Source organism: Chanodichthys erythropterus, chromosome 7 (assembly GCF_024489055.1).
Source record: "Chanodichthys erythropterus isolate Z2021 chromosome 7, ASM2448905v1, whole genome shotgun sequence".
NCBI classification, from domain to species: Eukaryota; Metazoa; Chordata; class Actinopteri; order Cypriniformes; family Xenocyprididae; genus Chanodichthys; species Chanodichthys erythropterus.
In genome coordinates, this window is record NC_090227.1 from 17,291,316 (window position 1) to 17,579,673 (window position 288,358).

Consider the following 288,358-nt stretch of genomic DNA (forward strand, 5'->3'; position numbering starts at 1 on the left):
TTTTCAAAACTGTTAAACCTATGTTCAAAACAAAAATCCAAAACTGAATAAGACAGAAATGTACTACATTCCTACAGTAATATTTTAATAAAATATATTTTAAATCTTAAAATTAAATGCTATAAAAACAATTGAATTGTATCTGTATCAGTGGATGGTGTGTATACAAATTCTTGTATTTTGGAATTATAAAAAATTATAAAAATAAATAAACGACATAAAATATTGACAAATTCTGCATCATGTCTGATTCATTCCAGTAACATATATTGCAGTGAAATGATAAACAGAGATGTGTCCTTGTTTTACACAAGAAAACATTGTATAATGCTACATGTTGTTAGTGTTTTTCAGGTCATTGTTTTGTGGGTGACAAAGTGTGTTTGTCGGCTGTCAACCTTTGGTAGTGTTCTGGAAGAATAAGTTGATTTGAGACCTGAATAAAGTGTTTTGGTAGTTGTAGTGCATTTTGAATGTGAAATGAACTGCTTTGCCAAGATGAAAGTTGGTTAGGAGAACTGTGTGAAGAGTTTTGCAAAAGTGACCTAAGTATTGAGAAATGTGTCCTAGCGTCTGTAAAAAACTGTAACACTATTTTGCCAACTGTCTGGCACACTTTCACATGTGAAAACTGTTTTAGATAATTAGTTCACTTTGCAATCAGCCTAAGCACTATAAATAAGCCATAGGTAAGCTGTCTGTGTGGAGTACAATGGAAGGAGCAGTAAGAGTGAGAAGAGTGAGAATCAGAGGAGGCCGAGGGAGAGGACATGGAGGTGAAGAAGTTGGAGGAAGAGGACGTGGAGGTGAAGAAGCGAGAGGGTTAGAGGAAGTTAGAGGAAGAGGACAAGGAGGAGCAAGAGGAGGATGAGGAGGGGAAAGAGGAAGGGTAAGAAGAGTAAGAAATAGAATAAATGATGACATCAGAGCTACAATAGTGGACCATCTTATCAACCATGGGATGACCCTGAGGGAAGCTGGCCAACGGGTTCAGCCTAATTTGAGCCGCTACACTGTGGCAAGCATCATTAGGACATTTCGAAATGAGAATCGGTAAGTACTTTGTAGCACTGCCATACTCTAATGAGAAACACAACAGTACCATACATGCAAAAATACTGAAATTGTTACTTTACAGAATTGCTAGACGTCCAGATGTTGGGGGCAGAGGAAGAATGTTCACTCCAGAGCAAGAGACCCATATAGTGAACATGGTGATTGCCAATAATGCAACAAGACTGCGCGAAATACAGCAGCGCATAATTGATAATGACACCATCTTTCAAAATATACACAGTGTAAGCATTTCTGCACTAAGTCGTGTACTTGCGCGCCACAGAATAAGAATGAAGCAAATTTACAGAGTTCCTTTTGAGAGAAACACAGAACGTGTAAAGCAACTGCGATATGACTATGTGCAGGTAAGCTATAGTGTCATTGGTTCTGAATTTGGAAGTGCATACTGTAGTGCTGTGCATGGGCCTGATGTGTTGCATTTGTTTTGTCTTGTCCAGAGAGTGATGGAACTAGAAGTAGATGCCATGGGACATGAGCTACTTTTTGTAGATGAGGCTGGTTTTAACCTCAGTAAAACCAGGAGACGTGGCAGGAACATTATTGGACATCATCAATGTCCCAGGACAACGTGGTGGTAACATAACCATGTGTGCAGCTATAAGCCAAAATGGTGTTGTTCACCATCATGCAACCATAGGCCCATGCAACACTGCACACATTATTGCATTCCTGGACACCTTACATGACATGCTCACTGTTCAGAGACCAGAGCATACCCGATATGTCATCATATGGGACAATGTTAGTTTCCATAGGGCTGCTTTGGTCCGCAACTGGTTTACAGACCACCCATCCTTCATGGCACTCAACCTCCCTCCATACTCTCCATTCTTAAATCCTATCGAGGAGTTCTTCTCTGCCTGGCGCTGGAAAGTGTATGACCGTCATCCTTATCAACAGGTAGCCCTTTTACAGGCAATGGAGGAGGCATGTGGAGATATTGACCAGGCATCATGTCAGGCCTGGATATGGCATTCAAGGAGATATTTTCCCCGGTGCCTTGGACTGGAGGATATCGCATGCGATGTGGACGAAATTTTGTGGCCGGACCCAGAAAGACGACATGATGTAGGCTGATTGTCTTTTTTTTCTTTCTTTTTTTTTGTGAAATTACTATTTTGTGTTCTGACTTTGTCTTTGTTTTGATGAGTGTGAATAAACACCAATACTTGAAGTTTGGATCCTTGTATGTTTACATGACACTATGACAAAAGTATGACCTCAAATTGACATCTGTACACAAAGAAAGCAAAAGCCAGATGTGTTTTGTATTCATACCATCAGTGTGTAGTTGGCACATTGTGTGCTTAGTAGATGATGGCTTGTGTTTACTGTTTGATACGAAAACACCATTTTTACGAAGGTGTGAAGAGTTAATCTAGCTGTGTTCGCTTCTGCAAGAGAACTACAATGTTTTGATAATTGGGTGAAAGGTTTTCTTATTTGTGTGTAGAGTTTTGCAAAAATAGCCAATAGTTACAAAACATGTGCTTAAGCAATCAGAAAAAAACGTAAGCCATTTTGAGAACTTTGCAAGCATGGAGAGCAAGAGGTGGAGGCAGAGGAAGAGGAAGACAAAGAGAGAGAGAGGAGTTGGTCAAAGAGGCTATGCACTGAACAATATTTCATATGACATTAGAGCAATGGTGGTGGATCATGTGGCCAGACCCAAACAGACGGCAGGATCTATAATCCCACCCACGCACAATTTGCCTGTTTTTCTGTATTTACAGTAGTGTATTTTGTTTTATTTTTGTATTATTTTTGCGTTACTGCATTTACTATACTGTACTGTAAAGTATAGTACTGTGATGTGCAGTATTGAGTTGATGTCATTTGTAACCTTTCAGTACTTTCATTTTTGGTTGTTGTGAAAAACTTTGTTGGAAAAAAAAAACAGAACAAAAACTGTAAGTGTTGCATTGATCCTCACAGAATGCTAACTGATGAACTGAATAAAAACAGAGAAAATTAAAGACTGCAGGGTTTTATATAAAGTAGATTAGTGTGTTGCTGCTGATCTGAAAGTGTATTCATATGATGCAAGTGTGTGTCACGCTGGTGACATCTGCTGGTCAAAACACTAAAACAGTGTAAATGCAACGAAAATTCAGTCAAAACATATAGCCAAAACAAATCAATTGAAAAAATATTATTGAAAGTGTAATCTATCAAATGCAATTAACAAATCATCTATTACATATGGAGAGTCTGTATAATATTCTTTGCTTTATTAAATTGTAAGGCTTGTGTTATGGAGAGCTTGGTTAATCAGCCCAGTAAGACACTTATAAAACTCTTCCTCTGTATTACAGTTTTTTTTCAATTGCTAACATACTTTTGTCCAATCTGTAGTCACATTTTCAAAACTCTAAACACATTTAGCAGAATATCCGTATGTTGTGGCCATACCATTACAATTTTTTTCGATTGCTAAACGACAGTGAGCACAACTGGAGCTACATGTGCAAAACTCTAACTACAGTCTGCACTACCAACAGTCACCTGAGCTAAACAGTTAACACATGGCTCAAAACAGGCTCAGTGCAGCCAAACACTATGCACAACCCTCACTGAGATAACACACACTGTCACTCAGAACACACTGAGAGTAAAAACACTAGCATCAAACACCAACACAGAAAATACAAACTTTTTATCTTTACAGTTTGAACAATTTCAGTGACTTCATACAAAGTAATATTGAGAGTGACATTGTTTCACATGATTTATTTAAATTTTTAGAACATAACAATTCTTTACAGTTTTTTTCGATTGCTAAACGACAGTGGGCACAACTGGAGTCACATGTGCAAAACTCTAACTACTGTCTGCACAGCAGCAGTTCATGTGGACCAAACTCTAGTTCGTTTTTCATTGCTTGAACACAGTTTTCAAAACTCTACACACTTATCCCATGAATTTAACCACAACCTGCACAACACTGAGGATTTACAGCACTTTGTTCAAATGCTAAAACTGCTGTCAAAACTGTGAACCTCACATTCAAAACAGAATAGATTTCAGCCTTGTGCCTTTCAAACACTGCTGATTGCAATTTTGCAGGATTAGCCCCTCAATTATTTGTTCGAATTACAGTATGTACTTTTAGTTTTTCTCATTACTGTAATTCCGTAAATTACTACAGACTATTGAAGCAAACTGCTCATTTTCATTTACCTTAAAGAACTGTTGTGTTCTAAAAATTTTAATAAATCATGTGAAAGAATGTCACTCTTTTCTTTGAAGAAAATATTACTTTGTATGAAGTCACTGAAATTGTTCAAACTGTAAAGATGAAAAGTTTGTATTTTCTGTGTTGGAGTTTGATGCTAGTGTTTTTACTCTCAGTGTGTTCTGAGTGACAGTGTGTGTTATCTCAGTGAAGGTTGTGCATAGTGTTTGGCTGCACTGAGCCTGTTTTGAGTCATGTGTTAACTGTTTAGCTCAGGTGACTGTTGGTAGTGCAGACTGTAGTTAGAATTTTGCACATGTAGCTCCAGTTGTGCTCAGTGTCGTTTAGCAATCGAAAAAAACTGTAAGGTAAATGAAAATGAGCAGTTTGCTTCAATAGTCTGTAGTAATTTACGGAATTACAGTAATGAGAAAAAAAGGTAGAAACTAAAAGTACATACTGTAATTTGAACAAATAATTGAGGGGCTAACCCTGCAAAATTGCAATCAGCAGTCTTTGAAAGGCACAAGGCTGAAATCTATTCTGTTTTGAATGTGTGGTTCACAGTTTTGACAGCAGTTTTAGCATTTGAACAAAGTGCTGTAAATCCACAGTGTTGTGCAGGTTGTGGTTAAAGTCATGGGATAAGTGTGTAGAGTTTTGAAAACTGTGTTCAAGCAATGAAAAACGAACTAGAGTTTGGTCCACATGAACTGCTGCTGTGCAGACTGTAGTTAGAGTTTTGCACATGTGACTCCAGTTGTGCTCACTGTCGTTTAGCAATCGAAAAAAACTGTAACATATCCTGTGACATGGCATTCAACATATGAATTATTCCGTTGTGCAGTGAAAAAACACAATTGTAAAACACAATTTCTGAAACCTTGCTCCATTTTCTGAAACCATTAAACACAAAACATATAGTTCTCAGGGAGAAGTACATTTTTAATCTCAAAACAAATGTAATACTTCTCCGTCATTGTCTTTTGATGAACAAAAACGTTCATAGTAGCTCAAAATTGATCAGAAATTACTACTCTGCTTTGCTCTTTGCAATTTCCCTCCTCTTCCTCTTTCTTGCGCTCCTCCTCCTTTTTTCTTTCCCTCCTCCTCTTTCTTGCCCTCCTCCTCATCCTCTTCCTCCTCCTTTCTTTCCCTCCTCCTCCTCCTCTTTCTTTCCCTCCTCCTCTTCTTCCTCTTTCTTGCCCTCCTACTCTTCCTCATCGCCCACCTCACATACGCACTTTTCCTCGTCCTCTCACATTGTTTCCTTCAACAACCTATATTGGTTGTGTCACATCATTTGAAAAAGGTAGCATCAATTTTGAGTGGTTGTGTTTACCATGGATGATGTGCATTAGAGTGCAGAATGTGTTTTGAGAATGAGAATGTGTTTAGAGTTTTGCTGAAAAGTCTAAGTGAGATCTGCAAATTGTGTTTTACCATGTGAAATGGTTTAAGGTATTGACAACAGACTGCACAATTAGCTAAATGAGGTCAGGCAACTGAGAACTTTGTTCAGCCAATGGATTTTAGTATTTTAGCAATTGAGAAAAACTAAAGGCATGCGCTGTTTAATGGCAATGTACACAACAACTTATTCCGTGGGGTAATGAAGCACAGTAATCCATTTATAAACTGAACATATTTCTGGCCAAAAGGTTCTTGAACTTTCTATATAGAGTCCTATTGATGTTACATCAGCCAGACAATTCTCCACATTTGACTTACTGAACATATTTCTGGCCAAAGAGTATTCGATATTGAACTTTTTAAATAGCCCCTCAATTATTTGTTCGAATTACAGTATGTACTTTTAGTAGTTTTTCTCATTACTGTAATTCCGTAAATTACTACAGACTATTGAAGCAAACTGCTCATTTTCATTTACCTTAAAGAACTGTTGTGTTCTAAAAATTTAAATAAATCATGTGAAAGAATGTCACTCTTTTCTTTGAAGAAAATATTACTTTGTATGAAGTCAATGAAATTGTTCAAACTGTAAAGATAAAAAGTTTGTATTTTCTGTGTCGGAGTTTGATGCTAGTGTTTTTACTCTCAGTGTGTTCTGAGTGACAGTGTGTGTTATCACAGTGAGGGTTGTGCATAGTGTTTTGAGCCATGTGTTAACTGTTTAGCTCAGGTGACTGTTGGTAGTGCAGACTGTAGTTAGAGTTTTGCACATGTAGCTCCAGTTGTGCTCACTGTCGTTTAGCAATCGAAAAAAATTGTAATGGTATGGCCACAACATACGGATATTCTGCTAAATGTGTTTAGAGTTTTGAAAATGTGACTACAGATTGGACAAAAGTATGTTAGCAATTGAAAAAAAACTGTAATACAGAGGAAGAGTTTTATAAGTGTCTTACTGGGCTGATTAACCAAGCTCTCCATAACACAAGCCTTACAATTTAATAAAGCAAAGAATATTATACAGACTCTCCATATGTAATAGATGATTTGTTAATTGCATTTGATAGATTACACTTTCAATAATATTTTTTTAATTGATTTGTTTTGGCTATATGTTTTGACTGAATTTTCGTTGCATTTACACTGTTTTAGTGTTTTGACCAGCAGATGTCACCAGCGTGTGGCGTTTCGAGAGCTTCGAAACCAGTGAATCAATTGATTCAAAGGGTGCTTCTCAATATCCCTCCTCGTCTCCTCGCTCCTCCGTCCTCCATCCTATGACCCGGAAAACAATCGAGCTCAGCCATCTTGAAGGACATCTCAATTCTCTAATTGCACCGCGAGGAGGCGAGGAACGAGGAGTGAGGAGGCTTTCTGAGGAGTCATGAGCGAGGATACACAGGTCAGGTGCATCCTTTGCGGAAGTCTTTCTCCTCGAGTAACCTGACGCACGCATAAATTCTCCTCCCCCTTCTTATCTGTCACAATAATTTAAATGTATGTTTTACTTTTACAGATTAAATAAACTTTATATCTCATATAATTCAAGTAGGCATCTTGCTTTATTAATATTTATTATATATTTTTTTAAATAACCAATTTAACAACATGTGGGTAGATCCCTGATGCGCAGCTGATGACGCTTTGAAGTGACGCTAAAGGGAGCGAAGATTTATCATTTCACTTGATTGAATTCCTCCGTCCTCTCGTCTTTTCCTTGCGTCCTCCCCTGGCATCCTGGAGGGGTGGAGCTAAGACGCGAGGAAAGGAAGCAAAGAAAGGAAACGAGGATGCACAAATAAGAATTGAGAAGCACACTAATGCTGCGTTCCAATTCGCCTACTTATACTACGCCCTAAAAGTATGTACTCTTTCTGTGAACAAAAAGTACTTACTTTTGAGTGTGTAGTAAAAGAGTAGACAAGCTTTGGGACATACTAACACGTCATACAATCGCGTCTTTTCTCTCTGTCGCATCCTGTCACCGTAAACTGGCCTGTCAATCATCTTACTTCCTCCACATTTCATTTAGCTAATTTCCTACCGTATCGGAGTGAAATGCAGCACGTTGATCTGCAGTCGCGGGTCTTTCATGTGGAGAACTCTCCTCATATTAATGCATAATGATGCATTTAAAAGTTAATGGCCATTATCGGATCTTCATAAAAGTCCACATTGGTATTTGCAGATGAAAAATAACACGGGTAACATTACATATATATTTTCTATCAGGTTAAACTGATTATTAGTCACTCAAATCCCTCAGCGTCGATTGCATATATCCGCCATGTTTTGTATTTTTTTAACACTTTTTACTCGTGTTTGTAGTTCTGAACTGAATCCTCGTCCAATGCGCAATGGGTTGTGGGCAATATTAGCCTCTATAGTGTGCACGGATCCACACTTCGAAAATCTACCGGAAATAGTAGACCATCCGGGGACTTTTGCCATACTCTTTTCAACATACTATGCTTTGGGACACACTTATTTTAATCTCACATACTATTTAGGGTGGATAGTATGGACATTGGAACGCAGGGAAAGTTTCGAAAAGCTTCCTTTCTCCCATCGATTCGTTTTTGAGCTTTGGTGACGCAGAGCATGATGCGCAGAGGATCTGGCTTTCTATTCGACAATGCCGCTGACCGTCTCTGCGTAACCATGGTCCGATCCCAATCATTGGTTCACTTTATATGGGGTTGTACTGTGATCTCTCCAATTGGTCAAATACGGACCCTCGTGTTTAGCGTAAACCAATCCAAATTCACAGTTGTGTTTCATTTGCTTTGAGTTTTTTTTAGACTGTCGAGCAGTAGCTGGTATCCATTGCATGTTGTATGTGTAAATAATTCACATTTGTTAAATCATCTGTTTGTTAATTTTTATAATCTTAGGAATATGCCGGAAAACGGTCACCAAAATCTTGCTATGGTCACCTGCACTGCACCAGTGAACATTGCGGTCATTAAATACTGTAAGTGTGCATGTCTTTCAAACGTAATTGTAAATATTCAATTGTGATTATTATAAGATGTTGTAAAGTTTTTTTAATCTTTACAGTGTTCATTTTATTTTCAAGACAACTAGGAATGAATATAGTGGTGTGTCTAAAATAAACGATAATTTGCAAGAAGAGCAGATTTCGCTTCTGAGTTTCTCAGTGAGTCCACTGTCTTTTTGTACTTTGTATTAGGATGTCTGTCAAAGTCACATGTACATAGACCAACAATTTAAACATTGCTGAGAGGGCTGCTTGATTATGACAAAAATCATAATCAAGATTATTTTTGGTTTATATTGAAATCACGATTTTTTTATCACTATTATTGGTGGGCAATATGACCAAGTCTTATTTCACGATATGAGTAATTTTACATATTTTCATATTTGTGAACGGGTATATACACAGTGGCAGCAAAGAGCTCACGAAAATAAACAGGAAAATAACAGAATAAATAATGCAAACATCTAAATATAAGACAAGTTCCAGTTTTTGCTGTAAAGAAGCTGTAGCAAGATCATAGTGTCCTTATTCAGCTCAATTCAGTTCAGTGATTGTTCAGTGGTAATTCAGTTCAGTTCAATAACTGTGAAGATCATTTATTATGAACCAAGTCCAATTTAGCTATAAGCAGCTCAACTGAAAACAATAGTGTCAGTGCAGTTTATTAAGTAACATTGCTGGATATTAAGTATCCCGAACTAAGCAAACCAAAGGGGACAGTGGCGAGGAACCCAAAAATCTTCAAAGCTCCAGCTGATTAGAGGGCATTGAGCAAAAATTAAGAAAAATAAATTTTAGTGAAGAGAAAAATTTATACCTAATATAATACAGTGACAGTTGCACATTTGTAAATGTGAATTAAGTGACCAAATACTTCTTGGGGAAATGGTATCTTCTGTAAATATTTATAATATTGAATATGTTCTACTCAGAGTTTTGTTGAGTCATTATTTATTGCCATTGAATCAGGGGGGAAACGCGATGAAGATCTCATTCTGCCAATCAATTCATCCCTCAGTGTGACATTGCATCAGGAGCAGGTGACTGATAGTCCTCATGTTATTAGTCCTGTCAACATCTGTTGCTGTACCACAGTGCATTTTTAGAGCTCCAGATTATTAGCTGAAACAGCGATGTTGCCATTATATACTATAATTCTTTCTCAGCTCAAAACAATGACAACAATTGCATGCAGCAGAAGTTTCCAGCAAGACCGCATCTGGTTGAATGGCAAGGAGGAGGATATCAGCTGCCCCAGGTTGCAGTCATGTCTGCAGGAAAGTATGTCCCCAACTTTCAGAACATTAACATTATTAAGCACTGATTGACAGAAGCTGTCATTGTGACATTAAACTAATTTTAATTCACTAGTTCGAAGGTTAGCTCGCAAGAGACGGAATACTGGCGATCCAACTTCTGATGTCAGCATAGTGTCCAACAAGGTCCATATCTGCTCTGTGAATAATTTCCCCACTGCTGCAGGACTGGCATCCTCTGCAGCAGGCTATGCCTGTCTAGGTAAGTAAAAAAGAAATTACATAAAATGTATGATATTCTGTGCTCCTGATGTAAAAACTTATTTGTTTTAGTGTACACACTGTCACAGTTGTTCGGTGTGGAGGGTGAGCTGTCTGCAGTGGCACGACATGGCTCTGGCAGTGCATGCAGGAGTTTGTATGGTGGCTTTGTCCAGTGGAAGATGGGGGAATCGTCAGATGGGAAAGACAGTATCGCTGAACAAGTGGAATCTGAGTCGTACTGGCCAGAGCTCAGAGTATTGATCCTAGTGGTGAGTGTGTGGATTTAACCGTTAGAATGGCAGCAGCATACATATAATGTGGATAAAAGGTTATTTCTTTAATTAGTTGTATTCTGATACACATGGTCAATTGAATCTGGCACTTAAAACACAGGATTCCTTTCAAATAGTTAGACAGCGCACAACCGAATGGAACATGGTTTTGAGAGAGGTTCTTTATATTATATTAAAAAACCCACTATCCACAGTAAATACACAATCAAAACAACTGGGATGAATATAGTGGTGTGCCTAAGACAATTATGAGAATTTGCAGGAAGAACTGAAATTTCGCTTCTGAGGTGGTCAGTGAGTCCACTGTCTTTTTGTACTTTTTTTGTAATAGGATATGTCAAAGTCACATGACCATACTATAGACCAACAATTTAAACATTGCTGATAGGGCTGCTTGATTATGACAAATCATAATCAAGATTATTTTTGGTCAATATTGAAATCACATTATTATTGCTGGGCATTGTGATCAAAGTCTTATTTCACAATATGAGTAATTTTTAAATATCAGTGAAATTTCAAAATTATCGATACTTCATTAATAATAATAATAATAATAATAATAATGCATTTTATTTCTAATGCGCTTTTCTTAGACTCAAAGCGCTACATTCACAGATTAAAAATAACAACATTGACAATACAGTAAAACAAGACATAATCAATTACAATAAGCAGCTCTAAAAAGGTGAGTCTTTAAAGGAACACTCCACTTTTTTTGAAAATAGGCTAATTTTCCAACTCCCCTAGAGTTAAACAGTTGAGTTTTACCGTTTTCGAATCCATTCAGCCGATCTCCGGTTCTGGCGGTACCACTTTTAGCATAGCTTAGCATAGTTCATTGAATCTGATTAGACCATTAGCATTGCGCTTAAAAATGACCAAAGAGTTTTGATATTTTTCCTATTTAAAACTTGACTCTTCTGTAGTTACATCGTGTACTAAGACCAGCGGAAAATGAAAAGTTGTGATTTTCTAGGCTGATATGGCTAGGAACTATACTCTCATTCAGGCGTAATAATCAAGGAACTTTGCTGCCGTTCCATGGCTGCAGCAGTGCAATGATATTACGCAGCGCCCGTGAGCCCCTGCTTGCACAGGGAACGTGCCTTGCAACCATGGAGACGTTTGTGAGAGACGCTGCGTAATATCATTGCGCCTGCTGCAGCCATGATACGGCAGCAAAGTTCCTTGATTATTACGCCTGAATGAGAGTATAGTTCCTCTTAAAACAGTCTAGTGTTGGAGAGTCTCTAATCACAGGTGGTAATGCGTTCCACAAACATGGAGCTGAAACAGAGAAAGCTCGACCACCCATAGACTTTAAATTATATACTGGCTGCTGAAGAATGCATGACCCAGAGGAGCGGAGAGAACGGCCTGGAGTGTAGGAGGCAACTAAACTGCAGAGATAATCAGGGGCAGTCCCATGAATCGCTTTATACGTTAAAATAAGTATTTTAAAATCAACTTGTGCTTGTATGGGAAGCCAATGCAAGTTATAAAGTAACAGGGAGATATGTTAACGAGCAGTTGTATAAGTCAATAGCCAGGTGGCTGAGTTCTGAATGTATTGTAATTTCTTGATGGACTTGTTCGGGAGACCGACATAAAGTGCATTGCAATAATCAAGCCGCGATGTAATAAAAGCATGAATAAGTCTTTCTGCATCTGGCAGCGATAAAGAATGTCAAAGTCTGGCGATATTTCTTAGATGGAAGAATGCAGTTTTTGATACCATTTTGATATGGGCATCAAACAATAGTTGTGGGTCAAAAATAACGCCAAGATTACGTACCTGAGCAGATGAGGTAGCAAAGTCATTGCCAATAATTAAATTGGAACAGTTAAATTTGCGCAAGGCCGTTGGAGTTCCGACGACCAGGACTTCTGTTTTTGTCTCATTGAGCTTAAGAAAATGATCATGCATCCAAGCTTTTATCTCGTCCAAGCAGGCCTTAAGAGTTGACTGCAAGGTTTGGATTAGGGTGCATGCTAACATAGATCTGTGTATCGTCAGCATAACAGTGAAACACTAACCCAAACTTGCGAATCATCAAACCCAGAGGCAGCATATAAATGCTAAACAGGATGGGGCCAAGTACAGACCCCTGTGGGACACCCTGCTGAACTAATGTTGGTTCGGATTGATTTTTCCCCAGATTCACAAACTGAAATCGATTACTAAGATAAAGATGTAAACCATTCCAGTGCAGTACCTGATATTCTGACCCATACACGCAACATTTCAAGAAGAACATCATGAGATACTGTGTCAAAAGCAGCAGAAATGTCCAATAAAAGTAAAATACTACAAACCCCCATATCAGCAGCAATGAGAAGATCATTTGTGACCCGGACAAGAGCAGTCTCAGTGCTATGACCTGATCTAAATCCAGACTGAAACGGTTCAAGGAGATTGTTAATAGACAGGTGTTGCTGCAACTGGCTAACAACAACTCGCTCAAGAACCTTAGCCAAAAAAGGTAGATGTGCAATAGGCCTGTAGTTAGACAGGTCCTCAACATCACAACCAGATTTTTTAGGAACTGGTGTGATGGCAGCCACTTTAAAGGCTGAAGGAACCTGACCGGTAGATAAAGAGTTATTAATGATTGCAGTAATGGAGGGACACAAGAATGTTACGCACTTTTTAAATAACTCAGTAGGGATAGGGTAAAGGGAGCATGTAGATGAATTCATAGACATGATTAATTTTAAAATATCATCAGTGCTGACAGTAACAAAATTATAAAAAATAGAAAATGAATTTGCAGGATGGGGCTCATTAGACAGCAGAGTGGAACCAATTTCCATGGAGCTATAAATATTTGGGACTTTCTCTGTAAAATATTTATGGAATTTGTTACACATCTCAACAGAAAAGCAAATATCTTGATTATGGGGTTTAAGAAGTTTGTTAATTGATTTAAACATCAATCTTGGATTTTCTGCACCATCATTAATCAAATGTGAATAATGAGCCTCTCTGGTGGATTTAAGAGCAAGATGATACTTAATTTGCTGCTCTTCGAACATCTATTTATGGACAGTAAGACCAGATTTTTTGTACAAGCGTTCAATTCAACTTCCCTCGGCTTTGAGAGCCCGCAATTCCTAATTCGCAATTAAAAACTAATACTAGGTTAACTAATGTAAGGAAAAGTCCTCAAAATAATTACACAAGACAAGTAAAATGTCAGCATTACAATGAGAACAAAGAAACTATAATTACATACAAAACAGACAAATAAATATAACAGAACGAAAATAAAAATTAAAGGATTAGTTTACCCAAAAATGAAAATTCTGTCATTAATTACCCTTATGTCGTCCCAAATCCTTAAGACTTCCAATCATCTTTGGAACTCAAATGAAGATCTTTGTGATGAAATCTGAGAGCTTTCTGTCCTTCCATAGATGGCCAATGCAATTGAAACTTTGATGCTTCAAAAAGTTCATAAAGAGATCGGAAAACTAATCCATATGAATTGAGTGGTTTAGCCCAAAGTTCCTAAAGAGACTTGATAACTTTTTATGATGAACAGTTTTAATTTACATTTTTACTCACTTATAAGCTTTGATCAGCAAACATATGTTGTGTGAGAACAAACCTCTTCTGGAAGCTCAAATGTGCTTTGTAATCAATTCATTCTCATGCGTTACGCAGCATGTTTGAGCTTTGAGGTTTGTTTTCACGCATCATTCAGTTTCGGACTAAACCACTCAATTCAAATGGATTAGGTTTCCAATCTCTTTATGAACTTTGTACTAAGTTTGAACTATGTACTAACACGGTGGTATTCAGATAAGTAATAGCCCACAAAAAAAAAGGAAATGTAAAATAACCAACATGACCAAATGTAAAATAACACTGCATATAACACTGCATAGTCTTACTGTATACATTAAATATAGAATATTCTTTATTAAAGCAAGTTCAGTTATTCTGTCAAGATCAGGGCCGTAGCTAGGGAATTCTGGACCACCTGAAAAAACATTGATGTGGGCCTGATGGTGGGTCTTTCACTCATATCCTATACGGCATGAGATATGGGCATGGAGGCCCACATCTGGTGCCATATAATCTAATAGAGATTTCATACTAAATAATGCAACAGACAAATAATTAAATGTAAATAATACATACATAACATATACATATACATAACTAGTTACTATTTATAGTGTAATGACTGAGACAAATCAGACACAGTTATTTGTTAGTTCACCAATAGTTTTAAGCTCACTCTGGGATTTGACTGTCCCCATCCCCCGAGAAGTTATCAGTTAAAAGTTTATTGCACCGAGAAATGTGCTGCCGTATGGAGAGCAGAGAAGAGACACACAAAACGTGCATCTCTCCTGCATTATCCAAACATAACACAGACTCTCTTGCATTAATGTACAGACAGACAGTTTTATAAATAAACATTAACAATCCCAGGAGATTAAATGTTATCCATTATTACCATTGCTGTATTACAATCATTGTATTCACGTATGTATGTGGTTTTATGATACATTTAAAGTAACTTCAATTATGCCATGTTTAGTGTCTATGGGTTCCCAGCGGGAAGATTTGAATGCTCGCGTGTGCGGTATGTCCATACCTGTGCAACACAAGTATTACAAGAATCTTTAATAGTTCTTCTTCAAAGCTCAGCCAGCCAATCTTGCTCAGTCATAAAAGCCCCAACAAGGGGGAGTGTTGTCACCCGGAAACACAACACCTTCATTGGCTGCATCAATTTTAAGAGGTTGGACTTTGACCAGAGGTTAAAAGCTAGAGAACAAGGCCACTCCCGCTCTTCTTCCTTGCTTCTGGACAACCGAACAGGTCTCCTTGCGGCCGGCCTCTGTAGGCCCGGCCTGCAAGGCTGGTAGGCCCCCGGCCTACAACACCCAGCCATGTGCTCATCACACAACAGACTGGCAACAACTTCAGACGATAACCTCAAGATTTATCCTCAACCTGCAGATCCGACACTCCTCAGCCTAAGGGCACATTGCAAGTATCGTACATTTTAATGCTAAACAGCGATTTTAGTATTGATTTGTAAGACTTACCTTGGTATTGCTAAAAAGAAACTGATGAGTCCTTTCCAGAGTGTCTTCGACTTTCCTATAGCTCTAGTAACAGTACCTCTTCTGGTTCAACTCTATCATTACTCATTCTGACCTACATATGTGTGTGACCTACATATGTGTGTATGTTATGTGTTATGTTATGTGTTATGTTGTGTGTTATGTTGTGTGTTATGTTGTGTGTTATGTTGTGTGTTATGTTGTGTGTTATGTTGTGTGTTATGTTGTGTGTTATGTTATGTGTTATGTTATGTGTTATGTGTTAGTTTAGTTATGTGTTAGTTTAGTTATGTGTTTGTTAGTTTAGTTATGTGTTTGTTAGTTTAGTTATGTGTTTGTTAGTTTAGTTATGTGTTTGTTAGTTTAGTTATGTGTTTGTTAGTTTAGTTATGTGTTTGGTGTTCTGGTGGAGAACGAAAGGCATATTTTTAAGCAATTGTTTGCAGATGGACCAGTAAGCAATCATTTGTTTTGATAATCTTTATTGACATCTTATACATGCACATACAAATTTCTGATAAAATCAGCAAAACTGGGGCTTGAATGCGCATTCCCTTGAACGGCAGGATGTTCCTCAATGCTATAATGCATATTTAAATTGTACGAAGAAGCTAACGTGAAATTATCTAAGAAATAATTTCATTTGCTAAACGAGCGTAAGACTTTTCTGACAACAGAATCGCAGATTAGCAGCACAAACAAATAAACTTCCCTGATCTTGGGCGAAGAAATCCCCACTTTCAGCGGTAAAGGCATAAGCCTTTTTCTGATGACGGAATTCCAGATTAAGCAGCATAAATTTACCTGTGTGACGAAGAAATCTCACTACAGAGTTTGTAATGGTGTTCTAGGCCTTTTTACTATTCATTACGTCACTGTATTCATATTAATGCGCTGGGCCGCACATATGAAACACACAACGAATTTGTGGTATAAATTCTAGCTTAGCTAACTAGCAATCACCAGCATGTCTGTGAGGTGATGTGTTGTTGTGATTTGTGAGTTATGCTTGTGTAGCGAAAATTAACTCAAAGGGGAAATATTAATAATTATTCATAATTCATTATGATTATTAATTATGATTTATTATGAATATGCAAATTAGTTAATCAGATTAACTGGACGTGGCTACATTAAACTTAACATTACAATCAGTTAACCTGTTCGTCCAGTGAACGCTCAGGGTTGATTGTTTATTAATTCTAAGAAATGTCAATTTCCAAGTTATGGAAAAATAATATTTCTTATTGTACTGTACTACTCAGAGCAGGTAGTCCGGATCTATCACTTAAGAGGCAATTCATTAGCAGACGGAGTCAGAACCAAACGTGTATTGTGCACAATCTTTATTAACTAACTCACAAACACATAACTAAACTAACAAACACATAACATAACATACACAAATGGTCACACACACACACACGCAAGTCAGAATGAGTAATGATAGAGTTGAGCCGGAAGAGATGCTGTTACTAGAGCTACATGAAATGTAAAAGGAAATCTGGAAAGGACTCATCAGTTTCTTTTAGCAATAGCAAAGGTAAAGTCTTTACAAATCAATACTAAATCGCTGTTTAGCATTAAAATGTACAATACTTGCAAGATGCCTTTAGGCTGAAGAGCGTCGGATCTGCAGGTTGAGGATAACTCTTGAAGTTATCATCTGAAGTTGTTGCCAGTCTGTTGGGTGATGAGCACATGGCTGGGTGTTGTAGGCCGGGGGCCTACCAGCCTTGCGGACGGGCCTAGAGAGGCCGGCCGCAAGGAGATTTGTTCGGTCGTCTAGAAGCAAGGAAGAAGAGAGGGAGTGGCACTGTTCGCTGGTTTTTAACCTCTGGTCAAAGTCACACCTCTCAGTTGTTGACCGGACCAATGAAGATGTTGTAATTCTGGGTGGCAACACCCCTCCTGTCAGGGCTTTTACGACCCAGAAAGATTAACAAGCTGAGTTCTTGAATCAGAACTATTAAATATTCTTTTAATACTGATGTGTAGCACAGGTATGGATGTACCGCATACACAAGCATTTAAATCTTCCCGCTACGAACGTATAGACACTAAACATGGCATGATTGAAGTTACCGTGCAGGTCATAACATTTAACAATCATCAAACATGTAAATACAATGAGTACAATACAACATCAGTAATAATGGATACCATTTCCTGAGAAGGATTCATTTATAGCACAGTCTGTCTATACATTAATGCCATAGAGTCTGTGTTTTGTGTGGAAAATGCAGGGAAGATGCAGATTTTCTGTGTCTCTACTCTGTTCTCCATGCGGCAACCACATTCCTCAGCGCAATAAACTTGTAACTGAAAGCTTCCCGGGGGATGGGGACAGACTCGAGTGAGCTTAAAACTATTGGTTAACTAACCAATAATTGTGTCTGATTTGCCTCCGTCATTCACTTGACCACACTGGAATTCTCAATGCGGACTTGCAGCACAGTTAGAATTCTGCTCTATTCTGATCGTGTTGCAGGCTAGCGTTGGTCTCATGGCAACGCATGACAACAGAGCGTGGAGAGCAGACACCTCTGAAAGTCCGATAACAGCACCCACATCACAGACTGTTTTGCAAACAACAAACCGCGTGTAGCCTAGCTCAAGGGAAATCCTACACGTATGCCCTACAAGTTAAAACCCTTTAGCTCGACTAAAAGCTGCTAGCACCCGGCTAGCACCTAGACACGTACGAGCGTGAAGCATTCAAGCCGAAGACTTTATAGACTTTGGGATCCCTTTCAGGAGGGATTCTGATTTGAACTGTTGATGGGAACACAAAGCGTTGTGAAGCTCGGAATCAAATGAATCAACTGAGTCACAAACGATTCACTGAACCGCCAATTGCGAGTCAGAACATTAAGCGTAGCGAAGACTTAAAGAGACATCTTTAATAAACCATTCACAAATGTTTTATTGAAGTTGTAATCAATTAAAAGTGATCAACGAATCACCTAATATCCTTAAACATGAGGTTTCTGTTAAGACATGATATTCCAGTAAACTGTAGAGCTTGTTAATGAAAACTGGACTATACCAGACAAACATGACAATACGTCTCTTCTCGTTGTCAAATGCATCATTTAAATTTGTTAAACACATTTCATATACAAATCAGGTATAGACATGGGTTCATGGAACTTAGAGATGAACCATACACATTTCAAATCATTTCAAACCCCCCGACACGCATCATGAAGCCTCGTTTACTGAAATCCATGGGCGTAGGTTTAGGGGGGGACGCTAGGTACTAGTCCCTATCAATATTTTGAGATGACAAATTTGTCCCCACCAATATTTAGCAAGCTCCTTTGAACTGCTATTTGGATCTTTGCACTGCTATTTGGATCGATTCTAACGGCCAGGACGACGACAGTACAAGAAACGCCGTAATTTGATTGGCGGCGGGGTATCTTACAGGCTACACGCACGGGCCGGGACTACTTTTGTGCTTGCACTAGCAGCGAGCGAGCGGGTGGTGTGTGTGTGTGTGTTCTGACATATATTGCATCGTGGGGACCCCCGATGTAATAAAAACCTGAGATCACCTACATTGTGGGGTCCAGCCAGCGGTCCCCACGAGGGAAATGAATTAATAAACATACTAAAAGATGTTTTTTTGAAAATGTAAAAATTCAGAATGTTTGTGATGGTTAGGTTTAGTGGTAGGGGTAGTGTAGGGGGATAGAATATACAGTTTGTACAGTATAAAAACCATTACGCCTATGGAGAGTCCCCACTAAGATAGCAATGCGTGTTTGTGTGTGTGTGTGTGTGTGTGTGTTCTTGTTTATATTACATCGTGGGGACCAAATGGCCCCACAATGTAATAAAAAGCTGAGATCACCTACGTTGTGGGGTCCAGCCAGCGGTCCCCACGAGGGAAATGGATTAATAAACATACTAAAAGATGTTTTTTTGAAAATGTAAAAATGCAGAATGTTTCCTGTGATGGTTAGGTTTAGGGATAGGGGTAGGGTAGGGGGATAGGTAGTACGGTTTGTACAGTATAAAAACCATTACGCCTATGGAGAGACCCCACTAAGATAGGTGCGCCTGTTTGAGTGTGTGTGCGCGCGCGCATGTTACCAGTAAGTTACCAGGGCTGTCTCTCTGCCACATACAAAGGCCAGAGTAAAAACATTTTAATATTGCGTTTTTTTGCCCCTTTTTGTACTTTGTAGATGCCACGGGACATAAGAAGCTTTTTCATAAAGCAGAGTCAGAGTGTAAGTAGGCAAAATAACTAGCTAGCCACACAAATAAACTAGCAGTAGTGACTGACCAGGCTTTCAAATGCAGATTCTACTGTGGAAAATAGTATTAACTGGTGATAGTATGTGTTACCCAGGATGATAGAATGCTACGTTAGCAAGTAACTGAATGTCAATTAGCCAACGGTGTTTTTTGTAAGTATAAATACGCTATTAACGTACATAGTAAATTATGTTTGTTTGTTAATAAACCGTATGGTTGTTCAGCATTTCACATCCCCAGGTATTAACGTGAGTGTATTGGAGGGTAAATAGTGTTTATAATAGAAAAAGGTTATTATATTTATTTATTTAGATTTTTGTCCCCACCAAAGCTGAGACCAAACCTACGCCCATGCTGAAATCACATGACTAGCAGCTTGACACACGCTCCGAATCACTGGTTCAAGACAAATGATTCACAGGAGTCCGAAGCTTCACAAGGCACGCCTCAAAGGCGCCCATCTCTGTATTTCTCCCTATTCCTCTATTTTATTTCCACTTCATTCTAATACTTCATTCACCTGACTATCCCTATGCAGCCAAGTTGAATTTAGTTAAATTTGAAAATTTTATTAAATCAATTACCTTTGCTTTTAGATTCCGAAATCTATAAGGAAATTCTAAGTTCATTTTTATTTCGACTTTATTCCTCCTCCTATGTGTCATTTTATTTCATTCTTCGTTTACTTAAGCATGAATATCTCCATTCGGCCAAGTTGGTTTTAATTAACACTCTGAGGTCTGACGGTATCGCCGGCGATACCACCGTGGTTTTTTTCTTATCAGTGTGAAAGAGACTCAAATTACTCCGTCAATGTTGCACATACAATTAAGAGTTATACACCATTTTAATCTGTGGAATATCTTCTTTCATTTGTGTACACTCAGAGTAAAAACAAAATGTTGTGCTTTTTGTAAAATAAAGAAAACTAACATGATGCGTGATCTCTCCTCTCCCTCTGAACGAACTCCAATCTGATAGTTCTCAGAAAATGAACTGTAACTTATGAATACTAATGACAAAAAAATTACACTTATGTCTAAAAAAACGTTAAGATATCAGGTTTTAAATCATGTAAGTCAAATCGAAAACAAACCTTCTGTGTTTATGTAATCTGTATGAAAAGAGAGCCATGTCAGAAGTCCGTGATTCAGCTCATTATCCGCTAATGCGGCCACGCCCACGGAGCGAGTGCTATTCAGACGCAAATTCAGTTAATACATGCATACATCGTGTCAATCGTGTATTTATTGTCTTGAAAAGTGTTTATTTGGATGTTAAAGCAATGGTTAGCGATCTCTAGAAGACATGCAGTTAGTTCCTGTTTCTTTTCTTCTATAGATTAATTTTAGATGAGTTTTTGTTTCTTTAGCGCCCTCCGGCTGCAGTATGAATTGGAAACTCCATTCATGGAATAGCCTCTTCTTCTTTTAGATGAATTTGTGGACTAAAAATGCACAGAGCGCCCTACGACTTCAAGGATGAATTGAAAACACCAGCGCTCATAGTAATGACAATGAATATTAAATTAATATAACTCCTCTGTATAGAAAATTGACATAAGCATATGAGAATCCAATATTTCTCCAAATGCACATGCTTTTAAACTAAAAGCCTATATTCAGACTCTTTGCATCACAGAAATACATTATATTTTAAAGTATAATATAAAACCATTACTTTATATTGTAATATTAAAATTAAAATTAAAATTAATATTAAAATTTTCTGTATGTTTCATATATCATAATGAGCTTGAGACATCACACAAGGTTTTTTTCACAGCCTACCTGACTGAAATGCCTCATTAATATGCAAGTCATTTCAGCTCATTACTATCCAATTCTTTTGTCTTCTCAGGTGAGATTGGCCCATTTTCAGTGGTGATTCACGCCTCCTCGCATACTGTGTTTCTTGGCAAAAAGTGTCTTACAAAAACTAAATCAATATATTGTTTTATATGAAGCATAAGAAGCATAATTTTTACATAATTTTGAAGCAAAAACTCTAGTTTACAACCTCCAATACCCAAAAGTCTTGTGAACACAGATTTATTATACTTTTTTTGCCCTTATTTCAGTGACTTAAGTTGTTAGTTTTTTCAATAACCACGCATAAATGTCATTCCTTCAAAAACACAAACATGTACATACATGTTCCTCACATATTATTGTAGCCTAGTTTGTGCTGTATACAGTGTAATGACACTTTTTCCATTAATATGTTTATGAACAACTGAAAAAAGCACAAATGTCAGGGCATGTCAAAACTTCTCCAGGCCCCAAATCAGCCTCAGACTCCAGAGGGTTAAACATAGCATTTAATTAAATCAACTTGAGTATTCACCTTCCCTTTAGGTTCCCTAAAGCTAAAAGGATCTTCTGTTTTTACCCTATTTTGTTTTTGTTATTTTACCATTACCATCTACCTTCTTTTTATAGGATTACAGTAGTTCTAGAAACTGTTGTTTCCTTAATGAGGCATAATGAGTTATAGGTTATTACTATCCTAATGCCTATCTCTTAGCTACCCCTCCTCACTCCTTAGCGCAGAGTACATTAAGTACGGCCGCCGTCCAGTGCACTTTTGGCTCCGGAAAGGACTAGAAACTCTTCCTGTGTTTCTTTTCCTTTGACCTCAAGGAATCTGGCGTTTCTCTGCTAGCCTAGAGATTAAGTCATTACTTGAACCAGTGACACCTGCTTAACCATATTTCCTAGCAAAACTAAATGGGTAAAAACCTCTTTCCTTTCCTTCCTTCCCTTTTCTCATTTCACCTTATTGTTCTTTTTTCTTCTACCAGTTTATTCAATTAATTTACCTTATGGTGAAAATTTCTGGAAGGGAACCATCAGTATTCTGAGTAATAGTTTAATGATGTGTACCAGCCCCGTCATCAGTCAACACAGCTTACAGCCGTCATCCAAGATAGTTAAACCCCTTTAGTCTCATACCGGCTTTCCCCCACTTCAGCCATTCACTCCCTACATGGCCCACATAGCTGTACGAACTTGCATTTGCCTGTGCCACCTCTGTCTCATGTCCCCAAAGCCCTGCCATCCAGGACCCCCTGGAGACCCAGCGGATCAATGTGATGGTTGCCCTTCAGCCAAAGCAGTCAACAACCTGCAACAGCAGAGCAAGGGACAGCGAGATCGGCAGCACCAGCGGACACTGGACACCTGGCCTGAGCCACAAAGAACGTCATCCTCTCCTTAGCCCATGCTCATACGGGCTTCCAACAGGAGGTAATTGAATAAACGCTGCAAATCACTGAGTTCCACAGAGAACCAAACCACTCAGCGTGAGAAGGCACAGGACAGAGGCAAGGACCATGACAGAGTAGAGCAACTGAGGGAGGTCACCACTCTTCAGGAAGCTCGGACAGTTGTTGAACTTTGCCATTTAAAGAACATAAGGAACTGTTCGAATTTAAAGAGACACTAAGGCTAAGGCCCTTGAAGGCCATCTGCATGCAGAACTGAAAGTCAAACACTGACTCCACAATTCAGCAGCGTGAGAGACAAACACATTGTGGTCCGAAAAGAACTGAAACAGTCCGAACAACTACAAATGGACCACACAAGGAACCTGCAACCTGATGGACTTCACAGCAGCAGCAGCAAAAGCTCCCCCAACCCTGCACAAAGGGGGGAGGGGCCTGAGCCTGTAGCTTAGAAGACCACAGCACCAATGCCAACATAATAGACATTCCCTTTGCCCCAAAGGCCCTGACTGGTGTGATCCACCAAGACAGGCTCTCTGTTCTGGATCACACCCAACCAGATTCACTATGAGTTTTGACTTAACAGCCAGAAAAACGCCAGCTGAAGCCAGTCTGCATAAAGGATTTCTCAGACCCAGAAGCCTGAATGCAGATTGAGTGCTGCCCCCGACACCAAGCAGGGCAGATCTGGAAGTCCCAAGGTTACTGCCACCGACTCAGACAAACCTGGAATAAATGGAGGACACCAACAGGACCTTTACCTCTTACACCAGTTTTGGGCAGCACCACCTGCCCTCACCCAATGCCACTCATGTGACCTGACACAGAAAGGCCTGTAACACACAAGGCCCCTCGGCAGGGGGTTCTCAAGACCCCAATTACTTTGAACGGCAAACACAGTGCCTTCCACATAGCTTTTACAAAGGTTCCTAGTTAGCATAATGCATAAAGCACACGGTACACTGATTTCCATGACAACGACTTGTCAAAGGAAATGGTAACTCCGGCTACGGCATTATGACACTAGATTGAACTGGTTAAGTTAGCACGGCCTAACGCCACTCGCTTAACACTCTGAGCTCTGAGGGTATCGACGGCGATACCACCGCGTTTTTTTTCTTACCAGTGTGAAAGAGACTCAAAATACTCCGTCAATGTTGCACATACAATTAAGAGTTATACACCATTTTAATCTGTTGTGACACTGTCCCATAAAATACATGTTTTACCGCTCTATTTATTACAATGATTTTATGTATAATAGAGTTTTAATTGGTTTACATGTGTTTTAGTCCATTTTATTCCTCTTATTTTAATGTGTGTATGTCTTTAAATGTGTATGGGTCTGCCTGTCATGTGACTGGTCACATGACAGGAACCAGGAAATAGACTAGCATAAAGGAGGCTGCATGGCAAACAATGAGCCCGGATTGCAAACACAACAGCTGGACTGTGGAGTTACTTTGATGGACTTGCCTTTCCAGCCAATCACATCACTTTCCGTGGATTTTGTACCGGTGGACATTGCTCACTTGCACATTGGGACTTATCAGCACACTAGGATTTTTAAGGACTGTTTTATGGTATGGTGAAAATGGACTCCCTGCTTTTAAACGGCCTAAGTTATTCTAGTTTTATTGTGTTGTTTTAAGTTCCTTGTGAATATTGTAAATACACTTAATTTATTAATTTATGTTGTCTGTCTCATCCTTTTAAACACTCAAAACATCTTGAACAGTTAATCTGACCCCATTTTAATCCATGTAAAATCGACCAATAGGGCCGATCGTTACATATGGGGAACGTTTGAAGATTTTAAAAGCTGTGTTGAGAAGAGTGTTTTAAGATGACGACAAATCCAATTAATGCTGCTTCTTTTAATACATCTGCTGGTTTTAACGATGAACGGGTTTTACATCATTGTGATTGGGGACGACGAGCTGGATCTTTATGTTGCCGCCCCCCTTCTTGATCTGACGATACAGCACTCCTTGGTGGTCCCGCACTTTGATCTTGTCAGTCGGTGGTGTGGAGGGAGAGATGGAAAGTCTCTGGAGAGTGTCGTCATCACCTTGTGCGCTAGTGAGCTGCTCTCTGGAGAAGGGGAGGATGGAGAAGATGGTGTCCAAGTCTGGCCCAGTTGTAACAGTGGCACAGAATTCTCCATTGGTTGCTCTGTTGATAGTCCGTGAAGTGATTGAGGCAGTGGGATCGTTGGTCGGAGGAAAGCCAGGGGTCGACGTGGGAGGCACTGGGCTGGTCGTCGCAGTGGGAGGGGAAATGGCGGGTTCTGGATCCCTTGATTGCTCCACCTGTTTCACCCATTTTTTTGTCTCTCCTCTTAAAACAGTCGATGACCTCTCTCTCTAGTGTGGCCACGGCATCCTTTATAGATTCCTCCATTTTCTCAAATTTAAAATCCACAGCCTCTCTAAAATACAGTTCACGGTTAAGATCACTTTCAACAGAGTCTTTAAAATCCTTCTCCAGTTTTAAAACAATGTTTTTAAGAGCAGCCACCTCAACACGAAGCTGAACACATTCACAATGATGTAAAACCCGTTCATCGTTAAAACCAGCAGATGTATTAAAAGAAGCAGCATTAATTGGATTTGTCGTTGTCTTAAAACACTCTTCTCAACACAGCTTTTAAAATCTTCAAACGTTCCCCATATGTAACGATCGGCCCTATCGGTCGATTTTACATGGATTAAAATGGGGTCAGATTAAACTGTTCAAGATGTTTTGAGTGTTTAAAAGGATGAGACAGACAACATAAATGAATAAATTAAGTGCATTTACAATATTCACAAGGAACTTAAAACAACACAATAAAACTAGAATAACTTAGGCCGTTTAAAAGCAGGGAGTCCATTTTCACAATACCATAAAACAGTCCTTAAGAATCCTAGTGTGCTGATAAGTCCTAATGTGCAAGTGAGCAATGTCCACCGGTGTATATACAAAATCCACGGAAAGTGATGTGATTGGCTGGAAAGGCAAGTCCATCAAAGTAACTCCACAGTCCAGCTGTTGTGTTTGCAATCCGGGCTCATTGTTTGCCATGCAGCCTCCTTTATGCTGGTCTATTTCCTGGTTCCTGTCATGTGACCAGTCACATGACAGGCAGACCCATACACATTTAAAGACATACACACATTAAAATAAGAGGAATAAAATGGACTAAAACACATGTAAACCAATTAAAACTCTATTATACATAAAATCATTGTAATAAATAGAGCGGTAAAACATGTATTTTATGGGACAGTGTCACATAGTCCCCCCCCTTAACCTTCGGCACCCCAGGGAAGAAACTAGTCCTTAAAAGGAACTGTCAGCCATTGTCCATATAGTGGGTATCCTCTCGAATGTGTGTTTTAAAATGTCTTTGTAATAAATTAGATAAAACTAGGCCCTCCCACAGAGGCACTAGTCTGCCGTAGGAATCTATTGGAACACTAGAGAGAGGTGGGATCAAATACCAGCCTGGATGTCCTTGGGTCGGTGACGCCATTCCTCCCAAGGTCCTGTAGTATCCAGCCTTCCTGGCACGCCACTCCCCCTGGCATTTCCTCCTATCCGGCTTGTGGGTCTCTTTGGTGGATGTTGATGATGAACGGTGATGAGGTGGTTTGCTGTTGGGGTTGATGACGGCACACTCCTTGGTCTCCACCCCACACGACTTGCAGTTGCCGACGAAGCTCCAGGTGTCATTGCGTATCGTGGGCCACCAGGCAACTTCCAGGATCTGCAAGAGGGTCTTCAGCCACCCATGGTGTCTCTCTGGGGTCTTTTGGTGGAAGTGCTGTATCGTCTGCTGGATCAGGGCCTTGGGGATGATGAGCTGGATCTTTGTGTTGCCGTCCCCCTTCTGGATCTGACGATACAGCACTCCTTGGTGGTCCCGCACTTTGATCTCGTCAGTCGGTGGTGTGGAGGGAGAGATGGAAAGTCTCTGGAGAGTGTCATCATCACCTTGTGTGCTAGTGAGCTGCTCTCTGGAGAAAGGGAGGATGGAGAAGATGGTGTCCACTTAATTTATTCATTTCTGTTGTCTGTCTCATCGTTTTCAACACTCAAAACATCTTGCACAGTTTAATCTGACCCCATTTTAATCCATGTAAAATCGACCGATAGGGCTGATCATTACACTGTTGAATATCTTCTTTTATTTGTGTACACTCAGAGTAAAAACAAAATGCTGTGCTTTTTGTAAAATAAAGAAAACTAACATGATGCGTGATCTCTCGTCTCCCTCTGAACAAAGTCAAATCTGATAGTTCTCAGAAAATGAACTGTAACTTAGTGAATACGAATGACAAAAAAATTAAACTTATGTCTAAAGAAACGTTGAAATGTAATTTTTTAAATCGTGCAAGTCAAATCGAAAATAAACATTCTGTGTTTATGTAATGTAGAGCCATGTCAAAAGTCAGTGATTCAGCTCATTATCCGCTAATGCCGCCACGCCCACGGAGCCAGCGCTATTCAGACGCAAATTCAGAAGCAATACATGCATACATCGTCTCAATCGTGTATTTATTGTCTTGAAAAGTGTTTATCTGGATGTTAAAGCCATGGTTAGCGAACTCTAGAAGACATGCAGTTAGTTCCTGGTTCTTCTTCTTTATATGGATTTGTGGCCTAAAGGTGCACAGAGCACCCTCCGGCTGCAAGTATGAATTTTATCCAGCACTCATAGTGATGATATATAGAATAAATATAGAATAAATATTATTCCTCTGTATAGAAATTTGACATAAACATAAGAATCCATCAATATTTCTCCAAATGTGCATGCTTTAAGCTAAAAGCCTATATGAAATGCCATAGAGGTAACATAATTGTTCAGACACTTTGCATCACAGAAATACATTAGAGATGCAGATGACTCAAACCAGGGGTATGATCACGATGATCTGACTGAAGTCAACTTCTTCCTGGCCCACAACCTCACTGGTTTGAAACAGGAGGTTAACACCCTCCAACTCCAGATCACAGAGACTCACAAGGAGCTGATGCATGCTAAAAGCCACATAGACCAGCTATTTCCCCTTTGAGTTAATTCGCTACAATAGACAGAAAATTAAATATTGTTATATAGCTCACCACGTTTAGTCTTATTGTTTAAATCTAATTTTCTTGATTTTTTTACGAGTACCATGCTTCATCATGCTTCAGAGAAAAACACTATTTTGTGAAGTAGCTAACATGGCATAATCAGATGCAGCTTTATTTTTTGTAACAGTAATACAGTATTTTCTGTATAAAATGTTTTAAAATAATTGCATGCCATTTATCAACACAAGCCATCCAGTATTTATTAATGATATTCTAAAATCGATCTGTCTTATTACAGTGTGCAACAGTGTCTCACAGCAGCCGCCGAGCGAACACACAGAGTAATGTTATAACATAATTTTCAACACACTCAAATGTATCTAATATGATAAACAGAACTGTGTTACCTCATACTCATGACTGGAAAAGCGGAAATGGTGCCGGTGACTGTGGCATAATAAAAGTTCCTCTGCTCGTGATGTACATTTTAAAGGTGCCCTAGAATCAGAATTTGAATTTACCTCAGCATAGTTGAATAACAAGTGTTCAGTACATGGGAAAGACATACATTGAGTTTCAAACTCCATTGTTTCCTCCTTCTTATGTAAATCTCATTTGTTTAAAAGACTTCCGGAAAACACTCGGATCTCAACATAACACCGACTGTTACGTAAAAGTCGGGATCATTAATATGTATGACCCCAATATTTGCATAATGCCAGCCCATTTGACGCATTAGACAAGGAAAGGCAGTATTAACGGCTGGATCTGTGCACAGACAAGGTAAGCAAGCAAGAACAACAGCGAAAAATGGCAGATGGAGCAATAATAACTGACATGATCTATGATATCATGATATTTTTAGTGATATTTGTAAATTGTCTTTCTAAATGTTTCATTAGCATGTTGCTAATGTACTGTTAAATGTCGTTAAAGTTACCATCGTTTCTTACTGTATTTACGGAGACGAGAGTCGTTGCTATTTTCATTTTTAAACACGTGCAGACTGTTTAATGCATAAACACAACTTCATTCTTTATAAATCTCTCAAACAGTGTGTAATGTTAGCTTTAGCCACAGAGCATAGCCTCAATCACACAAAATCAAACGTAACCATCTAAATAAATACTTTACTCACATAATTCGAAGCATGCATACAGCATGCATGACGAACATCTTGTAAAGATCCATTTGAGGGTTATATTAGCTATGTAAACTTTGTTTATGCAATGTATATATAGTCGAGAGCTCGTGGGGCAGAGGCAATGCATCTCTTAAAGGGGCCGTGCTAAAAAAAAAAATCTGTGCATAGTTAATGATGCCCCAAAATAGGCAGCAAAAAAAAAAAAGTAGTTAAAAAAAATCTATGGGGTATTTTGAGCTGAAACTTCACAGACATATTCAGGGGACACCTAGGACATAAGTCCTAGGTGTCCCCTGAATGTGTCTGTGAAGTTTGAATGTGTCTGTGTCTGTGAAATCTTGTAAAAAAACAATCTAGGGCACCTTTAAAGAATATAATAGAATACCATTATTTTAAATTTATTACAGAGGGTTTTTTCACACCCTACCTGACTGAAAGGCCTCATTAATATGCAAGTCATTTCAGGTCATTATTATTTGATTCTTTTGTCTTCTCAGGTGTAAATGGCCCATTATTCATGATCATTCACGCCTCCACGCATACTATGGTTCTTGACAAAAAGTGACTTACAAAAACTAAATCAATATATTGTTTTATATGAAGGAGTAGGCAGCATAATTTTTACATAATTCTGAAGCAAAAACTCTAGTCTAAAATTTCCAATACCCAGACGTCTTATGAACACAGATTTAATATACTTTTTTTGGCCTTAGTTTTTTGTTTTTTCAATAACCACGCATAAACGTTATTCCTTCAAAAACACAAACATCTACATACATGTTCCTCACATATTATGGTAGCCTAGTTTGTGTTGAATACAGTGTAATGACACTTGTGTCATTAATGTGTTTATGAACAAATGAAAAAAGCACAAATGTCAGGGCATGTCAAAACTTCTCCAGGCCCAAAATCAGCCTCAGACTCCAGAGGGTTAAACCCTCGTCCAACTAAAAGAGTGTTTAATAATGTATAGCTCCGAAACGACATTTGACGCAACGTTCAATTCGCATGTAGATCGGTGATTCTGGCTTGCTAGATGCAGATAAAACCATAGCTTGAATTGACACCTCTGCTGCAACAGAGAGAGTCTTGCCACATTTGAATAGGTCAAATGGTATCAGTGTAAAGTTAATCTGATTTTAGCGAAGAAAACCTAATTTCAATATTAGAGCGTAAACCTGTTCTGACGAAGGAATCAACAGCTCAGCAGCGTGTAAACTGTACCAGTAACTGTTCTACTTTGGTTGAAGAAATAACAATTGCAGAATTGCTAAACCTGTTTCTGATGAAAAATCTCAGTACATCATATCGTAACAAACCAGGCTAGGGAGCTAAGCTAATGTAGCCTAGCGGCCCTCCAGCTAAGGTGGCTAACTAAACTACTATAGTAACAGTTAGCATTACATACTTGAAGCCTTTAACCACAGCTTGTATGTATGCAGTGGAAAGGGATCTAACCCAAATTCCTTTAACCACATTCCTGGTTTTCTGACCTTTCACTTCCCTTACCTTGAATTCTTCTCAGCTAATTTCATCTGCACTTAGGTGCATTTCTCCCTGAACACTGTTCAGCTAAATCTGCAGTTACTAGGGTAATTACAGTTTTTTTTCAATTGCTAAACGACAGTGAGCACAACTGGAGCTACATGTGCAAAACTCTAACTACAGTCTGCACTACCAACAGTCACCTGAGCTAAACAGTTAACACATGGCTCAAAACAGGCTCAGTGCAGCCAAACACTAACACAACCCTCACTGAGATAACACACACTGTCACTCAGAACACACTGAGAGTAAAAACACTAGCATCAAACACTAACACAGAAAATACAAACTTTTCATCTTTACGGTTTGAACAATTTCAGTGACTTCATACAAAGTAGTATTTTCTTCAAAGAAAAGAGTGACATTCTTTCACATGATTTATTAAAATTTTTAGAACCTAATTCTTTAAGGTAAATTAAAATTAGCAGTTTGCTTCAATAGTCTGTAGTAATTTACGGAATTACAGTAATGAGTTACATATATATATATGTGTGTGTGTTCACTAACAAGTCTGAAAATATAGCTGCGAGCAGCGATGGCGGGCCCAAGCCCGGTGGCACCGCCACCCCGGTGGCTTCAGGGCAACTGCGCACAGCGGGCAATAGGCACTTAAAACGGTTAAACATCAAAGGGCTATGTCAAATTCACTCCACATTTACTGCACTACAAGGTGCCGTTATAGAGCCCCTCCTCCCTGCCCATTTTCAAAGGATTACATGTGCCAAGTTTTAACATTATTCTGATGAATTTTGAAGCAAATCAGGTAAAAATAAGAGGGTGATCTCAATGTATGCTGAAAGTGACACATTTTCTGCTTCCAGTTGGTGGCGCTATGACTTTGAATCACAATAGTCAAATCCATGTGATCAGCCTTGTACAACGAAGACTAAGCCAAAGTTTCATCAAAATCAATTAATGTATGCAGAAGTTATAACACTTTGTTTCCCTTTTCTTGCCATAAATTCGTTGCCTCGCCACGGCCAAACCGTTTGAGATATCCAAAATCCGTTTGCAATTAAACAACTTCAATGTGTTCGCAACAAGTTAAAAAAAGCTTGGTGTAAATTGGATAAACCCTGTAGGAGTAGTAGTATAAAATTCATAGCCTGTTTTTTCAAAAAATTAACATTCAAACCAAAATAGCTGACTTCCTGTTGGTCGGAGCTAATGAATGTAAATTAGAAAATTGTCCGGCTTGATGAGAATAATATGTGTACCGAGTTTGGTGACTGTAGGAAAAACTAACCCCCCCACTTTTGTCAAAAGGTGGCGCTACTGAGCCCCTCCACCACGCCCATTTCTATGGCTTTGTCCATGTCTACTGGTTGACAATATTGATGTGTGTGTCGAGTTTCATGCAATTTGAAGCATGTTAAGAGCCTCAAAAACACTCAAGAATATTATTACAGTTTGACCTGTTGCCATGGCAACAATATTTCAAATATCAAAAATCCTGTCATAGGTCTACATCTGCTGTGTATTGACATTACACTGATGAAGTTTGAAGCAAATCAGGTAAAAATAAGAGGATGATCTCAAAACATTTCAAAAAGTGATACACTTCCTGCTGCCAGTTGGTGGCGCTATAACTTTGACTCACAATAGTCACATCCATGTGATCAGACTCCTATAACGAACACACTCGTGAAGTTTCATAAAGATCAATATATGTATTAAGACGTTATAACACATTTCCTGTTTCCTTTTTCTCGCCATAAATTCGTTGCCTCGCCACGGCCAAACCGTTCGAGATATCAAAAATCCCCTGGCAATTTTTAATCATCAGTGTCTTGACTTCATGCTGACCGAGTTTGGTGGCGATCGGATTAATCGTCTAGGAGGAGTATATCAAATTCCAGAGCATGCGTTTTTCAAACAACCCTTAATAGCTGACTTCCTGTTGGCGTGGCGATTAACTTAGAGCGCGAAAGTTGTTCGGCCCGATGAGGTCTATATGTGTACCGAGTTTCATACTAATACGTGCAAGCATGTTTAATATATGGACCAAATTTTCAGACTTTTTTCAAGGGGGCGCTGTCGAGCCCCCCTGCCACGCCCGGGTACCAGCCTCTCCGGCGTCCTAATGGCCGCGGATTCCAATGTGTGTGCCAATTTTCAAGAGTTTTTGAGCATGTTAAGGCCCCCAAAAAGCCCCGGAAGACGGAAAAAAAAAAAAAAAAAATAATAATAAATATAGCTGCGAGCAGCGATGGCGGGCCCAAGCCCGGTGGCACCGCCACCCCGGTGGCTTCAGGGCAACTGTGCACAGCGGGCAATAGGCACTTAAAACGGTTAAACATCAAAGGACTATGTCAAATTCACTCCACATTTACTGCACTACAAGGTGCCGCTATAGAGCCCCTCCTCCCTGCCCATTTTCAAAGGATTACATGTGCCAAGTTTTAACATTATTCTGATGAATTTTGAAGCAAATCAGGTAAAAATAAGAGGGTGATCTCAATGTATGCTGAAAGTGACACATTTTCTGCTTCCAGTTGGTGGCGCTATGACTTTGAATCACAATAGTCAAATCCATGTGATCAGCCTTGTACAACGAAGACTAAGCCAAAGTTTCATCAAAATCAATTAATGTATGCAGAAGTTATAACACTTTGTTTCCCTTTTCTTGCCATAAATTCGTTGCCTCGCCACGGCCAAACCGTTTGAGATATCCAAAATCCGTTTGCAATTAAACAACTTCAATGTGTTAGCAACAAGTTAAAAAAAGCTTGGTGTAAATTGGATAAACCCTGTAGGAGTAGTAGTATAAAATTCATAGCCTGTTTTTTCAAAAAATTAACATTCAAACCAAAATAGCTGACTTCCTGTTGATCGGAGCTAATGAATGTAAATTAGAAAATTGTCCGGCTTGATGAGAATAATATGTGTACCGAGTTTGGTGACTGTAGGAAAAACTAACCCCCACTTTTGTCAAAAGGTGGCGCTACTGAGCCCCTCCACCACGCCCATTTCTATGGCTTTGTCCATGTCTACTGGTTGACAATATTGATGTGTGTGTCGAGTTTCATGCAATTTGAAGCATGTTAAGAGCCTCAAAAACACTCAAGAATATTATTACAGTTTGACCTGTTGCCATGGCAACAATATTTCAAATATCAAAAATCCTGTCATAGGTCTACATCTGCTGTGTATTGACATTACACTGATGAAGTTTGAAGCAAATCAGGTAAAAATAAGAGGGTGATCTCAAAGCATTTTAAAAGTGATACACTTCTTGCTGCCATTTGGTGGCGCTATAACTTTGACTCACAATAGTTACATCCATGTGATCAGACTACTACAACCAACACACTCCTGAAGTTTCATAAACATCAATCAATGTATGCAGAAGTTATAACACATTTCCTGTTTCCCTTTTCTCGCCATAAATTCGTTGCCTCGCCACGGCCAAACCGTTTGAGATATCCAAAATCCGTTTGCAATTAAACAACTTCAATGTGTTCGCAACAAGTTAAAAAAGCTTGGTGTAAATTGGATAAACCCTGTAGGAGTAGTAGTATAAAATTCATAGCCTGTTTTTTCAAAAAATTAACATTCAAACCAAAATAGCTGACTTCCTGTTGGTCGGAGCTAATGAATGTAAATTAGAAAATTGTCCGGCTTGATGAGAATAATATGTGTACCGAGTTTGGTGACTGTAGGAAAAACTAACCCCCACTTTTGTCAAAAGGTGGCGCTACTGAGCCCCTCCACCACGCCCATTTCTATGGCTTTGTCCATGTCTACTGGTTGACAATATTGATGTGTGTGTCGAGTTTCATGCAATTTGAAGCATGTTAAGAGCCTCAAAAACACTCAAGAATATTATTACAGTTTGACCTGTTGCCATGGCAACAATATTTCAAATATCAAAAATCCTGTCATAGGTCTACATCTGCTGTGTATTGACATTACACTGATGAAGTTTGAAGCAAATCAGGTAAAAATAAGAGGGTGATCTCAAAACATTTCAAAAAGTGATACACTTCCTGCTGCCAGTTGGTGGCGCTATAACTTTGACTCACAATAGTCACATCCATGTGATCAGACTCCTATAACGAACACACTCGTGAAGTTTCATAAAGATCAATATATGTATTAAGACGTTATAACACATTTCCTGTTTCCTTTTTCTCGCCATAAATTCGTTGCCTCGCCACGGCCAAACCGTTCGAGATATCAAAAATCCCCTGGCAATTTTTAATCATCAGTGTCTTGACTTCATGCTGACCGAGTTTGGTGGCGATCGGATTAATCGTCTAGGAGGAGTATATCAAATTCCAGAGCATGCGTTTTTCAAACAACCCTTAATAGCTGACTTCCTGTTGGCGTGGCGATTAACTTAGAGCGCGAAAGTTGTTCGGCCCGATGAGGTCTATATGTGTACCGAGTTTCATACTAATACGTGCAAGCATGTTTAATATATGGACCAAATTTTCAGACTTTTTTCAAGGGGGCGCTGTCGAGCCCCCCTGCCACGCCCGGGTACCAGCCTCTCCGGCGTCCTAATGGCCGCGGATTCCAATGTGTGTGCCAATTTTCAAGAGTTTTTGAGCATGTTAAGGCCCTCAAAAAGCCCCGGAAGACGGGGAAAAAAAAAAAAAAAAAAAAAAAAATAATAATAATAATAATCCTTAGAAGAACAAGAGGGCCCTGCGCGAATTTTCGCTTGGGCCCTAAATATAGCTGCGAGCAGCGATGGCGGGCCCAAGCCCGGTGGCACCGCCACCCCGGTGGCTTCAGGGCAACTGTGCACAGCGGGCAATAGGCACTTAAAACGGTTAAACATCAAAGGACTATGTCAAATTCACTCCACATTTACTGCACTACAAGGTGCCGCTATAGAGCCCCTCCTCCCTGCCCATTTTCAAAGGATTACATGTGCCAAGTTTTAACATTATTCTGATGAATTTTGAAGCAAATCAGGTAAAAATAAGAGGGTGATCTCAATGTATGCTGAAAGTGACACATTTTCTGCTTCCAGTTGGTGGCGCTATGACTTTGAATCACAATAGTCAAATCCATGTGATCAGCCTTGTACAACGAAGACTAAGCCAAAGTTTCATCAAAATCAATTAATGTATGCAGAAGTTATAACACTTTGTTTCCCTTTTCTTGCCATAAATTCGTTGCCTCGCCACGGCCAAACCGTTTGAGATATCCAAAATCCGTTTGCAATTAAACAACTTCAATGTGTTAGCAACAAGTTAAAAAAGCTTGGTGTAAATTGGATAAACCCTGTAGGAGTAGTAGTATAAAATTCATAGCCTGTTTTTAAAAAAAATTAACATTCAAACCAAAATAGCTGACTTCCTGTTGGTCGGAGCTAATGAATGTAAATTAGAAAATTGTCCAGCTTGATGAGAATAATATGTGTACCGAGTTTGGTGACTGTAGGAAAAACTAACCCCCCACTTTTGTCAAAAGGTGGCGCTACTGAGCCCCTCCACCACGCCCATTTCTATGGCTTTGTCCATGTCTACTGGTTGACAATATTGATGTGTGTGTCGAGTTTCATGCAATTTGAAGCATGTTAAGAGCCTCAAAAACACTCAAGAATATTATTACAGTTTGACCTGTTGCCATGGCAACAATATTTCAAATATCAAAAATCCTGTCATAGGTCTACATCTGCTGTGTATTGACATTACACTGATGAAGTTTGAAGCAAATCAGGTAAAAATAAGAGGGTGATCTCAAAGCATTTTAAAAGTGATACACTTCTTGCTGCCATTTGGTGGCGCTATAACTTTGACTCACAATAGTTACATCCATGTGATCAGACTACTACAACCAACACACTCCTGAAGTTTCATAAACATCAATCAATGTATGCAGAAGTTATAACACATTTCCTGTTTCCCTTTTCTCGCCATAAATTCGTTGCCTCGCCACGGCCAAACCGTTTGAGATATCCAAAATCCGTTTGCAATTAAACAACTTCAATGTGTTCGCAACAAGTTAAAAAAAGCTTGGTGTAAATTGGATAAACCCTGTAGGAGTAGTAGTATAAAATTCATAGCCTGTTTTTTCAAAAAATTAACATTCAAACCAAAATAGCTGACTTCCTGTTGGTCGGAGCTAATGAATGTAAATTAGAAAATTGTCCGGCTTGATGAGAATAATATGTGTACCGAGTTTGGTGACTGTAGGAAAAACTAACCCCCACTTTTGTCAAAAGGTGGCGCTACTGAGCCCCTCCACCACGCCCATTTCTATGGCTTTGTCCATGTCTACTGGTTGACAATATTGATGTGTGTGTCGAGTTTCATGCAATTTGAAGCATGTTAAGAGCCTCAAAAACACTCAAGAATATTATTACAGTTTGACCTGTTGCCATGGCAACAATATTTCAAATATCAAAAATCCTGTCATAGGTCTACATCTGCTGTGTATTGACATTACACTGATGAAGTTTGAAGCAAATCAGGTAAAAATAAGAGGGTGATCTCAAAACATTTCAAAAAGTGATACACTTCCTGCTGCCAGTTGGTGGCGCTATAACTTTGACTCACAATAGTCACATCCATGTGATCAGACTCCTATAACGAACACACTCGTGAAGTTTCATAAAGATCAATATATGTATTAAGACGTTATAACACATTTCCTGTTTCCTTTTTCTCGCCATAAATTCGTTGCCTCGCCACGGCCAAACCGTTCGAGATATCAAAAATCCCCTGGCAATTTTTAATCATCAGTGTCTTGACTTCATGCTGACCGAGTTTGGTGGCGATCGGATTAATCGTCTAGGAGGAGTATATCAAATTCCAGAGCATGCGTTTTTCAAACAACCCTTAATAGCTGACTTCCTGTTGGCGTGGCGATTAACTTAGAGCGCGAAAGTTGTTCGGCCCGATGAGGTCTATATGTGTACCGAGTTTCATACTAATACGTGCAAGCATGTTTAATATATGGACCAAATTTTCAGACTTTTTTCAAGGGGGCGCTGTCGAGCCCCCCTGCCACGCCCGGGTACCAGCCTCTCCGGCGTCCTAATGGCCGCGGATTCCAATGTGTGTGCCAATTTTCAAGAGTTTTTGAGCATGTTAAGGCCCCCAAAAAGCCCCGGAAGACGGAAAAAAAAAAAAAAATAAAAAAAAAAAATAATAATAAATATAGCTGCGAGCAGCGATGGCGGGCCCAAGCCCGGTGGCACCGCCACCCCGGTGGCTTCAGGGCAACTGTGCACAGCGGGCAATAGGCACTTAAAACGGTTAAACATCAAAGGACTATGTCAAATTCACTCCACATTTACTGCACTACAAGGTGCCGCTATAGAGCCCCTCCTCCCTGCCCATTTTCAAAGGATTACATGTGCCAAGTTTTAACATTATTCTGATGAATTTTGAAGCAAATCAGGTAAAAATAAGAGGGTGATCTCAATGTATGCTGAAAGTGACACATTTTCTGCTTCCAGTTGGTGGCGCTATGACTTTGAATCACAACACTCAAATCCATGTGATCAGCCTTGTACAACGAAGACTAAGCCAAAGTTTCATCAAAATCAATTAATGTAAGCAGAAGTTATAACACTTTGTTTCCCTTTTCTTGCCATAAATTCGTTGCCTCGCCACGGCCAAACCGTTTGAGATATCCAAAATCCGTTTGCAATTAAACAACTTCAATGTGTTAGCAACAAGTTAAAAAAAGCTTGGTGTAAATTGGATAAACCCTGTAGGAGTAGTAGTATAAAATTCATAGCCTGTTTTTTCAAAAAATTAACATTCAAACCAAAATAGCTGACTTCCTGTTGGTCGGAGCTAATGAATGTAAATTAGAAAATTGTCCGGCTTGATGAGAATAATATGTGTACCGAGTTTGGTGACTGTAGGAAAAACTAACCCCCACTTTTGTCAAAAGGTGGCGCTACTGAGCCCCTCCACCACGCCCATTTCTATGGCTTTGTCCATGTCTACTGGTTGACAATATTGATGTGTGTGTCGAGTTTCATGCAATTTGAAGCATGTTAAGAGCCTCAAAAACACTCAAGAATATTATTACAGTTTGACCTGTTGCCATGGCAACAATATTTCAAATATCAAAAATCCTGTCATAGGTCTACATCTGCTGTGTATTGACATTACACTGATGAAGTTTGAAGCAAATCAGGTAAAAATAAGAGGGTGATCTCAAAGCATTTTAAAAGTGATACACTTCTTGCTGCCATTTGGTGGCGCTATAACTTTGACTCACAATAGTTACATCCATGTGATCAGACTACTACAACCAACACACTCCTGAAGTTTCATAAACATCAATCAATGTATGCAGAAGTTATAACACATTTCCTGTTTCCCTTTTCTCGCCATAAATTCGTTGCCTCGCCACGGCCAAACCGTTTGAGATATCCAAAATCCGTTTGCAATTAAACAACTTCAATGTGTTCGCAACAAGTTAAAAAAAGCTTGGTGTAAATTGGATAAACCCTGTAGGAGTAGTAGTATAAAATTCATAGCCTGTTTTTTCAAAAAATTAACATTCAAACCAAAATAGCTGACTTCCTGTTGGTCGGAGCTAATGAATGTAAATTAGAAAATTGTCCGGCTTGATGAGAATAATATGTGTACCGAGTTTGGTGACTGTAGGAAAAACTAACCCCCACTTTTGTCAAAAGGTGGCGCTACTGAGCCCCTCCACCACGCCCATTTCTATGGCTTTGTCCATGTCTACTGGTTGACAATATTGATGTGTGTGTCGAGTTTCATGCAATTTGAAGCATGTTAAGAGCCTCAAAAACACTCAAGAATATTATTACAGTTTGACCTGTTGCCATGGCAACAATATTTCAAATATCAAAAATCCTGTCATAGGTCTACATCTGCTGTGTATTGACATTACACTGATGAAGTTTGAAGCAAATCAGGTAAAAATAAGAGGGTGATCTCAAAACATTTCAAAAAGTGATACACTTCCTGCTGCCAGTTGGTGGCGCTATAACTTTGACTCACAATAGTCACATCCATGTGATCAGACTCCTATAACGAACACACTCGTGAAGTTTCATAAAGATCAATATATGTATTAAGACGTTATAACACATTTCCTGTTTCCTTTTTCTCGCCATAAATTCGTTGCCTCGCCACGGCCAAACCGTTCGAGATATCAAAAATCCCCTGGCAATTTTTAATCATCAGTGTCTTGACTTCATGCTGACCGAGTTTGGTGGCGATCGGATTAATCGTCTAGGAGGAGTATATCAAATTCCAGAGCATGCGTTTTTCAAACAACCCTTAATAGCTGACTTCCTGTTGGCGTGGCGATTAACTTAGAGCGCGAAAGTTGTTCGGCCCGATGAGGTCTATATGTGTACCGAGTTTCATACTAATACGTGCAATCATGTTTAATATATGGACCAAATTTTCAGACTTTTTTCAAGGGGGCGCTGTCGAGCCCCCCTGCCACGCCCGGGTACCAGCCTCTCCGGCGTCCTAATAGCCGCGGATTCCAATGTGTGTGCCAATTTTCAAGAGTTTTTGAGCATGTTAAGGCCCCCAAAAAGCCCCGGAAGACGGAAAAAAAAAAAAAAAAAAAAAAAAAATAATAATAATAATAATCCTTAGAAGAACAAGAGGGCCCTGCGCGAATTTTCGCTTGGGCCCTAAATATAGCTGCGAGCAGCGATGGCGGGCCCAAGCCCGGTGGCACCGCCACCCCGGTGGCTTCAGGGCAACTGTGCACAGCGGGCAATAGGCACTTAAAACGGTTAAACATCAAAGGACTATGTCAAATTCACTCCACATTTACTGCACTACAAGGTGCCGTTATAGAGCCCCTCCTCCCTGCCCATTTTCAAAGGATTACATGTGCCAAGTTTTAACATTATTCTGATGAATTTTGAAGCAAATCAGGTAAAAATAAGAGGGTGATCTCAATGTATGCTGAAAGTGACACATTTTCTGCTTCCAGTTGGTGGCGCTATGACTTTGAATCACAATAGTCAAATCCATGTGATCAGCCTTGTACAACGAAGACTAAGCCAAAGTTTCATCAAAATCAATTAATGTATGCAGAAGTTATAACACTTTGTTTCCCTTTTCTTGCCATAAATTCGTTGCCTCGCCACGGCCAAACCGTTTGAGATATCCAAAATCCGTTTGCAATTAAACAACTTCAATGTGTTAGCAACAAGTTAAAAAAAGCTTGGTGTAAATTGGATAAACCCTGTAGGAGTAGTAGTATAAAATTCATAGCCTGTTTTTTCAAAAAATTAACATTCAAACCAAAATAGCTGACTTCCTGTTGGTCGGAGCTAATGAATGTAAATTAGAAAATTGTCCGGCTTGATGAGAATAATATGTGTACCGAGTTTGGTGACTGTAGGAAAAACTAACCCCCACTTTTGTCAAAAGGTGGCGCTACTGAGCCCCTCCACCACGCCCATTTCTATGGCTTTGTCCATGTCTACTGGTTTGACAATATTGATGTGTGTGTCGAGTTTCATGCAATTTGAAGCATGTTAAGAGCCTCAAAAACACTCAAGAATATTATTACAGTTTGACCTGTTGCCATGGCAACAATATTTCAAATATCAAAAATCCTGTCATAGGTCTACATCTGCTGTGTATTGACATTACACTGATGAAGTTTGAAGCAAATCAGGTAAAAATAAGAGGGTGATCTCAAAGCATTTTAAAAGTGATACACTTCTTGCTGCCATTTGGTGGCGCTATAACTTTGACTCACAATAGTTACATCCATGTGATCAGACTACTACAACCAACACACTCCTGAAGTTTCATAAACATCAATCAATGTATGCAGAAGTTATAACACATTTCCTGTTTCCCTTTTCTCGCCATAAATTCGTTGCCTCGCCACGGCCAAACCGTTTGAGATATCCAAAATCCGTTTGCAATTAAACAACTTCAATGTGTTCGCAACAAGTTAAAAAAGCTTGGTGTAAATTGGATAAACCCTGTAGGAGTAGTAGTATAAAATTCATAGCCTGTTTTTTCAAAAAATTAACATTCAAACCAAAATAGCCGACTTCCTGTTGGTCGGAGCTAATGAATGTAAATTAGAAAATTGTCCGGCTTGATGAGAATAATATGTGTACCGAGTTTGGTGACTGTAGGAAAAACTAACCCCCCCACTTTTGTCAAAAGGTGGCGCTACTGAGCCCCTCCACCACGCCCATTTCTATGGCTTTGTCCATGTCTACTGGTTGACAATATTGATGTGTGTGTCGAGTTTCATGCAATTTGAAGCATGTTAAGAGCCTCAAAAACACTCAAGAATATTATTACAGTTTGACCTGTTGCCATGGCAACAATATTTCAAATATCAAAAATCCTGTCATAGGTCTACATCTGCTGTGTATTGACATTACACTGATGAAGTTTGAAGCAAATCAGGTAAAAATAAGAGGGTGATCTCAAAACATTTCAAAAAGTGATACACTTCCTGCTGCCAGTTGGTGGCGCTATAACTTTGACTCACAATAGTCACATCCATGTGACCAGACTCCTATAACGAACACACTCGTGAAGTTTCATAAAGATCAATATATGTATTAAGACGTTATAACACATTTCCTGTTTCCTTTTTCTCGCCATAAATTCGTTGCCTCGCCACGGCCAAACCGTTCGAGATAACAAAAATCCCCTGGCAATTTTTAATCATCAGTGTCTTGACTTCATGCTGACCGAGTTTGGTGGCGATCGGATTAATCGTCTAGGAGGAGTATATCAAATTCCAGAGCATGCGTTTTTCAAACAACCCGTAATAGCGGACTTCCTGTTGGCGTGGCGATCAACTTAGAGCGCGAAAGTTGTTCGGCCCGATGAGGTCTATATGTGTACCGAGTTTCATACTAATACGTGCAAGCATGTTTAATATATGGACCAAATTTTCAGACTTTTTTCAAGGGGGCGCTGTCGAGCCCCCCTGCCACGCCCGGGTACCAGCCTCTCCGGCGTCCTAATGGCCGCGGATTCCAATGTGTGTGCCAATTTTCAAGAGTTTTTGAGCATGTTAAGGCCCCCAAAAAGCCCCGGAAGACGGAAAAAAAAAAAAAAAAAAATATAGCTGCGAGCAGCGATGGCGGGCCCAAGCCCGGTGGCACCGCCACCCCGGTGGCTTCAGGGCAACTGTGCACAGCGGGTAATAGGCACTTAAAACGGTTAAACATCAAAGGACTATGTCAAATTCACTCCACATTTACTGCACTACAAGGTGCCGTTATAGAGCCCCTCCTCCCTGCCCATTTTCAAAGGATTACATGTGCCAAGTTTTAACATTATTCTGATGAATTTTGAAGCAAATCAGGTAAAAATAAGAGGGTGATCTCAATGTATGCTGAAAGTGACACATTTTCTGCTTCCAGTTGGTGGCGCTATGACTTTGAATCACAATAGTCAAATCCATGTGATCAGCCTTGTACAACGAAGACTAAGCCAAAGTTTCATCAAAATCAATTAATGTATGCAGAAGTTATAACACTTTGTTTCCCTTTTCTTGCCATAAATTCGTTGCCTCGCCACGGCCAAACCGTTTGAGATATCCAAAATCCGTTTGCAATTAAACAACTTCAATGTGTTAGCAACAAGTTAAAAAAAGCTTGGTGTAAATTGGATAAACCCTGTAGGAGTAGTAGTATAAAATTCATAGCCTGTTTTTTCAAAAAATTAACATTCAAACCAAAATAGCTGACTTCCTGTTGGTCGGAGCTAATGAATGTAAATTAGAAAATTGTCCGGCTTGATGAGAATAATATGTGTACCGAGTTTGGTGACTGTAGGAAAAACTAACCCCCACTTTTTTCAAAAGGTGTCGCTAGTGATCCCCTCCACCTCGCCCATTTCTATGGCTTTGTCCATGTCTTCTGGTTGACAATATTGATGTGTGTGTCGAGTTTCATGCAATTTGAAGCATGTTAAGAGCCTCAAAAACACTCAAGAATATTATTACAGTTTGACCTGTTGCCATGGCAACAATATTTCAAATATCAAAAATCCTGTCATAGGTCTACATCTGCTGTGTATTGACATTACACTGATGAAGTTTGAAGCAAATCAGGTAAAAATAAGAGGGTGATCTCAAAGCATTTTAAAAGTGATACACTTCTTGCTGCCATTTGGTGGCGCTATAACTTTGACTCACAATAGTTACATCCATGTGATCAGACTACTACAACCAACACACTCCTGAAGTTTCATAAACATCAATCAATGTATGCAGAAGTTATAACACATTTCCTGTTTCCCTTTTCTCGCCATAAATTCGTTGCCTCGCCACGGCCAAACCGTTTGAGATATCCAAAATCCGTTTGCAATTAAACAACTTCAATGTGTTCGCAACAAGTTAAAAAAGCTTGGTGTAAATTGGATAAACCCTGTAGGAGTAGTAGTATAAAATTCATAGCCTGTTTTTTCAAAAAATTAACATTCAAACCAAAATAGCTGACTTCCTGTTGGTCGGAGCTAATGAATGTAAATTAGAAAATTGTCCGGCTTGATGAGAATAATATGTGTACCGAGTTTGGTGACTGTAGGAAAAACTAACCCCCACTTTTGTCAAAAGGTGGCGCTACTGAGCCCCTCCACCACGCCCATTTCTATGGCTTTGTCCATGTCTACTGGTTGACAATATTGATGTGTGTGTCGAGTTTCATGCAATTTGAAGCATGTTAAGAGCCTCAAAAACACTCAAGAATATTATTACAGTTTGACCTGTTGCCATGGCAACAATATTTCAAATATCAAAAATCCTGTCATAGGTCTACATCTGCTGTGTATTGACATTACACTGATGAAGTTTGAAGCAAATCAGGTAAAAATAAGAGGGTGATCTCAAAACATTTCAAAAAGTGATACACTTCCTGCTGCCAGTTGGTGGCGCTATAACTTTGACTCACAATAGTCACATCCATGTGATCAGACTCCTATAACGAACACACTCGTGAAGTTTCATAAAGATCAATATATGTATTAAGACGTTATAACACATTTCCTGTTTCCTTTTTCTCGCCATAAATTCGTTGCCTCGCCACGGCCAAACCGTTCGAGATATCAAAAATCCCCTGGCAATTTTTAATCATCAGTGTCTTGACTTCATGCTGACCGAGTTTGGTGGCGATCGGATTAATCGTCTAGGAGGAGTATATCAAATTCCAGAGCATGCGTTTTTCAAACAACCCTTAATAGCTGACTTCCTGTTGGCGTGGCGATTAACTTAGAGCGCGAAAGTTGTTCGGCCCAATGAGGTCTATATGTGTACCGAGTTTCATACTAATACGTGCAAGCATGTTTAATATATGGACCAAATTTTCAGACTTTTTTCAAGGGGGCGCTGTCGAGCCCCCCTGCCACGCCCGGGTACCAGCCTCTCCGGCGTCCTAATGGCCGCGGATTCCAATGTGTGTGCCAATTTTCAAGAGTTTTTGAGCATGTTAAGGCCCCCAAAAAGCCCCGGAAGACGGAAAAAAAAAAAAAAAAAAAATATAGCTGCGAGCAGCGATGGCGGGCCCAAGCCCGGTGGCACCGCCACCCCGGTGGCTTCAGGGCAACTGTGCACAGCGGGTAATAGGCACTTAAAACGGTTAAACATCAAAGGACTATGTCAAATTCACTCCACATTTACTGCACTACAAGGTGCCGTTATAGAGCCCCTCCTCCCTGCCCATTTTCAAAGGATTACATGTGCCAAGTTTTAACATTATTCTGATGAATTTTGAAGCAAATCAGGTAAAAATAAGAGGGTGATCTCAATGTATGCTGAAAGTGACACATTTTCTGCTTCCAGTTGGTGGCGCTATGACTTTGAATCACAATAGTCAAATCCATGTGATCAGCCTTGTACAACGAAGACTAAGCCAAAGTTTCATCAAAATCAATTAATGTATGCAGAAGTTATAACACTTTGTTTCCCTTTTCTTGCCATAAATTCGTTGCCTCGCCACGGCCAAACCGTTTGAGATATCCAAAATCCGTTTGCAATTAAACAACTTCAATGTGTTAGCAACAAGTTAAAAAAAGCTTGGTGTAAATTGGATAAACCCTGTAGGAGTAGTAGTATAAAATTCATAGCCTGTTTTTTCAAAAAATTAACATTCAAACCAAAATAGCTGACTTCCTGTTGGTCGGAGCTAATGAATGTAAATTAGAAAATTGTCCGGCTTGATGAGAATAATATGTGTACCGAGTTTGGTGACTGTAGGAAAAACTAACCCCCACTTTTTTCAAAAGGTGGCGCTACTGAGCCCCTCCACCACGCCCATTTCTATGGCTTTGTCCATGTCTACTGGTTGACAATATTGATGTGTGTGTCGAGTTTCATGCAATTTGAAGCATGTTAAGAGCCTCAAAAACACTCAAGAATATTATTACAGTTTGACCTGTTGCCATGGCAACAATATTTCAAATATCAAAAATCCTGTCATAGGTCTACATCTGCTGTGTATTGACATTACACTGATGAAGTTTGAAGCAAATCAGGTAAAAATAAGAGGGTGATCTCAAAGCATTTTAAAAGTGATACACTTCTTGCTGCCATTTGGTGGCGCTATAACTTTGACTCACAATAGTTACATCCATGTGATCAGACTACTACAACCAACACACTCCTGAAGTTTCATAAACATCAATCAATGTATGCAGAAGTTATAACACATTTCCTGTTTCCCTTTTCTCGCCATAAATTCGTTGCCTCGCCACGGCCAAACCGTTTGAGATATCCAAAATCCGTTTGCAATTAAACAACTTCAATGTGTTCGCAACAAGTTAAAAAAGCTTGGTGTAAATTGGATAAACCCTGTAGGAGTAGTAGTATAAAATTCATAGCCTGTTTTTTCAAAAAATTAACATTCAAACCAAAATAGCTGACTTCCTGTTGGTCGGAGCTAATGAATGTAAATTAGAAAATTGTCCGGCTTGATGAGAATAATATGTGTACCGAGTTTGGTGACTGTAGGAAAAACTAACCCCCCCACTTTTGTCAAAAGGTGGCGCTACTGAGCCCCTCCACCACGCCCATTTCTATGGCTTTGTCCATGTCTACTGGTTGACAATATTGATGTGTGTGTCGAGTTTCATGCAATTTGAAGCATGTTAAGAGCCTCAAAAACACTCAAGAATATTATTACAGTTTGACCTGTTGCCATGGCAACAATATTTCAAATATCAAAAATCCTGTCATAGGTCTACATCTGCTGTGTATTGACATTACACTGATGAAGTTTGAAGCAAATCAGGTAAAAATAAGAGGGTGATCTCAAAACATTTCAAAAAGTGATACACTTCCTGCTGCCAGTTGGTGGCGCTATAACTTTGACTCACAATAGTCACATCCATGTGATCAGACTCCTATAACGAACACACTCGTGAAGTTTCATAAAGATCAATATATGTATTAAGACGTTATAACACATTTCCTGTTTCCTTTTTCTCGCCATAAATTCGTTGCCTCGCCACGGCCAAACCGTTCGAGATATCAAAAATCCCCTGGCAATTTTTAATCATCAGTGTCTTGACTTCATGCTGACCGAGTTTGGTGGCGATCGGATTAATCGTCTAGGAGGAGTATATCAAATTCCAGAGCATGCGTTTTTCAAACAACCCTTAATAGCTGACTTCCTGTTGGCGTGGCGATTAACTTAGAGCGCGAAAGTTGTTCGGCCCAATGAGGTCTATATGTGTACCGAGTTTCATACTAATACGTGCAAGCATGTTTAATATATGGACCAAATTTTCAGACTTTTTTCAAGGGGGCGCTGTCGAGCCCCGGCCACGCCCGGGTAACAGCCTCTCCGGCGTCCTAATGGCCGCGGATTCCAATGTGTGTGCCAATTTTCAAGAGTTTTTGAGCATGTTAAGGCCCCCAAAAAGCCCCGGAAGACGGAAAAAAAAAAAAAAAAAAATATAGCTGCGAGCAGCGATGGCGGGCCCAAGCCCGGTGGCACCGCCACCCCGGTGGCTTCAGGGCAACTGTGCACAGCGGGTAATAGGCACTTAAAACGGTTAAACATCAAAGGACTATGTCAAATTCACTCCACATTTACTGCACTACAAGGTGCCGTTATAGAGCCCCTCCTCCCTGCCCATTTTCAAAGGATTACATGTGCCAAGTTTTAACATTATTCTGATGAATTTTGAAGCAAATCAGGTAAAAATAAGAGGGTGATCTCAATGTATGCTGAAAGTGACACATTTTCTGCTTCCAGTTGGTGGCGCTATGACTTTGAATCACAATAGTCAAATCCATGTGATCAGCCTTGTACAACGAAGACTAAGCCAAAGTTTCATCAAAATCAATTAATGTATGCAGAAGTTATAACACTTTGTTTCCCTTTTCTTGCCATAAATTCGTTGCCTCGCCACGGCCAAACCGTTTGAGATATCCAAAATCCGTTTGCAATTAAACAACTTCAATGTGTTAGCAACAAGTTAAAAAAAGCTTGGTGTAAATTGGATAAACCCTGTAGGAGTAGTAGTATAAAATTCATAGCCTGTTTTTTCAAAAAATTAACATTCAAACCAAAATAGCTGACTTCCTGTTGGTCGGAGCTAATGAATGTAAATTAGAAAATTGTCCGGCTTGATGAGAATAATATGTGTACCGAGTTTGGTGACTGTAGGAAAAACTAACCCCCCCACTTTTTTCAAAAGGTGGCGCTACTGAGCCCCTCCACCACGCCCATTTCTATGGCTTTGTCCATGTCTACTGGTTGACAATATTGATGTGTGTGTCGAGTTTCATGCAATTTGAAGCATGTTAAGAGCCTCAAAAACACTCAAGAATATTATTACAGTTTGACCTGTTGCCATGGCAACAATATTTCAAATATCAAAAATCCTGTCATAGGTCTACATCTGCTGTGTATTGACATTACACTGATGAAGTTTGAAGCAAATCAGGTAAAAATAAGAGGGTGATCTCAAAGCATTTTAAAAGTGATACACTTCTTGCTGCCATTTGGTGGCGCTATAACTTTGACTCACAATAGTTACATCCATGTGATCAGACTACTACAACCAACACACTCCTGAAGTTTCATAAACATCAATCAATGTATGCAGAAGTTATAACACATTTCCTGTTTCCCTTTTCTCGCCATAAATTCGTTGCCTCGCCACGGCCAAACCGTTTGAGATATCCAAAATCCGTTTGCAATTAAACAACTTCAATGTGTTCGCAACAAGTTAAAAAAGCTTGGTGTAAATTGGATAAACCCTGTAGGAGTAGTAGTATAAAATTCATAGCCTGTTTTTTCAAAAAATTAACATTCAAACCAAAATAGCTGACTTCCTGTTGGTCGGAGCTAATGAATGTAAATTAGAAAATTGTCCGGCTTGATGAGAATAATATGTGTACCGAGTTTGGTGACTGTAGGAAAAACTAACCCCCCCACTTTTGTCAAAAGGTGGCGCTACTGAGCCCCTCCACCACGCCCATTTCTATGGCTTTGTCCATGTCTACTGGTTGACAATATTGATGTGTGTGTCGAGTTTCATGCAATTTGAAGCATGTTAAGAGCCTCAAAAACACTCAAGAATATTATTACAGTTTGACCTGTTGCCATGGCAACAATATTTCAAATATCAAAAATCCTGTCATAGGTCTACATCTGCTGTGTATTGACATTACACTGATGAAGTTTGAAGCAAATCAGGTAAAAATAAGAGGGTGATCTCAAAACATTTCAAAAAGTGATACACTTCCTGCTGCCAGTTGGTGGCGCTATAACTTTGACTCACAATAGTCACATCCATGTGATCAGACTCCTATAACGAACACACTCGTGAAGTTTCATAAAGATCAATATATGTATTAAGACGTTATAACACATTTCCTGTTTCCTTTTTCTCGCCATAAATTCGTTGCCTCGCCACGGCCAAACCGTTCGAGATATCAAAAATCCCCTGGCAATTTTTAATCATCAGTGTCTTGACTTCATGCTGACCGAGTTTGGTGGCGATCGGATTAATCGTCTAGGAGGAGTATATCAAATTCCAGAGCATGCGTTTTTCAAACAACCCTTAATAGCTGACTTCCTGTTGGCGTGGCGATTAACTTAGAGCGCGAAAGTTGTTCGGCCCAATGAGGTCTATATGTGTACCGAGTTTCATACTAATACGTGCAAGCATGTTTAATATATGGACCAAATTTTCAGACTTTTTTCAAGGGGGCGCTGTCGAGCCCCCCTGCCACGCCCGGGTACCAGCCTCTCCGGCGTCCTAATGGCCGCGGATTCCAATGTGTGTGCCAATTTTCAAGAGTTTTTGAGCATGTTAAGGCCCCCAAAAAGCCCCGGAAGACGGAAAAAAAAAAAAATATATATATATATATATAGCTGCGAGCAGCGATGGCGGGCCCAAGCCCGGTGGCACCGCCACCCCGGTGGCTTCAGGGCAACTGTGCACAGCGGGCAATAGGCACTTAAAACGGTTAAACATCAAAGGACTATGTCAAATTCACTCCACATTTACTGCACTACAAGGTGCCGTTATAGAGCCCCTCCTCCCTGCCCATTTTCAAAGGATTACATGTGCCAAGTTTTAACATTATTCTGATAAATTTTGAAGCAAATCAGGTAAAAATAAGAGGGTGATCTCAATGTATGCTGAAAGTGACACATTTTCTGCTTCCAGTTGGTGGCGCTATGACTTTGAATCACAATAGTCAAATCCATGTTATCAGCCTTGTACAACGAAGACTAAGCCAAAGTTTCATCAAAATCAATTAATGTATGCAGAAGTTATAACACTTTGTTTCCCTTTTCTTGCCATAAATTCGTTGCCTCGCCACGGCCAAACCGTTTGAGATATCCAAAATCCGTTTGCAATTAAACAACTTCAATGTGTTAGCAACAAGTTAAAAAAAGCTTGGTGTAAATTGGATAAACCCTGTAGGAGGAGTAGTATAAAATTCATAGCCTGTTTTTAAAAAAAATTAACATTCAAACCAAAATAGCTGACTTCCTGTTGGTCGGAGCTAATGAATGTAAATTAGAAAATTGTCCAGCTTGATGAGAATAATATGTGTACCGAGTTTGGTGACTGTAGGAAAAACTAACCCCCCCACTTTTGTCAAAAGGTGGCGCTACTGAGCCCCTCCACCACGCCCATTTCTATGGCTTTGTCCATGTCTACTGGTTGACAATATTGATGTGTGTGTCGAGTTTCATGCAATTTGAAGCATGTTAAGAGCCTCAAAAACACTCAAGAATATTATTACAGTTTGACCTGTTGCCATGGCAACAATATTTCAAATATCAAAAATCCTGTCATAGGTCTACATCTGCTGTGTATTGACATTACACTGATGAAGTTTGAAGCAAATCAGGTAAAAATAAGAGGGTGATCTCAAAGCATTTTAAAAGTGATACACTTCTTGCTGCCATTTGGTGGCGCTATAACTTTGACTCACAATAGTTACATCCATGTGATCAGACTACTACAACCAACACACTCCTGAAGTTTCATAAACATCAATCAATGTATGCAGAAGTTATAACACATTTCCTGTTTCCCTTTTCTCGCCATAAATTCGTTGCCTCGCCACGGCCAAACCGTTTGAGATATCCAAAATCCGTTTGCAATTAAACAACTTCAATGTGTTCGCAACAAGTTAAAAAAGCTTGGTGTAAATTGGATAAACCCTGTAGGAGTAGTAGTATAAAATTCATAGCCTGTTTTTTCAAAAAATTAACATTCAAACCAAAATAGCTGACTTCCTGTTGGTCGGAGCTAATGAATGTAAATTAGAAAATTGTCCGGCTTGATGAGAATAATATGTGTACCGAGTTTGGTGACTGTAGGAAAAACTAACCCCCACTTTTGTCAAAAGGTGGCGCTACTGAGCCCCTCCACCACGCCCATTTCTATGGCTTTGTCCATGTCTACTGGTTGACAATATTGATGTGTGTGTCGAGTTTCATGCAATTTGAAGCATGTTAAGAGCCTCAAAAACACTCAAGAATTATTACAGTTTGACCTGTTGCCATGGCAACAATATTTCAAATATCAAAAATCCTGTCATAGGTCTACATCTGCTGTGTATTGACATTACACTGATGAAGTTTGAAGCAAATCAGGTAAAAATAAGAGGGTGATCTCAAAACATTTCAAAAAGTGATACACTTCCTGCTGCCAGTTGGTGGCGCTATAACTTTGACTCACAATAGTCACATCCATGTGATCAGACTCCTATAACGAACACACTCGTGAAGTTTCATAAAGATCAATATATGTATTAAGACGTTATAACACATTTCCTGTTTCCTTTTTCTCGCCATAAATTCGTTGCCTCGCCACGGCCAAACCGTTCGAGATATCAAAAATCCCCTGGCAATTTTTAATCATCAGTGTCTTGACTTCATGCTGACCGAGTTTGGTGGCGATTGGATTAATCGTCTAGGAGGAGTATATCAAATTCCAGAGCATGCGTTTTTCAAACAACCCTTAATAGCTGACTTCCTGTTGGCGTGGCGATTAACTTAGAGCGCGAAAGTTGTTCGGCCCAATGAGGTCTATATGTGTACCGAGTTTCATACTAATACGTGCAAGCATGTTTAATATATGGACCAAATTTTCAGACTTTTTTCAAGGGGGCGCTGTCGAGCCCCCCTGCCACGCCCGGGTACCAGCCTCTCCGGCGTCCTAATGGCCGCGGATTCCAATGTGTGTGCCAATTTTCAAGAGTTTTTGAGCATGTTAAGGCCCCCAAAAAGCCCCGGAAGACGGAAAAAAAAAAAAAAAAAAAATATATATATATATATATAGCTGCGAGCAGCGATGGCGGGCCCAAGCCCGGTGGCACCGCCACCCCGGTGGCTTCAGGGCAACTGTGCACAGCGGGCAATAGGCACTTAAAACGGTTAAACATCAAAGGACTATGTCAAATTCACTCCACATTTACTGCACTACAAGGTGCCGTTATAGAGCCCCTCCTCCCTGCCCATTTTCAAAGGATTACATGTGCCAAGTTTTAACATTATTCTGATAAATTTTGAAGCAAATCAGGTAAAAATAAGAGGGTGATCTCAATGTATGCTGAAAGTGACACATTTTCTGCTTCCAGTTGGTGGCGCTATGACTTTGAATCACAATAGTCAAATCCATGTTATCAGCCTTGTACAACGAAGACTAAGCCAAAGTTTCATCAAAATCAATTAATGTATGCAGAAGTTATAACACTTTGTTTCCCTTTTCTTGCCATAAATTCGTTGCCTCGCCACGGCCAAACCGTTTGAGATATCCAAAATCCGTTTGCAATTAAACAACTTCAATGTGTTAGCAACAAGTTAAAAAAAGCTTGGTGTAAATTGGATAAACCCTGTAGGAGGAGTAGTATAAAATTCATAGCCTGTTTTTAAAAAAAATTAACATTCAAACCAAAATAGCTGACTTCCTGTTGGTCGGAGCTAATGAATGTAAATTAGAAAATTGTCCAGCTTGATGAGAATAATATGTGTACCGAGTTTGGTGACTGTAGGAAAAACTAACCCCCCCACTTTTGTCAAAAGGTGGCGCTACTGAGCCCCTCCACCACGCCCATTTCTATGGCTTTGTCCATGTCTACTGGTTGACAATATTGATGTGTGTGTCGAGTTTCATGCAATTTGAAGCATGTTAAGAGCCTCAAAAACACTCAAGAATATTATTACAGTTTGACCTGTTGCCATGGCAACAATATTTCAAATATCAAAAATCCTGTCATAGGTCTACATCTGCTGTGTATTGACATTACACTGATGAAGTTTGAAGCAAATCAGGTAAAAATAAGAGGGTGATCTCAAAGCATTTTAAAAGTGATACACTTCTTGCTGCCATTTGGTGGCGCTATAACTTTGACTCACAATAGTTACATCCATGTGATCAGACTACTACAACCAACACACTCCTGAAGTTTCATAAACATCAATCAATGTATGCAGAAGTTATAACACATTTCCTGTTTCCCTTTTCTCGCCATAAATTCGTTGCCTCGCCACGGCCAAACCGTTTGAGATATCCAAAATCCGTTTGCAATTAAACAACTTCAATGTGTTCGCAACAAGTTAAAAAAAGCTTGGTGTAAATTGGATAAACCCTGTAGGAGTAGTAGTATAAAATTCATAGCCTGTTTTTTCAAAAAATTAACATTCAAACCAAAATAGCTGACTTCCTGTTGGTCGGAGCTAATGAATGTAAATTAGAAAATTGTCCGGCTTGATGAGAATAATATGTGTACCGAGTTTGGTGACTGTAGGAAAAACTAACCCCCACTTTTGTCAAAAGGTGGCGCTACTGAGCCCCTCCACCACGCCCATTTCTATGGCTTTGTCCATGTCTACTGGTTGACAATATTGATGTGTGTGTCGAGTTTCATGCAATTTGAAGCATGTTAAGAGCCTCAAAAACACTCAAGAATATTATTACAGTTTGACCTGTTGCCATGGCAACAATATTTCAAATATCAAAAATCCTGTCATAGGTCTACATCTGCTGTGTATTGACATTACACTGATGAAGTTTGAAGCAAATCAGGTAAAAATAAGAGGGTGATCTCAAAACATTTCAAAAAGTGATACACTTCCTGCTGCCAGTTGGTGGCGCTATAACTTTGACTCACAATAGTCACATCCATGTGATCAGACTCCTATAACGAACACACTCGTGAAGTTTCATAAAGATCAATATATGTATTAAGACGTTATAACACATTTCCTGTTTCCTTTTTCTCGCCATAAATTCGTTGCCTCGCCACGGCCAAACCGTTCGAGATATCAAAAATCCCCTGGCAATTTTTAATCATCAGTGTCTTGACTTCATGCTGACCGAGTTTGGTGGCGATCGGATTAATCGTCTAGGAGGAGTATATCAAATTCCAGAGCATGCGTTTTTCAAACAACCCTTAATAGCTGACTTCCTGTTGGCGTGGCGATTAACTTAGAGCGCGAAAGTTGTTCGGCCCGATGAGGTCTATATGTGTACCGAGTTTCATACTAATACGTGCAAGCATGTTTAATATATGGACCAAATTTTCAGACTTTTTTCAAGGGGGCGCTGTCGAGCCCCCCTGCCACGCCCGGGTACCAGCCTCTCCGGCGTCCTAATGGCCGCGGATTCCAATGTGTGTGCCAATTTTCAAGAGTTTTTGAGCATGTTAAGGCCCCCAAAAAGCCCCGGAAGACGAAAAAAAAATAAAATAAAAATAAAATAATAAATATAGCTGCGAGCAGCGATGGCGGGCCCAAGCCCGGTGGCACCGCCACCCCGGTGGCTTCAGGGCAACTGTGCACGGCGGGCAATAGGCACTTAAAACGGTTAAACATCAAAGGACTATGTCAAATTCACTCCACATTTACTGCACTACAAGGTGCCGCTATAGAGCCCCTCCTCCCTGCCCATTTTCAAAGGATTACATGTGCCAAGTTTTAACATTATTCTGATGAATTTTGAAGCAAATCAGGTAAAAATAAGAGGGTGATCTCAATGTATGCTGAAAGTGACACATTTTCTGCTTCCAGTTGGTGGCGCTATGACTTTGAATCACAATAGTCACATCCATGTGATCAGCCTTGTACAACGAAGACTAAGCCAAAGTTTCATCAAAATCAATTAATGTATGCAGAAGTTATAACACTTTGTTTCCCTTTTCTTGCCATAAATTCGTTGCCTCGCCACGGCCAAACCGTTTGAGATATCCAAAATCCGTTTGCAATTAAACAACTTCAATGTGTTAGCAACAAGTTAAAAAAAGCTTGGTGTAAATTGGATAAACCCTGTAGGAGTAGTAGTATAAAATTCATAGCCTGTTTTTTCAAAAAATTAACATTCAAACAAAAATAGCCGACTTCCTGTTGGTCGGAGCTAATGAATGTAAATTAGAAAATTGTCCGGCTTGATGAGATCAATATATGTACCGAGTTTGGTGACTGTAGGAAAAACTCACCCCCCACTTTTGTCAAAAGGTGGCGCTACTGAGCCCCTCCACCACGCCCATTTCTATGGCTTTGTCCATGTCTACTGATTGACAATATTGATGTGTGTGTCGAGTTTCATGCAAATTGAAGCATGTTAAGAGCCTCAAAAACACTCAAGAATATTATTACAGTTTGACCTGTCGCCATGGCAACGATATTTCAAATATCAAAAATCCTGTCATAGGTCTACATCTGCTGTGTATTGACATTACACTGATGAAGTTTGAAGCAAATCAGGTAAAAATAAGAGGGTGATCTCAAAGCATTTTAAAAGTGATACACTTCTTGCTGCCATTTGGTGGCGCTATAACTTTGACTCACAATAGTTACATCCATGTGATCAGACTACTACAACCAACACACTCCTGAAGTTTCATAAACATCAATCAATGTATGCAGAAGTTATAACACATTTCCTGTTTCCCTTTTCTCGCCATAAATTCGTTGCCTCGCCACAGCCAAACCGTTTGAGATATCCAAAATCCGTTTGCAATTAAACAACTTCAATGTGTTAGCAACAAGTTAAAAAAAGCTTGGTGTAAATTGGATAAACCCTGTAGGAGTAGTAGTATAAAATTCATAGCCTGTTTCTTCAAAAAATTAACATTCAAACCAAAATAGCTGACTTCCTGTTGGTCGGAGCTAATGAATGTAAATTAGAAAATTGTCCGGCTTGATGAGAATAATATGTGTACCGAGTTTGGTGACTGTAGGAAAAACTAACCCCCACTTTTGTCAAAAGGTGGCGCTACTGAGCCCCTCCACCACGCCCATTTCTATGGCTTTGTCCATGTCTACTGGTTGACAATATTGATGTGTGTGTCGAGTTTCATGCAATTTGAAGCATGTTAAGAGCCTCAAAAACACTCAAGAATATTATTACAGTTTGACCTGTTGCCATGGCAACAATATTTCAAATATCAAAAATCCTGTCATAGGTCTACACCTGCTGTGTATTGACATTACACTGATGAAGTTTGAAGCAAATCAGGTAAAAATAAGAGGGTGATCTCAAAGCATTTTAAAAGTGATACACTTCTTGCTGCCATTTGGTGGCGCTATAACTTTGACTCACAATAGTTACATCCATGTGATCAGACTACTACAACCAACACACTCCTGAAGTTTCATAAACATCAATCAATGTATGCAGAAGTTATAACACATTTCCTGTTTCCCTTTTCTCGCCATAAATTCGTTGCCTCGCCACGGCCAAACCGTTTGAGATATCCAAAATCCGTTTGCATTTAAACAACTTCAATGTGTTCGCAACAAGTTAAAAAAAGCTTGGTGTAAATTGGATAAACCCTGTAGGAGTAGTAGTATAAAATTCATAGCCTGTTTTTTCAAAAAATTAACATTCAAACCAAAATAGCTGACTTCCTGTTGGTCGGAGCTAATGAATGTAAATTAGAAAATTGTCCGGCTTGATGATAATAATATGTGTACCGAGTTTGGTGACTGTAGGAAAAACTAACCCCCCCACTTTTGTCAAAAGGTGGCGCTACTGAGCCCCTCCACCACGCCCATTTCTATGGCTTTGTCCATGTCTACTGGTTGACAATATTGATGTGTGTGTCGAGTTTCATGCAATTTGAAGCATGTTAAGAGCCTCAAAAACACTCAAGAATATTATTACAGTTTGACCTGTTGCCATGGCAACAATATTTCAAATATCAAAAATCCTGTCATAGGTCTACATCTGCTGTGTATTGACATTACACTGATGAAGTTTGAAGCAAATCAGGTAAAAATAAGAGGGTGATCTCAAAACATTTCAAAAAGTGATACACTTCCTGCTGCCAGTTGGTGGCGCTATAACTTTGACTCACAATAGTCACATCCATGTGATCAGACTCCTATAACGAACACACTCGTGAAGTTTCATAAAGATCAATATATGTATTAAGACGTTATAACACATTTCCTGTTTCCTTTTTCTCGCCATAAATTCGTTGCCTCGCCACGGCCAAACCGTTCGAGATATCAAAAATCCCCTGGCAATTTTTAATCATCAGTGTCTTGACTTCATGCTGACCGAGTTTGGTGGCGATCAGATTAATCGTCTAGGAGGAGTATATCAAATTCCAGAGCATGCGTTTTTCAAACAACCCTTAATAGCTGACTTCCTGTTGGCGTGGCGATTAACTTAGAGCGCGAAAGTTGTTCGGCCCGATGAGGTCTATATGTGTACCGAGTTTCATACTAATACGTGCAATCATGTTTAATATATGGACCAAATTTTCAGACTTTTTTCAAGGGGGCGCTGTCGAGCCCCCCTGCCACGCCCGGGTACCAGCCTCTCCGGCGTCCTAATGGCCGCGGATTCCAATGTGTGTGCCAATTTTCAAGAGTTTTTGAGCATGTTAAGGCCCCCAAAAAGCCCCGGAAGACGGAAAAAAAAAAAAAAAAAAAAAAAAATATAGCTGCGAGCAGCGATGGCGGGCCCAAGCCCGGTGGCACCGCCACCCCGGTGGCTTCAGGGCAACTGTGCACAGCGGGTAATAGGCACTTAAAACGGTTAAACATCAAAGGACTATGTCAAATTCACTCCACATTTACTGCACTACAAGGTGCCGTTATAGAGCCCCTCCTCCCTGCCCATTTTCAAAGGATTACATGTGCCAAGTTTTAACATTATTCTGATGAATTTTGAAGCAAATCAGGTAAAAATAAGAGGGTGATCTCAATGTATGCTGAAAGTGACACATTTTCTGCTTCCAGTTGGTGGCGCTATGACTTTGAATCACAATAGTCAAATCCATGTGATCAGCCTTGTACAACGAAGACTAAGCCAAAGTTTCATCAAAATCAATTAATGTATGCAGAAGTTATAACACTTTGTTTCCCTTTTCTTGCCATAAATTCGTTGCCTCGCCACGGCCAAACCGTTTGAGATATCCAAAATCCGTTTGCAATTAAACAACTTCAATGTGTTAGCAACAAGTTAAAAAAAGCTTGGTGTAAATTGGATAAACCCTGTAGGAGTAGTAGTATAAAATTCATAGCCTGTTTTTTCAAAAAATTAACATTCAAACCAAAATAGCTGACTTCCTGTTGGTCGGAGCTAATGAATGTAAATTAGAAAATTGTCCGGCTTGATGAGAATAATATGTGTACCGAGTTTGGTGACTGTAGGAAAAACTAACCCCCCCACTTTTTTCAAAAGGTGGCGCTACTGAGCCCCTCCACCACGCCCATTTCTATGGCTTTGTCCATGTCTACTGGTTGACAATATTGATGTGTGTGTCGAGTTTCATGCAATTTGAAGCATGTTAAGAGCCTCAAAAACACTCAAGAATATTATTACAGTTTGACCTGTTGCCATGGCAACAATATTTCAAATATCAAAAATCCTGTCATAGGTCTACATCTGCTGTGTATTGACATTACACTGATGAAGTTTGAAGCAAATCAGGTAAAAATAAGAGGGTGATCTCAAAGCATTTTAAAAGTGATACACTTCTTGCTGCCATTTGGTGGCGCTATAACTTTGACTCACAATAGTTACATCCATGTGATCAGACTACTACAACCAACACACTCCTGAAGTTTCATAAACATCAATCAATGTATGCAGAAGTTATAACACATTTCCTGTTTCCCTTTTCTCGCCATAAATTCGTTGCCTCGCCACGGCCAAACCGTTTGAGATATCCAAAATCCGTTTGCAATTAAACAACTTCAATGTGTTCGCAACAAGTTAAAAAAGCTTGGTGTAAATTGGATAAACCCTGTAGGAGTAGTAGTATAAAATTCATAGCCTGTTTTTTCAAAAAATTAACATTCAAACCAAAATAGCTGACTTCCTGTTGGTCGGAGCTAATGAATGTAAATTAGAAAATTGTCCGGCTTGATGAGAATAATATGTGTACCGAGTTTGGTGACTGTAGGAAAAACTAACCCCCACTTTTGTCAAAAGGTGGCGCTACTGAGCCCCTCCACCACGCCCATTTCTATGGCTTTGTCCATGTCTACTGGTTGACAATATTGATGTGTGTGTCGAGTTTCATGCAATTTGAAGCATGTTAAGAGCCTCAAAAACACTCAAGAATATTATTACAGTTTGACCTGTTGCCATGGCAACAATATTTCAAATATCAAAAATCCTGTCATAGGTCTACATCTGCTGTGTATTGACATTACACTGATGAAGTTTGAAGCAAATCAGGTAAAAATAAGAGGGTGATCTCAAAACATTTCAAAAAGTGATACACTTCCTGCTGCCAGTTGGTGGCGCTATAACTTTGACTCACAATAGTCACATCCATGTGATCAGACTCCTATAACGAACACACTCGTGAAGTTTCATAAAGATCAATATATGTATTAAGACGTTATAACACATTTCCTGTTTCCTTTTTCTCGCCATAAATTCGTTGCCTCGCCACGGCCAAACCGTTCGAGATATCAAAAATCCCCTGGCAATTTTTAATCATCAGTGTCTTGACTTCATGCTGACCGAGTTTGGTGGCGATTGGATTAATCGTCTAGGAGGAGTATATCAAATTCCAGAGCATGCGTTTTTCAAACAACCCTTAATAGCTGACTTCCTGTTGGCGTGGCGATTAACTTAGAGCGCGAAAGTTGTTCGGCCCAATGAGGTCTATATGTGTACCGAGTTTCATACTAATACGTGCAAGCATGTTTAATATATGGACCAAATTTTCAGACTTTTTTCAAGGGGGCGCTGTCGAGCCCCCCTGCCACGCCCGGGTACCAGCCTCTCCGGCGTCCTAATGGCCGCGGATTCCAATGTGTGTGCCAATTTTCAAGAGTTTTTGAGCATGTTAAGGCCCCCAAAAAGCCCCGGAAGACGGAAAAAAAAAAAAAAAAATATATATATATATATATATAGCTGCGAGCAGCGATGGCGGGCCCAAGCCCGGTGGCACCGCCACCCCGGTGGCTTCAGGGCAACTGTGCACAGCGGGCAATAGGCACTTAAAACGGTTAAACATCAAAGGACTATGTCAAATTCACTCCACATTTACTGCACTACAAGGTGCCGTTATAGAGCCCCTCCTCCCTGCCCATTTTCAAAGGATTACATGTGCCAAGTTTTAACATTATTCTGATAAATTTTGAAGCAAATCAGGTAAAAATAAGAGGGTGATCTCAATGTATGCTGAAAGTGACACATTTTCTGCTTCCAGTTGGTGGCGCTATGACTTTGAATCACAATAGTCAAATCCATGTTATCAGCCTTGTACAACGAAGACTAAGCCAAAGTTTCATCAAAATCAATTAATGTATGCAGAAGTTATAACACTTTGTTTCCCTTTTCTTGCCATAAATTCGTTGCCTCGCCACGGCCAAACCGTTTGAGATATCCAAAATCCGTTTGCAATTAAACAACTTCAATGTGTTAGCAACAAGTTAAAAAAAGCTTGGTGTAAATTGGATAAACCCTGTAGGAGTAGTAGTATAAAATTCATAGCCTGTTTTTTCAAAAAATTAACATTCAAACCAAAATAGCTGACTTCCTGTTGGTCGGAGCTAATGAATGTAAATTAGAAAATTGTCCGGCTTGATGAGAATAATATGTGTACCGAGTTTGGTGACTGTAGGAAAAACTAACCCCCCCACTTTTTTCAAAAGGTGGCGCTACTGAGCCCCTCCACCACGCCCATTTCTATGGCTTTGTCCATGTCTACTGGTTGACAATATTGATGTGTGTGTCGAGTTTCATGCAATTTGAAGCATGTTAAGAGCCTCAAAAACACTCAAGAATATTATTACAGTTTGACCTGTTGCCATGGCAACAATATTTCAAATATCAAAAATCCTGTCATAGGTCTACATCTGCTGTGTATTGACATTACACTGATGAAGTTTGAAGCAAATCAGGTAAAAATAAGAGGGTGATCTCAAAGCATTTTAAAAGTGATACACTTCTTGCTGCCATTTGGTGGCGCTATAACTTTGACTCACAATAGTTACATCCATGTGATCAGACTACTACAACCAACACACTCCTGAAGTTTCATAAACATCAATCAATGTATGCAGAAGTTATAACACATTTCCTGTTTCCCTTTTCTCGCCATAAATTCGTTGCCTCGCCACGGCCAAACCGTTTGAGATATCCAAAATCCGTTTGCAATTAAACAACTTCAATGTGTTCGCAACAAGTTAAAAAAAGCTTGGTGTAAATTGGATAAACCCTGTAGGAGTAGTAGTATAAAATTCATAGCCTGTTTTTTCAAAAAATTAACATTCAAACCAAAATAGCTGACTTCCTGTTGGTCGGAGCTAATGAATGTAAATTAGAAAATTGTCCGGCTTGATGAGAATAATATGTGTACCGAGTTTGGTGACTGTAGGAAAAACTAACCCCCACTTTTGTCAAAAGGTGGCGCTACTGAGCCCCTCCACCACGCCCATTTCTATGGCTTTGTCCATGTCTACTGGTTGACAATATTGATGTGTGTGTCGAGTTTCATGCAATTTGAAGCATGTTAAGAGCCTCAAAAACACTCAAGAATATTATTACAGTTTGACCTGTTGCCATGGCAACAATATTTCAAATATCAAAAATCCTGTCATAGGTCTACATCTGCTGTGTATTGACATTACACTGATGAAGTTTGAAGCAAATCAGGTAAAAATAAGAGGGTGATCTCAAAACATTTCAAAAAGTGATACACTTCCTGCTGCCAGTTGGTGGCGCTATAACTTTGACTCACAATAGTCACATCCATGTGATCAGACTCCTATAACGAACACACTCGTGAAGTTTCATAAAGATCAATATATGTATTAAGACGTTATAACACATTTCCTGTTTCCTTTTTCTCGCCATAAATTCGTTGCCTCGCCACGGCCAAACCGTTCGAGATATCAAAAATCCCCTGGCAATTTTTAATCATCAGTGTCTTGACTTCATGCTGACCGAGTTTGGTGGCGATTGGATTAATCGTCTAGGAGGAGTATATCAAATTCCAGAGCATGCGTTTTTCAAACAACCCTTAATAGCTGACTTCCTGTTGGCGTGGCGATTAACTTAGAGCGCGAAAGTTGTTCGGCCCAATGAGGTCTATATGTGTACCGAGTTTCATACTAATACGTGCAAGCATGTTTAATATATGGACCAAATTTTCAGACTTTTTTTCAAGGGGGCGCTGTCGAGCCCCCTGCCACGCCCGGGTACCAGCCTCTCCGGCGTCCTAATGGCCGCGGATTCCAATGTGTGTGCCAATTTTCAAGAGTTTTTGAGCATGTTAAGGCCCCCAAAAAGCCCCGGAAGACGGAAAAAAAAAAAAAAAAAATATATATATATATATATAGCTGCGAGCAGCGATGGCGGGCCCAAGCCCGGTGGCACCGCCACCCCGGTGGCTTCAGGGCAACTGTGCACAGCGGGCAATAGGCACTTAAAACGGTTAAACATCAAAGGACTATGTCAAATTCACTCCACATTTACTGCACTACAAGGTGCCGTTATAGAGCCCCTCCTCCCTGCCCATTTTCAAAGGATTACATGTGCCAAGTTTTAACATTATTCTGATAAATTTTGAAGCAAATCAGGTAAAAATAAGAGGGTGATCTCAATGTATGCTGAAAGTGACACATTTTCTGCTTCCAGTTGGTGGCGCTATGACTTTGAATCACAATAGTCAAATCCATGTTATCAGCCTTGTACAACGAAGACTAAGCCAAAGTTTCATCAAAATCAATTAATGTATGCAGAAGTTATAACACTTTGTTTCCCTTTTCTTGCCATAAATTCGTTGCCTCGCCACGGCCAAACCGTTTGAGATATCCAAAATCCGTTTGCAATTAAACAACTTCAATGTGTTAGCAACAAGTTAAAAAAAGCTTGGTGTAAATTGGATAAACCCTGTAGGAGGAGTAGTATAAAATTCATAGCCTGTTTTTAAAAAAAATTAACATTCAAACCAAAATAGCTGACTTCCTGTTGGTCGGAGCTAATGAATGTAAATTAGAAAATTGTCCAGCTTGATGAGAATAATATGTGTACCGAGTTTGGTGACTGTAGGAAAAACTAACCCCCACTTTTGTCAAAAGGTGGCGCTACTGAGCCCCTCCACCACGCCCATTTCTATGGCTTTGTCCATGTCTACTGGTTGACAATATTGATGTGTGTGTCGAGTTTCATGCAATTTGAAGCATGTTAAGAGCCTCAAAAACACTCAAGAATATTATTACAGTTTGACCTGTTGCCATGGCAACAATATTTCAAATATCAAAAATCCTGTCATAGGTCTACATCTGCTGTGTATTGACATTACACTGATGAAGTTTGAAGCAAATCAGGTAAAAATAAGAGGGTGATCTCAAAGCATTTTAAAAGTGATACACTTCTTGCTGCCATTTGGTGGCGCTATAACTTTGACTCACAATAGTTACATCCATGTGATCAGACTACTACAACCAACACACTCCTGAAGTTTCATAAACATCAATCAATGTATGCAGAAGTTATAACACATTTCCTGTTTCCCTTTTCTCGCCATAAATTCGTTGCCTCGCCACGGCCAAACCGTTTGAGATATCCAAAATCCGTTTGCAATTAAACAACTTCAATGTGTTCGCAACAAGTTAAAAAAAGCTTGGTGTAAATTGGATAAACCCTGTAGGAGTAGTAGTATAAAATTCATAGCCTGTTTTTTCAAAAAATTAACATTCAAACCAAAATAGCTGACTTCCTGTTGGTCGGAGCTAATGAATGTAAATTAGAAAATTGTCCGGCTTGATGAGAATAATATGTGTACCGAGTTTGGTGACTGTAGGAAAAACTAACCCCCACTTTTGTCAAAAGGTGGCGCTACTGAGCCCCTCCACCACGCCCATTTCTATGGCTTTGTCCATGTCTACTGGTTGACAATATTGATGTGTGTGTCGAGTTTCATGCAATTTGAAGCATGTTAAGAGCCTCAAAAACACTCAAGAATTATTACAGTTTGACCTGTTGCCATGGCAACAATATTTCAAATATCAAAAATCCTGTCATAGGTCTACATCTGCTGTGTATTGACATTACACTGATGAAGTTTGAAGCAAATCAGGTAAAAATAAGAGGGTGATCTCAAAACATTTCAAAAAGTGATACACTTCCTGCTGCCAGTTGGTGGCGCTATAACTTTGACTCACAATAGTCACATCCATGTGATCAGACTCCTATAACGAACACACTCGTGAAGTTTCATAAAGATCAATATATGTATTAAGACGTTATAACACATTTCCTGTTTCCTTTTTCTCGCCATAAATTCGTTGCCTCGCCACGGCCAAACCGTTCGAGATATCAAAAATCCCCTGGCAATTTTTAATCATCAGTGTCTTGACTTCATGCTGACCGAGTTTGGTGGCGATTGGATTAATCGTCTAGGAGGAGTATATCAAATTCCAGAGCATGCGTTTTTCAAACAACCCTTAATAGCTGACTTCCTGTTGGCGTGGCGATTAACTTAGAGCGCGAAAGTTGTTCGGCCCGATGAGGTCTATATGTGTACCGAGTTTCATACTAATACGTGCAAGCATGTTTAATATATGGACCAAATTTTCAGACTTTTTTCAAGGGGGCGCTGTCGAGCCCCCCTGCCACGCCCGGGTACCAGCCTCTCCGGCGTCCTAATGGCCGCGGATTCCAATGTGTGTGCCAATTTTCAAGAGTTTTTGAGCATGTTAAGGCCCCCAAAAAGCCCCGGAAGACGAAAAAAAAAATAAAATAAAATAAAATAATAAATATAGCTGCGAGCAGCGATGGCGGGCCCAAGCCCGGTGGCACCGCCACCCCGGTGGCTTCAGGGCAACTGTGCACGGCGGGCAATAGGCACTTAAAACGGTTAAACATCAAAGGACTATGTCAAATTCACTCCACATTTACTGCACTACAAGGTGCCGCTATAGAGCCCCTCCTCCCTGCCCATTTTCAAAGGATTACATGTGCCAAGTTTTAACATTATTCTGATGAATTTTGAAGCAAATCAGGTAAAAATAAGAGGGTGATCTCAATGTATGCTGAAAGTGACACATTTTCTGCTTCCAGTTGGTGGCGCTATGACTTTGAATCACAATAGTCACATCCATGTGATCAGCCTTGTACAACGAAGACTAAGCCAAAGTTTCATCAAAATCAATTAATGTATGCAGAAGTTATAACACTTTGTTTCCCTTTTCTTGCCATAAATTCGTTGCCTCGCCACGGCCAAACCGTTTGAGATATCCAAAATCCGTTTGCAATTAAACAACTTCAATGTGTTAGCAACAAGTTAAAAAAGCTTGGTGTAAATTGGATAAACCCTGTAGGAGTAGTAGTATAAAATTCATAGCCTGTTTTTTCAAAAAATTAACATTCAAACAAAAATAGCCGACTTCCTGTTGGTCGGAGCTAATGAATGTAAATTAGAAAATTGTCCGGCTTGATGAGATCAATATATGTACCGAGTTTGGTGACTGTAGGAAAAACTAACCCCCACTTTTGTCAAAAGGTGGCGCTACTGAGCCCCTCCACCACGCCCATTTCTATGGCTTTGTCCATGTCTACTGATTGACAATATTGATGTGTGTGTCGAGTTTCATGCAAATTGAAGCATGTTAAGAGCCTCAAAAACACTCAAGAATATTATTACAGTTTGACCTGTTGCCATGGCAACGATATTTCAAATATCAAAAATCCTGTCATAGGTCTACATCTGCTGTGTATTGACATTACACTGATGAAGTTTGAAGCAAATCAGGTAAAAATAAGAGGGTGATCTCAAAGCATTTTAAAAGTGATACACTTCTTGCTGCCATTTGGTGGCGCTATAACTTTGACTCACAATAGTTACATCCATGTGATCAGACTACTACAACCAACACACTCCTGAAGTTTCATAAACATCAATCAATGTATGCAGAAGTTATAACACATTTCCTGTTTCCCTTTTCTCGCCATAAATTCGTTGCCTCGCCACGGCCAAACCGTTTGAGATATCCAAAATCCGTTTGCATTTAAACAACTTCAATGTGTTCGCAACAAGTTAAAAAAAGCTTGGTGTAAATTGGATAAACCCTGTAGGAGTAGTAGTATAAAATTCATAGCCTGTTTTTTCAAAAAATTAACATTCAAACCAAAATAGCTGACTTCCTGTTGGTCGGAGCTAATGAATGTAAATTAGAAAATTGTCCGGCTTGATGATAATAATATGTGTACCGAGTTTGGTGACTGTAGGAAAAACTAACCCCCACTTTTGTCAAAAGGTGGCGCTACTGAGCCCCTCCACCACGCCCATTTCTATGGCTTTGTCCATGTCTACTGGTTGACAATATTGATGTGTGTGTCGAGTTTCATGCAATTTGAAGCATGTTAAGAGCCTCAAAAACACTCAAGAATATTATTACAGTTTGACCTGTTGCCATGGCAACAATATTTCAAATATCAAAAATCCTGTCATAGGTCTACATCTGCTGTGTATTGACATTACACTGATGAAGTTTGAAGCAAATCAGGTAAAAATAAGAGGGTGATCTCAAAACATTTCAAAAAGTGATACACTTCCTGCTGCCAGTTGGTGGCGCTATAACTTTGACTCACAATAGTCACATCCATGTGATCAGACTCCTATAACGAACACACTCGTGAAGTTTCATAAAGATCAATATATGTATTAAGACGTTATAACACATTTCCTGTTTCCTTTTTCTCGCCATAAATTCGTTGCCTCGCCACGGCCAAACCGTTCGAGATATCAAAAATCCCCTGGCAATTTTTAATCATCAGTGTCTTGACTTCATGCTGACCGAGTTTGGTGGCGATCGGATTAATCGTCTAGGAGGAGTATATCAAATTCCAGAGCATGCGTTTTTCAAACAACCCTTAATAGCTGACTTCCTGTTGGCGTGGCGATAAACTTAGAGCGCGAAAGTTGTTCGGCCCGATGAGGTCTATATGTGTACCGAGTTTCATACTAATACGTGCAAGCATGTTTAATATATGGACCAAATTTTCAGACTTTTTTCAAGGGGGCGCTGTCGAGCCCCCCTGCCACGCCCGGGTACCAGCCTCTCCGGCGTCCTAATGGCCGCGGATTCCAATGTGTGTGCCAATTTTCAAGAGTTTTTGAGCATGTTAAGGCCCCCAAAAAGCCCCGGAAGACGAAAAAAAAAGAAAATAAAATAAAATAATAAATATAGCTGCGAGCAGCGATGGCGGGCCCAAGCCCGGTGGCACCGCCACCCCGGTGGCTTCAGGGCAACTGTGCACGGCGGGCAATAGGCACTTAAAACGGTTAAACATCAAAGGACTATGTCAAATTCACTCCACATTTACTGCACTACAAGGTGCCGCTATAGAGCCCCTCCTCCCTGCCCATTTTCAAAGGATTACATGTGCCAAGTTTTAACATTATTCTGATGAATTTTGAAGCAAATCAGGTAAAAATAAGAGGGTGATCTCAATGTATGCTGAAAGTGACACATTTTCTGCTTCCAGTTGGTGGCGCTATGACTTTGAATCACAATAGTCACATCCATGTGATCAGCCTTGTACAACGAAGACTAAGCCAAAGTTTCATCAAAATCAATTAATGTATGCAGAAGTTATAACACTTTGTTTCCCTTTTCTTGCCATAAATTCGTTGCCTCGCCACGGCCAAACCGTTTGAGATATCCAAAATCCGTTTGCAATTAAACAACTTCAATGTGTTAGCAACAAGTTAAAAAAAGCTTGGTGTAAATTGGATAAACCCTGTAGGAGTAGTAGTATAAAATTCATAGCCTGTTTTTTCAAAAAATTAACATTCAAACAAAAATAGCCGACTTCCTGTTGGTCGGAGCTAATGAATGTAAATTAGAAAATTGTCCGGCTTGATGAGATCAATATATGTACCGAGTTTGGTGACTGTAGGAAAAACTAACCCCCCCACTTTTGTCAAAAGGTGGCGCTACTGAGCCCCTCCACCACGCCCATTTCTATGGCTTTGTCCATGTCTACTGATTGACAATATTGATGTGTGTGTCGAGTTTCATGCAAATTGAAGCATGTTAAGAGCCTCAAAAACACTCAAGAATATTATTACAGTTTGACCTGTCGCCATGGCAACGATATTTCAAATATCAAAAATCCTGTCATAGGTCTACATCTGCTGTGTATTGACATTACACTGATGAAGTTTGAAGCAAATCAGGTAAAAATAAGAGGGTGATCTCAAAGCATTTTAAAAGTGATACACTTCTTGCTGCCATTTGGTGGCGCTATAACTTTGACTCACAATAGTTACATCCATGTGATCAGACTACTACAACCAACACACTCCTGAAGTTTCATAAACATCAATCAATGTATGCAGAAGTTATAACACATTTCCTGTTTCCCTTTTCTCGCCATAAATTCGTTGCCTCGCCACAGCCAAACCGTTTGAGATATCCAAAATCCGTTTGCAATTAAACAACTTCAATGTGTTAGCAACAAGTTAAAAAAAGCTTGGTGTAAATTGGATAAACCCTGTAGGAGTAGTAGTATAAAATTCATAGCCTGTTTCTTCAAAAAATTAACATTCAAACCAAAATAGCTGACTTCCTGTTGGTCGGAGCTAATGAATGTAAATTAGAAAATTGTCCGGCTTGATGAGAATAATATGTGTACCGAGTTTGGTGACTGTAGGAAAAACTAACCCCCACTTTTGTCAAAAGGTGGCGCTACTGAGCCCCTCCACCACGCCCATTTCTATGGCTTTGTCCATGTCTACTGGTTGACAATATTGATGTGTGTGTCGAGTTTCATGCAATTTGAAGCATGTTAAGAGCCTCAAAAACACTCAAGAATATTATTACAGTTTGACCTGTTGCCATGGCAACAATATTTCAAATATCAAAAATCCTGTCATAGGTCTACACCTGCTGTGTATTGACATTACACTGATGAAGTTTGAAGCAAATCAGGTAAAAATAAGAGGGTGATCTCAAAGCATTTTAAAAGTGATACACTTCTTGCTGCCATTTGGTGGCGCTATAACTTTGACTCACAATAGTTACATCCATGTGATCAGACTACTACAACCAACACACTCCTGAAGTTTCATAAACATCAATCAATGTATGCAGAAGTTATAACACATTTCCTGTTTCCCTTTTCTCGCCATAAATTCGTTGCCTCGCCACGGCCAAACCGTTTGAGATATCCAAAATCCGTTTGCATTTAAACAACTTCAATGTGTTCGCAACAAGTTAAAATAAGCTTGGTGTAAATAGGATAAACCCTGTAGGAGTAGTAGTATAAAATTCATAGCCTGTTTTTTCAAAAAATTAACATTCAAACCAAAATAGCTGACTTCCTGTTGGTCGGAGCTAATGAATGTAAATTAGAAAATTGTCCGGCTTGATGAGAATAATATGTGTACCGAGTTTGGTGACTGTAGGAAAAACTAACCCCCCCACTTTTGTCAAAAGGTGGCGCTACTGAGCCCCTCCACCACGCCCATTTCTATGGCTTTGTCCATGTCTACTGGTTGACAATATTGATGTGTGTGTCGAGTTTCATGCAATTTGAAGCATGTTAAGAGCCTCAAAAACACTCAAGAATATTATTACAGTTTGACCTGTTGCCATGGCAACAATATTTCAAATATCAAAAATCCTGTCATAGGTCTACATCTGCTGTGTATTGACATTACACTGATGAAGTTTGAAGCAAATCAGGTAAAAATAAGAGGGTGATCTCAAAACATTTCAAAAAGTGATACACTTCCTGCTGCCAGTTGGTGGCGCTATAACTTTGACTCACAATAGTCACATCCATGTGATCAGACTCCTATAACGAACACACTCGTGAAGTTTCATAAAGATCAATATATGTATTAAGACGTTATAACACATTTCCTGTTTCCTTTTTCTCGCCATAAATTCGTTGCCTCGCCACGGCCAAACCGTTCGAGATATCAAAAATCCCCTGGCAATTTTTAATCATCAGTGTCTTGACTTCATGCTGACCGAGTTTGGTGGCGATCGGATTAATCGTCTAAGAGGAGTATATCAAATTCCAGAGCATGCGTTTTTCAAACAACCCTTAATAGCTGACTTCCTGTTGGCGTGGCGATTAACTTAGAGCGCGAAAGTTGTTCGGCCCGATGAGGTCTATATGTGTACCGAGTTTCATACTAATACGTGCAAGCATGTTTAATATATGGACCAAATTTTCAGACTTTTTTCAAGGGGGCGCTGTCGAGCCCCCCTGCCACGCCCGGGTACCAGCCTCTCCGGCGTCCTAATGGCCGCGGATTCCAATGTGTGTGCCAATTTTCAAGAGTTTTTGAGCATGTTAAGGCCCCCAAAAAGCCCCGGAAGACGGAAAAAAAAAAAAAATAAATAAAAAAAAAAAAATAATAATAATAATCCTTAGAAGAACAAGAGGGCCCTGCGCGCTTAATTCGCTTGGGCCCTAATAATCCTTAGAAGAACAAGAGGGCCCTGCGCGAATTTTCGCTTGGGCCCTAATAATCCTTAGAAGAACAAGAGGGCCCTGCGCGAATTTTCACTTGGGCCCTAACAAGACACCTGCTTTCAGCTGAAACTGCAATGTTTGAAAGGCACAAGGCTGAAATCTATTCTGTTTTGAATGTGTGGTTCACAGTTTTGACAGCAGTGTGTTAGCATTTGAACAAAGTGCTGTAAATCCACAGTGTTGTGCAGGTTGTGGTTAAAGTCATGGGATAAGTGTTTAGAGTTTTGAAAACTGTGTTCAAGCAATGAAAAACGAACTAGAGTTTGGTCCACATGAACTGCTGCTGTGCAGACTGTAGTTAGAGTTTTGCACATGTGACTCCAGTTGTGCCCACTGTCGTTTAGCAATCGAAAAAAACTGTAAATCTAAATTTAATTACATGTAAACTGTTTAGTTAAAGAAAAATTCTAGGAGTTATTGAGACTTGCCAATAGCACGCTAAACTAAACTTCAAAACACAAATGGTTTTGTTTGGAACATGCTGCGGCTCTTAATCACAAGTGCTATTGGCTATTCCCAATACCAGGTCATTTGGCTGTATTAATCACTTCTTTAAATCTTTGTATTTATTTGTAATCATAATAGCCATCAGCTATTAATTTTATTAGTATTATTTCTTTCATCTGTGATTTATTTACATTTTTCCTTTCTCCTCATGTGGTTTAATTTCCCCAATAGGACCACATATATCTAGACATACCTTTCTTCTTGATTTTGTTAATTTAAAACAGTTGCTTCAATTTTATGAGCCAGTTACAAAAGTAATCTGAATGATTGCTATGGCATAATTTTGAGCACCACTAACGAACACAATCCAATGGGAAGCTCTCCTCCTCCTCTCCCTTTCTCTCTTCCATTCGTTCAGAGGTCGAGCCCGTTGTGAGCCATCAGTACGTTCAGATAAATAATTTGACATTAAGAACCATCTTAAGTCATTTATTAAACCTAGCTGTATTTTATACACCTGGCTGCTCACTGTGCCTTTAGCCCTAAATTCTGTTTGACCTTGCAGTAGTCTCTTGCCCTTACTCTCACCACAAGCGTGCCTAAATGTTGCAGATGCTCAGCCTAACTGCCCAGATGGCAGACCGAAAGGACTGGCTAGGTGTGGTGAGGAACACCCTCCTAAACAGGGCCGCTGATCACTTACAGCACCAGAGCCAAAAGCAACTGGACAAAGATGGAAGAGAAGTAAAGGCAGATGACTCAAACCAGGGGTATGATCACGATGATCTGACTGAAGTCAACTTCTTCCTGGCCCACAACCTCACTGGTTTGAAACAGGAGGTTAACACCCTCCAACTCCAGATCACAGAGACTCACAATGAGCTGACGCATGCTAAAAGCCACATAGACCAGCTATTTCCCCTTTGAGTTAATTCGCTACAATAGACAGAAAATTAAATATTGTTATATAGCTCACCACGTTTAGTCTTATTGTTTAAATCTAATTTTCTTGATTTTTTTACGAGTACCATGCTTCACCATGCTTCAGAGAAAAACACTATTTTGTGAAGTAGCTAACATGGCATAATCAGATGCAGCTTTATTTTTTGTAACAGTAATACAGCATTTTCTGTATAAAATGTTTTAAAATAATTGCATGCCATTTATCAACACAAGCCATCCAGTATTTATTAATGATATTCTAAAATATTATCTTATTACAGTGTGCAACAGTGTCTCACAGCAGCCGCCGAGCGAACACACAGAGTAACGTTATAACATAATTTTCAACACACTCAAATGTATCTAATATGATAAACAGAACTGTGTTACCTCATACTCATGACTGGAAAAGTGGAAATGGTGCCGGTGACTGTGGCATAATAAAAGTTCCTCTGCTCTTGAGGTGTGTGTTGTGCAATCACTCCAGCGGCCTCGTTCAGCTCCCACAACACTCGGTCCTGCTCTGCTTCATACTACAGTAATGTTAATAATCTCATCCATGAACATTCTTACCGAATTCTTCCCGAGTCCTATCCCAATTCTTTTCCACTGGCCATTGAGGTGAAGACCACGTCCCAAGATTCCACGCTCAAACTTGCCGTCATAAAGCTAAGCCTTTGTTTTGAATAGTCCTCTAGCGACCTCTAGTTAACAGGAAATGTTACATATTGCACCTTTAATAATTTCTTATGAAACATTTATAGTCATCAAGCAATTATTTAAGACAAACTAATAAAATACCAACAAAAGATAAGAATTTAATAAAATAATAAAATAAAATTTTTAAATATATATATATTTTTTTAAATTGGTCCTACTGTCACGGCTACACAACCTGCACCTTCAGACACGGACACTTACGCCACACCCACTCGTTCACAATCACCGGAATACTGAACACCTGTGCATCATCACCAGAGCCACATATAAGCACACCAGTCCCATTCACTCATTGTCTGGTCTTGCACCGATCCCTACACGTCACTCGACCTCGTCTTACCTGGACATTGTACCTACCTGTTGTCTTCATCTCCAGTCCTAAGTCCCCCCTCATCATCTGTGTCTTCATCGTCATCTGCCAAGGAAAGTTATCATTGCTATACCTTTTGTCTGTTCTACGTGTCAAGATTCTCTACCTGTGTCATCACCTGTGTCTGAAACCTCTGTCAATAAACACTGTTGCACTTACCTCATCTGTGTCCTCGTCTGTGTCTGACAGAAGACCAGACCTGATGCAGAGCTCTTCAGGCTCAGGCGGGGACCGCACCACGGATCCCTTCCTGGCACTGGTCAACGCTGTACGGTCCTCACTCCTTCAAAATACCACAACCACCGCACCGTCATCATCAACACCTACTCCACCGCTCACTTCTTCAGCTGCCCCTGCGAGTCCCACCCTCGCCTATATCAGCGGCTGGAATGAAACCGCTCTCCTCACAGCTTTTCGCCATGGATTGCGCGAAGAAGTTCAACAACTGATCGTAGTCTATGAAGATTCCCTGGGATTAGAGAGTTTGATCCAAAAGACTATCCGGGTCTCCCAACGTCTCCCTGCTTGCAGTCACACCGCTCCCGCTGTAAATCCTCCGCCCGTCTCACCATCTGCCGCGCCTCCAGCACCTGAACCCATGCAAGTTGACACATACCATCTCACCACCTCAGAACGACAACGCCGCATCAACTTACGGTTGTGCCTGTATTGTGGGGGTGATGGACATCAACTACCCACCTGTCCAGTTCGACCTCCTCGTCCAGCGGTGAGTACCATTCAATTACCTCCTCAAACAGCACGTTTAACTAAGACCTGGGTGAACCTAAGACATTGTCAATCTTCTGTTTCAGTACAAGCCCTCGTTGACTCCGGGTCGGCGGGGAACTTCATCAGCCAACAAACCCTCAATCAACTGAATGCCAAACGTCAACGTAGCCCCGTCGACCTGAAAATAACTACCATACAAGGAAAATCGCTGGGCCGAGGTCATGTCCGTTACTTCTCCCCCACACTCATCCTTCGCGTCGGTCACTTGCATGTGGAGGACATCACATTTATGGTGCTGGAGGAGTCAACCGCTGACATTATCCTGGGACGCCCATGGTTAAACCAACACCAACCTTACATCCATTGGTCAAATGGTGAAATCCTCAAGTGGGGTAAGAACTGCCATGAAAACTGCATTACCTTACCAGTAAGAGTTCTTCAATCATCTTCTTCATCCAGAAAACCACCACTGCCGATCCAATCTACCTCAGTCGAAAGTCCAGAAACCCAAGTCCAAGTAACCATTCCTCCAGCTTATCGGGCGTTCCAGGATGTCTTCAGTAAGCGGTTGGCAACCCAACTTCCACCTCATCGGCCATGGGACTGCACCATCGACCTCCTGCCTGGGGCTACATTACCTAAGGGAAGAGTATACCCATTGTCCATCCCGGAGCAGAAGGCCATGGAGGAGTACGTCCAAGAAGCTCTTCAGCAGGAGTTCATACGACCATCGACTTCCCCTGCCGCGTCGAGTTTCTTCTTCGTGGCCAAGAAGGACGGAGGCTTGCGGCCGTGTATTGACTATCGCCATCTCAATTCACAGACAGTTAAGTTCAGCTATCCCCTTCCTCTGGTCCCAGCTGCCCTGGAACAATTACGTGGAGCCACCATTTTCTCAAAACTGGACTTGAGGAGTGCCTACAACCTAGAGTGCCTAGATAGCGTTCATCACCCCGTCCGGGCACTACGAATATCAGGTGATGCCGTATGGGTTGTCCAATAGTCCGTCTGTGTTACAGAATTATATGAATGAAGTTTTCCGAGATTACCTGAACAAGTTCGTCATTGTATATATCGACGACATTCTCATCTATTCTCATCGTTATGAAGACCATGTGAACCATGTCAAACTCGTCCTCCAGAAGCTCCGTGAACACCAACTCTACCTCAAACTGGAAAAATGCAAATTCCACACCTCCTCAGTCCAGTTCCTGGGTTATGTCATCGATTCCAATGGTGTGAAGATGGACCAGGGGAAGGTGTAAGCCATCACTCACTGGAAGCAACCCAACACCATCAAGGAGCTTCAGAGGTTCCTGGGCTTTGCTAATTTCTACCGCCGTTTCATTAACAACTACAGCATGCTCAGTTCACCACTCACCTCTCTTCTCCGTAACTGGCCCAAGTCTCTGTCCTGGAACCCCACGGCCACGAACACCTTCCATCAGTTGAAACTCTCCTTCAAGTCCGCTCCGATTCTGGTCCATCCCGATCCAAACCGTCAGTTCATCGTCGAGGTAGATGCCTCTTCCACTGGGGTCGGAGCGGTACTGTCCCAGCGGCAGGGGGATCCTCCACGACTCCATCCATGCGCCTTCTATTCCAAGAAGCTATCCCCGGCGGAGCAGAATTACGGCATTGGCAATCGTGAGCTCCTGGCGATCAAGCTCGCATTGGAGGAGTGGCGACATTGGCTGGAGGGAGCAAAGGAACCGTTTGAAGTCATGACTGACCACCGCAACCTTGAATATCTACGAGACGCAAAAAGACTCAACCATCGCCAAGCCCGATGGGCCTTATTCTTCACCAGATTCAACTTCAAAGTCACCTACCGTCCAGGCAATCAAAACAACCGTGCTGATGCTCTATCTCGTCTTCATCAAGCAGATCCCGATCCTGAACCTCCAGAGCCTATCCTCCCTCCAGCTATGATCGTAAACCCTATCCAGTGGACCATCAACCAACAGATCCAACAAGAGAACCTCCTCCAACCTGCTCCGCCGGGAGGTCCAGAGGGTAGGATGTATGTACCACCTCTGCACCGTACCACCCTCTTGGACTTAGCTCACTCATCTCCGGGCTCTGGACACCCAGGCAGGAGAAGGACCCTCTCGCTCCTTCAACAACGTTACTGGCTACCATCCATGCTTCAGGACATCTCTCGGTACATCAAGGGTTGCTCAGTCTGTGCCATTGCGGATACCCCTAGGAGATTACCTGAAGGAAAGCTTGTGCCTCTGCCCATCCCAGAACGACCCTGGACCCACATTGGAATAGACTTTATGACAGATCTTCCTTCCTCACAGTGTCTCGTCGTGGTGGATAGATTCTCGAAATCCTGTAAGCTCATTCCTCTCAAAGGACTACCTACGGCCTTCGAAACAGCAGAGGCACTCTTTCACAACGTCTTCCGCCACTTTGGCCTACCTGAAGACATCATTTCTGACCGCGGGCCACAGTTCATCTCCCGGGTCTGGACCGCATTCTTCCGCCTCCTAGGGGTATCCGTCAGCCTCTCGTCAGGATGCCACCCTCAGACCAACGGCCAGACTGAGTGGAAAATCCAGGAAGTCGGGAGATTCCTGAGGGTCTACTGTCACCGTAACCAGGACTGTTGGAGCCAGTATCTGCCCTGGGCCGAAAACGCCCAGAATTTCCTCCAGCAGTCCACCACAGGGCTCACCCCGTTCCAGTGTGTGTTAGGATACCAACCTCCCTTGTTTCCATGGTCGGGTGAGCCCTCGGAGATCCCAGCGGTAGATCACTGGTTCCGACAGAGCGAGGGGGTTTGGGACTCAGCTCACGTGCACCTCCAGCAGGCAGTTCGGAGGCACAAGGAGCAAGCTGACGCCCGCCGACGACCCACTCCTCAATATCAACCAGGACAGCAAGTCTGGCTCTCCACTCGGGACATCCGCCTCCGACTGCCTTGCCGTAAGCTGAGTCCCCGGTATATCGGACCATTAACCATCGAAAGGCAACTGAATGAAGTGACCTACCGTCTCCAACTCCCAGCACAGTACCGCATCTCACCATCCTTCCATGTGTCACTTCTCAAACCCTTCACTGACCCTTTGTCTCCTCCTTCCACAGAGCCTGGTGATGATGCAGTACCTCCTCCTCCTGCCATTGATGAAGACACCAACATCTACCGGGTGAGAGCTATCCTTGACTCGCGGCGACATGGGTCCCAACTGGAATACCTAGTGGACTGGGAGAACTACGGCCCAGAGGAGCGATGCAGGGTCAACCGCCAGGATATCCTTGACCCCAGTCTACTCACCGATTTCCACCAGGAACATCCCGACCGTCCCGCTCCTCGAAGCCGTGGTAGACCCCGTCGTCGCCGTCGTTCCCAGCCGTCAAGAGCGCCCGTGGAGGAGGGGGTACTGTCACGGCTACACAACCTGCACCTTCAGACACGGACACTTACGCCACGCCCACTCGTTCACAATCACCGGAATACTGAACACCTGTGCATCATCACCAGAGCCACATATAAGCACACCAGTCCCATTCACTCATTGTCTGGTCTTGCACCGATCCCTACACGTCACTCGACCTCGTCTTACCTGGACATTGTACCTACCTATTGTCTTCATCTCCAGTCCTGAGTCCCCCGTCATCATCTGTGTCTTCATCGTCATCTGCCAAGGAAAGTTATCATTGTTATACCTTTTGTCTGTTCTACGTGTCAAGATTCTCTACCTGTGTCATCACCTGTGTCTGAAACCTCTGTCAATAAACACTGTTGCACTTACCTCATCTGTGTCCTCGTCTGTGTCTGACACCTACAAGCAATATAATAGAAAACATCCTTCCAATCAGTCTAGTGACTAACAGCTGAGGTAAACCATTGAGAAATTGAAAAAATAAAGAATGCAGTCAAATGTAAAATAAAACCACTTAAATTTCTCATTATCTTTGATGAAGATAATGATACTGTTAATATTTTATTAAATATAAAGCTAATAAATGTATCCATCTTCAGCAGTGAGTTCTATTCGCGGTTTCTTGACTGTTATCTTAAACATCTCACATCAGCAGCTGGCAGAGATTTAATCCTTGTTACACACTTTTACATTTTTCTGTGTTACACAAACCAACAAACTACATAATAGTGCAAAATGATGGGCACATTGCACATGATAATTGGTGCACACCGATTTACAGAGATGTGACAGTACCGGCAGGAGGGCGCAGTTGGTAGCTTAGGTGTCCTATTCCCGTGAAATTAAGTCGGGCAGCGAAATGATCAGGGCACAGCATCCCATCACATTGACATCCAATGAGGATATGAACTAAAGATCTTATTGTGATTTTGCCATTCTCCTGACCGACCTCTCCTTTTTTTATGATGTTACTGGTACGTGTCATTTTCAGTCTGTCTCACTTCCACTGTAGCTCTACTTCTAAATTCAACTGTGCTCGTTAGATTGCAAAATCGAAAACAAAAATCAATTATGATTACTTGCACAGTCCTAATTGCTTAACTAATTGCTAATTTAGGGTAGCCGTTTGGAAGTTTTTACACCAAGTGTCTGTATCCTTCAGGATGCAAAAACAGATTTAGTGACAGGAAAACCTCACCCTTTATGAGGAATATATGTCTAAAATTAACATCTGTCTTAGGTAACACAAGTTGTCTGTATTTTATCATTTTTCTTGACTTCACGTTCACTACATCAATGTATGTTGATGAAGCACAAAAAAGTTACCACAGTTACTCCCAAATGCTTTTCTATTTTATTCTCAACACACATGATGTTGTGAACAAAATCTTCATGGTTATTTTAGTAGTTGTATTAAAACATCAGATGTGGTTCACTGGATCTACTTTTAATTTAACTGAAACTTTTATTCAAAGCAAATCAAATGTACTGCTGAATTTACATGCCATGCATGTTCAACATGTTCAGCATCTTAAAACATACACTTTCCCTCAGCAGATATAAACGGTTTTCTCTGAGATCTTGAAAAATGTCTGTTTGTCAGCTACTCATTTCTGTATCTGATATGAAGATGTTTTCTCTCAGGTGAGTGCTGAGCAGAAGTCTGTTGGGAGCACGTCTGGAATGCACACTAGTGTGAAAACAAGTCAACTTCTGAAGGTACAAATGTTTCTTCATATCTGTTTGTCCTCACTGGGGGTGTATTTCAAAAATATTACACAATCAAGAATGCTGTTGTTCTGCATATTTGCTCAGGTAATCAGCTGTCCTGATTTTCTGACTGCAAGTAGGAAAAAAACAGAAAGTTAATGTTGATTAACTTACTTTTTAGACACAAGTTACCAGTTACTTTTTGATTTTTTTTTTTTCGCAAACTCTAAAAATTCCAAATTTTCAATTCCATTTTGTTACTGAATCAGTCAGTGGGCTTGTCCCAATACTCACATGTGTGGTCTTGGCCACTTGAGAGTGTGTGCATGTGACATGAAGTAAGTGCACATATATGAATATGGCAGTGTCTTTGATGATGATGTTATTTTGTGGAGTTTTTTCATGATGATCATACAGAGTTTTTTTCTCAATGGCTGAAGCTGACGCTCATATTTCAATGAAAAGGTAACGACTCCGTTTCTCATATTCATAACTCCCGACGCATATTAACAAATAACGGTCACTATACGATGTTGAGTGTAAAATAAAGATTAAAAATTGAAGCTCGAGTCTTAGATCTTTTTAATGATGTATAGTTTGTCAAGGTAATTATATTAAATCTAACAGTAAATTTGAGCTAATTTAAACAAAGATGCTTCGGTACGTCGGCGTGACAGTGCTGGTTACCAGTTTATAGAGTAATGTGATGCCCACTACCTGATTGTGAATGTGAAGAAAACTGAGATGATATTCGATCCAAAGGCAATTGGAGACTATAGCCCTATACATTTTCATAACGTTGCAATCACACAGGTGTCCTCATATAAATATCTTGGTGTTTACTGTTCTTACATGGCATGTTCATGTTGATAATCTGTGTACTTGGTTACAACAAAGATTGTATTTTTTGAGAAGGCTCAGACTATATGGTGTCGGTAGTAAGATTATGATGTTGTTTTATCAAACTGTACTGTAGAATGTGATTAGATATGGAATACACCTTTGGTATGGTAATTTGACAGTACAGTTGAAATCCAGGCTTGGATGTCTTATTCAAACAGCTATGAAGATCATGGGAAGAATAGAACCCTTTTATCTCTAGACCCTGTATGAAAAGGTTTTACTGAGGGAGGCATACTGTATAAGATTCTGCATGATGCAGCACACACCTTGAGCTGTGAGTTTGAAGTGCTGCCATTGGGTGGGAGATTAAGAATGCCAAGATGTAGTTTAGTTTATTCCTTTTGCAATTAAGCTATTAAATAATATTAAGTAAGTTTTTCATTTTTATTTTGTTGTATTATTATTATTATTATTTTCTCTCTCTCTTTTACTATGTGACACTGTCACATAAAATACATGTTTTACCGCTCTATTTATTACAATGATTTTATGTATAATAGAGTTTTAATTGGTTTACATGTTTTTGAGTCCATTTTTCCTCTTATTGGTTTTAATTTGTATGTCTTTAAATGAGTCTGGGCCTGCATCTCAATATGCATACTATCCATCCTAAATAGTATTGTTACAGATCCCTTGTTTCCCTGGACTCCATATCCCATCATCCTCCTGTTCTCCACACCTGCACTCACTTCCCTCGTCATCTCCCTATCATCACGGATCACCTGCACCTGGACTCTCTCATTAACAAACCCTTTATATTGCTCTCACTCCATCCACTCCTTGTCGGTTCTCTGTTTATGTTAAATGTATGTTTGGTGCCTCCTGCCTTGTTTAAGTAAAGAAGTATATGTATTGTGGAAATCCGTATCTGCCTCGTCTCTCTACACCAGTACACGTAACAGAAGAACCGACCTTAAACCGACTGGATTTCCACAACATGGAGGGATTCTCGGTCTCCCAGGCTCCAACTTCTCCCATGCCTCACACTACAACCCTGTCAGCTGGCGAGCGGCTTATCGGGCTCCTTCAGGTGGGTCGTTCGCTGGAGAGGTATGTGGAGGAGTTTGTTGAGCTCGCTTATTTGTCTGACTGGCCTGAAGCAGTTTTGATCTCCCTGTTTTTGGATGGATTGGATGACGACACTATCCGTTTTGATGAACCTGTTTTTTGTTTCTCCTTAAGCGAAACTATCAATTTAATTTTGTGGTTAAATGGCTCCAAATTCTGTGTGGATAAGGTTTGGGATAAGTGTTGTCGTCCAGTCCATCCAGAAACACGGTTGGCCGGGCCAGTCAGTCAATCTCCGGCTTCCTCCGCATACCTGTCCAGCGAACTCCCTGCCTGCCCCATGCTGAACCCACACTCCTCTACTGGGCCCAGTAAGCGGAGGAGGAGGAAGAAAGCGGCTCCAGTGTCTCCAGAGCCCGCTCCAGTGTCTCCAGAGCCCGCTCCAGTGTCTCCAGAGCCCGCTCCAGTGTCTCCAGAGCCCGCTCCAGTATCTCCAGAGCCCGCTCCAGTATCTCCAGAGCCAGCTCCAGTGTCTGTGGGGATCTTAATTGTATTTAAGGGAATGAACTGGCCCTCAGCTCCAGCCGCCTACGAGCCCTCAGCTCCAGCCGCCGCCTACGAGCCCTCAGCTCCAGCCGCCGCCTACGAGCCCTCAGCTCCAGCCGCCGCCTACGAGCCCTCAGCTCCAGCCGCCGCCTACGAGCCCTCAGCTCCAGCCGCCGCCGCCGAGCCAGCCGCTCCAGCCGCCGCCGCCGAGCCAGCCGCTCCAGCCGCCGCCGCCGAGCCAGCCGCTCCAGCCGCCGCCGCCGCCGCCGAGCCCACTCCTATTATGAACTGTGTTATTGTAATATCCAGCCCAAAGATTGTTTTCCCTCCCTGCCTCCCTCTCCCGCCGCCTCCCATTTATGTTTACACTGAACCTCCACCTCAAGCCCCCTCGCCCAGATCTCCACCTCGGACCTCTGGGCGATTACCTTCACCCCGGCTCCAACCTCCCTCTGATCCACCGTTGTCCATCAGTCCACCAGTTTCACCAGTATCCATCCTGCCTCCACTCACACCTTGTTCACTCGTCAGCCTGCCCTCCCCTCTGGACTACACTCCTCCGTCTCTGCTCCGTCACTCCGTCCCCAGGATTCAGTTGGCCTCCTCACTCCCCCCAGTGTTCGTTTTGTTGTATGTCTTCCTGCTTCAACTGCGGCCTTCTGGAGCCCCGGCTGCGCTTCGGTCGGCGGAGCCGTGGATTCCGCCATCTCCCGCCGGTCCTTCAGCGTCGCCTGGGCTCAACGCCTCGAAGGCTTCGGCCCCTGACCCTCCATGGCTGCCTTCGGCTCCTGACCCTCCATGGCCCGCTTTCGGATCCTGACCCTCCATGGCTGCCTTCGGCCCCTGACCCTCCATGGCCACCTCCGGCTCCTGACCCGCCATGGCCGCCTTCGGCTCCTGACCCGCCATGGCGGCCTTCGGCCCCTGACCCACCAATGGCTTCCCACGGCTCCTGACCTGCCATGGTTTTTGGACCTGCCCTGGAGACCTCCACTCCAGTCTACTCCTCCCCCTGCTCCGGTTTGAGGTCTCCAGGGCGCCCGCCCCCTTCCCGGTTGTTACATCTACGGCGCGAGGACGCGCCTACCGGGAGGGGGAGGTACTGTTACAGATCCCTTGTTTCCCTGGACTCCATATCCCATCATCCTCCTGTTCTCCACACCTGCACTCACTTCCCTCGTCATCTCCCTATCATCACGGATCACCTGCACCTGGACTCTCTCATTAACACACCCTTTATATTGCACTCACTCCATCCACTCCTTGTCGGTTCTCCTTGTTAAATGTATGTTTGGTGCCTCCTGCCTTGTTTAAGTAAAGAAGTATATGTATTGTGGAAATCCGTATCTGCCTCGTCTCTCTACACCAGTACACGTAACAAGTATGTGACACTAGTAATATTCAATACTATTTTGGGGCGGATAGGGTGGATAGTATGCACATCGGGATGCAGGGTGGGTCTGCCTGTCATGTGACTGATCACATGACAGGAATCGGAAGTAAGCCAGCATAAAGGAGGCAGCATGGCAAACAAACAGGGTCTTTAATCAAATGACCACAAGCTGGATTGCGGAGTTGTTTTTAAGGACTTACCTTTCCAGCACACCACATCACTTTCATTGGATTATCACTTCTGTGGACTTTGTATATACAACGTTGGACACTTACACATTGGGACTTTCGTCACACTACTAGGGGCCCTATTTTAACGATCTAAACGCAAAGTGTAAAGCGCACGGCGCAGGTGCACTCAGGGCATGTCCAAATCCACTTTTGCTATTTTAATGACGGAAAAATGGTCCGTGTGCCGGGGTGCATTTTTGAAATGGTTTGTCCCTATTCTCTTAATGAGTAATGGGCGTAACGTTCAATAAACCAATCAGAGTGTCATCTCCCATTCCCTTTAAGAGCGAGATAGGCCCGCGCCATGGCGGATTGCTATTTACATGGCGGAATTCTTTGGTGGAAAAGCTGAACGCTTTTCAAGCGAAGAAACTGATCTGCTCTTTCAAATAGTTCCGCGCGGTCAGTTAATATATATATGTGTGTATATTGGCATGATTGTTCAATTAATTAGCCAATTTCGTTCATCATTATAAGTAGTAATAGGCTGAATTGAAAATAGGTAGCCTAATTCATGCAATGACTATTCATCATTACATTTTTATATTTATGTAGCCTACACAATAATATTCTTTAACACTGTAATCCTTTTGTTTTTAATATTTGGCATGTTTGTGTGATGCGCATCCCTGTGTGTAATAAGCAAAGTCAATGCGCACTGTGGATGCGCCCAGAGGCGCAGTTTCTACCAGCGCGCTCTAACAAAAACATATTGCGTTATTGACTTTAGACTTTAGACCAGGTTTGAGTTGGTCTATGGTGCAGTCTATTTTCAGCTCCTTAAAATAGCAATGCGCCTGAACGCACCTCTTTTTTAGACCAGCTATGGCGCACTAACTGGCACAAATGCATTTACTAATTTAAGGACGTGGTGCTGAACGGGAAAATGCGAACGGCGCCGGACACAAACTAGCAAACACACTTGCGCTGCGCCTTGCGTCGCATTGTGCCGGGTGTATTATAGGGCCCTAGGACTCTTAAGGACTGTTTTACGGTATGTTGCAAATGGAATCCACGCTTTTAAACAGCCTATATTATTCTAGTTTTATTGTGTTGTTTTAAGTTCCATACGGAAATTGTAAATGCACTTTATTAGGGACCGAGCACCGATAGTGTGAGGACCCTATTGAAATTGCTCCGTTTATTATTAGGGCCCGAGCACCAAAGTGCGAAGACCCTATTGGATTTCCTCCGTTAATTATTAGAAAATAATTATTATTGCTAGGTATATAGGTATATCTTGATAAGGATATTATTAGGGCCAAAGCCAACGGCTGAAGGCCCTATTGTTTTCTTTAGGATTATTAGGGCCAAAGCCGAATGGCTGAAGCCCCTATTGTTTTCTTTAGGATTATTATTATTATTTTTTTTTTTTGACTATTTGGGGATTTTTGGGGCCTTTACCATGGAGAAAAGGGAAACAGGAAATGTGTTATAACATCTGCATACACTGATTGATTTTTATGAAACTTCACGAGTGTGTTGGTTGTAGTAGTCCGATCACATGGATGTGACTAATGTGAGTCAAAGTTATAGCGCCACCAACTGATAGCAATAAGTGTGTCACTTTCAAAATGCTTTGAGATCACCATCTTATTTTTATCCTATTTGCTTCAAACTTCACCAGAATAATGTCAAGACATGGTGAATGTAGACCTTTGAAAAGAATAGTGATATCACAAACACTGTTGCCATGGCAACGCATCAAACTTTAATATTAGTTTTGGAAGCTTTTGAGACTCTTAACATGCTTCAAATTGCATGAAACTCAATGCACACATCAGAGATATCAACCAGCAGACATGGGCAAAACCTTAGAAACAGGCGGGGAGCAGGGCCTCTATAGCGCCACCTTTTGACAAAAGTGGGGGGGGTTAGTTTAACCTACAGTCACCAAACTCTGTACACTTATTGTTCTCATTAAGCCGGATAATTTTCTAATTTACAGTCATTAGCTCCGACCAACAGGAAGTCTGCTATTTTGGTTTGAATGTGGATTTTTTGACTAAACAGGCTCTGAATTTTAAACTACTACTTCTAGGGAGTTTATTCCATTCAGACCAAACATTTTTTAACATGTTGCTGAGACATTGAAGATGTTAAATTGAAAACGGATAATGGATATCTTGAACCGTCTTGCTATGGTAATAGATTGAAGTAATGTAAAAAAGGTAAACGGAATGACTCATATTCTCTATTAAAAAAAACACTATACACATTTAATTTATATATAGAATAATATAGATGTTTGAAATAAAAACATTTTATTAATTTTCTTCCAATTCAAAAAGCATGTGTAATTAAAAATGGGCAGATTAATCCATTTTTCAATCAAATATAATTAATGTCATACATATATAGTAACAACTAGAGGGCAGCATATACCTATTTTTAAAACAGGGTTGGATAAGTCAAACACATATAATCAAATGGATTTATACATAGAACATAGATTTTGTTTTTATATACTGTTTGTGCAGGTATATTTAAAAATTTATCAAAGACTACGGTAACACTTTATGATAATGTTCAGTTATAAGTCACTTGTAAATTATTGGTTAATGATGAACTAATCATTTACCAAACATGATTATATATTCATAAATGATTGATAAGTGATATGTTAACATTTTATGAATGTTTTATTAATTCAGTTATAGTTCATTTATAAATTATTAGATAATGTTCAACAAATCATTTACAAAACATGAATATACATTCATATATGATTAATAAATGATATACTAACATTTTAAAAATGTTTTATTAATTTAGCTATAAGTCATTTATAATTTATTTATTAATGATCAGTGATTAGTTAATGAGTATTAGTAAGTTATCATTAGTAAATGATCAGTATATGATTTATTGATGAAGTTGCAAGCTGGTCTGTGTTCAAAAGCACAAACATGCAGGTATGCTAAAGCACTATTTTTAAGAAGAGTAATTTATTTGTTTTGAAGTGGATAAACATTTATAAATGCCTTACAGTCAGGTGATTCCAGTGGATTATATTAAATCCTTTCACTCATCAGCACAGACTTATGTTCTGTGTGGAGTGTGTGGGGTCTAGTGATGAAGTCATCCTCTGATCCGGATTAACCTTCCACTGAAGCTCACATCAGATGCAGAGAGTTAAACACTCCATGTGTGTCAGAGAAGACAGCTGTCTATACCCTCACCAGTCAGCACTTACACTGCACTACACACTACAAAGTTTTCAACACCTGTTATAGATGGTGTAAACGCATGAATCAATCATTTACAAAGCTTTCTGCATACCCTATTCTAAAGTGTAAACTATTCTTCACTTGTAAATGTGTTATGTATCATTTGTAGACCTTTCTTACCTGTTACAAATTATTTGTATATGTATACAAGTCATTTATAACACTTCCTGCATACCCTATTCTAAAGTGTAAACTATTCATCACTTATAAATGTGTTACATATCATTCATAGACCTTTCTTACCTGTTACAAATTATGTGTATATGTATACAAGTCATTTATAACACTTTCTGCATCCCCTATTCTAAAGTGTAAACTGTTCATCACTTATAAATGGTACATATCATTTATAGACCTTTCTTCCCTGTTACAAATTATTTGTGTATGTATACAAGTCATTTATAACACTTTCTGCATCCCCTAAAGTGTAAACTACTCATCACTTATAAATGTGTTACATATCATTTGCAGATGTTCCTGTTACATGATCCATCTCACTCCATCACTTTACCAAAGCCTAAAATTTACATTATTTAAAAAAAATAAAATAAATAAATAAATCAACACTCTGCCGCCGTTTAACCAGCACTTAATCATTTAATTTTTATCGTGTTTTTCATGGAACAGCTCCTGACCATAACATGAAAACGCACCATAAACTGATAATAAACGTAGTCCATTATTTCGTGCATTATTTTCAAGTCTTCAGAAGTCAAGTCGCGTCGTTTTGTCTGTTCTGTATACTGCTTTTTGTAATGTTTTAAATAAATTATTGTGACTAATGTACATTTATCCATAGACATTATAATAAACATGTCTATGCATTTATCTGCCACTACGTATATTGTCAAAATGGTTATGCTTAAGGTTATAGGGTGGAGTAGGGAGCTTATTCTTTTCATACAACAGTATATCAACTAAGATAACAGTCACTGTTAATATAACTATATTGCGTTTTTATTTTTGTGAAGTGGCTAAAAAGTGGTCATGTTTAGGTATAAGGGGTGAGTTAGTGGCTCAAAGATATCTATATAATAGTAAAATATATTTGCATAAAAATATAATAATTTTTATATGAAAATATATAATTTAAATATCGGGATTCGTATAGATTTAGTTTACACTTTAGAATAGGGTATGCAGAAAGTTTTGTAAATGATTTATTCATGTGTTTACACATCATCTATAACAGGTGTTGAACACTTTGTAGTGTGTAGTGCAGTGTTAGTGCTGACTGGTGAGGGTATAGACAGCTGTCTTCTCTGACACACATGGAGTGTTTAACTCTCTGCATCTGATGTGAGCTTCAGTGGAAGGTAAATCCGGATCAGAGGATGACTTCATCACTAGACCCCACACACTCCACACAGAACACAAGTCTGTGCTGATGAGTGAAAGGATTTAACCTAATCCACTGGAATCACCTGACTGTAAGGCATTTATAAATGTTTATCCACTTCAAAACAACGCAATATCGCGTTCAATATCGGTATGAATCGCCGTAGATATTGAACGCAATATTGCGTGGCTTTTCAGTGAACTACGGCTCTGTCTATTAAATGCCGCTCCACTTGAAAGCAGGTGATGGCGATTTAGCTGTAATCAGGGAACCGGCTTTACTGATGAAATGCGCGTGACAAAAGCATTTGATATATCGCCCAGCCCTAATAGCAGTGAATCCCTACATGATACATACTATTGTAACGTGTCAGAAGTGTATAGATCCAAATGCATTTTATTGGGAATGATGGCAGTATAGAATACACAATCCAGTTAACAGGCAGAGAGTCGAGGCAGGCAGCAGCAAGCAACATAAACAATACCAGGCGAAGGGTCAAGGCAGGCGGCAGGCAGGGATAAACAGTAAACAGGCAAGGATCAAGGCAGGCAGCAAGAATCAAACAGTGGCGGCTGGTGCAAAAAATTATTGGGGGGGGGGCGCAAAAAAAAAAAAAATTTAGAAATGCAGGAATGAATAGGCTAATTGTTGAATAACCATTTAACAAGTGATATAATAATGTATCATTGCTGCTTATCTAAAACAGGGAAAATTCAGTATTTAAAGCATGCCATAGGGCCGGGATCTAAAAAAAATCTGTATTTAATAAAAAAAAAAACCTGTTATTTCACATCCTTCCCAATATTGTCCTTGAAACAATGTTCATATTGAAGGCTATAAAAACAAACATGAATGTAACCGTGTACTATATGCTATATTATGTGCAAAAAAGGGGTCAAATCACATTAGGCCTAGGCTATATTCTAAAATTTTAAATGTTTTTTAAAGCAGAAGTTAAATACACTAAACTAAAAATGAAATTAAATAAAAACAAAAGAACAGACTAATTATTAGGCTATTTTAATTACTCTACAACAGTCACTTTACACAGTTACTGCTATCGTACAAATACACTTAGTTGTAGGTTCGAAATTCTACATATGTCATAATTATTATGTTCACCAAAAAAAAAAAAAAAAAAAAAAAAAAAAAATTTAACAAAATGTATTTTACTCAGATTGAACTCCGTATGTTTGGCGCGCATGCGCGTGGCGGCGCTCGTTCACGGAAGTTTGTGCTTGCTGAAGCTCGTCCACGTCTGACTGCAAAATGGAAATATTTTCTCGACTTTCTAATATTTACAGATGGAGAATATGTCTGTGAAATGTAAGTTATGCACTGAGGAAATTATTGGATGTCACTTCAGCTTAAAAAAAAAAAAAATTAATAGAGGTATGTTCGTTTCCACCAATCGCTGCACAAGTTAAGGTTACGTATGATGACGAAAGCACGTTAGTGCGAGCCCTCCCGGATCCCATAGAGATTGCATTGCAGTGCCTGCAGTTCGAAAAAAAAGTTCTTTGAATGGAAGTCTATGGGAGCACTTGGGGCAAATCTCCGCCAGACTGAAATGCCCAAAAAGAGGCGGTACTCCACATAGCGTGACTCGACGCTGATTGGACTACATCCAGAGGCAGAACAAACAGCCTAGCAGTGACAGCTAGCGTAACTCTGTGGTTGAATGTGATTGAAAAAATCCGTCCCTTTCTCACTTTTGGTGGTGCGTCGCCCAATTGCCCTAATGAAGAAACCGCCCCTGGAATCAAAGTCCAGATAAACAGTCCAAGTAAACAACAGATCAGGAATACCGAAATAACGCTCAGAATTGCAACAGTGGTAAAAACAAGACTTCACCTTGATGTGATGTGAATGAGAGTCCTTTATACTCCGGTTAATGTGCTGCAGCTGGGTGTGGTGATTACTGATTAGTGTGGAGTGTGTGCAGGTGACTGGCAGGGAGGTTTATGGGAATTGAAGTCCGTGAAATGACAGGAATTGTGACAACTATCCACCCTATCCGCCCTAAATAGTATTGAATATACTATTATACTAACTAGATACTAATGTCACATACTGTGTAGTATGGATAGTATGCACATTGAGGCGCAGACCGAGTATAAAGGGTAATTGAATCATTGAATCAGTCGAAACAAAGCTGTGTGTTGCTCGGAGATGAGCAAAGGTTCTTTTATGATCTTTGTTTGGAACTATTTTCAATGGCCAAAAAACGAACAATATTGCATCAAAAATGTAAGTTGCTTATATTACCTACGTGTTTAATGAATTGTTGCATTTGTTGTCATAATAATAATCTTTAATTACAGCACATTTTATAAAAGGAATGCAGCTCAAAGTGCTTTACAATAAAAAGCATTAGGGCCTACAATAGGCAAGTACTTCATATTAAAGGGTTAGTTCACCCAAAAATGAAAATTCTGTCATTTATTACTTACCCTCATGCCGTTCCACACCCGTAAGACCTTTGTTAGTCTTCAGAACACAAATTAAGATATTTTAGTTGAAATCCGATGGCTCCTTGAGGCCTGCATAGGGAGCAATGACATTTCCTCTCTCAAAATCCATAAAGGTACTAAGAACACATCTAAATCAGGTAAGTTCAGTGGTTCAATATTAATATTATAAAATTATGAGAATATTTTTGGTGCACCAAAAAAAACAAAATAATGACTTATTTAGTGATGGCCGGTTTTAATACACTGCTTCAGGAAGCTTTGGAGCATTATGAATCAGCGTATCGAATCATGATTCAGATCGCTCGTCAAACAGCCAAACTGCTGAAATCACGTGACTTTGGCGTTCCGAACAGCTGATTCGACACGCTGATTCATTATGCTCCGATGCTTCCTGAAGCAGTGTTTTGAAATCGGCCATCACTATTTAAGTACGTTTTTTTTTTGGGCGCAAAAAGTGTTTCAAAATCCACAAATGTGTGCTGTGATCCACAAATGAGTGCACCCATCCACAAATGCACAGAAAGTGATTCAGAAATGAATGCCAGTCAGAGTTGTGTTTGTGATATTTGAGGGGGTCCCCCTTGAAGAATATGAAGTGTAACGATTTAACAAATTGTCTCAAATTATGGGTGAAATATATATATATATATATATATATATATATATATATATATATATATATATATATATATATATATATATATATATATATATATATATATATATATATATATATATAATTAATCATAATGTGTTATGATTAATCATAATATAAATCTACCAAAAAGGGAATTGTGTATAGATAATCAGTTACAGATTATAACCAATTATGTTATAATTAACTGAATCAGTTCAGCAAATGTAAGCTTTTAAACGCAGCGGAAGAAATGATTTATACTTGCATTGGCCATTTTGGATGCTGTAGTTCAAAAGATGCACATCGTTCTGCAGAAGTTTCAGTGCATTCCAGCTGGAGCAATTGGTCCTTTCTCCCGGGAAGGTCTTTAGCGGAATTTCCAAACAAGGTTTAACTCAAAAGTAAGATGGCCGGAAAATAAGAAAAAATAAGTCCGTCTCGCAGGTCCAAGGAAGACTGTGAGGACGGACAAATGAAGACTAGTCAAAAGAAGACTGAATGGAAAACAAAGAAAAAGCAAGCTACTTGTGAAGACGCATTGGTTCGTTATATAGCAAAACATCTCCACTCCTCAAGTTTTGACTGGCCAATCACCAGTGTTCGTCTGGTTTTATGGTCTCTGGTGCATAATTTATGATGTGTCAGATCTGGGTACGTTTTTCTCAAAAGTACAAAAATCAAAAGTTTAAAAGTAGAATAAAAACATTTTATAGTAACATAACATACCCAGTTGATTAAAGCATTCATACAGGTTGAAAACAAGATTAAACATTTTAGGATGAGAAAGACATTAAGAAAACACACATATGATTACAAGCATTTAAACTTATTAAAAATCACAACTAGACTAATTACACATGGGACATGCATACATAAAGATACACCGTATACTTTCTTGAAAGAATGGTTAACTTACAAGTTGGATTATCAGAGTTTTTCTCTATATAGGTATGTGCGTGTATCATGGGTTGTCTCCTGGCATCACCCAGTCTGTCTCTAGCCCAACAGGAGGTCAATCTAGCACCTTGGAATAGGGATGTGCAACGATGAATCGCGATTAATTGTTTGCAAAATAAAAGTCTGTGTTTACGTAATATATTTGTGTGTTCTGTGTATAATAATTATGTATATATAAATACACACACATACAGTACAGTCCAAAAGTTTGGAACCACTAAGATTTTTAATGTTTTTAAAAGTTTCGTCTGCTTACCAAGGCTACATTTATTTAATTAAAAATACAGTAAAAAGCAGTAATATTGTGAAATATTACAATTTAAAATAACTGTGTACTATTTAAATATATTTGACAAAGTAATTTATTCCTGTGATGCAAAGCTGAATTTTCAGCATCGTTACTCCAGTCTTCAGTGCCACATGATCCTTCAGAAATCATTCTAATATGCTGATTTGCTACTCAATAAACATTTATGATTATTTTCAATGTTGAAAACAGTTGTGTACTTTTTTTTTCAGGATTCCTTGATGAAAGTTCAAATGAACAGCATTTATCTGAAATACAAAGCTTCTGTAGCATTATACACTACCGTTCAAAAGTTTGGAGTCAGTAAGAATTTCTTTTTTTTTTTTTTTTTGAAAAGAAATTAGAGAAATTAATACTTTTATTCAGCAAGGATGCATTAAATCAATCAAAAGTGGCAGTAAAGACATTTATAATGTTACAAAAGATTAGATTTCAGATAAACACTGTTCTTTTGAACTTTTTTATTCATCAAATAATCCTGAATATTGTACACAAATATTTTGTACAATTGTACACATTAAATGTTTCTTGAGCAGCAGATCAGCATATTAGAATGATTTCTGAAGGATCATGTGACACTAAAGACTGGAGTAATGATGCTGAAAATTCAGCTTTGCCATCACAGGAATAAAAGAAATATATGCATGTCAAATCTAACATTTTTCTTTAATATATACATGAAGACTTCAGATGCAAAAGCCTCTAAGTGCCGTCTGAAATTTTCTTCTAAAATGAGCATTTTTATCAAGCTTGTATGTTTATGTTCAGTTATTTCACTTTAATGGCAATGAAAATGACCTATTAATTGCAATTAAAGTGAAATTACTGAACCTAAACATGCAAGCTTGATAAAAATGCTCATTTTAGAAAAAATTTCAGACGGCACTTAGAGGCTTTTGCATCTGAAGTCTTCACATGTATGTGTCTGTATTTATATGTACATAATTATTTTACACAGAACACACACATATATTATGTAAACACAGACTTTTATTTTGCAAACGATTAATCGTGATTAATCGTTGCACATCCCTACCTTGGAAGCTCCCATAGGTGCCATAAGAGAGTTTTGTATGTTGTGGTTAGTCTTTTTGGGGGGTAATAAAATGTGACAAAAGGCTACGTAGTCCAGACCAGGAGCCATGTGGTGAATTACACAAAGGTGGTCAAACGTCACAGCATAACCAAACTTAGAGTTGACTCAATCATTTGTGATTCACATCCAGATGCTACAGAAGCTTTACCTTTAAATATGGAGATACATTTCTAACTGACTGCTTTTAAATCGTAATTTTTGCCACCCTTGAAATGGGTCATGTCATTAACATTACCTGAGCAGTTGAATTAAATGCGCTATAAAACCATGCTCTTTCAGGGACGTGCATTTATTGCATGGACGAAGAAATATGTTTAAAATGCATGTACATACACAGTCAGTTGAATGATAATAAAAAAAAATTCTCTTTAATGCTGTTTAATGCTGATCTTCACCCCCAATTAAACACTTGAGCCAAATACAGGAAATACCTCATGTAGCAAGTGGTCAAGTGCAAAGACTGCATGTGTGGGTATTGGGACAATTATTGAATGGATAATTTAGTGACTCATTCGAAAAGACTGACGTAAAGTTAACCTGCAGAAAAAAATCACTGAAAAATTCCCACCAATAATGCACAAATAGATAGTCTGTCTAGAACAAACAGAAAAGCAGAGTGGTACAAACAAGATCAAATTTAGTACTGTAACAAGCTGCTACAGTATATAATTTACATTTGTTTGCAATCTGAATTTACATGTATTAATCTAGCAGTGGAATACAAGTGAGGTAATTTACTCTTCCACAGTACCGGGCCAGTGTTGTGGTGCCCTGTCGTATGGAGGAGATGATCAGGGTTATTCGACAACGAGACTTCCAGGCGTTTGGTGAGCTGACCATGAAAGACAGTAATCAGTTTCATGCCACCTGCCTGGACACCTACCCACCCATATTCTACCTGAACAACGTATCGCACCGGATCATCAGCCTTGTGCACCGCTACAACCAGTACTATGGAGAGACCAAGGTGAGCACAAGTAATACAAGTCATTATTCAGATGTTTATGTTGACATGACATAGCCAACATACCGATCAACTATTTTTAAACAACTTCTTCTTCTTCTTTTTCTTCTGAGACAAAATTTTAATGGTATCTCCTCCTAGAATGGCTATAACCACCAGACACGGGTCAGACCTTCATACTGTTCTGACTCGGGTTGCTATATCTTTTCAAACTGATCTGACATATAGTTTTCTTAAAAATGAAGATTAAAAATCATAAAAAAGCCCATAGACTTGCATTGAGGGGTTCAAAACGTATACAATACCAATACTAATACAATAACTCTAATAGAGTATTTAGTACTAGTAGCCCTAGATTCAAAAATTTTATTTACCTCGGCATAGTTAAATAACAAGAGTTCAGTACATGGAAATGACATACAGTGAGTCTCAAACTCCATTGTTTCCTCCTTCTTATATAAATTTCATTTGTTTAAAAGACCTCAGAAGAACAGGCGAATCTCAACATAACACCGACTGTTACGTAACAGTCGGGGTGTACGTTCCCAATATTTGCATATGCCAGACCATGTTCCCAACATTATGAAAGGGATTAGACAAGGGCAGCCAGTATTAACTTCTGGATGTGCACAGCCGAATCAACAGTCTAGGTAAGCAAGCAAGGACAATAGCAAAAAATGGCAGATGGAGCGATAATAACTTACATGATTCATGATAACATGATATTTTTAGTGATATTTGTAAATTGTCTTTCTAAATATTTCGTTAGCATGTTACTAATGTACTGTTAAATGTGGTTAAAGTTACCATTGTTTCTTACTGTATTCACGGAAACAAGAGCCGTCGCTATTTTCATTTTTAAACACTTGCAGTCTGTATAATTCATAAACTCAACTTCATTCTTTATAAATCTCTCCAACAGTGTAGCATTAGCCGTTAGCCACAGAGCATATAGCCTCAAACTCATTCAGAATCAATGTAAACATCAAAATAAACACTGTACTTGCGCGATTAGACATGCTGCATGACGAACACTTTGTAAAGATCCATTTTGAGGGTTATATTAGCTGTTTGAACTTTTTTTATGTTGTTTAAGGCAAGCGCAAGCTCTTGGGGCGTGGAGCACCAGATTTAAAGGGCCACACACCCTGAATCGGCTCATTTCTAATTATGCCCCAAAATAGGCAGTTAAAAAAATGAATTAAAAAAAATCTATGGGGTATTTTGAGCTGAAACTTCACAGACACATTCAGGGAACACCTTAGACTTATATTACATCTTTTAAAAAAAAGTTCTAGGGCACCTTTAAGCTTCATCCACTACGTGTCTATCACTGGCAAAGCCTAGCAACTAGCTTAGAACATGCTAGCAAAATGTTAATTCACTTAACCCAACATGCTAACAACATGCTAATTCATGTTAACATGCAAATGATGCTATCAACATGCTAATTCATGCTATCAACATGCTAATTCATGTTAGCAACATGTTAATTCATGTTAGCAATGTGTTAAAACATGTTAATGACGTTAATTCATGTTAGCAACATGTTTAATCATGCTAGCAGTGTGTTAAAACATTATCAACATGTTAAATCATGTTAAAACATGTTAGCAACATGCTAATTCATGCATGCTAGCAATATGTTAAAACATGCTAGTGACATGTTAACATCCTAGTAATATATGTTAATTGTTGTTAGCAAAGTGTTAAATCATGCTAGTAATGTGTTAAAACGTGTTAATCCATGCAATCAATGCCTTTTCTCTTTCCACTTCACTAAATTTAAAGGGGGCATATCATGAAAATCTGACTTTTCCCACGTTTAAGTGTTATAATCGGGTCTATAGTGCATCTACCAGCAAAGAAAATGTGAAAAAGGACAACCCACTAACTTTGTTTTGGTAAGCCTTTTTCTCCAAAAATTGAGCCATTCTGATTTCACTCCCCTTGTGACGTAGGAAGGGGATCTTATCATAATATTACTGTCCCCTGAATCTGTATGTTAGCTACAACCCTGATTAAACACACTTGAATGTTTTCAGGATTACTAAAGCTTTGTGAAGGAAGGTAAGTTGTGTCAGAGCAAAACTCTGCAGGACAGCAGCACTCAAGAACGACCGTCCCTGAACTTGTGATATGTTTCAGCTATGTAAACATTATCACTGATCTGTTAACTCTCTGGAGTCGGGTAACGCGCCAGCGCGTTTTGCAGGATTTTTTTCACATCGCAGCAAAACAGATTTAAAATACTCATTTACTCAAAATAGTCATTTTTGTCATGGAGACATGAGTCATATATCAATTGAAACTATAGAATATCTTTTATTTGTGTACACATATATAGAGTAAAAACAACATGTTGTGCTTTTTGTAAAATAAAGAAAACTAACATGATGCGTGATCTGTCATCTCCCTCTGAATGAACTCCAATCTGATAGTTCTCAGAAAACTTAGTAACTTAGTGAATACTAATGACACAAAAATGAGACTTATGTCTAAAAAAGACAGTTGAAATGTCAGGTTTTAAATCGTGTAAGTCCAAGCCTGGACTGGTAATCTGGCATACCGGGCAAATGCCCGGTGGGCCGACGCACTTGGGGGCGGGGCCGCGATATGATATGATTTTTTTTTTTTTTTAATAAACATAAAATTGGCCAACGACCGGCCCATAAAGCAGGGACATGGCTTCATTTTCCATACTGACACTGGGCTGGCCCAATCACATCTCTCAACAGACTCCACCCCGTCCCCTGTGTTTCGTGTGTCAGATGCAGTGGCTCAGAGCCAAAACATCTGTGGATTAGGAGGATGGAGAAACAAAAGCACAAGTGCAAGGGGGGTGCGGAGAAGTTGCGGGCAAAAAAATAAAAAAAATTTAGAGGTTGATGCCTCAACGTGCAAAAATTACTGACATGTTTAGTACGGTTACAATAGCTTCAGTTTACAGTACCTGACGACGTGCAAGAATATAGAAGAACATGGAGGAGACACCTGTCAGGCAGAGGAGCAGCAGGTGTTTGACAGTGAAGCCAATGAGGGACAGAGTAAGCAGGAGAGTATAATAGAAGCGGTAAGCAGGGTAGTTACATGATTAACAGGGAGGGAGGGAGCGAGGGACTCACGATGCGACGACGACGATGATGATGCTTTACCTAAATTAATGAATATTAGGCTATAAGACAACATAATCATTGTCGTTATTATAAAGTCAGACTGTCACCTACTGCACTGGTCACTCAGTCAGCTAAAGTCAAATAGCACAGCAAAAGCTATTTTGCACAGTTTTTTTTTGTAGCTAGCAGTGTGCCCTTGTAGTTATCAGAGTTCACTTATGCAGTAACGCCCCTTCTCGTTAACTAGAAAAACCTGAAATGGTGCAATTTGATTTTTCAAAAAAAAATCAGGTTATTATTTTAATGTAATATTACTGATGATGTGTTTATTTCACAACGAGACTATGGGTGTCTATTTATAGCCGTTAGTCGTAATGATGGTCTACTAGATCTCACTTTTCAGCTATAAAAAGTTATGTTTTGTAGCTCTTGTACCCTATTACTCTGGTATGAACACTTGGTTGTTTATGGCAAGTGAATAACATGTATATCATTTTATTAGGACTTTTTTTGTGAGTAATTTGGTAGTATAGTTTTCTTTTTCATTGTTTTTAATGGGTAGTATCTAAACAATAAGATGTAAATGCTTGACACTTAAAGAGGGGTTTGTGCTCTTTAAAACAAAGTATATTTGTAATTGTAAATTATGTTTTTTCTTCTGTTTGTTTCATTGAAAAAAATGAAAAAAATATTTCTTTATAGAATTATCAGTATTCTACATCCATATTCTAAGGGTTAACTAGCTTTTATAACATGGAGTACATTGTCCATCAAGATTATAATGCAAAGTTAAACACTTAAAATAAGATTTTTTTTCTGATCTTTGCTGTCCATTGGTGTGTAGGCCCTACTCCACTGCCACTTTTGATCACCAGGGAGTCAGTCAAGCGAGAGTGAGTACACTGGTCCACTTGCACTTACTACTCAGCTTTGTAGGGGCTTTGGGGAATGGAACAGTAGGTATGCGTATTTACAGGGACTGCAAGGATGGTGTACTGGTGGGTGGTGTCCGACCGATTGTGGTGGGCCGGTCTGAGCAAAAATGCCAGGGCCATTTTTTTGTCCCAGTCCAGCCCTGTGTAAGTCAAATCAAAAACAAATATTCTCTGTTTATGTAATCTGTATGAAAAGAGACACATGTCAGACCTCCGTGATTCAGCTCATTATCCGCTAATGCGGCCACGTCCACGGAGCCAGTGCTATTCAGATGCAAATTCTGAGGCAATACATGTATACATTGTCTCAATCGTGTATTTATTGTCTTCAAAAGTGTTTTGAATAGCCATAGTTTGCGATCTCTGGAAGCCTGTTAGTTCCTGGATTGTCACATGGCCTATTCTTCTTTAGATTAATTTGTGGACTAAATATGCACAGAGCGCCCACTCCGGCTGCAAGTATGAATTGAAAACACAGTATCCAGCGCTCACTAGGGCTGGGTAAAAAAATCGATATTTCGATTAATCGCGTTTTTTTTTGTTTGTTTTTAATGTGGTCGATTCAAAATCGATTCTCAAAGGTCACGAATCGATTTTTTTTCCATATTTATTTCTGCAAACATTGAACGTAAGATTAACGTTAATCTAATTACGAGTCTTCTCCACTAGATGTCACCCTCTTATTCAGGTCTCTGAACCGGTTCAAGGAACGAAAACCGGAAACGGCCATTAACCGGTTAATAACGTTATTTTATCGTTCCGTTTAATATATTGATTTGGTAGTCAACCAATCACTAATTCAAATAGTACAGCCTATGCAAATGTGACGCTGATGCATCCAACGAGTGAAATGCCCGCGCTCACGCTCTAAAGTGAGATGCACGCGCTGACGCGCTCAGCACAGCTGTCAAGTCATTATAGGTTAGGTAAGTCACAGTGGCAATGCCCAGGTATTTGTTTTTCCAATGATATATGTCACCAACCGTCAAGTATTAGGACTACATTTAAGTGACAATGAATGTCAAGTAATGCAGCTTGTTGTTCGTTTTGAAACCATCGAAAATTGCAGGATAGTACCATTTTCAACGTCACATCACGCATATGCAGCGCTTCTGTGAACGGAGAAAACTAGGCCTACCTACATAACACATAGAAAATAATAGGGAATATTTAGGCCTATAGGCTACGCAAAATATTTCACTTAAATAATTAGGTCTACAGATTAACAAATCGAAAGTGGTTATTTGTGGCGCACTCCAAAGATCTAGAAAAGGAAACATTCTGCTTGTTTTCGTTATTTGAGTGTCTTTTGTAATTGTATGATATATATTACGGAGACAGTTTACTGTCTTATAGAAGGAAAACGAATCTAGTGGTCGCGCCTGCGCCTCACGCGCGCGCACACAAATTCTTGCATTACTTACTTGATATCGCAGCCTGTTAAATATTAAAATAAAATTCAATCAACCAAATGTTACAGCGCTCAATTCAATTCTGTAATAATACATCTGCCGTTTGCCACCCGTGACCACCGCCTGACTGTGCTGTTATTTGTGATGGATGATGTTTTAAATCGTTAATGCGAATGAAGTACAAAGCTCATATAATAAACAATAGTTTAGCATTCGTCTCAAAAATGGAAACAGTTGGAATCGTGCCGAATGAGAAAGGTAGGCTACAGATTCACTTTAAATTAATTCGTTTTGCATCTTTACTTTTATTTCCAATAAATAAACCTGTTTCTCACCTTGAATATAGCAATAGAAGCTGGAATGGCATTAAAAAAGAAAATATTTGTTTTGGCTTGACGTTTATATAGCCTGAATAGTCCAACTGTTAATTTTAGAGGTTTTGTTGTGGAGTACATTAATGGATAGGTAAAATAATATAGGGCAGTTGTAATTTATGTTTTCAAACATTATAAACAAAGCTATGTAGGCTACTTTTACATTTTACTTTATTTACAGATAACTTTATTATCATTATTTCTGAATGTAATAATAAAATGCGACGTAAAATAATACCGACGCTATTCCTGAGAGGAAAAAAGTTAAGTCGCATAAGCCTATGCTTATGCGACTTAACTTTTTTCCTCTCAGGAATCAACGTGATCTCATGTTAAGTGTGGTTCTACCACACGTACATTTACTAACGTTTTCATACACACTAAAACGTACAACATTGACGTATTTATAGCACTAAAGCGTACAAATACTTACGTATTAGCAGTTTAAAAAACGTAAATCATCTAACGTAAAGTGTGAATGTATATGAATTCCCATGTATTAATATTAAAATCGTGGCTTTAATGATTCAAATATGTTGTATTCAATTGTCATATCAATACATGTTTTTAGCTGAACTTCTTGAAAGCAGTTTACTCTACTTAAATTGCAAATAACATTTCTGTTCGAGCTGCAAACTCATTTCGGGGGATTAACGTTACATAATGTTAAACGAGACTACACTTTGAAACCTTAAAATGAATAAAATTTCTATAATCATTTTGTAATATTTTGCTTTGCGATTTTTTTCCTATGCAGTGACTGACAATAAGATACTCCAAAGTAGGGCTGCACGATATATCGCATGAGATTGTCACGCGCATTTCGTCAGTAAAGCCGGTTCCCTGATTACCGTTAAATCTCCATCACCTGCTTTCAAATGGAGCGGCATTTAATAGACAGAGCCGTAGATCACTGAAAAGCCACGCAATATCGCGTTCATTATCGAAGGCGATTCATCTGCGATATGAACGCGATATTGCGTGGCTTTTCATTGAACTACGGCTCTGTCTATTAAATGCCGCTGCATTTGAAAGCAGGTGATGGAGATTTAGCGGTAATCAGGGAACCGGCTTTATTGATGAATTGCGCGTGACAATCTCATGCGATATATCGTGCAGCCCTACTCCAAAGCACAACATAAATTAACAAATCACACCCATTTTATTGGTTTGGTGTACTCCATATCTTTAGAATCCATATGTTTGCGAGGAACAGATTCAAATTCAGTCCTTTATCTATCGATCTTCACCTTCATTCTCAGCAACAGCGACCGTCACAGTCAAAGCCCGCGCACGTTATGATTCAAATTTAAAAATAGCGCCAGTGCGCCTGCGCCACCCTCGAGAAGCGTTACGACATGGTTTACGGCACTGATATCGAACGCTCATTGGTTCTCACTTGGGCTGGGTTTCCCAATAACGATGTATCTTAGCTCTTAAGAGCGCTTTCTACGTGCGAGGTTACGAACGTTCGCAGCAATTCCACGTGCGTTTCCCAAAAATGCCCTTAACATGAACGCACGAGAACGCGTTCTACGAGCTACTTAAGAGTCGCTGTCCGTTTCTCACGTGCTGAATATTACCTTATAAAATCGTATCCTTTAACGTTTAACCTAATAATCGTCACCTGATGTGGTTTAGAATAAATAAATAAATATAGATACCTTTCAAAAAGATTAAATTAATGTTCTTCTGGAGGAGGTAGAGCTAAACAAAGATATATATATATAATACACACACACACACACACACACACACACACACACACACACACACACACACACACACACACACACACACACACACACACACACACAGTCAAACCACAATTTATTCAGACACCTTGAACATTTCATTCATTATTAAAGATTATTCACTATATTTTTTTTTTTTTTTTTTTTTTAATGGTAGTAAAATATGACAAGATCTTAAATAACACTTTAGCAAAACATGGTCAGGTCAAAGTGTCTAAATAATTTTTGGTTCCAAATTTCTATAAATTTTGCTGGTAGTCCACTGTATGAAGAATTTTTGGGCATAATATGCCACAGTTTATTTTGTCATTCTCACTTAACTATAGTGTCTATATTTAACTTAAATTAATTATAGTGTATATGTGTGTGTGTGTGTGTGTGTGTGTGTGTGTGAAATCAATCAAACTGTGATTCAGTGTTTTTGAAGTTAATATCTAAATTTGTTTATGTTTTAAAATTTAGTTTATAGTTGAAAAAAGTCAGTCACTTCAGAAACACTTGGAAGAACTCCTATAGTATTTCATAGAGCTTTAGACTTTGGGTGGTAGGCCTAATATAAAGCCTATATAAAGGGTATATAGGGTGACAGTAGTATAAATTATGTACTTCATCTAGCCAATTTCTACAGGTGTACAGACAAATTTTTTATTGCAGACATGTTTTATCAGCACTATTTATGACATCATGTGTATTTTTTTTCTTCCCTTTTATTTTCATATTAAACAACAAAGAGTATTTAAGAGGAATACAGTCAAAACCTTAGCTGTTATACACATTGCACTTGAATAAAGGTGTAATCTGCCGGTTGTCCTGTAGGTGACCTCATAACTCTATCTTCTTACGATGCACTTAGGACTTTACGATTACTCCAGAGCACTCGTAGATCTACGATCATTTTCAAGTGCTACTTAAGTTACGATGCTTTTGGGAAACAGACCTTGATATTAAGATCACTCGTACGATCGTTTTTACGATCAACTTAGGCTTACGATGCTTTTGGGAAACGCAGCCCTGCTTCGTCGCAGATTGCGATATGCCGTGTTTCAGTGGATTTACATTTGAAATTAGTGTGCACCTTGACGGAGAGAAGAACAGATTCATAATTTCACGGATTAATAAATTGTATTCTGCTCTGTACCCTATAAAAACTATTACGTTACAGCCAGAAAGGACTGCGACTGGAACTCATCATCATTTGAACTTTTGGTACCACTTTTGACATTCGCAAAAAATAAATGATTGTGATTAACGTTACGCTTGTTTGTCTGTTATTCATTTATTAACAGTAGGCTATGTAGTTTTAAGAAATTGTTATGGGTAGGTTTAGGGGTAGGTGTAGGATAAGTGGCTCAAAATATCGTTTTAATGTCATATTTTTACTAAAATTGTCATTTTTCTACACATTTCTGTCCATTATGATTTATTCTTTTAACATTATGTATAAAATGGGTAGGTTTAGGTTCGGGGTGGGGTTTAGGGATCTTACATTCATCTAAAAATGTTAAAAAGGGAAAATTTATAGATATGTTATACATATATTTTTATGACATGAAAGATTCGTAAATATTTTACGTTTTATTCGCAGTAAAAACGTAAGTATGTTTACATTTTGGTGCCATAATTACGTCAGTATTTGTACGTTTTAGCACCTTTCAAAACGTACAAATATGTACGTTTTGTGTATTTTAAAGTTACGTATTAATAACTATGTATTAACAATGAGACCAGGCTGCAGGAATAGCGTCGGTATTTTTAGCCATTAACTTTTTTCCTCTCAGGAATAGCGTCGGTATTTTTAGCCATGCAGCAAACATTAAAATATCTTGAAAAAATACTTTAACTTATAAACCATTGTTTTTCCTTTCGTTTAATAGGTTTGCATTTGGACAGAATCTTGTTATAAAAGATAATTGTAGGCCAATACACTCTCTTTGTTTTTAAATTAATAAAATGCTGTACTAATTATTATTATTATTATTAAGTAGGCTACATGCAAAAAACAAATAAATAAATAAAAATAACGTTATTAACCGTTATGTTTTCTAAAGAAACCGGTTTCGGAACGTTTATAATACGAAGGAACGCTGGAACAGAAACGTTAAAATACCGATTCTGCTCGGAGTGGAACGATTGAATTTTTTTTTCCGTTTTTAAGCCCTGCTCTTATTTGCCTTGCGCGATGTCACCAAGCAGCGAGAGTCGAACCTTTCATTCATTCAGTTTCAGGTGCTTTGTCGACGTTGATGCCATCTTCACATAAAATTGAATCGAAAATCGAATCGAGAATCGAAATCGAATCGATTTGAGAGCTTGTGAATCGAAATTGAATCGATCTGGAACATCTGAATCGATACCCAGCCCTAGCGCTCGCAGTGATGACAATAAATACTGAATAAATATTACTCCTCTGTATAGAAAATTGACATAAACATGAGAATCCATCAATATTTTTCCAAATGTGCATGCTTTTAAGCTAAAAGCCTATATGAAATGCCATAGAGGTAACATAATTATTCAGACACTTTGCATCACAGAAATACATTATATTTTAAAGTATATAATAGAATACCATTATTTTAAATTGTAGTAATATTTCATAGTATCGCTGTTTTTTTTCTGTATGTTTGATATATACCATGATGAGCTTGAGACATGATCAAAGAGTGTTTTTTCACAGCCTACCTGACTGAAAGACCTCATTATTATGCAGCTCATTAGAGGTCGATTTTTTTGTCTTCTCAGGTGTAAATCACCCATTACCCAATACCCAGAAGTCTTGTGAACACACATGTAATATTATTTTTTTGGCCTTATTTCAGTGACTTAAGTTTTTTGTTTTTTCAATAACCACGCATAAACGTTATTCCTTCAAAAACACAAACATGTACATACATGTTGCTCACATATTATGGTAGCCTAGTTTATGCTGAATACAGTGTAATGACACTTTTTCCATTAATATGTTTATGAACAAATGAAAAAAGCACAAATGTCAGGGCATATCAAAACTTCTGCAGGCCCCAAATCAGCCTCAGACTCCAGAGGGTTAACGGCAAACATATGAGTCTCTATAAACACCCTGGCACCTGAGCCACTAAGGATGCAGTGGCGTAATTTTATTTATGAAGGAAATATGTCCAGATAAATTCATATACCAGTATGTGTCATTAACACTAGAATGCTTCAGATGGTCATCAGTAAATCACAGGATTTGCAAAGAAATTGATTCTCAAAGATGGATCGATACCAACTGATCCAATTTCATATATATATATTTTTTTTTTGTGATGTTTGTAAATTGTCTTCCTGAATGTGTTTAGTTAGGACGTTGCTAATGTACTGTTAAATGTGGCTAAAGTTACCATTGTTTCTTACTGTATTCATGGAGACCAGAGCCATTTCGTTATTTTCATTTTTAACCCAAAAACACGAGTATACTGTATAATTCAAAAACGCATCTTCATTCTTGTCAAGTCTCTCCAACAATGTGTGACTTTAGCCACGATTGCCGTGCATCACGCTATCAAAATCATTCAGAATTGAATTTTAGCAAACATCCACAAAATACATGCCATACCTATGTTACATGCTGCATCAAAAACAGTTTAATGATCCATTTTGTGACTTATATTTGCTTTGTTAGCTTCTGTATTATGTATGCCTCAGTATATTGGAATGACTAGTCAAAAGTCAAGTCAAATTTATTTATATAGCGCTTTTACAATTGGTAATTGTTTCAAAGCAGCTTTACATATAAGAAGCACAGAAAAAAGGGAAGTGGTTAAAAATAAGCTGTACAAACAAGCGTGGTAATATGTAACATATACAAGATGGTGCTACATTAAGCCAATGTCAGCTGACTTCCAGGGGTGGAAAAAACCCCCTAGGAGAAAAACCCAGCGTGCTAGCACTGGGAAAAAAAGTCCTAGGAGGGAAAAAGTCCTTAGTCTGTTTAAAAGCCGAGCAGAACAACCACCCAGTAGAGCGTTACAATAATCTAGTCTTGAGGTCATGAATGCATGAACCAACTGTTCCGCATTTGTCATTGAGAGCATATGTCGTAATTTAGATATATTTTTTAGATGGAAGAAGGCGGTTTTACAGATACTAGAAACATGACTTTCAAATGAAAGATTGGTATCAAAGAGCACACCCAGGTTCCTAACTGAGGACGTAGGTTTAATGGAGCACTCGTCAAGTGTTAGAGATTATTCAAGGTTTTTTCGTGAGGAAGTTTTTGGTCCAAAGATTAGGATATCAGTTTTTTCTGAATTTAATAATAAGAAATTTCTTGTCATCCAGTTTTTAATGTCAGCTATGCATTCTGTTAGTTTTGTGAATTTGTAGGTTTCGTCAGGGCGCGAGGAAATATAGAGCTGAGTATCGTCAGCGTAGCAGCGTAGCAGTGAAAAAGTACTCCATATTTAACCTGTGATCGATACGACATCTCTTCATTAACTACTACAGACTGATAACGGTCAGATAAGTACAATTTGAACCATGCCAAAGCAATTCCACTAATGCCAATATAGTTTTCAAGCCTTTTTAAAAGAATGTTATGATCGATAGTGTCAAAAGCAGCACTGAGATCTAATAACACTAATAGAGAAATACAGCCACGATCGGATGATAGGAGTAGATCGTTTGTAACTCTAACGAGAGCAGTTTCAGTACTATGGTATGGTCTAAATCCTGACTGGAAATCCTCACAGATTCGATTTCTTTCTAAAAAGGAGCACAGTTGTGTTGAAACTGCCTTTTCTAGCATCTTTGACAGAAAAGGTAGATTCGAGATTGGCCTGTAATTTACTAAATCTCTCGGATCTAGTTGAGGTTTTTTAATAAGAGGTTTAATAATAGCCTTCTTAAAGGTTTTTGGCACGTGTCCTAGTGTTAAAGATGAATTAATTATATCAAGAAGTGGACCTACGACCTCTGGAAGCATTTCTTTCAGTAGTTTAGTCGGCATTGGGTCTAACATACATGTCGTTGATTTTGATGATTTGATAAGTTTAGATAATTCTTCCTCTCCTATAGCGGTAAATGATTCTAGTTTTACCTCAGGGACACTACAGTGCACTGTAGCGAGCTTGGAGGCAGGGAGCACGAGTTCATTTGCATTTAAAGTTATTTTCAGGGTTCCTACGTAGTTTGGAAAAGTATGGAATTCGATTTGAGTACTTTCCAGGTCTGGAAAAGTATGGAAAAAAGAAATCAGAGTATGGAAAAATATTTATGTTTCCATACTATTGGCTTCAGTGTTCTAATTTGCCATAACTGCAAACTAGTCACTTTATGGGAAAATTAGCCCTTTTGAATCAAAATACGTCATTTATGTGAATCGTTTAGATCTGAAGAGGTTTTTTTTTCAGGGCGAGTGTGTGTTTGTCCCAGGATTTTCACAAGAATCGAAAATGGGCTACTTTCCTATAGACTGGAGTGAGTCACGATCTTTCTTGCCGCTCTTTGGCATGATAGATCGCTATAGCGCTAGTGATCCTGCCATCTCTTCCGCTTTACTAGTTACAAAGACAAAATAAACATAAATGAACATCCGAAAGTATGTTGAAAGATACAGTACAACTTACCGAAATCCATATCGTCGCATACAATCGATCAATCAGTGTTTCAACCACAGAAAGGCCCATTAATAAAACAGCTTGTAAAAATGTCACATTTGGCCTACCTCAGAAAAGCCATTCAGTGTCCAAAAACATTGCATTTTGCTAAATATATGCACACTAGGCTATTGCATATTCATTGTATTTGTACTTAACGTGCATGAATGTATAAATCCGTTTTATGACAGCCACCATTTAAATGTTTAGGTCTAAATAAAAAAAAGAGTAGAAAAATAATTGTAATAAATTTGTATAATTTAGCCTATATGTAAGTAGCTTACAAATCACTTTTAACCTTTAATATTATAATGATGTACCAGCTGTGGTTCCCTGTATAGTATACAGCATTAGTTGAGAGAGATTTTTTTTCTTTGAGAAAATTTGCCATCTACAGTACCTGATAGGCCCCAAATTAATCAATACTGAATCAAAGCTAATCAAATCAAATCAAATCAAATCACAAGCTTCTGAATCAAAATCACATTCAGTTGTGAAATTTGTGTCAATGCTCAGCCCCAGTGCTAATATTTTTTTTATTTAGGTGCTGTAGCCCCTCTTGTATCCGTTAGTTTTCTTCTTCTTCTTCTTCTTCTTCTTCTTATTATTATTGTTATGGGCCAAGCACAGAGTGTGCGTAGGCACCTATTGTATCTGTTAGTTTTCTTATTAGGGGCCAAGCACTGAAGGTGTGAAGGCACCTATTGTATCCGTTAGTTTTCTTATTAGGGGCCAAGCACCGAAGGTGCGTAGGCACCTATTGTATCTGTTGGCATTCTTTTTATTTTTATTTTTGATTCTTCTTCTTCTTCTTCTTCCGCTCTTGAGTCTATGTCAGCCCATAGAACCGTATATGGTAAAAAGTTGTGAAATTTGGTGCGAAGGTGTGAAGGCATCTATTGTAATTGTTAGTTTTCTTATTATTAGGGGCCAAGCAGCGAAGGTGCGAAGGCACCGATTGTATCTGTTAGTTTTCTTATTGGGGGCCAAGCACCGAAGATGCAAAGGCACCTATTGTAATCGATAGTTTTCTTATTATTAGAGGACAAGCACCGAAGGTGCGAAGGCACATATTGTATCCGTTAGTTTTCTTATTAGGGGCCAAGCACCGAAGGTGCGGAGGCACCTATTGTATCTGTAGGCATTCTTTTTATTTTTATTTTTGATTCTTCTTCTTCTTCCACTCTTGAGTCTATGGCCGCCCATAGAACCGTATGCTTAAAAGTTGTGAAATTTGGCACACAGTTTGAGGACAGTCTGATCTGTGTCCATAGCAAATTTAGAGTCTCTAACTCAATCCCTCTAGCGCCACCAGCTGTCCAAAGTTGCACTTATGTTTATGTTAACTTAATATATTTTGAACTGTAAGGGGTAGAAACAAAATTCTTTTTTCCTCTGATTCCTTGGGTCAAGACGAATGTCGTCATTTTCTGTCATGAAAATCAGATCATCTTCAGACCATGACTGCAAAAACTTCTCAAAACCTTTTTGATAGATTGATCCATTCTCAAATAGGGCTCAAATTAATTCGAGGAAGAGCTCGCAAAATCAGACATGAGGCTATATCTCCAAAATGATTTATCGTATTCTGACCAAACTTAGTACATGTCATCACAAGTATGAGTTGAGGCAACATGCAGTGTTTCGGCGCAGTGCCACCTACTGGTCCGGAGATACGAAAAATGTCTATTTATGCTAATAACTTCTAAATGGTTTGTCCATAAATCATAAATGTGGTCATGTAATACATTGCCTTAATAAAAAAGGTCATGGACTTCAGAATTGTGTGATACCTGTGAAACTAACTTGGAAAGAGACGTGAGGCTTTGAGGAGATTCTTTGTGCATTCCAATGAATTATTAATGGGATGTATTGTAAATTATATAGAGAGAACAGACCACAAATGTACAGTATATGCTGTCCTTTTTCATACTATTACAGTAGTATGCAAAGAGACAAAATAAAATATTCTGGAGGATAGAAAGCTGCTGAAAAGAGCTCTTGCCATAGATATTTTTGTTGTAACATATTACAATACCAAGCGTTATGTCATGTCTGAAAATAAAACATGAAAGAAATTGACAGCTGATTCAGTCAAGCTGACAGATAAGCTTTAATTGTAGGGCAACCATATGATTTGAAACGACAAGTTTCAGTTTTTTTTAATGGAATTTCACCAAACCGGAAGTGGAACCCGTAATTTGAAAAGCAGTACGCTAGTCAGGAATAATGCTAGTCAATAATCCTCACACTTCATGTGTTTGACCTCCCTGAGCTGTTTGTTGTTTGTGCCCCAATCTTATGCACCAAAAGCATGCTTTTGCAGTGTGTTTTTATATTTGAATTAACCCTAATTATCAAACTAATAATGTAATAATATGTTGTCAGTGGCCTACAAATGAACTGGCCTGATTAGCTGCTTCAGATGTGTTTGAGTAAGGGTTGGGAATAAACTCTTAAGCACAGTGAGTCTGCAATAAAAGGGTTAAATAACTGGCTGTAAAACTCTCTCTGTCTCTGTCTCTCACTTTCACTCACACACACACACACACACACACACACACACACACACACACACACACACACACACACACACACACACACACACACACACACACACACACACACACACACACACAGAGAGGGAGGGGGGAGGGGGACTGACACCCTACGTCTAAGAGAGCTTAAGAAAAATCCACATTTAAACCAAAATATCTGACTTCCTGTTGGTCAGAGCTAATGACTGTAAATGAGAAAGTTGTCCAGTTTAATGAGAACAATAAGTGTACCGAGTTTGGTGACTGTAGGTTAAACTAAACCCCCCACTTTTGTCAAAAGGTGGTGCTGCAGAGCCCCTGCTCCCCGCCCGTTTCTAAGGCTTTGCCCATGTCTACTGTATGACAATATTGATGTGTGTGTCGAGTTTCATCCAAATTGAAGCATGTTAAGAGCCTCAAAAAATCCCAAGAATATTATGAAAGTTTGACGTGTTGCCATGGCAACAATATTTAAGATATGACAAATGCAGTAACAGGTCTACATCTGCCATGTTTTGACATTATTGTGGTGAAGTTTGAAGCAAATCGGATAAAAATAAAATGGTGATCTCAAAGCATTTTGAAAGTGACACGCTTCCTGCTGCCAGTTGGTGGCAGTATAACTTTGACTCACAATAGTCACATCCATGTGATCGGACTATTACAACCAACACACTCGTGAAGTTTCATAAAGATCAATCAATGTATGCAGAAGTTATAACACATTTCCTGTTTCCCTTTTCTCGCCATAAATTCATTGCCTCGCCACAGCCAAACCGTTCGAGATATCAAAAATCCGCTGGCAATTTTTCATCATCAATGTCTTGACTTCATGCTGACCGAGTTTGGTGGCGATTGGATTAATTGTCTAGGAGGAGTATATCAAATTCCAGAGCATGCGTTTTTCAAACAACCCATAATAGCTGACTTCCTGTTGAGGTGACGTATAACTTAGAGTACGAAAGTTGTTCGGCCCGATAAAGTCTATATGTGTACCGAGTTTCATACTTGTATGTGCAAGCGTGTTTGATATATAGACCACGTTTTCTGACTCAATTCAAGGGGGCGCTGTCGAGCCCCTCTGCCACGCCCGGGTACCAGCTTTTCTACGGCTGTAATGGCCGCGGGTTCTGATCCATGTGCAAAATTTCAAGAGTTTTTGAGCATGTTAAGGGCCCCAAAAACCCCCAAAACTTAGAAAAAAATAAAAATAATAATCCTAAAATATAGCTGCGAGCAGCGATGGCGGGCCCAAGCCCGGTGGCACCGCCACCCCGGTGGCTTCAGGGCAACTGTGCACAGCGGGCAATAGGCACTTAAAACGGTTAAACATCAAAGGACTATGTCAAATTCACTCTACATTTACTGCACTACAAGGTGCCGTTATAGAGCCCCTCCTCCCTGCCCATTTTCAAAGGATTACATGTGCCAAGTTTTAACATTATTCTGATTAATTTTGAAGCAAATCAGGTAAAAATAAGAGGGTGATCTCAATGTATGCTGAAAGTGACACATTTTCTGCTTCCAGTTGGTGGCGCTATGACTTTGAATCACAATAGTCAAATCCATGTGATCAGCCTTGTACAACGAAGACTGAGCCAAAGTTTCATCAAAATCAATTAATGTATGCAGAAGTTATAACACTTTGTTTCCCTTTTCTTGCCATAAATTCGTTGCCTCGCCACGGCCAAACCGTTTGAGATATCCAAAATCCGTTTGCAATTAAACAACTTCAATGTGTTAGCAACAAGTTAAAAAAAGCTTGGTGTAAATTGGATAAACCCTGTAGGAGTAGTAGTATAAAATTCATAGCCTGTTTTTTCAAAAAATTAACATTCAAACCAAAATAGCTGACTTCCTGTTGGTCGGAGCTAATGAATGTAAATTAGAAAATTGTCCGGCTTGATGAGAATAATATATGTACCGAGTTTGGTGACTGTAGGAAAAACTAACCCCCACTTTTGTCAAAAGGTGGCGCTACTGAGCCCCTCCACCACGCCCATTTCTATGGCTTTGTCCATGTCTACTGGTTGACAATATTGATGTGTGTGTCTAGTTTCATGCAATTTGAAGCATGTTAAGAGCCTCAAAAACACTCAAGAATATTATTACAGTTTGACCTGTTGCCATGGCAACAATATTTCAAATATCAAAAATCCTGTCATAGGTCTACATCTGCTGTGTATTGACATTACACTGATGAAGTTTGAAGCAAATCAGGTAAAAATAAGAGGGTGATCTCAAAGCATTTTAAAAGTGATACACTTCTTGCTGCCATTTGGTGGCGCTATAACTTTGACTCACAATAGTTACATCCATGTGATCAGACTACTACAACCAACACACTCCTGAAGTTTCATAAACATCAATCAATGTATGTAGAAGTTATAACACATTTCCTGTTTCCCTTTTCTCGCCATAAATTCGTTGCCTTGCCACGGCCAAACCGTTTGAGATATCCAAAATCCGTTTGCAATTAAACAACTTCAATGTGTTCGCAACAAGTTAAAAAAAGCTTGGTGTAAATTGGATAAACCCTGTAGGAGTAGTAGTATAAAATTCATAGCCTGTTTTTTCAAAAAATTAACATTCAAACCAAAATAGCTGACTTCCTGTTGGTCGGAGCTAATGAATGTAAATTAGAAAATTGTCCGGCTTGATGAGAATAATATGTGTACCGAGTTTGGTGACTGTAGGAAAAACTAACCCCCACTTTTGTCAAAAGGTGGCGCTACTGAGCCCCTCCACCACGCCCATTTCTATGGCTTTGTCCATGTCTACTGGTTGACAATATTGATGTGTGTGTCGAGTTTCATGCAATTTGAAGCATGTTAAGAGCCTCAAAAACACTCAAGAATATTATTACAGTTTGACCTGTTGCCATGGCAACAATATTTCAAATATCAAAAATCCTGTCATAGGTCTACATCTGCTGTGTATTGACATTACACTGATGAAGTTTGAAGCAAATCAGGTAAAAATAAGAGGGTGATCTCAAAACATTTCAAAAAGTGATACACTTCCTGCTGCCAGTTGGTGGCGCTATAACTTTGACTCACAATAGTCACATCCATGTGATCAGACTCCTATAACGAACACACTCGTGAAGTTTCATAAAGATCAATATATGTATTAAGACGTTATAACACATTTCCTGTTTCCTTTTTCTCGCCATAAATTCGTTGCCTCGCCACGGCCAAACCGTTCGAGATATCAAAAATCCCCTGGCAATTTTTAATCATCAGTGTCTTGACTTCATGCTGACCGAGTTTGGTGGCGATCGGATTAATCGTCTAGGAGGAGTATATCAAATTCCAGAGCATGCGTTTTTCAAACAACCCTTAATAGCTGACTTCCTGTTGGCGTGGCGATTAACTTAGAGCGCGAAAGTTGTTCGGCCCGATGAGGTGTATATGTGTACCGAGTTTCATACTAATACGTGCAAGCATGTTTAATATATGGACCAAATTTTCAGACTTTTTTCAAGGGGGCGCTGTCGAGACCCCTGCCACGCCCGGGTACCAGCCTCTCCGGCGTCCTAATGGCCGCGGATTCCAATGTGTGTGCCAATTTTCAAGAGTTTTTGAGCATGTTAAGGCCCCCAAAAAGCCCCGGAAGACGGAAAAAAAAAAAAATAAATAAATAAAAAAAAAATAAATAAAAATATAGCTGCGAGCAGCGATGGCGGGCCCAAGCCCGGTGGCACCGCCACCCCGGTGGCTTCAGGGCAACTGTGCACAGCGGGCAATAGGCACTTAAAACGGTTAAACATCAAAGGACTATGTCAAATTCACTCCACATTTACTGCACTACAAGGTGCCGCTATAGAGCCCCTCCTCCCTGCCCATTTTCAAAGGATTACATGTGCCAAGTTTTAACATTATTCTGATGAATTTTGAAGCAAATCAGGTAAAAATAAGAGGGTGATCTCAATGTATGCTGAAAGTGACACATTTTCTGCTTCCAGTTGGTGGCGCTATGACTTTGAATCACAATACTCAAATCCATGTGATCAGCCTTGTACAACGAAGACTAAGCCAAAGTTTCATCAAAATCAATTAATGTATGCAGAAGTTATAACACTTTGTTTCCCTTTTCTTGCCATAAATTCGTTGCCTCGCCACGGCCAAACCGTTTGAGATATCCAAAATCCGTTTGCAATTAAACAACTTCAATGTGTTAGCAACAAGTTAAAAAAGCTTGGTGTAAATTGGATAAACCCTGTAGGAGTAGTAGTATAAAATTCATAGCCTGTTTTTTCAAATAATTAACATTCAAACCAAAATAGCTGACTTCCTGTTGGTCGGAGCTAATGAATGTAAATTAGAAAATTGTCCGGCTTGATGAGAATAATATGTGTACCGAGTTTGGTGACTGTAGGAAAAACTAACCCCCACTTTTGTCAAAAGGTGGCGCTACTGAGCCCCTCCACCACGCCCATTTCTATGGCTTTGTCCATGTCTACTGGTTGACAATATTGATGTGTGTGTCGAGTTTCATGCAATTTGAAGCATGTTAAGAGCCTCAAAAACACTCAAGAATATTATTACAGTTTGACCTGTTGCCATGGCAACAATATTTCAAATATCAAAAATCCTGTCATAGGTCTACATCTGCTGTGTATTGACATTACACTGATGAAGTTTGAAGCAAATCAGGTAAAAATAAGAGGGTGATCTCAAAGCATTTTAAAAGTGATACACTTCTTGCTGCCATTTGGTGGCGCTATAACTTTGACTCACAATAGTTACATCCATGTGATCAGACTACTACAACCAACACACTCCTGAAGTTTCATAAACATCAATCAATGTATGCAGAAGTTATAACACATTTCCTGTTTCCCTTTTCTCGCCATAAATTCGTTGCCTCGCCACGGCCAAACCGTTTGAGATATCCAAAATCCGTTTGCAATTAAACAACTTCAATGTGTTCGCAACAAGTTAAAAAAAGCTTGGTGTAAATTGGATAAACCCTGTAGGAGTAGTAGTATAAAATTCATAGCCTGTTTTTTCAAAAAATTAACATTCAAACCAAAATAGCTGACTTCCTGTTGGTCGGAGCTAATGAATGTAAATTAGAAAATTGTCCGGCTTGATGAGAATAATATGTGTACCGAGTTTGGTGACTGTAGGAAAAACTAACCCCCCCACTTTTGTCAAAAGGTGGCGCTACTGAGCCCCTCCACCACGCCCATTTCTATGGCTTTGTCCATGTCTACTGGTTGACAATATTGATGTGTGTGTCGAGTTTCATGCAATTTGAAGCATGTTAAGAGCCTCAAAAACACTCAAGAATATTATTACAGTTTGACCTGTTGCCATGGCAACAATATTTCAAATATCAAAAATCCTGTCATAGGTCTACATCTGCTGTGTATTGACATTACACTGATGAAGTTTGAAGCAAATCAGGTAAAAATAAGAGGGTGATCTCAAAACATTTCAAAAAGTGATACACTTCCTGCTGCCAGTTGGTGGCGCTATAACTTTGACTCACAATAGTCACATCCATGTGATCAGACTCCTATAACGAACACACTCGTGAAGTTTCATAAAGATCAATATATGTATTAAGACGTTATAACACATTTCCTGTTTCCTTTTTCTCGCCATAAATTTGTTGCCTCGCCACGGCCAAACCGTTCGAGATATCAAAAATCCCCTGGCAATTTTTAATCATCAGTGTCTTGACTTCATGCTGACCGAGTTTGGTGGCGATCGGATTAATCGTCTAGGAGGAGTATATCAAATTCCAGAGCATGCGTTTTTCAAACAACCCTTAATAGCTGACTTCCTGTTGGCGTGGCGATTAACTTAGAGCGCGAAAGTTGTTTGGCCCGATGAGGTCTATATGTGTACCGAGTTTCATACTAATACGTGCAAGCATGTTTAATATATGGACCAAATTTTCAGACTTTTTTCAAGGGGGCGCTGTCGAGCCCCCCTGCCACGCCCGGGTACCAGCCTCTCCGGCGTCCTAATGGCCGCGGATTCCAATGTGTGTGCCAATTTTCAAGAGTTTTTGAGCATGTTAAGGCCCCCAAAAAGCCCCGGAAGACGGAAAAAAAAAAAAAAATAAAATAAAATAAAAAAAATAAATAAATATAGCTGCGAGCAGCGATGGCGGGCCCAAGCCCGGTGGCACCGCCACCCCGGTGGCTTCAGGGCAACTGCGCACAGCGGGCAATAGGCACTTAAAACGGTTAAACATCAAAGGGCTATGTCAAATTCACTCCACATTTACTGCACTATAAGGTGCCGTTATAGAGCCCCTCCTCCCTGCCCATTTTCAAAGGATTACATGTGCCAAGTTTTAACATTATTCTGATGAATTTTGAAGCAAATCAGGTAAAAATAAGAGGGTGATCTCAATGTATGCTGAAAGTGACACATTTTCTGCTTCCAGTTGGTGGCGCTATGACTTTGAATCACAATAGTCAAATCCATGTGATCAGCCTTGTACAACGAAGACTAAGCCAAAGTTTCATCAAAATCAATTAATGTATGCAGAAGTTATAACACTTTGTTTCCCTTTTCTTGCCATAAATTCGTTGCCTCGCCACGGCCAAACCGTTTGAGATATCCAAAATCCGTTTGCAATTAAACAACTTCAATGTGTTAGCAACAAGTTAAAAAAAGCTTGGTGTAAATTGGATAAACCCTGTAGGAGTAGTAGTATAAAATTCATAGCCTGTTTTTTCAAAAAGTTAACATTCAAACCAAAATAGCTGACTTCCTGTTGGTCGGAGCTAATGAATGTAAATTAGAAAATTGTCCGGCTTGATGAGAATAATATGTGTACCGAGTTTGGTGACTGTAGGAAAAACTAACCCCCCACTTTTGTCAAAAGGTGGCGCTACTGAGCCCCTCCACCACGCCCATTTCTATGGCTTTGTCCATGTCTACTGGTTGACAATATTGATGTGTGTGTCGAGTTTCATGCAATTTGAAGCATGTTAAGAGCCTCAAAAACACTCAAGAATATTATTACAGTTTGACATGTTGCCATGGCAACAATATTTCAAATATCAAAAATCCTGTCATAGGTCTACATCTGCTGTGTATTGACATTACACTGATGAAGTTTGAAGCAAATCAGGTAAAAATAAGAGGGTGATCTCAAAGCATTTTAAAAGTGATACACTTCTTGCTGCCATTTGGTGGCGCTATAACTTTGACTCACAATAGTTACATCCATGTGATCAGACTACTACAACCAACACACTCCTGAAGTTTCATAAACATCAATCAATGTATGCAGAAGTTATAACACATTTCCTGTTTCCCTTTTCTCGCCATAAATTCGTTGCCTCGCCACGGCCAAACCGTTTGAGATATCCAAAATCCGTTTGCAATTAAACAACTTCAATGTGTTCGCAACAAGTTAAAAAAAGCTTGGTGTAAATTGGATAAACCCTGTAGGAGTAGTAGTATAAAATTCATAGCCTGTTTTTTCAAAAAATTAACATTCAAACCAAAATAGCTGACTTCCTGTTGGTCGGAGCTAATGAATGTAAATTAGAAAATTGTCCGGCTTGATGAGAATAATATGTGTACCGAGTTTGGTGACTGTAGGAAAAACTAACCCCCCCACTTTTGTCAAAAGGTGGCGCTACTGAGCCCCTCCACCACGCCCATTTCTATGGCTTTGTCCATGTCTACTGGTTGACAATATTGATGTGTGTGTCGAGTTTCATGCAATTTGAAGCATGTTAAGAGCCTCAAAAACACTCAAGAATATTATTACAGTTTGACCTGTTGCCATGGCAACAATATTTCAAATATCAAAAATCCTGTCATAGGTCTACATCTGCTGTGTATTGACATTACACTGATGAAGTTTGAAGCAAATCAGGTAAAAATAAGAGGGTGATCTCAAAACATTTCAAAAAGTGATACACTTCCTGCTGCCAGTTGGTGGCGCTATAACTTTGACTCACAATAGTCACATCCATGTGATCAGACTCCTATAACGAACACACTCGTGAAGTTTCATAAAGATCAATATATGTATTAAGACGTTATAACACATTTCCTGTTTCCTTTTTCTCGCCATAAATTCGTTGCCTCGCCACGGCCAAACCGTTCGAGATATCAAAAATCCCCTGGCAATTTTTAATCATCAGTGTCTTGACTTCATGCTGACCGAGTTTGGTGGCGATCGGATTAATCGTCTAGGAGGAGTATATCAAATTCCAGAGCATGCGTTTTTCAAACAACCCTTAATAGCTGACTTCCTGTTGGCGTGGCGATTAACTTAGAGCGCGAAAGTTGTTCGGCCCGATGAGGTCTATATGTGTACCGAGTTTCATACTAATACGTGCAAGCATGTTTAATATATGGACCAAATTTTCAGACTTTTTTCAAGGGGGCGCTGTCGAGCCCCCCTGCCACGCCCGGGTACCAGCCTCTCCGGCGTCCTAATGGCCGCGGATTCCAATGTGTGTGCCAATTTTCAAGAGTTTTTGAGCATGTTAAGGCCCCCAAAAAGCCCCGGAAGACGGAAAAAAAAAAAAAAAATAAAAAAATAAAAAAAATAATAAATATAGCTGCGAGCAGCGATGGCGGGCCCAAGCCCGGTGGCACCGCCACCCCGGTGGCTTCAGGGCAACTGTGCACAGCGGGCAATAGGCACTTAAAACGGTTAAACATCAAAGGACTATGTCAAATTCACTCCACATTTACTGCACTACAAGGTGCCGCTATAGAGCCCCTCCTCCCTGCCCATTTTCAAAGGATTACATGTGCCAAGTTTTAACATTATTCTGATGAATTTTGAAGCAAATCAGGTAAAAATAAGAGGGTGATCTCAATGTATGCTGAAAGTGACACATTTTCTGCTTCCAGTTGGTGGCGCTATGACTTTGAATCACAATAGTCAAATCCATATGATCAGCCTTGTACAACGAAGACTAAGCCAAAGTTTCATCAAAATCAATTAATGTATGCAGAAGTTATAACACTTTGTTGCCCTTTTCTTGCCATAAATTCGTTGCCTCGCCACGGCCAAACCGTTTGAGATATCCAAAATCCGTTTGCAATTAAACAACTTCAATGTGTTAGCAACAAGTTAAAAAAAGCTTGGTGTAAATTGGATAAACCCTGTAGGAGTAGTAGTATAAAATTCATAGCCTGTTTTTTCAAAAAATTAACATTCAAACCAAAATAGCTGACTTCCTGTTGGTCGGAGCTAATGAATGTAAATTAGAAAATTGTTTGGCTTGATGAGAATAATATGTGTACCGAGTTTGGTGACTGTAGGAAAAACTAACCCCCCCACTTTTGTCAAAAGGTGGCGCTACTGAGCCCCTCCACCACGCCCATTTCTATGGCTTTGTCCATGTCTACTGGTTGACAATATTGATGTGTGTGTCGAGTTTCATGCAATTTGAAGCATGTTAAGAGCCTCAAAAACACTCAAGAATATTATTACAGTTTGACCTGTTGCCATGGCAACAATATTTCAAATATCAAAAATCCTGTCATAGGTCTACATCTGCTGTGTATTGACATTACACTGATGAAGTTTGAAGCAAATCAGGTAAAAATAAGAGGGTGATCTCAAAGCATTTTAAAAGTGATACACTTCTTGCTGCCATTTGGTGGCGCTATAACTTTGACTCACAATAGTCACATCCATGTGATCAGACTCCTATAACGAACACACTCCTGAAGTTTCATAAACATCAATCAATGTATGCAGAAGTTATAACACATTTCCTGTTTCCCTTTTCTCGCCATAAATTTGTTGCCTCGCCACGGCCAAACCGTTTGAGATATCCAAAATCCGTTTGCAATTAAACAACTTCAATGTGTTCGCAACAAGTTAAAAAAAGCTTGGTGTAAATTGGATAAACCCTGTAGGAGTAGTAGTATAAAATTCATAGCCTGTTTTTTCAAAAAATTAACATTCAAACCAAAATAGCTGACTTCCTGTTGGTCGGAGCTAATGAATGTAAATTAGAAAATTGTCCGGCTTGATGAGAATAATATGTGTACCGAGTTTGGTGACTGTAGGAAAAACTAACCCCCACTTTTGTCAAAAGGTGGCGCTACTGAGCCCCTCCACCACGCCCATTTCTATGGCTTTGTCCATGTCTACTGGTTGACAATATTGATGTGTGTGTCGAGTTTCATGCAATTTGAAGCATGTTAAGAGCCTCAAAAACACTCAAGAATATTATTACAGTTTGACCTGTTGCCATGGCAACAATATTTCAAATATCAAAAATCCTGTCATAGGTCTACATCTGCTGTGTATTGACATTACACTGATGAAGTTTGAAGCAAATCAGGTAAAAATAAGAGGGTGATCTCAAAACATTTCAAAAAGTGATACACTTCCTGCTGCCAGTTGGTGGCGCTATAACTTTGACTCACAATAGTCACATCCATGTGATCAGACTCCTATAACGAACACACTCGTGAAGTTTCATAAAGATCAATATATGTATTAAGACGTTATAACACATTTCCTGTTTCCTTTTTCTCGCCATAAATTCGTTGCCTCGCCACGGCCAAACCGTTCGAGATATCAAAAATCCCCTGGCAATTTTTAATCATCAGTGTCTTGACTTCATGCTGACCGAGTTTGGTGGCGATCGGATTAATCGTCTAGGAGGAGTATATCAAATTCCAGAGCATGCGTTTTTCAAACAACCCTTAATAGCTGACTTCCTGTTGGCGTGGCGATTAACTTAGAGCGCGAAAGTTGTTCGGCCCGATGAGGTCTATATGTGTACCGAGTTTCATACTAATACGTGCAAGCATGTTTAATATATGGACCAAATTTTCAGACTTTTTTCAAGGGGGCGCTGTCGAGCCCCCCTGCCACGCCCGGGTACCAGCCTCTCCGGCGTCCTAATGGCCACGGATTCCAATGTGTGTGCCAATTTTCAAGAGTTTTTGAGCATGTTAAGGCCCCCAAAAAGCCCCGGAAGACGGAAAAAAAAAAAAAAAAAAAAAAATAATAATAATAATAATAATCCTTAGAAGAACAAGAGGGCCCTGCGCGAATTTTCGCTTGGGCCCTAATAAATATAGCTGCGAGCAGCGATGGCGGGCCCAAGCCCGGTGGCACCGCCACCCCGGTGGCTTCAGGGCAACTGTGCACAGCGGGCAATAGGCACTTAAAACGGTTAAACATCAAAGGACTATGTCAAATTCACTCCACATTTACTGCACTACAAGGTGCCGTTATAGAGCCCCTCCTCCCTGCCCATTTTCAAAGGATTACATGTGCCAAGTTTTAACATTATTCTGATGAATTTTGAAGCAAATCAGGTAAAAATAAGAGGGTGATCTCAATGTATGCTGAAAGTGACACATTTTCTGCTTTCAGTTGGTGGCGTTATGACTTTGAATCACAATAGTCAAATCCATGTGATCAGCCTTGTACAATGAAGACTAAGCCAAAGTTTCATCAAAATCAATTAATGTATGCAGAAGTTATAACACTTTGTTTCCCTTTTCTTGCCATAAATTCGTTGCCTCGCCACGGCCAAACCGTTTGAGATATCCAAAATCCGTTTGCAATTAAACAACTTCAATGTGTTCGCAACAAGTTAAAAAAAGCTTGGTGTAAATTGGATAAACCCTGTAGGAGTAGTAGTATAAAATTCATAGCCTGTTTTTTCAAAAAATTAACATTCAAACCAAAATAGCTGACTTCCTGTTGGTCGGAGCTAATGAATGTAAATTAGAAAATTGTCCGGCTTGATGAGAATAATATGTGTACCGAGTTTGGTGACTGTAGGAAAAACTAACCCCCACTTTTGTCAAAAGGTGGCGCTACTGAGCCCCTCCACCACGCCCATTTCTATGGCTTTGTCCATGTCTACTGGTTGACAATATTGATGTGTGTGTCGAGTTTCATGCAATTTGAAGCATGTTAAGAGCCTCAAAAACACTCAAGAATATTATTACAGTTTGACCTGTTGCCATGGCAACAATATTTCAAATATCAAAAATCCTGTCATAGGTCTACATCTGCTGTGTATTGACATTACACTGATGAAGTTTGAAGCAAATCAGGTAAAAATAAGAGGGTGATCTCAAAGCATTTTAAAAGTGATACACTTCTTGCTGCCATTTGGTGGCGCTATAACTTTGACTCACAATAGTTACATCCATGTGATCAGACTACTACAACCAACACACTCCTGAAGTTTCATAAACATCAATCAATGTATGCAGAAGTTATAACACATTTCCTGTTTCCCTTTTCTCGCCATAAATTCGTTGCCTCGCCACGGCCAAACCGTTTGAGATATCCAAAATCCGTTTGCAATTAAACAACTTCAATGTGTTCGCAACAAGTTAAAAAAAGCTTGGTGTAAATTGGATAAACCCTGTAGGAGTAGTAGTATAAAATTCATAGCCTGTTTTTTCAAAAAATTAACATTCAAACCAAAATAGCTGACTTCCTGTTGGTCGGAGCTAATGAATGTAAATTAGAAAATTGTCCGGCTTGATGAGAATAATATGTGTACCGAGTTTGGTGACTGTAGGAAAAACTAACCCCCCCACTTTTGTCAAAAGGTGGCGCTACTGAGCCCCTCCACCACGCCCATTTCTATGGCTTTGTCCATGTCTACTGGTTGACAATATTGATGTGTGTGTCGAGTTTCATGCAATTTGAAGCATGTTAAGAGCCTCAAAAACACTCAAGAATATTATTACAGTTTGACCTGTTGCCATGGCAACAATATTTCAAATATCAAAAATCCTGTCATAGGTCTACATCTGCTGTGTATTGACATTACACTGATGAAGTTTGAAGCAAATCAGGTAAAAATAAGAGGGTGATCTCAAAACATTTCAAAAAGTGATACACTTCCTGCTGCCAGTTGGTGGCGCTATAACTTTGACTCACAATAGTCACATCCATGTGATCAGACTCCTATAACGAACACACTCGTGAAGTTTCATAAAGATCAATATATGTATTAAGACGTTATAACACATTTCCTGTTTCCTTTTTCTCGCCATAAATTCGTTGCCTCGCCACGGCCAAACCGTTCGAGATATCAAAAATCCCCTGGCAATTTTTAATCATCAGTGTCTTGACTTCATGCTGACCGAGTTTGGTGGCGATCGGATTAATCGTCTAGGAGGATTATATCAAATTCCAGAGCATGCGTTTTTCAAACAACCCTTAATAGCTGACTTCCTGTTGGCGTGGCGATTAACTTAGAGCGCGAAAGTTGTTCGGCCCGATGAGGTCTATATGTGTACCGAGTTTCATACTAATACGTGCAAGCATGTTTAATATATGGACCAAATTTTCAGACTTTTTTCAAGGGGGCGCTGTCGAGCCCCCCTGCCACGCCCGGGTACCAGCCTCTCCGGCGTCCTAATGGCCGCGGATTCCAATGTGTGTGCCAATTTTCAAGAGTTTTTGAGCATGTTAAGGCCCCCAAAAAGCCCCGGAAGACGGAAAAAAAAAAATAAATAAAAAAAAAAAAAATAATAATCCTTAGAAGAACAAGAGGGCCCTGCGCGAATTTTCGCTTGGGCCCTAATAATAATCCTTAGAAGAACAAGAGGGCCCTGCGCGAATTTTCGCTTGGGCCCTAAATATAGCTGCGAGCAGCGATGGCGGGCCCAAGCCCGGTGGCACCGCCACCCCGGTGGCTTCAGGGCAACTGCGCACAGCGGGCAATAGGCATTTAAAATGGTTAAACATGAAAGGGCTATGTCAAATTCACTCCACATTTACTGCACTACAAGGTGCCACTATAGAGCCCCTCCTCCCTGCCCATTTTCAAATGATTACATGTGCCAAGTTAACATTATTCTGATGAATTTTGAAGCAAATCAGGTAAAAATAAGAGGGTGATCTCAATGTATGCTGAAAGTGACATTTTCTGCTTCCAGTTGGTGGCGCTATGACTTTGAATCACAATAGTCACATCCATGTTATCAGCCTTGTACAACGAAGACTAAGCCGAAGTTTCATCAAAATCAATTAATGTATGCAGAAGTTATAACACTTTGTTTCCTTTTCTTGCCATAAATTCGTTGCCTCGCCACGGCCAAACCGTTTGAGATATCCAAAATCCGTTTGCAATTAAACAACTTCAATGTGTAAGCAACAAGTTAAAAAAAAGCTTGGTGTAAATTGGATAAACCCTGTAGGAGTAGTAGTATAAAATTCATAGCCTGTTTTTTCAAAAAATTAACATTCAAACAAAAATAGCCGACTTCCTGTTGGTCGGAGCTAATGAATGTAAATTAGAAAATTGTCCGGCTTGATGAGAACAATATGTGTACCGAGTTTGGTGACTGTAGGAAAAACTAACCCCCCCACTTTTGACAAAAGGTGGCGCTACTGAGCCCCTTCACCACGCCCATTTCTATGGCTTTGTCCATGTCTACTGGTTGACAATATTGATGTGTGTGTCGAGTTTCATGCAATTTGAAGCATGTTAAGAGCCTCAAAAACACTCAAGAATATTATTACAGTTTGACCTGTTGCCATGGCAACAATATTTCAAATATCAAAAATCCTGTCATAGGTCTACATCTGCTGTGTATTGACATTACACTGATGAAGTTTGAAGCAAATCAGGTAAAAATAAGAGGGTGATCTCAAAGCATTTCAAAAAGTGATACACTTCCTGCTGCCAGTTGGTGGCGCTATAACTTTGACTCACAATAGTCACATCCATGTGATCAGACTACTACAGCTAACACACTCGTGAAGTTTCATAAAGATCAATATATGTATGCAGACGTTATAACACATTTCCTGTTTCCTTTTTCTCGCCATAAATTTGTTGCCTCGCCACGGCCAAACCGTTTGAGGTATCCAAAATTCGTTTGCAATTAAACAACTTCAATGTGTTAGCAACAAGTTAAAAAAAGCTTGGTGTAAATTGGATAAACCCTGTAGGAGTAGTAGTATAAAATTCATAGCCTGTTTTTTCAAAAAATTAACATTCAAACCAAAATAGCTGACTTCCTGTTGGTCGGAGCTAATGAATGTAAATTGGAAAATTGTCCGGCTTGATGAGAATAATATGTGTACCGAGTTTGGTGACTGTAGGAAAAACTAACCCCCCCACTTTTGTCAAAAGGTGGCGCTACTGAGCCCCTCCACCACGCCCATTTCTATGGCTTTGTCCATGTCTACTGGTTGACAATATTGATGTGTGTGTCGAGTTTCATGCAATTTGAAGCATGTTAAGAGCCTCAAAAACACTCAAGAATATTATTACAGTTTGACCTGTTGCCATGGCAACAATATTTCAAATATCAAAAATCCTGTCATAGGTCTACATCTGCTGTGTATTGACATTACACTGATGAAGTTTGAAGCAAATCAGGTAAAAATAAGAGGGTGATCTCAAAGCATTTTAAAAGTGATACACTTCTTGCTGCCATTTGGTGGCGCTATAACTTTGACTCACAATAGTTACATCCATGTGATCAGACTACTACAACCAACACACTCCTGAAGTTTCATAAACATCAATCAATGTATGCAGAAGTTATAACACATTTCCTGTTTCCCTTTTCTCGCCATAAATTCGTTGCCTCGCCACGGCCAAACCGTTTGAGATATCCAAAATCCGTTTGCAATTAAACAACTTCAATGTGTTCGCAACAAGTTAAAAAAAGCTTGGTGTAAATTGGATAAACCCTGTAGGAGTAGTAGTATAAAATTCATAGCCTGTTTTTTCAAAAAATTAACATTCAAACCAAAATAGCTGACTTCCTGTTGGTCGGAGCTAATGAATGTAAATTAGAAAATTGTCCGGCTTGATGAGAATAATATGTGTACCGAGTTTGGTGACTGTAGGAAAAACTAACCCCCCCACTTTTGTCAAAAGGTGGCGCTACTGAGCCCCTCCACCACGCCCATTTCTATGGCTTTGTCCATGTCTACTGGTTGACAATATTGATGTGTGTGTCGAGTTTCATGCAATTTGAAGCATGTTAAGAGCCTCAAAAACACTCAAGAATATTATTACAGTTTGACCTGTTGCCATGGCAACAATATTTCAAATATCAAAAATCCTGTCATAGGTCTACATCTGCTGTGTATTGACATTACACTGATGAAGTTTGAAGCAAATCAGGTAAAAATAAGAGGGTGATCTCAAAACATTTCAAAAAGTGATACACTTCCTGCTGCCAGTTGGTGGCGCTATAACTTTGACTCACAATAGTCACATCCATGTGATCAGACTCCTATAACGAACACACTCGTGAAGTTTCATAAAGATCAATATATGTATTAAGACGTTATAACACATTTCCTGTTTCCTTTTTCTCGCCATAAATTCCTTGCCTCGCTACGGCCAAACCGTTCGAGATATCAAAAATCCCCTGGCAATTTTTAATCATCAGTGTCTTGACTTCATGCTGACCGAGTTTGGTGGCGATCAGATTAATCGTCTAGGAGGAGTATATCAAATTCCAGAGCATGCGTTTTTCAAACAACCCTTAATAGCTGACTTCCTGTTGGCGTGGCGATTAACTTAGAGCGCAAAAGTTGTTCGGCCCGATGAGGTCTATATGTGTACCGAGTTTCATACTAATACGTGCAAGCATGTTTAATATATGGACCAAATTTTCAGACTTTTTTCAAGGGGGCGCTGTCGAGCCCCCCTGCCACGCCCGGGTACCAGCCTCTCCGGCGTCCTAATGGCCGCGGATTCCAATGTGTGTGCCAATTTTCAAGAGTTTTTGAGCATGTTAAGGCCCCCAAAAAGCCCCGGAAGACGGAAAAAAAAATAAATAAATAAATAAAAATAAAAAATAAAATATAGCTGCGAGCAGCGATGGCGGGCCCAAGCCCGGTGGCACCGCCACCCCGGTGGCTTCAGGGCAACTGTGCACAGCGGGCAATAGGCACTTAAAACGGTTAAACATCAAAGGACTATGTCAAATTCACTCCACATTTACTGCACTACAAGGTGCCGCTATAGAGCCCCTCCTCCCTGCCCATTTTCAAAGGATTACATGTGCCAAGTTTTAACATTATTCTGATGAATTTTGAAGCAAATCAGGTAAAAATAAGAGGGTGATCTCAATGTATGCTGAAAGTGACACATTTTCTGCTTCCAGTTGGTGGCGCTATGACTTTGAATCACAATACTCAAATCCATGTGATCAGCCTTGTACAACGAAGACTAAGCCAAAGTTTCATCAAAATCAATTAATGTATGCAGAAGTTATAACACTTTGTTTCCCTTTTCTTGCCATAAATTCGTTGCCTCGCCACGGCCAAACCGTTTGAGATATCCAAAATCCGTTTGCAATTAAACAACTTCAATGTGTTAGCAACAAGTTAAAAAAAGCTTGGTGTAAATTGGATAAACCCTGTAGGAGTAGTAGTATAAAATTCATAGCCTGTTTTTTCAAAAAAATAACATTCAAACCAAAATAGCTGACTTCCTGTTGGTCGGAGCTAATGAATGTAAATTAGAAAATTGTCCGGCTTGATGAGAATAATATGTGTACCGAGTTTGGTGACTGTAGGAAAAACTAACCCCCACTTTTGTCAAAAGGTGGCGCTACTGAGCCCCTCCACCACGCCCATTTCTATGGCTTTGTCCATGTCTACTGGTTGACAATATTGATGTGTGTGTCGAGTTTCATGCAATTTGAAGCATGTTAAGAGCCTCAAAAACACTCAAGAATATTATTACAGTTTGACCTGTTGCCATGGCAACAATATTTCAAATATCAAAAATCCTGTCATAGGTCTACATCTGCTGTGTATTGACATTACACTGATGAAGTTTGAAGCAAATCAGGTAAAAATAAGAGGGTGATCTCAAAGCATTTTAAAAGTGATACACTTCTTGCTGCCATTTGGTGGCGCTATAACTTTGACTCACAATAGTTACATCCATGTGATCAGACTACTACAACCAACACACTCCTGAAGTTTCATAAACATCAATCAATGTATGCAGAAGTTATAACACATTTCCTGTTTCCCTTTTCTCGCCATAAATTCGTTGCCTCGCCACGGCCAAACCGTTTGAGATATCCAAAATCCGTTTGCAATTAAACAACTTCAATGTGTTCGCAACAAGTTAAAAAAAGCTTGGTGTAAATTGGATAAACCCTGTAGGAGTAGTAGTATAAAATTCATAGCCTGTTTTTTCAAAAAATTAACATTCAAACCAAAATAGCTGACTTCCTGTTGGTCGGAGCTAATGAATGTAAATTAGAAAATTGTCCGGCTTGATGAGAATAATATGTGTACCGAGTTTGGTGACTGTAGGAAAAACTAACACCCCCACTGTTGTCAAAAGGTGGCGCTACTGAGCCCCTCCACCACGCCCATTTCTATGGCTTTGTCCATGTCTACTGGTTGACAATATTGATGTGTGTGTCGAGTTTCATGCAATTTGAAGCATGTTAAGAGCCTCAAAAACACTCAAGAATATTATTACAGTTTGACCTGTTGCCATGGCAACAATATTTCAAATATCAAAAATCCTGTCATAGGTCTACATCTGCTGTGTATTGACATTACACTGATGAAGTTTGAAGCAAATCAGGTAAAAATAAGAGGGTGATCTCAAAACATTTCAAAAAGTGATACACTTCCTGCTGCCAGTTGGTGGCGCTATAACTTTGACTCACAATAGTCACATCCATGTGATCAGACTCCTATAACGAACACACTCGTGAAGTTTCATAAAGATCAATATATGTATTAAGACGTTATAACACATTTCCTGTTTCCTTTTTCTCGCCATAAATTCGTTGCCTCGCTACGGCCAAACCGTTCGAGATATCAAAAATCCCCTGGCAATTTTTAATCATCAGTGTCTTGACTTCATGCTGACCGAGTTTGGTGGCGATCAGATTAATCGTCTAGGAGGAGTATATCAAATTCCAGAGCATGCGTTTTTCAAACAACCCTTAATAGCTGACTTCCTGTTGGCGTGGCGATTAACTTAGAGAGCAAAAGTTGTTCGGCCCGATGAGGTCTATATGTGTACCGAGTTTCATACTAATACGTGCAAGCATGTTTAATATATGGACCAAATTTTCAGACTTTTTTCAAGGGGGCGCTGTCGAGCCCCCCTGCCACGCCCGGGTACCAGCCTCTCCGGCGTCCTAATGGCCGCGGATTCCAATGTGTGTGCCAATTTTCAAGAGTTTTTGAGCATGTTAAGGCCCCCAAAAAGCCCCGGAAGACGGAAAAAAAAAAAAATAAATAAATAAAAATAAAAAATAAAATATAGCTGCGAGTAGCGATGGCGGGCCCAAGCCCGGTGGCACCGCCACCCCGGTGGCTTCAGGGCAACTGTGCACAGCGGGCAATAGGCACTTAAAACGGTTAAACATCAAAGGACTATGTCAAATTCACTCCACATTTACTGCACTACAAGGTGCCGCTATAGAGCCCCTCCTCCCTGCCCATTTTCAAAGGATTACATGTGCCAAGTTTTAACATTATTCTGATGAATTTTGAAGCAAATCAGGTAAAAATAAGAGGGTGATCTCAATGTATGCTGAAAGTGACACATTTTCTGCTTCCAGTTGGTGGCGCTATGACTTTGAATCACAATACTCAAATCCATGTGATCAGCCTTGTACAACGAAGACTAAGCCAAAGTTTCATCAAAATCAATTAATGTATGCAGAAGTTATAACACTTTGTTTCCCTTTTCTTGCCATAAATTCGTTGCCTCGCCACGGCCAAACCGTTTGAGATATCCAAAATCCGTTTGCAATTAAACAACTTCAATGTGTTAGCAACAAGTTAAAAAAAGCTTGGTGTAAATTGGATAAACCCTGTAGGAGTAGTAGTATAAAATTCATAGCCTGTTTTTTCAAAAAAATAACATTCAAACCAAAATAGCTGACTTCCTGTTGGTCGGAGCTAATGAATGTAAATTAGAAAATTGTCCGGCTTGATGAGAATAATATGTGTACCGAGTTTGGTGACTGTAGGAAAAACTAACCCCCACTTTTGTCAAAAGGTGGCGCTACTGAGCCCCTCCACCACGCCCATTTCTATGGCTTTGTCCATGTCTACTGGTTGACAATATTGATGTGTGTGTCGAGTTTCATGCAATTTGAAGCATGTTAAGAGCCTCAAAAACACTCAAGAATATTATTACAGTTTGACCTGTTGCCATGGCAACAATATTTCAAATATCAAAAATCCTGTCATAGGTCTACATCTGCTGTGTATTGACATTACACTGATGAAGTTTGAAGCAAATCAGGTAAAAATAAGAGGGTGATCTCAAAGCATTTTAAAAGTGATACACTTCTTGCTGCCATTTGGTGGCGCTATAACTTTGACTCACAATAGTTACATCCATGTGATCAGACTACTACAACCAACACACTCCTGAAGTTTCATAAACATCAATCAATGTATGCAGAAGTTATAACACATTTCCTGTTTCCCTTTTCTCGCCATAAATTCGTTGCCTCGCCACGGCCAAACCGTTTGAGATATCCAAAATCCGTTTGCAATTAAACAACTTCAATGTGTTCGCAACAAGTTAAAAAAAGCTTGGTGTAAATTGGATAAAGCCTGTAGGAGTAGTAGTATAAAATTCATAGCCTGTTTTTTCAAAAAATTAACATTCAAACCAAAATAGCTGACTTCCTGTTGGTCGGAGCTAATGAATGTAAATTAGAAAATTGTCTGGCTTGATGAGAATAATATGTGTACCGAGTTTGGTGACTGTAGGAAAAACTAACCCCCACTTTTGTCAAAAGGTGGCGCTACTGAGCCCCTCCACCACGCCCATTTCTATGGCTTTGTCCATGTCTACTGGTTGACAATATTGATGTGTGTGTCGAGTTTCATGCAATTTGAAGCATGTTAAGAGCCTCAAAAACACTCAAGAATATTATTACAGTTTGACCTGTTGCCATGGCAACAATATTTCAAATATCAAAAATCCTGTCATAGGTCTACATCTGCTGTGTATTGACATTACACTGATGAAGTTTGAAGCAAATCAGGTAAAAATAAGAGGGTGATCTCAAAACATTTCAAAAAGTGATACACTTCCTGCTGCCAGTTGGTGGCGCTATAACTTTGACTCACAATAGTCACATCCATGTGATCAGACTCCTATAACGAACACACTCGTGAAGTTTCATAAAGATCAATATATGTATTAAGACGTTATAACACATTTCCTGTTTCCTTTTTCTCGCCATAAATTCGTTGCCTCGCCACGGCCAAACCGTTCGAGATATCAAAAATCCCCTGGCAATTTTTAATCATCAGTGTCTTGACTTCATGCTGACCGAGTTTGGTGGCGATCGGATTAATCGTCTAGGAGGAGTATATCAAATTCCAGAGCATGCGTTTTTCAAACAACCCTTAATAGCTGACTTCCTGTTGGCGTGGCGATTAACTTAGAGCGCGAAAGTTGTTCGGCCCGATGAGGTCTATATGTGTACCGAGTTTCATACTAATACGTGCAAGCATGTTTAATATATGGACCAAATTTTCAGACTTTTTTCAAGGGGGCGCTGTCGAGCCCCCCTGCCACGCCCGGGTACCAGCCTCTCCGGCGTCCTAATGGCCGTGGATTCCAATGTGTGTGCCAATTTTCCAGAGTTTTTGAGCATGTTAAGGCCCCCAAAAAGCCCCGGAAGACGAAAAAAAAAAATAATAATAAAAATAAATAAATAAATAAATATAGCTGCGAGCAGCGATGGCGGGCCCAAGCCCGGTGGCACCGCCACCCCGGTGGCTTCAGGGCAACTGTGCACAGCGGGCAATAGGCACTTAAAACGGTTAAACATCAAAGGACTATGTCAAATTCACTCCACATTTACTGCACTACAAGGTGCCGTTATAGAGCTCCTCCTCCCTGCCCATTTTCAAAGGATTACATGTGCCAAGTTTTAACATTATTCTGATGAATTTTGAAGCAAATCAGGTAAAAATAAGAGGGTGATCTCAATGTATGCTGAAAGTGACACATTTTCTGCTTCCAGTTGGTGGCGCTATGACTTTGAATCACAATAGTCCAATCCATGTGATCAGCCTTGTACAACGAAGACTAAGCCAAAGTTTCATCAAAATCAATTAATGTATGCAGAAGTTATAACACTTTGTTTCCCTTTTCTTGCCATAAATTCGTTGCCTCGCCACGGCCAAACCGTTTGAGATATCCAAAATCCGTTTGCAATTAAACAACTTCAATGTGTTAGCAACAAGTTAAAAAAGCTTGGTGTAAATTGGATAAACCCTGTAGGAGTAGTAGTATAAAATTCATAGCCTGTTTTTTCAAAAAATTTACATTCAAACCAAAATAGCTGACTTCCTGTTGGTCGGAGCTAATGAATGTAAATTAGAAAATTGTCCGGCTTGATGAGAATAATATGTGTTCCGAGTTTGGTGACTGTAGGAAAAACTAGCCCCCACTTTTGTCAAAAGGTGGCGCTACTGAGCCCCTCCACCACGCCCATTTCTATGGCTTTGTCCATGTCTACTGGTTGACAATATTGATGTGTGTGTCGAGTTTCATGCAATTTGAAGCATGTTAAGAGCCTCAAAAACACTCAAGAATATTATTACAGTTTGACCTGTTGCCATGGCAACAATATTTCAAATATCAAAAATCCTGTCATAGGTCTACATCTGCTGTGTATTGACATTACACTGATGAAGTTTGAAGCAAATCAGGTAAAAATAAGAGGGTGATCTCAAAACATTTCAAAAAGTGATACACTTCCTGCTGCCAGTTGGTGGCGCTATAACTTTGACTCACAATAGTCACATCCATGTGATCAGACTCCTATAACGAACACACTCGTGAAGTTTCATAAAGATCAATATATGTATTAAGACGTTATAACACATTTCCTGTTTCCTTTTTCTCGCCATAAATTCGTTGCCTCGCCACGGCCAAACCGTTCGAGATATCAAAAATCCCCTGGCAATTTTTAATCATCAGTGTCTTGACTTCATGCTGACCGAGTTTGGTGGCGATCGGATTAATCGTCTAGGAGGAGTATATCAAATTCCAGAGCATGCGTTTTTCAAACAACCCTTAATAGCTGACTTCCTGTTGGCGTGGCGATTAACTTAGAGCGCGAAAGTTGTTCGGCCCGATGAGGTCTATATGTGTACCGAGTTTCATACTAATACGTGCAAGCATGTTTAATATATGGACCAAATTTTCAGACTTTTTTCAAGGGGGCGCTGTCGAGCCCCCCTGCCACGCCCGGGTACCAGCCTCTCCGGCGTCCTAATGGCCGCGGATTCCAATGTGTGTGCCAATTTTCAAGAGTTTTTGAGCATGTTAAGGCCCCCAAAAAGCCCCGGAAGACGGAAAAAAAAATATATATATATAGCTGCGAGCAGCGATGGCGGGCCCAAGCCCGGTGGCACCGCCACCCCGGTGGCTTCAGGGCAACTGTGCACAGCGGGCAATAGGCACTTAAAACGGTTAAACATCAAAGGACTATGTCAAATTCACTCCACATTTACTGCACTACAAGGTGCCGTTTGTAACGAATGGAGACTCAGGTAGGGGATCCAAATGCAGCGTTTTATTAGAAGTGAGCGTAGTCATACAGGCAGGGTCAATCAGGAGCAAACAGGAACAGCGAGGGACAGGCAGAATCGTGGTCAAGATACAGGCAGAAGATCAGGGCTGGCAGATATCATTCACAGAACAGGATGGCAAGGCAAGGGTCAAAGGCAGGAACAGGAACAGACAGGGAAACAGGATAATCACAGGGAAACGCTTAGAATTGACACACAGAGTAATCAAGACTTCGCAAACTGGTGGTGTGAGTGTGAGTCCTTTATAGTCCTGGTAATGATGTGCAGCTGGGTGTGGTGATTAGTGTGGAGTGATTGTGAAGTGAGTGCAGGTGATAAGCAATGGAGGATCATGGGAAATGTAGTCCGGGATGTGACAGGAACAGACGTTGATCATGACATAACGCCCCCCTCCCGGAAGGCGCGTCCTCGCGACGTGAAGGAACAGCTAGGGAGGGGGGGGTGGGTGCATTGGAGATCTAGTAGCAGCCAGGAACGGGATCTCCAATGCAGCCCCTGGAACTCGGGCAGCCACGGTGGGTCAGGTGGCTCGGGCGGCCACGGCAGGTCAGGTGGCCTGGGCGGCCACGGTAGATCGGGTGGTTCAGGCAACCACGGCAGGTCAGGCGGCTTAGGCAGCCACGGCAGGTCAGGCGGCTTGAGCAGCCACGGTAGGTCAGAGTCCATACATGGCCTTAGTGGCCTACAGTCCATTAATGGCCATAGGGGTTTATAGTCCATGGGCGGCCCTAGCAGTTCGGAGCACGCTGATGGTTGCGGCCTTGCAGGGTCCCCACCCACAAGCTCCCCACCCTCTGGTATATGGCCCCCCCCCAAAAAGTTCTTGGGGAAATCAACGGTGGCCATGGTCGATTCGTGGACAAGGAGCTCGTGGGGCGCTGGCAGGGCAAGTAGCACAGGTTCTGGAGCGGACTCGATGGCTGGAACACCCCCTATGTTCCTTGACACCAAAGGGGCGGCCATCTTGCCCGTAGGCACTGGCGAAACAGCCATCTTGTCCATCGCATCCAGAGAGCTGAGGTGCGTTGCAAGCGGCGAACTTGAGTGCGTTGCAAGCGGCGAACTTGAGTGCGTTGCAAGCGGCGAACTTGAGAGCGTTGCAAGCGGCGAACTTGAGAGCGTTGCAAGCGGCGAACTTGAGAGCGTTGCAAGCGGCGAACTTGAGAGCGTTGCAAGCGGCGAACTTGAGAGCGTTGCAAGCGGCGAACTTGAGAGCGAAGCGGCCAGCGGGGCAAACGGCTGCTCTGAGACGGCAGCGGGCCGTTCTGGGACGGCAGCGGGCCGCTCTGGGACGGCAGCGGGCCGCTCTGGGACGGCAGCGGGCCGCTCTGGGACAACAGCGGGCCGCTCTGGGACAACAGCGGGCTGCTCTGGGACAACAGCGGGCTCGGGCTGGCAGACTGCTCCCAAGTCCATAGAGCTCGAGTACATCCTCCACGCACGCATGACAGCCAAGACATAAAAAGTGAAGACAGCCCTCTTGGCCATCACAGGACTGACAGGGAAAGCATGCTGGACTGGAGTGGACTCACTGGCTGGAGCGGGCTCGGGAACGGATACACTGGCTGGAACGGGCTCTGGGCGATCAGCGGAGACGTGACGTTGCTCTGGGCGATCAGCGGAGACGTGACGTTGCTCTGGGCGATCAGCGGAGACGTGACGTTGCTCTGGGCGATCAGCGGAGACGTGACGTTGCTCTGGGCGATCAGCGGAGACGTGACGTTGCTCTGGGCGATCAGCGGAGACGTGACGTTGCTCTGGGCGATCAGCGGAGACGTGACGTTGCTCTGGGCGATCAGCGGAGACGTGACGTTGCTCTGGGCGATCAGCGGAGACGTGACGTTGCTCTGGGCGATCAGCGGAGACGTGACGTTGCTCTGGGCGATCAGCGGAGACGTGACGTTGCTCTGGGCGATCAGCGGAGACGTGGCGTTGCTCTGGGCGATCAGCGGAGACGTGACGTTGCTCTGGGCGATCAGCGGAGACGTGATGTGATGTTGTTGTGGTGGCCGCCATTTTGTGAGTGTTCTCTTTAGCGGCCGCCATGACGTGATTCACTGTGGTGTCGCATTCCTCTGCGATACCCACAGTAAAAAGTGAACCGACAGTGAACAGGGCAAAGTCCAGAAATTCCATGAGCGACCCTCGGGGACCATTGGTAAGTAAGCAGTTCTTTAATGGTTCGTTTAATCCATAGGTAAAGAAGTCAATGAGGGCGTGGTCCGGCAGATCAGATAAATTAGCAATCCCCAAAAATTTCTGGATATGTGCCTCGAGAGTACTGTTACCTTGACGCAGGCTGACGAGACACCATGCTGGGTCCATGCTGAGGCTGGACATGCTCACCGAAGCTGCTGGATCTGGGTATGGCGAAGTCTTCTGTAACGAAGGCAGGACTCAGAGTAAGATCCAACTGCAGCGTTTTATTAGAAGTGAGCGTAGTCATACAGGCAGGGTCAATCAGGAGCAAACAGGAACAGCGAGGGACAGGCAGAATCGTGGTCAAGATACAGGCAGAAGATCAGGGCTGGCAGATATCATTCACAGAACAGGATGGCAAGGCAAGGGTCAAAGGCAGGAACAGGAACAGACAGGGAAACAGGATAATCACAGGGAAACGCTTAGAATTGACACACAGAGTAATCAAGACTTCGCAAACTGGTGGTGTGAGTGTGAGTCCTTTATAGTCCTGGTAATGATGTGCAGCTGGGTGTGGTGATTAGTGTGGAGTGATTGTGAAGTGAGTGCAGGTGATAAGCAATGGAGGATCATGGGAAATGTAGTCCGGGATGTGACAGGAACAGACGTTGATCATGACACCGTTATAGAGCTCCTCCTCCCTGCCCATTTTCAAAGGATTACATGTGCCAAGTTTTAACATTATTCTGATGAATTTTGAAGCAAATCAGGTAAAAATAAGAGGGTGATCTCAATGTATGCTGAAAGTGACACATTTTCTGCTTCCAGTTGGTGGCGCTATGACTTTGAATCACAATAGTCCAATCCATGTGATCAGCCTTGTACAACGAAGACTAAGCCAAAGTTTCATCAAAATCAATTAATGTATGCAGAAGTTATAACACTTTGTTTCCCTTTTCTTGCCATAAATTCGTTGCCTCGCCACGGCCAAACCGTTTGAGATATCCAAAATCCGTTTGCAATTAAACAACTTCAATGTGTTAGCAACAAGTTAAAAAAAGCTTGGTGTAAATTGGATAAACCCTGTAGGAGTAGTAGTATAAAATTCATAGCCTGTTTTTTCAAAAAATTAACATTCAAACCAAAATAGCTGACTTCCTGTTGGTCGGAGCTAATGAATGTAAATTAGAAAATTGTCCGGCTTGATGAGAATAATATGTGTACCGAGTTTGGTGACTGTAGGAAAAACTAACCCCCACTTTTGTCAAAAGGTGGCGCTACTGAGCCCCTCCACCACGCCCATTTCTATGGCTTTGTCCATGTCTACTGGTTGACAATATTGATGTGTGTGTCGAGTTTCATGCAATTTGAAGCATGTTAAGAGCCTCAAAAACACTCAAGAATATTATTACAGTTTGACCTGTTGCCATGGCAACAATATTTCAAATATCAAAAATCCTGTCATAGGTCTACATCTGCTGTGTATTGACATTACACTGATGAAGTTTGAAGCAAATCAGGTAAAAATAAGAGGGTGATCTCAAAGCATTTTAAAAGTGATACACTTCTTGCTGCCATTTGGTGGCGCTATAACTTTGACTCACAATAGTTACATCCATGTGATCAGACTACTACAACCAACACACTCCTGAAGTTTCATAAACATCAATCAATGTATGCAGAAGTTATAACACATTTCCTGTTTCCCTTTTCTCGCCATAAATTCGTTGCCTCGCCACGGCCAAACCGTTTGAGATATCCAAAATCCGTTTGCAATTAAACAACTTCAATGTGTTCGCAACAAGTTAAAAAAAGCTTGGTGTAAATTGGATAAACCCTGTAGGAGTAGTAGTATAAAATTCATAGCCTGTTTTTTCAAAAAATTAACATTCAAACCAAAATAGCTGACTTCCTGTTGGTCGGAGCTAATGAATGTAAATTAGAAAATTGTCCGGCTTGATGAGAATAATATGTGTACCGAGTTTGGTGACTGTAGGAAAAACTAACCCCCCCACTTTTGTCAAAAGGTGGCGCTACTGAGCCCCTCCACCACGCCCATTTCTATGGCTTTGTCCATGTCTACTGGTTGACAATATTGATGTGTGTGTCGAGTTTCATGCAATTTGAAGCATGTTAAGAGCCTCAAAAACACTCAAGAATATTATTACAGTTTGACCTGTTGCCATGGCAACAATATTTCAAATATCAAAAATCCTGTCATAGGTCTACATCTGCTGTGTATTGACATTACACTGATGAAGTTTGAAGCAAATCAGGTAAAAATAAGAGGGTGATCTCAAAACATTTCAAAAAGTGATACACTTCCTGCTGCCAGTTGGTGGCGCTATAACTTTGACTCACAATAGTCACATCCATGTGATCAGACTCCTATAACGAACACACTCGTGAAGTTTCATAAAGATCAATATATGTATTAAGACGTTATAACACATTTCCTGTTTCCTTTTTCTCGCCATAAATTCGTTGCCTCGCCACGGCCAAACCGTTCGAGATATCAAAAATCCCCTGGCAATTTTTAATCATCAGTGTCTTGACTTCATGCTGACCGAGTTTGGTGGCGATCGGATTAATCGTCTAGGAGGAGTATATCAAATTCCAGAGCATGCGTTTTTCAAACAACCCTTAATAGCTGACTTCCTGTTGGCGTGGCGATTAACTTAGAGCGCGAAAGTTGTTCGGCCCGATGAGGTCTATATGTGTACCGAGTTTCATACTAATACGTGCAAGCATGTTTAATATATGGACCAAATTTTCAGACTTTTTTCAAGGGGGCGCTGTCGAGCCCCCCTGCCACGCCCGGGTACCAGCCTCTCCGGCGTCCTAATGGCCGCGGATTCCAATGTGTGTGCCAATTTTCAAGAGTTTTTGAGCATGTTAAGGCCCCCAAAAAGCCCCGGAAGACGGAAAAAAAAAAAAAAAAAAAAAAATATATATATATATAGCTGCGAGCAGCGATGGCGGGCCCAAGCCCGGTGGCACCGCCACCCCGGTGGCTTCAGGGCAACTGTGCACAGCGGGCAATAGGCACTTAAAATGGTTAAACATCAAAGGACTATGTCAAATTCACTCCACATTTACTGCACTACAAGGTGCCGTTATAGAGCCCCTCCTCCCTGCCCATTTTCAAAGGATTACATGTGCCAAGTTTTAACATTATTCTGATGAATTTTGAAGCAAATCAGGTAAAAATAAGAGGGTGATCTCAATGTATGCTGAAAGTGACACATTTTCTGCTTCCAGTTGGTGGCGCTATGACTTTGAATCACAATAGTCAAATCCATGTGATCAGCCTTGTACAACGAAGACTAAGCCAAAGTTTCATCAAAATCAATTAATGTATGCAGAAGTTATAACACTTTGTTTCCCTTTTCTTGCCATAAGTTCGTTGCCTCGCCACGGCCAAACCGTTTGAGATATCCAAAATCCGTTTGCAATTAAACAACTTCAATGTGTTCGCAACAAGTTAAAAAAAGCTTGGTGTAAATTGGATAAACCCTGTAGGAGTAGTAGTATAAAATTCATAGCCTGTTTTTTCAAAAAATTAACATTCAAACCAAAATAGCTGACTTCCTGTTGGTTGGAGCTAATGAATGTAAATTAGAAAATTGTCCGGCTTGATGAGAATAATATGTGTACCGAGTTTGGTGACTGTAGGAAAAACTAACCCCCACTTTTGTCAAAAGGTGGCGCTACTGAGCCCCTCCACCACGCCCATTTCTATGGCTTTGTCCATGTCTACTGGTTGACAATATTGATGTGTGTGTCGAGTTTCATGCAATTTGAAGCATGTTAAGAGCCTCAAAAACACTCAAGAATATTATTACAGTTTGACCTGTTGCCATGGCAACAATATTTCAAATATCAAAAATCCTGTCATAGGTCTACATCTGCTGTGTATTGACATTACACTGATGAAGTTTGAAGCAAATCAGGTAAAAATAAGAGGGTGATCTCAAAACATTTCAAAAAGTGATACACTTCCTGCTGCCAGTTGGTGGCGCTATAACTTTGACTCACAATAGTCACATCCATGTGATCAGACTCCTATATCGAACACACTCGTGAAGTTTCATAAAGATCATTATATGTATTAAGACGTTATAACACATTTCCTGTTTCCTCTTTCTCGCCATAAATTCGTTGCCTCGCCACGGCCAAACCGTTCGAGATATCAAAAATCCCCTGGCAATTTTTAATCATCAGTGTCTTGACTTCATGCTGACCGAGTTTGGTGGCGATCGGATTAATCGTCTAGGAGGAGTATATCAAATTCCAGAGCATGCGTTTTTCAAACAACCCTTAATAGCTGACTTCCTGTTGGTGTGGCGATTAACTTAGAGCGCGAAAGTTGTTCGGCCCGATGAGGTCTATATGTGTACCGAGTTTCATACTAATACGTGCAAGCGTGTTTAATATATGGACCAAATTTTCAGACTTTTTTCAAGGGGGCGCTGTCGAGGCCCCCTGCCACGCCCGGATACCAGCCTCTGGGGCATCCTAATGGCCGCGGATTCCAATGTGTGTGCCAATTTTCAAGAGTTTTTGAGCATGTTAAGGCCCCCAAAAAGCCCCGGAAGACGAAAAAAAAAAAAAAATAAATAAATATAGCTGCGAGCAGCGATGGCGGGCCCAAGCCCGGTGGCACCGCCACCCCGGTGGCTTCAGGGCAACTGTGCACAGCGGGCAATAGGCACTTAAAACGGTTAAACATCAAAGGACTATGTCAAATTCACTCCACATTTACTGCACTACAAGGTGCCGTTATAGAGCCCCTCCTCCCTGCCCATTTTCAAAGGATTACATGTGCCAAGTTTTAACATTATTCTGATGAATTTTGAAGCAAATCAGGTAAAAATAAGAGGGTGATCTCAATGTATGCTGAAAGTGACACATTTTCTGCTTCCAGTTGGTGGCGCTATGACTTTGAATCACAATAGTCAAATCCATGTGATCAGCCTTGTACAACGAAGACTAAGCCAAAGTTTCATCAAAATCAATTAATGTATGCAGAAGTTATAACACTTTGTTGCCCTTTTCTTGCCATAAATTCGTTGCCTCGCCACGGCCAAACCGTTTGAGATATCCAAAATCCGTTTGCAATTAAACAACTTCAATGTGTTAGCAACAAGTTAAAAAAAGCTTGGTGTAAATTGGATAAACCCTGTAGGAGTAGTAGTATAAAATTCATAGCCTGTTTTTTCAAAAAATTAACATTCAAACCAAAATAGCTGACTTCCTGTTGGTCGGAGCTAATGAATGTAAATTAGAAAATTGTCCGGCTTGATGAGAATAATATGTGTACCGAGTTTGGTGACTGTAGGAAAAACTAACCCCCACTTTTGTCAAAAGGTGGCGCTACTGAGCCCCTCCACCACGCCCATTTCTATGGCTTTGTCCATGTCTACTGGTTGACAATATTGATGTGTGTGTCGAGTTTCATGCAATTTGAAGCATGTTAAGAGCCTCAAAAACACTCAAGAATATTATTACAGTTTGACCTGTTGCCATGGCAACAATATTTCAAATATCAAAAATCCTGTCATAGGTCTACATCTGCTGTGTATTGACATTACACTGATGAAGTTTGAAGCAAATCAGGTAAAAATAAGAGGGTGATCTCAAAGCATTTTAAAAGTGATACACTTCTTGCTGCCATTTGGTGGCGCTATAACTTTGACTCACAATAGTTACATCCATGTGATCAGACTACTACAACCAACACACTCCTGAAGTTTCATAAACATCAATCAATGTATGCAGAAGTTATAACACATTTCCTGTTTCCCTTTTCTCGCCATAAATTCGTTGCCTCGCCACGGCCAAACCGTTTGAGATATCCAAAATCCGTTTGCAATTAAACAACTTCAATGTGTTCGCAACAAGTTAAAAAAAGCTTGGTGTAAATTGGATAAACCCTGTAGGAGTAGTAGTATAAAATTCATAGCCTGTTTTTTCAAAAAATTAACATTCAAACCAAAATAGCTGACTTCCTGTTGGTCGGAGCTAATGAATGTAAATTAGAAAATTGTCCGGCTTGATGAGAATAATATGTGTACCGAGTTTGGTGACTGTAGGAAAAACTAACCCCCACTTTTGTCAAAAGGTGGCGCTACTGAGCCCCTCCACCACGCCCATTTCTATGGCTTTGTCCATGTCTACTGGTTGACAATATTGATGTGTGTGTCGAGTTTCATGCAATTTGAAGCATGTTAAGAGCCTCAAAAACACTCAAGAATATTATTACAGTTTGACCTGTTGCCATGGCAACAATATTTCAAATATCAAAAATCCTGTCATAGGTCTACATCTGCTGTGTATTGACATTACACTGATGAAGTTTGAAGCAAATCAGGTAAAAATAAGAGGGTGATCTCAAAACATTTCAAAAAGTGATACACTTCCTGCTGCCAGTTGGTGGCGCTATAACTTTGACTCACAATAGTCACATCCATGTGATCAGACTCCTATAACGAACACACTCGTGAAGTTTCATAAAGATCAATATATGTATTAAGACGTTATAACACATTTCCTGTTTCCTTTTTCTCGCCATAAATTCGTTGCCTCGCCACGGCCAAACCGTTCGAGATATCAAAAATCCCCTGGCAATTTTTAATCATCAGTGTCTTGACTTCATGCTGACCGAGTTTGGTGGCGATCGGATTAATCGTCTAGGAGGAGTATATCAAATTCCAGAGCATGCGTTTTTCAAACAACCCTTAATAGCTGACTTCCTGTTGGCGTGGCGATTAACTTAGAGTGCGAAAGTTGTTCGGCCCGATGAGGTCTATATGTGTACCGAGTTTCATACTAATACGTGCAAGCATGTTTAATATATGGACCAAATTTTCAGACTTTTTTCAAGGGGGCGCTGTCGAGCCCCCCTGCCACGCCCGGGTACCAGCCTCTCCGGCGTCCTAATGGCCGCGGATTCCAATGTGTGTGCCAATTTTCAAGAGTTTTTGAGCATGTTAAGGCCCCCAAAAAGCCCCGGAAGACGGAAAAAAAAAAAATAAAAAAAAATAATAAAAAAAAAAATAAATATAGCTGCGAGCAGCGATGGCGGGCCCAAGCCCGGTGGCACCGCCACCCCGGTGGCTTCAGGGCAACTGTGCACAGCGGGCAATAGGCACTTAAAACGGTTAAACATCAAAGGGCTATGTCAAATTCACTCCACATTTACTGCACTACAAGGTGCCGTTATAGAGCCCCTCCTCCCTGCCCATTTTCAAAGGATTACATGTGCCAAGTTTTAACATTATTCTGATGAATTTTGAAGCAAATCAGGTAAAAATAAGAGGGTGATCTCAATGTATGCTGAAAGTGACACATTTTCTGCTTCCAGTTGGTGGCGCTATGACTTTGAATCACAATAGTCAAATCCATGTGATCAGCCTTGTACAACGAAGACTAAGCCAAAGTTTCATCAAAATCAATTAATGTATGCAAAAGTTATAACACTTTGTTTCCCTTTTCTTGCCATAAATTCGTTGCCTCGCCACGACCAAACCGTTTGAGATATCCAAAATCCGTTTGCAATTAAACAACTTCAATGTGTTAGCAACAAGTTAAAAAAAGCTTGGTGTAAATTGGATAAACCCTGTAGGAGTAGTAGTATAAAATTCATAGCCTGTTTTTTCAAAAAATTAACATTCAAACCAAAATAGCTGACTTCCTGTTGGTCGGAGCTAATGAATGTAAATTAGAAAATTGTCCGGCTTGATGAGAATAATATGTGTACCGAGTTTGGTGACTGTAGGAAAAACTAACCCCCACTTTTGTCAAAAGGTGGCGCTACTGAGCCCCTCCACCACGCCCATTTCTATGGCTTTGTCCATGTCTACTGGTTGACAATATTGATGTGTGTGTCGAGTTTCATGCAATTTGAAGCATGTTAAGAGCCTCAAAAACACTCAAGAATATTATTACAGTTTGACCTGTTGCCATGGCAACAATATTTCAAATATCAAAAATCCTGTCATAGGTCTACATCTGCTGTGTATTGACATTACACTGATGAAGTTTGAAGCAAATCAGGTAAAAATAAGAGGGTGATCTCAAAGCATTTTAAAAGTGATACACTTCTTGCTGCCATTTGGTGGCGCTATAACTTTGACTCACAATAGTTACATCCATGTGATCAGACTACTACAACCAACACACTCCTGAAGTTTCATAAACATCAATCAATGTATGCAGAAGTTATAACACATTTCCTGTTTCCCTTTTCTCGCCATAAATTCGTTGCCTCGCCACGGCCAAACCGTTTGAGATATCCAAAATCCGTTTGCAATTAAACAACTTCAATGTGTTCGCAACAAGTTAAAAAAAGCTTGGTGTAAATTGGATAAACCCTGTAGGAGTAGTAGTATAAAATTCATAGCCTGTTTTTTCAAAAAATTAACATTCAAACCAAAATAGCTGACTTCCTGTTGGTCGGAGCTAATGAATGTAAATTAGAAAATTGTCCGGCTTGATGAGAATAATATGTGTACCGAGTTTGGTGACTGTAGGAAAAACTAACCCCCACTTTTGTCAAAAGGTGGCGCTACTGAGCCCCTCCACCACGCCCATTTCTATGGCTTTGTCCATGTCTACTGGTTGACAATATTGATGTGTGTGTCGAGTTTCATGCAATTTGAAGCATGTTAAGAGCCTCAAAAACACTCAAGAATATTATTACAGTTTGACCTGTTGCCATGGCAACAATATTTCAAATATCAAAAATCCTGTCATAGGTCTACATCTGCTGTGTATTGACATTACACTGATGAAGTTTGAAGCAAATCAGGTAAAAATAAGAGGGTGATCTCAAAACATTTCAAAAAGTGATACACTTCCTGCTGCCAGTTGGTGGCGCTATAACTTTGACTCACAATAGTCACATCCATGTGATCAGACTCCTATAACGAACACACTCGTGAAGTTTCATAAAGATCAATATATGTATTAAGACGTTATAACACATTTCCTGTTTCCTTTTTCTCGCCATAAATTCGTTGCCTCGCCACGGCCAAACCGTTCGAGATATCAAAAATCCCCTGGCAATTTTTAATCATCAGTGTCTTGACTTCATGCTGACCGAGTTTGGTGGCGATCGGATTAATCGTCTAGGAGGAGTATATCAAATTCCAGAGCATGCGTTTTTCAAACAACCCTTAATAGCTGACTTCCTGTTGGCGTGGCGATTAACTTAGAGCGCGAAAGTTGTTCGGCCCGATGAGGTCTATATGTGTACCGAGTTTCATACTAATACGTGCAAGCATGTTTAATATATGGACCAAATTTTCAGACTTTTTTCAAGGGGGCGCTGTCGAGCCCCCCTGCCACGCCCGGGTACCAGCCTCTCCGGCGTCCTAATGGCCGCGGATTCCAATGTGTGTGCCAATTTTCAAGAGTTTTTGAGCATGTTAAGGCCCCCAAAAAGCCCCGGAAGACGGAAAAAAAAAAAAAAAAAAAATAATAATAAATATAGCTGCGAGCAGCGATGGCGGGCCCAAGCCCGGTGGCACCGCCACCCCGGTGGCTTCAGGGCAACTGTGCACAGCGGGCAATAGGCACTTAAAACGGTTAAACATCAAAGGACTGTGTCAAATTCACTCCACATTTACTGCACTACAAGGTGCCGTTATAGAGCCCCTCCTCCCTGCCCATTTTCAAAGGATTACATGTGCCAAGTTTTAACATTATTCTGATGAATTTTGAAGCAAATCAGGTAAAAATAAGAGGGTGATCTCAATGTATGCTGAAAGTGACACATTTTCTGCTTCCAGTTGGTGGCGCTATGACTTTGAATCACAATAGTCAAATCCATGTGATCAGCCTTGTACAACGAAGACTAAGCCAAAGTTTCATCAAAATCAATTAATGTATGCAGAAGTTATAACACTTTGTTTCCCTTTTCTTGCCATAAATTCGTTGCCTCGCCACGGCCAAACCGTTTGAGATATCCAAAATCCGTTTGCAATTAAACAACTTCAATGTGTTAGCAACAAGTTAAAAAAAGCTTGGTGTAAATTGGATAAACCCTGTAGGAGTAGTAGTATAAAATTCATAGCCTGTTTTTTCAAAAAATTAACATTCAAACCAAAATAGCTGACTTCCTGTTGGTCGGAGCTAATGAATGTAAATTAGAAAATTGTCCGGCTTGATGAGAATAATATGTGTACCGAGTTTGGTGACTGTAGGAAAAACTAACCCCCACTTTTGTCAAAAGGTGGCGCTACTGAGCCCCTCCACCACGCCCATTTCTATGGCTTTGTCCATGTCTACTGGTTGACAATATTGATGTGTGTGTCGAGTTTCATGCAATTTGAAGCATGTTAAGAGCCTCAAAAACACTCAAGAATATTATTACAGTTTGACCTGTTGCCATGGCAACAATATTTCAAATATCAAAAATCCTGTCATAGGTCTACATCTGCTGTGTATTGACATTACACTGATGAAGTTTGAAGCAAATCAGGTAAAAATAAGAGGGTGATCTCAAAGCATTTTAAAAGTGATACACTTCTTGCTGCCATTTGGTGGCGCTATAACTTTGACTCACAATAGTTACATCCATGTGATCAGACTACTACAACCAACACACTCGTGAAGTTTCATAAACATCAATCAATGTATGCAGAAGTTATAACACATTTCCTGTTTCCCTTTTCTCGCCATAAATTCGTTGCCTCGCCACGGCCAAACCGTTTGAGATATCCAAAATCCGTTTGCAATTAAACAACTTCAATGTGTTCGCAACAAGTTAAAAAAAGCTTGGTGTAAATTGGATAAACCCTGTAGGAGTAGTAGTATAAAATTCATAGCCTGTTTTTTCAAAAAATTAACATTCAAACCAAAATAGCTGACTTCCTGTTGGTCGGAGCTAATGAATGTAAATTAGAAAATTGTCCGGCTTGATGAGAATAATATGTGTACCGAGTTTGGTGACTGTAGGAAAAACTAACCCCCACTTTTGTCAAAAGGTGGCGCTACTGAGCCCCTCCACCACGCCCATTTCTATGGCTTTGTCCATGTCTACTGGTTGACAATATTGATGTGTGTGTTGAGTTTCATGCAATTTGAAGCATGTTAAGAGCCTCAAAAACACTCAAGAATATTATTACAGTTTGACCTGTTGCCATGGCAACAATATTTCAAATATCAAAAATCCTGTCATAGGTCTACATCTGCTGTGTATTGACATTACACTGATGAAGTTTGAAGCAAATCAGGTAAAAATAAGAGGGTGATCTCAAAACATTTCAAAAAGTGATACACTTCCTGCTGCCAGTTGGTGGCGCTATAACTTTGACTCACAATAGTCACATCCATGTGATCAGACTCCTATAACGAACACACTCGTGAAGTTTCATAAAGATCAATATATGTATTAAGACGTTATAACACATTTCCTGTTTCCTTTTTCTCGCCATAAATTCGTTGCCTCGCCACGGCCAAACCGTTCGAGATATCAAAAATCCCCTGGCAATTTTTAATCATCAGTGTCTTGACTTCATGCTGACCGAGTTTGGTGGCGATCGGATTAATCGTCTAGGAGGAGTATATCAAATTCCAGAGCATGCGTTTTTCAAACAACCCTTAATAGCTGACTTCCTGTTGGCGTGGCGATTAACTTAGAGCGCGAAAGTTGTTCGGCCCGATGAGGTCTATATGTGTACCGAGTTTCATACTAATACGTGCAAGCATGTTTAATATATGGACCAAATTTTCAGACTTTTTTCAAGGGGGCGCTGTCGAGCCCCCCTGCCACGCCCGGGTACCAGCCTCTCCGGCGTCCTAATGGCCGCGGATTCCAATGTGTGTGCCAATTTTCAAGAGTTTTTGAGCATGTTAAGGCCCCCAAAAAGCCCCGGAAGACGAAAAAAAAAAAAAAAAAAAAAAAAAAATAATAAATATAGCTGCGAGCAGCGATGGCGGGCCCAAGCCCGGTGGCACCGCCACCCCGGTGGCTTCAGGGCAACTGTGCACAGCGGGCAATAGGCACTTAGAACGGTTAAACATCAAAGGACTATGTCAAATTCACTCCACATTTACTGCACTACAAGGTGCCGTTATAGAGCCCCTCCTCCCTGCCCATTTTCAAAGGATTACATGTGCCAAGTTTTAACATTATTCTGATGAATTTTGAAGCAAATCAGGTAAAAATAAGAGGGTGATCTCAATGTATGCTGAAAGTGACACATTTTCTGCTTCCAGTTGGTGGCGCTATGACTTTGAATCACAATAGTCAAATCCATGTGATCAGCCTTGTACAACGAAGACTAAGCCAAAGTTTCATCAAAATCAATTAATGTATGCAGAAGTTATAACACTTTGTTTCCCTTTTCTTGCCATAAATTCGTTGCCTCGCCACGGCCAAACCGTTTGAGATATCCAAAATCCGTTTGCAATTAAACAACTTCAATGTGTTAGCAACAAGTTAAAAAAAGCTTGGTGTAAATTGGATAAACCCTGTAGGAGTAGTAGTATAAAATTCATAGCCTGTTTTTTCAAAAAATTAACATTCAAACCAAAATAGCTGACTTCCTGTTGGTCGGAGCTAATGAATGTAAATTAGAAAATTAATAATATGTGTACCGAGTTTGGTGACTGTAGGAAAAACTAACCCCCCCACTTTTGTCAAAAGGTGGCGCTACTGAGCCCCTCCACCACGCCCATTTCTATGGCTTTGTCCATGTCTACTGGTTGACAATATTGATGTGTGTGTCGAGTTTCATGCAATTTGAAGCATGTTAAGAGCCTCAAAAACACTCAAGAATATTATTACAGTTTGACCTGTTGCCATGGCAACAATATTTCAAATATCAAAAATCCTGTCATAGGTCTACATCTGCTGTGTATTGACATTACACTGATGAAGTTTGAAGCAAATCAGGTAAAAATAAGAGGGTGATCTCAAAGCATTTTAAAAGTGATACACTTCTTGCTGCCATTTGGTGGCGCTATAACTTTGACTCACAATAGTTACATCCATGTGATCAGACTACTACAACCAACACACTCCTGAAGTTTCATAAACATCAATCAATGTATGCAGAAGTTATAACACATTTCCTGTTTCCCTTTTCTCGCCATAAATTCGTTGCCTCGCCACGGCCAAACCGTTTGAGATATCCAAAATCCGTTTGCAATTAAACAACTTCAATGTGTTCGCAACAAGTTAAAAAAAGCTTGGTGTAAATTGGATAAACCCTGTAGGAGTAGTAGTATAAAATTCATAGCCTGTTTTTTCAAAAAATTAACATTCAAACCAAAATAGCTGACTTCCTGTTGGTCGGAGCTAATGAATGTAAATTAGAAAATTGTCCGGCTTGATGAGAATAATATGTGTACCGAGTTTGGTGACTGTAGGAAAAACTAACCCCCACTTTTGTCAAAAGGTGGCGCTACTGAGCCCCTCCACCACGCCCATTTCTATGGCTTTGTCCATGTCTACTGGTTGACAATATTGATGTGTGTGTCGAGTTTCATGCAATTTGAAGCATGTTAAGAGCCTCAAAAACACTCAAGAATATTATTACAGTTTGACCTGTTGCCATGGCAACAATATTTCAAATATCAAAAATCCTGTCATAGGTCTACATCTGCTGTGTATTGACATTACACTGATGAAGTTTGAAGCAAATCAGGTAAAAATAAGAGGGTGATCTCAAAACATTTCAAAAAGTGATACACTTCCTGCTGCCAGTTGGTGGCGCTATAACTTTGACTCACAATAGTCACATCCATGTGATCAGACTCCTATAACGAACACACTCGTGAAGTTTCATAAAGATCAATATATGTATTAAGACGTTATAACACATTTCCTGTTTCCTTTTTCTCGCCATAAATTCGTTGCCTCGCCACGGCCAAACCGTTCGAGATATCAAAAATCCCCTGGCAATTTTTAATCATCAGTGTCTTGACTTCATGCTGACCGAGTTTGGTGGCGATCGGATTAATCGTCTAGGAGGAGTATATCAAATTCCAGAGCATGCGTTTTTCAAACAACCCTTAATAGCTGACTTCCTGTTGGCGTGGCGATTAACTTAGAGCGCGAAAGTTGTTCGGCCCGATGAGGTCTATATGTGTACCGAGTTTCATACTAATACGTGCAAGCATGTTTAATATATGGACCAAATTTTCAGACTTTTTTCAAGGGGGCGCTGTCGAGCCCCCCTGCCACGCCCGGGTACCAGCCTCTCCGGCGTCCTAATGGCCGCGGATTCCAATGTGTGTGCCAATTTTCAAGAGTTTTTGAGCATGTTAAGGCCCCCAAAAAGCCCCGGAAGACGGAGAAAAAAAAAAAAATAATAAAATAAAAAAATAATAAATATAGCTGCGAGCAGCGATGGCGGGCCCAAGCCCGGTGGCACCGCCACCCCGGTGGCTTCAGGGCAACTGTGCACAGCGGGCAATAGGCACTTAAAACGGTTAAACATCAAAGGGCTATGTCAAATTCACTCCACATTTACTGCACTACAAGGTGCCGTTATAGAGCCCCTCCTCCCTGCCCATTTTCAAAGGATTACATGTGCCAAGTTTTAACATTATTCTGATGAATTTTGAAGCAAATCAGGTAAAAATAAGAGGGTGATCTCAATGTATGCTGAAAGTGACACATTTTCTGCTTCCAGTTGGTGGCGCTATGACTTTGAATCACAATAGTCAAATCCATGTGATCAGCCTTGTACAACGAAGACTAAGCCAAAGTTTCATCAAAATCAATTAATGTATGCAAAAGTTATAACACTTTGTTTCCCTTTTCTTGCCATAAATTCGTTGCCTCGCCACGACCAAACCGTTTGAGATATCCAAAATCCGTTTGCAATTAAACAACTTCAATGTGTTAGCAACAAGTTAAAAAAAGCTTGGTGTAAATTGGATAAACCCTGTAGGAGTAGTAGTATAAAATTCATAGCCTGTTTTTTCAAAAAATTAACATTCAAACCAAAATAGCTGACTTCCTGTTGGTCGGAGCTAATGAATGTAAATTAGAAAATTGTCCGGCTTGATGAGAATAATATGTGTACCGAGTTTGGTGACTGTAGGAAAAACTAACCCCCCACTTTTGTCAAAAGGTGGCGCTACTGAGCCCCTCCACCACGCCCATTTCTATGGCTTTGTCCATGTCTACTGGTTGACAATATTGATGTGTGTGTCGAGTTTCATGCAATTTGAAGCATGTTAAGAGCCTCAAAAACACTCAAGAATATTATTACAGTTTGACCTGTTGCCATGGCAACAACATTTCAAATATCAAAAATCCTGTCATAGGTCTACATCTGCTGTGTATTGACATTACACTGATGCAGTTTGAAGCAAATCAGGTAAAAATAAGAGGGTGATCTCAAAGCATTTTAAAAGTGATACACTTCTTGCTGCCATTTGGTGGCGCTATAACTTTGACTCACAATAGTTACATCCATGTGATCAGACTACTACAACCAACACACTCCTGAAGTTTCATAAACATCAATCAATGTATGCAGAAGTTATAACACATTTCCTGTTTCCCTTTTCTCGCCATAAATTCGTTGCCTCGCCACGGCCAAACCGTTTGAGATATCCAAAATCCGTTTGCAATTAAACAACTTCAATGTGTTCGCAACAAGTTAAAAAAAGCTTGGTGTAAATTGGATAAACCCTGTAGGAGTAGTAGTATAAAATTCATAGCCTGTTTTTTCAAAAAATTAACATTCAAACCAAAATAGCTGACTTCCTGTTGGTCGGAGCTAATGAATGTAAATTAGAAAATTGTCCGGCTTGATGAGAATAATATGTGTACCGAGTTTGGTGACTGTAGGAAAAACTAACCCCCCCACTTTTGTCAAAAGGTGGCGCTACTGAGCCCCTCCACCACGCCCATTTCTATGGCTTTGTCCATGTCTACTGGTTGACAATATTGATGTGTGTGTCGAGTTTCATGCAATTTGAAGCATGTTAAGAGCCTCAAAAACACTCAAGAATATTATTACAGTTTGACCTGTTGCCATGGCAACAATATTTCAAATATCAAAAATCCTGTCATAGGTCTACATCTGCTGTGTATTGACATTACACTGATGAAGTTTGAAGCAAATCAGGTAAAAATAAGAGGGTGATCTCAAAACATTTCAAAAAGTGATACACTTCCTGCTGCCAGTTGGTGGCGCTATAACTTTGACTCACAATAGTCACATCCATGTGATCAGACTCCTATAACGAACACACTCGTGAAGTTTCATAAAGATCAATATATGTATTAAGACGTTATAACACATTTCCTGTTTCCTTTTTCTCGCCATAAATTCGTTGCCTCGCCACGGCCAAACCGTTCGAGATATCAAAAATCCCCTGGCAATTTTTAATCATCAGTGTCTTGACTTCATGCTGACCGAGTTTGGTGGCGATCGGATTAATCGTCTAGGAGGAGTATATCAAATTCCAGAGCATGCGTTTTTCAAACAACCCTTAATAGCTGACTTCCTGTTGGCGTGGCGATTAACTTAGAGCGCGAAAGTTGTTCGGCCCGATGAGGTCTATATGTGTACCGAGTTTCATACTAATACGTGCAAGCATGTTTAATATATGGACCAAATTTTCAGACTTTTTTCAAGGGGGCGCTGTCGAGCCCCCTTGCCACGCCCGGGTACCAGCCTCTCCGGCGTCCTAATGGCCGCGGATTCCAATGTGTGTGCCAATTTTCAAGAGTTTTTGAGCATGTTAAGGCCCCCAAAAAGCCCCGGAAGACGGAGAAAAAAAAATAATAAAAAAAAAATAATAATAAATATAGCTGCGAGCAGCGATGGCGGGCCCAAGCCCGGTGGCACCGCCACCCCGGTGGCTTCAGGGCAACTGTGCACAGCGGGCAATAGGCACTTAAAACGGTTAAACATCAAAGGGCTATGTCAAATTCACTCCACATTTACTGCACTACAAGGTGCCGTTATAGAGCCCCTCCTCCCTGCCCATTTTCAAAGGATTACATGTGCCAAGTTTTAACATTATTCTGATGAATTTTGAAGCAAATCAGGTAAAAATAAGAGGGTGATCTCAATGTATGCTGAAAGTGACACATTTTCTGCTTCCAGTTGGTGGCGCTATGACTTTGAATCACAATAGTCAAATCCATGTGATCAGCCTTGTACAACGAAGACTAAGCCAAAGTTTCATCAAAATCAATTAATGTATGCAAAAGTTATAACACTTTGTTTCCCTTTTCTTGCCATAAATTCGTTGCCTCGCCACGACCAAACCGTTTGAGATATCCAAAATCCGTTTGCAATTAAACAACTTCAATGTGTTAGCAACAAGTTAAAAAAAGCTTGGTGTAAATTGGATAAACCCTGTAGGAGTAGTAGTATAAAATTCATAGCCTGTTTTTTCAAAAAATTAACATTCAAACCAAAATAGCTGACTTCCTGTTGGTCGGAGCTAATGAATGTAAATTAGAAAATTGTCCGGCTTGATGAGAATAATATGTGTACCGAGTTTGGTGACTGTAGGAAAAACTAACCCCCACTTTTGTCAAAAGGTGGCGCTACTGAGCCCCTCCACCACGCCCATTTCTATGGCTTTGTCCATGTCTACTGGTTGACAATATTGATGTGTGTGTCGAGTTTCATGCAATTTGAAGCATGTTAAGAGCCTCAAAAACACTCAAGAATATTATTACAGTTTGACCTGTTGCCATGGCAACAACATTTCAAATATCAAAAATCCTGTCATAGGTCTACATCTGCTGTGTATTGACATTACACTGATGCAGTTTGAAGCAAATCAGGTAAAAATAAGAGGGTGATCTCAAAGCATTTTAAAAGTGATACACTTCTTGCTGCCATTTGGTGGCGCTATAACTTTGACTCACAATAGTTACATCCATGTGATCAGACTACTACAACCAACACACTCCTGAAGTTTCATAAACATCAATCAATGTATGCAGAAGTTATAACACATTTCCTGTTTCCCTTTTCTCGCCATAAATTCGTTGCCTCGCCACGGCCAAACCGTTTGAGATATCCAAAATCCGTTTGCAATTAAACAACTTCAATGTGTTCGCAACAAGTTAAAAAAAGCTTGGTGTAAATTGGATAAACCCTGTAGGAGTAGTAGTATAAAATTCATAGCCTGTTTTTTCAAAAAATTAACATTCAAACCAAAATAGCTGACTTCCTGTTGGTCGGAGCTAATGAATGTAAATTAGAAAATTGTCCGGCTTGATGAGAATAATATGTGTACCGAGTTTGGTGACTGTAGGAAAAACTAACCCCCCCACTTTTGTCAAAAGGTGGCGCTACTGAGCCCCTCCACCACGCCCATTTCTATGGCTTTGTCCATGTCTACTGGTTGACAATATTGATGTGTGTGTCGAGTTTCATGCAATTTGAAGCATGTTAAGAGCCTCAAAAACACTCAAGAATATTATTACAGTTTGACCTGTTGCCATGGCAACAATATTTCAAATATCAAAAATCCTGTCATAGGTCTACATCTGCTGTGTATTGACATTACACTGATGAAGTTTGAAGCAAATCAGGTAAAAATAAGAGGGTGATCTCAAAACATTTCAAAAAGTGATACACTTCCTGCTGCCAGTTGGTGGCGCTATAACTTTGACTCACAATAGTCACATCCATGTGATCAGACTCCTATAACGAACACACTCGTGAAGTTTCATAAAGATCAATATATGTATTAAGACGTTATAACACATTTCCTGTTTCCTTTTTCTCGCCATAAATTCGTTGCCTCGCCACGGCCAAACCGTTCGAGATATCAAAAATCCCCTGGCAATTTTTAATCATCAGTGTCTTGACTTCATGCTGACCGAGTTTGGTGGCGATCGGATTAATCGTCTAGGAGGAGTATATCAAATTCCAGAGCATGCGTTTTTCAAACAACCCTTAATAGCTGACTTCCTGTTGGCGTGGCGATTAACTTAGAGCGCGAAAGTTGTTCGGCCCGATGAGGTCTATATGTGTACCGAGTTTCATACTAATACGTGCAAGCATGTTTAATATATGGACCAAATTTTCAGACTTTTTTCAAGGGGGCGCTGTCGAGCCCCCCTGCCACGCCCGGGTACCAGCCTCTCCGGCGTCCTAATGGCCGCGGATTCCAATGTGTGTGCCAATTTTCAAGAGTTTTTGAGCATGTTAAGGCCCCCAAAAAGCCCCGGAAGACGGAGAAAAAAAAAATAATAAAAAAAAAATAATAATAAATATAGCTGCGAGCAGCGATGGCGGGCCCAAGCCCGGTGGCACCGCCACCCCGGTGGCTTCAGGGCAACTGTGCACAGCGGGCAATAGGCACTTAAAACGGTTAAACATCAAAGGGCTATGTCAAATTCACTCCACATTTACTGCACTACAAGGTGCCGTTATAGAGCCCCTCCTCCCTGCCCATTTTCAAAGGATTACATGTGCCAAGTTTTAACATTATTCTGATGAATTTTGAAGCAAATCAGGTAAAAATAAGAGGGTGATCTCAATGTATGCTGAAAGTGACACATTTTCTGCTTCCAGTTGGTGGCGCTATGACTTTGAATCACAATAGTCAAATCCATGTGATCAGCCTTGTACAACGAAGACTAAGCCAAAGTTTCATCAAAATCAATTAATGTATGCAAAAGTTATAACACTTTGTTTCCCTTTTCTTGCCATAAATTCGTTGCCTCGCCACGACCAAACCGTTTGAGATATCCAAAATCCGTTTGCAATTAAACAACTTCAATGTGTTAGCAACAAGTTAAAAAAAGCTTGGTGTAAATTGGATAAACCCTGTAGGAGTAGTAGTATAAAATTCATAGCCTGTTTTTTCAAAAAATTAACATTCAAACCAAAATAGCTGACTTCCTGTTGGTCGGAGCTAATGAATGTAAATTAGAAAATTGTCCGGCTTGATGAGAATAATATGTGTACCGAGTTTGGTGACTGTAGGAAAAACTAACCCCCACTTTTGTCAAAAGGTGGCGCTACTGAGCCCCTCCACCACGCCCATTTCTATGGCTTTGTCCATGTCTACTGGTTGACAATATTGATGTGTGTGTCGAGTTTCATGCAATTTGAAGCATGTTAAGAGCCTCAAAAACACTCAAGAATATTATTACAGTTTGACCTGTTGCCATGGCAACAACATTTCAAATATCAAAAATCCTGTCATAGGTCTACATCTGCTGTGTATTGACATTACACTGATGCAGTTTGAAGCAAATCAGGTAAAAATAAGAGGGTGATCTCAAAGCATTTTAAAAGTGATACACTTCTTGCTGCCATTTGGTGGCGCTATAACTTTGACTCACAATAGTTACATCCATGTGATCAGACTACTACAACCAACACACTCCTGAAGTTTCATAAACATCAATCAATGTATGCAGAAGTTATAACACATTTCCTGTTTCCCTTTTCTCGCCATAAATTCGTTGCCTCGCCACGGCCAAACCGTTTGAGATATCCAAAATCCGTTTGCAATTAAACAACTTCAATGTGTTCGCAACAAGTTAAAAAAAGCTTGGTGTAAATTGGATAAACCCTGTAGGAGTAGTAGTATAAAATTCATAGCCTGTTTTTTCAAAAAATTAACATTCAAACCAAAATAGCTGACTTCCTGTTGGTCGGAGCTAATGAATGTAAATTAGAAAATTGTCCGGCTTGATGAGAATAATATGTGTACCGAGTTTGGTGACTGTAGGAAAAACTAACCCCCCCACTTTTGTCAAAAGGTGGCGCTACTGAGCCCCTCCACCACGCCCATTTCTATGGCTTTGTCCATGTCTACTGGTTGACAATATTGATGTGTGTGTCGAGTTTCATGCAATTTGAAGCATGTTAAGAGCCTCAAAAACACTCAAGAATATTATTACAGTTTGACCTGTTGCCATGGCAACAATATTTCAAATATCAAAAATCCTGTCATAGGTCTACATCTGCTGTGTATTGACATTACACTGATGAAGTTTGAAGCAAATCAGGTAAAAATAAGAGGGTGATCTCAAAACATTTCAAAAAGTGATACACTTCCTGCTGCCAGTTGGTGGCGCTATAACTTTGACTCACAATAGTCACATCCATGTGATCAGACTCCTATAACGAACACACTCGTGAAGTTTCATAAAGATCAATATATGTATTAAGACGTTATAACACATTTCCTGTTTCCTTTTTCTCGCCATAAATTCGTTGCCTCGCCACGGCCAAACCGTTCGAGATATCAAAAATCCCCTGGCAATTTTTAATCATCAGTGTCTTGACTTCATGCTGACCGAGTTTGGTGGCGATCGGATTAATCGTCTAGGAGGAGTATATCAAATTCCAGAGCATGCGTTTTTCAAACAACCCTTAATAGCTGACTTCCTGTTGGCGTGGCGATTAACTTAGAGCGCGAAAGTTGTTCGGCCCGATGAGGTCTATATGTGTACCGAGTTTCATACTAATACGTGCAAGCATGTTTAATATATGGACCAAATTTTCAGACTTTTTTCAAGGGGGCGCTGTCGAGCCCCCTGCCACGAACGGGTACCAGCCTATCCGTCGTCCTATTGGCCGCGGATTCCAATGTGTGTGACAATTTTCAAGAGTTTTTGAGAATGTTAAGGCCCCCAAAAAGCCCCGGAAGACGGAAAAAAAAATAATAAAAAAAAAATAATAATAAATATAGCTGCGAGCAGCGATGGCGGGCCCAAGCCCGGTGGCACCGCCACCCCGGTGGCTTCAGGGCAACTGTGCACAGCGGGCAATAGGCACTTAAAACGGTTAAACATCAAAGGGCTATGTCAAATTCACTCCACATTTACTGCACTACAAGGTGCCGTTATAGAGCCCCTCCTCCCTGCCCATTTTCAAAGGATTACATGTGCCAAGTTTTAACATTATTCTGATGAATTTTGAAGCAAATCAGGTAAAAATAAGAGGGTGATCTCAATGTATGCTGAAAGTGACACATTTTCTGCTTCCAGTTGGTGGCGCTATGACTTTGAATCACAATAGTCAAATCCATGTGATCAGCCTTGTACAACGAAGACTAAGCCAAAGTTTCATCAAAATCAATTAATGTATGCAAAAGTTATAACACTTTGTTTCCCTTTTCTTGCCATAAATTCGTTGCCTCGCCACGACCAAACCGTTTGAGATATCCAAAATCCGTTTGCAATTAAACAACTTCAATGTGTTAGCAACAAGTTAAAAAAAGCTTGGTGTAAATTGGATAAACCCTGTAGGAGTAGTAGTATAAAATTCATAGCCTGTTTTTTCAAAAAATTAACATTCAAACCAAAATAGCTGACTTCCTGTTGGTCGGAGCTAATGAATGTAAATTAGAAAATTGTCCGGCTTGATGAGAATAATATGTGTACCGAGTTTGGTGACTGTAGGAAAAACTAACCCCCACTTTTGTCAAAAGGTGGCGCTACTGAGCCCCTCCACCACGCCCATTTCTATGGCTTTGTCCATGTCTACTGGTTGACAATATTGATGTGTGTGTCGAGTTTCATGCAATTTGAAGCATGTTAAGAGCCTCAAAAACACTCAAGAATATTATTACAGTTTGACCTGTTGCCATGGCAACAACATTTCAAATATCAAAAATCCTGTCATAGGTCTACATCTGCTGTGTATTGACATTACACTGATGCAGTTTGAAGCAAATCAGGTAAAAATAAGAGGGTGATCTCAAAGCATTTTAAAAGTGATACACTTCTTGCTGCCATTTGGTGGCGCTATAACTTTGACTCACAATAGTTACATCCATGTGATCAGACTACTACAACCAACACACTCCTGAAGTTTCATAAACATCAATCAATGTATGCAGAAGTTATAACACATTTCCTGTTTCCCTTTTCTCGCCATAAATTCGTTGCCTCGCCACGGCCAAACCGTTTGAGATATCCAAAATCCGTTTGCAATTAAACAACTTCAATGTGTTCGCAACAAGTTAAAAAAAGCTTGGTGTAAATTGGATAAACCCTGTAGGAGTAGTAGTATAAAATTCATAGCCTGTTTTTTCAAAAAATTAACATTCAAACCAAAATAGCTGACTTCCTGTTGGTCGGAGCTAATGAATGTAAATTAGAAAATTGTCCGGCTTGATGAGAATAATATGTGTACCGAGTTTGGTGACTGTAGGAAAAACTAACCCCCCACTTTTGTCAAAAGGTGGCGCTACTGAGCCCCTCCACCACGCCCATTTCTATGGCTTTGTCCATGTCTACTGGTTGACAATATTGATGTGTGTGTCGAGTTTCATGCAATTTGAAGCATGTTAAGAGCCTCAAAAACACTCAAGAATATTATTACAGTTTGACCTGTTGCCATGGCAACAATATTTCAAATATCAAAAATCCTGTCATAGGTCTACATCTGCTGTGTATTGACATTACACTGATGAAGTTTGAAGCAAATCAGGTAAAAATAAGAGGGTGATCTCAAAACATTTCAAAAAGTGATACACTTCCTGCTGCCAGTTGGTGGCGCTATAACTTTGACTCACAATAGTCACATCCATGTGATCAGACTCCTATAACGAACACACTCGTGAAGTTTCATAAAGATCAATATATGTATTAAGACGTTATAACACATTTCCTGTTTCCTTTTTCTCGCCATAAATTCGTTGCCTCGCCACGGCCAAACCGTTCGAGATATCAAAAATCCCCTGGCAATTTTTAATCATCAGTGTCTTGACTTCATGCTGACCGAGTTTGGTGGCGATCGGATTAATCGTCTAGGAGGAGTATATCAAATTCCAGAGCATGCGTTTTTCAAACAACCCTTAATAGCTGACTTCCTGTTGGCGTGGCGATTAACTTAGAGCGCGAAAGTTGTTCGGCCCGATGAGGTCTATATGTGTACCGAGTTTCATACTAATACGTGCAAGCATGTTTAATATATGGACCAAATTTTCAGACTTTTTTCAAGGGGGCGCTGTCGAGCCCCCCTGCCACGCCCGGGTACCAGCCTCTCCGGCGTCCTAATGGCCGCGGATTCCAATGTGTGTGCCAATTTTCAAGAGTTTTTGAGCATGTTAAGGCCCCCAAAAAGCCCCGGAAGACGGAGAAAAAAAAAATAATAAAAAAAAAATAATAATAAATATAGCTGCGAGCAGCGATGGCGGGCCCAAGCCCGGTGGCACCGCCACCCCGGTGGCTTCAGGGCAACTGTGCACAGCGGGCAATAGGCACTTAAAACGGTTAAACATCAAAGGGCTATGTCAAATTCACTCCACATTTACTGCACTACAAGGTGCCGTTATAGAGCCCCTCCTCCCTGCCCATTTTCAAAGGATTACATGTGCCAAGTTTTAACATTATTCTGATGAATTTTGAAGCAAATCAGGTAAAAATAAGAGGGTGATCTCAATGTATGCTGAAAGTGACACATTTTCTGCTTCCAGTTGGTGGCGCTATGACTTTGAATCACAATAGTCAAATCCATGTGATCAGCCTTGTACAACGAAGACTAAGCCAAAGTTTCATCAAAATCAATTAATGTATGCAAAAGTTATAACACTTTGTTTCCCTTTTCTTGCCATAAATTCGTTGCCTCGCCACGACCAAACCGTTTGAGATATCCAAAATCCGTTTGCAATTAAACAACTTCAATGTGTTAGCAACAAGTTAAAAAAAGCTTGGTGTAAATTGGATAAACCCTGTAGGAGTAGTAGTATAAAATTCATAGCCTGTTTTTTCAAAAAATTAACATTCAAACCAAAATAGCTGACTTCCTGTTGGTCGGAGCTAATGAATGTAAATTAGAAAATTGTCCGGCTTGATGAGAATAATATGTGTACCGAGTTTGGTGACTGTAGGAAAAACTAACCCCCCCACTTTTGTCAAAAGGTGGCGCTACTGAGCCCCTCCACCACGCCCATTTCTATGGCTTTGTCCATGTCTACTGGTTGACAATATTGATGTGTGTGTCGAGTTTCATGCAATTTGAAGCATGTTAAGAGCCTCAAAAACACTCAAGAATATTATTACAGTTTGACCTGTTGCCATGGCAACAACATTTCAAATATCAAAAATCCTGTCATAGGTCTACATCTGCTGTGTATTGACATTACACTGATGCAGTTTGAAGCAAATCAGGTAAAAATAAGAGGGTGATCTCAAAGCATTTTAAAAGTGATACACTTCTTGCTGCCATTTGGTGGCGCTATAACTTTGACTCACAATAGTTACATCCATGTGATCAGACTACTACAACCAACACACTCCTGAAGTTTCATAAACATCAATCAATGTATGCAGAAGTTATAACACATTTCCTGTTTCCCTTTTCTCGCCATAAATTCGTTGCCTCGCCACGGCCAAACCGTTTGAGATATCCAAAATCCGTTTGCAATTAAACAACTTCAATGTGTTCGCAACAAGTTAAAAAAGCTTGGTGTAAATTGGATAAACCCTGTAGGAGTAGTAGTATAAAATTCATAGCCTGTTTTTTCAAAAAATTAACATTCAAACCAAAATAGCTGACTTCCTGTTGGTCGGAGCTAATGAATGTAAATTAGAAAATTGTCCGGCTTGATGAGAATAATATGTGTACCGAGTTTGGTGACTGTAGGAAAAACTAACCCCCCCACTTTTGTCAAAAGGTGGCGCTACTGAGCCCCTCCACCACGCCCATTTCTATGGCTTTGTCCATGTCTACTGGTTGACAATATTGATGTGTGTGTCGAGTTTCATGCAATTTGAAGCATGTTAAGAGCCTCAAAAACACTCAAGAATATTATTACAGTTTGACCTGTTGCCATGGCAACAATATTTCAAATATCAAAAATCCTGTCATAGGTCTACATCTGCTGTGTATTGACATTACACTGATGAAGTTTGAAGCAAATCAGGTAAAAATAAGAGGGTGATCTCAAAACATTTAAAAAAGTGATACACTTCCTGCTGCCAGTTGGTGGCGCTATAACTTTGACTCACAATAGTCACATCCATGTGATCAGACTCCTATAACGAACACACTCGTGAAGTTTCATAAAGATCAATATATGTATTAAGACGTTATAACACATTTCCTGTTTCCTTTTTCTCGCCATAAATTCGTTGCCTCGCCACGGCCAAACCGTTCGAGATATCAAAAATCCCCTGGCAATTTTTAATCATCAGTGTCTTGACTTCATGCTGACCGAGTTTGGTGGCGATCGGATTAATCGTCTAGGAGGAGTATATCAAATTCCAGAGCATGCGTTTTTCAAACAACCCTTAATAGCTGACTTCCTGTTGGCATGGCGATTAACTTAGAGCGCGAAAGTTGTTCGGCCCGATGAGGTCTATATGTGTACCGAGTTTCATACTAATACGTGCAAGCGTGTTTAATATATGGACCAAATTTTCAGACTTTTTTCAAGGGGGCGCTGTCGGGCCCCCTGCCACGCCCGGGTACCAGCCTCTCCGGCGTCCTAATGGCCGCGGATTCCAATGTGTGTGCCAATTTTCAAGAGTTTTTGAGCATGTTAAGGCCCCCAAAAAGCCCCGGAAGACGAAAAAAAAAAAAAAAAAAAAAATAATAATAAATATAGCTGCGAGCAGCGATGGCGGGCCCAAGCCCGGTGGCACCGCCACCCCGGTGGCTTCAGGGCAACTGTGCACAGCGGGCAATAGGCACTTAAAACGGTTAAACATCAAAGGACTATGTCAAATTCACTCCACATTTACTGCACTACAAGGTGCCGCTATAGAGCCCCTCCTCCCTGCCCATTTTCAAAGGATTACATGTGCCAAGTTTTAACATTATTCTGATGAATTTTGAAGCAAATCAGGTAAAAATAAGAGGGTGATCTCAATGTATGCTGAAAGTGACACATTTTCTGCTTCCAGTTGGTGGCGCTATGACTTTGAATCACAATAGTCAAATCCATGTGATCAGCCTTGTACAACGAAGACTAAGCCAAAGTTTCATCAAAATCAATTAATGTATGCAGAAGTTATAACACTTTGTTGCCCTTTTCTTGCCATAAATTCGTTGCCTCGCCACGGCCAAACCGTTTGAGATATCCAAAATCCGTTTGCAATTAAACAACTTCAATGTGTTAGCAACAAGTTAAAAAAAGCTTGGTGTAAATTGGATAAACCCTGTAGGAGTAGTAGTATAAAATTCATAGCCTGTTTTTTCAAAAAATTAACATTCAAACCAAAATAGCTGACTTCCTGTTGGTCGGAGCTAATGAATGTAAATTAGAAAATTGTCCGGCTTGATGAGAATAATATGTGTACCGAGTTTGGTGACTGTAGGAAAAACTAACCCCCCACTTTTGTCAAAAGGTGGCGCTACTGAGCCCCTCCACCACGCCCATTTCTATGGCTTTGTCCATGTCTACTGGTTGACAATATTGATGTGTGTGTCGAGTTTCATGCAATTTGAAGCATGTTAAGAGCCTCAAAAACACTCAAGAATATTATTACAGTTTGACCTGTTGCCATGGCAACAATATTTCAAATATCAAAAATCCTGTCATAGGTCTACATCTGCTGTGTATTGACATTACACTGATGAAGTTTGAAGCAAATCAGGTAAAAATAAGAGGGTGATCTCAAAGCATTTTAAAAGTGATACACTTCTTGCTGCCATTTGGTGGCGCTATAACTTTGACTCACAATAGTTACATCCATGTGATCAGACTACTACAACCAACACACTCCTGAAGTTTCATAAACATCAATCAATGTATGCAGAAGTTATAACACATTTCCTGTTTCCCTTTTCTCGCCATAAATTCGTTGCCTCGCCACGGCCAAACCGTCTGAGATATCCAAAATCCGTTTGCAATTAAACAACTTCAATGTGTTCGCAACAAGTTAAAAAAAGCTTGGTGTAAATTGGATAAACCCTGTAGGAGTAGTAGTATAAAATTCATAGCCTGTTTTTTCAAAAAATTAACATTCAAACCAAAATAGCTGACTTCCTGTTGGTCGGAGCTAATGAATGTAAATTAGAAAATTGTCCGGCTTGATGAGAATAATATGTGTACCGAGTTTGGTGACTGTAGGAAAAACTACCCCCCCCACTTTTGTCAAAAGGTGGCGCTACTGAGCCCCTCCACCACGCCCATTTCTATGGCTTTGTCCATGTCTACTGGTTGACAATATTGATGTGTGTGTCGAGTTTCATGCAATTTGAAGCATGTTAAGAGCCTCAAAAACACTCAAGAATATTATTACAGTTTGACCTGTTGCCATGGCAACAATATTTCAAATATCAAAAATCCTGTCATAGGTCTACATCTGCTGTGTATTGACATTACACTGATGAAGTTTGAAGCAAATCAGGTAAAAATAAGAGGGTGATCTCAAAACATTTCAAAAAGTGATACACTTCCTGCTGCCAGTTGGTGGCGCTATAACTTTGACTCACAATAGTCACATCCATGTGATCAGACTCCTATAACGAACACACTCGTGAAGTTTCATAAAGATCAATATATGTATTAAGACGTTATAACACATTTCCTGTTTCCTTTTTCTCGCCATAAATTCGTTGCCTCGCCACGGCCAAACCGTTCGAGATATCAAAAATCCCCTGGCAATTTTTAATCATCAGTGTCTTGACTTCATGCTGACCGAGTTTGGTGGCGATCGGATTAATCGTCTAGGAGGAGTATATCAAATTCCAGAGCATGCGTTTTTCAAACAACCCTTAATAGCTGACTTCCTGTTGGCGTGGCGATTAACTTAGAGCGCGAAAGTTGTTCGGCCCGATGAGGTCTATATGTGTACCGAGTTTCATACTAATACGTGCAAGCGTGTTTAATATATGGACCAAATTTTCAGACTTTTTTCAAGGGGGCGCTGTCGAGCCCCCCTGCCACGCCCGGGTACCAGCCTCTCCGGCGTCCTAATGGCCGCGGATTCCAATGTGTGTGCCAATTTTCAAGAGTTTTTGAGCATGTTAAGGCCCCCAAAAAGCCCCGGAAGACGAAAAAAAAAAAAAAAAAAAAAAAATAATAATAAATATAGCTGCGAGCAGCGATGGCGGGCCCAAGCCCGGTGGCACCGCCACCCCGGTGGCTTCAGGGCAACTGTGCACAGCGGGCAATAGGCACTTAGAACGGTTAAACATCAAAGGACTATGTCAAATTCACTCCACATTTACTGCACTACAAGGTGCCGTTATAGAGCCCCTCCTCCCTGCCCATTTTCAAAGGATTACATGTGCCAAGTTTTAACATTATTCTGATGAATTTTGAAGCAAATCAGGTAAAAATAAGAGGGTGATCTCAATGTATGCTGAAAGTGACACATTTTCTGCTTCCAGTTGGTGGCGCTATGACTTTGAATCACAATAGTCAAATCCATGTGATCAGCCTTGTACAACGAAGACTAAGCCAAAGTTTCATCAAAATCAATTAATGTATGCAGAAGTTATAACACTTTGTTTCCCTTTTCTTGCCATAAATTCGTTGCCTCGCCACGGCCAAACCGTTTGAGATATCCAAAATCCGTTTGCAATTAAACAACTTCAATGTGTTAGCAACAAGTTAAAAAAAGCTTGGTGTAAATTGGATAAACCCTGTAGGAGTAGTAGTATAAAATTCATAGCCTGTTTTTTCAAAAAATTAACATTCAAACCAAAATAGCTGACTTCCTGTTGGTCGGAGCTAATGAATGTAAATTAGAAAATTGTCCGGCTTGATGAGAATAATATGTGTACCGAGTTTGGTGACTGTAGGAAAAACTAACCCCCCACTTTTGTCAAAAGGTGGCGCTACTGAGCCCCTCCACCACGCCCATTTCTATGGCTTTGTCCATGTCTACTGGTTGACAATATTGATGTGTGTGTCGAGTTTCATGCAATTTGAAGCATGTTAAGAGCCTCAAAAACACTCAAGAATATTATTACAGTTTGACCTGTTGCCATGGCAACAATATTTCAAATATCAAAAATCCTGTCATAGGTCTACATCTGCTGTGTATTGACATTACACTGATGAAGTTTGAAGCAAATCAGGTAAAAATAAGAGGGTGATCTCAAAGCATTTTAAAAGTGATACACTTCTTGCTGCCATTTGGTGGCGCTATAACTTTGACTCACAATAGTTACATCCATGTGATCAGACTACTACAACCAACACACTCCTGAAGTTTCATAAACATCAATCAATGTATGCAGAAGTTATAACACATTTCCTGTTTCCCTTTTCTCGCCATAAATTCGTTGCCTCGCCACGGCCAAACCGTTTGAGATATCCAAAATCCGTTTGCAATTAAACAACTTCAATGTGTTCGCAACAAGTTAAAAAAAGCTTGGTGTAAATTGGATAAACCCTGTAGGAGTAGTAGTATAAAATTCATAGCCTGTTTTTTCAAAAAATTAACATTCAAACCAAAATAGCTGACTTCCTGTTGGTCGGAGCTAATGAATGTAAATTAGAAAATTGTCCGGCTTGATGAGAATAATATGTGTACCGAGTTTGGTGACTGTAGGAAAAACTAACCCCCCCACTTTTGTCAAAAGGTGGCGCTACTGAGCCCCTCCACCACGCCCATTTCTATGGCTTTGTCCATGTGTACTGGATGACAATATTGATGTGTGTGTCGAGTTTCATGCAATTTGAAGCATGTTAAGAGCCTCAAAAACACTCAAGAATATTATTACAGTTTGACCTGTTGCCATGGCAACAATATTTCAAATATCAAAAATCCTGTCATAGGTCTACATCTGCTGTGTATTGACATTACACTGATGAAGTTTGAAGCAAATCAGGTAAAAATAAGAGGGTGATCTCAAAACATTTCAAAAAGTGATACACTTCCTGCTGCCAGTTGGTGGCGCTATAACTTTGACTCACAATAGTCACATCCATGTGATCAGACTCCTATAACGAACACACTCGTGAAGTTTCATAAAGATCAATATATGTATTAAGACGTTATAACACATTTCCTGTTTCCTTTTTCTCGCCATAAATTCGTTGCCTCGCCACGGCCAAACCGTTCGAGATATCAAAAATCCCCTGGCAATTTTTAATCATCAGTGTCTTGACTTCATGCTGACCGAGTTTGGTGGCGATCGGATTAATCGTCTAGGAGGAGTATATCAAATTCCAGAGCATGCGTTTTTCAAACAACCCTTAATAGCTGACTTCCTGTTGGCGTGGCGATTAACTTAGAGCGCGAAAGTTGTTCGGCCCGATGAGGTCTATATGTGTACCGAGTTTCATACTAATACGTGCAAGCATGTTTAATATATGGACCAAATTTTCAGACTTTTTTCAAGGGGGCGCTGTCGAGCCCCCCTGCCACGCCCGGGTACCAGCCTCTCCGGCGTCCTAATGGCCGCGGATTCCAATGTGTGTGCCAATTTTCAAGAGTTTTTGAGCATGTTAAGGCCCCCAAAAAGCCCCGGAAGACGAAAAAAAAAAAAATAATAAAAAAAAATAATAATAAATATAGCTGCGAGCAGCGATGGCGGGCCCAAGCCCGGTGGCACCGCCACCCCGGTGGCTTCAGGGCAACTGTGCACAGCGGGCAATAGGCACTTAAAACGGTTAAACATCAAAGGGCTATGTCAAATTCACTCCACATTTACTGCACTACAAGGTGCCGTTATAGAGCCCCTCCTCCCTGCCCATTTTCAAAGGATTACATGTGCCAAGTTTTAACATTATTCTGATGAATTTTGAAGCAAATCAGGTAAAAATAAGAGGGTGATCTCAATGTATGCTGAAAGTGACACATTTTCTGCTTCCAGTTGGTGGCGCTATGACTTTGAATCACAATAGTCAAATCCATGTGATCAGCCTTGTACAACGAAGACTAAGCCAAAGTTTCATCAAAATCAATTAATGTATGCAAAAGTTATAACACTTTGTTTCCCTTTTCTTGCCATAAATTCGTTGCCTCGCCACGACCAAACCGTTTGAGATATCCAAAATCCGTTTGCAATTAAACAACTTCAATGTGTTAGCAACAAGTTAAAAAAAGCTTGGTGTAAATTGGATAAACCCTGTAGGAGTAGTAGTATAAAATTCATAGCCTGTTTTTTCAAAAAATTAACATTCAAACCAAAATAGCTGACTTCCTGTTGGTCGGAGCTAATGAATGTAAATTAGAAAATTGTCCGGCTTGATGAGAATAATATGTGTACCGAGTTTGGTGACTGTAGGAAAAACTAACCCCCACTTTTGTCAAAAGGTGGCGCTACTGAGCCCCTCCACCACGCCCATTTCTATGGCTTTGTCCATGTCTACTGGTTGACAATATTGATGTGTGTGTCGAGTTTCATGCAATTTGAAGCATGTTAAGAGCCTCAAAAACACTCAAGAATATTATTACAGTTTGACCTGTTGCCATGGCAACAACATTTCAAATATCAAAAATCCTGTCATAGGTCTACATCTGCTGTGTATTGACATTACACTGATGCAGTTTGAAGCAAATCAGGTAAAAATAAGAGGGTGATCTCAAAGCATTTTAAAAGTGATACACTTCTTGCTGCCATTTGGTGGCGCTATAACTTTGACTCACAATAGTTACATCCATGTGATCAGACTACTACAACCAACACACTCCTGAAGTTTCATAAACATCAATCAATGTATGCAGAAGTTATAACACATTTCCTGTTTCCCTTTTCTCGCCATAAATTCGTTGCCTCGCCACGGCCAAACCGTTTGAGATATCCAAAATCCGTTTGCAATTAAACAACTTCAATGTGTTCGCAACAAGTTAAAAAAAGCTTGGTGTAAATTGGATAAACCCTGTAGGAGTAGTAGTATAAAATTCATAGCCTGTTTTTTCAAAAAATTAACATTCAAACCAAAATAGCTGACTTCCTGTTGGTCGGAGCTAATGAATGTAAATTAGAAAATTGTCCGGCTTGATGAGAATAATATGTGTACCGAGTTTGGTGACTGTAGGAAAAACTAACCCCCACTTTTGTCAAAAGGTGGCGCTACTGAGCCCCTCCACCACGCCCATTTCTATGGCTTTGTCCATGTCTACTGGTTGACAATATTGATGTGTGTGTCGAGTTTCATGCAATTTGAAGCATGTTAAGAGCCTCAAAAACACTCAAGAATATTATTACAGTTTGACCTGTTGCCATGGCAACAATATTTCAAATATCAAAAATCCTGTCATAGGTCTACATCTGCTGTGTATTGACATTACACTGATGAAGTTTGAAGCAAATCAGGTAAAAATAAGAGGGTGATCTCAAAACATTTAAAAAAGTGATACACTTCCTGCTGCCAGTTGGTGGCGCTATAACTTTGACTCACAATAGTCACATCCATGTGATCAGACTCCTATAACGAACACACTCGTGAAGTTTCATAAAGATCAATATATGTATTAAGACGTTATAACACATTTCCTGTTTCCTTTTTCTCGCCATAAATTCGTTGCCTCGCCACGGCCAAACCGTTCGAGATATCAAAAATCCCCTGGCAATTTTTAATCATCAGTGTCTTGACTTCATGCTGACCGAGTTTGGTGGCGATCGGATTAATCGTCTAGGAGGAGTATATCAAATTCCAGAGCATGCGTTTTTCAAACAACCCTTAATAGCTGACTTCCTGTTGGCATGGCGATTAACTTAGAGCGCGAAAGTTGTTCGGCCCGATGAGGTCTATATGTGTACCGAGTTTCATACTAATACGTGCAAGCGTGTTTAATATATGGACCAAATTTTCAGACTTTTTTCAAGGGGGCGCTGTCGAGCCCCCCTGCCACGCCCGGGTACCAGCCTCTCCGGCGTCCTAATGGCCGCGGATTCCAATGTGTGTGCCAATTTTCAAGAGTTTTTGAGCATGTTAAGGCCCCCAAAAAGCCCCGGAAGACGAAAAAAAAAAAAAAAAAAAATAATAATAATAAATATAGCTGCGAGCAGCGATGGCGGGCCCAAGCCCGGTGGCACCGCCACCCCGGTGGCTTCAGGGCAACTGTGCACAGCGGGCAATAGGCACTTAAAACGGTTAAACATCAAAGGACTATGTCAAATTCACTCCACATTTACTGCACTACAAGGTGCCGCTATAGAGCCCCTCCTCCCTGCCCATTTTCAAAGGATTACATGTGCCAAGTTTTAACATTATTCTGATGAATTTTGAAGCAAATCAGGTAAAAATAAGAGGGTGATCTCAATGTATGCTGAAAGTGACACATTTTCTGCTTCCAGTTGGTGGCGCTATGACTTTGAATCACAATAGTCAAATCCATGTGATCAGCCTTGTACAACGAAGACTAAGCCAAAGTTTCATCAAAATCAATTAATGTATGCAGAAGTTATAACACTTTGTTGCCCTTTTCTTGCCATAAATTCGTTGCCTCGCCACGGCCAAACCGTTTGAGATATCCAAAATCCGTTTGCAATTAAACAACTTCAATGTGTTAGCAACAAGTTAAAAAAAGCTTGGTGTAAATTGGATAAACCCTGTAGGAGTAGTAGTATAAAATTCATAGCCTGTTTTTTCAAAAAATTAACATTCAAACCAAAATAGCTGACTTCCTGTTGGTCGGAGCTAATGAATGTAAATTAGAAAATTGTCCGGCTTGATGAGAATAATATGTGTACCGAGTTTGGTGACTGTAGGAAAAACTAACCCCCACTTTTGTCAAAAGGTGGCGCTACTGAGCCCCTCCACCACGCCCATTTCTATGGCTTTGTCCATGTCTACTGGTTGACAATATTGATGTGTGTGTCGAGTTTCATGCAATTTGAAGCATGTTAAGAGCCTCAAAAACACTCAAGAATATTATTACAGTTTGACCTGTTGCCATGGCAACAATATTTCAAATATCAAAAATCCTGTCATAGGTCTACATCTGCTGTGTATTGACATTACACTGATGAAGTTTGAAGCAAATCAGGTAAAAATAAGAGGGTGATCTCAAAGCATTTTAAAAGTGATACACTTCTTGCTGCCATTTGGTGGCGCTATAACTTTGACTCACAATAGTTACATCCATGTGATCAGACTACTACAACCAACACACTCCTGAAGTTTCATAAACATCAATCAATGTATGCAGAAGTTATAACACATTTCCTGTTTCCCTTTTCTCGCCATAAATTCGTTGCCTCGCCACGGCCAAACCGTCTGAGATATCCAAAATCCGTTTGCAATTAAACAACTTCAATGTGTTCGCAACAAGTTAAAAAAAGCTTGGTGTAAATTGGATAAACCCTGTAGGAGTAGTAGTATAAAATTCATAGCCTGTTTTTTCAAAAAATTAACATTCAAACCAAAATAGCTGACTTCCTGTTGGTCGGAGCTAATGAATGTAAATTAGAAAATTGTCCGGCTTGATGAGAATAATATGTGTACCGAGTTTGGTGACTGTAGGAAAAACTACCCCCACTTTTGTCAAAAGGTGGCGCTACTGAGCCCCTCCACCACGCCCATGTCTATGGCTTTGTCCATGTCTACTGGTTGACAATATTGATGTGTGTGTCGAGTTTCATGCAATTTGAAGCATGTTAAGAGCCTCAAAAACACTCAAGAATATTATTACAGTTTGACCTGTTGCCATGGCAACAATATTTCAAATATCAAAAATCCTGTCATAGGTCTACATCTGCTGTGTATTGACATTACACTGATGAAGTTTGAAGCAAATCAGGTAAAAATAAGAGGGTGATCTCAAAACATTTCAAAAAGTGATACACTTCCTGCTGCCAGTTGGTGGCGCTATAACTTTGACTCACAATAGTCACATCCATGTGATCAGACTCCTATAACGAACACACTCGTGAAGTTTCATAAAGATCAATATATGTATTAAGACGTTATAACACATTTCCTGTTTCCTTTTTCTCGCCATAAATTCGTTGCCTCGCCACGGCCAAACCGTTCGAGATATCAAAAATCCCCTGGCAATTTTTAATCATCAGTGTCTTGACTTCATGCTGACCGAGTTTGGTGGCGATCGGATTAATCGTCTAGGAGGAGTATATCAAATTCCAGAGCATGCGTTTTTCAAACAACCCTTAATAGCTGACTTCCTGTTGGCGTGGCGATTAACTTAGAGCGCGAAAGTTGTTCGGCCCGATGAGGTCTATATGTGTACCGAGTTTCATACTAATACGTGCAAGCGTGTTTAATATATGGACCAAATTTTCAGACTTTTTTCAAGGGGGCGCTGTCGAGCCCCCCTGCCACGCCCGGGTACCAGCCTCTCCGGCGTCCTAATGGCCGCGGATTCCAATGTGTGTGCCAATTTTCAAGAGTTTTTGAGCATGTTAAGGCCCCCAAAAAGCCCCGGAAGACGAAAAAAAAAAAAAAAAAAAAAAATAATAATAAATATAGCTGCGAGCAGCGATGGCGGGCCCAAGCCCGGTGGCACCGCCACCCCGGTGGCTTCAGGGCAACTGTGCACAGCGGGCAATAGGCACTTAGAACGGTTAAACATCAAAGGACTATGTCAAATTCACTCCACATTTACTGCACTACAAGGTGCCGTTATAGAGCCCCTCCTCCCTGCCCATTTTCAAAGGATTACATGTGCCAAGTTTTAACATTATTCTGATGAATTTTGAAGCAAATCAGGTAAAAATAAGAGGGTGATCTCAATGTATGCTGAAAGTGACACATTTTCTGCTTCCAGTTGGTGGCGCTATGACTTTGAATCACAATAGTCAAATCCATGTGATCAGCCTTGTACAACGAAGACTAAGCCAAAGTTTCATCAAAATCAATTAATGTATGCAGAAGTTATAACACTTTGTTTCCCTTTTCTTGCCATAAATTCGTTGCCTCGCCACGGCCAAACCGTTTGAGATATCCAAAATCCGTTTGCAATTAAACAACTTCAATGTGTTAGCAACAAGTTAAAAAAAGCTTGGTGTAAATTGGATAAACCCTGTAGGAGTAGTAGTATAAAATTCATAGCCTGTTTTTTCAAAAAATTAACATTCAAACCAAAATAGCTGACTTCCTGTTGGTCGGAGCTAATGAATGTAAATTAGAAAATTGTCCGGCTTGATGAGAATAATATGTGTACCGAGTTTGGTGACTGTAGGAAAAACTAACCCCCACTTTTGTCAAAAGGTGGCGCTACTGAGCCCCTCCACCACGCCCATTTCTATGGCTTTGTCCATGTCTACTGGTTGACAATATTGATGTGTGTGTCGAGTTTCATGCAATTTGAAGCATGTTAAGAGCCTCAAAAACACTCAAGAATATTATTACAGTTTGACCTGTTGCCATGGCAACAATATTTCAAATATCAAAAATCCTGTCATAGGTCTACATCTGCTGTGTATTGACATTACACTGATGAAGTTTGAAGCAAATCAGGTAAAAATAAGAGGGTGATCTCAAAGCATTTTAAAAGTGATACACTTCTTGCTGCCATTTGGTGGCGCTATAACTTTGACTCACAATAGTTACATCCATGTGATCAGACTACTACAACCAACACACTCCTGAAGTTTCATAAACATCAATCAATGTATGCAGAAGTTATAACACATTTCCTGTTTCCCTTTTCTCGCCATAAATTCGTTGCCTCGCCACGGCCAAACCGTTTGAGATATCCAAAATCCGTTTGCAATTAAACAACTTCAATGTGTTCGCAACAAGTTAAAAAAAGCTTGGTGTAAATTGGATAAACCCTGTAGGAGTAGTAGTATAAAATTCATAGCCTGTTTTTTCAAAAAATTAACATTCAAACCAAAATAGCTGACTTCCTGTTGGTCGGAGCTAATGAATGTAAATTAGAAAATTGTCCGGCTTGATGAGAATAATATGTGTACCGAGTTTGGTGACTGTAGGAAAAACTAACCCCCCCACTTTTGTCAAAAGGTGGCGCTACTGAGCCCCTCCACCACGCCCATTTCTATGGCTTTGTCCATGTGTACTGGATGACAATATTGATGTGTGTGTCGAGTTTCATGCAATTTGAAGCATGTTAAGAGCCTCAAAAACACTCAAGAATATTATTACAGTTTGACCTGTTGCCATGGCAACAATATTTCAAATATCAAAAATCCTGTCATAGGTCTACATCTGCTGTGTATTGACATTACACTGATGAAGTTTGAAGCAAATCAGGTAAAAATAAGAGGGTGATCTCAAAACATTTCAAAAAGTGATACACTTCCTGCTGCCAGTTGGTGGCGCTATAACTTTGACTCACAATAGTCACATCCATGTGATCAGACTCCTATAACGAACACACTCGTGAAGTTTCATAAAGATCAATATATGTATTAAGATGTTATAACACATTTCCTGTTTCCTTTTTCTCGCCATAAATTCGTTGCCTCGCCACGGCCAAACCGTTCGAGATATCAAAAATCCCCTGGCAATTTTTAATCATCAGTGTCTTGACTTCATGCTGACCGAGTTTGGTGGCGATCGGATTAATCGTCTAGGAGGAGTATATCAAATTCCAGAGCATGCGTTTTTCAAACAACCCTTAATAGCTGACTTCCTGTTGGCGTGGCGATTAACTTAGAGCGCGAAAGTTGTTCGGCCCGATGAGGTCTATATGTGTACCGAGTTTCATACTAATACGTGCAAGCGTGTTTAATATATGGACCAAATTTTCAGACTTTTTTCAAGGGGGCGCTGTCGAGCCCCCCTGCCACGCCCGGGTACCAGCCTCTCCGGCGTCCTAATGGCCGCGGATTCCAATGTGTGTGCCAATTTTCAAGAGTTTTTGAGCATGTTAAGGCCCCCAAAAAGCCCCGGAAGACGGAAAAAAAAAAAATAAATAATAATAATCCTTAGAAGAACAAGAGGGCCCTGCGCGAATTTTCGCTTGGGCCCTAATAATCCTTAGAAGAACAAGAGGGCCCTGCGCGAATTTTCGCTTGGGCCCTAATAATAAACGGAGCAATTCCAATAGGGTCCTCACACCATCGGTGCTCGGGCCCTAATAATAAACGGAGCAATTCCAATAGGGTCCTCACACCATCGGTGCTCGGGCCCTAATAATAATAATAATAATAATAATAATAAACGGAGCAATTCCAATAGGGTCCTCACACCATCGGTGCTCGGGCCCTAATAATAAACGGAGCAATTCCAATAGGGTCCTCACACCATCGGTGCTCGGGCCCTAATAATAATAATAATAATAATAATAATAATAATAAACGGAGCAATTCCAATAGGGTCCTCACACCATCGGTGCTCGGGCCCTAATAATAATAAACGGAGCAATTCCAATAGGGTCCTCACACCATCGGTGCTCGGGCCCTAATAATCCTTAGAAGAACAAGAGGGCCCTGCACGCTTAATTCGCTTGGGCCCTAAATAATCCTTAGAAGAATAAGAGGGCCCTGCGCGCTTAATTCGCTTGGGCCTTAATAATAATCCTAAAGAAAACAAAAGGGCCTTCAGCCCCTTAGAGGGCTTTGGCCCTAATAATCCTTAGAAGAACAAGAGGGCCCTGCGCGCTTAATTTGCTTGGGCCCTATTAATAATCCTAAAGAAAACAAAAGGGCCTTCAGCCCTTTACAGGGCTTTGGCCCTAATAATCCTAAAGAAAACAAAAGGGCCTTCAGCCCCTTACAGGGCTTTGGCCCTAATAAAAATAAACGGAGCAATTCCAATAGGGTCCTCACACCATCGGTGCTCGGGCCCTAACTAGGCCTAGACTACTTGTTCTGAGCAGGTGTCAATGAACAGGCTGTAAAACTGTCTAAGTTCTCACTCATGAAAAACTGAAGCTGATTATCTGATTATCTAACAGCAGTTGTCATTGTTTGTGTCAAACAAGTTGTGAATTTGTTGTAACATTAAATCATGACTTACTCTGTGCTCAAAGTGATGCTCAGAGCTCCAGTGGTTTCCTCTGTGGGTGAACGAGAATGACGGTAAACAATTCCAGGATACGCTTTTTTTTTCATTGGTTGTTGCGTTAAATCTTACCCAGATACAATAGTGCTATTTTCTGATTGGCTATTGTGTAGTCTCTTTCTTTTTTTTTTTGATTGGCTGATAAGTGGCAGGTTCGAGACGCGCTTGATTTCTGCCCAGTTCCATAGAGAGAGCGGTGCAGCCAGATACATTTTGGGCGCTGCGGCATATTAAATATATGATAAATAGTTTTTCTGCGTGAGAAATACAATGTGTGGCGGGAGTGCGTGACAAAAGACCGAAATGAGTGACTGTCACGCTCAATGCGTGACACTTGAGAGCCCTGGTACTCCATATTGAACTTGTGATCGATATGACCTCTCTTCATTTACTACTACAAACTGATAACGGTCAGATAAGTATGATTTGAACCATGACAATGCAATTCCACTAATGCCAACATAGTTTTCTAGTCTATTTAGAAGAATATTGTGATCAGTAGTGTCAAATGCAGCACTAAGATCCAGTAACACTAATAGAGAGATACATCCACGATCTGATAAGAGCAAATCATTAGTAACTCTAATGAGAGCAGTCTCAGTACTACGGTACAATCTAAATCCTGACTGGAAATCCTCACAGATACTATTTCTTTCTAAAAAGGAACATAGTTGTGATGATACTGCCTTTTCAAGTATTTTTGACAGAAAAGTAAGATTTGAGATCAGCCTGTAATTGACTAATTCTCTAGGATCAAGTTGTGATTTTTTTTTTTTTAAAAAGAGGTTTAATAAATGCCAGCTTAAAAGTTTTTGGTACGTATCCTAGTGATAAAGATTAATTAACAATATTAAGAAGAGAATATTATGACCTCTGGAAGCATCTCTTTCAATAGCTTAGTCGGTATAGGGTCTAACACACATGTTGTTGATTTTGATGATTTAACAAGAATTTCAACGGCATCAATATTGATTCCATGTGACAACATTAGATCTAAAGTATGATTACGACAATGAGTGGGTCCTGACACGTGTTGTCTAACACCAATAGAGTTTAGAATGTCTTTAACTGCCAATCCCAATGAGTCTTTATTATCTACATGGATATTAAAATCACCAACAACAAGGACTTTATCTGCAGCTAGTACTAACTCTGATAGAAAATCAGCAAATTCTTTAATAAAGTCTGTATGGTGTCCTGGTGGCCTATATGCAGTAGCCAGCACAAATGTCAACTTGCATAATGTTACGTAAAGTGCCATCACTTTGAAGGAATTATATTTGAAAGTCTTTTGACTAATACTGTAAATATTACTATAAATTGCAGCAACACCTCCCCCTTTGCCTTGCTGTCAAGGATTGTGTCGATAATCATAACCTTGAGGGCTAGACTCATTTAAAGTAATGTAATCGTCCAGTTTTAGCCAGGTTTCTGTCCAACATAGCACATCTAGATTATTGTCTGTGATAATATCATTTACAATAAGTGCTTTTGAAGAAAGTGATCTAATATTTAACAACCCAAGCTTTATCATTTGTTTATCATTATTTTCTCTATTTTTTTATTTGTTGAACATCAATTAAATTTTTACCATTAAATGGGTTTAGAAGTTTTTTGTTTTTACTAATTTGGGGTACAGACACAGTCTCTATGTGATAATATCTAGATGTGAGAGTTTCTATGTGTTGGGAATTATCTGACTTCTGTAACGTGAGGCAGCTAGCAGACGGTCGGTTTAGCCAGTCTGTCTGCTGCTTTTCCTGTCCTGGGCCCCAGTTTGTCATGTTTCAGCTCTAAGACTATGTGCCATATTACCAGAGAGAAGAGCAGCACCATCCCAGGAGGGATGAATACCATCTCTTTTCAACAGGTCAGGTCTGCCCCAAAAACTTTTCCAATTGTCTATGAAACATATATTATTCTGCGGACACCACTTAGACAGCCAGCCATTGAGTGATGATAATCTGCATAATCTCAGCACTCCGAACAGGAAGAGGACCAGAGCAAATTACTTCTCCTAACATTGTACTTGCGAGTTCACACACCTTTAATGTTAATTTTAGTGATCTCCGACTGGCGAAGTCGAACATCATTTGTGCTGATGTGAATAATAATTTTAGAGTATTTACGATTAGCATTAGCACCAGCACTTTAAAATTTGCTTTGATGTCAGGTGCTCTGGCTCCCGACATGTGACTATGGTGGCTGGTGTCTCTATTTTCACGTTCCGTGTAATAGAATCGCCAATAACTAGGGCACTTTCAACAGGATTCTCAGTGGGTGCATCACTGAGTGGGGAGAACCTGTTTGATGTTCTTATTGGAACAGAAGAGTGGTGTTTTCCACGGCTAGGCCGCCTCACCGTTACCCAAGTGCCCTGCTGCACGGGCTCTACAGCCGGAACCGAACAATGTACAGAGTTCACTAAGCTAGTTGCATCCAAAACAGTATCTGAAGCCCATGCATTCTTACTATCCTCGATTAAAGTTTGGATGTGTGTCTCTAATTCTGAGATTCTCTCTGTCAGCCTGACATTTATTTCCCTACATTTATGACATGTAAATCAATCATTGCTGATAGAGAGAGCTATGCTGAACATGTGCCAAATGGATGCTGGGAGAGGATGTCATGACTCACCGTGTTTGTAGACTGATCCGAGTTACCACAGCTGTTTGATGATAGTGTTGAAAAGGAGCGCGCAAGAGACTGTTGTGTGCATCTCGCTAGCTATTAACAAGCTAGCGAGATGCACACGCTTTGTAACAGCGATTTAGATTCAAAGATTACAAGCTAACGATGTCAGATTAATATGGTAGGCAATAGTATATATAAATAAAGTAATAATAATATGAGCAACAATGAATAAAAGTACGAGATTCAATAAAAGTAAGAGAAAACAAAGCTATACGGAGACACAAACCACTCTGAGTAGCGAGGCAGAGGCAGCGAGGCAGACAGGAGCAATCGAGCAAAAGAAAGAAACAAACGAATCGCATAAAGAACCTCTATTGAGCTGCATAATAATGAGGCCTTTCAGTCAGGTAGGCTCTGAAAAAAAACCCCTCTGTGATCATGTCTCAAGCTCATCATGGTGTATATCAAACATGCCGAAAAAAAACAGCTACTTTGCATCACAGAAATGAATTTTATATAATTATGTTACCTCTATGGCATTTCATATAGGCTTTTAGCTAAAAAGCATGCACATTTGGAAAAACATTGATGGATTCTCATGTTTATGTCAATTTTCTATACAGAGGAGTAATATTTATTCAATATTTATTGTCATCACTGTGAGCGCTGGATACTGTGTTTTCAATTCATACTTGCAGCCGGAGGGCGCTCTGTGCACATTTAGTCCACAAATTAATCTAAAGAAGAATAGGCCATGTGACAATCCAGGAACTAACAGGCTTCCAGAGATCGCTAACTATGGCTATTCAAAACACTTTTGAAGACAATAAATACACGATTGAGACGATGTATACATGAATTGCCTCAGAATTTGCGTCTGAATAGCACTGGCTCCGTGGGCGTGGCCGCATTAGTGGATAATGAGCTGAATCATGGAGATCTGACATGTGTCTCTTTTCATACAGATTATATAAACAGAGAATATTTGTTTTTGATTTCACTTACGCAATTTAAAACCTGACATTTCAACGTTTTTTTAGACATAAGTGTCATTTTTGTGTCATTAGTATTCACTAAGTTACAGTTGATTTTCTGAGAACTATCAGATCGGACTTCGTTCAAAGGAAGACGACAGATCACGCATCATGTTAGTTTTCTTTATTTTGCAAAAAGCACAACATTTTGTTTGTACTCTGAGTGTACACAAATAAAAGAAGATATTCTATATATTCTTTATACATTCTATATATAGTCTGTTTTGCTGCAATGCGAAAAAAAAATCCTGCAAAACGGAGTTAAAACAGCAACACACCTACATCACACAATTAGCCAAATAGTTAATTTTCAGCCCAAAACCATATTTTGGTAAATAAACACAAACTCTACATTTCAAAATGCTAAAAACCTTTTTCAACACATACTAACTCTATCAAAATACAGCAAACCTGATTCAAAATAGAGTCATTCTGTCAAACACTAGCATTAGTTTTCTATCCAACATGAACATATAGTCAATCAAAGTGCAATGACTGTCAAAATACTAAAAGTTGATGACATTACAGAAACTGCATTACTTGTGATGTTTCGGTTCTACCTGAAGAAAATATTTAATAGTTTTTAAAATTCAGTTTCCTTTTACTGCAGTAAAAGTATAATGCATATAAGCCATTCTACATTTTTGGTTGAGTGTTGAATGTGTGCATTCTTGGCAACAGAAGTGAGTCATTAATTTTGAATGTATAGTAGAAAAAGAGAAGAATAATTGCTGAAAAATGAGCATAATTGCTCAGGGCAGCTACTGATCAAATGAGTCCCCTATGCTGAACTTCAGTGTCCCCCTTGGTTGAAATCTCTTTCTGGGGTTGGGTGTGTGGTGTTGATGGTGCTCCCATAGAGGGTGGGATGGTGTCACCTTTGTAGCTAGTGCCCTATGCAGACCACATATTTTGTAAATATGGAACAGTGGTAGTGGAATCGTTGTAGTATAAAGCTTTTACTGAAATGAAAACATGAAATTGCTGCCATTGATCAACAACAAATCCAACATACATGACCTTTGGAAGCTTTTTTCCACCACAGAATAAAAAAGCATAAAAAGTAATTGTGACTTTTTATCAAAAATATTTTTTATTTTGCAATTGTGAGTTTACATCTCACAATCCTTTTTTCTCAGAATTGTGAGTTATAAACAACTAGGGCTGAAACGATTCATCGAGTTACTCGATTAACTCGATTACAAAAATCCCTCGAGGCAAAAACTCTGCCTCGAAGCCTCGTTAAATTCCTATGACGCGCACTATACGCGCAGGGATCTGATTCACACGGGCCGTTGTTCAGTGTTCAGGAAGCACACCATAGCGCGTGACATTTTGAATTTAGTTGGCGCGATGGCGGAAAGTAAAGATAGATATGATGTTTAGCTTTGATGTTTTTAAGTAGTAAACGTATTCACGTTCAATTGTAAGAGAGTATAGCCTAAAAAAAGAACCCCTTCACACACACACGCATGCACCCTCGTCTCTCTCCCGCGCCAGTCAGACCAATCGCGGCAATCCATCACATATGCTTAAACTTTTTATGTAGCCACGCAACAATAATTTCAGCATGCATTCACTGTATACACAGGGACGTGATGTTGTGACGCGATTTTTGTGATGCAAGCCAAATGCACCGTTCTATTGAAAATGATTGTATGTAGGCTATTTCTGCTGTACCAAACTGCAATGAAGCAACTGGTCTGACTGGGGCGTCACTCTTCCTCACACACGGCATGTGTTTTTGTTCTCAGGTGGGTAATTTGCAGAAGGTGCAATCCTTTGTTTGTAATGTTGTATTAAGACGACAAAACTAAGGCCAAATGGCCTTTACTATTTAAGTTTGTATTCATAGTTTTACATGTTATACATGTTTTACAGTAAGTTGACTTAACTGTATTGTTATATAATTGTTGGCACTGGCACTTATAAACACTAAATGGGTAAAAAATTGCAATAAAAAGCTTAGTTTTGGAGCCAAATGTTGGAGTTGGAACCAATACCTCTGTTTTTTTTAGAAATAAAAGCCAAATGCTTGATCATTTTACAGCCACATCATTTTTACTATGCATTATTATCCGATTAATCGATCGATTAAGTGCTAGATTACAGTTTTTTCCAATTGCTAACACACAATTTTTCAAACTAGTCTGGTTTTATCAAAACACTTAACACAATTCACAAAACCACACACCCAAACTGCAAAATACCTCATATATCCTGCAAAATGAAGCACTGCAACCGAAACTACACAGAGCATTATCAAAATCAAACTTTTGCATGAAATGGCACACACTTCATTCATATTACCAGATTTTTGCCTAACCACCTACACACTGATGGGCATAATGAAAAGCACCCCCATCTTTAGTATGCTTTGCCATAATACTAAAATATGTATCAGATTGTTCACATGCACAGAAATATTTGCAGATACACACACATGCTGTTGCAACATTTTTATTTTTTTTCCTTCACAACAGTAAACAAGTCAGTACAACATAAGCACAGCAGATATATTTACATGGGACTGAACAAAAATATTCTTACAAAAAAAGTAAACTGAAAAAGAAAATTTCTGAAAAAAAATATATTACAGTAAAAAAAACAAAACAAAAAAAAAGGCAAGAAAAATAATTAGGCAGCATCTTGCCGCACAGCCGGGTCTGGCCACAACGCCTCGTCAACATCACAGGCAATATCTTCCCTTGCCAGACATCGAGGGAAGAAGCGCCTTGAGTGCCTTATCCATCCCTGAATTGCACCCACATCAATCTCATCACATGCCTCTTCCATGGCCTGCACAAGAGGCATGCGCACAAAGGGCTGCCGGTCGTATACCTTCCACCGCCATGCCGAAAAGAATTCTTCTATGGGGTTCAGAAATGGTGAGTATGGTGGGAGGTATTGCACGAGAAATGTTGGGTGGTCAGCAAACCAGTTTTGGACTGGGGCTGCACGATGAAAGCTCACGTTGTCCCATACTACAACGTACCGGTTTCTTTGATGGTCTGCATCATTCATACGCTCTGGTGGTATGAGAATGTTGTGAAGTCTGTCCAGAAATGTGAGAATATGGGCTGTGTTGTATGGTCCAAGTTTGGCATGACGGTGGAGGACACCATGCATATTGGAGATGGCAGCGCACATTGTGATGTTCCCACCACGTTGGCCAGGAACATCTATAATGGCTCTGTGGCCAATGAGGTTTCTCCCTCTTCTTCTGGTCTTTGCTAGGTTGAACCCAGCCTCATCTATAAAGATGAACTCATGTGGGATTGCATGAGCATCCATTTCCAGTACTCCCTGAAAACAAAGAACAAAAATCACTCAATATGGTGTTATCCAGTACACTGGGAAACAATGTTGTGTGTAGTGTACTGCAGTCAATATAGTACTTACATCCACATATGCTCGTCTGAACTCTTTGTTTCTTTGAGAGTTTCTCTCAAACGGCACCTTATAAAGTTGTTTCATTCTGATTTGGTTTCGCTTGAGAATGCGAGCCAATGTGGACAGACTAACTCGTTGAATGTTGTTGAATAAGGTGTTGTCTTGGATGATGTGGCTTTGAATTTCTCGTAATCTGATTTCATTATTTTCCAAAACCAAGTTTACAATGGCAGCTTCCTGTACCCCGGTGAACATTTGGCCCCTTCCTCCACCATGGTGTCGTCTCTCAGTCCTTTAGAAAAAATAAAATAAAAATATATATAGGGCTTGGACAATGCAGCCTAAATATTTTCCCCCACAGTAGAGTACATTGTACAGGAAACTTGTACAGTTCATGAATGGCTGATGTCATACACTAAGTAAACAGGTGTCACCCAACTGATACACTATGACATGGGGTATACTACATGTGTACTACATGAAATTTTGGTTACATACCTGTTCTCCAGTCTAAAGGTCCGGATGACAGAGGCGACAGTAAAACGGCTCAAGTTTGGCTGCACTCTCTGTCCAGCCTCACGCATTGTCAACCCATGGTTGATGACATGATCTACTAAGGTTGCTCTGATTTCATTTGAAAGTGTTTGTCTTCTTTGGCCATGAACTCCTCTACCTGCTCTACCCCTACCTCTCACTCTTCCTCCCCCTCTTATTCTCAACCTCCCTCTTCCTCTTCCTCTTCCTCTCTCTGCAATGTCTTCCATTGTTGTTGTAAAAAAAAAAGGTTCTCACCTGTGGTCTTTTCATAGTGCTTACATCCTGATTGAAGTGTTAACAATTAACCACTGAGGTGTTTGGCCAGGTGGCACATGTAATTGGCCAATTAGCTCATGTAGTGTCATTTTGAATGGCAGTGTTTTGAAATGGCAAACATGTGACTTTATGTCAGATTGTTGTGTCTTATGCAGAGAACTGTATTTAGTGAATTTAAAAAGTGCTATTTTGAAATGCAAAATGTGTGTAAAACAGAAAAGGTGTTTAGACTTTTGGAGACTTGAGAAGAAGTTTTGCTCTCTGTGTGTCAGTTTAAATAATTGTGCTGTGCATGTCATTTTAGTGTGTTAGCAATTGGAAAAAACTGTAATCGATTACAAAAAGAATCGATAGCTGCAGCCCTACTTACAACCTCTAGTAAAGACATCAAATGACAAAACACAGATGATGTTCATCTAGTTGTAGAACTAATTGTAAGGAGGTCGTAGTATAGTGTTAGATGCTGTCATCATACTGTTCAGGATGATGTATCCAGTTTATTTACTTGTAAAGGCAACACAACACAAAACATATGATTAAACATTAATAGAAAAAAATCTATAAAATGAGTAAATAAATATAAATAACAAATAAAATAAGTATTTAAATATAGTTAAATATAATGCATGGTTTTTAAAAGATCATTACATTCACAGCTTTAATAAAACCCACATCATGTGGCTGTACAATGCCGTTAATGAGATGTGATCTTTATTGAAGACTTCATAGTCATAGTTGGCGCTCATGCGCTATAACTTAAAAACGCTACTTGCTAATAATTTATACAATTTAGCTTGATAAATGGATCACTTTGTAATATCTTCACCCTGAGCACATGATTTTTCCACCTCTTTAGAAACAACTGGTGCAAATCCAGATTTGGAGGCCAATAAACACAATTGAACTGAACACAATTGAACACAATCAGAGATTCTAAGCTATAATCCACTCACTGATCAAAACACTGGAGATTTTGTTCAGCGCTTAGTTCTGCTCGCTCGCGAATCCTTTCATTAAAAAAGTGTAGACATGAGTGGTCTTTGCGCACATTAGAGGCTATATATAACCTATTGAGTAAAAGTTTTGTATTTCATTATGCTTAGTGGAACGATGCCAATTACACGCTGCAAAATTTCAGGACAAATATCTGCATATGCGGGATTCACTCTCAAAATAGCGGTGAATGATAACCATAGTATGGGACAAAAATAAGATGTCAAAATACTCTAGATATGCATTAAGCCATGTAAATGCAGACTTAAGATTAATAGAAAAATATTAATATCAAAATATTTTTTAAATTCTATTCCAATTAATTGTAAAAGTAATAACTTGTAAATATGGTACGAATTACCCATAATATGAATATACCTGTAAGTATGAAAATAAATTTCAAAAGTAATTTTGTCCACTCCTGAAATGGCTCATACCATTAACAGTACATGAGTAGTTGAATTAATCATGCTATAAAACTGACCTTATTCAGGGATGTGCATTTTCTTGCATGGACGAAGAACATAATATGCCTTCTCTCCCCACATGCATCAATGAGCACCAATAGCATTTGGTCACCTTTTTATTATAGAAACTTTTTATAAAAAGAAACTTTTAAAGTCTCGTGTTTGACCCCAGTAAAAACATTTACAGCATATACATTGTGGCATTTTGTGAATAGTTTTACATAAGCATTGATATTTTTAACTTTGATTTTAATAATTTTATTATACATGGAATCATTATCATTACATTAAAATATTTCACTGAAAAACTTAACATACATTGACCATTTTTATCACAGGAACATCTGCAAAACGTAATCTTTTAAATGTCTTTTGCCATTCAAGAGATACGTTAAAAAATAGTTTATCCAGTCATGAAATTGAAGTATTTATGAATTACTCATTCACACCGATGTTTTTTTAAAAAATGATTTATTCAAATTTTTAAACGTATTAAATAGGTTGCAGCAATTAATATTTAGTCAGAAGCTCTAGTAAAATTTATTTTATTTTTAGGGCTGAGATAATACATTGATTCTCGATTGAATGAATCTGGATTGATCCTGATATTTTCTCTCTCGAATCGATTCTGATCTTAATTTTAACAGCAAATGGTGCTATAGGCTAGTTTTTAGCTGCACACTCAAACGCTCACAAAGAAGAATGCTGGACAGTGATCGTGCTTTTGGCTGGTTCATGTAAGTGGTTAAATATACATGCACCTTAGCTCAGAATGCTTTTATGATGCAAGATTAATGTAAACACAGCCCACTGCAAACACCTTGTCATTCGCTTCAACCTTTTCGAACTTTATGATTGATGAAATTAGGTTTAAGTGGTGTGTGTATAGGAACTGAAAGCAAGCACAGGATGGGTGTTTTAAAGATGTAGTGCCATTTTCTGTTAAAAACTTAGCTCAGAATCAATTCGAGATTCATCAGAAAATATCAGAATCGCTCCAGATTCTTTGTTCTTTATTTGTTATGAGGCATAAATCTCAATTTTAACAATGAGGAGTAACATACAGACAGTGATTTGTGTGCAGCAATAATGTGCACAGTTCTAATATACTGTCTTAACATAACTTTCATAATATGGTTGGTTTCTATTAATATTGAAGGCTATATGGTTAATATAAAGCTCTGTTTGACATGATTTTGTATTGGGGTCCTTGCTCCATGTCTCTGTCTTATAAGGGGTCCTTGCCCTCTTTTGAAGCTGCACAAACAGGTTGCTAATAAGAATTCTTAGGGCTTCAGTAGTAAAGTATGGAATGGTATGGTTATGATATTATTTAGTATGGTGTTATAGTTAACTTGTTGACTCTGATACTGTGTGGAATGTTTTTATATGGTTTTAGGATGAACCTTAGATGGTGCACTTTATTTGGATTGAATATTAAATCTAATCTAAATCTCTTTCTTTAAATCTCAGCATACTACTTTGTTTTGATGTAAGTGAATTGATTTGTTTGCTACCTTTGTCTTATTTCAGGTGGCATATACCTTTGATGCCGGTCCTAATGCTGTTATTTACACCTTGCAAGAGCACTTACCAGAGTTTGTACAGGTGGTTCGTCATTTCTTTCCCTCAGAAGCCATTGAATCAGAGTAAGTTGCAAAAATCAGGCATGCTGTTGATATTGACACTTTGACAGTAAAACAAACACTGCAGCTCTTCACAGCACATTAAGTTATAACTCAACTCAGTAACTTTTATTTGCAGGTTTGTCAGAGGTCTTCCTGTATGTTCAGCTGACCTCTCTGAGGAGCTGAAGAGAGACCTTAATATGGAGCCCACTCCAAAGGGCATACACTACATAATCAGCACTAAGGTAAGTGTCTGAAAACTGCACTAACTGTAAGGCACATTCATTTTCTACTAGTACTTTTACGGAGAACGAAAATACCTTGTTTGTCTTAATATTTTTTATGTAACGCTTTACCCTTATTAAATTCTGTGTCAGTAAATATGGTGGTGTATGCATGACCTGTTTTATCATAATTGCTGCATAACTTGTTTTTAGGCTGGTCCTGGACCATGTGTGGTGGAGGATCCAAGCCAACATTTGTTGGGTGTTGACGGGCTGCCCAAGAAGAGAGTAGTATCAGAATAACCTTAAAGATCTTTGTAGATCAAGAAAAAAAAGAAAAGATTTTTCATAAATAGATAGTTTGTAAATATATTTCAATATAAATTGTCGTGTAACGAGTACATTTACTTTAATTAAAATAATTATTTTAATGATGACACAATTTGTCTTTTTGTCTGATCTGCATAAAGGGATTTTTTATCTTTGTTTCCATTGAGAAGCACCCATAAATGCATGTATATCTGTGGTTTCACTCAGATATAGAGTGTGTGAAGAATTATTAGGTACGTTGATTTTCTGATCATAGATCATTCTGATCATATCATAGAAGAAAAGACACATGTTAACTGCAAAAGAATTAAGAATTAAGGTGAAGAATTAAGTATGAAACCACCAGGAACCCTTTAGTCTCCAGCGCCACCATTTTCCAGAACTGCAACCTACCTGGAGTCTCCAGAAGTACAGGGTGTCAGGATCTCAGAGACTTGGGTTTGGTAAAAAATCCTAAAAAAGGACCCCTATAATTAATAAGAATCACATGCTGAAGTGTTGTAAAATATATGAAGACTGTTTTTTTATATATAGGCTATTTTTTATATATATGGGCATTTAATAATTTTTGACTTTCCAAGTTAAATGTCTTTTTTGGCTCATTTTGCCTGTAAAAGAAAATGTACCTATGTACCTGCATATTTTCTTTGCAAGTCACGAGTCAAGAAAAAGAATTAGCAGAAAGGTCTCCTTTATCTGAGCTTATGAACCTCAATTTTTGGCCAAAAAAAAAAGCATTATTTGTGGGTAATTTTGGCAATATTGAATACAATTTTAAAATATTCTGTACAATTTATCACACTAGTGTGCTTTAATGTTTAGCCAGGAGGTTTGTTTTGAAATGCTTTTATTTTGTACAAAATAGCACAAAAAGTCACACGTGTGGTGTTCCCGGTCAAAAATGGCCAGCCTACAAAAAAAAAAAAAAAAAAAAAAAAAAAATTAATTAATAAAATATAGCTGGTTATTCCGTGTGAAATCAACCAAATTTCAGAAACTTCCCTGGCTCAATTTTTTGATTTTGTTAATTTTTTTTTTTTTTTTTGTAGAAAGACAAACATAAATAGTGATGAAAGCCAAAATAATAAATGTCACAGATGTATATTTACAGAGTAATCCACTATTTTGTAGCGGGGGGTCAAAATGACAATTTTCACCTGAGAATTGGAGACAATTTACAGGGGTGTAAAAATGACTTTGTGGCAGCATCATTATTTTATTTTTGCACAGAGATTGATAGTTCTATTATTAAAATCTGTTGACTTTAGCAATCTTATTTCATTTTATATCAGCAGCGACAGTTCAAAAATGGCAAAAGGCACTTGTGTTTTTTGCCTCAAGTTTGCATTCCTGTAATTCTGAAAGTCTAAGAGGACAGTCTTTGGACAGGGTCATGGTGAATGAAATCATGAGAATGATTACATGCATGAGAAGTTACATCAATGAATAATCAATAATCAATGAATCATTAAGTACACCTAGAGATTTCTATAAATATTTATTCTATAGATATAGTTTCTTGTTTGCAATTTCCGATATGGATAATGGATTATTTTTACATAATTGATTTATATTAGATGATGAATACTGTGTAACATCTGATTGATCAGAGATGCATCAGAAAAATAGAGACAGATGACAACAAATACAACATTTTACATTACAGTATGCCATACTGCAACTCACCCTTCATCTGTAAAGTGAAGTACAGTATAAATTCACTCATGGCGCAGTGAGTACATTTACTGTATTGGCAGCAAACTGTTCTAGCACATAACCTCATGGCTGCGCCATACTTCACACCTTTTGATAAAACTGAATAGATACTATGGATTTTATGTTATGCAAGTTAGATAATGTAAGTGTATTTTCTAATGTGGCATCTGTAGCCTGTAACACTTTAATTATTTCAGCAGCAATGGTGATTTGAAACATGTATCTTGCATTGTTTGCTATTGAATTAATTGATTGTTAGAAGTACTAAATTGAAAGAAGATCATTTTGGATCAGTGGTGCTTAAACCAAATGTTCTCATTACATATCACAATGATCTTGTGTTTTGAAACGATGATTATGTAGAATGAAAATATGTTCAACTAGAATGAAAGCATGAGATTAGGCTTTGAAAGAATGACTCGCTGTGTTACAAGTGTGATCAGTTTAGAGTTTTGTACTAAGAGTTTTGAAAATGTACACCTGTGAAAGTAGTACCAAAACAATTAAAAAAACTAAGTAGCTTTTATAAACATGCCTTAGAAAAAAACATTACAAAAAAAAAAAACAATCACCGATCAGGCATTACATTATGACTACCTTCCTAATATTGTGTCGGTTCCCATTTTGCTGCCAAACCAGCCCTGACCCATCGAGACATGGACTCCACTAGACCCCTGAAGTTGTGCTGTGGTATCTGGCACCAAGATGTTAGCAGCAGTTCCTTTAAATACTGTAAGTTGTGAGGTGGGGCCTCTACTGATCGGACTTGTTTGTTTAGCACAGGGGTTCTCAGCCTTTTGCAAGCTGGGCCCCCCCAAAGCTGGTTCATTGCAGTTGGGGCCCCAGTATAATATATATAAATGGCAAAATAGCTACATTAGAGACCATTAATGTAGGCTATGTTTTAAATTTTCGGTTCATTATGAAACAATAGCGGAATATGGTAATGGGAAAGAGTAATTGAATGTTTAGCTGACAAATGTGCTAAAGTTGTCATATCAGTTGTCAGGGGCGGAGCCAGACATTGTAAACATTCGGGGCTTAGCCCAAATCTATGTTTGTCCAAAGACATTTTGATTTTCTATTAACAGCTTTACTGACATGAAAGGAGCTTTTGTTGCCGTATTCTTGTTCAGAAAATGTACATTATTTGACACTGTAATTTGTAAAACTGTATTGAACGTACCAGCTCTAGGGGGGTCCGGGGGCATGCTCCCCCGGGAGAAAATTTTGTACATTTTAAGGTTAAATGCATCAATCTGGTGCACTCTGGAAACACAAAATTAAGAGCTTCAACACATGTACAGTGTGCAAATTGAACAAAGAAACAGCATTGACTTGTACCTGGACATTAAAAAGGGTTCAAACATCTTTTTTTACAATACTTTTGTACTCATTTCTTTTTAAAAGATAAATCCTTGAGCTTTTATTTTGATCATCACCAGCTGATCGTGTGCGCAAATGTGCGAGAGAGAGAAAGCGCGGCTGGTGTATGGTCGGATACTGTAGAAAAGCGGTATTGAACTGCTTAACGTATTTTAATAGAGAGATGTGTTAAGAAAAAATATATTTTGAGAGCACTGTTAAGAAACCTCTAACCTGAAATTCCTGCTTGCTGACTGTCTCGCACTCTTGCGGTTGACTGTGCTAGCTCCTCCCCTACCTGCTGCATATTCAACAGAGAGGAAGAAACGGAGTAGCCCACAGGCTACCGACAGCAAAGAAATGTATTCTATAGGCTAGATTATTTTTAAGGTCTATTTTTACAGGCTGTATGCAGTATATGCAAAGCCAAAGAGCAGTGAAATAAAGCAACTTATGATTTCGGGGGTTTACATAGGCTATTGTCCAGTTTCATATTTTCTCAGTGACAGTCATTACATTCGGGGCTTGACTCAAAACATTCGGGGCTGAAGCCCCGGCAAAATCGGCTGGCGCCGCCCCTGTCAGTTGTTATATCACAACAAAAACCCTTCAACCGGAACGAACAAGAGTCTCGAGGCCTGCCGCTGCTCTGAGTGAGTGACAGGAGGTGTGTCTCTGTTCAACTGCGGTGTGCGTGAACGCGCTGTCGGAGAGAAGAGAGAGAAAGCATGCGATATTGAACTCTTTAACATATTTTAATAGAGAGATTTAAAAAATTATATTTTGACTGCACTGTTAAGAAACCTCAAACCTGAAAGATCCGGGGCTTTTGGAAAAACATTCAGGGCTCCAGCCCCCTTAGCCCACCCCTAGCACCATCCTGACACTGATATGACAGTTCAACAAACAAGTTAATAATATTAAGTCACTTACATTTTAGACGAAATAATGACTGTTTTGATCTATTTTAGAAGTGAAAATAGATCCGATGAATCCAAACAAAGATCACAACATAGCGCATCTCACAGCAACACTCAATCGTGTTTTGAATGATTCAGTGTTTTGAACAAATCGTTTGAGTCAAAGATTCAATGACCCATTCACAAACATCTGTCTCATTCTTGATGAAGCGGCCGTTTGAACGAATCGTGAATGAACGACTCAATGACTCGCTTAATAAAACCGCTTATCGCCTGCATTTACGCTCACTATCGACAAACCAATCAAATTTGTTCTAAACTTTTTTTTTTTAAATCAGTCCAAACACATTTTAATTATTATTCAGGAGTTATGCATATACAAAACTATAACTTTTTATGAAAGTAGTTTAGTGATATTTTTTTTTTTTTTTTTTTTGCAAATTTGTCAAAAAAAAAAACATTTTTCAGTTTTTTTTCCTCCCATCCTGTAGCCTACTCAAGGGGTCATGAACTAAGAAATCAAATTTTTCTTGAGCTTTTGACATGTAAGAGATCATCATACTATAAGAATATCCTGTAAGTTTCAGAACTGAAAACTGCATTGTTAGTCCAAAAACAGCTTTTATTGTAACCAAGCCCAGATAACAACAATTCATTGTGGAATGTGCCTAGCTATTTAATAGATAGGTGAAGGACTGCCTCTGCAGAAGAAATCAGCGCCTACTTTAACACTGCAATGTTAGCCCCGACCACTGGCGTGTTAGTGAAATGACGAGGAGAGGAGCGATATAGGCCTAAAAATAACACTACCTTTCAAAGGACCCTAATGCTAGGAATATGGCTATTTATTTTCAACAATCTGAATGTCTCAGTTGAGTATTATTTATTTATATTTGGTACATTTCACTGTGGACTCTTTGGTAAATCAATCGCATTTCGGTGCAGGCTTTGCAACCTGTGACCAAGATGGGTCTTGTGCATGTTGCCCACTTGGGTCCCACCTAGTGACAGGTGCAGTCCTGCATGAAATCCATGTGGGCAGTTAACATGGGGCCATTATGTAACCTGCAGACAATCCCATATAGAGCCCATTTTTCAGCCCATTTCAAACCCACATGGGTCCCACATACAAATGGGTTAAAAAACAGCTTTTTTTTTCAGCGTCGCGTCATTTTACATCACTACAGGGAGATGTTCGCAGAGCTCTGTGTTGATTCAGTGCAGAATATATTGGTATTTAGCAACAGCGGCCGTGAATCAGTGTGTTTTCGGTAGTTTTTGTATTATATTTATCATCGTAATGGTAAATTATTGTGTTTGTGGAGGTTGCACAAATTTCAGCCTGTCAGGACATTGAATACAGAGGTTTACTAACAAGAAAAACTACGCTGCTATCTTCTGTGCCGGGGTTTGTTTTGTGCAGGTGAAGAGACGGGACTTCACTTCTGCATCTGCGTCGAAAAACGCATTCATTTTAGACTGGAGGATTATCATCCTGGCGATATGATGGAGTTCAACATTGTAATACTTCTGTAAATGATTCAGGGCTCTTAAGTTTTGGAGACAGGCAAGAGTGACATCTCCAACCCCCCATTATTATAAAAACAAAACAAAACAAAAAAAACTTTCGCCACCTTCTCTGGGGCAGCATCCTGTAACCTGGCCTCAGGGTGAATGAGATGATTGCCTTTTACTTGACACCTTTGAAAGACAGATGCAAGGATTAATGCATCCACAATGATTTGTGATCCCACAGGATTTAGTGAGACTGTAGTGGGTGGACATCGATGCCTCTAGGGGGGTCCGGGGGCATGCCCCCCGTAGGAAAATTTTGTACATTTTAAATTTAAATGCATGAATCTAGTGCATTCTAAGAGCAAAATTAAGTGACTAGATCAATGAAGAAATTTGTTCTCTTGTAAACAATTTTGTGCTCTAAAAGTAATTTATTTATTGCTGATGGTTGGGCACATTAGTCATGTACACAACATATAGTAGGCTAAATGAGAGTTCATAAGTGGTCAAACATGTAGAGTACACATTTAAACCATTAAAAATATGTAGCAGAAGAGGTTACCTTGTGCCTGTGTCTGTATTTGTGGAATGGTCACTCTTTGATTTGTTAACCAATCCAGAATGCACTAAACACACCACTTCATTATAGATAAAAAATAAAAAATTAATAAAAATATATAATCATAGGCTGACCAATAAAAAAATAAAAAAATAAGTAAACTAGGTGAGTGTATATAATTCAGCAGCAAAAAGTATTCTAGCCTAATTCTTGGAAGAAAAAAAAAAGCTATGGAATGGCTTCAGATGACTTTGAATATAGTGCACGAAAACTTAATTGGTGCTAGTCTACTTATTTTGCTCTATGACTCCCACTTTTGCCATATAAAGGAGCGCAATTATCAGACGGTAATTTAAATAGCGCGTCATATCCGTATTCATATTTTGAGACTGTGGCGGGACCAATTAGAATGTGGCGAGCTGCCACAGTCTAGTCAATGTATGGGAAACACTGATCCATGGCCAGGATATAAAATGTGACATGATTTTAAAAGTGACCTATAACATTGACGATGCAATACACTTTAATTTATTTAGTGCTAATAAAATTATTAAAACTATTTGGAGGGAGAGATGTTTAATGTAACAAAATGTCAGTCATCGTGTGATAGCAAAATATAACTAGGCCTAGACTACTTGTTCTGAGCAGGTGTCAATGAACAGGCTGTAAAACTGTCTAAGTTCACACTCATGAAAAACTGAAGCTGATTATCTGATTATTAACAGCAGTTGCCATTGTTTGTGTCAAACAAGTTGTGAATTTGTTGTAACATTAAAACAGGAGATCATGACTTACTTTGTGCTCAAAGTGATGCTCAGAGCTCCAGTGGTTTCCTCTGTGGGTGAACTAGAGCTTAGATTCTCTGCCCGAGCCCGAGCCCGGACTCGGCCCGACCCGACCCGCGGGCCGGGCCGATATTTCCCGCCACCGTCCTCGGGCCGGGCCGGGTCGGGCCCTTGATAAAGCACGTCATGTGTCATGCGCAGTGTCTCGTCCTCCGAATGTCGTCCTGCATGAGAAATATAATGTGGCGGGAGTGCGTGACAAAAGACCGAAATGAGTGACTGTCACGCTCAATGCGTGACACTTGAGAGCCCTGTAATTATATTAAATGAATAAACTTACACACGCTGTGCTTCTTCACCGTTTTTACTTGAATCAATTTCAACACTGATGAATACAAATTATGTAGCCTAGTATGCATACAGTCTCACACTCACACAAAACAGTTTTAAATGATGTGGTGGTAATGTAAATACTCAAATTTCATGCATGCAAGTTCACACAACTACATAATCACGGCGTCATATACATCCTCACACTATCAGTGAATGGGCACGGAATAAACTCATAACACAGAATTAATGAATAAAGGATAACATGAAACACATACAGTAACACTATATGTTTGGCCGCCGGCGGGAGACATGATCACGGATCCGTTAGAGCAGCTCGATGAAGACTTACGGTGCACATTTTAAGTTTTGTGTTTGATTATTACATTCGGTAACTAACCGCACGTTTTATCTATAAGCTAATACCAGCCGGTTTCTGTCCTGTTCTCCACTGCTTCTCCTCACACAACAGCTCAAGTCTCTTATGACCGTTATACTGTCTAATTCTGGCCTGTCCCTGCTCTTTTGACCACATAGCAGGCTAATTGTATGGCTGTGATTAGTTATACGAGTATAAATAAGCATTTACAATTTCCTCAGCATCCGAACTGTCATTGCGATCCATTGTTTTCCTATAGACCCCTTAAAAGTTTGTAAACATGCCAACGTTTCCTGGTGGGTGGGGCTTACCTGGAGGCAAAAAGAGACGCTGGACTCAATGTTGACGAGCGTAAATAGCATGTTTTAAGAGGGATTTATTAAACAGATGCAGAAGAAGGTTCAGAACTGTCCGAATATGTACAGTCACTGACTCTGCGGGACCATGACAGCTATTTTTGTAAATTAACTTAAGTTTTGGATATTTCCTAGACAATTACTTTCGGGTGGTTCAGGGAATTTTGTCAAGGCTTATTGTCTATGTAACCTATCGCTGGGCTAATTATGATTAGCAATGTGGATTATTTTAAGAGATCATTCAAAGGATGGCACACACATCTATCGCTGCCCAACCAGCAATGACATGTGGGGTCCAGATGAGGGCTTCATGGGCGGCAAATGTGGGCCCCATTATAGGCTTGCACCCGGGATCCACATTGGGGCAAGCCGTGGAAGCCCAGACATACTAAAAGTGGGACCTGTAAGGGTACTGCATGGGTCTTAATTGGGCAATTCATGTCAGACCCATTTGGGCCCCACCTGCCCAAAGGGGTCCAAAGTGGGCTTTGCAACATGGCTACACAGATGGGCTTTAAATGGGATCTGTAAGAGTCTTATGTGGGTCCTAACTGGGCAATTCATGCCAAACCCATTTGGGCCCCACCTGCCCAAAGGGGTTTAAAGTGGGCTTGCACCCGGGATCCACATGGGGGCCAGCCGTGGATGCCCAGATGGGTTTTAAGTGGGATCTGTAAGGGTCTTATGTGGGTCCTAACTGGGCAATTCATGCCAAACCCATTTGGGGCCCACCAGTCTGAAGGGGTTTAAAGTGGGCTTGCACCCGGGATCCACATGGGGGCCAGCCGTGGATGCCCAGGTGGGTTTTAAGTGGGATCTGTAAGGGTCTTATGTGGGTCTTAACCGGGCAATTCATGACAGACCCATTTGGGCCCCACCTGCCCAAAGGGGTATAAAGTGGGTTTGCACCCGGGATCCACATGGGGGCCAGCCATGGATGCCCAGGTGGGTTTTAAGTGGGATCTGTAAGGGTCTTATGTGGGTCTTAACCGGGCAATTTGTGTCAGACCCATTTGGGCCCCACCTGCCTAAAGGGGTTTAAAGTGGGTTTGCACCAGGATTTAACCGTGAATGCCCATATGGGCTTAAAGTGGGCTCTGTAAGGATCTTATGTTGGTCCTAACTGGGCAATTCATGCAAGGTAAGCCCAACCATTAATTTAAGGGAACAATCTAAGAAAAATTAAAAATGAAGAATGAATGTAAGTACAAGATAAATACAAGACACTTGATGCTTTGAACTGGAATATATTAAATTGAACAACAAAAATTATCTTTAAAAAACAATGTCACAACATACGGTAAACTATAAAATATATTTAAAAAAAATATCTGAAAAAAAAAAACCCCTCCAAAAATACAATACAAAATACACTCATTATATAATACATTGAACAACAAACATAATCTTTAACAATTAAAATTTTACAACGTACCGGTAAATAAATAAAAAAAAATATATTTTTTAAAAATGTCTGAAAAAAAGAAAACAAATCATCTCTCCAAAAAATACATCCAAAACAGTCATGGCGTTTGTGTTGATGTTCTTTTTTACCCATACATATATGAGCAATATCACACTCGTAGCCGTGCGATATGGCTGTATATCAGCACGCTGTGATTCGTCCGTAGGTAATCACTGCGTGCTGATATACAGCCATATCGCACAGCTACGAGTGTGATATTGCATTTATACAACAGTTCGATGGCACGACTTCGGTAAAGTTGGTTTTATATTTGCACATTCGGACTTATGATAAATTCAAACTTTCCAATAAATGTGCAATAAATTAACCCATACGGTAAAAAAAATATTTTCAAATATATTTTTAAATATACAAAAAATGGCCAAAAAATATATTCGCTATAAATATATTTTCACATATAAATATATTTTCTAAAAATATATTTTTGGCCATTTTTTGTATATTTTAAAAAATATATTTTCAAATATATTTATACAAATATATTTTCCTAAAATGTATTTTTTGGCCATTTTTTGTATATTTTTAAAAAATATATTTTCAAAATATATTTTACAAAAGCATTTAAAAATATATTTTGCCCTACATATATTTCAACCCAAGAAAATACATTCACGTCACATTTGAAAAACCTTGTTGTCTATAACACGTGAACATTTGAATAAAAATCAGCAAGGAACATACTTTACAATGTTCAAAAAATTTACTTTTTTGCTTTCAAGAAGTCTCAGTTTCCCCACGTCAAATCCTCAAAGCCTCTTTGGACACATTTGGAAATCTCTTCTTGACTGTGAGACAAAAATCAGTTATTTTTTTAACTTAATGTTTCTAGTAAATTTTCCTTTCACTAAGTATTAACTTACCATATATATGGCTGCCATGGTTTCCTCATCAAAGGCACTTCTTCTCTGTCTCTACCACTGTACTCATACAAAAGACAAAACACAATTACTGAACATCAGTACAGGTACAGAGGGCATGCAATTTGTCCTCTAACTAGTTTTGGATTTCCTGATATTTTTGTTTACACTGGAACTAAAACAATTACAGGTATACTGGATTTTAAAGATATTTAATGGGCATATTTTTAGACAGTACAGTAAAGAAACTGATGATTTAGGAGAGGTCGAATTAGCCTTTCTTTACACTTCTGCATTGCATTTTCACTTTTACAAATAAAGGGATAGTAGAATATCACAAAGTCACTCAGTTAAGCTAACTTAACAAAGGGATACTTACCCTCATGCTGTTCCAGTTGATTATGACATTATCTTTTTCTGTGGAATACAAACAGAGATATTTAGAAAAATAATCCATCTCTGTGTGTTCACGCAAGAAGGTCAAAAACCAAAGTGAACATGACGGTGATCCACATGACCTCAGTTGATTAATCAACTTCTTCTGAAGTGAAACAATAGGTGTGTTTTTGGAAAATACTGTTATGTTAAATTTGTTACATTACAGATTTGCCAACTGTCCAATATGGGCTCAAAGTCAACACGTTGTCATTTCTGATGTGTTTTAAAGCTTGTGGAATCATTTGGATGTACAGACTTTAAAATATTAGAATTTTTCTAACACACACCTAGTGTTTCACTTCAACTAGGGTCATGTTGACTATTTCATGTTTATTACTGTGAAACTGTTTTGTATAAAGTGCCACAGAAATGAAGATGACTTGACTATGAACATTATCCTGTACCTGTGACTTGTGGTTCTCCAGCACAATTGTTGGGCTGGTGGGGCAGACAGCAAGTGGACAAGCGTCTTGACAGATGGGTTTTGACCCGCACCTGTTCCAGACAGAAACAGATATTAACACAAGTGCAGAGAACATATCAATTCATAAATTACACAAATAAAATAATATAATTTGCTTAACAGTGCTTAATTTAAAAAAAAAAAAATCTTCTTCTTAAAGTGTCTCATCATTCTCACCTTGTTGCTGTTGCACAAACCGTCTCTGCTTCTGCTACTGAAAATAAAAAGCTGATTTTTTTTTACAGTAATGAATGACACATGTAAACCTGTAAGTCGTGACAAATAAGCATCTTACAAGCAACTTACTGAATCATTGGCTCAACTGGATAATCGAAAACAGCTTCATTCAGCAGAAACTGAATAAAAATTATATTATAGTAAGGCTTTATTAATAATGATAATAATAATAGTAGAAAAATTGAGCGTATGAAATGCCATTAATGCCAAACCAGCATATGCCTGAACTTTAATAACGAGAAAATAACGTGTGCCTAATTAACAAGTTTAGTAAAACATTAAATTTAGCCAAAAGAAAAAAAAAAAACTTACGTTACAGGCCACTATCAGTGACAGGAGCATCATAGATCGACAACAGCAGGCAGCACGGTCTCCCAAACACTCTACAGCTGAAATTTAAAAAGAAAATATTAAACGTTAGTTCCCTTTCAGTCGGTCACGTTCGACGTACGTCAGTAGTGACCGACGAATTGGGATATCGCTAGAGAGCCCCTATCAGCTTCGAGAGAACTAAAACAAGCCAATGGAATTGGCGTGCGATATTTGCATAATGCGCACCTCCCCTAACAGGTGGATATAAAAAGGGGGGCAGATGCAATCGCACTCTGTCTTTCGCTTCGGAGCCTACCTGGTGTCCTGCGGCTGTTTGAACTTCAAGCCTCTGAAGAAGTTTCGGCGCTTGTGTTGGTGTGACGACGCCTGCAGCGAGGTCGCGAGTTGGAGTGAGCCGGGTGGAAACATCTACTGTTTTCCCAGCGTTCCGCTGTAATTCCACTGGTTGGTCTGCGATTTGGTCTGGTTCCTCCTGTGTTTTTCTAAACACGTCGTGATGCTCCCTGTGTGTCTCGACACAAAAGAGCTGAAGTTTCCCCTTCTAAAAGAGCTTCACAGACAAACACTGCGTCTTTTTCAAGATGTCATTCTGTCTGTGCGTTTCTGGAGGCGGTCGTTTCCTATCCTCTCTGACGGCCACGATCACTTTCTCTCATGTCTGTTTAGCGTGCTGAGACTGTGTTTGTGGGTGGTCATATTTTCTTGTGGAAATATGTCCACGTCGGCGCGTTGTTTGCTCGCCTTTCTCGTAAGGGCTTGAGCGCTCAGCGCGCCGTGTGCAGTCGAATTGCCGGCTGACAGCGCGCGTTGCCACGGCAACCCTGCGCGCTGTCTGGCGCTCTAGATGCACGGTCGAGACTCGGCTGCCTTTAATGAGGTGGAGTCCCCTCACTTATTCCCCGATCTAGTTATTTTTCTGAATCAGAAAAGTGCTACTTTGGTTAATAATAAACCTGGGTGACCAGAGGATCACAGTGGGGCAATACCCGCCGAGTCATTCTCCGTGGGCCCCCCACTCCTCTAGTGCATCACAAACATGTTGTGACTATGTTCGTGGGTGGATCATGTTTAGATACAACATGGCCACGTCGGTGCCCAGGGTGCCGTGTGTCGTCCAGTTGGGCAGCCACGTTCACTGTCCAACATGGCTGGTTGCTTCTGCATGTGTTGCTGGTCCTCCTTAAAATAAATTTGGAGGACCTAACATCTTAGTCAGGGCTCCAGCAGAGGATCAGATGTCGAATGCTACATTGGAGAGAGTATTGTTGGGCTCTGAACATGAAGATGAGGCTGAGCGTCCCACGGTTGTGGCGTGCTCATGCCGAATCGGATTCAGACTTGGCAACCATGCTTTCCCGGGCCCCTGGGGGTGTCGTGCGACGCGTACTCGCCTTGCCCCGCCCCCTGGCTTAGCCCGGATGTGCATGATAAAACTTGGCAGTTTGTGGCCTTTTTTGGCGTTAATATGGAACGCCAAGAGGGTCATAATCTGCACTACAAGTTTTTTCTCTCTCACTACCCCCTAGGGTGGGGTGGCAGTGCTACGGGCACACCACCTCTGCCCTGCATGAGTCTTGGCCCCTGGCAAGTCTGCGGTAGGTCAAAGCACTCATTGCATGTGGGTAGTTCTGAGTCAGGGTTGAACTACGCAGGATGCAAATCATAGCACAGGCCCCTGGCCAGACAATGTCCACCATGGTGGTCCAGAAACACCCCTGGCGAGTCTTGCTGGGATGTGCCGTCGTCAAAGTGTGCTTTCTCGATGCGCTCATCTCTCAAACTGGCCTTGAACCCAGCCCGCTCAACCCGCAGTCACCTGACTAGCGGGAGACGGTCCTGGAGATATGGCGACCTGGAGCTGACGTAAACGGTTCTTTCTCCCCCGGAGGAGGGCCGGGTGGAGAATTGGTCTGTTCCGCCGCTGGCTCTCCGGAGTCCAGCGGTACCCACTAAGAACTGTTTTCCGATCCTCTACGTCCCAAGAGTGTGGCTGGTGGTGTGCAGCGCCCCGCGTTGCTACTCCCAGCCCCCTCTCACCTCGCCAGCAGGTGTCAGTGTGTTGGTGCAGGCCGCGCCCCGTGTGCCGTCTCCCATACGCACTGCTACCTCGCAGAGTCTGATCACACTCTGGGCCACTACCACGCCGCCCGAGTCGGGTCCCCGTACTCTGGTTCGCTGCCCCACCCCCGGTACGTCTGTGGTGCGTTTGGTTCTGCTGGCGAGGTGTCTGGAGGCCTGGTTAGTGCCCCCAGCCCGTTCCGCTGGCTCATTCGTACTATCAGACTCGGCTATGCGATTCAGTTCGCCCGGTGTCCTCCGGCGTCCAGGGGTGTCCACTTCACTTAGGTGTCGTTGGACATTGCACCTGTTCTCCGAGTGGAGATTGCTGTCCTCCTGGCGAGGGATACAATCGAGCCGGTCCCTCCAGCCGATTTGAAGTCAGGTTCAGCCCTACTTCATTGTACCCTAAAGGGCGGTGGGCTATGGCCAATCCTGGATCTGCGCGTCTTGAACCGGTACCTTCAGGCTGCCGTTTAAGGTGCTCATGCAGAAGCGCATTTTCGAGTGCGTCCGTCCCGGGGTTTGGTTTGCAGCATTCGACCTGAAGGATGCATACTTTCATGTCTCGATTCTGCACTCGGGTTGAGCATGTCAGTACAAACTCCTACCCTTCGGGCTGGCCCTGTCGCTCCACGCCTTACACGGTTGCGGAGGTGGCCATTGTTCCCCTCAAGGAACAGGGTGTTCGCATTCTCGACTGCCTCGACGACTGGTTGTTCCTGGCCAGCTCGCGAAGCAGTTGTGCGTACACAGGGAGATGGTTTAGCTCACCTCAGCCTGTTGGGTCTTTGGGTCAGCTGGGACAAGAGCAAACTCGCCCCCGGGCAGAGGATCTCTTTTCTCAGTCTCGAGCTAGACTCGGTCGCCCGGATTGTCGGTGTTGAACTGCCTGAGTTCGCTCAAGCGCAGGACGGCGGCCCCACTGAAAGACTTCAGAGGCTCCTGGGGCATGTGGCATCTGCAGCCGCGTTCACGCCGCTCAGGTTGCTCCATATGAGGCCGCTTCAACACCGGCTCCGCGACTGGGTCCCAAGATGGCCGTGGCAGCGCAAGCACGCTCAGTGTCCTCGCAACATGGAGCTGCCGCCCTACCCTCATCCGGTGGTCGGACCCTTTGTTCCTGCGGGCGGGAGTGCCCCTTGGACGCTGTGGTCCACACAGATGCCTCTACCACCGGATGGGGGGCCATGTACAACGGGCATGCGGTTTCGGGTCTTGGACGGGGCCTCGACTGCATTGGCATAGCAATTGCCTCGAGTTGCTAGCAGTATGTCTTGCACTGGGCCGCTTCAAGGAGCTGCTGTCAGACAAGCACGTACTGGTCCGCTCGGACAAGCACGGCGGCCGTTGCGTACATCAACCATCAGGCTGGTCTACGCTCCCGTCGCATATCGCAACTCGCCTGCCATCTCTTGCTATGGAGTCAGAAGCATCTGAGGTCACTTCAGGCCACTCATGTCCCAGGTGTGCTTAACCGTGCAGCCTACGAGCTCTTACGGCAGCCTCCACTTGCGGGCAAGTGGCGGCTCCATCCCCAGGCGGTCCAGCTGATCTGGCACTACTTCGGCGAGGCCCAGGTAGTCCTGTTGCCTCCCCAGGAACTGCCCTCGGCCAGTGGTTTTCCCTGACCGGCGAGTCGCTCGGCACGGATACCCTGGCACTCAGCTGGCCCCGGGGCCTACGCAATATGCGTTTTCCCCCAGTGAGCCTTCTCGCACAGCTCCTGTGCTAGGTCAGGGAGGATGAGGAGCAGGTCTTGTTAGTGGCTCCATATTGGTCACTCGGACCCGGGTTTCGGACCTAATGCTCCTCACGACAGCCCCTCCTTGGCCGATTCCTCTGAGGAAGGACCTCCTGACTCAGAGATGGGGCTTCCTATGGCACCCGCGTCCCGACCTGTGGAACCTCCACGTGTGGTCCCTGGACGGGATGCGGAGGTTCTGGGTGATCTCCCGCAAGCGGTCGTAGACACCATCACTTCTTCTAGAGCTCCTTCACGAGGAGCCTCTATGCGTTGAAGTGGAACCTATTCGTTGAATGGTGCTCCTCTCGCAAGACGAGAGGACCCCCGATCATGCTCGGTCAGATCTGTGCTTTCCTTCCTGCAAGAGGGCTTGGAGCGAAGGCTGTCTCTCTCCACCCTCAAGGTGTATGTTGCCGCTTCGCTGCACATCTCCATGCAGTTGATGGCAAGCCCTGGGGAAACACGGTCTGATCATCAGGTTCCTGAGGGGGGCGAGGGGACTGAATCCTGCTTGCCCACCCTCCTTACCCTCTAGGGATCTCACCTTAGTTGTTAGCTAACTTCGGCGTCATCCCTTGAGCCTTTGCAATTAGTCGAGTTAAAAGTACTGTCTCTTAGACCGTCCTCCTGGTTGCATTGGCCTCATGTTAAGAGGGTAGGGGATCTGCACGCATTTTCGGTCGACGAATCGTGCCTGGAATTTGGGCCTGGGGATTCTCACGTCTTCCTGAGACCCCGGCCTGGATATGTGCCCAAGGTTCCTACCACTCCCTTCAGAGATCAGGTAGTGAACCTGCAAGCGCTGCCTTCGGAGGAGGCAGACCCAGCCCTAGCTTCGCTCTGTCCAGTTCGCGCCCTGCGTGTTTACGTGGATAGAACTTGAAGCTTAGGACCTCAGATCAGCTCTTTGTCTGTTACGGAGACCAGCAGAAGGGAAAGGCTGTCTCCAAGCAGAGGATGGCCCACTGGTTAGTGGATGCCATCGCCCTGGCTTATGTTCCCAGGGCGTGCCTTGCCCGTTCGGGTTGAGAGCCCACTCCACTTGAGGAGTGGCCTCTTCCTGGGCGCTGGCTCATGGCGCCTCGCTGACAGATTGTAGAGCTGTGGGCTGGGCGACACCCAACACGTTTGCTAGGGTTTTAGCTTACTTGTAAGCTGGTTCTTCCCGTGTACTCGCTTCCACCAGCCGGTAGACGTGTTGAACCTGTGCTCGTGTCGGCTTGCAATGCCACTCCCGCCCCCTGGGCAGGATATGTGCATCTGTTGACTCCAGTCGTGTTCCCCGTTCGGTGAACCCTGTCGAGTTCCTCCACCTCCACCTTCGGCTCGGGCATTGCGGAGTGTCTGATGCCAGACCAACATCCATCTTCGATGTTGTCTGTTGGTTGGGTTCCATATGTTGCAATCCCTCTACGTGAGTGATTCCATATGTGTATTGTCCACGGTTACTCCCTACGGTGAGCCCGTGTCTTTCCCTTAGCAGAGCTTCTGCTTTCTCCTGTCAGATGAGTCTCCCCCTACTCAGGTGGAGCCATCCCAGGGACTCATATGCGTTCTGCCCTGCGGGCCAGTCCATATGTTTTCCATGTAAATTCCTTCCCCTCTGGGTAGGTAGTGGTTTCTGCAGCATTCCTTACGGGTTCGCTTCCCCAGTGTAGTCTAGTTTACTTAGTGGGTATATCGGAACAGCAGTAGACTTCCCGGCGTAAGCTCACCCCCTTCTCTGTCCCCTTGGTGCGACGGGCGGCTAGAGCCTGCGCTGGGCACTGGAAGGGGTTTCGTAACTGTGGCGTTTTAGTTGGGATCCCAATTCGTCGGTCACTACTGACGTACGTCGAACGTGACCGACTGAAAGGGAACGTCTCGGTTACGTATGTAACCCTCGTTCCCTGAAGGAGGGAACGGAGACGTACGTCCCGTCGCCACAGTTTCTGTACCCTCGCTGCAGTGCGGACACCGGTTGTCTCCTCAGCGAAAAACAGAGTGCGATTGCATCTGCCCCCCTTTTTATATCCACCTGTTAGGGGAGGTGCGCATTATGCAAATATCGCACGCCAATTCCATTGGCTTGTTTTAGTTCTCTCGAAGCTGATAGGGGCTCTCTAGCGATATCCCAATTCGTCGGTCACTACTGACGTACGTCTCCGTTCCCTCCTTCAGGGACGAGGGTTACATACGTAACCGAGACGTTTTCACTAGTGTCCAAATTAAAAACAACTAACTTTAAAACGGAAATCTGAAAATATCAAATGCGTCTCATGTGAGCAAATAAACAAACAGGGCATTAATTTGACAAATAAAGTAAAAAAAAAAAACCCCTCAAAGTAGCAATGAACATTACATATGTGAAAAATGACGACTAAAAATAAAGTTATAACGTTAGCTCTTACCTTTTACTCCGAGAACTCCCGGTTGACTGACGACCGTTACAGTTCAAAATGACGCGCATGCGCAGTACTCCAAAAGTCTGTGAGCGTTGCTAGTGGTTTCCCATTCAAATTACGTCACAGTTACCATCGTACATCTAGCGATTTTATTAATCCATTGTATTTGATGTAGATCTAAACGCTATATTACACTGACAATAAATTACAATTAAATAAATATATTAATGAATTAATAAGTAATAGACTAAAACACACATTTGTGAGGTGCCATGATTACACAGATCTGTATTTTTAGGGAAGATATGTGAACAAAATGTCAATGTGGAAAATATGTGTAAATTCATGTTTTTCTGTAAGTGTTTAAAATTCTTCAAACATAATGGATAGTTTTGTTCGCAAGGCTTTCTTCCACGCACATTTGCATTGTCGACTGTAAGATTGGAAATGTATTTTCTTGCGCCCTGAAATAAATTTTTATACATAAATATATTTTTCCTGCCCCTGAAATACATGTTTGAATATATTTTAAGTATATGAAGGTTGAAACAAAATATATTTTGTTATAGAGAGTAGGCAATTACCTGTCTGATATATTGCATTACATTCATTCTTCAAGTCGATGTCCATAATATTATATCCATTATAAAAGTCTGTTTGAATGTCCTCTGAGGAAAGCAATCTTTGTATAACACCACAGCGCTAAAAACAACTTCCTTTGCAAAAGTTCCTTTCAATTTAAAAGTCTCTTGTGCTTCACTGACTCATTCCTCCTGTAAAGTGTTGCTGCCCTCTAATGGCGTATTAATGTAACTTTCACTCAATCCATATTACTTACTAATGGTCATATTTATATAAAATATTTATTGAACAACAAATAAGCACAATTGTACAGTTCAGTCAAACAAAGCACTAGTTATTTACAAAAAACAAAAACAAAACAAAAAACATTTATGCTTGTTTGTGGGTTTTACAAATATTTAACGAATGAAAAGGATTTTAAAGAGCTTGTGACAAAACCTCTTAACTCCACTGGATCCTCAAACTGTCAATCAAACTTCATTACATTATTCCGCCTCCCCTCGTGAATGAAGTGCGCACGCAGTTTGGACATCTCCTCTATGCAATGCTAAGGTAAATAAAGATCTGATGTTTGAAAAAAAAATTGTAAAGCATTTTCTTTACTCAAAAAACCCTATGTTTATAAAGTTTAATGTTTTACGTATTTGAAGAGCAGAGAAGAGTCTTCGTCTGATATGTCCCGTCTAGTTGAAGCCAATATGCTAGCCTATATATAATGATGTAACATAACGTCGTTTATTATCAAATTTAACATAGCACAATTCGACTTGCTCTGGAACAAATAATAGATTAATAAAGACCAAATATTGCCTGTTCTATGTACTCAAATTGAATAATGTCTCATGTTTAACCACTATAAGAGCCAGCGGCAAATCCACGAAGCACTGGCCGAGATTAAGCTGTTCTCGGCAGTTACAGAAGCACTGAACGGCCGCTGACGCCCTGGAGCTCACATCTCCGAAAACGTCAAAACAAGTTGTAAAATAGGCGCTGTTATTAAATATGAGTCACATATTTCAGGTCTAAACAACTACATTATCGCCTAAAAACTATTAAAACTGCAGTTTGTGGTACAACAAGTAGTATTTGTAAAGCTTGCGGTTGATTTGGTCGGCCGCCATGACGGTCACTTCAAGCGGAGTGATACAAACGGTGAAAAGATAGGAGGAGTGCTGTTATCGCTGAAATATTGCATGGCTATCAGCCAATCAGATTCGAGAACCAGACAGAACTATTGTATAAATATATATAAGACCCATATATGTGTTCCCAGTTCAAACCCATGCCAACTTGGCCCATAAATATATCATGCAGGACCCATATATGTGTTCCCAGTTCAAACCCATGCCAACTTGGCCCATAAATATATCATGCAAGACCCATATATGTTTTCCCAGTTCAAACCCATGCCCACTTGACCCATAAAAATTCTATGCAGGACCCATATGTGCATTCCCAGTTCAAACCCATGTCCACTTGGCCCATAAATATGCCATTCAAGACCCATATATGTATTCCCAGTTCAAACCCATGCCCACTTGACCCATAAATATGCCATTCAAGACCCATATATGTGTTCCCAGATCAAACCCATGCCCACTTGGCCCATAAATATGTTATGCAAGACCCATATATGTGTTCCCAGTTCAAACCCATGCCCACTTGGCCCATAAAAATTCTATGCAGGACCCATATGTGCATTCCCAGTTCAAACCCATGCCCACTTGACCCATAAATATGCCATTCAAGACCCATATATGTGTTCCCATATCAAACCCATGCCCACTTGGCCCATAAATATGTCGTACAAGACCCATATATGTGTTCCCAGTTCAAACCCATGCCCACTTGGCCCATAAATATGCCATTCAAGACCCATATATGTGTTCCCAGATCAAACCCATGCCCACTTGGCCCATAAATACATCATGCAAGACCCATATATGTGTTCCCAGTTCAAACCCATGCCCACTTGGCCCATAAAAATTCTATGCAGGACCCATATGTGCATTATGTGCTTATTTATTTATTTATTGGTTAGCTAATGATTATATATATTTTATTCATTTGTTATTTTTATCTGTAATGAGGTGGTGTTATTGCATTCTGGATTGGTTAACAAATCAAAGAGTGACCATTAGTTCCACAAATACAGATGCAGGCTCCCACTAATAAATTATTGCCCTACCATCACCAATAAATAAATTACTTCTAGAGCACAAAATTGTTTACAAGAGAACAAATTTTTTCATTGATCTAGTCACTTGATTTTGCTCTCAGAATGCACCAGACTTATGCATGTAAATTTAAAATATACAAGAATTTTCCTCCGGACCCCCCTAGAGGAACCAATGTCCACCCAACACAGGAAACACTGTAATGTGTATATATATATTAAAAGGATTTCTATATTTTATCCACTCAATAGTCTACAATATAATAGCCATATAAATGTAGCATTATAGTGGGATATTCAGTGATATTGGTTGTGCAATATCGACTTTTGTGATTGGCCAATACCGGCAGACTGGAGCCAATGGAAATGCAAAGAGGCATTGACAGAGAGTTAAGAAATGATGATGAGAAGAATTATTATTAATATTTCAGTAAAGTTCATTAAATCTATTCTGTTGTTAGTGTGGTCTTTAAACTTATGAACTGTGTATGGACTGACAAAGGTGATACATGAGGAAGCATTTTGACAACAATGCAGTAAAAATTTTAGGTGCATCAAAAAAGCGTGCTCATTAAGATACCAGCAGACAAGCTAATCCAGCCCAAATTAGTGCATAAAAGGTCACCAAAATGAAGTTTTTGAACCTCATTATTAAATACAAAAGGAGGAGAAAAACTGCAAAAAGGTCCACTTTTTGAAAAAAAGAACCCCCCCTTTCAACAGGCTGGCTACGGACCTGTTATTTATGATCGTCTCCGTCCAGTCTGTACGCCGTATCGCTTTCAACCACAATTATCTTTTTTGATTTTTAGTTTTGAACCAAAATTCCTGTTCCTTCTATTCTGGCAGCCAAAAACACAACAAGACGACATTTTAAAGTCAAAACTTCAAACTTTTAGCGCGCCTGCTATGAGTTCTTATTTATGTTTTGCCTCCAGCTAGAGCGGTGACGTCACAGTGACAAAGGCGATTAAGGGGTCTATAGTTTATATTGATCGCGCTCCCTTCAGTGACGTCACGTCCGATTTGGCATTTTTCAGATGCGGAAGTAAAATTTTCTCACAAAAAACGACTCCAGAAGCCTATGTAGCGTATTTATGCGTGTTTTTCCGAGAAAATCTATTTCATACATTATTTTTCTATACATTGAATCACTAAAGCTCTAACCTGCAATATGCCCTTTAAACATTAAAGAGCACTAGTGTAATAAACAGTGCAATTGTCCCCATATTTTGTTGAATATTGACAAATTTATCCACAAATAATGTTTTTTTTGTTTTATGTTGTTTTTATTCTGCTTTTGCCATAATTGACACAAAAACACGACATGCTCTCGTGTAGTGGCGACATGGTCAACATGTGAACGTGATTTCTGATTGCCTGGAACTCCCCGAGGTCTGAAGTGGGATATTTGGGATATTCCCACGTCTAACCTATGAAATCCCAAACCTGCCAATATTAAAAATAAATACATAAACAAATATACATAAAAAAGCAAATAAATAAATAAATATTTTTTAATACATTTATTTCCTTTTTTATATATTTTTTTATTTTTTTCCACATTTATTTATTTTTTCTATTCATTTATACATTTATTCATTTTGATTTTTATTTATTTACACATTTATTTATTTACATATTTGTTAATTTCCACATTTATTAATTTCTCCATTTCTTTATTTTTACATTTATGTATTTTTATATGTCTTTGTCCGTAGGGTAATGAAGAGGGCGTGGTTTGCCTCAGACATAGCAATCAAGCTCAGAGTAGGTGAGGGCGAAGCATTGAGGCCACAGTGACACCTTGTGGTGTGGCTGAAATACAAGAAGTGTAGCCTACTGATGAACTTGCGATACTGGGATGAATGACTTGGATGGGCAATATGGCCAAAATCTTATATCACGGGTTGAGTCATATACATTATCACCCTAACTGTACTGTGTGACATGGATAGGGTACTCTTTATTCCAGACATGGCTGTAGAACATCGTCTGGTCTGGATTTGTAAAATGTCCTTGGCTGGCAAACATGAACTGCAACATCTTCAACAGATTTGATAACAGGGACTCTAAAATGGAAGCGCTTGTTATTTCCCATTATTAATCATTTGAATGAATGGGCTTACGTTTTATTGAGACTCGGACACTGGTCAGAACACAGAAAGGAACCAGCGCACATATAGGCTACAGTGAAGTCGAGGCAAGCATATTGATCAATGCATTTGAAAAGAGACCACAAATTCACTTCACATTAATATTTCCTACTTTTACATGCACAACAGGTGATAAATACTTAAAATACAATGCATATTTCAAAGATCCAAAATAGAACGAGGCGTCATTTACAGTCGAAAATTGTCGCGTTACTTCCCGTGTGGACAGTCACGGCATGTCAGGAAAGAATAAACTCAAGGTCCAATTGCGAGTGCAGAAAATAGTTTATTAAATGAGGAATAAAGCAAAGGAAAAATGATCAGAAGTAGTAAGCATCCGTAGCAGACACCAGTCTCACAGAGACTGTGAAGGTAGAAAATCCACGCCAAACTGGTAGGTCCACACGTAGCTGGTAAATCCACACAAGGCAGGTAGCTCCACATAAAGCAGGTAAATCCACACAAGGCTGAATGCAACACAGGAACAGAGAAACTGGAGAGAAGCTGGTGAAAGCAAGAACAGGACATGAGCAAACAACGATCTGACAACAAACACAGCAAAACACAGGGCAGATATAGGAGTGGTAATGCACAGCAGGTGCAACCACTCCGATTAACTCGTTCGGGCCAAGGTTGCTAGGCAACACTAACAAGCAATCAAACAAATGACAACAGCAAACAGACATGCAGAGATGAACACACAGGCCCATGAACCGTGACAGTACCCCCTCCCCTAAGAGCGCCTCCTGGCACTTCCCGAGGAGTTTACCTGCCTATTGTAATCATCGATAAGAGACTGATCCAATATGTCTCTCGCAGGAACCAAACTCCTCCGGACCGTAACCCTCCCAGTCCACCAAGTACTGAAATCCGTGTCCCCTCCGTCTAGATTCCAGAAAACATTTTACCGAATAAGTTCCCCATCTACGAGTCACGGCGGTGGGGGTACTGGGGCAGGTGGATTAATGGTGGAATGAAAACGTGTTTTAATTTGGAAACATGAAAGACGGAATGAATTCTCCTGTAAACAGGAGGGATTTTAATGCGGACTGCCACCGGACTAATAATCATGGTGACAGTAAACGGGCCAATGAATTTAGGAGCAAGTTTAATACACACGGTGCAGAGAGGAATATTCTTGGATGAAAGCTACACTTTTTGACCAACGACGTAGACGGGAGGCTTCGACCGGTGGCAATTGGCCTGGGCCTTGGTGCGTGACCCCACCTGGAGCAGAGTCTGTCTGGCTCTGGTCCAGGTGTGTTGGCACCTCTGGACAAAGGGGCAGGGGACTGCATAGGGGTCCGCGACATTGGATTCCAGATTCTGAAAAATTGGTGGCTGGTAACCTAAACTACACTCAAACGGAGACAGGCCCGTGAATGACACTGGTAATGAGTTATGTGCGTACTCAACCTATGAAAGTTGTTGACTCCAAAAGGATGGGTTCTGAGACACCAAACACCGCAACATACTTTCAAGATCTTGGTTGGCCCTCTCCGTCTGACCATTACTCTGAGGATGAAACCCAGAAAAAAGACCAACACTCGCCCCCAACAAACAACAAAATTCCTTCCAAAATTTGGAGACAAACTGAGGCTCCCTATCAGAGACCACGTCCTTCAGGAGGCCATGAATGTGAAAAACGTGATCAATGACAGCAACCGCTGTTTCTCTGGCTGAGGGTATTTTGGGCAGAGGGACAAAATGAGTTGCCTTTCAGAACCAGTCCACCGTGGTCAAAACCACCACTATGTGGGATCAGGGTCTCGAAGGAACTGACAGTGGTTGAAGGAGTCCAGCAGGGGGTCGATTAGAAGTCTTAGAAGTGGCACAGACTGAGCAGGCCAACACAAAAAGTCGTATGTCGCGGGTCATCGATTGCCACCAGAACCGTTGTTTAATGAGAAACGTGGTACGACTAACCCCCGGATGACAAGCCACCTTGGAATAATGTCCCCAATGGATGACGTCAGACCATAGATTCTCAGGCACAAACAAACAACCCGGTGGGCATTTGGACGGAGGCGTTACCCCATGTAAGGCCATAAGAACTCAATCTCCCAAGTCACCATGGAAACCATGATCTTCTGTGGCAAGATGCACTCAGGAGACGACGGGCGTTCAGATTGGTCAAAAACGCAGGACAAAGTATTGGGTTTGATGTTTTTGGAACCCGGGCGGTAGGAAATAGAAAAATCAAAATGACCAAAAAAAAAAAAAAAAAATAGACCACCAAGCCTGCCTAGAATTGAACCTTTTGGCAGACCTGATATACTCAAGATTCTTATGGTTGGTCCAGACGATAAAAGGTACCCCCGAACCCTCAAACCAATGGCGCCATTCCTCCAAGGCAAGCTTGACTGCCAGCAACTCTCTATTACCAATGTCGTAATTGCGTTTGGCGATTGATAAATTATGAGAAAAATACATGCAAGGATGCATTTTGCCGTCCGCGGAAGAGCGCTGAGAAAGAACCGCTCCAACCCCCACCTCTGACGCATCAACCTCCACCACAAACTGACAAGAAGTATCAGGGGCAACAAGAATTGGAGCTGAAACAAACTTTTCAATTTGGAGAATGCAGCATCAGCCGTGCTGGACCACCTGAAAGTCACTTTGGTGGAGGTCAAGGCAGTCAAAGGGGCGGCTAGCTGGCTGTAATTGAATAAAACGCCGGTAAAAATTGGCAAAGCCCAGAAACCTCAGCAGGGCCTTGCGGGAATCTGGAGTTGGCCAATTTACCACAGCCTGAACCTTGTCGGGATCCATGCGCACCACCTCGGACGACACAATATATCCCAAAAAAGGGACTGAATGTGCATGAAAAACGCATTTCTCCACCATGACATAAAACCCATTCTCTTCTGAAGCACTCGTCTGACGTGCTGAACATGGGGGTATTAAAAGCGGTCTTCCACTCATCACCCTCCCTCATGTGAACCAAATGATAGGCGTTTGTGAAAAAGGAAGCGCCCTGCAGTCATTCGAAAGCTGAAGACATCAGCGGCAAAGGATAAGTATTCTTTACCATGATGCTGTTCAGCCCTCAATAGTCAATACAAGGATGCAGGGAACCATCCTTCTTTTCCACAAAGAAGAAACCCGCACCTGCAGGGGAAGAAGAAGGGCTGCCAGAGAATCAGAAATAGATTTCTCCATGAACTCCGTTTCCGGAACAGAAAGCGAGTATAATCTGCCTTTAGGTGGAGACGTACCTGGCAATAACTCTATCGCACAGTCATAGGGACGATGTGGAGGAAGAGGAGCAGCTCGAGACTTAATGAAAACTCCCTTCAGGTCAAGATACTCACTGGGCACATTTGACAGGTCCGCATGTTAGTCCTGCAACACAGAACAAGACACAGAAGAACAGGCAGACAACAGACATGAAGCATGACAGTATTCACTCCAGGAAGCAGTGGCGGCTACTGGTCTGTCAGAGAGGGGAAGCTCATTTTCGGCCTACATCATAAAATTGTCTATTTATTTAAAAGTAAATTCTGCCCTACGTTCCTTTTCAAGAAAATGGTCTGTGACCCTGTCGTACCAACTAGGAGTCTTTTCAAGTGACTTGACCAGTGTCCTCTCAATGGCCAGCAGAGCTAGGCTGCTTAAACGGCTATTTCATTATGTTTAGCCACTTGAATGCGAGCACCTTCATTTATTGCATGCTCAACCCTGATCCTGCCCATGCAACTTAATCTTGCACATGCACTTGCACTCACATGTTCATTGCTCTTTTCATGTCTTTTATATGCCCTGTCAAAGTTAGACAGATCTCCAAACCCCACCTTTGACCAAACAACACATCCGTGAGATGGTTTCATCAAGAGGCATGGCCAGCAGTACATTTTATTTGTCACAGCACTTCCAGTCAGCCAGCTAACTTTGTCATACCAGGAGAGCTGAAAAGACCTGTTATTTTTCCCTATCTTTTGCACTAAATCAATCTTAGGTGTTGATCTCCCCTGCTGTTTAATATAAGTTTTTCCTCGTAAGGAACACTTTCAAATGGCTTCACCAAAATCAGGTCGACAACATTAGCACCGTCTGCCATAGTGCGCAGTTTCACCCACGACGCTAGCCTAGCCTACTAACGTTATATGAATGAATGAATGAATGAATGAATGAATGAAGGAATGAATGAATGAACGATCTAAAAAAAAAATTTAACTCTGTAAAACTGAAACAAGGAATGTGGTGTATAATTGTGTGAAATGTATGATGAAAATCAAGCAATTTCACCAAGCAAATATCAAAGAAATAGGTTGCAGCAGTTTTTATTTCGACTGAACTTGAGAAATCCGCGATGGGACTGAGTGCAAATAGCTTCAATGATTCCTTATAGTACAGAATCGCTGTCAGTCAAAAGGAGATGCAGTCTTTCGACAGACCTTCCAATCATCACGCAGAAGCTCGGAGTCCGGGCCAGCCCACTCCCCATTCACCCCCAGAGACGCTGAGCGTCCGTGGGCGGGACATAATCGCAGCGTTTATCCAGTGACCGTCTAGTTTCGAAGCGCTGAAAAAAAAAACGTTCAAAGCAGCCCCATTGAAGTCAATGGACGCTGGGCTTCAATAGGGAAATGCACTGTGACGCTGCGGGAGTGTATGAGTCAGCCGACCTGCTATATGTAACTGATTCTGAACGAACTCGTCTTTGAGATGAACGTTTTCTAACGCATTTAGTCAATAAAATGTTAATACAATAGTACATATTTGACCATTAATTTTGTGACATTATAAGGGAAGCCGAGCTTCCCTTGCAGTCTTAAAGAAATTGCCACTGCCAGGAAGAAACAGTGTTTTGACACCAGTTTATTTTGGGGTAATGGAGTGAAAGCCAGAACCACTGGAGCCAAAGGTGTGTCAGTCAAAAGAAAATAAATTTTCTCTGTGTGGTTGCCAGATGTAATTAAACTCACCGGCCCGGTGGTATGGTAGATAGGTGGAAGCGGTCGACTGTCCAGAACCACTGGAATTTTCAGTTTATGAGCAAGGTTGGTTTCCAAAAAACTTCCCTCTGCTCCAGAGTCAATTAAGGTTGAACAATTAAAATTAGAACAGGCCCACTGTAGTCTTACTGGGAGAAGAGTAGAAATAAGAGAGGATTTATTAAAAGCGACCCCACCCGTCAGTAACCTCTTCCCTACTGACGGGCTTTGGCTTTTACTGGACACTGTGCAGCAATATGACCCGCCGTGCCACAATATAAACAATCCCTGGGTCCTGCGTCTCTCATTCTCCTCCTGGGAAAGACGAGTTCTGCCCACCTGCATGGGCTCAAGATCAAGAATTGATCCATGGAATTCTTGACGCAACTTAGCCAATGCCCACGCCACCTCTCTGCCAGAAACTGCCCGATCGAACACTTTCTTAAGTTCCTCCGTTGAATGACTGATAAGAAGAACAACATTGGTGCTTCTGTTCCTACACAGCTGTTCCCCAGAGAGCTGCTCAACCAGACAGCAGTGTAACTACAAAGGCAACTTTAGACTCTTCTGTGGGAAAAGATGAAGGCTGGAGAGCAATAAACAGAGAACACCAAAAAAAGATTTTTTTCCAAAAAAGATCAACACAACTGGGGCTCACCAGAGTATGCAGCTGGAGGTGGCAGGCAGGGCTCAGCATTGCGGCCAACAGGTGGAACAGCAGGTGGGTTGAGCACAGTGGGCTGGTGGGCAGACTCAGTCTTAAACTTCTGAAGCTGGTTGGTCAATTCAGAAACTTGTGCTACTAGAGCCTGGACAGCGCGACCAGTAACCATAATCTGCTCGTCCTGTCATTCCATGCGTGCATTCCTGCTCGTCAAAATGTCCCATAATTCTGATGCACTCACTGGATCCATAGTATGGTCAGATCGTTCTGTCAGAAAAGAATAAACTCAAGGTCCAATTGCAAGTGCAGAAAATAGTTTATTAAATGAGGAATAAAGCAAAGGCAAAATGATGAGAAGTAGTAAGCATCCGTAGCAGACACCAGTCTCACAGAGACTGTGAAGGTAAAAAAATCCACACCAAACTGGTAGGTCTGACAACAAACACAGCAAAACGCAGGGCAGATATAGGAGTGGTAATGCACAGCAGGTGCAACCACTCCGATTAACTTGTTAGGGCCAAGGTTGCTAGGCAACGCTAACAAGCAATCAAACAAGTGACAACAGCAGACAGACATGCAGAGATGAACACACAGACCCATGAACCGTGACACGGCATCACTAATTATAATGGGTTTTTCTTGGTGTGGTCTTATTATTAATCACAAGTCTTAGGCTAAGTTATCAACTGGAAATATCCAGAATTAGATAAATCAAAATGTGCCATGGAAACGTAGCTAGAGAAACACACATGCCATGCATTAAACATAAATTATCTATTGCAATATTATTAATAATATTATAATTAATAATATTAATCTAATTGTTGTTTAGAGCTTAAAAATATAAAAGTGACATCAGATCGTAACCAAACTGAACAAGCACGGATCAAACATTTCTGTTCATTTTTGTTTTGCTTTAATTTTAATGTTTAGCATTTTGGTTACTTTTAAAACCTATTAAAACTAAGCAATCATGTCTCATTTCCTATATGTGCGCTGGTTCCTCTCCATGTTCTGACAGTGTCTGAATCTCTATCAAACGCAAGCTCATTCATTCAAATGATTAATAATGGAAAATAACAAGCGCTTCCCTGTTAAGTCCCTGTAATCAAATCTGTTGAAAATGTTGCTGTTCATGTTTGCCAGCCCAGGACATTTTACAAAACCAGACCAGACAATGTTCTATGGCTATGTCCGGAATAAAGACTAGCCTAATCCATGTCAAACAGTACAGTTAGGGTGATATTATATGACTTAACCCGTGACCAGTGGTGTAGTCGGGGCCATACGCACATATGCTTACTTTTTCCAGAGGGGTGTTTGCGTATGACGACTTATATGGCTTAATATTAGCGTATACCCTCGGTATACCCAGTTGTTTTGATGCTTGTGTAACATCCACAATCTACTCTAGTCTGCTTCCCCTTTAACTGCATCACATGTTTGTTTGTTTTTCACTCACGAAACTGTGTTGTAATTGGTGCATCATTTGAATTCCACCACCTTTCTCCGCCCCCAACACCCGCAATCTACTACCATATTCACAGCTTCTACTACACCGAGGAGGAGAGTTTGCTTTGCTGTCATCGACTGAAGATGGTGTCCTGCTGAAGCAGTAAGGTAAAATTAATAAAAATTATTGTTTTAAGTGTGCCTAACGGTACCGGTGCAGTCACTCTCTTCTGTCGCTGCCATATAGCCTACTTTTAAAATATACAGCCTACGTGATTCACAATGTAATAGCTTTGGCTCAAGTGTGTTTTGAGTTTGTGTTTGAGATTAGTCTATTAAAAAATATAATTAATTTATTTAAAATAAATTCTAGCTCTTATGTTGGGAAGTATGCTGAATTGCCGATATCTATATCGCAGTATGACAATACGTGCACAGCTCAGTATAGCTTAAGCCGTGGAAACCACTTTGAGCATGGAAATATTTCTTCGGACACTGCAACGGTCATGACATTACGTCACACTCTGAAGTGCCTTTTTTATAAACATGAATTCAACATATAACAGATAGCAACTACACTCAAATTGTAAAATAAACAAATAAAATAAACATACAATCTACTCTACACTCTATTTTTTCTACTGTAAAAATGTTCTTATAATTCAACCAAAAGGCTAAGCCATGATATATGGATCTTCTACTGGTCACTAAATGACAATATTTATTGACTGTCATCATTATAAATGACTGTTTTCCTTAATGTAAATATTTAATTGAAAGAAGCCGCTAACATCAGTGATGTGTTGTCTTATGCTTAAGATGCCTAGTTGGATATGATAGTTAGCTAACTAGATTATGTTGTTGACCATGGTAAATTGGTTCACACTGCATAATACAGGTCTAATTCTGCCTGTTTCTCATCTAGAAATGGTGGGAAGAGGAAGAAGTGAGAAGAGGAAGGTCAGTCTAACTGACTATTTTGGAAGGTAACTAAAGAGAATTTCATAGTAGTATACCATCTGTAAAGGCAAATTTTGGCTGTTGATCTGTTATAATCTGTGTGTCTCCAGTTATGGTGTTAAGAAGATTTGAACTCTTGATTTCTAATGATTACATATTGTGATATAGTGTCCAGTGTAAGAGAAGCAGTGTAGGCCTGTTCTGCTCCAATTCATCAGAAAAGTCAGAAGCTGAGACCAGCAAAGCCCAAACCTCCAGCACAGCCCAGACCTCCAGCACAGGCCAGACCTCCAGCACAGGCCAAAGTCAGTCCAGCATAGGCCAGACCTCCAGGACAGGCCAGACCTCCAGCACAGGCAAAGTCAGTCCAGCACAGTCCAAAGTCAGTCCAGCACAGGCCAGACCTCCAGCACAGGCCAAAGTCAGTCCAGCACAGCCCAGACCTCCAGCACAGGCCAGACCTCCAGCACAACCCAGACCTCCAGCACAGGCCAAAGTCAGTCCAGCACAGGCCAGACCTCCAGCACAGGCCAGACCTCCAGCACAGCCCAGACCTCCAGCACAGCCCAGACCTCCAGCACAGACCAAAGACAACTTAGAAGAACTCGAAGCTGCAACAGAAACTATTGGCTTTCTCTTTTCCAGCACATTAGATGCAGTCGCTCCTTTACGTCTAAAGAAGATTAAGGAAACTAATCCAACGCTGTGGTATGATGAGCACACTCGGGCTCTAAAACAAGCTGTTAGAAAAGCTGAACGTAGTTGGAAGAAAACAAAACTAGAAGTTTTTCGCCTTTCGTGGAAAGAAAAAAATGATTGAGTACAGAACGGCTATAAGAAATGCTAGATCTACTTATTTTTCAAATCTCTTAATAGAAAACAAACATAATCCTAGGTATTTATTTGACACAGTGGCTAAATTAACTAGAAACAGAGATTCAACTGCTGACGTTTCCATAGAGCACAGCAGTAATGACTTTATGAACTTCTTTACTTGCAAGATTGATAATATTAGAGAGAAAATTAAAAACATGCAACCGTCTACAGTTTCGCTTCAGACAGTGCACTGTAGTGTCCCTGAGGTAAAACTAGAATCATTCGCCGCTATAGGAGAGGAACAATTATCTTAACTTATCAAATCATCAAAATCAATGACATGTATGCTAGACCCAATGCCGACTAAACTACTGAATGAAATGCTTCCAGAGGTCGTAGGTCCACTTCTTGATATAATTAATTCATCCTTAACACTAGGATACGTGCCAAAAACCTTTAAGCAGGCTATTATTAAACCTCTTATTAAAAAACCTCAACTAGATCCGAGAGATTTAGTAAATTACAGGCCAATATCGAATCTACCTTTTCTGTCAAAGATACTAGAAAAGGCAGTTTCAACACAACTGTGCTCCTTTTTAGAAAGAAATGGAATCTGTGAGGATTTCCAGTCAGGATTTAGACCATACCATAGTACTGAGACTGCTCTCGTTAGAGTTACAAACGATCTACTCCTATCATCCGATCGTGGCTGTATTTCTCTGTTAGTGTTATTAGATCTCAGTGCTGCTTTTGACACTATCGATCATACCATTCTTTTAAAAAGACTTGAAAACTATATTGGCATTAGTGGAATTGCTTTGGCATGGTTCAAATCGTACTTATCTGACCGTTATCAGTCTGTAGTAGTTAATGAAGAGATGTCGTATCGATCACAGGTTCAATATGGAGTACCACAAGGCTCAGTACTAGGACCGTTGCTTTTCAATCTGTACATGCTGCCCTTAGGAGAGATAATTAGGAAGCATGGTGTTAGTTTTCACTGCTACGCTGACGATACTCTAGCTCTATATTTCCTCGCCCCCTGACGAAACCTACAAATTCACAAAACTAACAGAATGCATAGCTGATATTAAAAACTGGATGACAAGAAATTTCTTATTATTAAATTCAGAAAAAAATGATATCCTAATCTTTGGACCAAAAACTTCCTCACGAAAAAACCTTGAATACTCTCTAACACTTGACGGGTGCTCCATTAAACCTTCGTCCTCAGTTAGGAACTTGGGTGCTTTGATACCAATCTTTCATTTGAAAGTCATGTTTCTATTATCTGTAAAACTGCCTTCTTCCATCTAAAAAATATATCTAAATTACGACATATGCTCTCAATGACAAATGCGGAACAGTTGGTTCATGCATTCATGACCTCAAGACTAGATTATTGTAACGCTCTACTGGGTGGTTGTTCTGCTTGGCTTTTAAACAGACTACAGTTGGTCCAAAATGCGGCAGCTAGAGTTCTTACTAGAACCAGAAAGTATGACCATATTAGCCCAGTTCTGTCAACATTACATTGGCTCCCTATTAAACATCGTATAGATTTTAAAATCTTGCTACTTACTTATAAAGCTCTAAATGGTTTAGCTCCCCAGTACCTAAGTGAGCTCTTAATGCATTATAGTCCTTCACGTTTATTGCGATCTCAGAATTCAGGCCAGTTGATAATGCCCAGAATATCAAAATCTACTGAAGGCGGCAGATCCTTTTCCTATTTAGCACCTAAACTCTGGAACAATCTTCCTAGCATTGTTCGGGAAGCAGACACACTCTGTCAGTTTAAATCTAGACTAAAAACACATCTCTTTGCTCTTGCATACACATAACACATTATCAATACATTAACATTTTTCAAATCCGTTAAAGGATTGTTACGCTGCAATAATTATGTCAGCCGGAACCTAGAACATTTCCTATAACACTAGATATACCTGTACATCAGAATAAGAATGGCATCTACGCTAATATCTGTCTCTCTGCTTATCCTGAGGTTTGCCGGGTGCTGGATCCAGGCCGTATCCAGATCAGATGGAGAACCTGTGTCTGGACCTGACTACAACGTAGCCCAGGAGACAATGGGCCTACAGATCCAGTTCTGGCTGCATCTATAATTCAGATTTTTAATCCCCGTATCCGCTTATATATATTTATATATAATCTATTTTTAATCTCTATAATAAAAATTTATAATTCAGATTTTGATCTCCATATCCATTTACATATATTATATATATCTTCCAAGGGTTTTTTTCCCTCCTAGGACTTTTTTCCCAGTGCTAGCACGCTGGGTTTTTCTCCTAGGGGGTTTTTTCCACCCCTGGGAGTCAGCCGACATTGGCTTAATGTAGCACCATCTTGTATATGTTACATATTACCACGCTTGTTTGTACAGCTTATTTTTAACCACTTCCCTTTTTTTCTGATTTCTAATATGTAAAGCTGCTTTGAAACAATTACCAATTGTAAAAGCGCTATATAAATAAATTTGACTTGACTTGACTTGACAAAGTCAGTCCAGCACAGCCCAGACCTCCAGCACAGGCCAAAGTCAGTCTAGCACAGCCCAGACCTCCAGCTCAGGTCTCTCCAAAATGAAAAAAAAAAATGCAGTTCAAGACCCTTTTAATATCTAGAAGTGTAGTAGTTTGTTATTATGTGTCATCCAAATATAGTCTCTTAAAGGGTTAGTTCACCCAAAAATGAAAATTCTTTCATTAATTACTTACCCTCATAAGACCATAAGACCTTTGTTCATCTTCAGAACACAAATTAAAATATTTTGTTGAAATCAGAGGAAATCAAACAAACACTGAATGTGCTTTTTAAATGGAAGATAAAAAACCCCACAGATTTCATCAAAATATCTTAATTTGTGTTCCGAAGAAGAACAAAGGTCTTAAAGGTTTGAAATGACATGAGAATGAGTAATGACAGAATTTTCATTTTTGGGAGAACTAACCCTTTAAAGTTACTATTTCCTCGAAATTTGATGGACACCATGACCTGGGGCCAGTTGCATAAACTGCTTGGACTACAATTACAAGTTAGTAATTACATGTTTGACTGGTCATAACGAAGATGGTTACATAAAAAGATCTAATTTGAATCCAGAAAGTTAGACTGATATAAATTTAGTCAAGTAAGGCTAATTACTAGTTTGTTAGACTAGATCTTAAGACACAGTCTTAACATAGTGGCTATGTTTATGCAACTGGCCCCTGTAGTGTAGAGAGATTAGCAATATATTGTCTCACGGTCTGATTATTATTAAATATATGTAGAAAACTGTAGTTAATGTTTAGCTCAAATCATTTGTTACGGATCCCTTGTTCCCCTGGACTCCATTTCCCAAGATCCTCCTGTTCTCCATACCTGCACCCACTTCCTCGTCATCTCCCCATCTTCACGGATCACCTGCACCTGGACTCTCTCATTAGCACACCCTTTATAATGCACTCACTCCCTGCACTCCTTGTCTGTCCTGAATGTTAGTTTGATGTGTTGATGTGTGTATCCTCGCTACTATTGTGAATAAACGCTCTTCTTTGTGGATACCGACTCATCTCTACCACACCAGCACGTAACAGAAGGACAGGCCCAAACAGCTGGATATCCACAAGCCAACAGATGGGGTTATTTCTGATTCCGGTGGCTCCAGCTCCCCCACAGCCTCTCACGCCGACATCAGCGGCTGACCAGCTCATCAGCATCTTCCAGGTGCCGTGGGCAGCCATGGCGGGTCAGGAGCCGTGGGCAGCCATGGCGGGTCAGGGGCCGTGGGCAGCCATGGCGGGTCAGGGGTCAGCCGCTCCTAGTATGAACTGTTGTAGAAGTCTCCAGCCCTAAGACTGTTTACCCTCCCTGCCTCCCTCTCCCACCTCCACCCATTTGTGTTTACACTGCACCTCCACCTCAAGCCCCCTCGTCCAGATCTCCACCTCGGACCTCTGGGCGATTACCAACACCCTGGCTCCAACCTCCCTCGTCTCCACCATGGCCCATCAGTCCTCCAGCCTCACAAGTCTCCATCCTGCCTCCGCTCACACCTTGGTCCCTCGTCAGCCTGCCTTCCCCTCTGGACTACACTCCTCCGTCTCCGCTCCGTCCCTCGTTTCCAGTTGGCTTCCTCACTCCCCCTGGTGTTCACTTTGTTGTCTGTCGTCCTTATTCAACTGCGGCCTTCTGGAGCCCCGGCTGCGCTTCGGTCGCCGGAGCCGCTGGTTCCGCCATCTCCCGCCGGTCCTTCAGCGCTGCCTGGGCTCAACGGCTGGAAGGTTTCGGTTCTTGACCCGCCATGGCTGCCTTCGGCCCCTGACCCTCCATGGCCGCCTTCGGCCCCTGACCCGCCATGGCTGCCCACGGCCCCTGACCCGCCATGGCTGCCCACGGCCCCTGACCCGCCATGGCTGCCCACGGCCCCTGACCCGCCATGGCTGCCCACGGCTCCTGACCCGCCATGGCTGCCCACGGCTCCTGACCCGCCATGGCTGCCCACGGCTCCTGACCCGCCATGGCTGCCCACGGCTCCTGACCCGCCATGGCTGCCCACGGCTCCTGACCCGCCATGGCTACCCACGGCTCCCTACCCGCCATGGTGTTTGAGCCTGCCCTGGAGACCTCCACTCCAGTCTACTCCTCCCCCTGCTTCGGTTTGAGGTCTCCAGGGCGCCCGCTGTTACGGAGGTACTGTTACGGATCCCTTGTTCCCCTGGACTCCATTTCCCAAGATCCTCCTGTTCTCCACACCTGCACCCACTTCCTCGTCATCTCCCCATCTTCACGGATCACCTGCACCTGGACTCTCTCATTAGCACACCCTTTATAATGCACTCACTCCCTGCACTCCTTGTCTGTCCTGAATGTTAGTTTGATGTGTGTATCCTTGCTACTATTGTGAATAAACGCTCTTCTTTGTGGATATCCGTTACCGACTCATCTCTACCACACCAGCACGTAACATCATTATCTTGAGTTAAAATGAGAGGACTAAAACATTAATGGCTTATCCATTATTTTTGTTCAGAATTGCAATTGTTAACATTCAGCTGGTTGTAATCACTTTTAATTATGAAGCACATCAGTCTTATAGGATAGGTTTTATATTGAAATTGTGTGTGCTGAAGTAATGTTTTCGTTTAGGTCCTGGCATACTATATACGGATGATTGGCCGGACATTTGGAGTAAAAGCCAATGGGAGGCTTTTAAATCAAAGAACCCTCGGTTGGGGTTCAAGAACAAAAAACTTGGTATGTCATTGTTCTATTTGTCTTAAATTCACATAATCTTTTAATTCATTTTTTTCACCATTGGTAAAATAAAAGCAGAGACTGTTGATTTCCAGTTAAATAAATTATTATTAAACATATTTAAGTTATTACAGCATAATAAAATAAAAAAAAAATTAAGGTTAAATTTTAGGTAACAACATGAAAATCTTGACCTAGCTATCTTTGTAAGAAGCATGATTTGTGGTATTTATTTAACCCAAATGAGAACAGGGAGTGAAAATCAAACAAAGTAATCAATTAAACAGCATGAAACTAATTTCATGGGTATTTTCTCCATCACAGGATGCCTGGTCTGCTCTAATGCAGGATCAACGGGGGTCTTTAAAGAACAAGGTGTCCAGATCTCCATGGAGTGGGCTACTTTTCAAATTCAAGGTTCCAACAACGAAAACAGAGACATTATTTTATCTTCATTAAGGAACAAAATCAAAAGACATTTTTGTTCAAAAGCACATGCTCTTGCTGAAAAGATAGAGAACTTGAAAAAAAATGATGTGCTGGGAAAAAATGTGGAGGCAATGAACATGTCAGTAATTAAAGAGACCTACTCAGTGTTCAGAACCGCATACTACCTTGCCAAAAATAATCGTCCCTTCACAGATCATGAAGCGCTCGTAGAACTTCAGCAGCTGAATGGACTCAAAATGGGACAAATTCTGCACTCCCGTTTCAGTGCTACTAACATTATTGAACACATTGCAAAAGAAATGCAATGTTCAATTGTGAACAACATTGTTAGCTCCTCAAGCAAATTAGCTGTGCTCTTAGATGAAGCATCCACCTTGAGTAGAAAAGCCACCATGATTGTTAACATCAAAGCATCTGTGTTAGGTGAACCACCAGAGTTCATTTTTCTTGATCTTGTGGAACTTCAGGACCAGACATCTGAAGGAATAATTCAAGACTTAATGAGTTGCCTAACAAAAGCAGGATTCACAGAGGAGTGGCTAAAACAAAACTGGGTGTCCTTTGTCTCAGATGGTGCTAACGTTATGGTGGGCAAGCATTACGGTGTATCCACAAAATTGAAAATAAGATTCCCAAAACTTCTCACTTGGCACTGCATGAATCACAGACTAGAATTGGCTGTTTCAGATGCTGTTGATAAAGTTACTGCTCTCAATCACTTCAAAATCTTTGTTGAAAAATTGCACATCGTCTATAGCAAATCAAACAAAAATCAGAGAGAGCTTTTAGAATCCGCGACTGAGGTTGGAACTCAGGTTCTCAAAATTGGCAGAATCTTAGATGTTAGATGGGTTGCCAGCAGTTTTCGTACCGCTCGGGCTGTCTGGACATCTTTTTCTGCCGTTTTCAGACACTTTGAAAAAGCCTCCAATGATGAGCAGAGAAATTGCACTGAGAGACAGACATACAGAGGCTTAGGTGACAGGCTGAAAAGTCCAGAATTTCTTTGTGACATTGGTTTGATGTATGATACCTTACATGAACTGTCCATTGTCTCTGAGGAACTGCAAGGTCAAAATATGACTCTACTCAGAGCAGATCTTCTTGTGAAAAGAGCAATCAGGGTTTTAACATCATTTAAAACTCAGCCAGGGGCGAAACTTTCAGATGCACTGGAGGCAAAAGATCGTGGCACATTCCAAGATGTGCACTTGAAGTCAAACCCTAAGATTAAGTCTATCAACACTGAGGAATTCTTGCAAAGCCTAATTGAAAGTCTACAGAAACGTCTTCCTTTTGAAGAAGAAATTCTTAAAGATCTGAGCATTCTGGACACAAACAGGTGGCCATCAGAGCCTGGCATTCGCTATGGTGAGGCAGAGATTCATAGGCTCTGTGCACGTTTTAATTTGTGCCCTGACCAAGCCATTAGGGGAATGAGAGACATAGTTGAATCTCCCCAAACTGAATCTCAGGATTTGAAACCTCGTAAGAACTGCATGCAGACCTTTCCTGTAAGCACTGCAGAGTGCGAAAGAGGTTTCAGTATCATGAATTCTATTGTGACAAAGAAGAGGTCTGTGCTTCTTGTTTCAAATGTTTCAAATTTGATGACGATCAACCTTAATGGCCCGCCAATTTCACTGTTTAACCCAGAGAACTATGTAAAGACCTGGGCAAGACGACATCGCACTGCACTACACAGTCAAGGCAATGTAAATCTGTAAATCTCACAATAGAGAGAAAACATTTTTGGAATGTACTGTAATTGAATAAACAAATAATTATAATAATAAATAAATACCAATAAAACTGAATAATTCAATGTTCTTGCAGTGTATGAGTGTATCAGTGTAACAGTATACAATTTAGAAGTGCATAAATTACACAGATTTAAATATAATGAAATGTAATAATAATTGAAGAAATACTATTAAACAAACAGTCATTGACTTCTGTTGTTCTGTTTTTTTTTTGGGGGGGGTTTGGGGTTGGGGCTAATAGTAAACCACTTTTTTTAGGACTACACCACGGCCGTGACATAAGATTTTGGCCATATTGCCCATCCAAGTCATTCATCCCAGTATCGCAGGCTTGTCAGTAGGTTACACTTCTTGTATTTCGGCCACACCACAAGGTGTCACTGTGGCCTCAATGCTTTGCCCTCGCCTACTCTAAGCTCGATTGGAAAAAATAAATACATACATAAATAAGAAATAAATGTATAAATATTATAATATCTCTCTCTCTCTCTCTCTCTCTCTCTCTCTCTATGTATATATATATATATATATATATATATATATATATATATATATATATATATATATATATATATATATATATATATATTTATTTATTCTTTGTATATTTAGGAAGACAGCCTCAGCTTTCCGTTTGAGAAGCGCCTCCTGTGGTCTTCCTGTGTATTGACATTTCCACTCTGGCGTTTTCATTTCCCTAAACGAATACGTAGCGCAAAGTAAAAGCGGAAGTGATGAAATGAAAGGGTTGGAGTTATGAAACACTGGCCACTACCCACTTGTATTTTAGAATTAAGTTGAAAATAAAACTTCATTTATCAGTTTCAGCACGCACTCCAGTGATCATGGGGAAGATTGAGTGGGCTATGTGGGCTAACGAGCAAGCTCTGGCTGCTGGACTCAGTAAGAACACACATACTCTAATTCTGTTTTTCTGGCTCTCTAATATATTTAAACGAGTAAGTTACACTTACATTAATGTTTAAATACCCCACATGAAAAAATACTATAGTAATTTGAAGTAAATACTAAAGTATTTTTGAACATTACTATAGTAAATTGTATACAGTAGCTATATTTACACTTTAATAAATGCTGAACTATAGCTAATACTACTTTACTTTATTTATATTATTAAAACCAAGACGTTGGTTTTCAGTATTTTGAACGCTTAAATTTGAAAGAACAGTATTTAAAATTCTTGTATACTATTTTTATTTTTAAAAATATATTCCAGTTAATGCAGGCTTGTGTGAATATTAAGAAACGTGATGACAAACTTTTTTTTCCTGTTGCAGTTTATGCGACTGGTGGAATCGTAGGAGTGGCCGGTCAGTTCAGAGGCTGGCAGTTCGCAGCGTTCGGCATGTATCCTTACAACCTCTGCAGGGATCCTATAAATGTATGAGGCTCTGATTTGCCCTATTTTTTCGTTTTCTTTTCCTCATGTGTTCTTCTAGTCTTTCGCCTGATAAAGTACCTTTTTTCCTTTTTGGTAAAGTTCCAAAGTATATTTCTAGTGTATACATTTATATCCTTGACTGTGATAGTGCTGCCGGTGTATTTGTTTGTTTGCTTGAATATCCGCGCAGCAAACGAGGCAAAGGCACCAGCGTTGAGAGAACGTAAGTGTTTTATATGTATCAATCTGACCTCATTTGAGACCGTAACTATTTACAGGAAGTAGAGCCTGGTGATTTCACCACACCATAAAAACATTTTGGGCTGAGTCATTTGTATAGTAAAAACTTCCTTGTTTGCTTTGAACCATACACCTTTCTTTTTTTCTTAGTGGCCAATACTGCTTCACAGTGTGTGTAAAGGCTTTTGGACCCCTGACCAGAAACTATTATGTCAGAGCGTTCTTGCATGCTGCGTAAGTCTGTCATACTTAAGTCAGCATCCATGTTGAACTTTTATTGTTGTGGTATAAGGCAGCATCTTTCATTTGTTTCTGTGTGTTACCTTGCAGGCTGTGTGTTCCTGGAGCGTTCATGTTAGCCACAGTTCTGGGGTGTGTGTGTCTAGCAATTGCCAGTTTAATCTACCTTTCAGTAAGTTCCTCCAAACAAAATAATTAAGCACTGATTCATTTGAACTCTAGATAAACAACATGACTGCATGAATGTGAATGCAACCACAACTAAAAGATAGGAAACTAAAAAAAAGATCTTATTTCTTTATGCTCAGTTGCTTCCTCTTATAAAATCCCCTTTTTCACTTTCAAACTGTTAGAGGAACAGTTTAATCAAAATGAAAATTCTGTCATTTACTCACCCTCATATGACGTTATAAGTAGTCCATATGCACATTCTGTGGAACGTTCACATTCTACTTTTATGTTCCACTGAAGAAAGAAAATGTGAATGATGAACATAAGAGAATTTTCCTTTTTGTGTGAACTCAAACTTTAAAACATGAATATGGTTCTTTGTGCTAACAGATGATATGAGTGTAATATGATGATCTATCCCACAATATTTTAGTACAGTGTTCTTCACTTCATTACACTCATATCATATGAACTGTTACTTGCAGAAGAAGTCTTGGAACAACATCTATGTTTGAATGATTTTTGTTGTGTGGCCATATGGCCTTAGTGTAGAGAGTATTCACAATAAATTCAGCCATTCAAATTTTGTACATGATTTTGAACTTTGGCATTACAGGCAGCTATTCACGGAGAGCATTGGGAGCCAATACTGCCCCGGACAGAGCCACCAAAGCGCATTGGGGAGAGCATCAAAGAACCTCCTCAAAACCCTCCACCTCGACCTCCTCCCGAACTCCGCCGGAAGAAAGTGGATAACCTAGAGACTGCTGCGTATGACAATCCCATGTCTGTGACCACCAATGAATAAGGATTCCAGTGTTAAAAAACAGTTTATCTATAATTCATTGTAATACGAAGCATTTATGATGAGTTTATACTGACAAACTGCATCAAAACACACATACAGAGAGAGAGAGAGAGAGAGAGAGATGGCACTGACTTGTATTGTTTATTTTATAATATCTAGGGTGTGTACCTCTTGATCAATGTGATACATCCCAGTTACTTGCATACATTTTCATACTATTGTTAAATTTTTATTGTCACTGATAAGAGTGATTTTTATGTGAGATCAGTTTTTATCATCTAATAACAGTAGGATAGATGCTGAACAGTAAAGATGCTGTCAAAATGTTAACCATAATTATGTATATTTACCTCAAGAGAGTGTATGTCTTCATTTGTACTTACAATAAACTCAGGATTTGCTTCATTAAATTATCTGTCATTTATAGAGTTAAACTATTGCTAAGTTTCGTCTCTGTTTATTAGTCACACAGCAATACAAAAAAATTTCAAAATGTAGCGAAATTTTTCTTCCTGCACCATATTCATAACCAAAGAAAAGAAATACACAATGGTCATTATGTGATGACAGATGGATAATCTGTTAAAACATGTCTTCATGTTTTCATAATCCTCTGTTACACCACAAGGAACAAGGAAGTTCATCTTGCTCGAAAAATGAAAACTCAATGTCCTTAGTGTTTATTTAATGGTGGCTTGTTTAATTGAATGTTTAAGAGGAAATAAGTCTATATATATATATATATATATGAAATTATATACTATATAAAACTATAACTGACATAACTACAATTATATATTACCTTTTTTGTACTCTTTTTGTACTCTTTGAATATAAAAAAAAAAAAAAACCTACAATAACTATGAAGCAGTAACTGTAAAATATAACATTTCTGAACAAATCAGTCTGGCGTACACACACACTCACACACAATCACTGTGGCGCCTTTTTGCCAACTTGCATTCATCTTCACATTTCTGGGAGATGGCCAGATGGTTGATTTTCTTCAACATTAAATTTATTTTTGATGTAGCCTGTAAGAGAAAGAAATAAACAGAACGCAAGTTTACAAAACATTACAATTATTGAGGAATGGTATTGGCCATCTACATTCACAATAGAACTTCCCAAGGCTGAGCCTAAAACTAGTTTTGTTTTCTTTTACAATCTACATTTCTTTTTGTTTTCTTTTACAATCTACATTCAGTATTTTTTTAAATAAATTTTATACATTAGAATAATGACTAATTTTGTATATTTCCTAAACTATATCTTTAAGTGACAGAACCATTCAGCATTATTCCAAATTCCTGAGTATGATTATACAAATTTTTTTGCATCCTGTTGTTCTGAATATATTAAAATATGGCAATCCAGCCCAAACTTGATTTTAAGAGAAATAATTGCTTACTAATGATGTCAGACACTTTTTCAGAATCAAGTTGAGGCTTGGCTGCTTTGTCTTTGAATGTAGCAGTGTGTTGCGAGAGTGCATGGAAAGATCGTGAGTTTTAGTTGGAGGGCATGTCCGTGGCAGCCTGACAAAGTCTGATGTTTCGCCACGAAAGAAGAAGCTGTAGTAACTTAGGCATACCATGTCTGATCTGCCCCAAAGTGTGATAAGAGTCCTGGCCTGAAGACATCTATATGCCAATTTTCACTTAATCATAGCACCACCTGCTGGTAACAGGAAACAGCATGCTTTATACTGTAATTCAATCCCAGAAACACATTTCAATATGCCGCGAAGCACCAAACATAATAGAAAAACGTTAAATCATGCAACACTTGGCTGAGTGCTAATGTATGTGATTAATGCCACGAAACAGGAAGTTGTTGTAACTCAGGCATACGATGTCCGATCTGCTCCAAACTTCACATTTGATAAGAGTCCTGACCTGAAGACATCTACATGGCAATATTCACTTACAGTCACCTGTTGGCAGCAGGAAAATGGCACTTTGAAATGACTTTGCCATAATTCTCCTGTATTTACTCGCTTACATCATTGTGGCCTACTGTTTACTGTTTTCCTAAAGCCAACTGATGGCGGTGAGCCCGGGTGCGAGGGCCCTTTCATCACTGCTTGCAGCTTTAATTTAATTTGTATCTCTATAGTATTTGTTGTATTGTTTGTGATTTGTTTGTAAATGTCTTTTTATATAACAACAATTATATATATTGGAAATTATGCCCTTTGAAGGTTATTGGACAGGTTATTGGGCAGGTAACATAAGGTTTTGTTCTTTAAGTTTGTGACAAGCACATAAAAATTATTACTTTTTCATTAGAGTAATAATAAAGAAGCTGTCCTACATTCATTAGTCTCACTGTATTGTGCTTGGAAAACTACTACATCACCAAAAAAAAAAAAAGAGAGAGAGCGAGAGAGAGAGAGAAATTAATAAATGTATAGGTATTGGTATCAGCGAGTACTAGAAAAAAAGTATCGGTACTCATACTCGGTCCTTAACTTCCGGTTCAACGCTGCTCAACGCTGCTGCCTGCTGTCTGACCTACGCTCGGAGCTTCGTGGAGTTTATCCTAAATCCTTCTCTTTATTCCTATTCACATAATATAACTTTCTTGTTTTTCACTAGATTAGTAATATTATGCAATAGGTTAAGTAAACGGAACGATTTATTACTAGTAATCTACCAGCGTAATCACCTAGTGTCAGCCATAGCCCGCTAGCCTGCTAGCTACCGTCTATTTTTTCCTCTAAACTAACCTTCCATGTCGATCTAATGGCGGATTTATCCGATGTATGTTATTTTGATCTGTCCTTGCCAGATCGGGAAGCTGTGGAGACTTTGCTGCCCGGCATTCATAGATCCACCGTGAGGTACAGCGTCCCGCACATCACCCTTGCCCCAGGCACCGGCAAGCGACCGAGACATCCAGCTAGCGGGTCCCGTGTGCGATGCAGTTTTTCGGACGGCGTTAGCGATCAAGTTCATCAAACAACTGTGGGGATCAGACTACTCTACAAAAACACGGTCAGTCATGTCCGACGATTATCATGTGTATTAAATGCAACATGTACAGCTTAGCTCTTTCTGTCAGCAGTGAGACTTACACATGTGATAAATGCAGGGATATTGTCAGGCTGACAGAGAGAATCTCAGAATTAGAGACACGCATCCAAACTTTAATTGAGGATAGCGAGAATGAAAGGGCCTTAGATACTGCTTTGGATGCGACTAGCCTAGTAAACACTGCACATTCGGTTCCGGTTGTAGAAGCCACGCAGCAGGCTAACTGGGTGACTGTGAGGCGGCATAATGGCAAGAACAAACACCACTCTTCCGTTCCGATTAGAACATCAAACAGGTTCTCCCCACTCAGTGACGCACCCACTGAGAATCCTGTTGAAAGTGCCCTAGTTATTGGCGATTCTATTACACGGAACGTGAAAATAGAGACACCAGCCACCATAGTCACATGTTTGCCGGGGGCCAGAGCACCTGACATCAAAGCAAATTTAAAAGTGCTGGCTAATGCTAAAAGTAAATATTCTAAAATCATTATCCACGTCGGCACAAATGATATTCGACTTCGCCAGTCGGAGATCACTAAAATTAACATTAAAGAGGTGTGTGAACTCGCAAATTCAATGTCAGCAAAAGTAATTTGTTCTGGCCCTCTTCCTGTTCATCGTAGTGATGAGATAGTTAGCAGGTTATCATCACTCAATGGCTGGCTGTCTAAGTGGTGTCCGCAGAATAATATAGGTTTCATAGACAATTGGAAAAGCTTTTGGGGCAGACCTGATCTGTTGAAAAAAGATGGTATTCATCCCTCCCGGGATGGTGCTGCTCTTCTATCTAGAAATTTGGCAAATAGTCTTAGAGCTGAAACATGACAAACCAGGGCCCAGATCAGGACGCAGACAAACTGGCTAAACCGACCGTCTGCTAGCCGCCTCACGTCACAAAACTCAGATAATTCACAGCACAAAGAAACTCTTTCACCTAGATATTGTCACATAGAGACTGTGTCTGTACCTTGAACTAGTAAATACAAAAAACTTCCGAAACCTTTTAAGGGTAAAAATTTAATTGATGTTCAAAAAATGAAAATCACAGATAAATCAGATAAACAAATGATAAAGCTTGGGTTACTGAATATTAGATCTATTTCTTCAAAAGCACTTATTGTAAATGAAATTATCACAGACAATAAACTAGACTTGCTGTGTTTGGCAGAAACCTGGCTAAAACCAGACGATTACATTACTTTAAATGAGTCTAGTCCTCAAGGTTATGACTACCGACACAATCCTCGACAGAAAGGCAAAGGGGGAGGTGTTGCTGTAATTTATAGTAATATATTCAGAATCATTCAAAAGAATTTCAAATATAATTCCTTTGAAGTGATGGTGCTTTATGTAACATTATGTAAGTAGACATTTGTGCTGGCTACTGTATACAGGCCACCAGGGCACCATACTGACTTTATCCGCAGCCAGTACTAACTCTGATAGAAAATCAGCAAATTCTTTGATAAAGTCCTTGTTGTTGGTGATTTTAATATCCATGTAGATAATAATAAAGACGCATTTGGATTGGCATTTGCAGACATTTTAAACTCTATTGGAGTTAGACAACACGTGTCAGGACCCACTCATTGTCGTAATCATACCTTAGATCTAATACTGTCGCATGGAATTGATATTGATGCTGTTGAAATTCTACAGCAGAGCGATGATATATCAGATCATTATTTAGTCTCGTGTATAATACAGTTAGCCAAGGCTACAAAACCACCACCCAGCCATAAATATTGTAGAACCATCACTTCTACCACTAAAGATTGCTTTATAAATAATCTCCCCGAGCAGTTTCATCGACTTAGTATACCTGACAACTTAGAAGAACTCGATGCTACAACAGAAACTATTGGCTCTCTCTTTTCCAGCACATTAGATGCAGTCGCTCCTTTACGTCTAAAGAAGATTAAGGAAACTAATCCAACGCCGTGGTATGATGAGCACACTCGGGCTCTAAAACGAGCTGTGAGAAAAGCTGAACGTAGTTGGAAGAAAACAAAACTACAAGTTTTTCGCCTTTCGTGGAAAGAAAAAATGATTGAGTACAGAACGGCTATAAGAAATGCTAGATCTACTTATTTTTCAAATCTCTTAATAGAAAACAAACATAATCCTAGGTATTTATTTGACACAGTGGCTAAATTAACTAGAAACAGAGATTCAACTGCTGACGTTTCCAAAGAGCACAGCAGTAATGACTTTATGAACTTCTTTACTTGCAATACTGACAATATTAGAGAGAAAATTATAAACATGCAACCGTCTACAGTTTTGCTTCAGACAGTGCACTGTAGTGTCCCTGAGGTAAAACTAGAATCATTCGCCGCTATAGGAGAGGAAGAATTATCTTAACTTATCAAATCATCAAAATCAACATGTATGTTAGACCCAATGCCGACTAAACTACTGAAAAAAATGCTTCCAGAGGTCGTAGGTCCAATTCTTGATATAATTAATTCATCTTTAACACTAGGATACGTGCCAAAAACTTTTAAGCAGGCTATTATTAAACCTCTTATTAAAAAACCTCAACTAGATCCGAGAGATTTAGTAAATTACAGGCCAATCTCGAATCTACCTTTTCTGTCAAAGATACTAGAAAAGGCAGTTTCAACACAACTGTGCTCCTTTTTAGAAAGAAATGGAATCTGTGAGGATTTCCAGTCAGGATTTAGACCATACCATAGTACTGAGACTGCTCTCGTTAGAGTTACAAACGATCTACTCCTATCATCCAATCGTGGCTGTATTTCTCTATTAGTGTTATTAGATCTCAGTGCTGCTTTTGACACTATCGATCACAACATTCTTTTAAAAAGACTTGAAAACTATATTGGTATTAGTGGAATTGCTTTGGCATGGTTCAAATCTTACTTATCTGACCGTTATCAGTCTGTAGTAGTTAATGAAGAGATGTCGTATCGATCACAAGTTCAATATGGAGTATCACAAGGCTCAGTACTAGGACCGTTGCTTTTCACTCTGTACATGCTGCCCTTAGGAGAGATAATTAGGAAGCATGGTGTTAGTTTTCACTGCTACGCTGATGATACTCAGCTCTATATTTCCTCGCGCCCTGACGAAACCTACAAATTCACAAAACTAACAGAATGCATAGCCGACATTAAAAACTGGATGACAAGATATTTCTTATTAATAAATTCAGAAAAAACTGATATCCTAATCTTTGGACCAAAAACTTCCTCACGAAAAAACCTAGAATACTCTCTAACACTTGACGGGTGCTCCATTAAATCTTCGTCCTCAGTTAGGAACCTGGGTGTGCTCTTTGATACCAATCTTTCATTTGAAAGTCATGTTTCTAGTATCTGTAAAATCGCCTTCTTCCATCTAAAAAATATATCTAAATTACGACATATGCTCTCAATGACAAATGCGGAACAGTTGGTTCATGCATTCATGACCTCAAGACTAGATTACTGTAACGCTCTACTGGGTGGTTGTTCTGCTCGGCTTTTAAACAGAATACGTCCTAAATGCGGCAGCTAGAGTTCTTACTAAAACCAGAAAGTATGACCATATTAGCCCAGTTCTGTCAACATTACATTGGCTCCCTATTAAACATCGTATAGATTTTAAAATCTTGCTACTTACTTATAAAGCTCTAAATGGTTTAGCTCCCCAATATCTAAGTGAGCTCTTGGTGCATTATAGTCCTTCACGTCTATTGCGATCTCAGAATTCAGGGCAGTTGATAATACCCAGAATATCAAAATCAACTGAAGGTGGCAGATCCTTTTCCTATTTAGCACCTAAACTCTGGAACAATCTTCCTAGCATTGTTCGGGAAGCAGACACACTCTGTCAGTTTAAGTCTAGACTAAAAACACATCTCTTTGCTCTTGCATACACATAACACATTATCAATACATTAACATTTTTCAAATCCGTTAAAGGATTGTTACGCTGCAATAATTAGGTCGGCCAGAACCGAGAACATTTCCTATAACACTAGATATACCTGTACATCAGAATAAGAATGGCATCTACGCTAATATCAGTCTCTCCGCTTATCCTGAGGTTTGCCGGGTGCTGGATCCAGGCCGTATCCAGATCAGATGGAGAACCTGTGTCTGGACCTGACTACAACATAGCCCAGGAGACAATGGGCCTACGGATCCAGTTCTGGCTGCATCTAAAATTCAGATTTTTAATCTCCGTATCCGCTTACATATATTTATATATAATCTATTTTTAATCTCTATAATAAAAATGTATAATTCAGATTTTGATCTCCATAACCATTTACATATATTATATATATCTTCCAAGGGGTTTTTTCCCTCCTAGGACTTTTTTCCCAGTGTTAGCACGCTGGGTTTTTCTCCTAGGGTTTTTTTTCCACCCCTGGGAGTCAGCCGACATTGGCTTAATGTAGCACCATCTTGTATATGTTACATATTACCACGCTTGCTTGTACAGCTTATTTTTAAACACTTCTCTTTTTTCTGTGCTTCTTATATGTAAAGCTGCTTCGAAACAATTACCAATTGTAAAAAGCGCTATATAAATAAATTTGACTTGACTTGACTTAAAAAATGGTAACTGTGCATCACTACATTTAACCAGTATGAACAGCAATGTAGTGCGCATATCAACAGAAATCAGGCACGAGCATGTTCAACAGATTACTCACTCCCAACATTGTTTTGCGCTGTATTTTGGACGGTGCTCGGTTTCAGTTCGAAAACGTATTAGCCTTCGAGTTTCCCAAGACTGGTGAAGCCGCTTTTCCATCGGGCCAAGCTATTTGTTTAACTATTGCATTTTGTGCCGAGCTGGCCGGTACAGATATGGTTTCGTTTTCTACTGTGGTGCTGCGATAACGGAGCTCTTTACAATGTAATACAAATGAGTCAGTTTTTGCCTTGGTAACGCAAGAGCTTACATACGATACAAGATGTAAATAGCTATGAAGAATGACCAGATATTTCTTTTAACTGTATTACTCATTTGTGTTCACATCATTCAAATAGCGCGTTTAGCAAGCTACGGAGAAACTGGCAGCCAGGTAACACATAAATGATCGATCCTGAGTTGACATATCAGTACCATGATCACTGTTGTGTTCGTGGATGAGCCGAGACAGCGTACTGATCACACAGCATAGCAGGTACGAAACTGAACTTTACTGAACACTCGCACAGTGTCAAACCCCCTGCTTAGGGGTGTGGCTCAATCAGTAGAGATCTCACTAATCAGATATCACTACATCTCCCCTTCCCAAAGCAATGAACTTTGTGAACCCAAGATTGTTAATATTTGTGGAATAATAAACATACTGTAACCATTTTAACCAATTCTAAGCACATGCCATGCCTCTCTAATGTAAAAGAAAATTATTGCTTTAAGAACATCTTTTATCACATTTTGTCTTTCACATTACTGTACAATTTCATTTTTTTTCTTTTTCTATTAACATTGTGTTCTCTTTTTTTCACATTAACATTGTGTACTCCTCTTTTTTTTTATTTTTTTATTTTCTTAAAGGAGGTCAGGGTGGACTACCTGAGCACTCCTGGCACAGTGAGAGGATTATTCTGCCTCTGTGATCACCGGCCATGAACTAAAGGTTTATTCGTCTTGGTGGAACAGACAAACGTCCCGACCTTGTGTAAGTTCTATGTCGTGTAGGTATGGCAGACTGCAAACTTGGAGATGGTTGACGGACTGTTGGCATCTGGCTGTCAGGTACGTGATCATCCTAAAATAACTCTGGCCAATCGACTGCTTGCTCCTTGTCTGTTTCAGGGTGGTGGAGTCGCACCAACGCCCGTCTGTTGCGTCGAATATTACCATGTGAGGTTTTCAAGACAAACGACCTTGGGGCCTGCTGTCTGATCACTGTCCAAAGAGATAGCTTGATCCCTAATCCAAACAGTCTGTCCAGGTTTCAGTGGTGACAGAGATCTAGCTCTATGTCTCTTATTGTATGAATTTCTTGTGCGAGCACATAGATTGGATTCAAACTGTTTCAGTTTGTCTGTGTCTGGAAGTTTTGGTGTGAGAAGAGATAGCAGAGTTGGTAAGCCTGTTCTCAGTCTTCTGCCCATTGACAGTTCCGCTGGACTATAGCCGTTTGCAAGTGGTGTAGAGAGGTATGCAAGCAAAGCTTTGAATGGATCAGATGTTTTCCCCAAGAGCTTGTGGATACCGTGGGCTGCTTGTTATGTGCTTAAAGTCATACTCCCTCGAAAACTCCCTGAAGTCGGCACTGCTATATTGTGGACCATTGTCAGATATTAGTATCTCAGGCACCCCATTCCGTGCAAACACTGCTTTCAGATGTTCAATAATGGTTGCCGAGGAAGTTGATGACAATTTGGCCACATCGACAAGTCTATAGCCGCTCTCTGCCATGGATATGATGGAAAGTCTGTAGGTTGTAGGGGTTCTACAGTCATCATGGAAGCCTTTCTACATTCATCACATTGTTGCACCATAGTTCGCAACTGGGAACTCAGGCCGGGCCACCACACAGACTGTCTTGCCCTTTGGCAACATTTTTCAATTCCTTGGTGTGCCTGATGAATGTGAAGCAGAACTGAACTTTGGAGTGAGGCAGGGATTATCAACCTTGTTCCATGTAGAAGCAGTCCATCGAGGATGGAAATCATGTCTCTTTCCAACCAGTAAGGTCTGAGTTTGTCGTTGGCCTGCACCGTTCTCAGTCATCCATACTCATGGAACCTCATTACTTGGCTGCATACAGGGTCTTTCTTTAACTCCTGTTGAATGTTTTCTAGGCGGCTCTTTGAAGCAGGGAAGCTTTTCCCTATTTGGGAGAGGTAAATATTTGTGTCTTCCATGAGAGTTTAGTCAGCATCCGTTACATCACTCATAGAGGCCATCCTTGAAAGGGGTCTGGAGTTGTGAACTGTTTCCCTGGAACACGGCTGATCTCGTAAGAATATCTCATAAGTCTCATTCTGAACCTTTGCAGCCTTGGTGGTAAATCATCCATATGTTTTGTGCTCAGTAAGCTCATGCTTTCCTGGTCCCATCCGTGTTTTTCGTGTTTTCTTCAGACCAGTGTTGCTATTTGAGGTAAGCTGTGAGAAGACGGATTCAGGTATCGCTGTGACATCTGCCCCAGTGTCCATTTTCACCGGCTGTTCCAAGATCTGAACGGTTGTGCACCAGCCTTGAATATTTGAATAAACAGCTCAGAGGAATGCTTGCCCTTCATCTGAATGACATTCCTCTTTAACCTCATGAAGCACTGTCTTTGAATAACATTGGCTAATGTAGTGGCCTTTCCTATTGCACTGATGACAGACAGCCTCTTTGGCTGGGCAGAGATCCTTTACACGATATGGTGATTTTCCACATCTCATGCAGCATGATTTCTTTGATTTCTCTTTACGATTTTTCTGGAAACTTGTCCAATTTCCACCTTTTCCTGACTTGTTTGACTTTTTGGATGAATCCTGTCTGTATTTTTCTTTGTGTACAGCCTCTAGCTTTAGGTCTTCTTCGTCCTCCTCCTGCCTTCTGCCTGCTGTTTTCTCACCATTTCACTCTGCCTGGCCATAGTTATAGCGTTCTCCAAAGTTAGGTTTGCATGTAGTTGAAGGCGCTCTGACAGTTTGATATCTTTCAACCCAACAACAATTCAATCTCTAATAAGTTAGTTTCTCAGAGTTCCAAAAGCACAACGTTCTGACAATGAATACAGTGCAGTGATAAAATCATTAACTGGTTCATCTGGCTCTTGTTTCCTGGAGTTAAACTTTGCTCTCTCATAAATCACATCTATTTTGCCAGTGAAATATTCTTTGAATTTATTCTGCACAGTTTCATACTTTCCACGCTCTTTGTTGTCATGGCCAATCCGCACAAAATGTCATCAGCTTTGTCTCCCATACAATTTGCAAATCTGATGCTTGTGCAAGATTACTAGCAACTCTGAGTCTTTCAAATCGTCTGAGTCATCTTTCAAAGTCATTTGGCTTTGTAAAATCGAATGGATCAGGAGGTCGGATTTGATATGAAGATATGGGCAGTGGTGATTCCTCCATTTGCTTTGTAGATTATTATTATTTGTTTTATTTTTGATTCTTTTTGCAGATCTTTCCGAACTTCAGTGCTTTATACAGCTTTTGTATGTTAAATCATAATACGCTTCTGTGGGCCTCTTTGCCTGCACCCCTCCCCCGCTCTTAACTTGCGATGCGGTGGGTAAGCGTGTGCTGATTCGCTTGCTGACTTTCCTTTTTTCTTGTTGGAAACAGCATAAATTACGCTCTTACTTTAGTGTTATTGACTTATTCAACAGTTTATCGTTTGTTGGAGACTGTTCTAGCTGCTTCTGACACCATGTTGTGTTCGTGGATGAGCCGAGACAGCGTACTGATCACACAGCATAGCAGGTACGAAACTGAACTTTACTGAACACTCGCACAGTGTCAAACCCCCTCCTTAGGGTCATGGCTCAATCAGTAGCGATCTCACTAATCAGATATCACTATACGCATTTTAGCAGCACGGTAATCTGAGTATGCAGGGAAAGTTCTCATACCCCTTCATTCAAAGTGTGGTCCCGAAGGGCTATCTGGCCCTTCCCCTTACCCCTACCACTCCAGCCAAAAGAGAATTGAGACACCTACCCCTACCCCTACACGTGAACGCACAAAACAAAGGGGTAGAAATGGGATTGGGCCAATATGTTCTTCTTCTGTTGTCTAAGAGTTGATAGACAGCTTTTAGGTGCTTTATTGGCAGCGCACACCCTCTGGTTACAGTACATTAATCACACAACCTAACCCTGCACTTACCCCCTCTGGCACATCTACGCCAGAAAACAGCACTTGCAAGTTGAGCTGCGCCGATCCGACACAATCTCGCCTCATGTTCACGCTCACGCGAGAGTGACAAAATGCTTTACGGTAATTCAAAAACAATATTATGGACTTTATAAGACAATTTTAAAAATTACCCACCTCCATCGAGATTTCTTGTACTGTATTTGCAAAGTTACTGCGCTGGTTAGCGTTGTAGTCGTTGTAGTCCAGAGCTGCACTTGGAGTATTCATTAAGTATATATTTAGTGTGATTCACTGAAGGAACCTGTAGGGGGAGCTTCGCAAATCTTACTGAGTTCCGCTTTAAAGAAGATACCTTTTTACAGTTCCCTTTCAAAGGCTACACTCTAAGCTGCGCTTTATTCAGCACTATGGGAACTTCTTTCAGTCGTGACCAGCTGTGAATATATGTGTAAAAAAAAAGTCAATGAAATTGACCTATATTTATAGCCTTGCGTGACGTCATTGGAATGCGTCGTAGCGAGGCTATAATTAGATGATCCACCTGTGCATCAGCAGGTCTTTTGTCTTCAGAGACCATACTGTGTGTGTGTGTAGCAGCTCTGCTCAACTTTTTCCTTCCTTCATTACTTTGTTAGGAGTTAGATTTGACAGGCAGTGCGCAGAACTTTCTCTTCCTTTGTTCCTTTTTCAACTCTGTCTGACAAGTGAAAAGTGAACACGCATATATGATATATATTATATTTGAGAGAAAGTTATCGCTGAACAAAGCAAACGGTGTGTGTCTCCGTGTTCGCGGTCCATCTCCGAATCAGACACACACCAGTATTGTTTCATTTGTTTGGGGAAGAGCACGCTGCCCTTGCGTTGTGTGATCGTGGGGCTCACGTGGCGATCTAGCTGAGGAGCGAGAGACAGGGTTATACTTATTGCTCTCACTCTCTCTCGCAATGTCTTTTACCGAGACCAAAGCGTGCTCCGGAGCTTCTTCGGCTTGGGCAGAGGACAATTAAGTGTTTTCCATTGGAATGGAATATGAGTTTGTCCGTCTAATTAATGTGTACGTGTAATTAACCCAAAAATTACAATTTTGCTGAGAATGTACTCACCCTTAGGCCATCAAAGATGTACAACTCTAAGTCTGAACAGATTTGGAGAAATTTAGCATTACATCACTTATATTATATTCTTTTACAAACACACAGCTTTTCACTTCACAAGACATTAATTGATGGCCTGGAATTGGTGGATTATTTGTGAATTAATGTGATGTTTTTATCAGCTGTTTGGACTATCATTCACCCATTCATGGCAGAGGATCCTTTGGTGAGCAAGTCATGTAATGCTAAATTTCTCTCAAACTATTCCGATAAAGAAAAAAACTCAACTACATCTTGGATGACCTGAGGGTGAGTACATTTTCAGCAAATGTTCATTTTTTGGGTAAACTATTCTTTTAAAATAAATGACTAATTGTTTTCTAATTAGTAAAAGCAAGGATTACAAAGAGTTAATTCAAGCAGAATTCCAAACATGCAGCTCTTTTGCATACAGTAACAATTAGGGGGTGTAACAATTCAAAAAACTGACGGTTCATACCTCAGTTCCCTTTCGTGGGAACTATCGACACTACGTCGAATGAAGTGATGGGAACCCTCTGCATTTTGTGTTCGTGAAGCACCTCTGTATCCAACCAATGAGGAAACGTGACGTCAGAGGCGGGTGACGTCACGGACCAGGAAACTATAAAGCATACCCAGAACAAAGAACGCTAGCTTCTGTTGTCTTTAGCAAGCGCTCTCTGTATCTTGTGTGTCTTATTTGGTGTTGTTTGTCTTATCACATATAGATAATCATGATCTCTTCGTCTGAGGACAAGAGTATCTCACACCAATCCATATATTTATATATAAAAAAGACACGTATTATGGCGAGAAACAGCAGTAAAATGGGAGTGAGTATGCCTCTCGAGGGAGCTGTCTGTGTGCACTGTAAAAAATCACTCTCAGGACACTGTGCTCCAGTGTTCCCCGTGGATCGGGTCCCGCTTCTGCTGAGGCAGGGCGGAGGCACCATTCGTGAGGTTCACAAATGGATCTGACAGAGGGGTTAGAGACGGTCGCCACCCTTTCTCTGCCTTCACCTGCCAGGTTCAGTGCTGTCTCCAAGGTGGAAGCACGCTCTGAGGTTTCTTCCCCCGGGTTGAGGCACCGATATTCACATGTCCAGCTCTGAGGAGGTGGATATTGTGATATCGATCTGAGGATCACCACCTCACAGTCACACACATATCGTGTTTCAAAATCACACGTTTATAACAAATCATTCGTGAACAGCAGTTTGATTTTTCCCCTGTGCTACACTACAAAGCGAGTTGGGATACACACGATTTGTGTCGTTTGCTGGGAGTGGAGCATGCACGTCAGCTCACAACTGACAGTGACAGTGTTCATTCATAAAAATGTCCAGAAGAAAAGTATGCACTAGCGGGAGTTTTTTAGCTCCACTCCTGTTGGCTTTATTCTCAAGGGAATAAAAGTCTAATGCAAAGCTCGGATCTCAAAGTGGATTGAGTTTTCATTTAAGAATATAGCTCAGATCTCACGCTTGCCGAGGCAGCGCGTGGATTGGGTTTTCATTAAAGAATATATGGCTCGGATCTCGCGTTGCCAAGGCAGCACATAGATTAAGTCTGCAAGAATGAATATACGGCTCGGGTCTTACGTTTGCCGAGGCTGCGCATATATCACGTGTCCGTAATTATGCATGTGTGTGTGTATGTATACAGCTATGGAAAAAAAATTAAGACACTTAACATTGATTTATGAACTTGGAGTGGTCTCTTAATTTTTTCCATAGCTGTATATGTATATATATTTATATATTAAGGGATCTGAGCAGACGGGAGTTCCCTTTCGCTCTTTCCCTAAAATACCTTGCGAATTATTACGAGCTATAATTCTTTTTTGTATTCTAAATATATTCAGTCTGTTCAAAAATATATATTTATACAAGAACTGGCTGCATTTAATTTGAGGATTAAATGAAATATTGAATACATTAAATTCTAAGAAATATAAATGATGTTTTATAAACGTAGTTCAGGAGGAACAAGTCCAATAAGATACCCAATCATTACATCATCTTAATGATTACGTCATCTCAACCAGCTGTCAACCATCTGTAATCAACGTATCTACCCAATCGGCATGAGTTCAGGCCTGTATATAATCAAGTCAAGTCAAGTCAATTCAAATTTATTTATATAGCGCTTTTTACAATTGTAATTGCTTCAAAGCAGCTTTACATATTAGAAGCACAGAAAAAAAAGAGAAGTGGTTAAAAATAAGCTGTACAAGCAAACTGAAGGTCTGCTGCAGCGGCCTGGCGCTGGAAGAAGGCCCGTTCCGTCGCGGGAAGAGGCGGCATTGCCAGAGACTCGAGCTTGGTGCTCGCCTGCCTTATTGTCATTTTTCTGTGACAGTAATGATTGAATGGGACTAATCACAGTCAAACTCACCCAAGGATCTTCGACAGTTTCCAGCATTTGGTCCCGCCCTAAGTTCCTAACATGTCTGAAGTCGCGTCAGATGAAGAATCTTTCATGGCAGGAATCTTTGCCACAATCCTCTGGCCTTAAGAACAATTTTTCTCCAATCCAACGGCATTATTTTGGAGGGGCGTCAGCCCAAACAAACGGGTCCCTACATGCCAAAACACCAAGGCCTGTCACCACGTCCGAATCATCCGCGATATCCTTCTGTGTATTTCCCTACTCTGGCCCATTCAATCATCATAGAAAAATGACAATAAGGCAGCCGAGCACCAAGCTCGAGTCTCGGGCAATGCCGCCTCTTCCCGCGACGGAACGGGCATTCTTCCAGCGCCAGGCCGCCACAGCAGACCTTCATTAAACCCAGTGCCCAAGGAAGTCGACCGGAAGTTGAAGTCGGCCGCGTGCCGCCATCTTGTAGCAGAACTTCACTTGCGTTAGCATCCCATTGACTCCCATTCATTTTGGCGTCACTTTGACAGCGAATAACTTCCCAGCAAACACAGTACGTTGTGACGACGTCGTCAGTTAGTCGTCATTTGGTCAGCGTGACATTACTTTGACAACGCGTGAGGACGTCGTGGTAATGTTCCATTTTTTAGAATCTTGGCTAACGTTCCAGAAACGTCGCGGGCACGTCCTCAAAAGACGTCGCTGGTTAATACCACGGAGAACGTTGTAGCGACGTGGTCCATAGGTCTCCTGATAACTTCAGATATTGCACTAAGCCAACGTTATGTTTGTTAATATGGCATTTGGATATTATGAGTAAATTTAATTGATTCAAGCTTTTTAAATGAATCGACATAGTTTTATTTATATTTAAGATATACCTACATATTCATAAAATATTTGCCTGCAAAACTACCTAACATTTTACTTAATAAATTGTGATCATTCATATGTTTGTGAACAAGAGGTTTACTGAATGACAACGTTGTGAGGACGTCGTGGTAAAGTTCCTTTTTTTTTTTTTTTTTTAAGAATCTTGGCTAATGTTCCAGAAACGTCGCGGGCACGTTCTCAAAAGACGTCGCTGGTTAATCCCACGGAGAACGTTGTAGCGACGTGGTCCATTGGTCTCCTGATAACTTTCCAGATGTAACTTTTTGTGTTCACAATTTACAAAAGTTATACAATGGGAATGTACATGAATACATTTTCTAAACCGTGTTTTTGTTGGACCCTGAATCATTATGGTACACCTAGATAGTGTTTATATTCGGACTATTTTAGACCAGTCTGGTATGAACCGCTGCGGAGTAGCACAAATGCCTGCGTGACTCGTCATCGACATAAACAGAGAGAAGTAGCTCCGGCTACAATGTTCTTCCGCAAGATGCATGCCGTTCTGTGTAACCGTTAGAGCGCCACAAGTTATGGACATGTTTATATTATGTGTTTGTGAATGTAGGAGATTTATTGGATGGGGCACGCGCGAGACAAATTCGAAATTTTAAACGAGCAAGTCAAACGGACTTATGTAACGGTCGACTTCCAGCAGACGGACACGGAGTAAAAGGTAAGCCCTACAAATGTACTTTTATTCATCGTTTTTGCCCATGTGACACTAAATATCACTTGTGATGAGTAACGTAACGTTAATGTTAGTGCAGTGTTTTTGGTTTTCTAAATGTATTTTTCTAAATATTACGTTTGGTTAATGTGCGCACGAGCGCTGTCCCCGTGAGGCGGTCTGAGGTAACGTTAAAATCTGCAGTTTTATATATTATATTTTTTAGTTATTTTAAGTGTAACGTTCACTGTTTAATGCTATAAACGGCAGAATAATCACTTATATTCGTTAAACGGCATCTGTAGTAGAGTGTTTGTTAATTTTAGACCCTGCCTGGCCTCCCTGAAGCTCATATGAACCATATTGAAAATCCAATAAAATCTGTATAAAACGATTAATCAGACACGGTTAATTACTTCACGATTTGTTTACTTAAATTCTTTGTAATGACAATGAACCAGACAAATCAATGATTTAGAGTTGTTTATAACAAAATATTCTCGTTTGTCGCCACTTACTGGTTTAACGATAACGTTATATGTGGGTCTATTCATTCTAATAAATCTAACATACTTTTTTATTTTCAGCAGCTGGAGGAAAGACAGCCTGTTCAGCAACAACAAGACAACAATGAGCATGCTGGGTATTAAATTAATTTCTGACTTATTCAGTACCAATAGATTTAAGGTCCTGGACTAATATTGCTGCTATCGGTATGTATGTAACGTTCAGTCATTAATTACCCTTAATATACAACCACATATCATTTAGATAATCTCCAGGTGGACTGCATGGATCCAGGATCAAGAGATCATTCATCATGCAGACCATGTTCCAGGAGAAGCAGCGTATACTGGGTAACAACTATGCCTCATTTTTCCAATATCACTTAGGTAAGATTAAATGGATTTAAAGTGATTTCAATCATGGGTCATTTGTTTCAGGTCTGCTTGATCCTTTTGTTGTCCTGGATGTGAGAATATGGTCAAAATATGTGCCAATCAGCATCCAGCCATAAAATCAGCCTTCTCGTTAAAAGGCTCAGGAGGACAAACAGGTAATTCACAGGGTTGAATTTCACAAGTCAATTACTTACAGAGACAAGGAGATGTTAATAATTCTGAATTTGAGGGGTCAGCAATTTTACTACTTGATACATTTACACTTTTCATTTAATTCAGAATGAAATCATTGTGATTGATGAATCTGAATATAGTTGATGTGTACATTTATTTAGAAATCGGATTTGATATTTTAAAATGCACTGTCTGTCCAGAATTACAGACTTTCCAGCTTGTTCCAAAGCTGTATACATTTCTTCTGTTAAAAACCACCATTGACTTCCATAGTTTTTTTTGTTTGTTTTTTTCTACTATGGAAGTCAATGTTGGCCCAAAGCAGCCTGGTAACAAACTTTCTTTAAAATATTTTATATAGCTTTGGAACAAGCTGAGGGTGAGTAAATGATGATAGAATTTTCATTTTTTTTTTTTTTGGTGAACTATCCCTTTAATTTGACTGTGCAACTAGTCCGATTACAAATTAATTATTAGGGTCCATGTAAATGCAGCTATTGTATAGTCCCAAATTATACACAATCACATTACATAGGCTGCTTGGCAACCCTATAACTTTTTAAAATCTGAAGCTATAGCAGCAACATTAGCTGTGTTTACATGGGCTCTAATAATCAGACTTTAATCAGACTAGTAGCACAGATGGAATAAAAAGTCACATGTAACCACATTAGTTGAAATGAATTGGCCGATAGGCATTTCATTCTGATTCAAAGGGCATGATTAAAGCTTTTTTAAAATCTGTTCGATTTAAAACTGTTCGAATCAATTCAACTATCATATACAATCCAAAATCTTCTTCCTCTCATCATCTCATCCGCAAACGTCTTGTTTTGGGCGTTGAAAGGAGCATTTTTACTGCTTGATAAATATAAACCGCATGGCACAAAGCTTAATCCCGCGATCCTCAACGGTGCTGAGACCATCGGAGCTGTAGTGCTGCACGCGGGGGTGAACGACACCAGGCTGCGGCAGACGGAGGTGCTGAAGCAGGACTTCAGAAGCCTGATCGAGACTGTACGAGCCACATCGCCCGCGACGAAGATCATCGTGTCCGGACCGCTTCCGACGTACCGACGAGGACATGAAAGGTTCAGTAGATTATTTGCTCTAAATGAATGGTTGATGTCTTGGTGTAATGAACAGAAGCTGCTCTTTGTAAATAATTGGAATCTTTTCTGGGAGCGTCCTAGGCTTTTCCGTGCTGATGGCCTGCACCCCAGCAGCATCGGAGCTGATCTTCTGTCAGAGAACATCTCCAAGACGCTTCGCACCATATGACTAGTAAGTCAAACCTCAAATCACAGCCTGTGTTCTGCCCACTTCATTGATAGAAATGTGAGTGTAGTACAGTCTATAGAAACTGTGTCTATTCCCCGAATAGTGAGGTTTAACAATAAAAATAAAGGATCTAGAAAAAAACCTAATCGTGATCAAACCAGATTTTTGTAAAATTACTGAACAAAAACAATCTCTAAAGCTAGGGCTACTAAACATTAGATCGCTGACACCGAAGGCAGTTATCATAAATGAAATTATCACGGATATTCTGCCCTCGTAAAAGAGTTCCCCTTCTTAACTAGGCAGATAGATAACTCCTTCCACAGGGACGTTGAATTAAAGCATGGATTTATTATGACCACCACTTCAAATATGTGGAACAGAGGAAAACTGAAATACATAAAAAATGAAAAAATAAGTTTCTAAAGAACGTGCATTAAAGAAATTTAACAGTTCAAATAAGGGATAACTGCATATACTATACACATTAATAAAGCAGATGCATGTAACACTGTACTGAAAATAATCTCTCTAAATATGAAATTTGTCCTGAATAACATCACCAATAACAATATAAGATGATGATAACGTTCTTGTAAGCACTTGTAATACTTACAGACAAAGCTTCTTTAAACGATTGCAAAGATGATGAAAGGATTGAAAATAGCTGCTTTAACCGTGTGACTATCAGCATCAACTGAGTAAAACAAGATGGCTGCTATTAAGGTCAGAGGTTACTATCAAAAACATAGAATAGCACCACCTAGTGGCTCAAAAATTAAACTACACTAAAGTACACTGGAAACAGTACACTCCCCGTCTGGTATCTGGTAAGATGCCATCATTAAGCATAATAACATTTATCTATTCAGTCCCAGCAGACAGCAGTAAAACGACGTCCGATATAGGTCGCAGGAACACCTTAGACGATCCATCTTTGACCACTTTGACCTCAACTTTCCTTACTTTCCCATCTCTCCCGGGAAATGTCTCTAACACGATTCCCATTGGCCAGTCGTTCCTTTTCGCTTGAATGTTTTTCAGTAGCACAACATCTCCTACTTGGAGATTGGAGCTCTCATTCTGCCATTTTCTACGGTTTTGCAAGGTTGCGAGATATTCCTTTCTCCAGCGATTCCAGAATGTATTGGCCAAGCTTTGGACTTGCCTCCACTGACGAATGAAGAGGTCCCTTTCACCAAATTCTCCTGGTGGAGGAGGAACTGCGGAAGTCTTTTGAGTGAGTAAAGTTGCTGGAGTCAGAATGAAAGGAGCGTCTGGATCTGTAGAAACAGGTACCAGGGGACGAGCATTGACTATAGCTGTGACCTCAGCCATGAAGGTGGTCAAAACCTCATGGGATAATTTTGAAGGTCCAAGTTTTTGTAGCATAGATTCAAGGATCCGTCTTGAAACCCCGATCATACGTTCCCAACTCCCACCCATGTGAGATGAGTGAGGAGGGTTGAACACCCAAGAGCATCCACTGTCACTCAGATACTCTTGTACCCTTCTGTCTTCTGTGACTGACTCCATCTTCAACTTCTTGCATGCTCCAACAAAGTTGGTGCCACAGTCCGACCGCAACTGTTTTGCTGGACCTCGAACAGCAAAGAATCTGCGGAGAGCATTTATAAAGCTGGAGCTATCCATTGACTCTATGACTTCAATATGTATGGCCCTAGTGCTCATACATGTGAACAGCACTGCCCAGCGTTTTGAGTTTGCTTGTCCTCCTCTGGTTCGACGTGAGGTGACCATCCAAGGCCCGAAAACATCTAACCCTACATAGGAGAATGGAGGGTCCATACTGAGCCTTTCAGGAGGTAGGTCAGACATCTTCTGAGTCAAAATCTTTCCCCGCAGTCTGCGACACTGTAAACATTGAAAGATCACACTACTGATGCGTCTCTTACCACCTATAATCCAAAAACCAGCCTCTCTCAATGCACCCTCAGTGAAGATGCGCCCCTGATGTGCAACTTGTTTGTGATAATGTTGAATGAGTAGAGATGTGATGTGACAATGACCAGGGAGAATAAGAGGACACTGTTCGTCCCTCCCAAGGTTTGCTTGTGAAAGGCGTCCACCAACCCTGAGTAAGCCAGATTTATCAATGTAGGGGGATAGATTGAAGAGAGGACTTTGTTTGGAAATCACAGTGCCTACTTGAAGGCATTTCAGCTCCTCTGAGAAGGCTTCTGCTTGTACACTGTGGATAAGAATGGACTTGGCCTTTTCCAGATCTTGGACTGAGCAGGGCTTAACGCATATATGCCACCCCCTGCAAGTGCTCTTGCCGCTATCCTGCTTAAAGGAATGGGTTATGTGCACAAGTCTTGCTATTGCACGAGTTAGCGATCGCCAGCTTGAGAATCTTTCAAATCGTTTGGTGTCCAACTCCTTACTTGAAGTATGTGTAGCACAAGAAGTGACTTGGGGACGTACTTCAATGTCTTCTTCTGGGTCTATCATGCTGAAGAGACTAGTGTCAGTTTCAGGTGATGTCGTCGTAAACAAGAATTTTGGACCAGTCAACCACATACTATGGGGAAGGTCAGCTGCCAAAACTGATCTTGTGGCTTGGTCGGCAGGGTTTTGATCGGTAGGTACGTATTTCCACTGCTCAGGGCATGTAGATTGCCGTATCCTTTGCACCCTGTTGTTAACATACACATAAAACTTCCTGGATTCATTACAGATGTAGCCTAGGACAACCTTACTGTCAGAATAAAAAGTCACAGCATCCAGTTTGGTGTCGATCTCATCTTCAATTGTTTCAGCTATTTCTACAGCCAGAACAGCTGCGCACAGCTCAAGTCTGGGGACAGAGATCTCAGGGCGGGGGCTAGTTTAGCCTTGCCAAACATAAAACCAACTTCTACATTACCACTTGCATTGGTAACCCTGCTGTAAGCGACAGCTGCAATAGCATTTGTGGATGCATCACAGAAGACGCACATCTCTTTTCTTTGTGCTTGACAGAGAGAGATTGTAGCATACGTGCGGGGAATCTTGACATGCTCAAGCTCTTTTAATGACTCTCTCCAAACCTTCCATTCCTTAAATTTCTCGTCTGGTAGAGGTGTGTCCCAGTCACAAGACTCTGTGGTTAGCGCTCTGAGCAGGAGTCTGCCCTGAATTACGACAGGTGCAGCAAAGCCAAGTGGGTCAAACAAACTGTTGATCGTTGACAGAACCCCACGTCTGGTGTAAGGTCTCAACTGGTCTGCAACCTGGAAGATGAACATGTCTTCAGACATGTCCCAACTCACCCCCAAACTTCTCTGAACTGGTGGGAGGCCAGTGCTCAGATCTAGATTCCTTAACTCCTTTGCAAGATCTTCTGCAGGAAATGATTTCATAACTTCCACTTTATTGGAGGCAATCTTGTGAAGATGTAGATTAGACAGAGCCAGCATTTCCTGAGTGGCCTTGAGCAGCTTGATGGCTTCCTCTTCTGTGGAGAGAGAGATAAGGCCATCATCCACATAAAAATTCCTTTCCACAAAGTGCCTTGCCTCGGATCCATAGTCCTTTTCACCTGCGAGGGCAGCCCTCCTGAGCCCATATATGGCAACTGCTGGAGACGGACTATTACCAAATACATGCACTCGCATCTGGTACTCCAGCACCTTGTTGTCTAAGTCATTGTTGTCATACCAAAGGAAGCGCAGAAAGTTCCGATGCTCTTTTGCGACCACAAAGGAATGGAACATTTGCTGGATATCTGCCATCACTGCCACACGTTCCTTCCTGAACCGCAGCAGAACCCCCAAGAGGCTATTGTTTGCGTTAGGGCCAGTAAGGAGAACATCATTTAATGATACACCTTGATGTCGAGCACTAGAATCGAATACCACCCTTATCTGGCCGGGCTTCTTTGGATGGTACACCCCGAACATTGGCAGATACCAGCACTCTTCATTATTCTGCAATTGTGGTGCCAACTCTGCATGCTTATTCTCAAATATCTTACGCATAAAATCCACAAAGTGTTCCTTTACTTCGGGGTGTGTTTTTAGTTTGCGAGTCAGTAACGTGAGCCGGTTGTTGGCTTGAACCTTGTTATTTGGAAGGCGTTGCCGTGGGCTACGGAACGGAAGTGGGGCAACCCAGCTATTTGACTCATCCTGATGGAATTCTCTTTCCATAATCTTCAGGAAGGCAAGATCATCCATAGAGGGAGCTGGTTTATCGTCATACTTTGTGTGGCAGAAAACTGACTCTCCTATCGGACATTCATTATGCATCAGCAAACTGCTCTGTTTAGGGTTCAGAGTGGAGGATTTCTGTGGCTCATTGTGAAGATTGAAAAAGTCCTTTACATGCATACTGTTTGGACATGGACTCATGTAGCTGGGGCGCCCATTTCCTAAAATATGAGTTTTGAAAACATCAACTGATGAAGGCTTGTGAGCTCCGTTAAGGCATACATCTCCAACTATCACCCACCCAAGGGCCAACCTCTGTGCAAAGGGAGCATATTGTGGTCCGTTGCATTGCTCCAGCACCTTGTGTGCCTGAATGAGGTCTCTTCCGAGAAGAAGCAAAATTTTGGCCTTTGGATCTAGACATGGAATCTTGGAGGCTACTGATTTTAAGTGGTTGTGGTATTTTGCAGCCTCTGGAGTAGGAATCTCTGCTCTGTTGTTTGGGATGAGGTTGCATTCAATAAGTGATGGAAGAGCAAGGCGTGTCTGTTCATCAAAAGACTCCACCATAAAACCTTCAGCTCTACGCCCTTCAGCTTCTGTGATGCCTGCACACGTCCTAAGTGTGTAAGGTGCTGTATTGTCTGCAACATTAAACATCTCGAAGAAGGCAGATCTTGCCAGAGATCTATTACTCTGATCATCTATGATTGCATAAACCTTTTGTTTGTTCTGAGGCTCACCTTTTGGATACACATTTACCAGGCAGATCTTTGAGCAGGATTTTCCGCTGCTATGATCTCCACATACTTGTGTGCAGGTGGATGTGGCGACTGGGGAAGGAGGCTCTTCTTGCTCCCCGCCATAGTTTGTAGAGGGATTGGTATCCTCCTTTTTTGACCAGGGGGCTGGGCCATTGTGAAGTGCGGCTATATGCTTGTTGCTGTCGCATTCAGAGCACTGGATTATTGCCTTACAGTCTTTTGCCTGGTGTGTAGTTGAGGAGCAGCATCTAAAACATATCGAGTTCTCTCTGAGGTAAGCTTTGCGTTCCTGCAAAGTCTTTTCCCTGAAACCTCTACACTTTCTAAGGGGATGTGGCTTTTTATGGATTGGACATTGTCTGTTGAGGTTGTCACTTGCCTTGTTAGATTCATCCCTTTGTGTGGCATTGTCTATTTCTGTTTTGTGAACGGTGATGGTAGTTCTGATTGCCTTTGTTGAAAATCTATCTCCTTTAAATGATGTAGCATTATGCATACTCATGTTAAAGCTGTGATCATTTCTCATGCGGGCCTCACAACAAATGAAATCGCAAAAGAATGAAAAGGGGGAAGCTGACACCATACTCATGCTTGTAACGAGTTCCCTGCAACATCCATTTCTCTTGTAGACTGTATGGGAGTTTCTCTAGAATGGAGCTGATGCCTCGTGCAGTATCCAGGAAGGTCAAGCCAGGTAGATAGCCTTCAGTTTTGGCTGCCCGCAACTCAAGAAGTAGGTCTCCTAGCTCTCTGAGACGTAGAGGGTCTTTGTTAGACAGCTTTGGGAAACGTTCAAGTTTGTTAAAGAGAGCTGCCTCAATGGCTTCGGCAGAGCCATAGCATTCCTCCAGCCGTGACCAGACCATGCCGAGGCCAATGTCTGGATGATTGATGTGGACTGATCTGATGCGCCTTGCTTGTTCAGTAGAATCTGGGCCAAGCCATTGTATAAGTAAGTCTAGTTCTTCACTAGGCTTAAGATCAAGTCCCTCAATAGCATTGCAAAAGCTGGACTTCCAGGCCCAATAGTTCTCCGGCTTATCATTAAATCTTGAAAGTCCACCTGTCAGAAGATCACGGCGAGCCAGGAACTTTGCAAGCTCAAACACATCTGAGCGAGCAGTATGAGACTCCTTGTGATGAGAGGGTGAGCAGCTTGTCAATTTAATGTTGTGTCTAGGAGACGATGCATCATGTAATGCAGAATTAAACTGTGATGTGTTCCCACCTGCATGTTTGTAGGATTCAGCATGAATCTGCATGGTGTGGGAGCTGAGGGGTGTTACAGTGTGTGCAAGGTCACGAGTTGGAGGCTGTCTCTCTGGCAAGTCCTGAAAAGGGCTACTCTGCACGAAAGGTTCAGGCTGTGGCAGATCAACACAGTATGGAGCTAATGGCTTGTCTTCATTGGTTTCTGCAAGCATTGGTATCTGTACCTCTTTATATTTATGCTGATCTTCTACATATTTCTCAGTCCTTTTCAATGAATCATTTGAAGAATGACACTCTTTGCCTTCAGACAGCCGTTCAGTGTCCCCTATTTCTGCAGCTGCCTCAAACACTGATGCTTCAGCTGCAGCAGCTTCTGCTTCTCTTTGTTGGTGGAGTGCATTCAGTGTAGCCTCCAAACGAGTCTCCTCTACTTTAAGCTGTGCTTGTACTTGAGCTTGTTTCACTCTCACCTCTATCTCCTTTTGCGCGTACGTGGCTCTAGTCAGTGCTGCTTCTGCCTTTGCGCGAGCCTCCAATGCGGCTACACTTGCTGCTGACTTGCTTGAGCGTCTTGATGATCGCGAACACACTGATCTGGTTTTCAGACTATGTTTCTCTTTCGAAGACATTCTGAAGTGAAAGCAGAACTTGAAATCCTATTCACTGATGCAGCAATCAATGTTAATTGTCTTTTTACTATTCTGCCCTCGTAAAAGAGTTCCCCTTCTTAACTAGGCAGATAGATAACTCCTTCCACAGGGACGTTGAATTAAAGCATGGATTTATTATGACCACCACTTCAAATATGTGGAACAGAGGAAAACTGAAATACATAAAAAATGAAAAAATAAGTTTCTAAAGAACGTGCATTAAAGAAATTTAACAGTTCAAATAAGGGATAACTGCATATACTATACACATTAATAAAGCAGATGCATGTAACACTGTACTGAAAATAATCTCTCTAAATATGAAATTTGTCCTGAATAACATCACCAATAACAATATAAGATGATGATAACGTTCTTGTAAGCACTTGTAATACTTACAGACAAAGCTTCTTTAAACGATTGCAAAGATGATGAAAGGATTGAAAATAGCTGCTTTAACCGTGTGACTATCAGCATCAACTGAGTAAAACAAGATGGCTGCTATTAAGGTCAGAGGTTACTATCAAAAACATAGAATAGCACCACCTAGTGGCTCAAAAATTAAACTACACTAAAGTACACTGGAAACAGTACAACGGATAATAGTCTTGATGTAATCTGCCTTACTGAAACATGGCTTAAAGCAAATGATTATTTTGGTCTTAATGAGTCTTGTCCACCTGGCTACCGTTATAAAAATAAATGCCGCCTGATTGGCCGTGGCGGTGGTGTAGCAACAATCTATAGAGAGATACTTAATGTTACTCAGAGAACAAACTATAGGTTTAATTCATTTGAAATTCTTATGCTAAATGTTACACTCTCAGATATAAGTAAAAAGTCGCTACTATCTCTTGCTTTGGCTACCATTTATAGACCTCCAGGGCCTTATGCTGATTTCCTAAAAGAGTTTGCAGACTTTCTCTCAGACCTTTTGGTCAACGTCGATAAAGCACTGATTGTTGGAGATTTTAACATTCATGTAGACAATATAAATGATGCGTTAGGGGCTGCGTTTACTGATTTACTAAACTCATTTGGGGTCGAACAAAACGTCACTGGACCCACTCACCGTCTTAATCATACTCTAGATTTAATTATATCACATGGAATAAATCCTACCGATATAGAAATTCTACCGCAAAGTGATGACGTCTCTGATCACTATCTTGTAACATGCGTACTGCATACTGATGATATTTGTCAAATTGCGCCACGATATCGACTAGGCAGAACAATTCTCCCGACAACTATAGATAAATTCACAAATAATCTGCCTGATCTGTCTCAGCTGCTCATCGTACCCGAACACGCAAATGATCTTGAGGAAATGACTAGCAGTATGTGCACCATTTTTACTAGTACATTTAGATTCTGTTGCACTGATGAGATTAAAAAAGGTTAGAGAGAAAAATACTGTTCCATGGTACAACAGTATTACTTGCGCTATGAAAAGAGAAACTCGTAATCTAGAACGCAAATGGAGACACTCGTTTAGAGGTCTTCAGAATCGCATGGAAAGACAGTTCGTTCCGCTATAGAAAGACTCTAAAAGCAGCCAGGGCTGAGCATCTTCGCAAACTTATAGAGAATAACCAAAACAATCCACGGTTCTTATTTAGTACAGTAGCTAGATTAACAAATAAACAGATATCACCAGAACAAAATGTTTCATTACAGTTTAGAAGTGATGACTTTATGAATTTCTTTAATGAAAAAATCGAAAGTATCAGAAATAAAATTGTAAATGTACAACCTTTGACAGAGTTTTATGATTCAGCCTCAATTATCGCCCCTCAAGAACAGTTGCAGTGCTTTACAACTATAGGACAGGAAGAGCTAAATAAACTTATTACTGCGTCTAAACCAACAACATGTTTATTAGATCCAATACCCACTAAACTACTGAAAGAACTGTTACCTGTAGCAGAAGAGCCTCTTCTCAATATTATCAACTCGTCTTTATCTCTAGGTCACGTCCCACGACCGTTCAAGCTAGCAGTTATTAAGCCTCTCATTAAGAAACCACAATTAGATCCAAACGTATTAGCAAATTACAGACCCATTTCAAATCTTCCATTTATGTCTAAAATACTAGAAAAAGTGGTGTCGGTCCAATTGTGCTCCTTCTTGCAAAAAAACTCTATCTATGAAAAATTTCAGTCAGGATTCAGGTCTCATCATAGCACAGAAACTGCGCTCGTTAAAATTACAAACGACTTGCTTCTAGCTTCTGACCAGGGCTGTGTCTCAATACTAGTGTTACTTGATCTCAGTGCTGCGTTTGACACTATAGATCATAAAATACTCCTAGATCGACTACAAAATTACACTGGTATTCAGGGACAGGCATTACGGTGGTTTAAGTCATACCTATCAGACCGTCACAATTGTTTATATAAACGGGGAAAAATCTAAGATAACGATAGTAAACTATGGAGTGCCGCAAGGATCTGTGTTAGGACCTCTGCTATTTTCAATTTACATGCTGCCACTTGGCAATATTATAAGAAAACATGGGATTAGTTTCCACTGCTATGCCGATGATACTCAGTTATATATATCATCACGACCAGATGAAATCTCTAAATTATCCAAATTGACAGAGTGTGTTAAAGAAGTAAAACATTGGATGACTAGTAATTTTCTTCTATTAAATTCAGATAAGACTGAAGTATTACTTATTGGGCCAAAAACCTGTACACAGAATCTCTCAGACTACAATCTGCATTTAGAAGGATGTACTGTTACTCCATCCTCGACAGTTAAAGACCTAGGTGTTATATTAGACAGCAACTTGTCCTTTGAAAATCATATTTCATATGTTACAAAAACAGCCTTCTTTCACCTCAGAAACATTGCTAAAATACGGAATATGTTATGTATTTCTGATGCAGAAAAGTTAGTTCATGCTTTCATGACGTCTCGACTAGATTACTGTAATGCATTATTAGCTGGTTGTCCTGCTTCCTCAATAAACAAGCTACAATTAGTACAAAATGCAGCTGCTAGAGTTCTTACCAGGTCAAGAAAATATGATCATATAACACCAATCTTATCATCTCTACACTGGTTACCCATTAAGTTCCGTATCGATTATAAAGTATTGCTAATGACCTATAAGGCTCTAAATGGTTTAGCTCCTGTATACTTAACCAATCTATCGCCCTACAATCCTTCACGCTCTTTAAAATCACAAAACTCTGGACTTCTGGTTGTACCTAGGATATCTAAGTCCACTAAAGGAGGGAGAGCATTTTCACATTTGGCTCCTAAAATCTGGAATAGCCTTCCTGATAATGTTCGGGGCTCAGACTCGCTCACCCAGTTTAAATCTAGATTAAAGACGCATCTCTTTAGCCAAGCATTCACATAACGCATCTCATACCAGATCAACTGCACATGACTATCTTTGCTTAAAGTTATGAACAGCAGCTACGCTAATTGTTCTCCTTTTGCTTTTCTGTTTTACCTCGGGACACCCGCCCTGAGGTGACTAGAGAGTACATCAGCTTCAGTTTGTATCCAGCCTCTTAAGAAGACCTCAGATGACCATCACCTGTGAAGAGACGGCGCCAGCTCCTGCGAGGACTTCAGGAGACGCAATCATCTAGATCAACATTCACATTGCACAATCTCTATATCCTAATTTATTGTTAATGTAATTCATTTTCCAGGAGCTCATTACTTCTACCTTCAGTTAAACTGCTAACAGTGATTGTAATTACCTAAAGTATATTATTTGCTAACTACATTCTTTAAATTGTAATGTTGACATCCATTTTCTGTAAAGCTGCTTTGAAATGATATGTATCGTGAAAAGCGCTATACAAATAAATTTGAATTGAATCGAATTAATGTGCTTATCGTCTCTTAATTAGGACCCATAATAGATAAATGTTAAGTCTGTTTTTAAAACAAAGAAAAGCTGTGTAGTGCAGTCGTGCAATGTACCAACTGCTTTGACATGATATGCAAAGGCTCACAAACTACTGAGTGTTCAAACTTACAAAGTGTACGCCTGCCTAAAGGGTTAGTTCACACAAAAATGAAAAAAAAAAAAAAAAGACTCGCCCTTATGTCATTCCGAACATGCAAGAATGTGTTGTTCATCTTTGAAACAAGTGAAGATATTTTTTTATGAAATCTGAGAGTTATCTCCCTCAATTTACTGACCATGCAACTAACACTTTGACACTTCAAAAAGTTCATAAAGACATTGTAAAAGTGGTCCATATGAATGGAGCAGTTTAGTCCAAACTTGAACTTCAAAGAGACTTGTTCGCTTAATGCAATATACAGTATGAGTTTAGACTTTTATTCACATATAAACATTAATTAGCGAACATAAATGGAAGCTCAACTGTACTTGTTTGTATATGCACTTGTGTATTAAATTTGTTCATTATATAAAGTGATCAAGTTTATTCAGAAAATTTGGACTAAACCCCTCAATATTCATTAGATTAGATTTACGGTCTGTATGAACTTTTGTTTTAAACATCAAAGTGGCAGTTGTGTAGACTGTCAATGGAGGGACAGAAAGCTCTCAGATTTCATTAAATTATCTTTGTGTTTTGAAGATGAACGAAAGTCTCAACAGGTTTGGAATGACATTAATTCATGTCATGATAAAAACAAATAATGTTGTAACTTACAATATATGCATGATATTTTAATGATTTCAAAATATCAAAAATAAAAAAAAAACAAAAAACGTCATAATCACAATTCATTTAGGCTACATGAAATATGCCCTTACTGTATTTTTTCTTAAAATATTTTTTTCTTGCTTTCGTGTACAGAAAGATTTATTTTTGAGGAGGCTACAACAACGATTAAAGCCAGGGCACACTTAATGACTGTAAGGCCGATTATAAATGTAATTTGATACTTTCAACTGATCTTGCCCAAACACGTGGAGTCAGAGCCAGTTGTGTTCAGTCTGTTTATAATCTGTAAGTATTTAAATCCACTTCAGTCGAAGGAAACAGTTTTTAAGTGTGTTGATTTCAGTCTTAGAATGTTTTTTCTAGTCGTTCAGTGTGTCCCCAGCTTGAATGAGTCAGCAGTGAGGGAAGTAATCGTTAAAATGTAAGTTCTCTGAGAATTTGTGCACTGTTTATTATCTAAATGTAATAATGTACACTGCCAGTCAAAGATATTGAGATTTGGAAGATTTAATTTAAGACAAAATTTAATTTATTAATTAAAAAATTTTCGGAAAATTTTCGGCATATTTTTTCTAGTCTTCAGTGCCACTTGATCTTTCATCATTCTAATATGCTGAATTGATGCTTGGACATTTCTTTTGAAATGTGCTGCTTCATTTTTTTTTTTTGTGTTCTTGAGCATCAAATCAGCATATTAGAATGATTTCTGAAGGATCATGTGACACTGACTGAAGACTGGAGTTAATGATGCTAAAAATTCAGCTTTGATCACAGGAATAACTTACTTTTAAAAATAGATTAAAATAGAAAACAGTTAATAGTAAAACTATTTTAGAATATTAAAGTAAAACTACTTCACAGTATTATTATTTTACTGTATTTTTTTTTTTCATCAAATGCTGCCTTGGTAAGTAGAAGAGACTGCTTTCAAAAGTAAAAATGCAACTTGTAACAATGTAATTCAACCTTTCAGCTGCCCGAGGAGGATGATGATGGCAATGGTGACCGAGGTGACAGTGCAGCTCAGGATGAAGAAGAGGAGGAACATGTAAGTTAAACATGCTTTCCTCATACCCTTCTAACAAACAATAAACCTTACTACAATAACTTTTTTTTTTTTTTAGCTTCCAGTTTGCCAAAATCCAAAGTGAATATATAGAGACCATCCTCATATCCTTGCCTCAGAAGAACCTGAGAAAGACACTCTTCCTCTTCTCTCACAGCTCTCCATCTACCTCTGCAACACTGTTGGCAAGAGTGTTCTACACAGCTGAGGACACGGTAATGAGAGATCTCAAATTCTTCCTGAGAAAGTCCACATGTTCATTTTCTTGAACAAAAACTGTACATGTATTTTTGGGTGGGCCAAACTATTATTTGAAGGAATGCTAAAAATCTCTATATTGTTCTTTATACACAGGGGTGCACATAAGAGGTACGCATGCGCGGTAAAAATAAACTATGCGTACCAGAAAACATGGAGGGAAGCGCTTTTGAGTACCGGTTCACATGGATACGTTTACTTATTGGAGTAGGATTTTTCTCCATCTCTGGTAAGATAGCAATCATCATAATATGTGTGTTCTTTAATTATTAGGTGTGCAACGGATCGCAGTTAATCCGTGATCCATACGGATAAGGTCCAACGGTTCGGCACGCATGTGATTCGCAGATTAACTGCTATATTTAACCATCATAGAGTGAAAGTTTGTAATTTGGACGTGTTTTGTCTCGACAATTAACACATTCAAACGACTTTAAAAGCGGAAGAAGAGGCAAAAATCGGGACTCGCGAACTGTAATCTGTGCGCACAGCCCCCCGAAACGCATGCATGATGAGAGTCAGACAGCGCTCGAACACCAAATTAATTCCGCTTTCGCGTTTACTTGCGCTTGAAAGGAAACATACACACAAAATTATGTCAAAATACCTGTCTCGGCAAGTATTCTCGGTTATGTCATAAGTGAAGTGTTGAGAAAGAAACCGGATGTGTGTCAGTTATTTGGTCCATGCTTTCCTTCTTAAAGTGGCAGCAGCCTTAGCTGTCATTAATGTTAGTAAAAAAAAAAAAAAGTCATCATCATCTACCATGTACGAGAGAAAAGAAGATAGTGAGGAGAGCAGTCAGGAGGAAAGTGATTAGGACAGCTTTTAGGATGTGTCGTGTAAAGTGTGAGTACCAAGCAAAATCTCCAGGTACTCCCTTGAGAACCAGACCAAAAAAGTTATGTGCACCCCTGTTTATACATATCTTTTACTCTTTATGAATGTCGTCTTCTGGATTTTTTTAGCTTTTGAGAAGCTCAAGGACTGTATATCTTTGGTAATTGTGATATTGTCTGGCAGTAAAGCAGTATTAAAGCAAATTACCTCAGTATATTTGTAGCAGCTGCCTCATACAGGACACTTAGGAAATGGTTTAAAATATATTTTTTGCAAATAAAGCAATAAAATATCTGCTGAATCTTTTTCATATCTTTGTCATTTTTGTGCCAAATTATGGATAGTAGTAATCATAAGAGTATCTATAAATATAATTGATAAAATCATTATTTAAAGGAACACTCCACTTTTTTTGAAAATAGGCTCATTTTCCAACTCCCCTAGAGTTAAACAGTTGAGTTTTACCGTTTCCGAATCCATTCAGCCGATCTCAGGGTCTGGCGGTACCACTTTTAGCATAGCTTAGCATAGTTCATTGAATCTGATTAGACCGTTAGCATCGCGCTTAAAAATGACCAGAGTTTTGATATTTTTCCTATTTAAAACTTGACTCTTCTGTATAAATCGTGTACTAAGACCGACGGAAAATGTTGTGATTTTCTAGGCTGATATGGCTAGGAACTATACTCTCATTCAGGCGTAATAATCAAGGAACTTTGCTGCCGTATCATGGCTGCAGCAGTGCAGTGATATTACGCAGCGTCTCTCACAAGCGTCTCCATGGTTGCAAGGCACGTTCCCTGTGCAAGCAGGGGCTCACGGGTGCTGCGTAATATCATTGCGCCTGCTGCAGCCATCATACAGCAGCAAAGTTCCTTGATTATTACGCCTGAATGAGAGTATAGTTCCTAGCCATATCAGCCTAGAAAATCGCAACTTTTTATTTTCCGTCGGTCTTAGTACACGATTTAACTACAGAAGAGTCAAGTTTTAAATAGGAAAAATATCAAAACTCTTTGGTCATTTTTAAGCGCGATGCTAACAGTCTAATCAGATTCAATGAACTATGCTAAGCTATGCTAAAAGTGGTACCGCCAGAACCGGAGATCGGCTGAATGGATTCGAAAACGGTAAAACTCAACTGTTTAACTCTAGGGGAGTTGGACAATGAGCCTATTTTCAAAAAAAGTGGAGTGTTCCTTTAACTATACCTATATAATGATAAAACACTTTGTCAATTAAAAGAATAAAACATTAATTACTGGTTACATTTATTTATTGATTGTATTGTTTGATCTATGAATGTGTTCAATTTATGAATTCATGTGTTAACACTTTAAACAAACATGGTTAAAACATGGTTACATGGTAATGTTCAAATGTATTGGCTTAGTAATTGTACAAAGTAACAATGCTGACGATTTCATGGATGCAGTGTGTTTCTAGCCATTTTCTATCAGAATTTAATGAGGGTTTATATTGGTTTCCACTACATATTTTGATCTGCAAATGTATTAACCAAAGCAACACAATTCCCTATAACAATTAGAATTTATTAGGTTTTATAGCAGAGAATGAAGTGTTTATCAGTTCTGCATGGATTTCAAGGTTATGGACGGTGCACATCTCCATTTCCCGGAGTAAAGGTGAGAAGCAGATTTTAAGATAAAGGTCGAGGTGGTATTTTGGTCTTTAGGACGTACCTGTCACGTTCCAGCAACGTACCACTATAACGTTGCCACGACGAATATGGGAATCACAAATTTACGTCGCTGGAACGTTATTCGGGACGTCATTGCAACTAATATGAGCCGATCCAGTTACGTTTTCACAACGTGCCAGTTTGGTCGTTGAGACGTACCTGTCACGTTCCAGCGACGTACCGCTATAACGTCGACACGACGAATATGGGAATCACAAAGTTACGTCGCTGGAACGTTATTCGGGACGTCGTTGCAACTAATATGAGCCAATCTGGTTACGTTTTTACAACGTGCCAGTTTGGTCGTTGAGACGTACCCCAGACAGCAGGTGACTCCGTGCCGGATCCGTTTTCAAACCGGCAAATCCGCGTTACAGTCACCTCCGTTTCACTGCTCTAAAACGGATCCAGCCCGGTCCCGGTTTCCATGGGCGGGAACAACAGTCGCAAAGCAGATTCGGCCCGTATTTTTTTCTGGAGTTTAGAAGAGGAGGCAGCCACAGACGGTGCTCGGTCGGTATCCTACTTCAAAAACATCACCAAAGTAAGTCAAACTGTTCTATTAATGAATTAATTTCTTATTAATTATATTGTGTACTCGTTGGCTTAAAGTTTAAACTTAAGGTTTGGACTTTTTATTTCTTATTAGATCGGTATTGAATCGTAATGTTATAGTTAACTCTTATGCTGTGTTCACACCAAACGCGAATAGAGCGTCTGGCGCGAATGATTTCAATGTTAAGTCAATGTAAAGACGCGTTTACGCGCGTCTGGAGGTCTCGCGGCGCGAATGAGGCGTTTAGCGCGGCGCGGAAGACGCGAATTCGCCTCGTTCGCGCGAATGACGCGAATTGAGCGTTTCGCGCGATACGCGCGTTACGCGCGAATGGTGCTTTTTGTGCATTTAGCGTCTGACGCGAATTCGCGTCTGACGCCCGAGTTGAAAAATTTGAACTTTGGCGTAAATTCGCGCCGCGTTAACCAATCAGGAGCCTGCTTGCTGCTGTGGCGGTGGAGTCACTCATTCAAAATGGAGGAACGACTGATATTATCAGTGAGCAGTCACCCAGAGATTTATGACACAAGTTCATACTTCAGACAGGAATAAAAAGGAGCTCGCTTGGAAGAGTGTCGGTGAGGAGATTGGGCTACCTGGTAAGTTGTAAATACACATTTCACTTTTAAATCACGTACACGTTTATCGACCCGCGGCCTTCCCGCGACGCTGACTCCGACGCCGCTGTTCTGCTCTCCAGAGCAAATACCCAGCTAACACACGACGTAACAGTTACGTAATGTATTCGTACTTTTTGGTAATGTCATGACTTACTAACTGACAACGTAACTACGACGTCGCATGCCAGTAATTGCATTACCTTAAGATTACCATCTCACAACGTCGTCAGTACGTTCTCCTAACGTTATAAGATTACCCAGAACGTTCCAGATACGTCCTCTATTCGTAATATATTGGTAATTCCATGACTTACTAGTAACGTAACTACAACGTTGTATGCCCGTAATAATATTACCATCAAATTACCATATCACAACGTCGTCAGTACGTTCTCCAAACGTTACAAGATTACCAAGGACGTTCCAGATACGTCCTCTATTCGTAATATAATGGTCATTCCATGACTTACTGGCAACGTAGCAGCAACGTCATGTGCTCGTAATTTCATTACCATCATTTACACATTCTTTATATGTTATTATTACCAGAATTTGCAATATAAAACGTGTAATTAAATGTCAGACACAAGACTGAAATGTCCCCTTAAGAAAAAAAGGTTTCTTTTCACCAAATCAGAGTATGGATGACTGTTTTTTATATATAGTGACGTGACATACAGCGCGCGCCTCCACAAATGTAGTGCGCGCGTGCCCACAGTATGTTGATAAGAGTGTAAAGTTAATTTTTCTGAGAGAAGAATTTATTTTTCCGAGGTGACAACGAATAAATGGCTTTTATAAAAATGTATAAAGTTAACTTTGGAAAGACGCAAAACCTTTTTTTATTGTTATGTTTACGTTAGTGCAGGTGGCCGTTAGAGTTGCCATGGCAACCGGGAAAACATTCAAGCTGCTGGAGAGGACAGCGTCGACGTTTCTCCGTGTTTCTCGTCAGTTTTATAGCAATAAAGTTCAACAACTGCGTCAGATTGGTTAAGTAACATTACCCACAGTCTACTTTAAGTACTTTTGTTAATATTTTTACCTTTGTGATTTCCTTGATCGTCTGAAATATATGTTATGCAAAATGTTACGTTAGCATAGCATATGTTTTTAATGATACTGAGAGCAAAACGTCTTGAATGCTTTTATTTTATGTTTCGCTGTAGGCTATATGTTTTTATTTTATAGTTTGAGTGTATTTCATTATTTTTATTTGGAGTTTTATTCATGTTCTGTGTGTTTTTCAAAATAAATGAATTGAATTCATTTCGAGTCTGCATTCATCGTTCACAGCTGTTGGAATAGCCTTTACATTAGTTTGGGCAAATGAGGACATAAATTAGGTTAAACTACTGCATGTCCGCCCATAGAAAAATAAATAAAAATAAGAATTACCAACTGATGACCAACACACAACTATTGATACACAACGTTGCCACGACGTCGCAGTTACTAACTGGCAACGTCACAAAGTTACGTTGTGGCGACGTATAGGCACCTTTCACTTTTCCGGTTGCCACGACGTAACTAGTTACGTCGCCACGACGAAAGTTTGGTCACCAAATTACGTTGCAGTTACGTAACAGTCACGTATTTTGGTTAGCTGGGTACAAAGTGGTAGCTCTCTCGATGAACGCACGATCAACATCAGCCATCTTGCAAACAGACAACCGCCTAGCACTTCCCCCTCCCACTCGCCTCGGACGCGCGTCAATTTCGCTTCAAACTCTTGTTTTTTACGCGCGTCTATTTCGCTCTAGACGCGCGAATGCATTCAAAATGTTCAAGCGGCAAACTAGACGCGGTAGACGCGAATTTGACGCTCTATTCGCGTTTGGTGTGAACGCAGCATTATGTTAGCAGAGGGCACGCTAACACGCAGACGATCCAGAGGATTATAATTATATAACTGACGAATTTTAACTGCTTTAATTTTCAGTTTTAACTGCGTGGTAATGCTAGTGATAAGCTAGTGTTAACTTAAGCTAGCTAAGGCCTAACGTTACCGCAGACCCGTACTTTACAACAAGGGTTCATTTCTTAGTTTATAACATGAACTAACCATTAACATTATATAGTTATTTGTTAATCTTTATTAACGTTAGCTAATAAAATACAGTTGTCCATTGTTCATGTTACTTCACAGTGCATTAACTAATGTTAACAAATATAGAATTTAATGTATTTGTAAATGTTGAAATTAACATTAACAATGATTATAATTATAATACATCATTTATTATAATAAGTGATGTAGAAGTGGTTCATTCTTAGTTCATGTCAACTAATGCTAAGTAATGATATAGTCTCTTCTCCTAACCAAGGCTGCATTTATTTAATCAAACATACAGTAAAAACAGTAATATTGTGAAATATTATTAACCTGCATTCTATAGTAAAATATAATTTATTCCTGTGATCAAAGCTGAATTTTCAGCATCATTACCCCAGTCTTCAGTGTCACATGATCCTTCAGAAATCATTCTAATATGCTGATTTGATGCTCAAGAAACATTTATGATTATTATCAGTATTCAAAACAGTTGTTGCTTTATATTTTTGTGGAAACAATTATATCATTCAAACATTTGTGGTAAGATTAAAAAAGAGAAATTAATACTTCATCAAGGATACTTTAAATCGATCAAAAGTGACAGTCAACCCTAAATTACAACATTTATAACAAAAAAAATTCTATTTAGTAAATTTTGTAATAAACTTAATTCAATTAATTAACTTAATTAACATTTTCTAATCATCAAAGAATCCTGAAAAAGGTATCACCATTTCCACAAAAATGTTAAGCAGCACAACCATTTTCAACATTGATAATAATTAGAATTTTTGCATGAGCACCAAATCAGCATATTAAATGATTCTGCTAAATTTAAATTATTTAAATTCTTTGTTTACCTGTTTATCCTTTAACTGATCTACATTACAGATGAGATTTCAATCAAGATTCAGGAGCTTATTAGTCTGGAGGTTGGAGATGTTTACTGCACATATATATATTTTTTTCTCAACAGGAGCTGTAAGGAATAACCAGTCCTCTACCAGTGCAGCAGATTCTTGCCTTTGACCGTGGCGGTGGCCAGAAGGAATGTGCCAAAGCCAAAGAGGCCTTAACTGAGGTAAATTTCAGATAGAACCAGCATAGTGGCGGGTTGTGTTTCATCACCATACCATTACAATAAGCAATAGTAGCTGACTTCATAAAGAAAAAAGGGGCAGTTGAGTTTGTATTGTCACATGTTAGTGTATTCCAAGCCCGGTTGCAGCACATTTATTTATATAATAATGAACAGTATTACCTCTACATTTAGAGATTATTTTCTGTGGACTGGGCTTGTCTTATTTTTTTAGAAAACATTGTACGAAAAGCATTATATTAATATTTTGAAGACACTTCATATTTAGTTCAAATTGTACATGAGAAAAGCATAAGGAGAAATTTACAGATTTTTTACTTTGATACAACAGTGAAAATGTATAGGAGAACAGACTTTTATCACAAATGATACATACATGAGTGAATTTTTTTATTCTGGTAATTTTAAAGGATTAGTTCACTTTAAAATCAAATTTTCCTGATAATTTTCTCACCCCCATGTCATCCAAGATGTTCATGTCTTTCTTTATTCAGTCGAAAAGAAATTAAGGTTTTTGATGAAAACATTCCAGGATTATTCTCCTTATAGTGGACTTCAATGGTTCTAGACAAACTGTATCTTATCCTATGCCTTCCCTATTCAACTTACAGAATAAAACAGAATTGGCGCTGCGTTCGTTCCGTAAGTAGAATAGGGAAGGTGTAGGACATACAGCATAAGCTTTTTAAAGAATAAGGAAAGCGGAATCACGTACAAGATGATCATTTGTGTTTATAAAGCATATACAGTTGTATTTTTTATTTTTTTTTCGAAAATGACCGATTGTTTCGCTAGATAAGACCCTTATTCCTCGTCTGGTATCGTTTAAAGCTCTTTGAAGCTGCATTGAAACTGTAATTTTGACCTTCAAACGTTTGGAGGCCATTGAAGTCCACTATAAGGAGAAAAATCCTGGAATGATTTCCTCAAAAACCTTTTCGACTGAAGAAAGACAGACATGAACATCTTGGATGACATGGGGGTGAGTAAATTCAGGATAATTTTATTTGAAAGTGAACTAATCCTTTAATTTGCAGCAGTTGTTTAAAGTTGGTGTTCATTTGTGTGACGTAAATAAGTGTCAACAAAATTTCAGCCAAAGCAGAGTGATCAGACTAATAGCACTAGATTGCTTTGGAGTGCTTTAACATAGCTTGAGAAGGGGAAATTGAAAGACAAAGTACACAGCCTGTCTGATGTGTCAAAGGCTATGTTCACACTGTCAGTCTAAATACAATTATTGGTGTATCCGATTGGAATCTGATCATGGCATGAGAAAGTGACATAAACCATGCAAAATCTGATCAGATTGGTCAAACTGAAACTGATTTCCAGAAATTACATTTGAATATGATTTCAAACCACATATGAATTTAGCTCAAAGCAGATTAGTAAAAATCACATGTAATTTCATGTAATTTGTTTTGTGGTTCACACTTTATGATCACATTCCAATCGGATTTGGACTGACAGTCTGAATGAGGCTTACATCTCCACCAGTTGTGGAGTCAGAATTGACTACACACAGCAATAGTAGAGGCTCATATAGACGAGCCTCACAACTGTCAGATTCTTGATTTACTGGGACAATTACATGAATATCTAACAGCTTTCTTCTTTTTTTTTCTGCAGATGCCTCATGGGAATTAAATGGCACATATAAGTGGTTTGTAATACCATGGTTTTCTGACCTGTCCTGATTGGTTCTTGATATGTTTATGGTTCATTATATGAAATTATTTTTTGTATGCTTTTTTTCCCCCATTTCTTCTATTTTTTTCTTCTTTAAATATACATTAAGAAAAGTCGTGAGATTGTTTAACTGTTCATGTATCAATGTTTTAAAGGATAGTTCACCGGAAAATGAAAATTTGCTGTTAATTTACTCACCCTCAAGCCATCCATGATGTAGGTGACATTTTTTTCTTCAGTTTACACAAAAGATTTTTAGTGTGGTCCTTGGTGATTCGTATAATGCAAGTCAATGGCTACCGTCACTTTGAGAGTCATAAAAACATATTACAGGCCAAACAAAGTTAATACCTGTGACTGATGCTGACGTTAATATGAATCATCATATTCATCATTCATCATAATCATCAACGTCTTATGAATCATCCGGAGCCACAGGTATTCTTTTTGTTTTGTCTGTATATGTTTTTTTGAGTTTCAAACTGACTGTAGCCATTGACTTTTATATTATACTTTTATATTATACAAATCACCAAGGACCACATTTTCAGCGAAAAATCTTCTTTACCGATAGTAAATTAACGGCAAATTTTAATTTTTGGGTGAATGATCCCTTTAAGCTTGGTGAATATGATGTAACTAGAGACTTAAATGATTAGTTCACTTTCAAATGAAAATTACCCCAAGCTTTACTCACCCTCAAGCTTAATACTTTAATATATCTCCGATTGTGTTCATCAGAAAGTCGTATACACTTAGAATGGCTTGAGGGTGAGTAAAGCTTGGGGTAATTTTCATTGAAAGTGAACTAATCCTTTAAAGGGATATTTCACCCAAAAATTAAAATTCTGTCATTAATTACTCATCTAATTTTGTTCCAAACTCGTAATACTTTTTCATCTTTGGAACTAAAATGAAGATCTTTTAGATGAAATCTGAAAGATTTGTCTCTCTGTTGACAGCTACACAACTACGTCTTCTACACTTCTATGAACTTCAACTACAAAGTTCATAAAGAGATTGCCAAACTAATCCATATAAATTGAGTGGTTTAATCCAAATTGTCTTGAATTTGGATTAAACGATCACTTCATATGATGAACAAACCTCTTGCTGATGCTCAAGCGTGTTATGTAACACAAGAATGAACCTTATAGCTTCCCTTTACCACAACTGACGTGTGAGTTGATAAATGCTTATATGTGAATAAAATCCTAAATTCAATCCATTCATCATATAAAGTGCTCGTGTCTCTTCAGAAAATTTTGGACTAAAGCGCTCGATTTATATGGATTAGTTTTACAATCTCTTTATGAACTTTTTAAGCATCAGAGTGGTAGTTGCATAGCTGTCAACAGGAACAGAAAGCTCTTGTATTTCATCAGAAAGATCTTCATTTGTGTCCCGAAGATGAAAAGTCTTACGGTTGTAGAACAAAATGAAGGTGAGTAAATAATGACATTGTTTTATTTTGGGGTGAACTAACACTTTAATGGCAAGTAGAGACACTTAAGTGTTTTATATAAACTTTGAGTACTTGTGCAAAAATGATCAAAAGAAAAAGATCCACTGTTTTGTGTATTTGTTTTAATATGCCAAATAAATAGAAGATGGATTAAAAGATAAAGCCCTTGATTATGTCAAATTTACTCTGTCCAATTGTATTTTGAATGTATGTTTACTGTAAAGTAGTTGCTAACAATAGATTATAAGGTAGTATTTTAGTGTAAAAAAAAGTGTTCAGTACATTAATTGTCTATAAATCTAAATCAGTATTTTAAACTTTGTATTGCCTAAGTATTTCATGTTAAAACTTAACAGAAAAAATATCAGACAATAAAATACTTAATCATGTATATGAGAAGATTCTTGAAATTCTAGATATGTATACTATTTAGAGGGGGGGGGGGGTACTGTATACAAAATGAGCTGGCCCTGATCCGGCACGGTTCTGGACCAGATCCAGAACAGAGCTGGACCACATTTGGCCCAAATCGGCATAAAGGAATCCACATCTGGTCCGGAGCTGGCCCAGTGCTGGTCCAGATGAGGAAAAACGGATCTGTGCCGGTATTGGCCCGTTGTGCCAAAAGACACCGGCCCGAGTCCGTTTTACAGATCTGGGCCAGAACTTAAGAAGTGTCTGGGCCAGATCTGGGCCAGATGATTTTTATAAGTATTGGGAAATAGAACTAAAAAGTAAACAAACTTAATTAAATAAAAAAAAAAAATAATTCAAGCAGCGTGTTCATGGTAAATTTAGTGCTTGTTGAACACCGTTGAATAAATCCAAGTTGCACATTTTTATTATGCAAAGCTCTCTTTTTACAAGCTAGTCTCTTTTGATCTTTACTAAATGAAAGTGCACGTGGCTCAAACCAGCAACAGTTAAAACAACAAACGATCATCTGTGTTAGCTGGGTTTACATCTGAGGCGTTTAAAGACTCCATTTGTCCATTATTTATTTCTAAACATACACAACAATGTATAAAGGGCTCCATTACCTTCTATGTTACATTATGGCCCCGTAGAAACAGTTTTTGTAAAAATAGGCTAACGATTGCGTCATAACCACTCGACTCTCTGTCGCACAGTAGAGAAATTAACGTACAGACAGGAGGAGAAGTTCGCAGGCAATAGTATGCATTAACTTAATATGGCGTACTGGCGTTACATTTTAAAATACTATACAAACTAATTAATCAGAATACTTACTCCTGCTCACTCACGCCAAAGAACTCCCCGCTCAAGCTCGTCTCTGCCAGATTAACGATGGCAGTTTGCACGCACAGCTACTAGAAGATTTACATCTGTCAGACAGGTTGTTGACGTCATCAAGCTTACTTTCAGTCTGCGCGTCAGAAACGGTAGTGCTAAAAATCGCTAAAAATGGGCTTCACTTGTCTCAATTGAGTTCCAATGGGGTCGCTGTGTCCATTTCTTTTACCGTCTATGAGTAAACCCGGAGCCGCGCGGCAGCGCAGATCCAGTTCCCAGCTGGTTCACACTCTCCACTCCATCGGCTCAACCCCGCAAGAAGCACAGTTTAAATCCTTCTCGTCGTCTTTCCTGAATTTTCAGTAATTTCATCTGGATCAGTGTTGATCGGGGGATAGTGATGGGCAGAGCGAGGCTTCGTGAAACACTGAAGCAGTTGAATCAAATGTGCCGTGATGATTCGAGGCTTCGAAACAATCTGACACTTGACTCCACGGTGACCCCTAGTGGTCAAAAGAGTGTAAATGCAACAAAACTCAAACTAAACATGCAGTAAAAACACCTTTTACAAATCTATTGCAAATGTTTTATTGAAAGTAAAATCTATTAAATGCAATTAACTAATTCTCTAATAAGATTAGGCTACATATAGAGTGACTTTATATCTGTTCTTTTATCATTTTTCAAGGCTTGTTTCTCTGTTCCATGGCTCAAGCTAAACAGGCCAATAAGAGATTAATAACTACCATTATTCATTTTAATTATTCTAATGTCTAATTAAAACATCTACAAATTTATAAAACTGATCAGAGATCAGGTAAAACCCATAGACACTTGTTCAATGCTTCTCAGGTGAAACTGCATGATTCATGGGTTAACTTTATCATCGCCCTCTACCGGTGAACCTCTGAAATTTCGAACTGTTTTGAAATGTTTCGAAACAGTGATGACGTAATGAAGCCTCGTTTACTAAAATCACGTGACTTTGGCAGTTTGATACACGCTCCGAATCACTGATTCGAAACAAATGATTCATGAAGCTTCGGAGCTTCATGAAGCATGTGTTTCGAAATCGGCCATCACTATCGGGGGATTGTTTCTGTGACTTGCCGTTATAAATTACTGTGCCGCTTCCTTGTGGTTAAACACGCAAACAGTGGCTCATATATCACGTTCAGTTCGCATGCAGAATCACTATGAAACTCGGAACTTATTGTTATCACTGTTCTGCGATTTATCAACAAAACGCTTGGAAAATTAAAGTAATAGTATGCATTTCTGTAACTTCAACCCACAGCTTCACTATTGGTAAAGAGACGCAGCACACTGGTAGGACAAATTCTTAAAATCGTTCTTTTACTGATGCATTTAAATACATTTTACCGTTCCTATTCATCTGTATGTTCATCTATATTTAGAACTAGCAGAAATCTGTAAGTAACGTAACAAACCATAGACGAATAACCAGTGAATAAACTGTTATGTTGTATGTTCCTACGCAGTTTGATAAAGCATGGAATTTGATTTGAGTAATTTGAGTACCAGGTCTGGATAAGTATTGGGAAATAGAACTAAAAAGTAAACAAACTTAATTAAATAAAAAAAAAAAATCATTCAAGCAGCGTGTTCATGGTAAATTTAGTGCTTGTTGAACACAGTTGAATAAATCCAAGTTGCACATTTTTATTATGCAAAGCTCTCTTTTTACAAGCTAGTCTCTTTTGATCTTTACTAAATGAAAGTGCACGTGACTCAAACCAGCAACAGTTAAAACAACAAACGATAAGTCTAAATCAGTCTGTAGCCTACTTTGCTGTTTGATGATTGTTCAACATCAATCAATTACAGTACAAACTGTAAACGACAGTATGGTATCAAACAATCGTGCCAGAGGTGAATATATGCAGGTTATAAAGCATTTTAGGCTTATTAATAAAAATGAATCGATTTCTCAGCCTTGCACAGTTTTGCTGAACTCAAACTGAATTTATGGGCTTTAACTTATATATACAGTTAATTTCTAGGCCTCACCACATAAGGAAAAATAGGATATTTTTTTGTTTCCATCTTCATAGATGGTCCAAACTGTTCTAAACAGGAACTGCTATCTTTGCTCAGCTATCTTCATGATGCGCATAATCCCGCAGGTCGCTTTTTCATCTCCTCTCTCTTGCTTCTTCGATTCATGCACTAGAAGACAGGCGTCAGGCCGCAGTGAGCCTGGGCTGGGCCCCAGATTCCCCACTCTCCTCCTCCCTCTGCCTAGGCACACACTGCAGTTTCCCAGGTGCCACACCACATACAGCTCTCTTCGCCATCTTGGCGAATGCCTTCCCTCCTAGCGTGAGGATGCCTCCGCTAGCAGAGCAAGCTCCGCTGTTTCAGCCATTTCATCCCACCGACTCTTACCCTATCCAATGTCTGTGGCCTGTAGATGTTAGCGTGAGGATGCCTCTGCTAATAGCGCAGGCCCGGTCATCAGTCTCAAACTCTCTTTTTGTCTTTGGTCTACAGCTCAACCACGGACCTTAGCGTGAGGCTGCCTCCGCTAGCGGCGCAGGCCCAGATGCCATATTTTACTCCCTAGTTTCCTTCTTTTCTACACTTCTTGTTCCTCCCCAGGCTCCAGGGACTGACCCAAGCGTGAGGTTGCCTCCGCTAGCGGCGCAGGCCCAGAGGCCTTATTAGACTCCCAGCTTTCCTCTTTTCTACACTTCTTGTTCCTCCCCAGGCTCCAGGGATTGACCCAAGTGTGAGGTTGCCTCCGCTAGTGGCGCAGGCCCAGAGGCCTTATTGGACTCCCAGCTTCCCTCTTTTCTACACTTCTTGTTCCTCCCTAGGTTCCAGGGGCCAGCCCGAGCATGAGGCTGCCTCTGCAAGCGGCCTCGGTCCCAGCCATTCTTTTAGCCTGCCTTTCCTGATTTTCTCATCTCAACATTACTTTATTTATATCATGTAAACAGCATTAAGAACCTCCAAGCTCCCAGCAGACCACTTTTCCAGTAATTCGTTCCCCATAGGAGCAACAACCACAGCTGCTCAATAAGGCCTTTCCCAGCATCAGATTCAAACACTTGGTCACTGGTCATAAGAAGCTTTTAAGAACTACATCAAACTGTTTCCACATTAAAAAAGCCTAACAAATGCTAATCAGCTAGGTTTTCAGCTCCAGCTCATATTCTCACACATACCCACAAGCCATATCAAACTCAACTAATACCATCATTCCAATAAAATGGGAACAATCTCATTGCCAGTGCAGCGATGTCGCCTCGGCTCCCGCAGGAGCTCAATTCTTCTGGCCCTTCTCTCCACTGCCACAGCAGTGATGTCCCCTCGGCTCCCGCAGATCATTTCTCACAGAATGTGTCGTTGGAATCAGAATGTAAACGTTGTTGTGGCGGGAATATCTAAATCTTACGCGGATACACAATTCTATTTTCTGATTGGCTGTTCGGTAGCTATATTTTTTTATTAGATTAAGTGGTGCATGGCAGGGCCTTCTGAACTCTATTGGGAACTTGCTTGATTCCTCTAATAGCGGCGCAACTTGTGCGATATCCTGGAGATTTCTCTGTGTGAGAAATTCAAGGTGTGGCATGTGAGTGTGTGAACGGGTTGAAATGCGTGTGTCTCCCGCCCAATGCATGAGACTTGAGAGCCTTGTAACTAACTGGTTAAGTTAACGTTTCTATGTGTAACAGGTATTATAATTTGTTTTATTTTAATTCACACAAAATCCTTCTTTTTTCAGTTGGGAACTAATGTATGAGAAAAGGAAAAAGAGAAAAAAACTATTTCTTTGAGTTTTGCGTTCGTCGCAATTGTGACGTCATCACCGCGTGGCGCGCTCTTGCTTCAGTCCGCGGGTGGTCTGAGCAGAGCAAGGTATTCATTTTGTTCACTCCGGTTAAAAAAATGTGTTTTAAGTTAAGTAATCGCTAATTAATTGATATGTATTTTGCTAAGAAGTAAGTGAGTATGCATGAGGGTGTTTATCTTTTCTTTAAATTTGTTTTATTTGCAAAAGTGAATGGTTTTGTCAATTAAATGCAGAGTGATGTATGTTGGCGTGAATTGGCCTGCAAAGCGTGACTTAATTTATTTCTATTCAAATATTTGGCAGGAGCAGGCTGTTCACACAATTGTCTACATACAACTCATTTAACTGCATTTTTCAACTCATGCAGGTATGGTTATTTTCTGATCAGTTTTCTTTGTCGTGTGTTCAAAATTTAACTTTGTATACATCAAATGCTGGAAATGTGTGTGATTTAAGAAGTGCTTTCTATGAGTTTAATCTGAATATGAGTGTGATGCACTATACTCATTTCTTTGAAATGTATTCAGTGTTAATATCAAGTGAGGTATTTTATATAAGATATTTTATATATATGGTGTGTGTATATATATATATATATATATATATATATATATATATATATATATATATATATATATATATATATATAATTATATGACATAATATATCAATATATCAATCTCTGATGTGATTATTAATATGATTATGTATATTTCTTTATAGTACTTTATTGTAAATAAGATTCTGTATATTGTGAGTTCTTGCTTCAGTCCGCGGGAGGTCTGAGCAGAGCAAGGAGCAGGCTGTTCACACAATTGTCTACATACAACTCATTTAACTGCATTTTTCAACTCATGCAGATTTTGCCTCTTGAAAAGAAAGATCTACTGAACCAGCAGACCGAGTCCAGTCTTTATTTTGCACCAACAACACACAACACAACGCAGGGGGGTAGCCGAGTCCGAGTGAAACTGACACATGGGGCCCATACCGGCTACATTGGTGTCGTGACCCAGATTTCTTTGAGGATCGACGTCAGATTGACCGCCGGACGTTGAGTACCACATTTTTCGTTCTATAGACTGGGTATAAGTCATCTTTTCCTATTTTATCTGCTGGAGAAAGAGGTACAAAGACTGAGTCTTACAATACAACAGAGAGAAAAAAAAAAAAAAAAACTGAAAAATATTTTTTGAAAAAAATTGAAACATTTTTTTTTTGGAAATTGTCATTGTAACTGTTTTGATAGAGATTTGGCTGACACATCTGGAGCCACAGGTATTGCTGACTCTCCAATGTTTTGCTCCACACGTATAAAAACTGATAATCAGGTTCTCAGATCGGACACAACATCATCTGATTTAAGCAACGTCATTACACAGTTAGCCCATGAAATAGGACAGTCCATTGCAGAACAGCTAAAGAAGGGAAGTGAAAATGAGGAGAGAATGACTAACAGCCAAAATGTAGGTTTAGAACCTCCTCCTGCTGACTCTCATTCACTGACCATGACTGGTGTAAAGTTGGTGATGCAACCTGATGTGAAAGAGCCACCAAGCTTTCGTGGAGATAGCACAGACAAACTTTCTATCCATGAGTGGGAAGAACAGATTGATATCTATTTAAGAAAGAGAGGTGTGCCCACAGGAGAGCAGGCTCAGGAAATTGTCAAGACTTGGAGGGAGAGCAAGCGACATAATCAAAATCACATTACGCAGTAACCCATCATTAAAACCTGGTGAAGACCCAAGAATTATCATTGATATACTAAAACAACATTTTAGTGAACTGACATATTCTGCAATGCCACTTGCTGACTTCTATAACACCCTACCTACAGTGGGTGAGAACGCGATGGATTATTGGATTCGCTTGAATAAAGCTGTTGACGTGGCAGAGGAGTGCTTGAAGAGACAGGGGTGTAACCTTGAAGATCCAAGTAAAGGAGTAACTATGATGTTCATCAAGCACAGTCCAGACCCAGCTCTTTCTGCAGTGCTGAAGTTCAAAACTGCTGACAAGTGGAAAGCTAGTGAAATTCAGGAACGCCTCGATGATCATCAGACACAATTGAAGATTCAGCAGCAATGAGCCAGATCGAAACGTTCAGGCGCTGAGAGATATGCTTCTGCAAACGTGCAGGCTGCTGCAATTGATGAATCAGCTTTGGTGGGGGCTTCAATGAGACCACAAACCCAAATGGAAGTTGTGAGTGATGTTGGCACATCACCTGATAATGTCAGTCTGCAGAATCTCATTGATCAACTTGATTGTGTGTTAAAGCAAAACCATCAAGTAGCAGTCCAGACACCGTACATGTCCAGCAAATTCCAGTCTTTCCGAAAGCCATGTAAAGTTTGTAAAGCAACTGATCACTCCACTACCATGCATTGCATGCGAGATGGATTGTGTTTGTCTTGCTTTAAAACAGGACACTGGAAGAGAGAGTGTCGCAAGCCAGATTCTATCCAGATAATCGCGCCATCTGGATAGAGTGAATTTGACTGTGGTTGGATGAGAAGTATAAACATATACCATTCTGACACCCTATTGGTTTGTACGCGATCCATCGCATCTGCACATGACACAAATCACGTCACACTACAGCAAGGAGGACAGTGTTTGGGTCGTTACTCAAAATAGATTATTTCTTAAAAGTTATTATTTCTCCACTTCTGGCTCATTTAGGCTATCAAACGGGTGATTTCTCTTCGTCCTCCGCAAATTAAGCTAGGTAGTTCGGTAGAGAGACGTTTGAATAAATCAGCGTATGCACCGGTTTTTAAACTTTTTTTTTTAGCGCGACCCTTTTTATTTATGTGACCCATAGTCATATACAACCATGTAGCTAAACAAGCCAAAACGAATTAATTTAAAACAAAAGTAAACCTGCGTTGCTCTCATGGTGTTATACCTCTCTCTTTCGGTGAAGTGGAGCAGTGCTCTTGCTGAATGGCACGGATTGCACTACGGACTATTGTACCTTTTTTTTATTTTTTTTTTTTTTTTTTTTTTTCAGCGTACCTCGTGCTCCAACGCGGCCAGTTATTTTGGGCTATGGCTATTTGTTTCTTTAGTTAACTCACTTGGTGCCAGTTTTTGCTTTGTGATGTGAGTTTTGATCAAATTATAGATTTGTTTAATAACGTTCGTGTTGGAGTATTTGTTACTGTGTGTGTCGGGTTGGCGTTTGTGTCTTATCAAATCTGACATGTTTTGAGAATGTAGTCATGAGCTTTCGGCCTTGGTTTTGATTAGGTTAATTTATACTATTTTAGTCTAGGTTTGTGAGTGTCGCACCACCCATGTATTTTTGTTTGTAGATTATTATAGTTTAGCTTGGGCGTCGTATACGCTGAAGATTTCGGTTTTCTTTTCACATTTTTCTTTTGTCAGTTTAGAGGTTATTTGTAAGGATTGGTTTATTTTGTTTATTTCTTTTATTTGGGCGACACTCCTGATTCTTTTAATGTATGGTAATATTTTCTTCATTTAATCTCTCTAAATTATTTGTAACACCTAACAACGCCAAAGTAAAAATAATCTAAAACTGCTCTGTTTGTTTCATCTTTGGTCTGCACCACACCTTGAAACAGTTGTCTCACTTGAATGTTATGAGAACATCCCAATTTTATCATCAAACACGTAACCGCATATATGCGGCTGAAACGGGTAGCCTAGTGCATCCCAAAGTTTTCAGCATTAACATTTTAATATAACATTATAGTCATATGGCCTTTAGAGAAATGTTTTTTTGAGGAGGTGGAGTGCACAATGGGCCCTGTGGCGCGGCCTGAGCTTTTGTCCTTAATAGCATTATTTTTTTTTTGTTTCCCTACATTACTTTTACTTTTATACTTTAAGTAGTTTTGAAACCAGTACTTTTACACTTTTACTTGAGTAAAAAGCTTGAGTTGATACTTCAACAGAAGTATTTTTAAACCCTAGTATCTATACTTTTACTTGAGTAATGAACGTGAATACTTTTGACACCAGTGGATGAACGTCCATTTCGCCTTCCTTACAGGAGAGTTCCACCAGCTCATTACCAAAAACTGAGACAGGTCTTGACAGAAATGGAGGATCAGGGCATAATAAGGAAATCCACAAGTGAATTCGCCTCACCATTGGTAATGGTATGGAAAAAGGATGGCAGTTTGAGAATTTGCACCGACTTTAGGTGGCTCAATGCCAGGACACTGAAAGACGCTCACCCACTCCCGCATCAATCAGATTCTTGCAGCTCTTGGTGGAAATGTCTATTTTAGCACTATGGACTTGACCTCTGGCTTCTATAACATTCCCATGCACGAGAATGATAAAAAATACACGCATTCACCACACCACTTGGATTACATGAGTACAATCGTATGCCACAGGGTTTGTGCAATAGTCCGGCTTCATTTATGCGAATGATGCTGAGTATCTTCGGTGACATGAACTTCACCCAGCTATTATGCTACTTGGATGATTTATTAGTGTTCTCAGCAACTGAGAAGGAAGCCTTGAGTAGATTAGAAGCAGTGTTCCAGAGACTTCGCCAGCATAATCTGAAGCTCAGCCAAAAAAAGTGTTACCTTCTGCGAACTTCTGTGAGGTTTTTGGGACACATCATCGAAGGGGGTGGAGTTGCTGTGGACCCTGAAAAGGTGGGCGTGATTTCCCGTATGACCAAGAGTGATCTTATGGAGGATGACGGAGTTACTCCTTCAGTAAAGAGTTAAATCCTTCTTGGGGATGGTCTTTTATTATCAACATTTCATATCAAATTGTTCTGCCATTGCCAAACCATTGTTTGCCCTCACTGCTGGTCAGAAGAGGAAGAGTAGAGGAAATGTTACAAAAAAGGCTGGTACTTTTAGAAAATTGAAGGCCTCTGACTGGACAGCGGAGTGTGATGTGAGTTTTAGCGCTCTGAAGGAGAAGCTGTTGAACTGCGCAGTCCTGGCGCATCCTGATTTTTCAAGTCCCCTGATCTTGTCCATAGATGCTTCTCTAGATGGTTTAGGGGCGATATTGTCTCAAATACCCTTGGGCAAGGACAAAGCAAGGCCCATCGCTTTTGCGAGTAAAACAGCGCAGTGGTCGCGCTTCTCGACTCGGGGTCTGCCGGCAACCTCCTCTCTGGGGCCATCTGTCGTCAACTTCAACTCAAAACCACTCCGTCTCCGACAATCTACAAGATCAACTCTATAACCGGTAGACCCCTCAGTCGTAAGAGCGTGTGTAAAGTGGCTGGACCAGTAACTCTCCAAGTGGGTCTTCTACACCGTGAGGAAGCTCATATGCTGGTTCTGGAGGAATCAACGACTGTCGTGGTTCTGGGGTGCCCCTGGTTGGAGCAGCATAATCCCACCATCTCCTGGAAATCAGGCGAAATCCTGAAGTGGGGCGACACTTGTTTCTCACGTTGCCTGATGGAACTTCCTCTTCCACCATCATCTCCACCTGATCTATCTCTCTGTGCCACTTCCATCGAAAGTCCAATGGAACAACGTTCAGTGGATATCCCCAAGTGTTACGCCCCCGTCAGTGATGTCTTCTGTCCACAACGGGCTTCCAAGCTGCCTCCACACCGGCCATGGGACTGTGCCATCGACCTGCTTCCGGGTGAACCAGTACCAAAGGGTAAGATATACCCACTTTCCATCCCGGAGGAGAAGGCCATGGAAGACTACATCAAGGAAGCCCTCGCCCAAGGTTACATCAGACCGTCTACTTCCCCTGCTGCTTCCAGCTTTTTCTTTGTGGCGAAGAAGGACGGAGGCTTGCGGCCATGTATAGATTATCGAGCACTTAACAAAATCACTGTGAAGTTCCGTTATCCCATTCCTCTCGTCCCAGCAGCCCTGGAACATCTCCGTGGTGCCACTATATTCACCAAACTGGACCTCCGCAGCGCGTACAACCTCATCCGGATACGTGAGGGGGACGAGTGGAAAACCGCCTTTATAACACCTACTGGACACTATGAATACCTCGTCATGCCGTATGGACTGGTCAACGCCCCCTCCGTATTCCAGGACTTTATTCATGAGGTGCTCCGGGAGTTTCTCCACCGATTTGTCCTAGTCGTCATCGACGACATTCTCATATACTCCCGGAGCCAGGCCGAACATCGCCAACACGTTGCGGAGGTCCTCAACCGTCTCCGTCAATTCCATCTATTCCTCAAGGCTGAAAAATGTTCATTCCATCAAGATTCCGTTTCATTCCTGGGTTATCACATTGACCACAGTGGCATCCGGATGGACGAGGGGAAGGTGGAATCCATCACTAACTGGCCAGCACCCACAACCATAAAAGAGCTCAAACGATTCCTAGGTTTCTCCAACTTCTACAGAAGATTCATTCAAGGTTACAGTTCTATCACCCATCCACTCACCAGTTTCCTCAGAAATAAACCCAAGTCTCTGTCCTGGACTCCACCAGCCACCAACGCCTTTGAAAAACTCAAGAAAGCCTTCACCACCGCTCCCTTACTCGTACATCCAGACCCAGAAGAACCCTTCATTGTTGAAGTTGATGCATCAACGACTGGAGTGGGAGCGGTGTTGTCGCAGCAGCAGGGGACACCGAGTAGACTTCATCCATGTGCCTTCTTCTCCCGCAAGCTCAGCCCGGCGGAAGTCAACTACTCCATCGGTGACAGGGAACTTCTAGCAGTCAAACTCGCATTGGAAGAGTGGAGGCATTGGTTGGAGGGTGCTAAACATGCTTTCCTGGTGTTAACAGATCACAAGAACCTCGAATACCTCCGGTCTGCCAAGAGACTTAACCCCAGACAAGCCCGCTGGGCTATGTTTTTCTCCCGTTTCAATTATACAATCTCCTACCGTCCAGGGACTAAGAACATTAAAGCGGATGCTCTCTCCAGACTCCATGCTCCTGAGGAACAAACTGAGGAACCTGAACCTATCATCCCAAGCTCCCTCATAGTAAGTCCCATCACTTGGTCCGAGGAGACGATCCCCTCCTCCAATGCCTCCACAAACCCTCCGCCGGGCTGTCCACCAGGCTTGCTCTACCTACCACGGACACGTCGCACTCCCACCATTCACTCGGCTCACACGTCACTTGGTACTGGTCACCCGGGGGTCAATGAAACCCTCTCGTTGCTAAAAGAACGCTTCTGGTGGCCAGGAATGGCTTCTGATGTCAGAAGGTACGTGCGGGGCTGTAGGGAGTGCGCCATTTCCAAGTCAACTCATCATCTGCCATCTGGAAAACTCCTTCCTCTGCCCGTTCCAGAACGCCCATGGTCACACCTAGGAGTGGACTTCATAACCGATCTCCCTGCTTCAGACGGTAATACCACCATCCTAGTTATAGTTGATCGTTTTTCTAAATCCTGTCGTCTCATTCCACTCCCAGGATTACCAACTGCCATGGAGACAGCCGAAGTACTCTTCAATCAAGTTTTCAGATACTTCGGAATACCAGAGGACATTGTTTCCGACCGAGGTCCACAGTTCATATCGAGAGTGTGGAGATCTTTCTTCTATCTCCTAGGTGTGGCCGTTAGCCTGACATCCGGCTATCACCCCCAGTCGAACGGGCAGACGGAAAGGAAGGTACAGGAAATAGGCTGCTTCCTACGTAGGTTCTGTCAAGACCACCAGGACTCCTGGAACCAGTTCCTGGGTTGGGCCGAGTACGCTCAAAACTCCCTCAAGCAGTCTACTACAGGACTTACTCCGTTCCAGTGCGTACTCGGCTTCCAACCCCCACTGTTCCCCTGGGATGGGGAACCCTCCAACGTTCCAGCTGTGGATTACTGGTTCCGGGAGAGCGAGAGTGTCTGGGACTCAGCTCACCATCAGTTGCAACAAGCCCTACGCAGACGCAGGATTGTAGCCGACCTTCGACGATCTGACACCCCTGTCTTCCAACCTGGTCAGTTGGTCTGGCTATCTACGAGGGACATCAGAATGCGTCTGCCCTGCAAAAAGCTGAGTCCCAGGTTCATTGGCCCATTCCCCATCATCAAGCAGGTCAACCCCGTCACATACCAACTTCAACTGACACAAGGGTATCGTATACACCCCACTTTCCATGTGTCACTACTCAAGGCTCACTACCCTTCTGTTTCCCCCACAGGACCTGACGTGGTTCCCGCCGAACCCCCCTTCCACTCATCCTGGAGGACGGAACTGCCTATGAGGTTCACGAGATCTTGAACTCCCGACGTCGTGGTGGCCAACTTGAATATCTGGTGGATTGGGAAGGATATGGTCCAGAGGAACGTTCCTGGGTCCCAAGGAACGACATCTTAGATCCCAGTTTACTCCAAACCTTTCACGACAATCACCCTGAGAAGCCGGCACCGCGGGGTAGAGGACGTCCACCACGGCGTCGGGGTTCTCAGCCCTCAGGAGCGGGCCGTGGAGGGGGGGGTACTGTCACAGACACGTCAGGTTCCAACCTCCACCAATCACAACGCACGCCATCTCCCGAGTACTGATCACCGCCACCTGCACCTCATTACCTCACTCATCATCACCAGTATAAAGCACACACACACACAGCACTACTTGTCCGGTCTCGTTCGCATATACCCAGTGTGATGCTTACCTCAAGGACTACTCTTCATATACTTACCTGTCTCCAGCGTGTCTCCTTCCCATTGTGTTCCTCGTCTGCTGTGTGTGTGTGTTTACACCAACTCCATTGTTCTCCAGCGATCTTCAGTCTTCAGCATTACTCCAACTACAAAAGAAAGGAAAGTAATTATCTCATATCTACTCCACGAATTCCAAGTATCTGTTCACTCACCTGTTTCATCCATTTGCTCTGCTGTGGTTAAATAAACTCTACATTACCTATTACGTCTGTGTCCGTCTCCAGTGTACTGTAACAATATCAATCTCTGATGTGATTATTAATATGATTATGTATATTTCTTTATAGTACTTTATTGTAAATAAGATTCTGTATATTGTGAGTTCTTGCTTCAGTCCGCGGGAGGTCTGAGCAGAGCAAGGAGCAGGCTGTTCACACCATTGTCTACATACAACTCATTTAACTGCATTTTTCAACTCATGCAGATTTTGCCTCTTGAAAAGAAAGATCTACTGAACCAGCAGACTGAGTCCAGTCTTTATTTCGCACCAACAACACACAACACAACGCAGGGGGGTAGCCGAGTCCGAGTGAAACTGACACGTGGGGCCCAAACCGGCTACATGTGCACGGTGACTATGCCTTCGCGTGCTCTCAGAATTATTGTAAATGAGAAATACTAATTTCCTATTTAAAAACTGGATATGAATGCCCTTTCAAATCAAAACTTGAATGCAATGGACTACTTGCACTGAGCCTCGTGACGCACATCCTGTTTGAAATATTACGGCTCAGTTGTTTCCGGTTATATATATTTTTTCAATGCGCAGTTATCACATAGATAACTAAACCCCTCTTAAAACGAGAGTCCTCGGGATGATTTTAAATTCCAGACATATTCAGAGACAGGAGAAGAGATTCTGATGATTACCGTGTACAGACCTTTCCAAACTCAACGGAACTTTAAGTTTTAATCCAACATAAGCTGTGATTCTTTCACCACAGGGTGTCGGCGCTCTACTAGTGATTGTGACGCTGCAGTGTGAGACGTGATAAATAAGATTAGAATAAACATATTTTAGTCTCTATTCTGTGCCATTTTTTCTGACAACTATTTATGTAATTCACACACTTTTGCCAAAAATCCTAATATTCAAGGTAGTTGCGCTGTCATTGCGTTATTCTTTAAGATTAATTAATAAGCAGTTATCACATTCATTCAACTATTTCAAACACTGGAATAAAAGAGCACCAATGCAAGCAATCGTACAAAAATTAACCATCATTACTACACTCTTACTACAGTAAAACGTTTGCCTTCATAAGTATTTAATTAATTATAATTATTATATGAAAGGTAAGTTATACTGTTGTTTAATCGTCAGCTTGGTTTGTTTGTGCATGTCTTGTATGCTCTTCTGCTCGTTTACTTGAAATCACCAATGAAATATGACAATAACTTTTCTTAAATGTTGTTTCTAAACGCTCGAATCATGACAAAAACGAATGCGCATGTGCAGGCCGGCAGCTGCAGATGCTTGACAGTTTTAACTTTTTTTTTGTTTGTCTTGCCATCGTGATAATGCGTTGTCACCCATCTACTACACTTACCATAGTTAAACAATGCACTTCCTTACGTGTGTTTCAGTCAAATTCATTTAAATGTAAATTTAACACGTGTGAAATATGATGACTAAGAGAAAAACACTGCTAATGAGAAGACGAGCACTTGACGGCGGAAGGTTAGTGGGGAAATATATTTATTTATTATTTAGAATGCGCATTTGGAAGGGAAATATATTAATAAACATTTCAGCAGGTTGAAGATAATCATATTCTCTGCATTAACATTAATTAATTGTTTAAAAAACATTTTGCAGCCCTAAAATGTAGTAATAATCTGCGTTTTCACAAGAAGCTCTCTGTATATAAGTGCGCTGAATGCTGAGAGCGGAAGTAGTTGTGCAAGTAGTCCATTAGCTTGTAATCACGACTTCATAAGTGCAAAGTATTTCCCATAGCAGGTGAAGGCATATAAACTGAGACCTACGTAACATTAGATATTGTTTGGATGTATGGCTGTAGATCTGGGGTGTCCCAACTACGGCCCGCGGGCTAACTGTGGCCCAGGGATCAATTTCAAAGGGCCCACAGCGTGTCAATTAAAATTTATTATAAGTACTAAATATGCTACACGAACTGTCACTTTTTATGATTGATGATCTATGACCTGACATATGACCTTATGAATTATGATATTAGCCCTTGGGATATTTCCCCTCCCTCCAAGGTTGACCTTTGACATGGGTTGTGAATGTGTCCATTGATTCCCGGGATTTTTGAAATACCCCAGATGTTGACCTGTAGGTCATTAATGATGTGAAACAAATTGATAATTTTTGAACTTTGACCATGCAAATTGGCCGTCCTTAGGGATGATTTCCGGGGGTTGAGGGTCACACATGTGTTGAGCAGATTTATTGAGCAGATATCTGCATTCTGGCTCATCTCTGCGTATGTGACAAAAATAAGATTTTAATGAAGAAACAGCCAGATCAAAAAAACAAAAGAATAAACATGGTACATTTTATAAAATAGAATATACACACACATACACGCATTTCAAAAAGTGAAAAACATTCATATCTCCAAAAGATTATAACATGCCGAATAATAAAAAACAAAATTTATTTTTACTAAATTTACTGAAACTGATTATTATTTATATAAAAACTTCAAAGATGTCAGAATGGGTTAACAATTGCTTTTAGCTTAACACCCAAAATGTGGACATATAAGTACAGGTATATTCATTTTAACAAGGCCATCGCAAAAGGTATTTTATGTGTAGACATGTCCAGACATGTTGGGGTTTCCATGGTTTATGTAGGGTTTACATAGACTTTTTTAGTTTTCTGTATAATCTGTCCCCATGTACCGTAGTAAACGTTTTCTTCTTTATATTTTCAAAAATATCATTTAGTATAATTTTAAAAGGTGTTTTGCAAATGGGGGGTACATTTTGGTAGTTAATTAAAAAAATCTAAAAAAAAAAAATTGCTTTTAGTTTATACTGAAATCTCTCACTCTCTCTCTCTCGCACACACACACACGCACACACACACACACGCACAGACACAAAGAGCCTTGCATAAGACTCAAAAGTGAAAAACATTTGTATCTCCAAAAGTTTCTAGCAGACTGAATAATAAAAACACTTACTAAATTTACTGAGACTTAGTTTATAATAAAATAAAATTAAATGAAAATTCAAATAAATTAAAATAAAAATATCTTACAGTTTTCAGTGAGTAGGGGAAAGTGTTCCTTCTTGATGTCCTTAACACTAAATGGTTTTCTCATTGTCTCTCCAAGTGGTTTGCAACAATGC

The 288,358-nt window shown here is 40.2% G+C and overlaps 4 protein-coding genes across 9 annotated transcripts; 3 read left to right on the forward strand and 1 right to left on the reverse strand.

The window, feature by feature from the left end:
- Positions 1–6,902: 6,902 nt before the first annotated feature.
- mvda (mevalonate (diphospho) decarboxylase a) lies at positions 6,903–187,313 on the forward strand. 6 transcript variants are annotated; one of them, XM_067389059.1, is made up of 11 exons: positions 6,903–7,067; positions 8,560–8,639; positions 9,639–9,709; positions 9,836–9,950; positions 10,041–10,187; positions 10,259–10,458; positions 79,418–79,492; positions 94,352–94,570; positions 186,599–186,714; positions 186,830–186,938; positions 187,131–187,313. In XM_067389059.1, exons 2-11 carry the CDS (start codon positions 8,564–8,566, stop codon positions 187,218–187,220), a joined length of 1,218 nt encoding a protein of 405 aa, XP_067245160.1. In that variant the 5' UTR covers positions 6,903–7,067; positions 8,560–8,563; the 3' UTR covers positions 187,221–187,313. The 6 variants fall into 6 exon arrangements, with proteins under 6 accessions (XP_067245160.1, XP_067245161.1, XP_067245159.1 ...); XM_067389060.1 differs by lacking the exon at positions 6,903–7,067 and adding an exon at positions 8,106–8,329; XM_067389062.1 differs by lacking the exon at positions 6,903–7,067 and adding an exon at positions 8,726–8,825 and having other exon boundaries at positions 8,568–8,639.
- A 36,200-nt stretch (positions 187,314–223,513) lies between these two features.
- On the forward strand, positions 223,514–226,469 carry LOC137022639 (E3 SUMO-protein ligase KIAA1586-like). Its single transcript, XM_067389064.1, has 2 exons — positions 223,514–224,183; positions 224,508–226,469. The coding sequence occupies exon 2, from the start codon at positions 224,573–224,575 to the stop codon at positions 226,358–226,360; it is 1,788 nt and encodes a 595-aa protein (XP_067245165.1). The 5' UTR covers positions 223,514–224,183; positions 224,508–224,572; the 3' UTR covers positions 226,361–226,469.
- Positions 226,470–227,145: 676 nt separating this feature from the next.
- On the forward strand, positions 227,146–229,694 carry cyba (cytochrome b-245, alpha polypeptide). The gene is made up of 6 exons (XM_067389065.1): positions 227,146–227,299; positions 227,695–227,764; positions 227,947–228,021; positions 228,189–228,272; positions 228,369–228,450; positions 229,066–229,694. Exons 1-6 carry the CDS (start codon positions 227,242–227,244, stop codon positions 229,255–229,257), a joined length of 561 nt encoding a protein of 186 aa, XP_067245166.1. The 5' UTR covers positions 227,146–227,241; the 3' UTR covers positions 229,258–229,694.
- A 19,124-nt stretch (positions 229,695–248,818) lies between these two features.
- On the reverse strand, positions 248,819–251,312 carry LOC137022641 (uncharacterized). Its single transcript, XM_067389066.1, has one exon. It carries the CDS (start codon positions 251,063–251,065, stop codon positions 249,386–249,388), a length of 1,680 nt encoding a protein of 559 aa, XP_067245167.1. The 5' UTR covers positions 251,066–251,312; the 3' UTR covers positions 248,819–249,385.
- Positions 251,313–288,358: the final 37,046 nt, after the last annotated feature.

Excerpts from the sequence above, each read along its gene's own strand:
- mvda (XM_067389059.1), top strand. The coding sequence starts at position 8,564 with ATGCCGGAAAACGGTCACCAAAATCTTGCTATGGTCACCTGCACTGCA. Across the intron at positions 8,640-9,638 it reads CATTGCGGTCATTAAATACT|GGGGGAAACGCGATGAAGAT; the intron begins GTAAGTGTGCAT and ends CCATTGAATCAG. Across the intron at positions 9,951-10,040 it reads GCAGTCATGTCTGCAGGAAA|TTCGAAGGTTAGCTCGCAAG; the intron begins GTATGTCCCCAA and ends TTAATTCACTAG.
- LOC137022639 (XM_067389064.1), top strand. The coding sequence starts at position 224,573 with ATGGAGTGGGCTACTTTTCAAATTCAAGGTTCCAACAACGAAAACAGA.
- cyba (XM_067389065.1), top strand. The coding sequence starts at position 227,242 with ATGGGGAAGATTGAGTGGGCTATGTGGGCTAACGAGCAAGCTCTGGCT. Across the intron at positions 227,765-227,946 it reads CAGTTCGCAGCGTTCGGCAT|TGCTGCCGGTGTATTTGTTT; the intron begins GTATCCTTACAA and ends TGACTGTGATAG. Across the intron at positions 228,273-228,368 it reads AGAGCGTTCTTGCATGCTGC|GCTGTGTGTTCCTGGAGCGT; the intron begins GTAAGTCTGTCA and ends GTTACCTTGCAG.
- LOC137022641 (XM_067389066.1), bottom strand. The coding sequence starts at position 251,065 with ATGTGGTTGACTGGTCCAAAATTCTTGTTTACGACGACATCACCTGAA.